Consider the following 286,142-nt stretch of genomic DNA (forward strand, 5'->3'; position numbering starts at 1 on the left):
GGGATGGACTAGGTTCATATCACTTTTCCTGGGCAGCTCTTCAGCCCCAAGGGGCTGCAAATACTCAGGGAAAGGGGTGACTTAACTCTACTTGCCAGAAACTTCTGAGCCCAGACAAGAAGCTGCTTTGCTGCACAATACTCCAATTCTCTGCCTACTCTGACACTCCCCCCCCACACTCCATCCCAAGCTCTTGGCAGTCACTCCTGGGATCTGGTCCAGGCCTGGAGTCAGAGAACCAGGCCACTCCCCGGGGGAGGTCACAGAGCCGGAACCTGAGGCATGTGTCTGTGCCCCTCATCTCTCGTCCTTCCCGGAGAGTTCCCCCTCAAGGGCAGGCAGGGAGGCCTGGGATTAAGCCACCACCTCCCACGGAGACTATGAGCCCAGACTTTCCTTGCACGTAAAGTGATCAGCATGAACATGCTCAGGAAACAAGGAGCCTTGACCCTATCCACGCAGGGGTATTTTAGAAAACCAAAGGCAGCGTGAGCCACCCTGGGAGGACTGGAAGCAGACACTCAGGGTCCCCAGACTTCAGGGAGAGCCCTGGAGAGACCCTTCGTTCTACACAGACCACCCATTTCAGGCCTGGCGCCAGAGAGAACTAACTTCCAGTCTCTCCCACACAGAGCCAAAGGCAAGAGGCCGGAGAAGGGGGACAAGGGCAGCGCTCAAGGTATTCCTTGCTGGAATCCTCCTTCCAGCTTCCAGCCAGGCCAGCTCCTCCCCTGACTTACCTGTGATGGGAGCCAACAAAGGCCTTTTGGCTTAAGCTGTTGGTTCTAATAGTTTACCTTTTTTTTTTTTTTTTTTTAAGTTAGCTCAACACCCAACCTAGGGCTCAAACTCAGGACCCCAAGAGTCTCAGGCTCTACCCACTGAGCCAGCCAGGTGCCCCTTCCCTAAGCTGTTTTGGCAGGCGTTCCTGTCACTGGACTTAAAGGAGTCTTGGTCTGACTCTATAGGGAGTGGAGGCAGAAGGGGGAAGGAGAGAGCTGGCAGTGACCGGGGAAGCTGCCACCGAGGCCAGCCGGGCTCTGGGCAGGGACAGTTCCAGGCTTGGCCAGGAGGGGGACCGGGGGTGGCGTTGGGAGGGTGGCCGGGGCTGCTGATGGGGGGAAGGGAGCGATGCCCCAGCGGCGTGATTTCTGGGAACATCTGCGCTCTCTGACCGCCGGTGCACTGGCACAGCCAGAGTCCGAGTTCCTGGAAGTGACCGCCCAAGGTGGGGCGGCGGGGCGGGGCCGCCCGGAGCCTGGCAGCTTTCCGGTCTGGGTGGGTTGGCTGCTCCCTCACCGCTGTGCCCAGCTGAGCTCCGGCTGACGCCATCCTTCCCTGAGCCAGGCGGAGGGGAGGTGTTGCGCGCTCTTCCCACCCCCTGCGCTCCCCGCTGGCACCCTCGGGGGGCCGGGGGGAGGGGGGATGCTCTCTTTCCACGAAATCAAACAGCCCTTGGGAGACCAAAATCCAGTCCTTCCACCTCTGCATGGACTCTGAGTTAGGAAGTCAGATGGATCTGAATCCCCCACACATCATGAGATTTGGACAGTGAGCAAAACCCAGCTTTCCTAGAAGGACTTAGTGTGTGTGTGTGTGTGTGTCTAGGCAGCATCTTGCAGCAGTCCCTCTTCTGATTTGTGCCTGGCATTTCAGTGTGTTTATCTTCCGACCTGCCGATTACAGCCAGGCCCTGTGCTTGCTCAGATAAAAGCTCTTGCTCTGAACTTCCCGGTAGAAGCTTCGAGGTCAGCTCAGTGCAGCTGGCCGCCAACTTTGTCTGAGTGGGTCCCAGCCTTAATGGCTGCACCCTCGCGTCCAACCCATTTTTGGCCGGGTTTTCACACTATTCTTTGTGTGTGGTCTCGGCTCTGCCCCTCAGTAGAAACAGTGACCAGGTGGTTGCCTGCCACAGCTGCAAGGATGACTTCATTTGAGAGCTGTGTCACTTTTGGATCAGCTTCCCCAGGCCAGGGCAACAAAAGCAAAAATAAACAGGCGGGACTACTTCAAACTAAAAAGCTTCTGCACCGCAAAGGAAACCATTAACAAAACAAAAAGGGCATCGGAATGGGAGAAGATACTTACAAACTTGACAAGGTGGGGATATTCAAAAAATATAAAGAACTCTTGCAACTCAATAATAATAAGGCTAACAACCCTATTTAAAAATGGGCAAATGGGGTGCCTGGGTGGCTCAGTGGGTTAAAGCCTCTGCCTTTGGCTCAGGTCATGATCTCAGGGTCTTGGGCAGGGAGCCTGCTTCCCTTTCTCTCTCTCTGCCTGCCTCTCTGCCTGCTTGTGATCTCTGTCTGTCAAATAAATAAATAAAAATCTTTAAAATTAAAAAAAAGGACAGAGGGGTGCAGGGGTGGCTTAGTTGATTAGGTATCCAACTCTTGATTTTGGCTCAGGTCATGATCTCAAGGTGTAAGATCCAGCCTGCATTGGGATATGCATGGGGAGGGGGGTAGGTGGGGGGGATGGGCCAAACAGGTGAAGGGTATTAAGAAGTACAAACTTCCGGTTACAAAATAAGTAAGAGGGATGTCATGTACAGCATAGAGAATAGTCAGTACTATTGTAGTTAACTTTGGGGTGCCTGCCTGGCTCAGTCAGTAAAGCATGCAACCCTTGATCTCATGAGTTTGAGCCCCACGTTGGGTGTAGAGATTACTTAAAAAATTAAAAAATATATATTGTAGTAATTTTGTATGAGGACAGATGGTAACTAGACCTGTTGTGGTGAGCATTTTCTAATGTTTAAAAATATCGAATCACTATCCTGTATGTCGATTATAAATCAATAAAAAATTAAAATGTTTAAAATGGAAAAAAAAAAACCCACTATAAAGCATGCCACAGAGATGCATGGTACTCTAGGTACCCACGCCCAAGGTACTCAAAGGCTGAGGCCCATAGAGGGCTGTCGACTGCCTAAGATTCAGATTTGTGACTTCAATGCAGAACTCAGCCCGTCCCTTTTATTTCCAGGGAAAGCCTGGGTAGATCCCCGGAAGTATTGTGCATAGTCCAAATATTGAATTGGGATTGAGTTTTGCCCAGCAGCAAGATTCTGAAAATCCTAGAATCTGAGTGATGGGTTTACAGGGATTTATTAAATGAGTTACTTTTTCAAATGTTTGAAAATTTCATACTTAAACATTTTAGAAAGTCATTTGGGTCCATTAGCCCTTTGGGAAAACTAGAGTTGTCATGCAAAAACCAATGGCGTGCTTTGGTCAGCCCAAGAACTGGGAGGGCGAGGCAGTTGGTTCAGTGAACTGCTGGGAGCTTAGGGGTGTACAAAGCACAGCCCAGATGAAGCTTCAGACGGAAGCAGTTTGCCTTGGTGACAAAAATATTCTTTATACCTGTACCAGGACATACCAAATAGGTTAAATATACTGAGTTTGATTTAGAGATTTTTTTCCAGTTTAATGCTTGTATCACCCACATGTTCAAGGACTTGGAGGAATTCTTAAACTATAACTAAAAGATAGTTTATTTTCTAACTTTATCAAGTTATAGCTACTTGTTCCAATATCATCCACAATCACAAAGGTGTTACAAGTCTGAAGCCAACCTAGGTCTTTGACAACTTGAGGTACTGGTAAGAAGTTACCTCTGGGTTTATTATGAGAAAAATTAACGTAACATTTTTAATTAATAATAAACCCTGTTGTTGAAGCCACTTTTAGTTGGTATGACATACATAGAAATTATGTCTGCAATAGGATTCTTTGGGTTGCAAGTGGCAGAAACCCGACTTGAATCAATTAAAAAAAAAAAAGATGGTTAATTAGAGGGATGATGGGGAGGGGGGTGTGGCTTACACAGAGGACAAAGCAGAGGCAGGAATGAGAGCACCCTCATGGAACTCAGAGCCTGGGTGCTCGGATTTGAAGCCCCCAACTTTGCTTTCTTTGCATCTCTGTGGGTGACAGCTTTATTTTCTCAGGCGTTTTTATGTGATAAAGGACATGATTACAAAGCTGCCCTAGATTTATTTTCAATACATATCCCAAAGACAGGATTTCTCTTCCTGATAAATACAGCTTTTCTTTAAAGATAATCTCAAGTCCCAGAAGAGAAAAGGCAGGGCTAGGAGGCAGGGAGATGGTGGCCACAGAATATCATAGGGCTTCTTCAAAGTAAAGCTCACCTACTTTCTCGTGCCCTCTTCCCTGACCCTGGCCTTGGTCACCTTTTGGAAGTATCAAGTGGAAACAGAGACTCCCATTACAGAGCCTCGGTGCCTGGAAGGAAGGTATTGCCCCTAGCTAGCTCCCCCATCTCCAGCTGAGCTGGGGACTGGCTCTTTCAGTGCTGTTTAATTTGAGCTCTAAAGCACCATGTACAAGGAGAGGAAGGATCTGTGCTCCTGTATTATTTGAAAACCAAAACTTCACGTGTGGGGAAAAAATAAGTTTCTCTAAAATTCCAGTAAACTGCTGCAGTAGGGTGTAAGTGTGAAGCTTTTAGGCAGATTCTGGGCTACATTTTTGGTTCTAAGGTCGCTCTTGTAAAGTGGGAATAACAACGCCTAGGTTATTTTCCCACGATCACCACCTTGTACTGCGATCTCTCGCCGCTTGTTCTCCCTGGGATAGAACGAGCTCCTTGAGGTTAGGTGTTGAGCTCCGTCGGCTCATCCCCAGAGCAGGGCATAATGTCTGTGGGATGAACGAATGCGGAAGTCGTGGAGAGGAAGACCGGAAAGCCTCCCCGCAGGAGGTGACCCGCAGAACCCACCGAACAGCAACACCCGCTTCATTTCTGTCGCCGGGAATCCTCACAGCCCAGGCTCCGAAAGGGTCCGCCTTTCCTCCCAGGATGCTCCGCGCCGGCGCGTCCCATGATTGGCTGCGTCTCCCCCAGGTGATGCTGGGCTGGCGGCGGCGGTTGCCGGGGCGACAGCTGGAGAAGTGGCGGTCGAGAGGATTGGTGGAGGGTTCCCGCGGCGGTGCAGCAGGTAAGCGTGTCCCCCGACGCGGTCCGGCTGCCCCGGCACCCGCAGTCCCCGCGCGGAAGGAGCTGTAGTGGGCCCCGAGGGCCGAGGATCTGCGAGGCGCTCGCCCCGGAGGAGAGCCAGCTTGGCAGCCGCTGCCGAACGCCCCCACTTCTGGTCAGCCGCCCTGGGCGCTTACTCTGCCGTGGGCCGGAGTCGGCCTCCTGGACAAACCGAAGACAGGCCCAGCTGCTTCCCGCAAGTAGTCCCTGATCTGTGCCTCAGTGGGCCACACTTGGAGGGGGCGCAAGCCGTCCCGCTGGGTAATGACGGCGTGAGCGGGTAGCCTGGGGCTTTTAGATGGAGCCCCTCCATTATCTGCATCAGCTAACCTCCTCCCCAGACTTCATCCGATCCAAGCAGAACTAGGATGCTAGCCATTTGTCTTGCAGACAAATCCCATAGCCTTCCCGTTACTCAGCCAGCTTGTAGGTCCGAAAGCCCTTTATACAGAAAATAAGAAGCTGCCACACTGCAACCCCCAGGAGGGGCTGAAGAAGTTTTCTCTATTTTTTGCATAAAGTAGAGCAGTGCTTCTCAAACTTGAGTGTGTGTAAAAGTCATGCAGAGAGCTTGTTTAAAGCAGTCGCTGGACATCGTGCCTGCTATGGTGTTCAGGAAGATCAGGGTGGTTCTAGGAATTTCATTTGCACAGGCACCCCGGCTGATTCTGATTGAGGTGGTCCTAGCATTTGGCATAATGCTATGTAGTGATTAGGCTCGGTCTGGATTTAAATTTTGACCTTCGTCACTCACTGCCTGGATTTTGGGGAGCATCTCAGGCTTCTGGAGCCTCAGTTGCCTCATCTGTAAAAGAATTTAAGTCACATTCATCTCTCAGGTGTATTGTGAAGACTAAATGTGAAGCATTTTGCACGCTGCCTGGCATACAATAAATTCTTAATAAATGAACTTTTATGGTATAAATGTTTAGAGAAAATTCTAATTTCTGAGAATGTCAGAGTAATAGACTGCCCAACAGTGGCTCACATTCACTGAGAGACCATCACAGTAGACTCTTATTCAAATGATGGTCTTGGGCGCCTGGGTGACTCGGTGGGTTAAGTCTCTGCCTTTGGCTCGGGTTATGATCTCGGGGTCCTGGGATCGAGTCCCGTGTCTGGCTCTCTGCTCAGCGGGGAGCCTGCTTCCCCCTCTCTCTCTGCCTGCCTCTCTGCCTACTTGTGATCTCTGCCTGTCAAATAAATAAATAAAATCTTTAAAAAAAAGGTCTTAAAAAAAAATGACAGCCTTGAAGAACTTCTCTGAGGAAGTGATGTTTATTAAGCACAGGGGTTAGCCAGGTGAAGAAAAGGAGGAAAATGTTGCAAGCAGAGAGAAGGGTATGTGCAAAGGCTCTGAAGTAGGAAGGAGCTGGAGTTCTCAAAAACAACAAAGTTTTCTTGTTATAGGGCCTTCAAAAAAATCCTGTTCTCTTTGCTTGGACTTCATTTATTTGTAAATATCTTGGGTGTCCACCAGGCTCTGTTAGGTTCTGGAGGGATCAAATTAATTAATTGATTTTATTTATTTGAGAGAGAGAGAGTGCATGGGTGGTAGATGGGGGGGCTTGGGGAGGAGCAGAGGGAGAGGGAGAGACAGATTCTTAAGCAGGTTCCACACCCAGTGTGGAGCCCGGCACAGGTCTCTATTTTATGACCCTGAGATCATAACCGGAGCCAAAATCAAGCATTGGATGCTTAACCAGCTGAGCCACTCAGGTGCCCCTGGAGGGATAACTCCACCTCACTGCCTTCGTAAACAGGGTAATAAGTGTAGCAGTAGAAGTAAAGGTAGAGTTCAGAGGTACCTCAGAGGAGAGAGAATGCCTTGATGGAGAAGAAAGGGGAGGGGGTCATAGGAGACCTCCTGAAGGAGGTCAGTTCCACGTTCAGTTAGCACAACGAGTCAAGTTTGTGGTGGGGCGAGAACATCAAACAGAAGGTTTGGGGTTGTGAAAGAGCATGTGGTACTGGTACTGGGGAATGCCTGGGATTTACCACTGATGGGCCTGATGTGGGGAAGGGGGATAAGGGGAAGGAGTGGTGCATCCAGAGAAGGGCTGCAGAGATGCTTGTCCCTAACAGGAGGTGGTCTTTCTCCTCCTCATGAGTCCGGCATGTCTGCAGGTGCCAGGAAGGGTAGGCGTCCTGTCCTCCCCGCTACTTCCAGACCACTGCCTCCCTGCTTCAGAACCCCCAGCTCCTTTGATGTGCACATCCGGGCCTTTACCCCTCACTGCCCTTCTTTGAGGCCATCACCTAGGGGGGCACAGATGTAACCCCGGGAAGGCTATAGCGCCCGGCTCCCTGTCTACCCCTCTGCTTCCTCTACTGGAGATTTCACCCTCCTGGCTACTCACTCCAGTTTCTTCATTTTTAGGTGTGTCTTTTGTCCATTCTCTTTATCCACCACTCCCATGGTCATGAACGTTTTATACTGCATCACTTCCAAAGTCAAGCACCTGTTCTGCTCTGATCACACTTTTTATCTTTCAAGCTCCCGGGAATGTACCTCCGAAGTGGATCTTAGGCGCCATGCTGCCTTCAGCACATGTTGGACCCTGTTGCTCATTCACTGCCCTCCCACCCCCTCTGCACCCCCTTCCTCCAGCCCTATTGCTCCATCACTATTACACTTGTTTTCTCTTTTCCCTCTCTTCTGGAAAAACTTCACCTGGGCTAATCTAACTCCAACAGCTGGGGCTGGAGAAACTGCAGAATTGTGCAGACTGGTTCCATTTTGGATTCGAGTCCATATTGTCTTAAGCAGACTCTCAATATTGGAAATCGTGCCACGGGTCAGTAGTCAGCTTGGTTCCCGCCTGCTCTTCTCTTCTAGCTATCAACATGCCTCTTACTGCCAGCTGATGACCTTGTTTCTTGTTTTACTCATTGCTGAATCTGTCTATTTTTTTGGTCAGTACCCATCTCCTCTGCCCTCCCTCCATGTCAGGGGATGGACTGTCCTCGCCCTGTCTAGGGCCCAGCCCTCCAGTGGGATACTGGGTGTGGCAGGAACCTTGTTTCCTTAACCCTCTCTCTCTTCTACCTCAATTTGTCCTTCTCTAACTAGGTTCTTCCCACCAACCTACAGACCTGCTGTTTATAATGTCTTCCTCCTTAAACCTCCCATACTTTCTAGCCACCACAGGTTCTCTCCTCTCCATTTTGTTACAGATCTCCCTGTCCCTCCTTTGTTACTTCTCTTCCTCTCTTTAACACTTTCCAGTCAGGTGCCCCTCGTCACTGCTCTTGTCTATGTCACTGTCAAACTCCATGTTGCCAAATCCAGGGCTCAAGTCTTCTGCCCCTTGTTACTTGACCATGTGTAGTTGCAGTTGATGTGGGCTTCCAGGTGCCGCAGTCTCCTGCTTGTGTCCCACTGACAAGTCCCTGCTCTTGCTTTGTCTCTTGCTGGATGCTTGTCCTCTCCCTGAGCCCTTGGTCCCCGAGTGCTCCAGGGTTCAGGTATAGGCCTGAGCTCTGTTCTGTTAGGCCTTCTTCTTAGGAGTCCTCTCTGTTTAGGATCCTGGTCTTCTGAAATGCCATCTTTATGCTGACAATTCCCAAATGCTTACCACCAGCTCCCGCCTTTCCTTTTTTTGTTCTTAATTTAAATTCATTTAATTAACATATAATGTATTATTAGTTCCAGAGGTAGAGTTCATCAGTCTTGTATAATACCCAGTGTTCATTACATCACATACCTTCCTTAGTGTCTGTCACCCAGTTACCTCCCCCACCACTGCCTTCCTCCCCTCTAGCAACCCTCAGTTTGTTTCCTAAGATTAGAAGTCTCTTATGGTTTGTCTCCTACTCTGGTATCGTCTTATCTTGTTTTATTTTTCCCTCCCTTCCCCTATGCCACTTTGTTTTGTTTCTTAAATTCCACATATGAGTAAGGTCATATGAAAATTTCTTTATCTGATTGACTTATTTCGCTTAGCCTAATACCCTCTAGTTCCAGCCATGTCATTGGAAATGGCAAGATTTCATTTTTGATGGCTGCATAATATTCCATTTTGTATATATATCACACCTTCTTTATCCATTCATCTGTTGATGGACATCTGGGCTCTTTCCATAGTTTGGCTATTGTGGACATTGCTGCTATAAACATTCGGGTGCACATGCCCCTTCGGATCACTACATTTGTATCTTTAGGGTAAATACCCAGTAGTGCGATTGCTGGGTCATAGGGTAGCTCTATTTTCAACCTTTTGAGGAACCTCCATACTGTTTTCCAGAGTGGCTGCACCAGCTTGCATTCCTACTAACAGTGTAGGAGGGTGCCCCTTTTTCCACATCCTCGTTGACACCTATCGTTTACTGACTTGTTAATTTTAGCCATCTGTCCGGTGTGAGGTGGTATCTCATTGCAGTTTTCATTTGGATTTCCCTGATGCCGAGTGGTGTTGAGCATTTTTTCATTTGTCTGTTGGCCATTTGGATGTCTTTGGAGAAATGTCTGTTCATGTCTTCTGCCTATTTGTTCACTGGATTATTCATTCTTTGAGTGTTGAGTTTGATAAGTTCTTTACAGATTTTGGATACTAGCTCTTTATCTGATAAGATATTTGCAAATATCTTCTCCCATTCTGTCAGTTGTCTTTTGGTTTTGTTAACTGTTTCCTTTGCCGTGCAAAAGCTTTTGATCTTGATAAAATCCCAATAGTTCATTTTTGCCCTTGCTTCCCTTGCCTTTGGAGATGTGTCTAGACAGGGGCTGCTGCAGCTGAGGTTGAAGAGGTTGCTGCCTGTGTTCTCCTCAAGGATTTTGATGGATTCCTGTCTCACATTTAGGTCTTTCATCCATTTTGAGTCTTTTGTGTGTGTGTATGGTGTAAGGAAATGGTCCAGTTTCATTCCTCTGCATGTTGCTGTCCAATTTTCCCAACACCGTTTGTTGAAGAGGCTGTCTTTTTTTCCATTGGATATTCTTTCCTGCTTTGTCAAAGATTAGATGACCATAGAGTTGAGGGTCCATTTCTGGACTCTATTCTGTTCCATTTATGTGTATGTCTGTTTTTGTGTCAGTACCATACTGTCTTGATTACAGCTTTGTAATAGAGCTTGAAGTTTGGGAATTATGATGCCACCAGCTTTGGTTTTCTTTTTCAACATTAGCAAATAAAATTCTTAATGGGGAAAAACTCGGAGCTTTTCCCCTAAGGTCAGGAACATGGCAAGGATGTCCACTATCACCACTGTTCAATGTAGTACTAGAAGTCCTAGCCTCAGCAGTCAGACAACAAAAAGAAATTAAAGGCATCCAAATCGGCAGAGAAGAAGTCAAACTCTCACTCTTTGCAGATGACGTGATACTCTATGTGGAAAACCCAAAAGGCTCCTCTCCAAAATTACTAGAACTCATACAGGAACTCATCAGAGTGGCAGGATATAAAATCAATGCACAGAAATCAGTTGCATTTCTATACACTAACACTGAGACCGAAGAAAGAGAAATTACAGAATCGATCCCATTTAAAATTACATCAAAAACCCTAAGATATGTAGGAATAAACCCAACCAAAGAGACAAAGGATCTGTACTTGGAAAACTATAGAACACTCATGAAAGAAATTGAGGAAGAAATGGAAAAACGTTCATGAATTGGAAGAACAAATATTGTTAAAATGTCTGTGCTACGCAGAGAAATCTATACATTCAATGCAATCCCCACCAGAATACCATCAACTTTTTTTTCACGGAGCTGGAACAAATAATCCTCAGATTTTTTTTTTTTAAGATTTTATTTATTTATTTGACAGATAGAGATCACAAGTAGGCAGAGAGGCAGGCAGAGAGAGAGAGAGGAGGAAGCGGGCTCCCTGCAGAGCAGAGAGCCCGATGTGGGGCTCGATCCCAGGACACTGGGATCATGACCTGAGCCGAAGGCAGAGGCTTTAACCCACTGAGCCACCCAGGTGCCCCTATCCTTAGATTTGTATGGGAACCAGAAAAGACCCTGAATAGCCAAAGGAATGTTGAAAAAGAAAATCACTTTTTCCTTTACTCTGAACTCACACGTACCAACCTTCTCAGCACCCCTCTCGGGTGCTTTGTGGGCCTGTGACACTTATGGCTGGCGCGGCACTCAAGCTGGCCTCTCAGACACCACACCCCCCACCCCCAGTTTCCCCCACCTCAGCAAATGGCATCTGCTTAGGCCCCAGCATCGCCCTTGACTTTTTCCCCTCACATCAGCAGGTCTTGCCTTTAACATGTGGAAGCCGAGCCCTTCCCTAGGATCCTTTTGCTCATCCAGACTTTCCTAGTCACCAGCTTGGGCTTTGCCATGGTGTCCTTACCGCTCTGTCCCCTCAGACTCTCTCCTATAGAGCAGACCCCGCTGTTAGGAACTGTCACTAGAGTGGTGGCAGTCCCCTGTCGGTCCCCTCTCTGGGCTTCCTGGTACACGCAAGCTGCTCGTTTACGCAAGGCCTATTGGACCTGGCCCGGCACCTTAAGGCCTCCTGGGTCTGCTTTGCTCCTCTCATCTCACCCCCGGGACATCAGCACTCCGCAGCCCCTACCCTCACAAGTCCCTGTCCCCCAGATCTGAAGTGATCTCCCTGTCCCTCCCTGTCCCCCCTCTCATCTCTGCCCACATGTTTCCAGGGAGGCCTTCTCTGCCCCCACTATTTAAAATAGCCCCATATGCCTCTTCTTCAAGCCCTATCCCCTTCCTTGCTTGATTTTCTCCATACCTGAAATTACTTCCATTCATTTTTGAGCAACTGCAGCACGCCAGGCACTGGCCTAGGCACTGGGGACGCCAGGGGGAACAGGTGCTCTCCTGAATCCACAGTGAGCGGTACTTAGATGTAGGGACATGCAAGTCAGGTAGTGGTTAGTGCTGTTGAGAAAATAAAACAGGACGAAAGACTAAGCAGTGATGGGGCTGACCCTGTACAAAGGGTAGCCGGGGCAAGTCTTTCTGAAGGGGTGACATTTAAGCGACTGAAAGAGACAGGGATGTCAGAGGGTATCTGCACTAAGTGCAAAGTCCTCAAGAGAGGGCAGGCATGTGATGTGGGTGTCTGGTGGGGGTGGCCGCTCAGTGGCCATCACGGCTCAAGTTAGCAGAACGAAGGAGAGTGTGTGGGAGGCCGTGTTGTGTAGCCTTTGAGAGTTGGGCCTAAGTAGTGTAGCCTTCCTCTGGAGGGTGCTGGAACCACGGGAGGGTCGTGAGCAGGAAGGCAAAGATCACTTGTTAGTAGGATAGAAATGGAAGTGGAGAGAGAGAGCGAATGGGAGATTGTGTCACTGTACCTCGGGGGAGATGAAGCCACAAGATGGTGGTGAGACCAAGAAGACAGTGAAGAGAGGGAAATGACTACATTTAATCTTCCTGACTTGTGTTCAAATAACTGAAATCAAATGCACCGGAATGGGCAGATCAGAATGTAATGGTACAGAATCATGTGTTCCTAGAACTAGAAGACGTCAATTCTCCACTTTCTTTTATAGAGAAAAGAGGCCCTGAACGTCAGTGATTTGCCCTGGATCAGGTGCCTGCGAATAGCACAGTTAGGATTAGTGCCCAGGCTTTGTCATTCCTCTGGGGTTATGGACAGCCAATCTGGCTTAAGAGCCTGGGAGTGGGGCACAGGGAGTGGCTTCTTTGGGCACACCTGGGGAACAGAAAAAGTAGAAAATACTTTTTAAAAAGGTTTGCAATATTTTATTTAAATGTTTGGAAGTGTACATAGATATTGTGCATTCCTAAATGTAATGAAAAACCTGACCATGGGGCGCCTGGGTGGCTCAGTCTTAAGCTTCTGACTCTTGATTTCAGCTCAGGTCATGATCTCAGGGTCATGAGATCAAGCCGCGTGTTGGGCTCCATGCTGGGCTCTATGCTGGACATGATTAAGATTCTCTCCTTCTCCCTCTGTGCACCCCGCACCACCCTCCCCCCACCACACTGCTTGCTCTCTCTCTAAAGTAAACAAAACAAAAACTGACCTAATACATTCCCTGGTGCATGAGCTTGTGTTAACACTTGCGTAAATGCACACCACTTCCACCTCCATTACTCCCTGTAAGGCTAAATGATTATGATCGTCAGGAAACACTAAAAATTTCTTGCAAGGGGCGCCTGGGTGGCTCAGTGGGTTAAAGCCTCTGCCTTCGGCTCAGGTCATGATCCCAGAGTCCTGGGATTGAGCCCTACATCTGGCTCTCTGCTCAGCAGGGAGCCTGCTTCCCCCTCTCTCTCTGCCTGCCTCTCTGCCTACTTGTGATCTCTCCCTCTCAAATAAATAAATAAAATCTTTAAAAAAAAATTTCTTGCAAATAGTATCCCATATCTTTGTGTGAATGATTACTACTTTTTATTTGGAGGCGGAGTGAGGATTGGTGTGTTCATTTATATCAGATTAATATTAATGCATATCCTTCTTTAAAGTAAATGAATGAACCCTATCAAATTCTGTTTTGTTCTAAAATGTACTTTGTGGACTTGACTGTTTTAATTACACATACCACATTATGGCACATTAGAAAGCCAAACAAGAAGATTAATCTTCCCCAGTCTCTTTAGCAATCCTCGATGCTCATTTACACCACCTTCTAGCCCGTGTTCGTATTCATTTTAGTAGTTGTCGTAGAAGAAAGAATTACTTTAAACGTGAGCCTCCATATTTTTGTATGATAAATAACCAAAAATTGGGGGCCTAAAACGACACAGAAGTCCAAAATAGGTCTCACTAAGCTAAAATCAACGTGTTCCCAGGGCTTGTTCATTGCTGAAGGCTCCAAAGGAGAATCTGTACCTTGCCTTTGTGAACATCTAGAGGCTGCCTGCACTCGTTCTTTGGCTTGGGGCCCTTCCTCCACCTTCAGGGCCAGCGAAGCATCACTCTGACATTGACCCTCTTGCCTCCTTGTAAGGATCCCTGTGATTACACTGGGCCCACCAGATAATCATATATATTCTCCTTATTTTAAGGTCAGCTGATTAGCAGCCTTAATTCCATGTGCAACTTTAATTCCCTCTTACCATGCAACCTAGAATATTCCCAGGTTCTGGGGATTTGGATGGGAGCCTTATTCTGCCCACCACAGCTACCTTGTTATCATTTCACAGATGGCTGAAATGAAAGCATTTATCTTCTGTTTTTGTCTTGTAGAGACTTTTGCTGTGTGAAATAACAGTAACCGTTCACTATGGGAGATGTTCTGGCTCATGAATCAGAATTACTTGGACTTGTGAAAGAGGTATGTTTTACAACACATGGGTCTCAGAAAGAGATCTTGTATTTTACAATGCAGCAAATTTTATAGTGTCTTATAATGCATCCTTACGTTAGAGTTACCTGTTTTCTATTATATGATTTTTTGTTTTCATAACTAAATTGAAATCCTAAAGCCACTTGAAAAAAATTTCTTTAAAGAAAATTATAATAGGGACACAAGGGTGGCTCAGTCACTTAAGTGTCTGCCTTCGGCTCGGACCATGATCCCAGGGTCCTGGGATCAAGTCCCACATCGGGCTTCTTGCTCAGTTCTTGCTTCTCCCTCTGTCTCCTGTTCCCTCTTTTTATGCTCTCTCTGACAAATAAATAAAATCTTTAAAAAAAAAATTATAATAACATATGCTCACAGTAAAGAATCAAACAAAGTGGAAGTATGAAAAGTTCATCTCCCTGTTCCACTCCTGCAGGAACCACTATTAATGGGTTAGCCTAGTTTTCCAGACTTTTTTTCTGTGACTATTCAAAATATATTTGCATGTCTGTAGTTTGTTTTGCAAAGTGGAACGATGGCATACACATTGTTCTAAAGCTTGGCTTCTCTCCCTTGACAGTAATATGGCATGAATATCTTCCTGTGAGCTGCCTCATACTTCTTAGGCTGTAGACTATTTCACTGAGTGTTTCTATCTACTTAACTTGTTGTTAATGGACATTTAGGTTTCTTACACTGAAAGCTTTTGAAGGACAGGACCCACACCCTAGGCTTTTTTATATTCTCTGCTGCTTTTAGCATGGGGCAAGCACGTAGTTGGTGCTCAAGAAACCATGGCTACTGTTTAAGTCTGTGATTAAACCGTTCATCAGGCACTGTGAGCCACGGCCTGGGAGCTAGTCATCTGCCCTGGAAATGCAGCTTTGGAATTCGTTGGTGCGATCTTGAATGCGTTCTTAAAGCTGGCCCAGCAAAGGGTTGTGGACAGGGCCTGGGGAAAAAGCCCGCCCACAGGAGATGGAAACTAAAAGACGGGACTGCCACAGACTGAGAAGGAGGGGAGAACAGCAGTAGAGTACATGGTAGGGAAAGCCAAGAGAGGGGTGTCTGGGAGGGATGGGCAGCAGGAGCACTGTGCTCAAGGATCACTGATGACGTTGTCCATCTTTTAATGGCTTGTCTTCTGTTCCTAAGGAAGGACAGCCATTCTTCCCAGTGCCAGTTCCAGGTGGCAAATTCCCAGAGACCTACCAGACCCAAAGCCGTCAGGCCCTCCAAGGATCACTTCTGCCTTTTTCGACATGCTGCACACATCATTTTGCTTCTATTAACAATGATCACAAATCATGAAGTTCACATTTTCTTTCTGAAAGCAAATTTATTTTCTGTAAATAAGCATTTTCTATGATACTGTCTTTCTAGGCTCTGGAGGTGTGTGTCAAGTAAGTAAATTCTAAGCTGGATCCTGAATTCTCCCAACGATGACAGTTTGTTAACCCCATTATACATAGGTGACAACTTTGAGCTGGTATAGTTACATCAAAGACAGTTGCTTTGTTGATGTTAAAATAGAGAAATAAATATACATCTATGTTCTTTTTTATAGTATTTAGATTTTGCCGAATTTGAGGACACCTTGAAAACGTTTTCAAAAGAATGCAAAATGAAAGGAAAGCCATTATCTCAAACAGCAAGTGTCTCTTTAAGGGACTCCAAATCACTGATCATCCAGGTAATATTTTGCTTTCTTTTTGGTGTGGGGGGGATATCTGTCAATAATCAAGATGCTCTCAAATTGTAAAAAATGCTGTTATTAAGAGAATATTGGAATTGTTTCTGGAAACCTGGTCAGAATGGCTTTTATTTTATTAATTAATTAATTGATATTTTAAAGTAAACTCTGTGCCCACCATAGGGCTAGAACTCACAACTCTGAGATTAAGAGTCACATGCTCCAGTGACTGAGCCAGCCAAGGGCCCCCAGGCACCCCACAGTGACCTGTAGATGCTCAGGTGTTTTTGCATGAATTAGAAATATCTTTTTTTTCTTTTTTTTAGTTAATGTATAATGTATTATTTGTTTCAGGGGTACAGGTCTGTGAATCTTCAGTCTTATACCATTCACAGCGCTCACCATAATACATATCCTCCCCAGTGTCCATCACCCAGCCACCCCATCCCTCCTACCCCCATCCACTCCAGCAACCCTCACTTTGTTTCTTGAGATTAAGAGTCTCTTATGGTTCATCTCCTTCCCTGATCCCTTTTTCCCTCCCTTCCCCCAATAACCCCCCACCCTACCTCTCAAATTCCTCATATCAGAGAGATCATATGATAATTGTTTTTCTCTGACTGACTTATTCCGCATAGCTGAATACCCTCTAGTTCCATTCACATCATTGCAAATGGCAAGATTTTGGGGTTTTTTTGATGGCTGCATAGTATTCCATTGTATAAACATACCACATCTTCTTTATCCATTCATCTGTTGATGGACATCTAGTCTCTTTCCATAGTTTGGCTATTGTGGACATTGCTGCTATAAACATTGGGGTGCACGTCCCCCTTCAGGTCAGTACATTTGTATCTTTAGGGTAAATACCCAGTAGTGAGATTGCTGGGTCATAGGGTAGCTCTATTTTCAAACTTTTGAGGAACCTCCATACTGTTTTGCAGAGTGGCTGCACCAGCTTGCATTCCCACCAACAGGGTAGGAGGGTTCCCCTTTCTCCTCATCCTTGCTGACACCTTTCGTTTCCTCACTGGTTAATTTTAGAAAATCTGACTGGTGTGAGGTGGTATCTCAGTGTGGTTTTGATTTGTATTTCCTTGATGCCAAGTGATGTTGAGCACTTTTTCATATGTCTGTTGGCCATTTGGATGTCTTCTTTGGAGAAATGTCTGTTCATGTTTTTATTTACTTTAAAAAGAGGGAGCGCATGCAAGTAAGGGGAGGGGCAGAGGGAGAGGAAGAGGGAGAGAAGCAGACTCCCCAATGACCACAGAGCCTGCCATTACGGGGCACTGTCTCATGACCCTGAGACCATGACCTGAGCCAAAATCCAGAGTCAGTGCACAACTGACTGAGCTACCCAGGCACTCCAGTAATGTCATCTCCCTTCCCTAGGAAATGGGTTGTGATGTAATATCTTTCACATAAGTACATTTTTGTTTATTTTATTTATTTATTTAAGTTTTTAATTTAAATTCAATTTAGTTGACATACTGTATTATTAGGTATGGTTTAGTGATTCGTCAGTTGCATATAACACCCAGTGCTCATTCCAGCAGGTATCCTCTTTAGTGTACATTTCTTGGGAAGAGGAAAAAGAGGATACTGTGCAGTTGCTTAGGAACTGAAACAAACATGTTCCCCGTCCTGAGGAGTTTTAGGTTATGCATTTTAGGCACTGGGGACTCAATAAACCAAACCAAAGCTCACCCCCTCCAGGCGCTTGCATTCTAGTTCAGGGAGGCTGGATGGGACAGGGAGAAAAGTTTGTCCATGTTGTTGCATGTGACAGAATTTCCTTCTTTTTTAAAGCTGAAGGATATTCCATTATATGTCTACTACATTTTGTTTATCTGTTTGTCCATCAATGGACACTTGAGTTTTTCCCACCTCTTGGCTATTGTGAATATTGTGCTGCTGTGAACACAGGAGTGCAAATATCTCTGAGATGCTGCTTTCAGTTATTTTGGATCTATACCCAGAAGTGGATTACTGGATCATATGGTAGTTCTATTTTTAATTTTTTAGGAACCTTTATACTCTTTTTTATTGTTATTGCATTTTATATTCCCATCAACAGTGTGCAGGGGGGTTTAAGTTCTCCATAGCCTTGCCCACACTTGTTGATTTTGGTTTTGTTTTGACAGTAGTCATCCTAATGGATGTGAAAGGATATCTTGTGATTTGGGTTCACATTTCTCAGATGTATTCAGGTCCATTTTTTTTTCTTTAAAGATTTTATTTATTTATTTGACAGAGATCACAAGTAGACAGAAAGGCAGGCAGAGAGAGAGGAAGGGATGCAGGCTCCCTGCTGAGCAGAGAGCCTGATGCGGGGCTCGATCCCAGGATTCTGAGATCATGACCTGAGCTGAAGGCAGAGGCTTAACCCACTGAGCCACCCAGGTGCCCCAGTTCATTTTTTTCTGTAACTTGAAAGACCTCGAAACTTTCTGATTGCCACAAGCGTATTTTTTCGGCTCATCCAAAAAGTAGCTGTGCCCACTGTGATAGCAATTTCAAACAAAATACCTGGAACAGCATCTTAGCAAAATATCTTAAGTGTCAGTGGCACTCAACAAGTGTTGAGTCCCGAAGCTCACTTCTGTAAGAAGTGGGTCTATGTGTGTATGTTTGTGTTTATAAGTTATTGTGGATGGTGTATAATATTCTGAGCTTGGTGATTCTGGCTGGGATCTTGGTTTTATAGTAGAGAAGATCATTAATATTTGTGACTATACTGAGTTACAACACTGGATTGCTTTGTATGTTGGTATTAAATCCAGGGACTATTTCCAAGTGCAGGATATGAATCATAAGTTAGGGTGGATTTTAGATGTGATTATAACGATACAGGAAAGGCTTGTGGTCCCAGATCTACAAAGGAAGAATTTAGAACAAACTGTATGTGGCCCATTTGAACATGTGGACTTTGCCAAGCCACGTAAGAAAATACCTTGACCCAAAGCCTTAAAATACTCACAAGTCTGTATGCAACTCTTTCACACAAAGAGTTCTTGGTCACTAGCCCTCTCTTGGGAACACACCTCCCCTGGAGTGGCTTGCAGGGATGGCAGGGTTGGCTGAGAGCTCAGTAGCAGGGAGCCTGGAGTGGGGTCAGGCTCCAGCAGCACTGGCCCTTGGGAAGATCCCCTGCACCTTTGTACCAGTTCGTAATGGGCTTCCTCCCAGTTCTTGACTGTTTGTACTTTGGGCATCTCCCCTCCCGTGGTTGCTGACAGGCTGTCCTTCTCTGTTTCCAAGGCCAAGGAGCCAAGACCTTCCAGAGTAAGGTGATCGTCAGCTGTTCTTGACCACATAACATAGAGAACATTTCTGTGATAAGCACAGTAGAAGATTCTGTTTTTTAAAGATTTATTTATTTATTTATTTGAGAGAGAGTGCAGCTTGGGGTGCAGAGGGAGACACTCCAAGCAGACTCCACACTGAGTGTGGAGCCTGGTGTGGGGCTCATCTTAAGACTGTAAGATCACGACCCCAGCTGAAACCAAGAGTTGATTGCCACCCAGCTGGCAAGATCCTTTTTTATCTTTTTTTGAATTTTATTTATTTGAGAGGGAATGAGCAGGTGAGAGAGAGAGAGAGAGAGAGAGCACAAGCCAGGGGAGAGGCAGAAGGAGATGCAGACTCCCCACTGAGCCGGGAGTCTGATGCCAGGCTCAATCCCAGGACCCCAAGATCATGACGTGAACTGAAGGCAGACACTTAACCAACTGAGCCACCCAGAGGCCCCTCGAAGATTCTTTATTAATGAATGTCTTTAAGCATAACTGGACAGTGCAACACTGTGCAGTACATTCCCATTTTATAATATTAACAAGTTTATTTCTGAACAACCTAAAAAAAAGAGGAAAACCATAAAGCCATTTTTTAAAAGTATAAAAAAACATGGGGCGCCTGGGTGGCTCAGTGGGTTAAAGCCTCTGCCTTCGGCTCAGGTCTCGATCCCAGGGCCTGGGGATCAAGCCCCGCATCGGGCTCTCTGCTCAGCAGGGAGCCTGCTTCCCTTCCTCTCTCTCTCTGCCTGCTTGTGATCTCTGTCTGTCAAATAAATAAATAAAATCTTTAAAAAAAAAAGTATAAAAAACAATGATCAATTAACAGTGATGAATAATGGTGTTGGGTGGGGGGAACTGAAGGTTCTACAGAAAATCCAATCCAAGGAAAGCTTTTGCAAATGAGCACAAAATGTAGGTCTGAGTATCTTGGGCATTTGATATAGTAAGGAAAGCAATATGAATCACGTGGTTTGGGGAAGTTCTGTCCATTCTGCCTTATTCTTGAATCTGCAAAATTATGCAGCAGGTGTTTGCAGTGGGTCAGTCGTCATTCTTCTTGTGGGGCCAGTTGCATGATAATTGCCACCTCCTTTCCCCGGAATTCTCTATTTCAGCTTTTGCATGATAGGTTGGGAAACTGTCTGCCCTCCATGGTCAGACTCACACAGCCCTGAGGCTGGAAGGGCACCAGGCCTGTGATCCTTCCTCCACCTCCAGCCTGTTCGTCCCTGTTTCTGTAGTTGGTGGTCATAGAGTCACTCTGTGGTGCATTGGGATCTGTCGTCACTTCCCAAGTACCATCCTAATGGGATATGCGTTAGCAACATGGAGCAAATGGCAGCACCCCCCCCCCCGCCCCGCCCAGGCATGGGATTGACTGGGGCAGTATGTGGGAGGAGCCACTCCAGAACTCAGCTGGGCTGTCGGTAAGCTCCCATGTGCGGGTTGAATTCCGCTGAGGCCTGGCTGGGCTTTGGGTCTGGCCTGGTTTTTATCGATCACATGCTGTGGGTCAGCAAGTCCACGTGTATTTATGTGCCCGTGAGTTTTCTGGCCTCAAGTCCTGGGCCTGTGCCTGGCTCCTTCCACTTCAGAGAGTTAAATGTTTCATCTGTACCTTGTAAAGCCAAGACTTGATACTACAGCTAGGGTTGGTTTGTGCGAATCTCAGCCTAAGATGCTTGAAGCCTTCTAGCTCTCTCTTTTTCTGTCCCTTATCTCGGGGAGGAGACTGAGTTTTCATTACCCTAGAACCATGGAACATATGCGGCCTGTAGGGTATTAGGTAACTTGTGAGAATTTGGGGTATTGGAAGAATGGGCATCCCTTACGACTGAGGTTCAGTCTTATGTCTTCTCCAACAGAAGGACCTCGTTGCTGCATTTGACAGTGGAGACCAGAAGGTGTTCTTCGATTTGTGGGAGGAGCACGTTCCCAGTTCCATTCGAGATCATGACTCCCTTGCCCAGAAGTTGGAATTCTATCTTCACATCCATTTTGCCATCTATCTTCTGAAACACTCCGTAGGGAGACCTGTAGGTTCCCTTTGTGATTTGGTGGGTCTGAGTGGTATGTTCAAGGGGAATGTTAGCTGTTTGTTTTGTAAATGAGCATTAATTTAGTTTTGTGGCCATTTTCTCATATATTTCCAAGGAGTAGGTGTCCTGTGCCCTGTGCATGATTTTCTATCTCATTCCCAGCAGTTTATTTTGTAGTTTATACGGAGATTAAATAATTTCTGTACATGGTTTTCCTCAGTGTCTCAAATTTTTTGAAAACCCAGCAAAATAAAGTTTCCCTATTTGGCAACTTAACATAAATACACATATGTCTAAGAGGACACTTAATGAGATCACATATTAGAGTGTCTATCAGAAGAATTTAAGCTTAAGCCGTGGAAAGATGCCTGTTTGTGAAGGTCTGTCTAAGCAGTCAGTCCTTCTGCAGGAGTGCAGAGGGTTTGGCTGAGAGTGGCTGCCACTATGACCGTCAAGCCTCCCAGCATAAAGCAAGTGACAGAAAGGAGCAGTGCATGTTGACATTTGACCACATGCCTTTCTTTTTTTTTTTTTTTTTTTTAAGATTTTATTTATTTATTTGACAGACAGAGATCACAAGTAGGCAGAGAGGCAGGCAGAGGTGTTGGAGGGGAGCATGCTCCCTGCTGAGCAAAGAGGTGGGTGCAGGGCTCTATCCCAGGACCCTGAGATCATGAACTGAGCCAAAGGCAGAGGCTTAAACCCCTGAGCCACCCAGATATCCCAACCACATGCCTTTCTTTCGTGGCTTCTCCTTGCATTAGCTACCACCCCCAAGCCCCTGTGTTCACTTATTAAAATGTCAGGGGGGCCAGAGGAGGCGTCAGTAGCAGAGGGAACTGCTTTACAGTAAGTTGTGGTAACCATTCCTGTTCCTGAGGACAAGGCGCATGGGGGGTGACATTATGGGAGATTTTCACTTTCTTTATTTCTCTGCCTTTTTCTAACTTTTTACTTTTGACATAAGATTTAAAAAAACAAACAAACCATTAAACATCATATATTTTTTTAAGCCCGGTGGCCAGAAGAGGGCTTCCCGGTGTAGACGGAGTAAGATGTGTCGAGTAGAAGAATACACATCCACAGGGTGCACATAACTGGTGTGGCCAGGTGGTCAGGGAGGGAGAGTGCTCGATTCCAGGCTGAGTAGCTCAAGTCCTCCTACCTCACTGAGGCGCTGGAGGAAATCAAAGTTGTTTTGGATCACACCTGGAACCAGTGAAGCCCGCAAGAGCAGTCCGTAGTTCGCTTTGCAAAGGAAGGAGGAATGCCATGGAAGCATCTGTTTCAAAAAACCATAAAGGTCCACCTGTTCACCTGTAGACACCTCTCCTGAGGGAATCCTGGAGACACAGCCACATGTTTATGATCTGTGACAAGTGGAAACCGTGCCCATGTCTAATAATAGGGGAATTGGTTAAGTAAATTGTGATAGACCCATGAGATGATATGTTGTCCTGCTGGTAGAAATGACTGTTATGAAGAATTTTAAAGATCTGAGAACATGATAATTACAAAGTAAAAGGGCAGCAAGTGGAACTATATATCCAGTTCTCTGAGAGTCATGACAAAGTTTGGTCAAGGGGCACATTTGGGGTGGTGTTAGAATGACCAGAGACCGCGTGCTTGCTAGGCCGGATAGGGAGGAAGCCAGCGTCATGGCTGAAACTGGAGGAGCCACGGAGAGAGGTTGGGATGGATGGGGGGACTGGGCGTCCAGCATGAGACCCCAAGCGAGTGTCTTTCCTTCTTTGCAGGACAAAGAGGACCTGGATGAGAGGATTTCTTATTTCAAAACCTACCTGGAGACCAAAGGGGCAGCGTTGAGCCAGACCACGGAGTTCCTCCCATTCTATGCTCTGCCTTTTGTTCCCAACCCCATGGTACACCCCTCGTTTAAAGAGCTCTTCCAGGTGAGTGACCAACCTGATCCGGGGTGGCGTTGTGGTTTCATCTCGTCAGTATTCGTGGTTTCTGAATGATGCTGTAAAAAAACTGAAAATTCGCTTCTGTTTTCAGATAATTTTCTTGGGCGAACTTTTCTTGTGCCATAAAATGTGATTTTTTTTTTTGGTTGGATTAAGACTTGTTAACCCAGACTAACAGAACTATCTTTAAGTGTACTTCTTAAAGCATTCCTTGCATACTTTTTCAGTATTGAAAGGTAAGTTTTATTTAATCACAGTGCAAATTGGTGGCCTGAAAAGAACTAGGTTATTTTACGTAATTGCTGGCTATATATGTTTTAATTTGTATTAGGAGTCTCACTTACTTGGCACATGTCTGAGGACCTGGTTGTGTACTATTACTTCCTTCAGACTACTTGCCTAAGCTCTTTTCATTGTTTTATTTCAGCACAGTTGACATTTCAGCGTACTATTTATTATCAGTGTTTATCCACTATAGTAATTCTTATTGACTTAACAAAATTAACGTGTCCCCTGAGAGGCTTATGAGAATGTGGAGGACTGACGTGAAGGACTGATGCAGTTGCTTTTTCTAAAGCAAGATCTCACACTGTCTCCGAGCATCTCTCTGGAGAGTGCTCATGGGACACGGGACATGGATGAACCTCCTTTCTTTCCAGACCCGGCATATCTCCGTCTCCTGTTCTGTTATCCTTTAGTCAGACACCTGTCAGCTTTCCTGAAAAGTAACCCCGAAACTGAAGGCCAGCGAGCTAACTGACTTCATCAAAGCAGGGTTGGCTTAGAGTAGCCGATGTTGAAGTCTGTGCTTGGTTTTCTTTGTCCATTCGAATTTAGTTTTGCCCCTTTCCTCTCCGAGAAGGCTGAAAATATAGAGTGTTTAAGGAAGGGGGTAAAACTTGAAAAGAAATATTGGGCTTTCTAACCGTGAAGACTTCTGTTTATGAAGATGATGGCACAGCCACAGGGCTGGCCTGCAGAGTTCACCCTCATGGGGGGTTATTTTATCCCCTTTTTTTTCCTTTTGCTACTCTCTCCATACGTTCTTTCAGTAGCCATCATAGGTGCTTGAGTATGTAAACATAATAAAATCTAAAGCTCATATCTTCCTCCTCTTCCTGACCGTTACGAGGACCTTAGAATGCATTTGCCTCTTTCATCCCCTTCCCAGCTCACATGTTGTTATTGTCAAGTGTTAACACTCATACTTTAACCCCACACGCTACAGAATCTTACTACTTTATGCAATCTGAGTGTGTATGGATTTACCCTTCTATTTATCCATAGTTGTGCTTGCTGTTCCGTCTCACATTAAGGACCTTCTCATCTTCTCTGCCTTACGTACGTCCCTTTAGAGTCTCCTTTAGCTGGAGATCCTTCTTCCCGTTCTCGCTTGTCCGAAATGTCTCTGTTGCTTTCTCAGACAGGGTCCAGAATGGTAGGTTTACAGCTATTTTCTTTCTTTCTTTCTTCTTTAATTTTTTTAAAAAGATTTTATTTATTTGACAGAGAGATCACAAGCAGGCAGAGAGGCAGGCAGAGAGAGAGAGAGAGGGAAGCAGGCCCCCTGCTGAGCAGAGAGCCCGATGCGGGACTCAATCCCAGGACCCTGAAATCATGACTTGAGCCAAAGGCAGAGGCTTAACCCACTGAGCCACCCAGGCGCTCTTTCTTTCTGCTTTTAAAAGATTTATTTATTGATTTTGAGAGAGAGCTTGAGTGAGCATGCATGGGGTGGGGAGGGGCAGAGGGAAGAGGGAGAGGGAGAATCTCAAGCAAACTCCTTGCTGAGCTCAGAGCCCAGTGTGGGCTGGATCTCACAACCCTGAGATCATGACTTCAGCTGAAACCAAGAGTTGGACGCTCAACCCACTGAGCCACCCAGGCACCCCAGACAGCTATTTTCTTTTATGACGTCGAAGGTGATGTTATCACCTCGCTCCCATTGTTGCTGTTGGAGTTTGGCCATCAGTCTAATTGCTCTTCCCGTGTAGGTAATCTGTCTTGTTTCTCTGACCTTTGAGGTTGTGTAATTTTACTATGGCATGTCTAGGGGTAGATTTCTGTTTTCACTTGGGATTTGCTGAGCTTCCTGGATGTGATATTTTGTGTATTTCAACAGCTCTGGAAAATTCTGTTTCCTCTTCATATATTGCCTCTCCTCTTTATTATTATTATTTTTTAAAGATTTTATTTATTTATTTGTCATAGAGAGAGAAGCGAGAGCGAGCACAGGCAGACAGAGTGGCAGGCAGAGGCAAAGGGAGAAGCAGGCTCCCTGCCAAGCAAGGAGCCCGATGTGGAACTCGATCCTAGGACACTGGGATCATGACCTGAGCCAAAGGCAGCCGCTTAACCAACTGAGCCACCCAGGCGTCCCCCCTCTTTATTATTTTTATTGGATGTCTGATTAAATCTATATTTAATCTACATATCTGATTAAATCTGCATTAGACTTGCTTCTTCAGTCCCCCCCTTTTTTTTTTTCATTTAAAAAATTTGTGGTGAAATACACAAAAATAAAATTTACCATCTCAACCATTGTGAAGTACACAGGTTAGCAGAGTCAAGGATGTTCCCGGTGTTGTGTCCTCCATGTCTCTTAAAATCTTGTATTTTCCATCTTGCGAGCTCTGTTGGGGCTGTGTTCTGGGTGATTTATTCACACCTGTCTTCAGACAGTCTAATTTGTTCTTTAATCTCTTCTTTGAATTTGTAATTTCGGTTACTAACTTTTATTAATGGAAGTTTTTGTTTTTTAATTCAAGTTTATTGGGTCATTTTTTTTTTAAGATTTTATTTCTTTATTTGACAGAGGGAGAGATCACAAGTAGGCAGAGAGGCAGGCAGAGAGAGAGGGGAAGCAGACTCCCCCTTGAGCAGAGAGCCCAATGTGGGGCTCGATCCCAGGGCCCTGGGATCATGACCCGAGCCGAAGGCAGAGGCTTTAACCCACTGAGCCACCCAGGCGCCCCTGGGTCATTTTTTATAGTCTCTTATTCTTTGCTCATATTTTCAAGCCTTTCTTTTTATTTTTTTACCATATTATACATCAGCAGCCTTTGTCGATTTGTTCCTGCTGAGTTTAATATCAGCTGGTTCTCATGCACTGTGCCTTATGTCTCTTTTTGGGGAAAAAAAAAGTTATTTTGTGTTTTGACAATGCGTTTATTTTACTTGGGACTTGTGGGAATTTTTTGAGGCCTGAGTGGAGTTTGGTTCTTTCAGAGAAGATCTGCATTTACATCTCTCAGTCATCTAAGGCATTACCAACCCAGGATCATTTTAAATTGAATTTCTTTGCTCAAGGCTTTGGGAACCACATAGATAATTTCAGTTTAGGCTGCAATTTTGTGTGTGTGTGTGTGTGGTTATGAAGTTTCAAATGAGGTTTTTCCCCCCTTCTACCTAATGTCAAGTTCAAGACAGGTAGATTTCCTTGCTATAGTCTTCTAGGCAGTAAATTGGCTTGTCCTTGACTTTTTCCTGATGGTATAGACTTTTTCCTGATGATATAGAGAGTGAGTGCATGAAATGGGGGAGGGCAGAGGGAGAAGCAGACTCCCCGCTAAGCAGGGAGCGTGATATAAGACTTGATCCCAGGACTCTGGGATCATGACCTTAACCAAGGGCAGACACTTAACCAACTGAGCCACCCAGATGCCCTGGGATCCCAGTTTTATGTCAGGGTCTCCTATTAGGTTGCTTACTATGAGTGGATCCTAGTGTCTACTGTGTTCTGTACCATGACTGCTCTTAGAACTGAGGTGTAAGGTCTTCTAGACTCTGAGTTATCCTTAGAGTGAAAATTGTCATTTTTAGCCTCTGCTTTTCCTTTCTTGCCACTTGAGGATGGATTTTAAAATATGGTTAACTTATCCACCTTTTTAAATTGTTTTCATTGCTTTTTTAGGTTATCTTTTCTGCTGAGGTGTCAAGAAAGGAAATTCCTTTGTAGAGATTGAAATGAGCTCTTTTCAGCAAATTATTTGTCAGTGAGCATCTCCTTGAAGAGATATTTAGGTATTGATCACTTCCAGAAAAACTTTTGGGCACTTAGGTGCCAGGGACCAAGTCAAGCTTAATTAGCAAAATGGAAAGAAATGGAAGGAATTCTTGTGGGCTCTGCGAGGGAGAGAGAGGCAGTGGGTAGGCCAAGAGAGGCAAGCATGGAGCTCTCGCCTCCTTTCCACAAGAATACCCTGCTTTTATTTATTTCATATATTAGGGTTCTGGGCAAGATTTTGAATGATCAGAAGCATTTTGCTGTTGGAAAATAAGTCAGACAATCACTCATCTAGTGTAAAGTCTACATTCTACAAGTGGAAAGACTATGATGTGACGAGCAGGAGTGACTTAGTGCAGGCAATATGGAGAACCAGCCTAGTGCTTCCCCCGCCCCATGGGAGCTGGGCAGTCAGGTGCCTAGCAGACTTGGGAAATGTTCTTGTTCTCAAGGCTGAAAGCACAGAAGAATAAGAGCAGTCAAAAAAAAAAAAAAAAAAAGGATTCATTGCCCAGAGAGATATTATCCCAGTCTTTTCCTTGTCATTAGCAGAGCGTCATGAGGTAAACAGTTAAATTGAAAATATATGCTTGTTGGTTATACAACATAGTAATCAGCAGCAGAGCAATTTAACTGAAAGTCTGCATGTCCCAAATATTTTGTTTTGTTTGTTTTTTTAAGACATCTCCATTTCTGTTAGCCAACATAGTAGTCCTTCCCTGCAGTTCTCTTTTACATGGTTGAGTGCAGAAGCCTTGAGTGGTAGCGTGCTGTACTAGTCTCCCAGAGCTGCTGGAACCCAAGGTCACAGACCAGGTGCCTTAAACAACAGAATCTTACTGTCTCCCAGTTCATGAGGCCGGAGGTCTGAAATCAAGGTGTTGGCAGGGCCGTGCTCCCTGTGAAGCCTCTAGGGGAGGATCCTTCCTTGCCTCTCATGGCTTCAAATGTCCCTTGGCTTGTAGCAGCATAACTCCAGTCCCCTGTCTTTATGGGCCCACCTTCTCTCTGTGTCTGTGTCTCAATTTTCCTTCTCAGAAGGACACCAGTCTTGTTTCACTAAGGGCCCACCCTACTCCAGCATGACCTCATCTTAAGTAATTACATCCACAACAGCCCTGTTCCAATGACATCATGTTCAGAGGGGGCTAGGACTTCAGCATATCTTTTTAGGGGACACAATTCAACCCATAACACACACACTGTAACTAAAGCTATCATGCCACATCAGGGAATTACACAATCTTTTTAAAATATGAGAGTATTGGGGTGCCTGGGTGGCTCAGTGGGTTAAAGCCTCTGCCTTCGGCTCAGGTCATGATCCCAGGGTCCTGGGATTGAGCCCCACATCAGGCTGTCTGCTCAGGAGGGAGCCTGCTTCCCCCTCTATGGCCTGCCTCTCTGCCTACTTGTGGTCTCTGTCAAATAAATAAAATCTTAAAAAAAAAAAAAAAGAGAATATTTTTTCAAAAAGCCAGATGATGCCCTGGGTAGAACAGGTGGTGTGAGGGCATGGATAAGGGCACAGAGCTGGGGAGGGGAAGCGGGGAAGGACTGGGGTCTGGGGCAGGGGGCAGGGCCCAAGAGGTAAGTACCAAGGAATTTTTAGAGATCTTGCTTCTTTTTTGTGGAACTTCTTGGTTTGGGTGTAGATATTTTTATATAAAGACTGTAAGGAAAATTGTCCTGAGGAAGATAATTGCTTGTAACACTTTTTATTTTACTAGTTAAGTCATTATTTTTTCCTTCTCAATGAGCATTATTTGAGATAAGTAATTTATTATTAAAAGACAAATCAAAATGAAAGTATATCGTAAATCTTGACATGATGGGTTATTTGAGGCAGATAACAGCTTCTGTCTTTTTTTTTTTGTTCTTACCTAGATGAAGTTTATGGTGGGGCGTCTGGGTGGCTCATTCGTTAGGCATCTGCCTTCAGCTCAGGTCGTGATCCCAGAGTCCCGGGATGGAGTCCCACATTGGGCTCCCTGCTCAACGGGAAGCCTGCTTCTCCTCCCACTCCCCCTGCTTGTGTTCCCTCTCTTGCTGTCTCTCTCTATGTCCAATAAATAAAATCTTAAATAAAAAAGAAGAAGAAGAAATTGATGAGGTTTATGGAAATGAGTCTTTCTGTTTGGGAAACTCTCAGGAACTGAGTGATAACCGTGTGTGCCTGCCAGCACCGTGTGTGCTTCCACGATTCTGAATTCTGTTTGGCCTTCCACCTAATAAGCTTATTTGTCATGCTTGCGCTTAAATCACTTGAAATATTCAAATCACGTACAGGGCTCTTTTTTCCTTGTTTATGAAAGAACTCCGTTCTTTCCTCCTGCTGTGGGTATTTGAATCTTTTATAAATGAATTAGTCATATGTCCAAAGACCTAGTTTTCACAGCATCGCACCACCGGCAAGGCATCAAGCTTTTGATTTCAGTAACTGTTGGATGGGGTTATTTAAACCAAAGGCCACAATTTGCCAGTGCTCTTGGCACTTAATGATCTAGGGCTTTTATCATTTTTCTTTTTTTATTTCAGGATTCTTGGACTCCAGAATTAAAGTTGAAGTTGGAAAAGTTTCTGGCTTTAATTTTTAAGGCCAGTAACACACCGAAGCTTTTAACATTATATGTATCCTTTCGAAGCCCGATGGAGACCCCCTGTGGTGCGGGAGGGGCATGCTGGCTTAGGCACCACTGAGATGGAGATTTAACTGTTAGTGTTGGCTTTCATGTTTTCGAGGTGAATGAGGCACTCATGGGAGAGTGTGTCAAGGCCCATGAAGAGAATTCCAGGTAGAGGAAATAGCTCATGCAAAAGGACTGAGACAGTATATTTGGGAATTCAGTATTGCTGGACCTGAAGAATAGAAAATCAGAGACTAGGCAGGGCCCCGGGCACAAAGCTTTGTATGAGGTCTTGTAAGTCAAGAGAAGCCTTTGAAGCCTTTTAGTAGAAGAATATCATGCTCATATTTACATGTGAAAAAAAAATCACTCCTTTTTACTCCTGATTATAAAATTGATCATATTCCTCATAGAAAATTTAGAAAGCACAGAAATGCATTTGTATATGTACATACACCCAAAAATATGTAATGTTTACATAAACACAGATACCTGTACATGTGTGTGTTTTTAAATACTTTTATCAAATGAAGAGAACATTTCTCCATATCATTAAGTACTCTTCAAAAATAGCCTGTTTCCTCAAAAGTTGAAACAGAGTTACCATATGACCCAGCATTTCCTCTTGTAGCTTTATACCCAAGGGAACTGAAAACCTGTGTCCACATGACAGTGTGTACACGAATGTTCACAGCAGCATTATTCAAAAGAGCCAGAAAGCGAAAACAACCCAAATGTCTCTCAAGGGGTGAATCAATAGCTAAGATGCAGCATACCCGTATAATGGAATATCACTCAGATGTGTAAAGGAATGAAGTCCTGACAGACAGATGCTACAATGTGGATGAACTTTGAAAACATCGAGCTGAGGGAAGGAAGCCAGACATGAGAGACTGCATATTATATGATTCCGTGTGTATGAAAGGTCCAGAAGTGGCAAATCAGCAGAGACAGTAGATAGTGGTTGCCCAAGGCCAGGGAGGGTAGGGGAAATGGAGATGACTCCTAATGAGTACAGGGTTTTTTGGGGGGGATTGATAAGAATGTTCTAGAATTGATTGTAGTGATGGTTGCACAACTCTATGAATATACTGAAAACCAATGAAATACATACTTGAAATGAGTGAGTTATATGTGAATTATATCTGAGTAAAGCTGTTACTAAAAAAAATTAAGAAAACCCAAACCGAACAAGTTAAGTATTTTGCCTTCAGTCATGTGGCCCGATGTGTGGGAGCTGAGATTGAAACTCAGGCAGTCTGGCTCCAGAGTGTGATCTCAGCTACAGTGTTTTGCTGTTGTCATCCCGATCTCAGTTTTCGTAGGGTAGAGCTCTAAAATGGAAGTGACAGAGTTGAAGGGTGTAGGTTCAGTTTGCATTTTTAGTAGAATGCTTGGTAGCAGTGGGGACGGTCTTTGGAAGGGGGCAGGGAGGCTGCTTAGGGGGCTGTTGAAACAGCGCCAAGACTTGCACGCACATAGCAGGAATTGAGCTGGAGAGAAGGAGTCACTTGAGAGTGAGGCATCCAAGTCCTGAGAAGTCTGTAAGTGTCTCAGCTCCTTACAGCTACATTAGGAATCAGCCTTCACTGTCCTGAGAATTCTCCCTTAGACCTTTGTTAAGGCTCTTTCTCAGACTGGCCACACAGTGTGAGAGACCCTGAGGACTTTATCCTCAATGCCTGTTTTCCTCAACTTTTTTCTCATCCCAGAAGGAGAACGGACAAAGTAACAAAGGTAAATCATCTGGATTAACATTTTTTATTGTTTAATTTTTATTTTTTTAAAGATTTATTTATTTACTTATTTTGGGAGGGGGAGAGAGAGTGTGCACGCGCAAGCAAGCGAGCAGGGGGAAGGGGCAGAAGGAGGGGAAGAGAGAGCCCCAAGCAAATTCCAAGCTAAGCACAGAGCCCAATGTAGGGATCCATCTCATGACACAGATCACAACCTGGACTGAAACCAACAGTCAGTCGTTGACTAGACTGAGCCACCCAAGCACCCTTAGATTAACATTTTTAAAGAACAGGTTTGCCAACTCAAAAGTTTTGACTCACTTTTGAGTAGTGAGATAGGAACAGAGATGGAGAAAATGTGTGAACTTGGTGAACAAAGGCTTTAAAAGTCTAAATTATTTTTTAATTAATAAAAGTCTAAATATTTATGAAGTGCTTTGCAATCAAGTTTATCTGAGGTTCCTTGAGGCCCCCTCTGCAGGAGGGCTGGTGGATCAGGTAACCCAGATGCGGAAAGATGAAGGGAATCCAGGCCCTGCCCCAAGGGACAGAACTGCAGCAGCCCAGCCAGAAGATCCTGTGCAGCCGGGGGTGGGGGGCGGGAAGGAATCATTTTAGTTTCTTCACTCTTACCTCGAACTAGTGTGTGGGGTCTTACTTCCATAGCAATATGGAGCACCATCTTAGAAGCATTTCCATTTTTTACATTCAAAGTAGGAATTCCAACATTAAGTTTTTAGCATAAAATGATGGTTTTCCATTATGAGCTTTTTTTTTTTTTTTTAAAAAAAAAACACTAGAACTATTCATTTTTCAGTAAGGTGAGAAAAATGTTAGGTAATATGAAGTCAGTAGCCGGTCAGCCCTTGACACAAGGGTTTGTAAAACAACAACAACAACAATAAAACAAATAGTGACCACAATTGTGGCTCTTTGCCTGAGCTTTGGCTTTGATGCTACATTAGGAAACTGCTGAAATGTTGGAAAGGGTGCGTGAAGTGTTACACGCCTGTCTAAGTTCTGGTGTCAGTGCCCAGCAGGTGGAGTTTTACCACGTAAAATAGCACATTGGCCCTTTCCAAGGCAGGGTAATGTTAGAGGGGATTGCAAAACTTCCTGCCATTGTTTCTCCGTGGTTTTTTGTTTTTTGTTTTATTTTAGAGAGTTAAAGTTTTGTAAAAAAAAGGAAACATTGGTAAATTATTTAGCTCTTTGCTTTCCAGGGAGTTGACAGAGGAACGTTTTACATTTGACACACAAGGAGGGAGGCAGTAGCTTTAGATGCGGGAAGTCTGAATGCCTGTTTCTGCCTTGTGTGGCTGTGCGTGTCCCCAGCGGTTCTGCCACCCTCCTGCCCCCCGTAGCTCAGAGGGACAGGACCCACTGATCCTTCACAGGGGAGCATCGGTCTGTGCCTGAGCACGGAGGAGCTGGGCCACAGATGTGGCCTTGTGGGTCAACATGGAATGCTCCAGGGGTCAGCAGGCCTGTAGCCTTGGGGCTTGCTGAGGCTGCTCTGCCCCCAGGGTAGTTGTGCCCGAGGATGAGTCCCAGCAGATTTCCTCAGCTCCTCAGGCTTGCTCCCTGAAGGGTTAATACAGTTCCCAGGTCTTGACTGGCATGGGTCCCTTGCCAGTTTTCTCATATTAGGAACAGTGGGAATTTTTTTTTAAACAATTTATTTATCCATTTTTAGAGATGGAAAGAGAATGTGAGCGGGGATGGGGGCAGAGGGAGAGGGACTGAGGATTATGCCACCAGAATTTACCAAAGGTGTGAAACACATCATATACCCTTTCCTGTCCTCAGGCAGACCCTGTGCTAAGCATAGAGCCCAGTGCGGGGTTCAGTCCCAGGACCCCGAGGTCATGAACTGAGACAAAACCAAGAGTCATCACTTAGCCATCGGAGCCAGCCAGACGCCCCCAGAGCAGTGGGAATTCATACACTGCACTGGGCCTTTGGGTCCTGCCCCGTAACTCCCAGAAATGCGCCTTCGCCCCACTGTTTCTGTTTCTGTTGTAAGCTAGTGCACCGCCTCAGGCTTCGTGGCTTTAAAACAACAATGTCTATTTATATCGTCATCATCATCTTGTGTGGCGTGTGAGTCTCGTGCTCAGGCACTTCTCCCTCCATGTCTCGTGGATGCAGACGGAGCCTGGTGGAGCCATCTTCAAGACTTCCTTACCCACTAGCGCAAGTCTGAGGCCCTTGTCTGGAATCTGAGTGGCCTGGGCTTCCTCATGGCATGGTGACCAAGCTCCAAGGGCGAATGTCCCCAGACGGAGCCAGTGGAAGCCGTGTCACCTTTTCTAAACCAGCCTTTCAAGGAACTCAGTGTCATGTGTGCTGTATTCTCCTCATTAGAAGCAATTCCCGGGGCGCCTGAGTGGCTCAGTGGGTTAAAGCCTCTGCCTTTGGCTCAGGTCATGATCCCAGGGTTCTGGGATCGAGCCCCGCATCAGGCTCTCTGCTCAGCAGGGAGCCTGCTTCTTCCTCTCTCTCTTCCTGCCTCTCTGCCTACTTGTGATCTTTGTCTGTCAAATAAATAAAATAAAATATTAAAAAAAAAAAAAAAAGAAGCAATTCCCAAGGCCAGCCTGCATTCAGGGGAAGGAGAATGGCCTTCCGCCTCTGGACAGAAAGGAGTGTCAAAGACGTGGCAGTTATTTGAAAACCACTACCCCACCTGCGTCCTTTGAGTTTCAGAAAATCGCCTTAGTTCTTGATTGAATCTGTTTGGTCCATGTTCAGATTCTGTCTTGGAGCTCCTAGGTGCTGGTGGAGGGAAAGATGGTGGAAAGCCTCCCAACTCCTGAGCCTCAGCCAGCCCTTGTCACCCCAGCATACCCTGCGGTTTCGGAGGCTAGCCAAATAGGAACCACTGAGAAGTGGCCCAATTTCACAGATAAAATAAATCTGCGAGGGGACGAGCCTGTGTTTTTCTATAGATCTTTCCTTTGGATTTCAGCAAGGAGACCAGGGTGTTTGAGCCTTCTTTTGGTTTGATTTTTATTGAGTTTGCTGAGGAAGCCAAGCAGAATGTGTGTGGAATTGAGACTGGCAGGCACAGCCTGCGTCTGTGGCTGAATGAGCCCCGCAATGCAGTGTTGCCATGGAGACCAAAGGTTACCCCCCTTGGGCATTGATGCTAGGGGCTCGAGGTTGGCCGGTGTCTGCACTTTGTGGTTGGCCAGTGTCTGCACTTTGTCCCCTCCACCAACACTTATGGCTGCAGTGGTCACAAAGCCCAGACATGCCACCAGTTTAATTTAATTGTGGACTTAGGTGTTGTTTTTACATTGAATGGTTGGGCAAGTCATTATTCTGTGTATCTTGATAGGAAGGGTTCATGGACAAGCTGATTTCCATAAGTGTTGAAGGAGGCTAGAAAAGTGCTTGGAGTGGAAAATTCTCTCAAAAGGAATTACATTTTAAAATGGAGTTTAGAAGAAAAATTCAGGTTGGAAATACAGCATATTGTGTTATTTTACCTGGTCATCTAAAAAAGGTAGAGAAATATTATCTTTTAGCATTTTTGCCATTAATTGATTTGATCCCTTCAGAAAATCATCAGCTGACCATTTTTCTAGAGTGTAGAGCCCTAAATGGTGTTTTTAAAATGATGACTTATATTCATGGTTATACATCATAACTTTCTTAATCCAGCACTTACGGATTAGCAGAATAGCAAAGAGCTGATTTATATCTGAATACAAGGAAGAGAGTATATTGTATTGTAAAGTTAGAGTGATTGATTATAGATTTTTAGATATTGGAAAAAGAGTTCCATATTTTAAAATGTATCATTTTGTCTTGAGCAACAAAGGGATCTCTAAAATTAAATCTCATCTACTCTTTAAAAAAATAAAAAAAGCAATGTACTTAAAATGGAAATGTTAAGAGAAAGCTTGAGGCTTGGCTGCAGGGGAGATCTCCATCACTTCTGTTACTGTTTTAGTGCATGCTGGAATGATCCAGAACCTTTCTGTGACCTTAACCCACATTCTTTTAGTTGTATATATGCATCTCATTGTTTAAAACTTGAGATGTAGTTCTTTGGATTTTGGTACAAATTATGTCAGTTTTGAAATATGACGAGTCCCAGTAAATGTCGCTGGCATGACTAAGACAGTTTCATTAATATAACACGGAATTTGTAATGACTCCTCTCCACTAAAACTTGGGCTCTTGCGTGGCAAGGGATCTTGGCTCAGATGTCCTTGTCTCATAAAATTTTTGAAAAGGAAAAAAGAGTCAAAGTTCTTTTTAATGCTCAGAAATAAAGTTGAGATCTTAGAGCTGTGACCCCAGTAGCTTCCACTAACAGTCAGGTCCTGTTTGCAGGCAGCTAAGGTGTCTGCATGGTCAGCAGGCTCTTCTGCTGACCGGTGTATTTGAACTGGTCACAACTATTTCAGCCCAGCTGCCCACTTCTCTCCTTCCTATGGCTGCTGGCAGTTAGGTCTCTCTACCCTCGGATGTACCATACTTTGGAATTGTCCACTTCTGGGATCCCAAGGCAGAAGTGCCACAGTAGTCCCTTACATTTAGCTAATGGCACAGTGAGTTTTTGAGTTTCCAAGTTTCCAAGCAGGGGTGTTCCTTTCTGCAGTCTCCTTTCAAGAGGACAACTTTGGTGACAATATAAAATTTATCATCAATATAAAAATTGATGATTTGTGAGGTCATTTGTCCCAGTTAATGGGTTTTGGTACTTCATTCATCATCTGCCACTTGGTACACATTGAGAAAGTTCGCATGGATGCTCTCTAATTGTCATTACTAATAGAATTATGAACCAACCTGTAGAATTTTCATCGTCAGAAGTTCTAGTTTATGTAATCGAGAATTTTGTACATTTAAAAATCCTTAAAAATATTTAGCATAGGCAGATGATAGTGACTCCTTCTCTCTAATAATATTTAAGTAAAAACTCGATAAATGATTTCCAGAGATGTTCTCCAAAGATTGAATACCTGATGTAAATTCATGCTGAAAGAGTTTTCAAAGTTATCTTCAATACAGAGATTTGAAGGATGCTAAACAATAATAATAATATTAGTTCATTACTATGTGATATTTTGGGTTGGTTTTTTTTTTTTTAAGATTTTATTTGACAGAGATTACAAGTAGGCAGAGAGGCAGTCAGAGAGAGGAGGAAGCAGGCTCCCTGCCGAGCAGAGAGCCCGATGTGGGGCTCGATCCCAGAACCCTGGGATCATGACCTGAGCCGAAGGCAGAGTCTTTAACCCACTGAGCCACCCAGGCACCCCATATTTTGGGTTTTAATAGTTAAGATACTTTACTTCTACACATAATCATGAAATAAAGTGTTTGAAATATAGTTTGTGCATGATCTTCATGGCTGTTTAGAACAGTAAGAGGAATAGATGAGTTAGGATGGCCATTCTCAAACGTGTGGTTTGTGTCTGAGCCACATGGGGACTTGTTGACACTGTCGTTTCTCAGCTCCCAGCCCACACCCAAGAAATCAGAATCTCTGGAAGTGAGGCTTGATCATCTTTATTTTTGGATGATTCTGACATATTTCAAACATTGTGTCCTGCTGTTTTCCAGTGTAACTTCTGGTTTTTTCAAGTTCTCTTCTTGCATAGAAATACATTTAGAAGATCTTGGGCCCTTCGCATAGAGGAAATAATAGTAATTGCTACCACTTATTGACTACCTTCCATGGGTTATTGGTGAACTAGGCACTTAGATGTATCTATCCATTTAATCCTCCCAATGATTTGGTTTTGTATGTGTGCTTTTTTTTTTATTTTATTTATTTATTTGACAGAGAGAAATCACAAGTAGGCAGAGAGAGAGAGGGAAGCAGGCTCCCTGCCGAGCAGAGAGCCCGATGTGGGGCTCGATCCCAGGACCCTGAGATCATGACCTGAGCCGAAGGCAGCGGCTTAACCCACTGAGCCACCCAGGTGCCCCTGTATGTGTGCTTTTTAAAAAATTGAATACATTGTTTCTTAAATTAATACAGTGTTGTATTAGTTTCAGGTGTACAATACTCGGTGTTCACCTGGATAGGTGTTGTCCCCATCTGTCACCGTACAGTGTTATTACAGTATTATTGACTGTATTCCCCGTGCTGTACAATCCCACAATAACTCTTTAAGGTCATTACCATCATCACCATTTCTTAGGTTAAGACATGAGAATCAGGGGTGCCTGGGCGGCTGGGTTGGTTAAGTGTCCGACTCTTGATTTCGGCTCAGGTGATGGTCTCAGGGTTGTGAGATTGAGCCCCTTGTTGGGCATGGAGCCCGCTTAGGATTCTCTCGCTCCCTCTGCCCCGCTTCCCCCTTGCATGTGCACATGTGTGTGTATCCTTTCTCTGTCTCTCAAAAAAAAAAAAAAAAAATAGAAGGGCACCTGGGCAGTTCAGTTGGTTAAATGTCTGCCTTCAGTTCAGGTCATGATCCCAGTGTCTTGGGATCGAGCCCCGCATAGGGCTCCCAGCTCAGCTTGAGCCTGCTTCTCCCTCTCCCTCTGCTTGCTGCTCTGCCTACTTGTGCTATCTATCAAATAAATAAATAAAATCTTTAAAAAAAAAAAAAAAAGAAAGGAATGAGTATCACAGAAGTTAAGTGTCTTGCCCAAGGTATCCAGCAAGAAAGTGGTAGAGAAGGGGCTTGAGCCCAGGCCTTTATGATTTTAAAATCTCTTTCTGTATGGATGAAATGTGTTCTAAAACAATGACTTTTAAGTATTACATGGTCCCTGGATTGGGACAAGAGGGAGTTAAACTTGGGTCTGGGGGCAGCGTCATTTCCTTCGATGCAAACTTAGCTTTCTGGGACAGAGGGAAGTAAGAGAGGGCAAAGGAGTGTTGACACCGATGAAGATTTGCTGTTCCAGCTGTGTCCTGGTGGTATGGCCATCAAGTGCTGCCCCTGCTGGGGAGTCCAAGAAGAGAGCCCTAGCACCTTCCAAATCTGCCTGTTCTAAGGCCCAGTGGGGCGGTTTGTGCTCTATCAAGCTGGCAGAGTGAGCACCTAGAACCTTACCTAATTCTGGATTCTCACTTTCTCAGCATTAGTCAAGTAGCCTAACCTTTATTTAAAATGAAGAACTGTCCTGCAGATACTTACTCTCCCCCAGACAACCTCACTGGGCAAAATGGGGAAAAGACGCAGGTCTGGTTCATCCAGTTTGTGAGCTGATTATAGAAAGAAACACTGAGTTTGTTTCTTTGTTCATAGAACAACTAAAAGAAATTGCATGGAGCTCAGTCAAGGAAATAGATTGTGAGGAAAACCAGTGATGGGTCAGTTGAACTACCAGAGATAAGAAATTGAAAATCAGTGGTTACAGAGCACTTGGTAATTAAACACGTGGAGAAATAGCAGCAAAGCGTTAACCACGAATAATGTCAAGTTCATTGTGATAACAAAATACTCTGAAAGTAGACACGATACTCCCTTGAGAAGAATATGACTATTTTGTATTTTTGTGGGGGTTTTGTACTGTTGTTTTGTTTGAATATATATTGTCTTCCTAGATGTGTCCCAGCAGCTCTACCAGCAGCTGGTAGAAGCTGAACGGAGGTCCATGACTTACCTGAAGCGGTACAATAAGATCCAGGCGGACTACCACAATCTCATCGGGGTCACAGCAGAGCTGGTGGATTCTCTGGAGGCCACAGTCAGTGGCAAGATGGTAAGAAAGATCCCCAGTTGCTCGTGTGTCTGTTAGGAGCTAAAGAAGTGCTAAGAGCATGGACTCCGTTGATAATGGGATTCCCGGCCACTCCTGGCCAATGACACCTGACCCTTTTGCCTCACAAAGCCAAGTGCAGAAAGGAGACCACACCGACATCCCACACCAGTTATTGTGCTGCTCGCAGTATTTTATCCATTTTTCCTGACACGCTCTCAACCACATCATTATTCCTCTGCCTTATTCTTTACGTTAACAAAGCATAAATTGTCTGGCAACAGAAAAAAATAATACGGAGTGGTATAAAAATGGGAGAAATACGCTACTGGTATAGAGGAAATTTACAGATTTTCACATACTGATTTGATATCCAGCTATCCTTCTGAACTCTTTTAATCTGAGACATTCTTTTGATTGATTCTCCTGTATTCTAGGTTGGCAGTCATATCATCTTCAAATAATGATATTTTTGTTTTATTTCCTTATTTATAATGACTTTTCCTTTTTCTTAGCCTACTGGCTAAGACTGTGCAACATTGTGGAATAATGTGGTCCTGGGCCTCCTTGTCTTATTCCTGACTTTAATGGGAATGATTTTAGTGTTTCCCTTACTAAAAAATTAGAAAGTATAGTAAAATTTCTTTGTGGAAATACACATTTTCTTTAAAAATGGAATAATTGTAAGTTCACATGCAATTTTAAGAAATAACCAAAGAGAGTCTTGGCACAGCTGCTCAGTGTCCCCCAGTAGTGACATTTTGCATAACTGTCGTCCAGTAGTGCAACCAGAACGCTGACATTGATCCAGTTCTGTTGATCTTATTCTGATTTTCCCAGTTTGGTACTCATGTGCATGTATTAAGTTGTGTATAATTTTGTCACAAATGTAAGGTTGTGCATTAAAATTATTTTTAGTGGGGTGCCTGGCTGGCCCAGTTGATAGAGCATGTGACTCTTGATCTTGTCATGAGTTTGAGCCCCATGTTTGGCATAGAGATTACTTAAAAAAAAAATTTTTTTTAGTGACTTCAAAATATGATTATGAAATAATATGTATTATAGAAAATTTTAGAAATAGAGAACTTTGTAAAAATGAAACTTGAATTACATGTAATTGTGTCACTTAGTAATAACACTTAACATTCCGTATTTTTTTTCAGTGCTTGGATACGTGTATTTTACAGAAATGGACCCTAGTTCACCCAAAGTTTTCTAATCTTTTTTCCTTACTGCTGAATCGTGCATTCTTTTTTTTTTTTAAGATTTTATTTATTTACTTGACAGAGAGAGAGAGATCACAAGTAGGCAGAGAGGTAGGCAGAGAGAGAGGAGGAAGCAGGCTCCCCGCTGAGCAGAGAGCCCGATGTGGGGCTCGATCCCAGGACCCTGAGATCATGACCTGGGCCAAAGGCAGAGTCTTAACTCACTGAGCCACCCAGGCGCCCCTGAATCGTGCATTCTTTTTTTTTTTTTTTAAGATTTTATTTATTTATTTGACAGACAAGTAGGCAGAGAGGCAGATAGAGACAGAGAGAGAAGGAAGCAGGCTCCCCGCTGAGCAGAGAGCCCGATGCGGGGCTCGATCCCAGGACCCTGAGATCATGACCTGAGCCGAAGGCAGAGGCTTTAACCCAGTGAGCCACCCAGGCGCCCAATCGTGCATTCTTGACGTCATTATTCTACAAGTCTCACCATTAGTGGCTTCAATCCCATTGTTCGGCAGCGTCATACTTCCCTTAGTGTCTGTTCCCTGCGTTTGGACATCTAAGTCATTTCCAGCTTTTCACTGTCATAAAGTACAAATGTAATGGGAGGAGATGAGCCTCTGTTACATTTTTAATTTTAAAATTTTATTTATTTTTTTAAAGTTTTATTTATGTAAGTAATCTCTACACCCAACTTGGGGCTCAAGCCCACAGCCCCGAGATCAGGAGTCACACACCCCACCAACTGAACCAGCCTGGTGCCCCTGTTTCATTTGTTGTTTTTTTAAAATTTTGTTTCTTCTATTCATTTTTTAAAAGTTGGTTTTCTAGGTTGAAGTCTATACTCAGGTCCGGTAGGAAGGTTCTGCTCATCTGAGTCCCCTGGCAGTGCTTATCTTTATACCCCTGCCAGTCCTGGCTATTGGCATTAACATCTGTATTTGTTTGCAGATTTGATCGATGAGAAATAGTATGTCAGGATTTAAATATACATTATATTCTTTACACATGACTTTGAACATTTTTTATATGCTTCTTTCATTCATTGAACACAGATTTGTTGCATGTTTACTGCGCACCAGGCCTTCCCTGTTCTAGGTATGTGGGCTCTATTGGGCAGCAACACAAAGATCCTTGACCTCGGGGAGCATACATTCCAGTAGGGGCGAGAGCTGATGAACATTACACATAAATAAACAAATAATAAATGATGTCGTGAGTTAGAACTTGACAGTGGCCGTGGGGAATTAGAACTTGACAGTGGCCATGGGGAAGAAAAGGACCTGGGTGAAGGGGATCAGAGTTGGTGGGCATGTGTGTATATGTGGGCAGGGGGCAATTTTAAATAGGCAGTCAGGGTGAGCGTGATTTGAGCTTCACTGGAAGAGGCGAGGGAATTAGGTATGCTGTCCTCTGGGATGCCCCCCAGAATTCTAGGCCAAAGGAAGAGGATGCAAAGGACCCAAAGTGGAAGTGTGCCTATCCTGTCTGAGGAGCCCAGTGAGGGAGGAGGAGAGGCACAAGCAGGTTGGAGGTTCCAGGGCAGGAGTAAGGATGGGGCCTTTCCTTTCCTGGGGAGCAGAACAGTGGGGCGGTGTGGTCTGGCATGCTGTGGTCTGGCATGCTGTGGAAGGATCCCCTCTCGTTGCTCTAGAACGCTCTTTGGAAGGTTAGTGGAACTAGAGGGACCAGCAGGAGGCTCTTGCAGTCACCAGGGCAGACCTGGTGGTGGAGGAGGTAGTAGGCAGAGCCGGAGAGGTGCCCCGCTGGGTGTGTGAGGACAAAGAACCAGCAGCATCTCATGCTGGCTTAGACCTGGACAGAGGTTGGGGGAGGGGCATGGATGACTCCAGGTTTTTGGCCTCGGCTGTGGGAGGACAGCGACAGCACCACCAGCTGAGAGGTAGGCCTTGGGTGGAACAAGTTTTAGGGGAAAGCAAGATACAGCTTTGGACATCACTGTTAAGACACAGGCCATTCAGAATTCATCTTTTGTAAATATTTTCCATAGTTTGTTTTTTGGTTTTTAAAGTAGTGTTTCTTAGTTTCGTAAAATTTACATGTTTATATAGTCAAATCAGTTTATCAAGTTTTCTCTTCGTTCACTCTGCCTTTTCAAAGTGCTTTGAAGCTTTGAAGTGAAAAGAAGATTTTTCCCACTTAAGGGAGCCAAAATAAATGTTCACCTTAATTTTTTTCTAATGGTCGTTTTATTTGGTTTTGATTGTTTTAATTTTACCTTTAAATCTTTAATCCATGTGGAATTTATTTTAATAGATGATATAAGGAAGAAATGTACCCCCCCCCACCAAAAACCATTTGAGTCAGACTGTTGACTTCTGTCTTAATTTACTAATTTGAATGGCTACCTTTATCATGTAGTGGGATTTTAATTTTTTTCCATTGATCTGACTCCTAAGCTAATAAAGCTTTTTTTTTTTTTTTTTTTTTTTTTTTTACTGTAGTAGCTTTTCAGTATGTTTCGGTATCCTGGACTGAAAGCCTCTTTGCTCCCGTGAAAACTTAGCTCACACGGCCTGGTGTGGCTGGAACAGTGGCCACATGCTGACAGGGGAGGCAGGAAAGATGGATTGGCAAATTGGGGACACCGAGAGACCAGCAGGCTTAGGAATTTTTGCTATTTCTGTTGTTAGCGACGAGCTTTTGAAATATATACCTTAAAAATTGGACTTTTCAAATTAATTAGCTTTTTTCTAGTTTTAAAAATAGCATGTGTTGCCTTTTCTTTAAAACAGAAAAGTATCAGAAAGAAACCAAACATGGCTTCTGTAACCTCTGGTAACAAACCTGGGCACACGGTTAGAAGATATACACAGAAATACATAAAAAGAAAAGCATATGCCTTCCTCTGCCTCCTCTGCCTTCTCTCCTGTTAAACAACAGTCACCAGAAGAGCCAGAGTTGACGTGGCCTTGGGCGTGACATGCTGCCCAGGGACAGGTGCGTGAGCTCTGACTGCCACCTCACAGGGAAAGAGGGGACAAGCCGGTAGGACCAGGGACTAGACTCTTAACTGGCTTATTTTTAATATAAAAAAATACACGTTTGTGGTAACAGATTGGAACACGTCTGAGTAGGCTGTATTAAAGAGCAACCCCCACCCCCCGACATACACAGTTTCTTAGTGTCCTTTCTATGTTGGTATTTAAGATGATATTTTCTTGTGTATTTTTTCCAAACATTTCTATGCATGCATGTGTGTGTGCTTGCGGCCTACATACGCTTGGGATCATGTGACCCATTATTCTTCTGAAACTTGCTGCTTTACTTTCAGTGTATCTTAGAGATCTTTCCACATGACCACATTACCCTCATTCTTTTCTGGGCTTGTACATTATGCCATTGTAAGGGTGAACCGTAACTCGTTGATCTCTGATGGTAAGCATGTAGAGTTTTTTGTTTACTAGAACAAAAAAATGTGGCAGTGAACATTCTTGTATGTACTGTATACCTTGGAAAACAGGTAAGGTAAGATCCTAAGAGTGGCATTGTTAGGTTAAAGGTTATGGGCATTAACATTTTGGTAGATGTTGCCAAATGAGTTCTCCTGAGATTCCTCCTGTGATGTCTCCCTAACCCTCCCGGGAGTTTATCCGTATCAGGGTATTTATTTGTCCACACACTTGCCAACACTAGACCCTATTATACTTTGATTATACTTTGAACTCATTCCCGGTTTGGTAAGTAGAACTTGGTGTTCTGAATGCTTCAATTTAGATTTCTGTAATTATGTATGAGGCTGAATATACATTTTCGTGTTTGTTGGCCATTTATACATTGCTTTTCAGTCTATGGATTTGCATCCTTTCCTCATTCCCCTGTTTTAAGCAAGAAAGTGACACAATTGAATTTTCTTGCTAAAGAAATGGTTCTGGTAGCAGTTTCAGAAGTTAAAGGAGGAAACAGTTTCAGGATTAAGGGGTTGATGCAAAGTCTCAGAAGCCACAGAAAACTTTAAAAGACTAGAACTGAAAAGTGTCCAGTGATTTTGACATTTAGAAGGTCAGTGGTGGTGGCCTTTGCCGTGTGAGCTTCCGTGGAGTGATGCAGCTGGAAGCCTCCTTGTGGTGTGTTGGGAGGTCCAGGGAGGGGGAGACAGCAAATGAGGGCTGTTCCCTCGAGGACCTCGGCTGTGAAGGAAGAATACTGAGCCAGTGGTCAGTAGGTGAAGACCTAGTTTAGAGGAAGGGGAAGGTGCTTTTTAAATATGAACTGTATTTGGATGTGTTTTTAGTTTATAGACAATGAAGAGGTATAAAAGGAAAGGTTAAAAACAGGAGGAGAAAGAAGCGTTTACATTTTGATACTATTGAAATTCAGAGGAAATGGATGCAGGATAAGGTGCAAGTGCGGGCCTGAGACGGAACGCTTCTTTGAGTTGCTTCATAAGGAGCTGAGTGTCAAGCAGTGAGCACAGACATCTCCCATGGACACACCGAGACTTTCATGTGTCTGAAGCAGACCAGAAGTTTCTAGTGGGTCAGTGGAGTCCTCCAAGGAGAGAAGAGGGCACAGCTCTTTCTGACTCATGAATCAGTTGTTTGGTTCTTGCATGGGGACAAGCGAGTGAAGGTGCAGAGAGGGGCTTGTGACATAACCATGTGGGAGTTCGCCACAGGGAATCATGAGCCCGGGGAAAGGGAGCTTCCCCTCCAGCAATCAGGCATGGAAAAAGGGCTGGAAGGGTACAAAATGGTTACCTCCAGGGATTGGCATATGGGGAAGGATGGAACTGGGGAGAGGTTGGGGCACTTGCACAATTTAAATGTGCATTTTTTTTTATAAAAAGAAAAGATACGAAATGAAAAGAAAAAATTCAGATTACCACCTGAGATGCGGTATGCCAGTCCTGAATTACAGTAGCTAGCCAGAGGGCGGGAGAGGTGCTAAAGGGAGGCTGGAATCAAGTGCAGTGACAGGGACAGCACTGCACCTTACGCTGGCTGGCACTGGATCAACAAATGTCTCCATCATTCATTCGTCAAGCACGTCCTGGACGACCTGGCCTGCGTCAGGTGTATGCGGGATCTCATTACCGCTGTCACCGTGACCAACAGAGCAGACCTTGTTCATCTCACTTGACAGGTTAGAAGGCAAGGGGCAGAGTTGTGGGTTTGCTCGAGTCCAGCACTGGAGCCCAGATTTTCAGATGTCACGCCCACCGTCCTTTCTAGCACACGGTCACCCGATTGACTTTATTGCTTGAATCCACACACACACAGAAATGGCTTAAAATCAGTTTCTTTCACATGCCCATGAGAGTACATCTCATGCACTTAAAGAATTTAGAATATGACAGTCCACGATCACAGCAGCAGGGTGTTAGTGGTTTTTTCTGTCAGGCCCAGTGCTCTAGCTCCCAGAGCTCCTGTGTTCAAGCAGAATTCCATCCGCACACCTTGCAGAAAGACCGGTGAGAGCTTTGCTCATCACCGGGGCCCGTGACGTCCTTGGGGGTGCTTTGGGCCTCTCACCAGCCACCCTCATGTCCTCTCTGCAGATCACCCCAGAGTACCTGCAGAGCGTGTGTGTCCGCCTCTTCAGTGACCAGATGCGACAGAGCCTGGCCCACAGCATGGACTTCACAAGGCCTGGGACGGTGAGGCTTGGGGCCCTGCGGCTCCCCCCCCCCCCAAATTTAAACATAGCCTAACTGGAAAAGTGAAAGAACAATGGCAAATTACATTCAGGAGTCTGCGTTTCAGCTGGCCTTGGAGGTCTAGAAGGTTCCCGAAGGAAAGAAAGCTGTTTTTGCAGAGTGAGCAGCTGGTAGCTGGCTTCCAGGGGGTGATGGGAAAGAGGCACAGTCTGCTCTTCCCATTGGGGCTATTCCGTGCCCAGGCCTGGTAACAATTAGCAAATCAATAGGAAAGGAAGGAAACTTCATTCTCTTTTTGAAGCCCTACAAAGACAGGTGCTCTCTTTTTTTCTTTTCTTAACTTTTTACTTGGAATAATTGCTGACTTACAAAGAAGTTGCAAAAATAGCACAAGGGATACTTGTATACCCATTACCCAGATTCAGCAACTGTTGACATTTTACCCATTTGTTTACTTTGCACACACATGCGTGCACATGCACACACACACACACAGTCTGTTTTCTGAGCCATTTGAGAATAACTCACATATATTATGGCATTTTGCTGCAGTGTAGAGTTCCTTTCTTAATAGGAGTGCCCTCTTATCTAGCCTTACAGTGATCACTTGAGTAAATTTAATGTCTTTATGATATTCTTATCTAATTTGGGCATTTTCCAATTTGTCTTGAGCCATGTTCTTCATAGTTGGTCCCTCATTGAAGAAATAGAGCATTTCTCTTTTTTGTGTTTCATATTTCCTCGTGATTAGATTCAGGGTTTGCATCCCAGGGTGAAATATTACTTAGGGGATATTGCGTCCTTCTTAGGGTAGCTCACCCAGAGGCTTGTGGTGTTGAGTTGGGGTTCTTAACTTGGGGAGCAAGGACACCTGTGTGTCCTGCAGATGTTTCCAAAGCCCTTGAACCCATGTCCCTGGAGCTCACCCCTACCTGCTGCCTGGGCCACCTGCTAAATAGTGGAGCCAGGTGTATTCAGTTCAGAAGGAAATACCGGGGGGTCCTGAGGCACCCCCCTGGGTCAGAGCCACGGCTTTTAATTAACGGGAAGGGTTTGCACATTAATATTAGGGTCTTTATAAACAGTGGCCTTTTTTAGTATTAAGAAAAAATGTATATCCTACCTCATTCTCAAGTAGGTTTAAAGCAACTTACTATGAGAAAACACAAATATGAAAAATAGAAGATGGAGGGAACGAAATTGTGGTTAGAACTCACAGAAGCAGGGCACCTGGGTGGCTCAGTGGGTTAAGCCTCTGCCTTCGGCTCAGGTCATGATCCCAGGATCCTGGGATCAAGCCCCACATCGGGCTCTCTGCTCAGCAGGGAGCCTGCTTCCCCCTCTCTCTCTGCCTGCCTCTCTGCCTACTTGTGATCTCCGCCTGTCAAATAAATAAATAAAATCTTTAAAAAAAAACAAAAACAGAAACAAAGTAGAGTGGTGATTGCGTAGGGCTGGGAAGTAGGGGAAGTGGCAGATGTTAGTCAAAGGATGTAACTTCTAGTTAAAAGATGAGTTAGTCCTGGGACTTTATAGCGTTATGGCTAATGTTAACAATATTATATACTTGAAGTTTACTAAGAGAGTAGATCTTAAATGTCCTCACCGCCCCACAAAGTAATCAAGGTGATGGGCATGTTAACTAACCTGATCACAGTGATCATTTCACAATACGTCCATGTATCAGTGTGGCACTTTGGACACCTTAAATTTATACAGTGTCCTCTGTCAACTATGTCTCAGTAATGCTGGGGGCAAAAGAAATTGTGGTTAAAAGAAAATGAGCGTAGGACAGTGCAAGTAAGCCCTGGCCAGGGCGTGTCAGAGCTGCTGGATGCAGGCAGAGGCAGGCCTTGCCCGGCTCTGAGCTGCTTCGCAGTCCGTACCTCTTGGGCCTGGGAGTAGGTGTGACTAACTCCCAAGGGAAGAGAGACGGTTGCCTAAAGTTTATTATCTGCGTTTTACTGCATCTGAAACAACATATGTGCTACACACACAACATGGGAAGCACGGCAGTGAGCTGAATGACTCCGAACCCGCCACACATTCACCCGACAGACCATTCCCAGGCCGTGGACACCCTCTCTGGGCCCTTGAGACTGCCAGTTTCTTTTGTGATCTTGACAGAAAGGACACAGTAATGTGGGGGAGAGCAGATGTCCCTGACCCCATCACTTGGCTGCTCCCAGGAGCACTGTAGAGCCGTGGGTGGTGGTGGCTGCGCCACAGGGGGGCACCTGAATAGCTTAGTCAGTTAAACGGCTGCCTTCAACTCAGGTTGTGATCTCAGGGTCCTAGGATCGAGCCCCACATTGGGCTTCCTGCTCAGCAAGGAATCTGCTTCTCCCTCTCCCTCTACTGCTTTCCCTGCTTGTGCTTTCTCTCTCTGTCAAATAAATAAAATCTTTAAAACAAAACAAAACAAAACAGAAGCTGCATGGTCTGTGCTTTAGGATATGGCCGCAACGGTTTTAGCATGCAGAAATCTTAGGGAATCAGCCACTTTTAAATGTCAGGAAAGCACACAGAGACATCCAAGTTTCGGAAAAGTAACTTCCTTGTGGACCTTCCAGGATAAGGGGGTTCAGGCCACATCCCCGAGGACTGGCTGAGTTGACCCTCTGTATACACTGTACATTTAGCTCTAAGTCAGTTAAGGAGAATTTTTACCAAAAATGATGGCTTTCTAGCAGTAATTGACATAGCAGGATCTGTCTATTAGGACTATTCCTTTCCTCCCTCCCTTACACTTATTTATTAGTTCAGCAAATACTTAAGTGTTTTTCAGGTCTGTGCTATAAAATCCCACCCTATCTTGCATATACAAGCATCCTTATATTTTCACTTTCTTTTGGCAGAGTGATGCTCCCAGCTTATTTAAAATGGATATCATGTGAATAAGAAGCAGTTTAAAAGGGAGGGGAGCACAACATATCTGGTATTTTACCCCATTAGACATGAATGTTTTTTGTCAAGAGATGAGTGCTATCATTCTTCCTGTTACAGTGGTATTAAGGTACAGATTCTAGGCCTTCAAAGCCAGAGGAGAGAGGATGAGCTCTGTTGATCTTAGTTCCTAACCATTTTCTTTCTCCTGAGTCACTAAGGAACAGGCAATAAAATCTGCAAACAATCTTTTATTAGTCCCATAGATTTCTCTCTGAGATGATAAAAAGTGGATATGAGTCATTGTAAAAGAACATCCTTGTGAAAGTATAATATGTGTATGATATTGGATTTATAATATGTGAAGAGGAAATTAGAGTGCAGTTTAGATAGGAAGTCTGGCGGTTGAACAGTAGGATTGAGGATTTGGGAGAGGAGGGCTGCTTTCTTATTTGCCAAGGGTTTAAGTCCAATGCTAGGTCCAAACACAATGCCATCAGTTTCAAGATAAAGAGATGGGCACGGCCCAGCATGCCCTTTAGTGTGGTCCTGCATCAGCTCCCCTCTGTGCTGTTGACCTTGAGTGTTCCAATTCATTGTACCCTATAAAGGGCCCATCAGAACACTGCTGGTATCCATAAAGTTAGTATGTTTGATACTGGTTTTTTTAAACTGGCTGTTTTTGGCCTTCTGCGACCTCACTCACAGTTGAAAGTTCAGAAGGACTCAGTAAATAACACCCTTCTAACCCCTGAGTTCTGAACCATTTGGAAAATAAGACAAACGAATAAAGGAGAAAGGAGCTGACAATATTGTCAACTCTGATCTGTCAACTCTGATGAAGCTTATATTGGAGAATGTGGATTTTCTTTATAGACAGGTGGGTTTCCTACATTTAAATCCTGGCATTCAAGAGATGCCCCCCCCCCGCCCCACCCCAGTCACGGCCAGCTCTGGCCAAGCCCCTCCCCTCCCCCAGCACTGCTGGTAGCAAGGGCCCAAGGGCTCTAGGACTGACTCCTGCCCCCAGGAGCACTCATCTTCTCCCACCAGGGAAGCAGGGAGCAGGCCGATGTGTGCCCGGTTCTTTCCCAAACCCAAAAAGCCTGGAGCAGCGGGGAGTATGCTGGCCCAGGGCCCTGCGGAGGAGATCCCACGAGCGGGGCCTAGTCCACGTTCAGATGACTGTGTCCAGATCTCCACGCACGTGAGTGGGGCGGGTAGTCAAATTCCAGTGTTCGAAGAAGGACCAATAATGACAGGATTGATTGTTTGAAAAGAGAACTCTCTCAGGTGGCCCCTTCCAGTTAGACTGCCTGTCGCCACCGTCACCCCCTGGTTTGTCATCCTGCATTCCTTACCAGCTCAGCCTCCAGACCACGGGTTAGTATCTCCTGGGAGACAAGAGAAATCTGAGTTTATCTTTTCAGCAATCTGATCATTGTTAAGAAGGGAAGCTTCTCCCTCATGGCACAAAAGGTAGGGATTTTTTGTTTTCTAGGATTGTACAAGTAATACACAAATGTGCTCACTGGAAAATATGTAACAATTTAATAGTAAAGTGAACACAAATGCCATCTTTCCATCACACTAACCCCATCTCCTCTCCCGCCACCAGCGTCCCTGGTGACTGTTTCATACTCATCCTTCCAGACTTTAAAATTTATATAGAATCAAGGTTTTTATTATACACATCACTCTGCAACTATCTCTCTGAACTTAGTACATTTTAAAGAGTTTTTTATGTACTTCTGGATTTATTAATATTTTCCTTATCTTTTAGAGTTTTAATTTAAGAGCAGTATGGTTCCTTTAACCATTCCTCTAGCAAACCTTTAGGTGGCTTTTCAGTTTTTTGCTGTATCTGATAATGATGCAGCACTCATCTTCAATGCTGCAGATAGCACGGGAAAGACCATGGTTTGTCTCTCTTCTTAGCCCTTGGTTTGGGCAAACACAAATGCAGAGACACTCCAGGGAAGGAGTGTCTGATGGAGGAGAGTGACCATCTTTACTTGCCCTAGGATGGACAGAAGTGGGGAGGGAGAGGGCTGACCATGGTACAGAGTCCAGTGCTGACTCCAAAGGTGGAAATGCAAGCATAGCTCCATGGGTGAATCCCAAGTCCCACCTCGTGATACCTGCGGGTTTTGGGGTTGGTTCATTGGCTGGAGAAGTTTCCATTTAAATACATCCTTACTTGGGAAAATGGCCCATTCGGGAATTAACTCTTTTTCAGCAACTCCCAGGTAGATCCCACTGGGAATATAAGTTAAAATACTGCCAGGTGTGATTGCATTATATATACTCAAGGCTCACGACCTGCAAATCTTAGAGAGCATTTACTTTAAATCCAACTGTCCTTCTTAGCAATAAAAACCTGCAGGGGCCTGGGGCTGGGGCTGGTGGCAGTGGTGGGGACCCTTTCTCGGGGTGGCCTTGTGCAATTGCTCAGGAGACACTGCTTGGCACTATTCTGCCAAGGAGGACTCTTCCTAAAGCTTGCTATAGTGTGGACGGCGGCTCTGGCTTGAAGTTCAACTCCTTCTGACCTTATGTTGTCTGTTGCGTTGCTGTCTTAAGTCTTGGTGAGATGCCTGCTCCTTGTCTGCCTCGCCACTGTGTCTGAAGGCAGTTTTCCCAGGTCTCGTATCCTTGTCCTGAGGAGGAGTTGCACACCTAGCCCGCCTCCCCCTGCTGCGCCTCCTACCCAGTGCCCGTCACGTTCTTGACCTCACCCTGGTGATGTAAGGATTGGCCACCTTTGATCTCAGCCAGTTGGTGGGACCATGATTGGCAGAGAATAACTGAACCACTAACTCAGATTTCTCCTCTGACTTCCAGGCCTTCTCCCTGTGAATGTCTGATCGGCATATCATTTCTGCATCCAAAAACGGGCTCATCTTTTCCTCCAAACAGGTGTTCTCCCCTCTTGCACTTCCTGTCTTGGGAAACAATGCTCCAGAGAACACCTGCGAATCATCCAAGACTCTTCCCTCTTTGGGGCCCTATGTTCAGGCCGTCCTAGGGATCTGGGGGCCTTCTTCCCTCCTGACCCATGTCTTTGTTGCTTTGTGTTTTATTGAGGCTCTTCCTCTTTCTGTCCTGGCTAAAGCAACATTTCCTAACCGATCTCTGTCTTAAAGCTCTTACCTGTCTGATTACTCATGCCCACGGGAGCAGGGATGACCTTTCCGGTTGTGTCTTATTTATTCATGCTCTCAAGTTTCGGGAGGGATGTCAGTCCGTTCAGGCATCAGTCAGGTTACTGTCTTGCTTAATACCTGTCTTTGCTCTAGGTCTGAAGTGCTCAGTGGGGAGTCCACAGCCTTCTGTGATCTAATGCCCATCCCCACACTCAGCGATGGTCACAGAAAGTAGAAGAGGCCTCAGTACCCCGGCCACAAGCACTTCCCAAAGTAGGCTCGTTGCTGCTACCTTTCCTTGGCCGAGGCTCTCAGATGCCTGCAGGCTACAGGGCAGAGGCAGGGCCCAGCGTGGGGCCCTCGGGGACCTGGTAAGCCAGAGAGACGCCTGCCTGGGAAGCGCTTCTGGGAACTCGGCACTCGGGCACTACACTGACTCAGCCTCATTTCCAAATGCCATGGGAGCAGTGTCCCATTTCAGCCCTTCCCCGCCCCCCACATGTACCCCTGCCATCCATGTCTTGCAAGCAACCCTCTGTGTTGCAGAGCTGGCGGTAGCAACATCCCTTCGCTGTGTGTGGGGCTGCGTTTCCGGTCCCCGACTTTTGTGGTCTCTTCTGCCCTGTGGCCAAGGCATGTTTCCTCCCACTGTGGCTATTTAACCTCTTCTAGGTCATCTCTGTCCTGGAGCTCGCTCGCCAGTGGGCCTGCCTTCCCTGTTCCCCTGCTCTCCTACACAGCACAGGCAGCCACAGTGGTCTAGCTTACTTCCTGAGGCCAGGGAGGAGGCTGGTGACAGGTGGGCCTGGGCTTAGGCTTCAGTCCCCAGACAGTGCCTGCCAGAGCCTCGGGGCTCAGGTGCTGCTGCTGGCGTCAAGCCACGGCTCCTTCTCTCTGACCCTCCGGGGCTGCCCACACCTGCGACTGTTCTGTGCAGCCCATGCCTACAGACCCTGATCCTGGCGGGTTCTCCCGTCCCCAGAGCCAGCTGCTGTCGTATGAAGTAGGGGACGTGGCATGCTCCAAGATGCACAACAGTCAGTGGCATGCTGAAGTTTCTTCCGGAGATCCCTCCCCACCCCCGTACATGTGCAGACGCTCTGACCAAGGGACAGCAAGGGACTCTGACTCATGGTACACCTGAGACCAAGCTCTGCAAACACTTTCTGACATCAGAGAGCATGGGCAGAGCCCCTCAGCTCGCTGTCGGCCTGCTCCTGTGCCGCCACCCATCCTTGTCCCCCCACAACGACCGCTGGCTTCTGGGAGCAGTGATGGCTGAGGGCCAGGCTCAGTCCCTGGCCTGCAGGGCCCTGGTACCCCTGGTACACTGCTGGTACTGTTATTGCCACCATTTGCTGACGCGGCAGAGAGTTCTCTGACCACTGATTCTCCCTACTGGCCTGTAAGCTCTCTGAGAAGGGGGCTTTGCTCTGGTCACTCTGGTACCACCGTGCCCTGCAGAGACCTGGCAGATGGGAGGCAATCAGGAAATACAGGCTGAAGGGAGAAGCACATGCCTCTCTCTCAGGAAGATCGTGCCGGCCCATTCCTCCCACAGCTCAGCTCTGGGGTTTTGTTTTGTTTTGTTTCGTTTTGTTTTGTTATTTTACTTGACTGGATAATAAAAGCTCAGTAGTGTCTAACATACTGCTTCTTCTCATGAAAGTGTTAGTTGTTAGTGCTTTTCAATTAATTTCTTCACAGAACAAATAGAATGACAATGAGTTTAGCAAAACAGAGGTAGTGTTTTAAAAGAACGGGCCACCTGGCGGGCTCAGTTGGTGGAGTGTGGGACTTTTGGTCTCAGGTTAGAAGTTTGAGCCCCATGTTGTGTATGGAGATTACTTAAACATAAAATCTTTTAGGGGCGCATGGGTGGCTCAGTCAGTTGAGCATCTGACTCTTGATTTTGGCTCAGGTGATGGTCTCAGGGTCATGGGATCGAGCCCCTCATGGGGCTCTGCTCTAGGCATGGAGCTTAAGATTCTCTCTCTCTCCCTCTGCCCCCCCTCCAATGCTCTCTCACACACACACATGCACTCTTTATAAAATAAATAAATCTTCATTTTAAAGATTTTATTTGAGAGAGAGCACACAAGAGCACAAGCAGGGGGAGCAACAGAGTGAGAGGGAGAAGCAGGCTCCTCACTGAGCAAGGAGCCCGATGTGGGACTTGATCCCAGGACCCTGGGATCATGACCTGAGCTAAAGGCAGATGCTTAACCGACTGAGCCACCCAGATGCCCCCTAAACAAATCTTTTTTAATTTTTATTTTATTTTATTTATTTTTTTAAGATTTTATTTCTTTATTTGGCAGAGAGAGAAATCACAAGTAGAGAGGCAGGCAGGGAAAGAGGGAGAAGCAAAGTAGGCACCCCACTAGGCAGAGAGCCCGATGCGGGGCTCGATCCCAGGACCCTGAGATCATGACCTGAGCTGAAGGCAGAGGCTTAACCCACTGAGCCACCCAGGTGCCCCCAAATCTTTTTTTAAAAAGATATACTATTAAAAAAATAAATAAGCTCTTTTATAAATAAATAAATGATAGGAAACATTTTCTTAAGTATGTGATATATTTTATTTGTGGATATATGAACTAGCCAATAACACTAATTTAGAAATATATATTTTTAAAGATTTTATTTATTTATTTGACGGAGAGAGCGAGCGCAAGCAGGGGGAGGGGCAGGCAGAGGCAGAGGGAGAAGAAGGCTCCCCACTGAGCAGGCAGCCTGATGCGGGACTCAATCCCAGGACCCTGGGATCATGACCTGAACCAAAGGCAGACCCTTAACCAACTGAGGCACCCAGGTACCCCTAAGAGTGTTTTTTATTTTGTCTTTATATTTGGCTAATATTTTAATATGCCTCTGCCCTTATTTGACTCATTTATCTTATTATCTTGGCTTCTTGGTCTTCTGAATGTGTTAGATGAGTAATTTAGGTGTAGTTCAAATTTATTTTCTCAACTCCTTGCTATTTAAGTCAATAATAGGAACAGGCATTTCCTTTAATTAAAAAAAAAAAAAATCAAGGGCTGGGGGAACCTGGGTGGCTCAATCATTAAACCTCTGCCTTTAGCTCAGGTCATTATCCCAGGGTCCTGGGATCAAGCCCGCATCGGGCTCCCTGCTCAGCAAGAAGCCTGCTTCTCCCTCTCCCACTCCCCCTGCTTGTGTTCCCTCTCTTGCTATCTCTCTCTCTCTCTCTGTCAAATAAATAAATAAAATCTTTTCTAAAAAAGTCAAAGATTAAAAAATATAAAACATACTTGGTTATGAGCCATTTAAAAGTGAGATTTGCTGTCTCCAAAGTGGGAATCTGTGTGGCCTGTAAATACTGTAGACAGAAGCAGTAGGGAATGGAGTCATCACCTCAGGCCAGTTTGTTAAATCGGTCAAGGATTCTGGAGGGCCCATCTTGGGAAGTCAGTCTTCATTCATTCATTCAACAAATGTTGATCATGTGCCTCTGTATGCCTGGCACTGTACCAGGTGCTAGGTACATATATAGAGAGTAATGTGTCTCTACTCATTATGGAAATCAGTGTCTGCTAAAGGAGAAAGCAGAGAAATCATTGAAAATAATCACGGTTCAATGCGGTAAGCGTGGGTAATGACCATTCCAGAGCTGTGATAACACAGAGTGGACAGAGACCCACTACCCCCACTTTTGGAAGGGCTCCACAGAGACCCAAGATCTCTTCTCTTCTCTTTTCCTCACTTTTTTTCCCTGGAATTCCTTAGAACCTATCCCAAACATTCTGTCACTTTACCTGTAAATCATTCAATGTATTTATCTAACAGATAAGGCCTTTACAAAACTAAAAGCAAACACAACTGCAATGCCAAATACAGTTAGCACTGTATTCCTCAGTATCATACTGCCCTGTGCAGTCCCTATTTAGATTTCCCTTATTGTCTTAAAACATCTTTTTTTTTTTTAAGATTTTATTTATTTATTTGACAGAGAGAGAGATCACAAGTAGGCAGAGAGGCAGGCAGAGAGAGGGGGAAGCAGGCTCCCCACCGAGCAGAGAGCCCAATGCGGGGCTTGATCCCAGGACCCTGAGACCGTGACCTGAGCTGAAGGCAGAGGCTTTAATCCACTGAGTTCCCAGGCACCCCTCAAAACATCTTTTATAGCTGGCTGGAGTTGGTCCAACCAAGCACCACACACAGCATTTGTTTTTTGTTTCTCGAGTCTGTTTTAGTACATGTTTAATACGGCATTGTTTGTAGTGGCAAAAAACAAAACAATAAGTCAGACACTGAATATCCATAAAGTGGGCAGTGGATTGGCCTATAAATAGGGTTAAAACGGAGTAGGGAGGGAGCGGGGATTTTTCTGTAAACACCTCTATAGGGTTTGACTTGGTACAAAGTGTATGTTATTGTTATACTCAAAGAGAAAATCTTAATAAAGAAAAAAGTCAGCATAATAAGGTGATCTCCGTTGCTTTTGTTTTCTGTGACATCTGACCAGGCAGCTTTAAGTGCCTCTGGGAGTTTGGCTGGGGAGGACCCACTTGTTATTTTATGGAGCATTCCTTGGAGCAGAGTAACAACAAACCAAGGGTGGTGGGCGTCTTGGGAACTACTTGAATAGTGTGTTGCTTAACTTCAGTTTGGGCTAATTTTTATCTTATTTATTTCTATTTTTATTTGTATTTTATATTGTATATTTAAAATTTTCTTTATTTGTTTTAGAGAGAGAGTGCGCTATCGAGTGTGTGTGTGTGAGCATGGGGGGCGGGGGGGTGGAACGGGGGGGAGGGACAAGCAGACTCCACGCAGAGCCTGATGCAGAGCTCATCTCATGACCCAGAGATCATGACCTGAGCTGAAATCAGGAGTCGGATGCTTAGCCAACTGAGCCATGCAGGCACGCCTGTTTGGACTAATTTTTAAATCATATATGATTATGATAGGAGAATCCCGATGGATCAAAACCTTTGCAAATCTGTTGATTTTGTGCAAGTACAGTGATTTAGGATTAATGCATTGCTCTCACTGTTTAACACTGTCTCTCTTCTTCTGTTTCCGCCCCCCATCCTCAGGCTTCAACCATGTTGAGAGCCTCCTTGGCACCTGGGTAAGTAATTGCTTTTAGGAGTTGTTAGGATGGATCACAGCTCTAGGTAAAACTAGAATTCAAAGTAACTTTCATGGACATTCATCTTAAGAGTCTAGCCTAGAGGAGTGCCTTTGATTAGCTAGAGCTCCATGTGGATATAAAGGAAATACCAGTAATTATAAATAATACTGTTAAACTTAAAGTACCTCCTAGTATTAATTCTCTTTATTTTGGAGAGCTTGCATCAAATGGGAAAAAATTGTTCAATTGTTCCTATGATATTCTGTAGAGATTAATCTTCTTTTGTAGGGCAGTCATCAGAGGGCTGCAATGTCTAAATTTTATGTTCTCTGCTGACTCACTTGTGACCAGGGCCACAGGATAGCTTTGTGGATGCCTGAGCATTGCTATCCATATCGATCAGGTTGTCACCCGTGTGGGTGTCTGGCGTTCAGGAATTTCATCCAGCGTGTATGTTGCAGTAACAAGGAAGTTGAGAACCTTTGACAGAGGCTTAAGGACTAGGATGGGTTCTGGTGACCCTCTGAGCACCGCCCCCACCTTGTTGGGGGTTTCAGAGGATGCTGTCAGATCACTCGGACCCCTGAGAGAGATACAGCTTGCCTCCTCTCTCAGGCCTGCGTGAGTCTGACACTGACCCTGCACTCTGTTCTCTGCAGACGGCAGCGGCTCTATAATGTAGTGCTGATGAGACAGACAGCCGTGGTTAAAATCCCACCTCTGCCGCTGGCTCTGTGACCTTGGACCTCTTCTGTAACTTCTCTGTGTCTCAGTTTCTTTACTTGAGAAGAGACAATAATAATAACTTTTTCATAGGATTATTGTGAGGATAAAAATGAGTTCCTGTGTATAAAGCACTTAGTATAATGCTGGGACTTAATAAACTCTCCGATTTGCTAATGTTGTCCCCTGGGGTGTAAGAGACAAGGTCACCTGCAGAGAGTAAAGGGGGTGGTTGGTGGAGGGGCTAAGGAGGGCAAAGGAGAAGGTATGCCACAGTCTTCTTGGATGGCAGGAGAGTGGCTAGACCACAGAAATGTGGGGCGGTTGAGCAGCTTAGTTGGCGATATATTTAGTGGCCAGTATCACCATTATGGACAAGTAACAATAGCCCGCATTTGACAACGTCTCTTCCCTCCAGAAAAAGCGCCCAGCTATAGAACAATTTTGGACTTGGCTTTACACGTGGAACTTTTTGTCTAGAAGAAGACCTTGTTTAAATTTTAAATTTAAAAAATCTTTTTTTCATGTTGAAATAATTTCAGAGCTACAAATACTGTACAGATAATTCCCTTGTGCCCTTCGTCCAGATTTCCCATGTTGATATTTTGTGTGAGCTCAGTACAGTTGTCAGAGTCAGAGCATTAATGCTGATGCCGCATCATCTCATCTGCAGGCCTTCCTCACATGTTAGCAGCTGTTCCATTCTGCCTTGTCCGGTCCAGCGTTCAGTCCAGGATCACATGTGGACATGGTTGTCATGTCTGTTTCCTTTCATTTGAAGTCATTCTTCTATCCTGTTCATGGCCTTGACACTTTCGAAGAATACTGACCAGTTATTTGTAATGGGGATTTCTAAAGTATCTGTGTTCATTTTTAAACACAGCCGTATTGGCCTCAGGAAAATAGGTGCCAGAATGATCAGTGTGCACGTGTGCAGGGCTCCGCTGTGTGACGTGCAGACTAGAACCTCCTCCCAGGAGTGTTCGCCGAGATCTCATTTGTTTCCCTCTTCTCTGGCCTTTTTCTCCGGGGCCCTGTGAGAGGATCGCATTTTGTCTTTTAAAAACTAACATTAAGAAAACTAGCATGTCATTTTTTTTTATAATGCAATACATCCTCATTACAGAAAAGTTGAATGCTACAGGCACATATGAAGTAAATTTACAGTACCCTAAATGCTGCGCCCCCCAGGGTCTTACCTCCTTTCCACCTTCCACCCACCTTTATCTCTGTTCCACCCTTTAAAACTAGTGAAGGAGACCAAGAGGTGCAGACTTCCACTTAGAAGTTTGCCTCCTGGGAGGCAGTGGACTGCGTGAGAACTGTAGTCAGTAATACTGTGTTGCAAATTTAAAAGTTGCTGAGAAAGTAAATCTCAAAAATTCTCATCCCAAGAAAGGAAACGTGGGAACTTTGTGTGGTGACAGAGGGTAAAGAGACTCACTGTGGTGACCACTTAACCATCTGTACACAGATGGCGAATCGTGATGCCGGACACCCGCAGCTAACATCATGTAGCTCAGTTACGGGTCAATGGGAAGCAGAAGAACCCCTCATCTTTTTTTTTTTTTTTTTTGAAGATTTTATTTTTTAAGTAATCTCTACCCCCAACGTGAGGGTCAGACTCACAACCCCAAGACCAAGAGTTGCACACTCTACCGACTGAGCCAGCCAGGCGCCCCAAGAAGCCTTTGTGTGTCTCTTTTCACCCAAGACCTCATGAGCCCGCATTTAGTATTGTGCCCAGAGTACTGATCTTAATATTCTCTGCACAGTGTCAGGAAGACCATACTGTTGTTTTACTTTTGTTTTTGACTTGTTTTATGCTGAAATGATTATAATAGAGTCACAGGAAGTTGACCCCCCAGGCCCCCCAACTCCATGGTGACATCTTCTGTGCCAAGTACAACATCAAAGGCAGGACGTTAACATGGGTACAGTGCTGTTAGCCAGATTGCAGGCCTCGCTCCCTTGCACTGGTTCTCCCGTGCGCTCCAGCCCCCACTGTGGAGCAAAACAAACTGAAGACACTGGGGAGACCTGCCTTCCCCTGAGGGCTCCACTTGGGTCCTCTTGAGGAGGGTTTGCAAACGGCCCTACTTGCTCCTCTCTCCCAGATAAGAACCCATGCTATTTCTGACATGTCCTTTACCTCCTTGGGGTTGACTGTGCTCCCACTCTTCACAGTTGTTTCCTCACCCTGGTCTGTCCTTTGCGTACCCCCAGTTCAGTGCCTCGGGCCTGAGCGGGCAGCAGCTTCAGGATTTCAGGGAGCACTCTCACGGGTGCTGCTGTTGGTCTCCGGCTTTGCTCCAGATGCTAAATAGGCCTGGAGCGGTGCCGCAAGGTCTGGTGCCTTCAAGGTGATTCCATCCCTGTCGGACCGAGCCCTGGCCTTGTGTGAGCACAGCAGTTTCTAAACCTGGCCAGGCAGGGACTCCTTGTGTGGGGAAAGACATGCAACAAAGCCCCAGTACCTCCACGGGAAAGGCAGAGCAGAGCTCGATGACACGGGGTGGGGGCGGGGGGCTGCGGTCCTGGACTTCATTCTAGAAGTGGAGAAGACAGCCAGGCCACCGCTGGTGTCTGGAGACTCAAGAAGTCTAATGAATGTGCCCTTTGCCCTTTTTTCTCTCTTTGAACTTGTGTGGCTGAGTAGGAAACTGAAGGATGTCCCGTTACTGCCCTCCTTGGATTATGAGAAACTGAAGAAGGATTTGATTTTGGGGAGTGACCGCTTGAAAGCCTTTCTGTTGCAGGCTCTTCGCTGGGTACGTACCTTTCCCTGGAAGTTAAGATATGGTCTTCTTGGCTGGCTACCTTGCTTGTATCTTGAACCCCATCTACTACAAATCCTTCCTCGTGCTGCCTGCTGACACCAAGAGCTAAAGGTAAAAACAGCTTCTGAAGACAGCCTTGGCCTCTTGGTAAAAACCTGGGTATGGACCTCACAGTTGCCTTTGCCTTCCCTCACTTGTTTGCCATGTGCCATTTCAAGCCTGCCCCCATCACCCGTTGTAAGCCACCCTCCCAGCCAGCGGGGTCGGCGCAGGAGTGCCCAGAGGCACTCTCTTATGACAGCTTCGCAAAGACTTCTGCATTCGGGTGCTATGTGGAGCCACTCGAGCAGACAGTGGGGGTGGACCCTGATGAACCACTCTTAAGAGATGTCAAGCCTTGTCTGATAGTTGCTTTTCCTCCCACTCTTGAGGGTAAGCCAGTGGTTCTCAAGGTTTTTAGTCTCAGACCTATTGACACTCTTGGAAATTACCGAGGACCCTAAAGGCTTTAGTTTATGTGAATTCTATCTACCACTATTTATAGTATTAGAAATTAAAAACCAAGAACCTTTCTAAATATTAATTCATTTAAGATGAACAATTATGAACCCAGAATATAACATAAATAATGTATTTTTTTAAAGATTTTATTATTTTATTTGACAGAGAGAGCAAGAGAGGGAACACAAGTAGGGGGAGCAGCAGGGGGAGAGGGAGAAGCAGGCTTCCCGACAAACAGGGAGCTGATGGGGGGCTCGATCCTATAACCCTGGGATCATGACCCGAGCCGGAGGCAGACACCTAACAGACTGAGCCACCCAGGTGCCCCAATAATGTATTTTTTATACATAAAAAATAACTCTTTTCCAAACCAAAAAAAAAAAAAAAAAAATCAGGAAAGTGGCATTGTTATACATTTTGGCAAATTTCTTTACTGTCTGGCCTGATGGAAGGACAGCTGGATTCTCACATCTGCCTCCCCAAGTGAGTCATCACAGTGTCATACTTCATATAGCCTCTGAGAGATGGACCATGACAAAGATAAAACGGGGGCTCCTGGCTGAATCAGTCCGTAGAGCGGGCGACTCTTGATCTCAGGTTTGTGAGTTTGAGCCCCACACCAGGTGTAAAGATTACTTTAAAAAAATAAAATTTTTAGGGGTGCCCAGGTGGCTCAGTCAGTTAAGCATCTGCCTTCAGCTTAGGTCATTATCCCAGGGTCCTGGGATCGAGTCCCACCTCAGGCTCCCTGCTCAGCAGGGGGTCTGTTTCTCCCTCTCCCTCTGCCCCTCCACCTGCTTGTGCACCTTCTCTTTCTCTCTCTCAAATAAATAAAATCTTAAAAAGAAATGAAAATCTTAAAAAAGAGAGATCATACCTTAGTATTATTATGAAAATAATCATGATCTTGTAGACTCCTTGGAAGGTCTTTGGAGACCCCCTAGGATTCCCCAAAGTACCCTTGAGAACTGCATGTCTAGGCCAACACTGGTTGGCCCTTTAACTGAATAATCCATTTTAACTTGGGCTGTAATAGTGTCAGGCCCCTTCATGGCTCCCTGAATTTCAGGGTATTGGCATCAAAGTGGCTTTGAGTAATTTCCCCATCTCTGTAGACAAAGGTCTCCTCACTTGCACTTCAGAAGATTGGTCATGCTTCCTGGAACATGATCTCAGGGAGCACTCTTGAGAATGCATCCAGGATCAGCAGACGGAGTGCTGTGACCAATGGGTAATGTCTGCCTCAGTTGACAAGCGCGGGTGCCCACCGTGAGGAGTCGCAGGGGCCATTGCCTCTGCCCGCTCAAGTTAGCAGACTCATTCTCTGGCTCCTAGTTTGTCCACCCAGCAGCTCCTCCTCTCAGTCCGTGCTACCGAGCCTCTTAGGGAGGCAGGCTATTCCTTTGCCGAATGAATGACATTGTCACAGATTAACCAGGAAGAATAAACAAGTGTCTTAAGATCTTGTCTGTGTCACCCTCCAGCTTGTCACCCCTCCACCCCATTCCAGCACCCTGGCCCTGGCTTCAGGGAACTTGGTATAAAGGCAGCAGCCCCCACCTGTGACACTCTTGGCACACCCTCTTTTAAGTGCCCTCTTCCCTCAGGGCCTTCCTGTTTGGCCACAGTGGATCCAGTCTGCCAGTGACACCCGCCTCTGGAGGCCTCCGCCTGTCAGTTCTGGCGGGGGGGGTCTCCTGCTCTTGTCTTCTCACCGTGTGGCTCTTTACACGTCTGGCTCCTCCTTGGCCAGGGGCAGGGCCCACGGTCTCAGGGGTCTCCAGTGGGATTTTCCTGGGAAAGCAAGGTCATCTCACTTTATATGTGACTTTCCCATATAATTCATACCTGTACACACTCATATGTACACGCACACACACATTTCACACACTCTCCATACAACATTTTTTTCTAACCCTATGGACAATGAGTTTATCCTTAACACAACACAAGAAACTTATGACTTTCAAAACCTACAGAATTCTACCCACTTACCCCTTATACACACACACACACACACACTCACACATACACACTCTCACACCCAAACACACACAGTATTGCTGCATCAGTCCCTATAGTATAAAGTCTAACTTGTTAGTGATGCATTGGCTCCAAGCCCTCCTCAGCCTGCCCTGTGCCTAGCCCCCAGTGGGCTCCCCCAACATACCCCCTGCATTTTCACGCCTCCTCAATCAGTACCCCACTTCCTCCCCTGCCCTCCCCCCACTACCCACCATACTCATTCCCCCGTGCTGGCTGATAGTTTGCTTGTCCTTCAGAGAGCAATTCTAGAGCCCCTTCTAGTGAGGAAAACTCTCTAGGTGTTGATGGGCTCTCCCTTATCTGTACATGTACTGTCTGGGCATTTTTTTTTTAAGATTTTATTTATTTACTTGACAGACAGAGATCACAAGTAGGCAGAGAGGCAGGCAGAGGGAAGGAGAGGCAGGCTCCCTGCTGAGCAGAGAGCCTGATGTGGGGCTTGATCACAGGATCCTGGGATCATGACCCAAGCCAAAGGCAGAGGCTTTAATCCACTGAGCCACCCAGGCACCCCCCTCTGGGCATTTTATCATTTCCCTTCTCTCGCACATCACCCATTAGGAAATATAACATCATAACTCCCTGTTAGTTGAATGGCTGCCTGGGTAGCTACTCGCCCCCCGCACCCCCACCCAGGTATTATTTGCTTTGGTTAAATGTAGTTACTACTACTGCCATTTAAAAGATTCCTACTCTATGAATATATTTCTTCATATTAAAACTTGGGTCTCTCACTTTTCTTTTTCTTAATTCTAGCGCTTGACCACATCCCATCCTGGAGAGCAGAGGGAGACTGTTCTGGAAGCTTACATTGGCAACGACCTCCTGGATTGTCACAGCCACAGCCAGGTCTGTGAGAGATGGGCCAGAGCCCAGCCAGGGCCTTCATTTTGAGGGGATGATCTTAGCAGTAGGGGGAGGCTTTACTTTATATGGTATTTTCAGCCTAGTGACTATATGTCAGCCTTCTGCTAGCTGGTGAGGTCTGCTACTCACCTAAGACATTGGCCTGCTTTTCACTTCTAAGAGAGTCCTAAACAGATTAGAACTGCTTGATTCAACTCTGGAGCTCTTTCCTGTCCTTCTTCCTTTTCCCCAAATTCCAACTCTTCCCTCACTCCACTGCTTAACCATGAGTCCTGAAAGCTCAGCGTGACTTACACTGGACAAGGCAAGCAAGCCGATTCTATTGTTCTTCACCTGGGCCTCACCTAAAATATGTTAACACTATATTTGTATATAGCTTTGGACCAGATAGGTCTGATGATGCAGTGGAAAAAGTGTGGGATTCGGAGTGAGGTTAACTGGTTTCAAACCTCTGCCCTATGGCCCATGAGCCAGACAACCTTGAGTAAGTTACTGGGTCTCAGAGCACGTCCCACCTTGGAGAAGGAGCCATCACCTGCCTCATGAGGTTGTGGGGTTGACTGTGTTTGGTCACCCGTGGGATGTCCTTAACCCAGTGCCCAGCACAGAGTAGCCAGTATGTGGTGGTTTCCCTCCCCACTATTCACCCCCTTACCTGTTACCAACTCCAGGCTTCGCTGGACAGAGGCAGAGTGAGATCTAGAACATGACATATATAAGACACTGCATTTCATTATCTCCATCAGTGTTATCCAGAATGATTTAAATACTTCACCTCCCTATTTTGGCTTCATAGGGTGTGCACTGGGTGGAAGAGCAGCACACCTTAGGGTCACCAATGAAGCACCCCCCACAGACGCTAAGCACACGTTAGGCTCCCCTGTGTATGGGCAGTAGCATTCGAGAATTCTGAGTTGCTAGTTTATTCTCCGAATGTAGTCTTGTTGCTCCTGTGCGAGTTAAGTTTGAAAAGTAGTCTCTCAAATTTTTGATTTATTTCCTTTTACTTTTATTTCTGCTTATTTTTGATGGCATCTGAAACCAACTTATCAGGCATGAAGCAGCTGAAAAATAGATTGTCTGTGATTTTACAACCTCAAATTCAAAGAGTAGATTCAATATCGAACCTTTCTAAAACTGTCTTATTTCATTGAATCTGAGATGCATTTTCCCCCCATTTTAGGATTCTGGGAAATGAAAGCATATCTAGTAGTCAATGGCCTGTGACAGTTTAATAGGCTTCTTGCCTTTCTTGTTGTATATATAAAAAGCAACGTGTTCTCTAATGAAAGATGTCTTAGGTTTTGTGATTTTTGTCACAATCCTCTGATCTCTATAGCCATCGAAGACATGTCATTTTTCCCCCTAGTCATTATTTTTAATTGCCATGGTTTATTTTAAGCAGGGAATGAGCTGGAGCTATCGTAAGATGTCAGAGAATCTACAGAGCAGGAAAACTCGAGCATAGTGGGTGCCGTGTCACCTTGACACTGGAGAGATTGGTCCTTTCAGCCAGGACATTGGACCGGTTGTTTAGTGAGTTCTAGCTGAGCCATTCTTGGAGTTTAGCATGTGGTCTTATCACCTGGGAAGCTCATTAAAACACAAATTCCTGGGCCCCTGCGGTTTCCGCTTAGTAAGTCTAGGATGGGGGTGAGAGTTTGCATTCCCAACAAATTTTCAGGAGATACCGCGGCTGCTGGGCCAGGATCACACTTTCAAGAATCATTGTTCTTTCTTGTTCTGTCAGTTGGGGGAGCGTATCCTATAGTTAATAGCTTTTGGAGATAGGGTGCGTAAGCAGTAGATTCTTTGAGATGATATATGTTGGAAAATGTCTTTATTCTCTGTACGGAACTCTAGGTTGTAAATAATTTTCCTTCATTATTTGGAAGATCTTACTCCATTGTCCTTTATGTTCCAATGTTGCTGTTGAGAAGTCCAAGCTAGTCTAATTTCTGATACTTTGTATGTGGCCAGGTTTTTCCTCCCTAGCAGCCTATGGAGTCTTTTTTCTTTCTCTCTTTCTTTTTTTTTTTTTACATTAAAAATTTTTTTATTATGTTCAGTTAGGCACCGTATAATACATCATTAGTTTTTGGTGTAGTGTTCAGTGATTCATTAGTTGTGTATAACACCCAGTGCTCATCACAACACGTGTCCTCCTTACATCACCCTGTTACCCCATGCCCCCATGCCCCTTCCCCTAGAAACCCTCAGTTTGTTTCCCGGGATCCATGGTCTCTCATGGTTTGTCTCCCTCTGTGATTTCTCCCCCTTCAGATTTCCCTCCCTTCCCCTGTGGTCTTCCATGCTATTCCATATGTTCCACATATGAGTGAAACCATATGATAATTGTCTCTCTCTGCTTGACTTACTTCACTCAGCATAATCCCCTCTAGTTCCATCCATGCCGGTGCAAATGGTGGGTATTCATCCTTTCTGATGGCTGAGTAATATTCCATCGTGTATATGGACCACATCTTCTTTATCCATTCCTCTGTTGAAGGGCATCTCAGCTCCTTCCACAGTCTGGCTCTTGTGGACATTGCTGCTATGAGCATTGGGGTGCATGTGCCCCTTCTTTTCACTACATCTGTATCTTTGGGGCAAAGACCTAGTAGTGCAGTTGCTGGGTCATAGGGTAGCTCTGTTTTTAACATCTTGAGGAGCCTCCATACTGTTTTTCAGAGTGGCTTAATCTTTTCTTTATCACCAGTGTTAATAAATATCCTGTTGATGTCTTTCCTAAGGTGTATTTTGGTTCATTGTTTTAAGTGTTTTGTGAGCCCTTTCATCTGACAAGTGCAGTCCTAGGAACTTTTCTTGATTTTATTTTCTTAATGATTTCTTCTCTGTTTTCTCTGTTCTCTCTCTGAATGTTGGACCTCTTGAACTGATTCTCTCTTTTCTCTCATATTTTCCATATTCTTGCTCTGCTTTCTAGGAGATCTCCTTACCTTTTTTTCCAACACTTCTGTCGAGTTTTTCACCCCCCTTTTTGTGGCAATCTTTTTTCATGGATACGGTATGCCTCTTGTGTCTCTGAGGCTACTGTGAGTAACACATTTTTGTGTATCTCTGGTTTTCTTCTCCCTACACAGTCCCATTTTCTTCAAGTTGCCCCCACCATTTGTTTTGACCCTATCTCCCATATTGGAAACTTGCCTTGGGTTTCTGGTAGATCTTGGTTTTCTCATAATGTTTTGAGTAAGGGGAATGAAAGCCAATTGGAAATTCTGAGGCTGAGGGCAGGGCTTGTGGACACAGAGCTCCACAAGGATGATCTAAGGGTCTCTCTAGTAGAAACCTCTGATTTTAGGATCTCTGGCTCTTTTCTCTTGGGCTGGTCATTTTCCTCCAAGAAGAGTCTTCTGATCTCCTACCTAGAGGGTGAGGATCTGGGTGCAACCTTCTGGGATCCAGGTAGAAGAAGATGGGGTGCTCTCTGTTTAGCATTCATTCTGCATTTAGACACTGTCTCTTCATCCCATTTGGGTGTAGAAGCCCTGCTCACCTGTGCCAGGTGTCCGCCTCTGCTACAGGACTTTTGTTCCCTTTAGCGCCCGTGGTTCTTGATCACACTTCGAAGAATGAAGAGGTAGACCAGATGAAGAGTGGTGGACAGCAAAACAAAGTTGATTGAGCAAGAGTATAAAGCTCCTGGAGAGTGAGGGGGGCCTAAAAGTGTTGCCTTTAAAGTTTCTAAGTTTAGGGGTTTTTATCAGCTTTTCTGAAAACTATCTTCAGCAGTCAGGGTGTGCTGAGTCATGCCAGTCTGTCTACCTGTTAGGTTAACGTGTCTGCTGATCGTCTTTTTTTCTGACATCTGGGGGCTTAGGTCTTAACTCCACCTTGCCCATGGTATTGACAAAGGCTTTGTGGTTAATTGTCTTATTTTAGGACATTCTGCAGAAGTCATTTCTGCAAAGGCTGCAGAAAAGAATGCAGATGTGATTCTGCCTTAGCTGCAAAACATGATGTCACTGCTGTTTGATCTTAGCTGTCCTGACTCCATATTTTCTTGTTGGGGACCCTGGCCCTGACTTCCTAACCTGTCCAGCTAACTCCTCATACCTCCAGAGACCTTTTGTGTTCCCTTTGCAAGGGAACGCCCCCGGATGGATGGTGGGGAGTCTGCAGGAGGACAGTGGTATAGGAGCAGCAAGAGTGGGATCCAGCTGCTGCTTTAACAGCTTTCATTCATTCTTCTTCATTTTTTTTTTTTCCTTTGGAGGGTTACGTGCTGTAAGTTGGGTAATTCCTCATTGCCTGTTGCTGCCTTCAAGACTTGGCATTCTTGGGTCTGCTACGTCTCTCACCACCTGGCCTTCCTGATTCCGAAACCATGTTGTTAACAGCTCTTGTGCTATCTCTCTGTCCTTCAGAATTTATATCTTTTTTTTTTTTTTAAATCCACACACTGTACTTCCACTGGAGTTTGAAGGGAGCAAAATTAGATCTGGGTATTGGATCTGTCACTAACCTGGAAAAACAGGAGTGGGAAGCATCGCAAACAGCATGGCCTCCCTTGCTCCAATCACGGGCAGAGCACCCTGTGTAATTCAGTCTCTCGGCTCAGAAGTCTGAATAACTTGTTTTTGTCAACCCTCATTAAAAAAATCCATTGGAAATTGAGATTTCCAGATGAAGTGTTGACTTTAGTCTGTTTATTTCACCTCTAATAAATCCACGCAGAGGCAGAGAACAGCAGACCCATAGAGGAGACGTGTATTTAGCTCTGTTTTCTTTAACCTCATCCTTGCCCTCTCTGGATGGTTCTGCCCACAGAGGAGTGTGCTGCAGCTGCTGCACTCCAGGAGTGAGGTGGTGCGACAGTATATGGCCCGGCTCATCAATGCTTTTGCGTCCCTGGCAGAAGGTGAGTCAGCCAAGGTCCTATTTCAGTGCATTTTGTTCCTCTGGAAGTGGCCATTCTTCGAAACGTTTCTTAAAGGAGCTCTCGGTTTCCTCAGTAGGTTCCTGTTCAGTGCACTGAAGGGGCCTTGTGCAAATTGGTTATTGTTGTATGGCTTAGTTTATGTCAGAGTCAATTTTGATGGTCTTGGAGTTTATTTTATAAGGCTTCTGGTTTTATTTTACAAGCTTTCTGGTTTTGTAGCGGTACCTTTTAGATTGTTTTCAAGTATATAACAGGTAATGCATTTTCTGTAATTTTCCGCTGAAGGCAAAACAAGGTTAGTTAATTAATCAAAACTGATCCCAATAAGCACTACATCTTTTCCTTCAAGAGGCTGCAGCCTCTTGGGGTGCCTGGCTAGCTCAGTCGGTGGAGCGTATGACTCTTGATCTCGGGTTTGTGGGTTCAAGTCCCACATTGGGTGTAGAGATTACTTAAAAATAAAATCGTAAAAACAAACAAACTGGATGACCTCTTAAACCACCAGGATTTGAAAATTCCAAAGATAATACAATGATTTTACAAAATATTATTATCTTCCATAAGTTCTACTTTGTTTCAGCTTCTTAAATGTGAATAAGGGGAGTTCTCAAATTATGACTATATGATGCTCCAAAAGTTGGTTCACTCACTCATTTGCTTGTTCTTCCAACCATTTAGCAGACCTTTATTATGAACAAGGGTACATGCACTAACATTATCTGTGTCAAGACACAAGTCCACAGGGGGCTAATGATAACTCAAAGCTTATTATAGGGTCCCATGTATGGTTCCCAACTCCTTCTCCAGGCATAGGTACATCTAGAAGGAGGCAGGAGTGTGCCCAGAAAGCATTACTGTTTGGCTGCCTCTATTATAAAGACTAAGGAGCCCATAACATATAGATTTCTCACCTTCTTTCTCCCTGTAGATCTGGCAGTGCTCCCCACAAAAACATAGTGATGAATTATGTTTAAAGATTATTTATTGGGGCGCCTGGGTGGCTCAGTGGGTTAAGCCGCTGCCTTCGGCTCAGGTCTTGATCTCAGGGTCCTGGGATCGAGCCCCACATGGGGCTCTCTGCTCAGCAGGGTGCCTGCTTCCCTTCCTCTCTCTCTCTGCCTGCCTCTCTGCCTACTTGTGATCTCTGTCTGTCAAATAAATAAATAAAATCTTTAAAAAAAAAGATTATTTATTTAATAATAAATTATTTATTATAATAAATATAGAGATATAATAATTGGGGGTGGGGAGAGAGAAGCAGATGCTCCAGTGAGCACGGAGCCCGACACAGGGCTCGATATCACAACTCTGAGATCACAGCCTGAGCTGAAATCAAGAGTTGGAGGCTTAACCAACTGAGCCACCGAGGTGCCCCATGATGAATTATGTTTCGATTATAAGAAGAGTGGTTTTCTCTTCATTAGATAGTTGGTTGGATAAAACCAACTTTGCAGAAGAAATAGGTTTTAAGTTTTTTTTTAGAACCTAAAATTACCCAAACTCTACATGCATTACATGCAAAGTATTCAGAGAGAATGGTTTTGTGGCATGAACTTAACACAAGATAAATTCTCTCACCCGTGCATCTCTGGTTATATTGTTAGGTCGCCTCTACCTGGCCCAGAACACAAAGGTGCTGCGGATGCTGGAGGAAAGGTTGAAGGAGGAGGATGAGGACATCGTCACCCGCGAGAACGTTCTCGGGGCCTTGCAGAAGTTCAGCCTCAGGTGCTGACCATGCAGTGGGTCACGGCGGTCCCTGTGAAAGTACATAGGGCTCATGTGAGCCACTGTTTAGCCCCAGTGGCAGCCCAAGAGGCAAATGATATTTTCCAAATGATATTTTCAGTTAACATTTAGGAGACGGTAGGTTACTTTCCAAGATGGAGCTAGAAAGCTTATCTCAAATTCCCAAAACCATCCTGCTCAAGCTGCTGCGGAGGGGGAAGTGCTATCACGCTGTCCTCGTGCGTGGTAGTTGGTACTGGCAGGGGCTGGATCGTGTTTCAGGCCACGCACACGGGGTAGAGATATGCGCATGCGCAGAACCTGACAGTGCTAAACCGCATGTCGCTCACAGCGCGTTGCGGGAGGTGCACGTACAGGAGCAGTGACGTCGATGCACTGGGTCATTTTTGGGAGGTAGGCCGGGAGCCTCCCGCTTCCTTGTGCTAATGTCCCAGCAGCCGACCTTGCAGTCTCCATCTGGACCCTGTCATGACTTGCATCCTCTATCCATCTCGAGCGTTTTTTTATTTCATGAACAGCTTTACTGAAGTGAACCCTCATAGCACAAAATTCACCTCTTTTAAATGTACCGTTGGGTGATTTTTAGTATATTTACAGAGTTGCCCGACCATCACCACAAGCTGATTTTAGAACATTTGCATCACCAAAGAAACCTCATGCCCATTTCCAGCCCTCGTCCCCTCCCCCCAGCCCCAGGTAACCACTGATTTGCTTTTTGTAGTGTTACCGGTAATGGGCATTTTTAGGTAAATGGACTCATATAATGTGTGTTCCGTTGTGACTGGATTCTTTCACTCAGCATGATGTCCTTGAGGTCTGTCTGTGTGGTAGCCTATGTCAGTACTTTATTCCTTTGTGAATAAAGACACATAAAGACACAAAATTCCTTTGTGAAGAACACACCGTTACACGGAGAGACCACATTTGGTTTATCTGTTCATCAGCTGCTGGACAGCTGGATTGGGTCTACTCTGGCTATCATGCATAATCGTGTTCCAAACATTTGCCTACAAGTCTTTGTGTGGACACATCCTTTCCTTTCCCCTGAGTCAGTCAGTGCCTAGGAGTGGAGTTGCTGAGTTGTATGGAATTCTTCCAGCATGTGGCTTCCCTCAGGAATACCTCACTTTCTCTTTGTCTTAGTAAGAATTCTAGTACCTTGAGTTCTCAGCTTTTTTCTGACAGTCCTCTTCTGGACATACTTTCTTCCTGTCAGATGTGGTTGACATGTGATTGACTCTCGCTAGTAACCTAAAGCCTGCAAAGTGACTTATTCTAAGTGTGCACATTTAGTGAGAGAAAGCAGTAGGTATTCAGTTCCTACTACTTGTCAGGTCCCTGGTGATGAAAAGTGCTTGTTCAAACTATGTGTGAATTGAAAGGAACTGTAGTAAACTCCAGAGTTCTTATTTCTTTAGACCATATGAGCACTTGGTTTTTGTTTGTTTTTAAAGATAATTTAGCTTGATGTTGAGCGTGACTTGGAAATTTTTTTTGAAATTTAGTAACTATAGTAACAGATAAGATATAATACTTCCTCCTGGTAATATAGATATTTATTGCCAGTTTTTTCTTGTGCTTCAAACAGTAATAAGCTATTCTGTTCTAGAAATATGCTTAATGTTTTTGCGATGCTCTAAGGTCTGTACAATGAATGTAGGAAGTATTTAGGATTGCCGAGAGAGTGTAGCCTTCCTTGTATTCCAACAAATTTCACTCATGAGGTGAGTGTGATGTTTAAGAATAGCACAAAGGGCAGCCTGGCTGGCTTGGTGTGGTAGGGCATGGGAACTCCTGATCTCAGGCTGTGAGTTATATGGTCCCACATTGGATGTGGAGATTACTTAAAAAAATAAAATCTTAGGGGCACCTGGGTGGCTCAGTCATTAAGCATCTGCCTTCAGCTCAGGTCTTGATCCCAGGATCAAGCCCCACATCGGGCTCCCTGCTCTGCAGGAGGCTTGCTTCTCCCTCTCCCACTCCCTCTGCTTGTGTTTCCTTTCTCACTGTGTGTCTCTCTGTCAAATAAATAAATAAAAATCTGAAAAAAAAAAAAAAAAGAATTCATGTTAAAAAAATAAGTAAAATGGGGTGCCTGGGTAGCCCAGTGGGTTAAAGCCTCTGCCTTCGGCTCGGGTCATGATCTCAGGGTCCTGGGATCGAGCCCCACATTGGGCTCTCTGCTCAGCGGGGAGCCTGCTTTCCCCTCTCTCTCTGCCTGCCTTTCTGCCTACTTGTGATCTCTCTCTCTCTCTGTCAAATAAATAAATAAAATCTTTAAAAAAACAAAACAAAACAAAAGAACACCATGGAGGAACCTCCACCGAACATCTTCTAATGAACAGGTTATGGTAAAACTCCCACCCAGGACAGTATCTGTGCTATACTTTTGGGTTTGTTTGTTTGTTTTTTTTTTTAAGATTTTATTTATTTATTTATTTTAAGATTTTATTTATTTTTATATAATTTTTTTCAAGATTTAAAATCTTAAAATAAATAAGGCGCCCCAATCTCATCAGTTCTTAAGGCTGGCAGGAAGACATTCCTCAAACACATTTGGATGAGATGTTAGATTTCATATGGACTTTGGGAGGAAAATAATTCTGTATAAATTGTTTTGCCCATGTCCTTAAACTACCCTTACTTTACAAAGACCTGAATCAAGATGGGATTGAGCTGATTTTGGCTTTTCTGTGTTTTTACACAGCTCAAAGTGCCAAGCAGGACTAGAGTTTACTAAAAATCTGTTTGTCAATGAACTTTTTCTATGACTGTCTCCTGGGTAAAGTGGACCAAAAGCTATCAGTAAATATTTACTAAATATTTGAAATACTACTCTGCTAATTTTAAATATTGAAAAAGAAATTTTCAGAGTAGAAGAGCTCCTGACTACCTCGCTGCTCTCTAAATCCTTAGGAACATCTGCAGAAGGTAAAGAATTTGTTGTTTCAGTTGTGTGGGTCTAACAACAAAATATTCTTTAGAGTCGGTATCTTCCGCACAGTTTGTCTTGTCTCTTTTTTTCCCTTAAGATATATTTATTTATGGGTGGGGGAGGAGGAGAGGGAGAGAGAATCTCAAGCAGACACCCCGCTGAGCACACAGCCTGGCCGGGGTTCAATCTGAGGACCCTGAGACCATGACCTGAGCCGAAACCCAGAGTCGGACGCTCAGCGGACTGAGCCCCCCGCCCCCCAGCACCCCATCAGTTTGTCTTTTCCAACCGGCGTACACATCACCATGTGCTCTTACAGGGAAAGCTGCTTGCCGGCTTTAGCTGACCTGTAGGCTTTTACATCCTAGGCGCCCACTGCAGACAGCTATGATTCGAGACGGCCTCATCTTCTGGCTGATTGATATTCTGAAGGACCCTGATTGCCTGTCGGACTACACACTGGAGTACTCGGTGGCCTTGCTCATGAACCTCTGCCTCAGGAGTGCAGGTCTCACAAACCCCCTGTCCCCGGGTCCTCTGGCTTTGGTGTGGGGGAGGGGAGGAGAGGGCAGAGAGCCTGCCCCTCGAACCTGGAAGACCACCCAGCCTGATGCGGTGTGTCTTCAGTCTCCCTCACAGAAAACTAAAACAGAAGTAGAGCGTAAAACATTTCCAACTAGTTATACAGCTGTTGAATCCCTGAAGCCAGATACCATTCTGGCCTTGGAAAAGAACATTTTCTGTGTATGCAGTGCCTGGATGAAGAGGAAATTAAATTAGTTTACATTTTTCATCTTCATTGCCTTATTCAAAGGTAGGAAGTTAAGGATATGATCCATTGTATCCAAGGACAGAGAAATATGTTTCCAAGATTCTACAGGGCTAAGCTGGTGGCAGAGCTAGGATGTCAGCCTGTGCTCCCCTGCTCCTCACCACAGCCAGCTCTCCCACTTCACTCCCCCGTGCGCATCTAGTCATTTGCTCAATAAAGGGAGTGATCGCAGCTTTTCTAGAGGTTCTGTGCCGTGTACATGATTGGTTACCTGGGATGGAAGAAGCTTCTTTAAAAGAGGTGCCAAGTCCAGACTGTGGCTCGCCTTGATCTGGGCAGCCCCAGTTTGGGCAGAAGAAACTTATGTGGTTAAATAGCTCAGGGGTATTTGTGAGAAGCTTCTTTGCCTTTGGCTGCTTTGTAATCCGAACCATTCATGTGTTGTTGACCGAGTAAATGTGATTTCAACCTTCTCTTAGAAAACAGCATATGTAAGTATCTTAGCATTGAAACATTTACCAGGTTCTAACCAGCTTTTCTTAGTATCATCAATTTGTGATTTATTTGCAGTGGTTGTTATGACGTTTGAATTGGCTAGAATACCTGTGTGGTGTTTGCGATGGTGGTCTGTGCACCTGGGTGGCAGGGCACTGCTCTGTGATAGCCCAGGCTTCCACTGACCATCCTGAATAGCTCTGGGCTCTCGGAGGCACCACTGACTGAGCCCTGTGAATGCATGGCCTACACTGAGTTCCTTCCTTCCCTGAGGAGTCCCAGGAGAAAGAAACGGGGGCTCACATTGGCCAAATGACTCAGCCGGGGTCACACAGTTCATAAGCAGAGGAGCCAAGGTTTGAATTCAAGTCTGCCTGACCTGAAACTGTGCTTCCGCATTTAGACGTGTCACATTTTGTTTCATTGTTTCTTCTAAAGGGAAGAACATGTGTGCCAAGGTGGCGGGCCTGGTGCTGAAAGTTCTCTCGGATCTGCTTGGCCATGAGAACCATGAGGTACTGGGCAAGCGCTGCCAGCCCCGGGCTTGGGGGAGGCTGGCCCTGCTAGTCAGTGCACCCCCTCCTCCAGATTCTGGAACTGGGAAGCCGGAGGTTGATCCCTGACCCCCATTTCCTATTGCCCTGCTGTCACTGGTCTATGCCAGCTCCCTCCCAGGCCTTATTCTCCTCCTTGTCACCTACCCTGCTTCATTCTTCCCCCACGTCGACACTCCCTGCAGTGGCGCGTGGCCTGCAAATTTAGTTACTGTTGTGTGTTGCATGTGTCATTGTGTCAATAGTATTGCGCTCTAGATCTCATTCTTTTCTTACCTTTTCACTGTGTTTTTAGAAATTTCCTGTGTTGCCTTGTATACATCTCATTCCTTAATCTTGCCGCTGCAGAAACAGCCCCTGTTCACGGCCCTCCCCTCAAGTCCCCCAGGCTTGTCCAGCTGCCTCCCGCCCTCAGCCGCCATAGCGGTCCTTAGTGACATCACCGTGCTGGCCCCCCAAGGGCCCCTGGGGTGCAGACATGTGCGTCACCGCTGGCTTGCCCCGAGTGTCAGTGTCGGGTTGGGGGTCCCGCCACTCTGTCCCGCACAATGACTGTACCGGCTTCTGCTCTCCCCCATGTCCTCTCCAGCATGGTGGGATTTTCTGTTGTCTAGCCTGTGGGCCACAAGCCCTTTTAAAATAAAGTAGAGGTCTTGATAAACTAATTAACAGAAACTTCGAAATGGTGTGAGTATGCTCTCACCGGCTCTCTCCAGATGCCTGTGCAGATACCGTGGCATCACTTTGCACGTGAAGCCAAAGCCTCAACAGAAGCCTGACCTCTTTAGCCAGATCAGGTGCAACGGTGTCTTAGCGGGACAGGACTGAGGGCCGCTGGGTCAGAACGAGGCACTTAGCTGCAGACAGCTCCCGTTCTGTTCGTCTCTCTCATATCTTCCATCCCCCAGGCCCACCAGCTCAGTGACCTGGGTGGCTTCAGCAAGTGAAGGGTTGGTGGTTGTTATGGTGTGTGCCATGCTTTTTATATTTTTTAAATCAAGAACTCTTAACTACTTCTAGACTCTGTTTCCCATTTTATTCAACTAAAGCAATTGGAGCCTATACATAGGAAATATATTCAGTCTCTAATAGTAATGTTGGTTTTAAGTGTTGGAACCAGTATGTTACCTCTGAGGACAGAATAGACTGGAGGATTTAAATCTTGTCGTAATTGTTACAAATATATCTGCTTTGAGGATGAGCTAGAAAATCTACCTGTATACATGTTAGAGCCTAGAAAGGTGTTTGCTTCACAAATAAATGCTACATACATGCGTCCTGTGTGAGAGAGTCATGATCATGAAAGACAAAAGCCAAGAGCCATAAAGAAAAAGATGCACATATTTGACTCAGTGAACATTAAATTTTTTTTATATGGAAAAAGAGGCCATAGTAAGAGTCAATGGACAAGTGATATAGCCTGAGGAAATATTTGCACATAGGATAAAAGTTTAATATCCATTATATATGAAGAGCTCCTATAAATTGATAAGTAAAAGACATAAGGATAGAGTACACACATGGGCTGTTCACAGAACAGTAAATCTTGATGACCTATAGACAAAGGCAAGATGTTTAGTTTTGCTAATAGTCAGGAAAATAAAAGTAAGAACAACCATAAGATGCCTTTTTTCTCTTTACCCATTAGATTGGCAAAAATTAAGGGATAACAAAGTCCAGTGCTGGAAAAGAATGGTGGGAATGGGCCCTCCTCCATTAATGTGGAGAGTGTCACACAAAATCTACTCAAAGGGGAGCTCTCATTTATCCAGCACCTGCCATGTTCTGTGTCCTGTACGGCTTGATGTTGGGGTTACCTATGTGAGGAAAACATGGGGAGACATAAGTATAAATGCAAACATAGACTGAATCCAGTATGACAGCGGAGGGATATACAGGAGGCAGAGCAGGGTGTATGGTGTGGTGGAGAGCCCTGTAAGTAGGGTGAGATCAGTCTGTACAGTGTAAACCTTATGGTGGCAGGAAGGGAAGGGCAGGGGGACATGATATTGAGGCCAGACCTTGAAGGGGCCCGTGTGCTATACTAAGAAGTTAGGACTTACCAGGTAGGCTCTAGGGAAGGTTTCTGAGGTGTAGGAAGAGGGATGATTTGGCCCATGTTGTAGAATTTTGGCAATGATATGATTGTTGGACTACAGTGTGAACATCAAAGAGAGAAGCCCTTTTGGAGATTCAGTGTCACCTAGGTCACGGATGATGTCTGAGCAAGGGCAGTGGCACTGTGTGTGGGAAAGAAGGGTTCCTATCAGAGGCAGCTTGGAGACTGAACCCTGGAAAGCAAAGGCGAGAGCAATCGATAATGACTCCAGCAGTGGTAGAAGCCTGAGTGATCAGCATGATGTTAGTTAAGTGGTGAAATAACAAGAGTGAGCTTTGAGAGCCAGTAATGAACTTGACTTTGAACTCTTAGTTGTAGCTGTCACTGGGACATGCAGATGGAGATACCGGTCATTTGGAAACATGCATCCTGGAGCTCAGGAAGATAGGAAGGCTCACTCTCCTCATTAGCCAGATGATTCTTGAGTGGGGTGTTTGATCACGGAGTTGTACAGAATTTGAGAACTTGCAAATGACTGTTTTTTCTCCCCTTAAAGATACAGCCGTATGTGAACGGAGCTCTGTACAGCATACTTTCTATTCCATCCATTCGTGAGGAAGCAAGAGCAATGGTAAGAATAAGGGCTTGAGCAGTTTGTAAGCTTCAGTGAGTGGCGCAGTTCGGAAGCTGTTAGAACAGGGAGCTCCTAGACCTGGCTCCGGGCCGCTTGGGCTGCGTGGCTCGCACAGCTTTGTGAACTCCCCAAAACTGTACGCCAGATACACATTTGCAGTTTCCTAGGGGAGAGAATCTGTAGCTTTTTTCAAATTCTTAAAGGATCCCTAACTCCTAAATTGTAAGAACTCCAGTGTTAGATGGGCACCTGGGTGGCTCAGTCAGTTAAGCGTCTGCCTTCTGCTCAGGTCATGATCCCAGAGTCTCAGGATTGAGCCCTATATCAGGTTCTCCACTCCTCTGACTCTCCCTCTTCTCATGCTCTCTCTCACTCTCTCTCAAATTTAAAAAAAGAAAAAAGAACTGCAGTGTTCGGGGGCGCTGGGATGGTTCAGTGGGTCGAGTGTCTGACTTTTTGATCAGCTCAGGTCATGATCTCGCTCGTGAGTCCACGTAGGGCTCCCTGCACTGGGTGTGGAGCTTGAGTAAGAGTCTGTCTCTCCCTCTGCCCCTGCCCTTGCTCTTGCTCGTTCGCTCACTCTCTCTCTCTCTGGCAACAACAACAAAAAAACTACAGTGTTAAAAAGTTCCCAACAGACTTATTTTGGAAAGTTACAGACATTTTTAATGGTTCATTTTAATTTGGGGCTTTGGGAAAGCCTATGGATTTTATAGTAGGAGAAGCCTAGCAGGAAAACAGTGAAATGGAGTAAATCCCCACTGAAATGCATCCCCAGGGTTCCTGGAGGGCCTGGGGCAGCAGTGAGAACCAGTGCTGGCCAGACACTTAACCTTAGGCGCTCTGACAGCTGCTGAAGGGGACAGAAACCCTACTAAAGATGATAGAACATCTACTTTGGTTGGCAAATAGTGAATTCAGTGTTTAATGTGTTTACATTAGTGTTTATATTGGAAGCATAAAACAAGCTTCAGGCAGTGAGCATCTTTGGTGATGACAAGTGTTTCTAGATCTAATCAGCAAAAGCACTGTTTTGTCCTTTTCCGGGTAATGTGAAACCAGGTTAACAGGTTAAATGCTGTGCTGAAGAGATTAAATGTATTTCCACAATCAAAACACAGGCCAAATTCAGTTGGAGACCAATGAAACATGTTCCTCCCCTTGATTTCGCTTACTCAGAAGAATTGCTAAATCTCCTAATTAGTCATCTAAAATCACATCTGCAGTTATGCCAGAGAGAAAAACTTAAATAAGAACAATTCTGTGTGGTCACAGTAAACAATGGAACTTCATTGCCTATTGCTTTAAAAAAAATAAAATAAAATCTGCTATCTCAATACAGAACGGGGAAAATAAACTTAAGTAAGTTCTGCATTGTGGTCATTCCAGTGACAGGAATTGTCAACCAAGTCAGAAACAAGGAAGAAGACATGTAGGCTGAAGAAAAAGAAGGAACAGAGGTGATATGGATCAAGCAGCACGAAAGGCAGCATGGAGGAAGGACATCTGGGGCGAGAGGCGGAGAAGGCAGGAAGGAACGGCAGTAAACAGACAGGGACCACGTGGGGAGGAGAGACTCAGGGTTGTAGGATGCGAGAGTGTGACCCTTAGAGATCATCCAGACCACAGAGAAAAAATGTGAAGGAAAGGGACAGTGCCTCAGAGACCTGGGAGACGATACCCAGAGGTCTCACACTTACGTAACTGGAGTCCCAGGAGAGGAGACAAGAGGAGAATATGACGTTATTAAGAACTCTGTTTTTGCAACTGTGTAAAACATTTGTGTGCTGGTGGAAAGTGACCAAGAATACCTAAAAATTATATCAGTACCAAATGCTATTATGGTGGTCTCAAAATAATACCCCCCAAAGTGGAGAAAACGGTAAATGGGTGCACTGAGCCCCATTTGAACTTGAAGAGACTGCCAAGATCTGGGGTGGGAGAGCAGTTTAGATCAGTAGGGCTGCCCTTGTGCCTATCCCAGAGCCTCTTGTATCCAGGGCTGGAGCAGTTGTCGGCCATGAAGCTCTTCTGTGGGGTTTAGACCCCAGCCAAACATTCTGCCCTAGGCTGGAGCAGACTGCTGCCCTCTTGGCACCCTCTTCCTCAATCCAAGGTCTATCCAGAGTTGTTCATCCCTTCCAGACCACTCCTTTGGGTCTCCTTTGTGCGCTTACCTATCTCTGCCCACCAGTTCAGTGTTACTTTCTCAAAGATGATGCTGTCCTAAGCCTCTCCCTCTTTGTCACCTGCAACCTTGTTTATTCCCTTGGCTTCAGCTACTGGATCTCTCTTCTGAGCCACAAAACCCTTCCAAACACAGCAAGCACAATCTTAACCATTTATTGAGCATCTATTGTATGCCAGCCGCTGGACTAGAGGCTGTTTTTTTAGGTATAACTCATGAACAGTGAAATGCATAGGCCTTCCATACGGAGGTCAGTGCGTTAGACAAACATACACCTGTATCACTGATGCCCAATTTACATTCTTTTTTTTTTAAAGATTTTATTTATTTATTTGACAGAGAGAGACCACAAATAGGCAGAGAGGCAGGCAGAGAGAGAGGGAGAAGCAGGCTCCCCTCCGAGCAGAAAGCCTGATGTGGAGCTCGATCCCAGGACCCTGAGATCATGACCTCAGCTGAAGGCAGAGGCTTAACCCACTGAGCCACCCAGGAACCCCTACATTCTTTATCTTTTAAAAATGTCACATTAACTAGAGTTGCCATCCTTATTTTATAGTTGAGAACTATAGTTGAGGACTGAGCAGAACTAAGCAATTTGACCAAGATCACACAGTTAGTTCATGAGGGAGCTCGGATACCTTCTATCTTAACCTTAACCTTCTAGAAGGTAATGCTCTGCTCTAGACAATGGGAATTCTCCAGGTTCAAAACTGCACTTGGCCCTTCTTTGATTCAGTTAGAGCTATTGATTCCAAACAGGCCTACACTAAAGGAGGGAAATAGTGGCTCATCACCAAGAAGTGCAGGCATCAGCTTCAGGCAGAGCTTGATCAGAGTTCACGTGTTAGTAGACCCGTTTCTCTCTGCTTCCTGTGTTTTGGGGTCATTATGAGATACACGTTCCCCTTGTAGTGGCAAGAAGCCACACCAGCTCCAGCCACAAAACCTCCTTCACATCCCTCGAGGAAAGAAGAAGGAGGGGGGCCAAACATCTGTGCTTGAGTCAGTGACTTACCTCTACACTTCTGTGCAATTCTCTTAGTCAACATTGAAAATTCTGACTTAAGCATTTTATAATAAATAATGTACATTATGGTGACTTTGTAATTAGTTTGATAGAAAAAAGAACGATAGCTGTTTAAAAAGATTCTGCTTATTCATCTACTTCTCTACATATAGTTTTACTCTTGATTTTGTCCCTAAAATCCAGAAGGAAGAGTATAAAGAAATCACAAGAAAGGAACCACCTCCCAAAACAACATAGTGCCCAAACTGAAGGGAATACTTACTTACACAGTAAAATTTTACAGGTTGTTTTTTTTTTCCACTTATTATCAGAGTGTAGTTGACATATAGTGTAATATTTGTTTCAGGTTTACAATATAGTAACTCAGCAAGTCTATATGTTACCCAGTGCTCATCAAGATAAGTACAGCCACCATCTGTCACCATACAACGTCATTATAGCATTATTGACTATATTGTACTTTTTTTTTTTTCCTAATCTTCATGACTATTTCCTTATTCTCTAACTGGAAGTCCATACCTCTTAATCCCCTTCACCTATTTCACCCTTCCCTCTACCCACCTCCTCCTGACAACCCTCAATTCTCTGCACAATAGGCTTTTCTGTTGGCCGAATATTTTATAATTAGGTTGGATAGTCAACCAAGAGGAAAATAATTCCACTGTGAATTGTAAAAAGAACAAAAAGAGTGTTAATACTGAACAGAGGAATTTTTATTGTGTCTATTCCAACCCCTCCCCCAAATAAAGATTTTTGGTTTGGTTTGGTTTGGTTTGGTTTTGATTAGGTGAAACTCTTCCATTGAAAACTATTTTCACCCATTAAAAAAAAAAATAACCCTGAAATATTAACTCTTACTCTCTCCAATGCCCATAGGGAATGGAGGACATCCTTCGCTGCTTCATCAAGGAAGGCAATGCTGAAATGGTGCGCCAGATCGAATTCATCATCAAGCAGCTTAATTCAGGTCTGTTCAATACAAGAATCTGTGATTTATCTTTCGCAACTTTCACATGGGCTAAAAAGTTGCATGGGCTTTCTTAGAAGGCTTGTGTCCTAGAATTCATTCCTGAAGCTTTAAGGGAGCCGGGGAGACCCAAGCGAACCCACCAACGAAAGTTTGACCAGATAGTCAAGGCCAGTCTGTCCCAAGACCAGCGATCTCTCATCACACTTCAGGCTTATAGGCAACAGAAAGAATTCAAAAGCAATCACAAACACCCTGCTCTAACCTTATGTTCTCTTTATGTGCACATCCGCCTTTATTCTTCCCCCATCTTATAAGGCTTCCCTGGGGTCCCAGTGTCCGATAAGGAAAACAAACGTCAGTCTCCCTAGCTCTGCTGCAGAAAAGGTCATTCTCCCGCATGCATTCATTCTTTGAAGAAAAATGTATATTGCCTACTGGCTCCATGTGAGGATATGATCCTCTTTCTCTCTGGCTTCCTCCAATGCCATGACAAACTACATCCCATAGTAAGTAGGAAAGGAAGGTGCAGGAAGGCTTGGATGGGACCAGGATGGAGGGGAAGCTCTTTCTGGGGACCCCTGACACCTAGCCTGACAGGAAGAGGACCTTAGAGGCTCCCAATCAACAGGAAGCAGCTGGGAGAGCAGCCAGTGAGGTGTGAAACCTTGGCTCCCTTCAGGCTAGGGCCCGTCTCCATTTGAACATCCTCTCCCGTGGCTCTTACAGAGCAAATGTGATTCATCCCAAATTCAGGTGGGCAAGGAATAGAACTTTATTTTCTGCAACAGAAAATAAAGTTGTGTTTTTTTTTTAAATTTTATTTATTTGCAAGAGAGAGAGCATGCTTGCACGAGTGGAGGGAGGGGCAGAAGGAGTGGGAGAGAGAGAATCCTCCAGCAGACTCACTGCTGAGCGCCAAGCCTGGCACAGGGCTTGATCCCAGGACCTGAGATGATGACCTGAGGTGAAGTCAAGAGTCAGATGCTTAACTTAACCGTCTGAGCCACCCAGGCGCCCCTGCAGCAGCTTCATTTCTGACTTCGAGCCCCAGTTCTGCCGGGCAGGCATATTTACAAAATAACACTAAAGAAAACCTGAACCTCAGTCGGGGCTGAGCTTGCTCCCTAACAACCTTTGGGTAGGCAACAGTTTGGAAAGCGGGGTAAGGCAGGGAACATTGGTCCCTTTCTGCTCTGTGCTCATTAGCAATGCTGAGACCGCTGTCCCAGGCCAGGGTTCCTCTGTGGCCTCAGGGTCCCATCTGGGCTGCAAATCTTCTTCAGGGCTGACTCTGTGTTTCAGTATGTCAAGACACAGCCACCTCCATTTCTTTGTCAGTGTTCCCTCCTTCCTGGCAGCCCAGACACAGGGGAGGTCCCCCTTGCTCTCTGGCCAAAACCGTCTCTTTCTCTTACATAAATCCAGCCCTTGAGCCAGCATGCTGACGAATGTGAAGAGGGAGGGTCAGTTGGCACTTCCACGAGAGCTGTGCTTTGCCAAGAAGTTACCACGGGGAGAGCTCAAGCTTTATAGACTTGGGTGTCCAGGAAAGGCCTGAGATACACCTGCTCTCTCAGTAGGTTCCAGTTTAAATAAAGAGTGTCAAAAGTACTTCTCTTTTGATCTCAAGCACTTGAGTTATTCTGTATTCATGGGACAGTGGCCAGTCCCCAAAGACAATTACCTAGGGAGTCTGCTACTTTGAAACGAAATTAGGAAGTCACTGAACATGCGGATGGAGGAGCAGACACGCACTCACATACCTTGGGCTATGTGTCATGAGCAGGGAGCCAGACTGGACGAATGTGCTAGCATGGTGAGGAAAGCCGGAGAGGGCCGGGCTGGAGTTCCCACCTAGTCCAGGCTTTACCCTCAAGTGGACAGCAACAGGAAAGTATGAATTAACAGCATACTCGTTTAAGATATGTGAAATAGCATTGCCACAATCTTTATTTTTTGACTCTCTTAGCTTAGTATCCTCTTAAAACATGTAACTGGGTTTTCAGACATTCAAGCCCATCTCAGTTCTCTAGCACTATTGTCTTACAAAGTTTTAAGGTTTCCAAATACAAAACTTTTAGTATATTGTAGGAACCTCACCCCACAGGTGGGGAAGGACTGCTCTGGGGAAGCTTACGGGAAAGCTGACCTGACAGGAAGAGATGACCGCCAGCAGTGACAGCAGGGAGGTTTGTCCCGAATACCAGCCCTCCACGAGGGGGTCTGGCAGGGACAAGCCAGTCATTGAGGAGAGGACAGGGGCCAGGGCAGAGTCAGCTTCACCAACCGGGCCACCCCGTGAGGAGACTAGCAGCTCCCCCACCACACCCCTTCATTCCTGGAGTGGGGGCGGCTGGGTTGTGCCGGAGCCCGGCAAGCAGTGCGGGAGGTGAGCAATGCGAGAGACTGGGCTGGTGCCCCCGTTGTGCCCGAGAGAAGAGCTGAGGTTTATAAGGTTCTTCAGTTCTCGGGACTGGATTGTTCTGGGAAGATGTTGCCCCACAGCCAATGGGCTCAGGGGAGCGGGTGTGGCCATACCAGCCTGTGGCCTCACAAAATGTTTGCAGATTCTCTTTAAAAATGTGGGAGAGGGGGCGCCTGGGTGGCTCAGTGGGTTAAAGCCTCTGCCTTCTGCTCAGGTCATGATCCCAGGGTCCTAGAATCAAGCTCCGCATCAGGCTCTCTGCTCAGTGGGGAGCCTGCCTCCTCCTCTCTCTCTGCCTGCCTCTCTGCCTGCTTGTGATCTCTGTCTGTCAAATAAATAAATAAAAATCTTAAAAAAAAAAAGTGTGGGGGAGGGCATTTCTGTATTTGCAAAGGTTTGTAACTGATGAATAAGCCACAAGCCCATTTTGAAAGGCATTTGCCTGATAGGTGTTGACCACAGCGGGGCAGAGTCATGCTCCTTGCAGGGCAGGAAAGGAAGTTAGTGACCCAGCATTGGCTCTGTTGCAGGAGGACATGACTCCCCCATCTGCGAAGGGCTTTCCTTGACCATGGTGGGCCCGTGATGGGCAGGGAGGTGTGCGGGCCTCTCTGAGGTAGGAACAGGAGCCTGCATGCTGCCGTCCTTGGTCCAGCCATATCAGTGGAGCCCTTCCCTTCAGAATGAGGGTCATGTCGAGGCCGATAGAGTGTTACATATTCCCTCCTGTGAAATGGTTTGGGGGTGCAGCCTGGGTGAATCTGCCACCTTCGTAGTATACTGAGCGACGTCTTCAAGAATCGCCTTTACCTCCTCTTTCCTCCAACTTCCTATTTGACTTCCCAGCCTCTTCTCTCAGCCTTTCGTTACTTTCACATCATCTATTCAGTAAGTGAGTGATCATAAGGGAGATCCGGAGATCCATAAGGAATAAAGGAAGGAGTAAGCCCAGTGCTTTGTTCCCCAAGGACTCAAAATTCCCAGACAATCCATAGGCCGTTCATACATTAGGAAACACTGATCACCCCAAAGTGGCAAGCACTATCAGAGTATCTGCCACAGTACCATCTGGTACTTCCATCTACCACAGTACTGTGCTGTCTAGTACTATCTACCATAGTACTATCTAGTACTACCATCTACCACAATACTGTCTACTATTACTGTCTACCACAGTGCTGTCTAATACTGCTGTCTACCACAGTGCTTTTAGTACTATCTACCACAGTATTGTCTGCTACTACTGTCTACCACAGTACTGTCTAGTACCATCTACTCTAGTACCATCTAGTACTACTATCTATTATAGTGCTGTCTGGTAACACTATCTACCACAGTGCCATCTAGTACTGCTGTCTACCACAGTGCTGTCTAGTACTATCTACTGTAGTACCATCTAGTCCTATAGTCTACCATAGTACTAATACTACTGTTGACCACAGTACTGTCTACTACGCTGTCTACCACAGTGCTGTCTAGTACTATCTACCACAGTACCATCTAGTACTTCTGTCTACCACAGTGCCATCTAGTACTGCCGTCTACCACAGTGCTGTCTAGTACTATCTACTATAGTACCGTCTAGTACTACCGTCTACCATAGTACTGTCTGCTACTACTATCTATCACAGTGCTGTCTAGTACTATCTACCACAGTACACTCTAGTACTACCGTCTACCACAGTACTGTCTGCTACTACTGTCTACCACAGTGCTGTCTAGTAGTACTATCTACAGTACTGTCTAGTACTACACTAGTACAGTGCTATCTAGAGAAAATGCTGAGTGTGTTCAGCAGAGAGAGAGAAGTGACTGCTCATTGAGGGATCAGGGAAGTCTTCGTGGAAGAGAAGGTAACCAAATGTCTATGTAATACCCGCTGTGTATGTGGCCTTGGGCCAGGTGGTATAGTCCCTGGGCCAGGTGGTGTGTAGTTATAAAATTCCCCCACCCACCCTGGGAAGTAGATGGCCTGATACCTATTTCACTGATGAAGAAACAGAGGCTTATTCTTTCTCTGATTCCAGTGTGCTGTTATCCCCTTTATAAACTCTTCTACAGCCTATAGTGAATCATGGGAGCCTTCAAGAACCCTGCCTGCCATGGTTACTCTCCCAGCCTCGGTGGACAAATCATGGATTTAGAAATAGACTCAAGTCGAATCCCAACTCTGTCACTTGTGGAAATGTGACCATAAACAAATCCCTATCCCCTCTATGCCTGTCTATGCTGTGTGCTATAGAATGGGGATTAGAGTCAACAAAATCTTTGTAAGGAGTAAATAAACAACACAAGGGACAGTATCCAGCATGGTGCCTAGCAGTACTCATGACTTTCTTCTAAATTCTTCTCGAATTTGGATGCTAGCTTTTAACCTTTCTCATGCCACTGCCCATGCGTACTGGTACAAAGGGGGAGAGAGATTTAAGTTGCCTGGGATGATCTGAGTCTGTGGCTGTATGGGCACCAGGAACCTGCCCGATTGTTCTGGTACCTCCTCATTCTCATCTCTGCAGCAGCTGGAGGGTTCTCTTGGCCAAGGCTCCCTGCTGTGTTCGCAGTTATTCATACGTTTATTTTTTCTTTATTTAGAAGAGCTACTGGATGGTGTTCTTGAGTCTGACGATGATGAAGATGAAGATGATGAAGTAAGTAGGAGGCTCTTGACACCACATAAAAAACTTGGCCCAAACTACTGAGTCTCTTCCCTTGCCTTGAAGAGTTAGTCCAGAAAGGGAGATTTCAATCCCTGCTGCCTCATTTCTCGCAGTTCTGTGGGTTGGCTAGAGCTCGGCTGGGTGGGTGTCTGCTGGTCTAACATAGGATGTCCTGGGGCTGCTTTCTTGTGTCCAAGTTGGCCTCGCGTCCTCCGTGGCCCTCTCATCACTCAGCGGTCTCACCCACACTTCCTTCCCAGTTGGTGGCAAAGCTTCTGATCCTCTCCAGGCTCAGCGGCATCAGAGCATCACTCCTGCCAGGTCCCGCTCAGGGCACATCCCTGGGGGATGGCAGTTAGACCCCACCAAGGCAAGGATTCGAGGTGGGAGCGCTCACAGGTGGCTGCCCCTTGGGTGGGCTCGCTGCAGCCAGCACACAGATGCCGTGCTCCACAGCACTCGGGTGTCACAGGAAGTTCAAAGACAACAGTTCTTCAGCGTGAATCTTGTGCCTTGAAGGGGCGTGAGCCTCCGCTGATCTTCCCGGTGGTTGGGAGTGCTGGGTGCAGAGGCTTACTGTGAGAACCTCTAGGGTCAAAAGCTTGGTTCACTGGATTCCTTTAATTGCATTGTTTTCGTATGGGTTTCCACAACTGTGACAAATCTGCTTGCCTGGTGTTTTAAAGCGCAAAGCTTCAGAACCAACGTGGGCGAGTCTCGTGAAGTAGTATAGAGAATGGAGACTCCTGCACTATAGATGGGTTTCCCAGCTGACAAGCTTTTTCCTTATTTTTCCTTCAGACCTTGAAAAAACATGCACATGACCCTCTCCAGTTCTCTGTAGGAATGATTGACTTGTAGTCCTTCAATTAGTCCTGAAGTGAACGTGGAGGCTAGGTTTCTCCTCGGAGCTGTGGTCTCTCGGTCCCAAAGGTGTACAAAAGCCAGACTTTGTCCATCGGTGGCACCAGCTGGGGAAGAGAGTTCAGTTAGGAGCCCTCCACCAAAGTGGACAGCCGCCCGGAGGTCTGCCAGGGACAGTCCCTCACACAGGCAGCTTCCTGCCTGCCACTTTCTTCCTGACCTATAGGTGGCAGCAGCTGGTGCTCATGCTCAGTCCGCCTTTGTCTGGCAAGTGCAGCTCTGGACCTTGACAGGGGGCTCCAGGCCAGCACCTTCTCTGGACCCCTTTTCCACCCCTTACTTTGGGAAGGGAGGCCCAGAGAGGAGAGGGGACCCGCCTCAGGTCACACAAAGTCGTTGGCAGTAAAACCTGGTTTAGGACGGGGATTGGTAGGCTTTTTCTGTAAAGAGAAAAGTAGTAAATACTTTAGGCTTTGTAGGCTGCGGGGGTCTCTGTTCCAACCACTCAGCTCTGCAGTTGTAACACAGAGTAGCCATCAGCAATACACAAATGGACGAGTGCGGCTGTGTTCCCAGAAAATTTTATTTATGGACACTAAAATTTGAATTCCAGTTGATTCTTAAGCTTCACTAAACATTTGTTTTCAAATGTTTAAAGACATAAAAATTACTCTCAGTTTGCTGGCCGTTCAAAAGCAGGCATTAAGGAGGGCACATGATCTAATGAGCACTGGGAGTCATGCAACTGATGAATCAGTCACTGACCTCTATTCTGAAACTAATACTACACTGTATGTTAATTAAGAATTAAAATAAAATAAAATTAGAAAAAAACCCCAAAGCATCTTGGCCTGTGGGCCATTGTTTGCCAGCTGCCAGAGGGAGCCCAGCTCCCCGACTCAGTCTTCCTAGGGCTGTGATAAGACTCCTGGTTTGTGTCTGGCCCTTCAGTACTGTTTTAAATTATATTTTGAGTTACTGTCTTAATTATCTAATTCCAGTGAGTTTTTGTCATTATGTCCAAAAGTTCCTCTCAAGATCTACTTTCCCTCCTCTTGTGTTACCTTGTGTGGGGTTTTGTGTTTGCTTTGGATTTTTTGTTTTGTCTTGTTGCTGTTGACCCCTTTGTATTGAGAAAAAAAATTCATTTGATTCAACTATTCTGTTAATGATGGGAATTCAACTTTGGGAAATATCCCTATGGAAACAATTATAGTCTACTAAAAATGAAGGAATATAGAGCTCTTTTATTTATTTTAATATTTTATTTTTACGTAATCTCTACACCCAGCGTGGGACTCGAACTCAAAACACTGAGATCAAGAGTTGCATGTTCCACTATGTCCGCCAAGTGCTCCTATAGAGATCTTTTAATTGTCCGGACTTTTGGCTATCCTGGGCAGACTTTTATTTTAAGAGGCTAGTGTTTGAAAGTATTTGTTGTGATAACTAGAATTTTCAGACGATTATAGGAGGAATGTAGTCAGGAGATTGTAAGGAAAGGATCCAGCATTTGGGGCAGAACCTGACGCTTTGTGCTGAACTCTGGTCCACAGGTGCTGGACTTTGCCTCCCCCGTGACCCTGACCCTGACGGCCCCACTGCAGAGCATTAGCAAGGGCACCTGGGGAAAGCCTAGCTGTCTGTGTTTCACCAGCCTTCACCAAGGGTCGGTGTGACTTTTTAAATTGGAAAGAGAAAGGAAAGTGAAAGATGCCCAGACTTAGACTAAAGGAAACTTCCAGAGCTCATTGGAGCAAGTTGCACTGTCGCCGAAGCGTGGCCGCCACCTCCCAAACAAAATTATTTTCAAAGCCTCTGATCATATGTCATTTTTCTTAGCCATGTAAAATATTTTTTAATTTAATATTTAAACCCAAAACACAGATAAAGAGCCAGTGTTTTCAGGGAGCTGCTCAATGCTTCTCAAAATAAAATATCTCTACTGGGGTGTGGCCAGAAGCCACATAGAGTTATGCTCATTTTGCCTTCTGTTGAGCTAACATTTGTGACTTGTGAATTGTGACTGTGGCCCTGGGTCCTGCCCCCCTAGAAACTCAAGAGAACCCCCACATGCAAAATCCAATTTTTCTCTTTTATTTCTAAAAATATAATGACTTGACCTGATGTGCTGACGCTTAGTGATGTCTGCTCTACATACATTTATATGCCAAAATAAAAAAGTGTAGAGTTAGAAACGTTTTTCCAACTTCAAGACTGTCTAGGGTATAATGTCACATAGGAAAAGGAAATCGCAAAGTGATGTGAGCACTATAATTCAGTTTCAGAAAAAAGACCCATAAATACACACCCTGATGAATGATGTGTGTGCCTCTATATACGCGTAGCAGAAGGGCATGGAAAGTTACGAGCCCTCTTTGTTGACCCTGGCAACTACCTGGGGGGGTAGGTAGGAGGAGGAAATGGGGGCGGGGGTGGCGGCGAGGCCTGGGTCAGCCAGGGAGAGCTGCCTGTGAAGTGAGAAGTGAGAGGCTGCATTTAGTGGGCAGAGGGTGGGTGCTGAGCCCTTCTGAAGACCGATGGGGCAAAAGCCTAACAGAGTAGTTGGGGAGCAGGTGGGAAGTGGGAGAAGGGAGCTGGTGAGTACGTGCAGCTCTTCCTACAAATCCAGTTGTAAGCAAGACAGAGAGTAGGGTAGCGGCTAAGCAGGGCAGTTTTGTTCTGCTCTCTTCTAATCTGGGAGAGACCCAAGCAGGCTGAAATGCTGCTGAGAAGGATCCAGCTGAGAGGGAGAGAGAGGCAGGAGGACAGATAAAGGGTGGCATCAGAAGGACAGGGGTTTTCATTATTTTCACAATTGCTTCTTATGCTCTCATGGCCCACAAGCCCCCAGACCCATTTAAACCTCCAGAGAAACAAAACCATCCTTAGATAAGCTTGGACGATACAGACAGAAGAATAGGCAGGTGACCATGACAGTGTAAGGGTTTGAAGACATCTCACCATTAGACAATAATACAATTTATTTTTGTATTAAGTGTATGTCATGTGTTCCCCAAGAGCTGCCAGTAAATCACAAGGCTCAGAAACTGTTTTTCTACCACAAATGGCTCGTTTCCTTATGACAGTTTAGGGTGAGGTGTCCAGCTCATAAGTGGAAAAGAAAGGCTTTCCTGTGCTGTTTGAGAAGACGGATTTTAAGACAAATATTCTCCCCTCTTAACAAAACAGGTGTAAGTGCCAGGTGAGATCAGCCACCTGGTAAAGAGAGATTTACTCGCTGGTTGCCACGTAAGTGACAATCAAATACTCAGCAATTTCCTTCTCTGGAGATTTCTCAAACATAACAGTCATTCGTTTATTTAGTCAAACAATATTTGAGCGCTTTGAAATAACATTATTCTAGGAAGTAATGGGGAGGGGATACAAAAGAAATCTAAAAGAATATAGGTGGCTTATAATACCTCCAAGAGTTTAAAATTTGGTTAAGCGAGACCATCGCCGGTGCGGTATGCATGCTCACAACAAGCCTGCGAGAGCTACTCTTCCTGGTCCCATTTCACAGATGGGGAAACAGAGAAAATCCATTAGCAAGGGCACCCCGGGGTTCGCACTGCTAATAAGTAAGCAACAGAGCTTGGAGTCAAACCCAGCTGGGCTGACTCACCAGTCCACGCCATTAACCACTGCCTGATTTTGTCTCTCATGAGACAGATGTAAACACGGAGAAACAGTTAACAAATGATAGAAAACAAGTATATGATTATCAGTTTCCGGATGTGATAGAAACGGGAAGTACGTACAAATTCCGAGTACTGCGAGAGTCCTAGAACATGACTGTCTCAACAGGCCTTCCCAAGCCTAGGATGAAAGGGGAGAGGACTAGATGGATGAAGAGGAAGGTGCAGTCAGGAAAGCAGGAGAGGTGTCTTCCGGGGAAGAGAGCATCAGCTTACCCTTTGCTGCTCCCATAGCCCACGTGAGTGTGTGTATGTGCTTTCTTATTTTCCTTGTAAGATACGTACACACATAGGGATGCCTGGGTGGCTCAGTTGGTTAAGCATCTGCTTTCGGCTCAGGTCATGACTTCAAGGTCCTGGGATCGAGCCCTGCGTCGGGCTTCTTGCTCAGAGAGGAGTCTGCTCCCCCTGCTTGTGCTTTCTCTCTGTCAAATAAATAAGTAAAATCTTTTTTAAAAATACATATACACAGTATACATATAGGTATACATGTCCATGTACGTTTTCATCAATACTGGTTTTACAAAATGAGATAGCATAGATACAGATGCAAACACACACATACACAGTGTTGCCTTTTTTTCCTGTTAATATTTTCTGGAAATCCCTCTCCCAGTCATCCAGCAGAACAAACTGATTCTTTTAAATGCCATACATAGATGTACAGTTTTCCAGACTTTTGCTTTGTCAGACAATCCTGTGTCAATATCTTTGTAAAGATACAAAGATGTGTCTTTCTACTTAAGTGCTTATGTACCCGGTGCTTTTATTTACATGGGCTTTTGTTGCTGGGTTGCAGTGTATGTGTGTCTTTAATTGTAATAGATTTTTCCAGATTGTTCTTCAAAAAGGCTGTAACAGTTCAGATTTCAATAAGAATGGGGGAGGAGACTTTTCCCTTCATCTCCAACCAGTAGTGAGTGAAATCACTCTATTTTTGCTATTCTCTCAGTGAAAAAGTGCTGTCTTGTTATCTTAATTTGCATCTCCACTGCATAGTATGAGTGTCTTTTATGTTCATTTTATTGGGTATTTGGATTGGCCATGCTGTAATTTCCTATTCATGGCCTTTTCCCATTTTTAAAATTGGGTTTGTCTTTCCATGTCACTTTCTGTGACTTCCCTGTTCACTACAGGTACTGGTCCTTTTTCACCTTCATTGCCCAAAACTGGAAGATGCATCTTTTATTCATTGCCATATTTTTATATCTTTTGCTAAAACTCGTTTAAATTTTTAAAAAGCTAAATAAACTGACTTTTCTTTTACAGCTTCTGGGTCTCTGTCCTGATTAAGGTTTCCTTGAACCTTAAATGTTATGTGTCGTCCCCTAGATTTTCTCCTAAGACTTTATTTTTTCATTTAAATTTTAATTGTTAAATATGTATTTTTTATTTTGGTTTGGTTTTTTAAAAGATGTTATTTAGAGAGAGAGAGAGAATGAGAGCGCGCCGGAGCGGAGGGAGGGGCAGAGGAAGAGGGAGAGGGAAAAGGAATCTCCAACAGACTCCCCACTGAACAGGGAGTGGGACAATGCAGAGCCCAGTCCCACCATCCTGAGATCATGCATGACCTGAGGCAAATTCAAGGGTCAGACGCTTAACCATCCAAGCCACCCAGGTGCCCTGGCTGTTTCTTAAGTAAACTAAGTATATCTCCAATATGGAATTCAAACTCGTAAAACACTGAGATCAAGAGTCTCGTGCTCCTCTGACTGAGCCAGCTAGCCACCCCAATTTTTAAATATTTTATACATAGAAAAATGTATATAATATTTATGTGAGGCTTGAAGTAACTTCTGAAATTTTAGGTTTCAGAACATTTTTACACAGTTAAAAATTACTGAAGGGGCACCTCAATAGCACAAGCAAGGGGAGTGGCAGGCAGAGGGAGAAGGTGAAGCAGGGTCCCTGCTGAGTAAGAAGCCCAATGTGGGACTTGATCCCAGGACCCTGGGATCCCGACCTGAGCCGAAGGCAGCCTTTAACTGACTGAGCCACCCGGGAGCCCCAGATATTTTTATAAAAAATATTATTTTCCCAGGGCACCTGAGTGGCTCAGTGGGTTCAAGCCTCTGCCTTCGGCCTGGGTCATGGTCTCAGGGTCCTGGGATCGAGCCCCATGTCGGGCTCTCTGCTCAGCAGGGAACCTGCTTACTCCTCTCTCTCTGCCTGCCTCTCTGCCTACTTGTCAAATAAATAAATAAAATCTTTAAAAAAATATTACTTTCCCAAAAAAATGTATTAAGAAGAGTGTAGCATTGTATTTTATTTTTGCAAATCTCTTTAATGTCTGGATTAGAAAAATAGTTGGATTCTCAAATCCTCTTCCGGATTCCGTCTGTTGAATATGTTGTAGTTGAAAGGGATAGAGTATTTTTAGTAGCCTTTATGCATAGACATTTTTTTCTTTGATACTACTTCAAAATTGGACAGGTGATAGTTTGTTAAAGGTTAGTTGCAACATAGAGTCAAACACCAATACCAACAAATCTTTTTTATTTTGTTAAAATCTGTTAGTCTCTTTTGCATTTTGTTAATCTTATTTTCTGATTATTCATTGCTAGTGTATAGAAATACAATTGATTTTTATCTGTGACCTAAAACCTTACTGAACTCTTTTATTAGCTCCAAGAAGCTTTGTTTCGTGATGGGTTCCTTAGGATTTTCTGCACACAATACCATGTCATCTGTGAATACAGATGATTTTACTTCTTCCTTTCCAATCTAGATGTCTTTTATATTCTTTTCTTGCCTAATTGCCCAGGCTACAACTTCTAGTACAGTGTTGAATACAAGTGGTTAGAGGGAACACCTTTGTCATTTTCCTGATCTTAGGGGGAAAGATTTCTGTCTTCTACTGTCCAGTGGGATGTTAGTTGTGGATTCCTCACAGAGGCTCATTCTCAGGCTGAGACACTGCCCTTCTTTTCAGAGTTTGTCAAGTGTTAGGTTTTGCCAAATGCTTTTTCCACATTAAGATGATCGTGTGAAGTTTTTTTTTTTCTTTCATTCTGTTAACACAGTGAATGACATTGATTGTTTTCATATTTTAAACCACTTGAGTTCTGAGAAAAATCCTGCTTTATCTTGATTGATAATCCATCCTTTTTATATGTTGCTGGACTTGGTTTGCTAGTATTTTGTTGAGGATTTTTGTATGTATATTCGTAATAAATATTGGGCTACAGTTTGACTTCTCTCATGATGTCTTTAGTTTTTAATATTCACTTGAAACATAGATGACATACAATATCATACTTGTTTAAGGTATACAACATAGTGATCAACAATTATATACACCTCTTGCTCTAGTTTTATATCAGGATAATACTGGCCTCATAATGTGAGTTGGAACATGTTCCTTCTATTTTGGGGAAGAGTTTGTGAAGGGCTGGTATTAATTCTTCTTTAAACAAACGTTAGTTTTCACCAGTGCAGCCTTCTGGACCTGGGTTTTTCTTTGTGGGAAGTTTTTTTTTTTTATTACTGATTTGATCTCTTCACTTGTTACAGGTCTGTCTATCCAGATTTGTTTTTACTTCTTCTTGAATCACTTTCTATAATTTGTGTCTTTCTAGGAATTTGTTCACTCTGTCCAAGACATCTGATTTGTTGATTTGTGTACAGCTGTTCATAGTATCGCCTTCTGAACATTTATCTTTCTGTAAGGTCAGAAATGTCCCACCTTTCATTCCTGATTTTAGTAATTTGAGTCTTCTCTCTTTTTCTTGGTCAGCACTGTGGACTGAATGGCGTCCTCTCATATTCTCGTACGGAAGCCCTGGCCCCCACTGTGGCTGTATTTGGAGACAGGGTCTCTAAGGAAGTAATTCGGGTTTAAGGAAGTCATAGCTGATCAGATAGGATTAGTTCCCTTATGGCAAGAGGCACTATAGAACACTTTCACCACCGTGTGAGGACACAGGGAAGGTGGCTCTGTGCAAGTCAGGAAGAAAGCTCTGCTCTCACCAGGACGCAGAACAGCCCACACTCTGATCTTGAACTTCCCAGGCTCCAGAACTGTGAGAAATACACTGCCATTGGTTAAGCCATTCAGTCTGTGGTATTTTGTTATGGCAGCCCCAGCTAAGACTGTCAGTCTAGCTAAAGGTTTGTCGATTTTGTTGGTCTTTCTAAGAACTTTCTAAGAACTTTTCATTTTGTTGATTTTCTCTGTTGTTTTTCTGTTCTCTGTTGTACTTATCTCTGCCCTAATCTTTATTATTTCCTTCCTTCTGTTTTTCTTTTTCTGGTTCCTTAAGGTATAAGGTTAGGTTATAGACTTGAAAGCCTTTTTTTTCCTAATGTAGACATTAAATACATACGTTAAATATATACCGCCCTAGCAGGGAGGATGTGATGGGTTTGCACCATTGGTGGGAATGCACACCAATGCAGTAAGGAGGGTCTTCAGAAAGTTAAAACTAGAACTACCGTAGGATCCAATAATTGCAGTTCTGGGTATTTACCCAAAGACACAAAAACACTAGTTTGAAGGGATACATGCACCCCTATGTTTACTGCAGCATTATTTACAACAGCCAAGGTACGGAAGCAGCCCACATGTCCGTCGATTGATGAATGGATACAGAAGATGTCGTGTGTATATACATATAGGTGTATATACACACACATATAATGAAATATTATTCAGCCGTATAAAAGAATGAAGTCTTGCCATTTACAAAGACATAGGTGGAGATAGAGAGTATTATGCTAAGTGAAAGAAGTCAGTCAAAGAAAGACAAATACCTTCTGATTTCACCCATATGTGGAATTTAAGAAACAAAACAAATGAGCAAAGAGGAAAAAAGAGAGAGAGGCAAACCAAGAAACAGACTCTTAACTAGAGAGAACAAACTGATGGTTACCAGAAGGGAGGGGGAAAGCAGGGATGGGGAAAAGAGGTAATGGGGATTAAGGAACACGCTTGTTGTGATGAGCACCGGGTTATATATGGAATATTTCAGTCACTATATTGTACACCTGAAACTAAAGTTACACCATATGTTAACTAACTGGAATTTAAAGAAAACAGAAAAAGAGAGAGAGAGAATGACACCTGACAGGTGCATGCCCAGCTTACCTAACATGGAATGTGTGTCACCAGTGCTATAAATCTCCACCAGTGCTATAAATTTCCCTCTGAGTACTGATTTTGCTGCATCTCCTAGGTTTTGGAAAGTTGTGTTTTCATTTTCATTTATCTCAAAATATTTTCTACTTTTCCTTGTGATTTCTTCTTTGGCCCATTGGCTATTTATGAGTGTGTTCTCAACAAGCCCTTGAGGACAAGGCTATTGAGAACTGAACAAGATCTCAGATCAAATAAAGACAAGCCCGGTGAGAGGGGTTCCCAGGGGCTTACCAGATAGGTTAAATAATGACAGTTCTCTTGGAATGGGGCTTCTGGGGAACTCAAAGCCCATCTGCTCCCTCCAGGAACTGCTTGGCTGCTGCTTTTCACTTTGATTGCAAGACTAGTGGTTTTCAAGGAGCTGGAGAGAGAGAGGAATAGGGAAGTTTAAATGCCACAGCATTTGCTGTTTGTCCTGACAATTAGTTTTTTTTTTTTTTTTCTTGAAGAAGCACCCCTCAAATTGTCACAGACCATTGGTTAATTTCCAGAATTCTGAAAAATTTGATTTGGACAATCTTCGCCAAGGTTTTCCTCACTTTTGTAATGGAATGGATTTTCAAAAGTTCTCACTTCACAATTCCTGCTGACATCCTGTTTGATACTTTAAATAGCTCTTTTACCCAGGCATGATTTTGTATTTTCATACATTGATCATTTGAGAAATAAAGGTTTTTCGGTTTTGCATTCCTTCCAAATGTTGCTATATTTCATTATAAGCCATCTAAGTATTTCATTAGTTAATATTGCCACTGATCTCATTAGAAAAGTGTTTAGTTATTGAAAAGCTATTAAACTCACAGTGGCAGGGACAACTTTTTTTTTCATTTTGTTTTCTCTTGAGAGTTCAAATTTTATTATTGGTAATAGATACTATCAGTTGTTTTCCTTAAAGTGACAAGCTCATCTCATTCAGTTTTGAAAAAAATGTCTGCTAAACACCCAAGTCTGAAAACCCATAGTTTGTCTATCATTCTCTCAAGTAAAAATACTGTTCCTTGAAAAAATTGCCTAGTTAGGCTTGTAACTCAGATAATCTTAAAAATCTTTTTCAAGATAACCATCATGTACATCCCATTTTGTTACAGAGATGTTAGAAAGAGACAAGAGTTGAGATTTAATCAAATTCCTGCTGCTTCATCAAGGGCTTTTTTTTTTTTTTTTTTTTTTTCTGACAGAGCACATGCATGTATGAGCTGGGAGGCGGGGCAGAGGGAGAGAGAGAGAATCCTAAGCAGGCTCCACGCTCAGCACGGATCCCAATTTGGGGCTTGATCCCACAACCCTGAGATCATGGCCTAAGCCAGCATCAAGTGTCGGACCCTCAACCTGCCTGAGCCAGGCAGCCCTCATCAAAGACATTCTTAAATGAAACTCTATCTAACATCTTTCTGTCATTGATCTGTCTACCATTTTTCTGTCTCTCCATCCATCTATCCATCTATCTACCTATAGTCGCAGCGGAGAAGAAAGTGACTGCTTCTCGGGTTTGGTAGCACTGCCTGATTGACACCCAGGCCCCAGTGGTTTTACCCTCTGTTGTGTCTGTACCATCAGTGTAAATGTCAGCACAGTTGTTCCAGGATAAACCACAAAAGTCAATACCTTAAATATTTTATCTAGCAACTCCTGTTGCTTGTTGCCAAGCAACAACAGCAACAAAACTTTATGCAAACAATCTTTGATGACTAGTTGCTATTGATACTGGATAAAGACAAACCAAATAGCAAGTCCAGGCATACTTCTGCGGATGAGATATTTAACTCAGCATTCAGGTTTGCGCTTAATCTGTGCTCCAACAAGCTACTGTTTCATTGCAAAGTAGCATGTTGTAATTTCTTTTGTTAACCTTCCTTTCAGCAGGCATTCAGCAGTGTAAGCTCTATGAGGCTATTGTGTATGTTTCTTCAACCAAGACAATAATTACCTGTCAGGATTCTTCAGTGGCTCTGTTTTTATTAATAATTCGGGTGGGGGGATAATTTTAGATTGGCAGAAAAAAATACAGAGTTCCCATATACTCATCACACAGCTTCAGTGGCTTTTTAATTTCTAGTTTGAAAGAAAGTTAAAACAAGTTTTTAGTTTTTGACTTTTAAAGAATTTATCGCATCTATGTTTATATTTTTCAGATCCTGCTTCTTTCAACTCACAATGATTGTTCTCAAAATTATACCTCAGCTTAATTGGCATCATAATGTTATCCACAAAGATTTTATTCCATAAGACACAATAAGGCAACTTGTTGACATCTATAAAACTGAGGAACGATAGCTTCCGTGTAATTCCATTTATTTGCTCAGCTTCTTTGGAAAACATCCCTTCCTTCCATGAGTTAGAAAACTTCCTGTTAAGTCAGCTTTGTTTTTCTCAGCATCTTTTCATATAAATGATACAGCTTTGGGTTGAGAAAGGGGGTCCTCCGATCTACCTTTTTAAGCCAATGATCTATCCTTACAAATACAAGAAAAAATACCATAAACAATGTTCTCTTTTATTTTAGGATAAATGATTCTTAAATTTTAAAAATAACAGAGTTTTTTTTGTTTTTAAATATTTCATTTATTTGAAAGACAGGGAGAGTGAATGCATGTGTGCACACAAGTGGGAGCAAGGGGGAGGAGCAGAGGAAGAGGAAGAAGCAGACTTCCCGCTGATCAGGGGGCCCAGTGTGGGCCTCAGTCCCAAGACCCTGGGATCGTGACCTGAGCCAAAGGCAGACTCTCAACTGACTGAGCCACCCAGTTGCCCCTAAAATAACAGTTTTAGAGAAAACCTTAAAAATTAAAAAAGTTCCTGAAAAAAATATAAAAATAATATTCCAAAATAAAACAATAAGTATACTCATAGTCTATTTCCACAGAGGAACAAGGAAAGATTTGATTTGAAAATAATAATATATTGAGAATAATATATTGAGTGATAATGAAGTTATATCAGTTATAGTAGATGTAACCAAGATAGCTAGTAAAAGCACAAGAACAGAAGACACTTATTTATATCCTAAACCTTAGAAGTTGCTAGAAAATATAATACTCAAACATACATTGTATTAGTTATCAGAGTGATGATACATATCATGTAGCCTCTAGAAAACTTCACCGTATCATAAGAGAATGAGAGTAAAAAAGGCAAGTATTATTGCTGTTGAAATAATTATATATTATTTTTATATTTTATAAATTATAGTGTATAAGTATATTGTAGTTGTGAACATGACTTAGACTTCATACACTCTCTGAGGTCTTAAGGCCTCCAAAATTTCCCCAGACCACACTCTGAGAACCACTGGTTTACAGTTTTGTACAATCTTTATGAGTTTAAGTATTATAGTTTATTCTTGACTTTATAAAATGGATACAAGGGTTTTTCATATCTGGCTAAGGACTGGAATTCATTTTGTTTTGTTTTACTCTGTCTTATCAATTCTTCTTTCCCCACGCATTCCTTATGGCCCAGTGACACATGCACCCTCTTTCCTAAGGAAATGAAGCTGGTCAGGTGCAGGAAGGAGATGGCTAGTCGGCGGGTCTGTGGTTGACCTCCCAACCCAGGTGGCTGCAGTCAACTCAGACCCAGTGGCCATCTCATGTTGTTGACTGTGACACAGGAGGGCTAACTAGACTTTTTCTTTTTTCAAAATCATATTTCCTACAACATTAATGCAAAAAACTGGGTCTTATTCCTTTAAAATAAAAATTCATATAATTTTCAACATAGAACTCAATATAACACTCTTTTTAGATGCATTTTACCAAATCAAGGCCCTGGGTAGAAACATTAATATCCAAAGAAAGGTGGCAGGCAGTAGAACAGATTCAGTAGCTTTTATAACATCCGTGTATGTTATGATCACTGAGGAATAATTAAATTCAAATCACTTTTCACAGTTTCTGGAATATTCTAAGCCCTTGGTGAATGTTAGCTTTCATTATTATTGGCATGATGATTATGGTCATCGTTATTCATATCTCCTCCAGCATCAGCTCCAGGCCCACCAGGCCTGGCTGTGGAGAACCACATATAATGTTTCTGCACCCAGTGTCCCATCTCTGGCCCTCGTGGCTGTGTGGATGCCATAGAGAAGCCCTAGATAAGGATATAGCCTCAGGTGTTTTAAAATATAGTGTATTAATAGAAAATTTAACATTCAGTAAGGCTAACAGATCAGAAGACAGGTGTCTTTGAAAAGATAGCTTGTAATGTCCACAATAGCTAAACTATGGAAAGAGCCCAGATGCCCATCGACAGCTGAATGCATAAAGAAGGTGTGATTGATATATATATATATATATATATATATATATATATATATATATATAACTCAGCCATTCAAAAAAATGAAATCTTGCTATTTGCAATGATGTGGTTGGAACTAGGGGGTATTATGCTTAGCGAAATAAGTCAGAGAAAGACAGTTATCATATGATCTCACTCGTGTGGAATTTACAATACAAAACAGAGGAGCATAGGGGAAGGGAGGGAAAAATAAAACAAGAGGAAATCAGAGGGGGAGACAAACCAAAGAGACCCTTAATCATAGGAAACAAACTGAGGGTTGCTGGAGGGAAGGGGTGTGAGGGATGGGGTAACTGGGTGATGGACATTAAGGAGGACATGTGATGTAGTGAGCACTGGGTGTTATATAAGACTGATGAATACTAACTCTACCTCTGAAACTAATAGTACACTATATGTTACTTAATTGAATCTAAATTTAAAGAAAAAGATAGCTTGTTACTCATAGTTCCCAAGAGTCAAGGGCAGCTACATCCTGGGGGACTACACAGGGAGCACCAGGGTCAGTCGGAAGGCAGAGGGAGGGAAGGGAAGTGGGGCCCAGAGCATTTACTGTGGTTTCTGCAGTAGGTAAGCAGGTTTAGGATCCCCCAGTTTGAATAGTTCCCCTGGGCTCTACAGCCTAGGAGCTGTCCCTAGTTGTCTGGCACCTGGGCCTGGGGTGATGGGGGCAGGTGGGTAATAGTCCTGAGTGTGAGAGCCCGAGGCAAGAGGTGGTTGGAGCATGGGCTATGGATTGGCTGGCTTGCCTTTGAAAGGTGTGCTTGCAAGCGAGTTGTTCACGGTCTGTAGGAATTGGCTAGGCCTGGGAGAGGCAGTCCTTTGAGGGCCAGCAAGGCCCCAGATGTCAGAGCATCAGAGAGAAAAAACAGGAGATGTAGTTAATGCACAAGGCTTCCACAGTCTGGGCCTGCTGAACTTCTAGTCCCCTCTCCCTCTTCTCCCTGAAATGGACTCTCCAAGCACGGAGGAGCTCTGGGGACATTACATGGTCTCAAACCTCCCCACCCCCCAATTTCCCACTTCCAGCACCCCCGCCATTGCAGCCACTCGGGGTTCCAGGCCTGGGACAGTTACCACATCTGATTATATGATTCACCCTGATCCCCTTGTTATTCACCCTAACTGATAAAGGCTAGAGTCTTCAGAAAAGAACTTTTATTTAAAAACCAGAAGAAGAAACTTAGCAAATAAGAGAGGTATCAGTTAGGGTCCAGAGCTCCACTACAGAGTGGTGGGCATCAGGCGGAGGAGTGGTGTGAGCCCTGAGCCCAGGCCTCACCCGGCCCAGGATGGTTCACTTTGGCCTTGGCACGGGCTGTGCAAAGCAGGAGAGCGGCACACAGCAGCCGGGCTGCGGGAAATGGAGAACCACTGAATTGTCCCAGGCCGGGGAAGGGTGCGAACAGTGCTGTGCCCAAGAAGATTCATCTGGCCTTGGTGTTCAGGGGAACTACAGATCCAGAAGGCTCAAAATTACTCAGCAGACAGTATCTTCTGAGGGGTTATCATGTGCCAGCGGGGACCAAGAGCTTTACAAGCTTTTTTCCATTTATTCATCATACCTCTGCCATCAGGAGGGTTCTGTTATCAGCCCTATGTGTACTGGATGAGAAAACCTAAGCTTAGAGAGGCCCAGGAACTTGCTCGAGGTTACAGGCATAGTCGCTGGTCGAGCTGAGGCTTGAACCCAAACTGGTGGGACAGCCAGGGCCCTGACCCCCTTTCTGCTGTGCGCTTCAGTGGGGACGGGCCAGTGGCGGGGAGGTGCTCTGCGGGCAGCTCCTGTGGGCTCCTGTGGGCTCCTGTGTCCACCTGAGTGTGCCCTACCTCAGTGTGTCACAAGGAGCTGAAGGCTGGGGTAACCTGTGGAGGATGGTGATGCCTTTAGCAGAATTGGGGCACACAGGCTTAGGGGGGCATATCCTGTGCAGGGTGAAACTTGGTTTCAAATGGAGCAGTACGTACCACGATCTAGCTACAACAGAAAGTGATGGGGCCTAGAACTAGTCCATTTCTACACAGGTGTCCCTCAGGTGGCATTGCGTTCCACAGACAAAGGCACACTATCGAGTGCCTGGGCCATGACCTCCTTTCTCTTCTGTCACCTTCCCGTACAACCTGCGAGATGGCGGACCCACCAGAAGCTGCACCCTTCCAGAGAGCCTCAAGCAAGCTGCTCTCCATGAACCACCTCTGCTGGGTCGCCCACAGTGGTCAGCTTGCTGGGCCTGGTGCAGATGTGCTTTCTATTCCCCGTTACCTAATTAGCAGAGAAGTGTGTCTGTCTATGTGGGTATTGCTGGCAGAGCCTTTCCTTTATTGAACCAAGTCAAGAAAGAAACCAGTGTTTCCCCATGAAGGCTTTTGCTTTTTTCTGGTTCTAAATTCATTCATTTCTCTAACACGGCTCCTGTGCGCTCAGACCTTGGCTGGGATGAACCACCCAACAGGCTGACTCATGGCTCCTGCCCTCATTTCCACTCTGGTTTCTATGGAAATAGACATCAGAAGGCCCAAAACAAGGTGAGGGCTTGGAGACATCTCATGATTCTGGGGCTTTCACAAACCCTATTTGTCCAACATCTGTTGCCATGGAAACGGATGCAGAGAGGGTCAGCCAGGGCTCTACCACAGACTTTTTTTCTCTCTTATCTAACTTTTTTTTACAAATAATGAAACAGTGCATGGCTTTTTGCTATTATCACAGAATTTTGGAATAATAGTATGTTACCTATAATGAGACATGTAGATTTTGAATCTTGACCTATTGAATAAATCCTTATGCTAAATACGCTCCTCATTATTTCATTGTATAATTTTTATTCAATAAATAAACTTGCTTTACTTACCCCATGAAATCACTATCACTCAGCATTCAAGAAACACTTAGCGTGTTGGGTCTGGGAGTGTGACCGGAAGACAAAATAGTGCCTGACCTCACATGACTTCCAGCTTCACAGTTCAAGGCCTCTGTGCTCCAGGTAGTAACTGAGGCCCGCACCTGCATTCCTGGGCTTGGTTGCAAGGGCTCAGGGTTGGTTTGGCTCCAGGTAAGCCAGATTCTGTCTAAATTCTCTGTGTACATATGTTCTATAAAATATTGAATACGGCTGCTATGTAAAACATAGAAATAGAGGCAATCTTCTGCGCACCACGTTCAATTGTGTAGAATGACAAGAGTACGGAACCAACAGTAAGCAGTTGCTGGGCCTGGTGTATTAACGATCTGCTGCTGAGAGCAGTCGAATGGCTGTCAGTCAAATCTTTAAAGGGAAAAGCCAAGCAAACTCACCTGAAATAGAAAAAAAACAGAAGCAAAGTGAAAGTCATCGTTGCTCTGTGGGAGCCACACTACAGAGAATTATTTACACAATTCATTTAGTGACCAACTGTATGCTGCTGGGATTTTTTTTTTAAAGATTTTGTTTTTTAAGTAATCTCTGCACCAATCAACTCACAACCCTGAGATCAAGAGTCGCCCGCTCCACTGACTGAGCTAGCCAGGCACCCCTGTGTGCTACTTTTTGATATTTATTTTGATATTATCTTTCATGATTAATTCACCTTTTTTTCCTAATTCATCTTTTGTCCTTGCTGTTTATTCGCACTGCCTTTTATTCTCCAGTAATGACCTTACAAGTGCCACCAAGGCAGGGACAGTGTCAGCCTGGCTCAGGGCACCCCCACCACCTAGCATGATCCGTGGCACATGCAGGTGGCGGGACAGGGACCCACTGAGGGAGTAAGTGCTCACAGCGGACAGTTGTGCAAGTGCTCACAGTCTCCCTGCAGAGAATCTTCTAGAGGAATGTAATCAGGCAGAGGCCCCTGCTCCGGGCCCCAGAGAATTTTCACAAAGTGCACATGCCTGTTTGAACCCGCCAGCTCGTTAGAACCCCCTTCTCAGCTCCTTAGAACCCCCATTCCAGCTGGCCCGCTCAGCTTCCGGCTCTGTTGTTGAAATATATCTAAATGGAATTATCCAGTATGACATCCTCTGAGTCTGGCTCATTTGCTCAATGTACATTTGGGGGCTCAGTGGGTAGGCTTTGCTAACTGATACAAGGCATCCCAAACCTTAGTGACCTAAAAAAGCCACAGTCATGATCCCGTGTTGGCTAGCCAGATGCTAAGCTGGTTTCACCCGGCCTCACTCCCAAGGCTGTGTCTGGCTGGAGGTCAGCTGGGCACAAGGGCCAGGGTGGTTTCACGGTCTGGCAGTTGGTGCTGGCAGAAGAGCCTGTCCTCCTCCTCCCCCGTGTGGCCACCCCTCCGGTGAGCTCCCTGGGCCTCTTCACAGCAAGGTGTCACCGAACTCCCAGAGGCTGATGGCAGACGCCGCCAGGCCTCATGAGGCCTTGGAACCATTGGGCCTCACTTCTGCCACAGCCTACAGGTCAGAGTCCCGGCCAGCCGCACCTAAAGGGGTTAGGGATGCGTGTTCCACCCCCGTGGGGGAGGGTTTGCAGAGCACCCTGCAAACTGGAGTGCTTGCTGGAGTGGAGAGTTGCTGTGTTGGAACAATCCACCCCAGTGAGATTCATCTCCCAACAAACCATTTTAAGATAGCCTTTGTGCACTAAAACAAAATAACCTTTTGTGGTTTCACAAGACAGACAAACAGAAGGCAATAACCAAGAAGTTCTTTCCAAGTGAAGTCAAGAGTTTTTAGCAGTCTATATGGACATTTTATTACCATTTAAACCTTACCCACATGGGAATATCCAGCCATGACCGTCTGAATCTCATACTTTTCCACTTTTCCTGGGGTTCACATTCAGTTGTAATTTCAGAAACTTCATTTTTTTCTAATAATCAGAGAGCAGGGGCGTAAGGTGTGGATGAGTATCTGTGTGTAGCCTGAGCTGAGTGCCTGGCCCACACCGTCTGTGGTCAGTGAGCGTAATTCTTCTGTTTTCTCTTGTGTGGTCCAAGTTGATCAAGCTTTGAGAACTTCCCAGAAGCAGTCTTGGCAGGAATTCATCTATTTAACAAATGTTTGTCGAGCACCTACTATATGTCTGGACCTATTCTGCGTCCTGATTTTTCTGTCCATTTCTCCTACCAGTTATGAAACCAGAAATATAGAAGTCTCTGATTATAATTGTGGATTTACCTGTTTTTCCTTTCAATTCTATCAGTTTTGGGTCATCTAATTTAGAGTTCTCTTGTTTTAAGCCTCTATATTTGTAACTATTAGGTCGTCCCATAGCGTTGACCCCTTTGTTATGAAATGACCCCTTTGTCTTAGTGTTCCTACACTGTCTGTCTGATATTAATATAGCCAGTTCCCTTATATGCACTGTTTACCTGGTATATTGCTTTTTCCAATCTTCTACCTGCAACCTATTTGTGTCTTTAAATTTAAAGTGTTTTTTGGGGGTGCCTGGGTGGCTCAGTCATTAAGCATCTGCCTTCGGCTCAGGTCATGATCCCAGGGTGATAGGATCAAGTCCCACATCGGGCTCCTTGCTCAGAGGGAAGCCTGTCTCTCCTTTTTCCTCTGCCTGCTGCTCCTCCTGCTTGTGCTCGCTCTCTCTGGAAAATAAATAAATTAAGTCTTAAAAAAAAATTGAATTGCTTTCTCATAAGTCACGGAGATAAAAGTACAGCATAGGGAACATAGTCAATAATGCTATAATGTAGTTATCATGGTGAGTACTTTATAATGTGTATAATTATTGAATCACTGTGTTGCATACCTGAAACTAATTTGATATTTTATGTGAACTGTACTTCAATTTAAAAACATTTATTTAGGGGCACGTGGCTGGCTCAGTCAGTGGAGCATGTGGCTCTTAATCTCGAGGCCAAGAGTTCAAGCCCCACATTAGGTATAAGAGATTACTTAAATAAACTTTAAAATTTTTTCTTACTAATAAAGTGCTTCTCTGAGACAGGAGATTGATTCTGCTTTTTCATCCAGTCTGACAATCTCGGCTTCTGACTAGATTGTTTCTTTAATGCTAAACAGTTTTATTGAGGTATAATTTACATAACATAAAATTCATCTTTTCTAAGTGTACAACTCGATGATTTTTAATACATTTACAGGGTTGTACTACTAGTCCCACAATTCAGCCATAGAACATTTCCATCATCCCCAAAGGTGGAATTTTTATCTACCTGTCCCCTCCCCACAAGCAATTAATCAGTCTGCTTTCTATCTGTATAGATTTGCCTTTTTTGGACCTTTCTTTTCTTCCCTCCTTGCTTCCCTTCCCTTTCCCTTTCCTTTACCTTTCCATCCATCCCTCCCCTCCTTTCTTCCTTTTCTTTTCTTTTTTTCTTTCTCTTTCTTTCTTTTCTTTTTTCTTTCTTTTTCTTTGTTTGTTCCTTCCTTCCTTTCTTTCTCTCTCTCTTTCTTTTCCTTCCTTCCTTCTTTTTTCTTCTATTTCTTTCTTTCTTTTCCTTCCTTCCTTTCTTTCTTTTCCTCCCTCCCTCCCTTCCTTCCTTCCTCCTTCCCTTCCCTTTCCTTTCTCTTTCCCTGCCTTTCTCTCTCTCTTTCTCCTTTCTTTTCCTTTCTTTCCTTTTCCTTCCTTCCTTCCCTCCTTCTTTCCTTCTTTTCTTTCTCTCTCTTTCTTTTCCTTCCTTCCTTTTTTCCTTCTTTCTTTTTTTCCTTCTCCTCTTTCTTTCTTTCTCTTTCTTTCAGAGCAAAAGGAGAGGAGAATGAATCTCAAGGAGGCTCACACCCAGCACAGAGCCAAGGCTCAATCTCACAACCCTGAGACCATGATGTGAGCCTAAATCAAGAGTTAGACACTAAACCAACTGAGCCATCTGGGCACCCCTGGACATTTCTAATAGTATGCAGTCTTTTGCACCTGGTAGCTTTCATTTAGTATGTTTTTGAGGTTTAGTCCTATTATAGAATGCAGCAGTAGTTCATTCCTTTCTGTGGGTAACTAGTATTGCGCTGCACAGATATACCCTTTGCATTGATCTGTTAGCTGGTTGATAGACATTTGCATTGTTTCCACTTTTTTCGCCATTATAAAAGTGCTGTGAACATTTGTGTACAAGTCCTTATGTAGTCTTATGTTTTCACTTCTCTTGGGTAGTTACTCAAGGGTGGAATTCCTGGGTCATTTGACATATTTATGTTTACCTGTTGATGGAATGGAACAGACTGTTCTTCCAAAATGGCCACGCCCATTGTTACAGTCCCACCCATTTCTCCACATCCTCCCCAATGTTTGTTGTTGTCTGTTGTTTTAGATATAGCCATGCTAGTGGGCACGAACTGCTATGACAATGTGTTTTTAATGTGTATTTTCCTAATAAGTAATGGCATTGAGCATCTTTTCATGTCCTTGCCCGCTGTATTAGTCTGCGAGGGCTGCCGTAACAGAGCACCACAAACTAGTACCTTCAAACAGCAGAAGTGTCTTGTCCCACAGTTCTGGAGACTAGGAGTCCAAAGTTAGGGTGCCAGCAGGGCTGTGCTCCCTCAGGGCTCTTGGGGAGAATCTGTTCAGGCCTTTCTCTTAGTTCCTCATGTGGCCAGAAGTCCTGGGCAGTCCTTGGCTTATAACTGCGTGCCACCAGTCTCCACCTCCCTTGTTCTGTGGCACGCACACACCTCCCTGTCTCCACGTCGTCGTCTTAAAAGGACACCGGCCGTATTGGATTCGGGGCCCATCCTACTCCAGTGTGACCTCATCTTCACTAATGACATCCACAACCACCCTATTTCAAGTTAGGGTCGCCCCCTGAGTGTGTTGAGAAGCTGGAACTGGTATGTTGAATGAAGAATATACAGACTATGGTCCGCTGAATGAGGGGACACAAGCCACACATAGGCAGCTCCCTCAGCATCCGAGCTCCCACTTCGGAGAGGTGAAACCCATGGGGTTGTTTTGAATGAAGACACTGTTTTAATACACTCACACACACACTCCAGGGAAGTAGAGTCACCAGATTTATTGCTTAAAAATTCCAGAAACTGGGGAGCCGGGGGGCAGGCTTGGGTTGGACAGTGAGGCAATTCTCTATCCCAGGTCACTAGAGGGCAGGGGATAGAGAGCAGGTTTATAAGCACCTGTTACTTGTAAGGTGCTTGGGGCAGAGGTCACTAACTTTTCTCCGACTTAATTCTAAGTGGTTATTTTAAAAGATGCCTAGGAAAAGCAAAGCAGGAATTTATCACAGGAATCTTAAACTTGAGTCCTTATCTAAATGTCCAGACTCTGGGTATGAGTAGGGTTGTTATATTATAAGATACATAGGCTGCAACTCGGAAAATCAAACGTGGTTCTCATGACACTGAGGTGTTGGGGGTTAGGACTGCCACATATCTTTTGGGGATACACAGTTCATCCCATGACACTAACCATTCTTAGGGAATCTGCGGTAAGATATCGATTCAAATATTTTGCCCATTTTTAAAACTGGGTTGTCTTCTTATTGAGTTGTGAGAATTCTTCATATATTCTGGATACAAGTCCTTTTTCTGATACGTGATTTGCAAGTATGTTCTCCCAGTGTGTGGCTTGTCTTTTCATTTTATTTTATTGTTTCTTTTAATTCCGGTATTGTTAACATACAGTGTCATATTAGTTTCAGGTGTCCTGTCTTTCTCTTTTCTTAATGACATCTTTTGAAGCACAACAGTTTTTATCTTAATAAAGTCAAATTTACCTTTTTTTTTTTTTTTTTTTTTATTGTTACATCTGAGGACTCTTGACCCCACCCAGAGTTTATCAGCTTCGGCATTGTTGACATTTTGGGAGAGCTAATGCTTCACTGTGGGGGCTGTCCTGTGTGTTATGGGGTGTATCACAGCACCCCTCACCTCTCCTCCTACCCCACTCCAGAGTAGGGATGACCAGAAATGTTTCCAGACATTGCTAAATGTCCCCTGGGAGGGGGCAGAATCACCCCCAGTTGAAAACCATTGGCATAAACCAACATTGCCAAGATTTTCTCCCGGGGTGCCCTCTAAGAGTTTTGAAACTTTAAGCTCTTACATTTACATCTAGGACCATTTTTAGTTCATTTTTATGTTTGGTGTGAGGTAAAGATCTAAATTTATCGTTTCTCATGTGACTCTCCAATTAGCCTCATACCATTTGTTGAAAAGATACGCTTTGACCTGTTGAACTACTTTGTCAAATTGTCCCTCCATAAAAAAAAATCAGTTGGCATAAACAGTAGCATTTATTTCTGGGCTCTCATTTCTTCTGTCCACTTGATGTCTGTCTGTCTTTGTCCTGACACCATATGGTTTTAGTTACTGTGGCTCTACAGTAGATTTTGAAATTTGACTCCTCCAGCTTTAGTCTTTTTCAGAATTTTAAAATTTGTTTAATAGTCATTTGCATTTAATGTAATCATGGATCTACTTGGGTTTAATTCTGCTGTTTGCTGTTTTCTGTGTATGTCCTCTTCTTATTCCTCTGTTCTCGCCTTCTTCACTTGGGTTGCCTTTGGTATTCAACGGGTATTTTTTTTTTAATTTTTTTTTTAAGATTTTATTTATTTATTTGACAGACAGAGATTACAAGTAGGCAGAGAAGCAGGCAGAGAGATAGGAGGAAGCAGGCTCCCTGCTGAGCAGAGCCCGATGCAGGGCTCTATCCCAGGACCCTGGGATCATGACCTGAGCCGAAGGCAGAGGCTTTAGCCCACTGAGCCACCCAGGCACCCCTCAACAGGTATTTTTTGGCATACCATTTTCATGACCCTTAGCCTTTTAGCTGTATTCGCCTTTTTCCTTTTAAGTTGGCTCTAGGGATTACTATATGCGTGTTTTACTTAACGCAATCTACTTCTGGTCAATACTGTCTGTTTCTGGTAAAATAGGAGAACTTTGCACCAGTATGGCTCCATTTCTGTTCCTCTTTTGTGCTCTGTTGCCATATATACTATGTCTATATTTACTATCAACCCAGTATTGTAACTCTTTGCTTTAAATAGTCACACATATTTTAAAGAAATTCGGGGAAAGAATCTATCTGTATCTCCACCCACATGTTTACCGTTTCCAGAGCTCTTCACTCCTTCCGGTGTGAAGTTACCATCTGACGTCAGTTCCCTTTCACCTACAGCTCTGCCTTTTTAGCATTTCTGGTAGTTCAAGTCTGTTAACAAATTCTTCAACCATTATTTATTTATTCACATATTCTTTCTCCCGCTTTCTCTCCTCTCCTCCAAGAAATCCAACTACACATATTTTGGAATTCTTGATATTATCTGACAGATCCCTGAAACTTTCTTCATTTTTCTTCAGAGTTTTTTTTTTTTTCTTTTTTTCTCTCTCTTCTTTGAACCAGCTGTTTCTGCTGCCCCATCTTACAGTTAAGTGACTCTAATGTCTGATGTGGAGCCCACCCACTGCATTTTTCATTTCTGTTATTACGTTTTTCAGTTCTGGAATTCCATTTGGTTCCTTTTTATAGTGTCCACTTGCCATTCAAGATATCCTGGGGTTTTTGAACTCATTTTTAGCATATTTGCCTTTAGTTCCTGAGCATGCTTTTCTTTAATTCTTTAAACATTTTTCTGATCGCTGCTTTGGAGTCTTAGTCTGTGGAGTCCAACACCCGAGCCTCCTCACAGTTCGCTCTGTTGACGGCTTTGTTTTTCCCGAGTACTGGCCAGGCTTTTCTCTTTCTTCACCGCGTCTAGTAATGCCTTTGGTTGAAAACTAGGCCTTGTAGATAGTATGTTGTGGTGACTCTGGTTTATGTTTTGTTCTCCTGGTGACTCTCCTTAAATGTTTGGTTCTCCTGAGTGGTGGTGTTTTGTCGGCTTTAGCAAACAGCTAAGAGGTCTGGTCTCTGACTGGGCAGTCTCGCTCCCCCATGCTACGCAGCCAATGGCAGCCCTGCTCACTGTTCCCCACCCTAGAGCCCCCCGTCTCCCAACTCCGTTGGCCAGTCAGTCAGCGATATGGGCAAAGATTATGTTTACATACCTCAAATCAGGAAGAATTTCCACCTACTGCCACTTGAACCGTGTGTAGCTTGAGGGATACATTTAAATGAGTATAAAATGTGCAAGTCCACCCCACCCCAAGCTTTTCATTTTCTCTGGGCCCCCTGGGGTTTTCTGCCTGTGTCTATGGTTTAGCAGTCAGTCAGGGATGCATGGAGGTTTTATTATCTCATTCTTTCTGTGGCTCTCTTGCTTCTGGCTGCTCTGCTTGCTACCAGGTCACCCCTTCAGCTGGTAAAGCTGTGGGTTTTCACTGCTCGAAATAGATGGGAACTCCCCCCGGGCAAGTGGACCATAAATTGACCATCCTTGCCCAGCTGCCAGAGTGCTTCCCCGACAAGCAAACTCTTCTCAAGTTGCTGACTGCCATCGGTCATTTTCCAGTGTTCTGAAATGATTGTTCTTAATAAGTGCGTCACATTTTGTACTCAATTTTGGTAGAGGGGAATTGCCTTAGTGACACATGTTCCTCTGACCAGACATCACCAGGCACTGTTCTAGGCCCTTGGGATAGAGCAGTAAGTAAAATAGATACTCTGTCAGGAGAAATCAGACGTTAAGAGAACAAGCAGCTGGAACTGTAATATGTCAGATGATAGTAAGTGCCTTGAAGAACACTTAAGTGGGAAGGGCACGAGGGGGCGAGCCCCATGACACTGGGGACAGCAGACATCCAGGCCCTGAGGTAGAAGCATATTCAGGTGTTCTAGGAACAAGGAGAAATGTGGAGGGGAGATGATAGGGACCAGAGAAGTTAGAAATGGTCAGATCACCTGGGGCCTTGAGAAGAACATGAGCTCTTATTCTAAGAGAGAAAGGAAGCTGTTAGGGATTTTGTGAGAAGTGACATCTTCACTCCTCTTGCCTTGAATGCAAGCGCTGCTTCCCAGTGAGATCTAGAACAGTCGAGTGAACTCAGTCAGTCACTGATGGGGCTTGACATTCCTGTACTTGAACTAAGCTCCGACACGCCGAGACCAGGCAGCCCTCGGACCTCATGAATTCTGGGCTGAGGAGGCATTGAGGCTTTAAAAAAATCAACCACCTTAGAACCAGGAACCCTTGTTGGGGTCCTGACTGTGCCACGGACAAGAGTCATTTTCTCCAACCAGGCCAGTTGCTAACTGCCCCTAGCGAGAGCAGTGCTCAAGCCAGTGTCTGACTCATGATACACATTCAGGATGTGCATCAAAGCCACACATGGACACTAGCAGACCGTGAGGCCAGCAAAATGCACACACACTCTTCAAACTGTTAAGCAATCTGAGATCCTTCCTTGCCGCTCATACTTTGTCATCATCTTCCAGAAACTGGAGCTCATCGTTCTGAAAGTCACTTTCATCTTCCCATTCATTTCCTTTTCTGCTGCACACCCACATTTGAGGCTCATCTCCGTGCCCTACCGATGGCCCAGGCCCTTCCCTTCCAGCCTTTCCAGCATGTGGCCACCAGACTGCCTTCCCACAGCAGGGCTTAGGGGCACGCAGAGACATGAGCTCTTCATTTCAAATTGGGGAACGTTTTAATCTTTCCAGAAAGTACAGAAAATAATATAACAGACAGCTGTGGCTCTGTCCCTTCAGCCTCCAGCCCTCCCTTCCTCCCTAGCATTAACCACTGTCCCAAAGCTGGTGTATAAAATTTCAGGGAAGATTCTATACTTTTATAATATTGTTATGTTTCCATAAAGCAAATACACTATTGTTTTAAAACTTTTAATTTTACTTAAATGGCATGGTGCTCCGTGAATCATTAACCAACTTGCTTTCTCCATTTCACATTATGTGTTAAGACCTGTACGTGCGGGGCGCCTGGGTGGCTCAGTGGGTTAAAGCCTCTGCTTTCGGCTCAGGTCATGATCCCAGGGTCCTGGGATCGAGCCCCGCATCGGGCTCTCTGCTCAGCGGGGAGCCTGCTTCCCTCTCTCTCTGCCTGCCTCTCTGCCTACTTGTGATCTCTGTCGTCAAATAAATAAAAAAAAAAAAAAGACCTGTACGTGCCACCTGAGCTCATCTGTTTGACTGCCGTACGGCCTGGATCTGTTCTCTCCTGAGGGATAGCAAGTCATCCCAGTGTTTTCCACGGTGCAGAGAGGAACTTCCTCACACACGTAAATGCTTCTCTTGAGTGCACACCTGCACCTGGGCTTGTTGCATTGCAGGTGTACGAGCTCCTGTCCTGCTGCTCTCCTGGATGGCTGAGCCTTTCCCTTTTAAAAAAACATTTCTGTGCCCCCCAGCACCTAGCAAAATTAAATGGCTAATGGTGGCACTCAAAGCCCCACTCAGACCCCAATCTACCTTTATCTCTTTTTTTAAGATTTTATTTATTTATCTATGAGAGAGACAGAGAAAGCGTGAGTGGGGGAAGGGGCGGAGGGAGAGAGAATCTGAAACGGACTCCGCGCTGAGCGCAGAGCCTGACCCTGGGCTTGATTTCATAATGGCCGGATGACGACCTAAACGGAAACCAAGGGTCAGACGCCTGTTTGACTGAGCCTCCCTACCTTTATCTTATCTTTCAGATGACTAGATTTATTTCTACATCTCTAAAAAGAAGGATAAATAATCATTACGGAACCACTGTGAGATTAAGGAGTTCATCTGTGGCACATAATGGGCACACACAAAAATTACAGTTTCCTTTTCTTCTTTTCTGTCCAGTTAGTATCCACTTGCTCCTCCTTCTGGATCTGCGCAGCATAAGTCTTATCGAGAAGAGCTAGAGCGGGCAGGGGCAGGGGGAGGCAGGGGCAGGAGCAACGTGGGGGCTCTCTTATCTCCGTAGGTGTCTCCTTAGCAGGTCAGTTTACTGTTGAGCTCACTGGGGTCTTGTGTCAGATTCTTGTCTCGTGTCATGTGTGCTGCCCATATCCTCATTTCCAAGTCCAAGGTGACAGGGAACAGGTGGGGCCAAGCACAGAAGCTCTCTGTACTCCCCCAGAGACTCTGAGAAATGACAGACCCTTTGCCGACTGTTGGACAGTGATTGGCTGAATCTAACTACCAAGAAAGTGGTTTGGGAATCAGACTGCCTGGGTTTGGGTCCTGCCTCCACACTTGCCGGCTGTGTGGGCTTTGGGCAAATGGGTTAACCTCTCCAGGCCTCAGTGTCCTCATCTAGAAAGTAGGAATATAAATACCCATTTCGTCAGGTGGTTGCCAGGATCGAATGACATAATCCCGGTAAAATGCTAGTGCAGATTCAATGCTTGTGAGCTGGTTTTAATGTCGTAATGCAGAGCCAGGCTAGATCAGAGCAATCCAGAATCTTCTAGAGTAGAAGTTCCTCCCATGTTGCCTGCCTGGAGCTGGAACTAGGGCCCTTGAGTGGGTGGCCAGGGTCGTGCTGGGGGTGGGGCATGTAGAAAGCAAGAGGAAGACAAGTTGGTCTCCCTCATTGGGTGAAGGAAGGGAAGGGGGCTGTTGGCCGTGCAGACTTTCAATAACAGCGGGCCCATGACAGTTTTCCTAGAAAACCGAATGAATTCAGTCAGATTCCTGCCTTCCATTCCCACCCCATCCTGCGGACTTGAGAAATAAAAGAGGCTTACTTTTCAGATCTCCTTCATCTAGACTCGGTGAGGTCTTTGAGGTTCATCTAGAAGTCCAGAACGTATATGGTTTATAGAATGAGAGTTTTCCCTCATGACGTTCTTGCTGGTGCGTAAAAAAATACCCTCATTATGTCAGGGGCATTCTCGGGTGGTGGTTTCTCGTTAGCTCGCCCTACCCCTGCTCACTCCTGTGTGAGGGGCACACCCAGGCTTGGTCCCGGGGTCCGGTGTTCCCCGTAGCCTCCATCTCCTGAGCACACTCACAGGACCTCTGTTTAGGAGGAACTACGGTTCAGGTTTACACGAGTCCTCTTGTCTGCATAAGACGTGGTCTCTGGACCCGGCTCTGCTGTTGGCTACTATCTTTGGCTTCTGGTCCCATGAAGCCTCCCAGGCTCTTCCAATGCTGCGTGTTCCGAATTGCAGTACGCTCGCTTTTGACAACCGTGCCACCTTCTCCATACATCTTCACTTAGACTTCAGAAAAAGTTTAAGCAAGCAGACTGAGCAGCTAAAGCAATGAATTACAAGCATCAGGGAAGGGGTGCCTGGGTAGCTCAGTCAGTTAAGCATCTGCCTTTGGCTTAGGTCATGCATGATTCCAGGGTCCTGGGACCAAACCCCGCATGGGGCTCCCTGCTCAGCCTGCTTCTCCCTCTCTGCTGCTTCCCCCGCCTGCTTGTGCTCACTCTCTCATGGTGTGTCAAATAAATAAAATCTTTAAAAAAAATAAAAATGAAAAGAATCAGGAAAGTAAAGGGTGTGGAGTTTTTGCTGGTTACTATCATGTGGTCAGTTTTGAACTGGGCTGGTGGTCAGAGCAGCTGTCTTATCCTGGGATGCCTTCTGTGAATGAGGAAGTTGCAGTCTAGAACAGCTTCTAGGCATCACCATGAGTCCTCCAGGGTCCAGGACCCGCCTGCCACTGTGCTCCCGGGCACAAGCTCAGAGCTGCGGACGTGAGAAGGATCCATGCCATGGGGAAATCTGTTGGTTATACTCCCTGCCCGCTCACCTCGGTCCACCCTTTCTCTCCCATGTGGAGTGTTTTTCCCTAATTTTTACAAAGAGTGATTGACAATTCAGTGTTCTGAGAAAGTGTCTCAAATTTAAACGGCTGCTAGAAGTCTTGTAATTGTTTCGAAGTGGAGAAAACACTCGATACTTTCACTTGTCGTATGTAAAACCACTTGAATACATTCTGCTCCTGGCGTTTTATCTGGAAGAATCTGAGTTTTCAAATGCATTTAGTGGTCAACCTTCGTTTCGTTTTCAGGCCAACTGCTTAGAATCTGGTTTGTCTGGAGTATTATGTATCTAAAGTCTCCGGTTAAGAATCTTGTCGTGTCATAAGATCACCAAGCTGCCGCAGGGAAGCTTCGTATTAGAACATCTAAATTCGTCTCAGCTCAAGTGCCTTTTTTACGAGGCATTCTTAATTTCTGGAAGTAATCACTTATCACCAACCTGTACCTTTAGTAATCTGATACACTCTGCTTGAGTACATAAAGACCAGTAATTTTAGTAAAATTCCTCCCAACAATGGTATTTAAAACCCACCCTTAGGAGGCATTTCTTCTTGAACCATTTCCTTATCCGTCACCTCCTTGCTTCACAGAGATTTCAAATTATGTTTCATTTGGAATTCATAAGCAGCTGGGGAAAGTTAAGGTGGCTGGTGCTATTTTCACACAGTACCTTCTGGTCCCAGGGGCCACCGCGCTCAGCCACTTGCCCTTGAGCGCGGCGAGGAAAATTCTTCCCCGCTAAACCAGGGGAGTCTGTTGGAAAGTAGTCGCCTCTTTCCCAGGTGGACGGCATAAACTCTGATTTTCAAGAAATGTCTCCTAGGTTCGTCCATTTCAGAAAGTTCTTCTACATCCTCAGTGGTTTTAATCCATTTGGCAGCAGCTATCAAAGCGGAGCGAGCGCCCCGCTATCAGCAAGCATCATTTCTGGTAGGCTCTCTGCTTACATTTCCCACCGCATCTAGTGCTTTCCTCTGCCTTCCCAATCCTCCCTCTGCACAGAGTTTCCCAAGTGCTGCTGGAAGCGGATTGAATAGTATTGAATTAAGCCCTTGCTTCTCTTTGTTACATTGCATTTTCCAACTCAACTCGTGCAGCTCATTTTACTTTTAGCTCTTTACATTTCAGAAGCCCTAACATGCCTCTGTTTCCTTTCCGCTGATACCAGTGTCTCTTAGGAAAACCAGGGCTGTGACTTGTCTAGGTCTAGGCAGTATATGGCTTTTCAAAATCAGAAAGCTTAAGCAATGTCCTCAGGCAGGAAGTCAGGATTGTCAAGGCGGCGGCAAGATGATCTCATCCGCTGGATGGAGAAACTGAGACACGCCGACAAGACCCCTGTCATTCCGAATGACACCCTCAGCACAAAACTTTCCTAACCAAGAACTGTTAATTGAATAATGATTTTCACATCCGTTTTCCTGCCTTCACGAGTTCTGCTCTAACGTCGTATTCCTGCAAGCACCGAGTATCGTCCATGTGCTGCCCATAAACAGCTGTGGCAAAGGAAGCCAATTCTCCAGGGGGTCAGCAGAGGGGCCATGGTGCCCTGGTGCTTTCTCTGGCCCCACATTCCCAGGAGCCCCTACGATTCGAGTTCCCTTTCACTAGCGGTTGTCTATATTAGAGACCAAATGCAGAAAACGTCCTGTGTTTTTGGACGTTAGGGAGGGCCTATCGGTTATCAACAAATTTAACTATCAAGTAGTTGTAATTAAAAAAGAAAGAAAGAGAAAAAAAGAAAGAAAGCTCTAACTTGTTTTAACTTAAAAAAAGAATATTGAATAAGTATTTCAGTGAATTTCTTCTAGTTTTGCAACAAGTTAATAAATCAGGCTTTAACTTGGGTGAGAAGTACTCGCTAGTGGGTGCATAGTGTCTTCCAGACGTGCTTGTTGTCCAGGGTAAGGAATGAACTCTGGCGGGAATTGGCTAAGGTGAGCCAGACCGATTATTTTTCCATTGAAATGGAATGTGGACATTTGTTTAGTTTTTTATGCTCCTGGCAGGGAAGTAATGTATCACCAGTGCCTCCGTGAAACTGGGATTCATATACCCATTTCCTGCCCGTGCCTCCAAGGCCTCGGTCCCTGGGAAGGGTTTGAAACACTACCCCTGCCACCCAGAACTCCCTGCCACTCACTCTGACCGCAGAGCCTGCCGCTTTTGTTCACAAAGGGCAGTCGTTTTCCTAAAATAATCCCATAATACACACACTATTTGATCACTGAGATGTCGGCATTTTAATAAACTAGATGCTAAGCCCACAGCCACACCATAGCTCGTACCTAGCTGTCCCGGGGCTGACCCCAGGCAGGGCCTCTCAGATAGCGTTACCGGGAAGGAGCCCCAAGTGAAATTTCAGGATGGCGGCTGCACGGGCCCTTGGCTGAGCTGCAGGCTCGGGGAAGTAGTGGGAGGAGAAGGCAGCAGCGGAGTCAGGATGGGGGGTTTGCGTGCCCATGAACCTGGTGTTCTAGCAGGACAAGAGCAGATTCTGTTTGGAATTCGACGGGATGGGAAGGAGAGGGATGAGACCAAGGGTTCCAGAATGCCGCTGCGGCCCTGCTCTTTGCTCTCTGCACTGTTGAGCTCCGTCTCAGCCCTGTGTGGGGGCCCTTGGGCCTCAGGAGACCCAGTCCGATCAGCTGCAGCCTCCTCAGACACAGTCTTCTCCACGGGTCCCAAGTGGCCGAGTCAGAAAGATCTGGGCAGAAAGGTGCTGCCCTCGGCTTTAAGTCTAGACTGCTGGCCTCCAGGCCGGCCTGTCACTGTGGACCGGTCACTTCTCTCAGGCTCGGCCTCCGGGTGAGACAGAATAGGTGGAGAAAAAGGAATCTCCACGGAGCCATTGGGAGGGCTAAGACGCAGAGAACCACAGAAATCAGTGTAAGGGGGGTTCCTCGGTGGGCCTGTGGTCAGAGCACCGTGTGCTGGTCTGGGGCCTGCCTCTCAGTCTCCTTTGGGGACCACCTAGAATAACCCAAACCCCCTTTTCTTGAGACAGCCCCTGCTGGGTGATACTGTGGCAGACAGCATTATCCATCTGTGTGCTAAAGAGAGCTTGGGGATACAACCTGTCCTCCTGCAACAGCCCTGCCCAGAGGCAGGCCTCACAGGAATGTGAGCCTTCAGATCCCTTGGAAACTGACTCGGGTAAATCAAATTCACAAACAACTGGGGCATCCAGAATGACGAGAAGTTTGAAAACAGGGACGGGGTACACGTGTTTGCAGAATAGAGCTTTCTCTTCCTGCTGGCAAGTTTAGAGGAGCCAAATTACAGGTTGTCGAGTGGGCAAGGAAATCAGGGGAAGGATTGGTTAGATGAGCTCAGGGACCCTTGGCACCAGGCCTGGGACACCCTTACACCCTGAGGGCGGGACCAGCACTTTACCCCTGCTTCCTCAGGGCCCCATCCTCCGTCTTTCTCACTTCCATAGCCAGCCAGCTCCCCTCATAGATACACCCTTTACCTAGTTAGTACCTACCAGGGGAAGGGCTGGACTGTTTTATACTGATCTTTATAATTTAACCTCAAAGGACAGCATCCTCTCTGAAGTGTGGCAGAAAGTGGGAAAGAGGACTGCAGGTCCCCCTGTCACCCTGTTCCATTCAGGGCTAACATCTTGCAAAGCCATAGTATAATATCACAGGCAGAACACGAACACTGAGACATTCAGGGTCCAGAGGATTTCCCTGACCACCAGGATCCCTTTTATGGCCCCATCCACTTCCCTCCCACCCCCATTTCCTCTGTAACCCCTGGCAACCACTAATCTGGTCTCCAGTTCCACAGTTCTGTCATTTCAAGAATGTTGCGTAAATGGAACCCTACAGGTTATAACCATGAGGAATGGCTTGTTTCCCACGACACAAGTCACCGGAGATGCCTCCAGGTTTGTGTGTGTGTGGAGCTCCTGGAATGGAGGTACCACGGTTCGTTTAATCTCTCGCTCCCTGTTTTGAGTCATTACAAGGAAAACCGCTGTCAACATTCACGTACAGATTTTTATATGACGATCAGTTTCCCTTTCTCTGGGCTAGATGCCCAGGAGTGTAACTGCTGGGTCGTAGGTAGGTGCAGGCTTAGCGTTTGAAGAAACTGCCAAACTGTTTTCCAGAGAGGCTGGACCAGTTTTGTGTGCCCACCGGTGACACAGCAGTGATCAGTTTCTCCTCATCCCCATCAGCGTTTCTTCTGTTAGCCTTTCTGACAGATGCGGGGTGATCTCGGTGTGGCTCGAATGTACATTCCCCGATGCCTGATGGTGTAGAACATCTGTACGTGCTTACTGGCCTCCCGTAGCTCCTCTTTAGTCCCTTCAGGTCTTTTGCCCATTTTCTAATTGGATTATTTGGACTTCTTAATGTTGGGTTTTAAGAACAGTTTTGTATGTCCTATATATTTAGATACTAGTCCTTTGTCAGAAATGTGGTTTCCAGATATTTTCTCCCAGTCTCTAGCTTTTTGTCCTCATCACAGGGTCTTTCAGCAGAAGATTTTAAAATTCCAGTAAAATCCAATTTATCTAATTTTTCCTTTTATGGATTGTGCTTTTGGTGTCAAGTAGAAGAACTCTTTGCTTCCCCATGGATCCTGAAGATTTTCTCCTATTTTTTCTAACAATTGGATACTATTACATGTAAGTCCATGATCCATTTTGAATTAGTTTTGAGATAAGCCAGGAAAATGAGATGGAGATCCATTTTTCCTTTCCTGTGCGCGTCCACTTGTTCTAGCGCCGTTTACCAAAAAGGAGCCCTTCCTTTATTAAATTGCTTTTGCACCTTTGTCAAAAATCAGTTGGACAGGGGCGCCTGGGTGGCTCAGTGGTTTAATAAGCCTCTGGCTTCCGCTCAGGTCATGATCTCAGGGTCCTGGGATCGAGCCCCGAGTCGGGCTCTCTGCTCAGCAGGGAGCCTGCTTCTCCCTCTCTCTCTGCCTGCCTCTCTGCCTACTTGCGATCTCTGCCTGTCAAATAAATAAATAAAATCTTTTTTTTTTTAAAAATCCGTTGGCTGTATTCGTGTATGCCTGTTTTGAGGTTCTCTATTCTGTTCTGTTGATCTGTATATCTGTTCCTCTGCCAACCCCACTTAGTCTTTAAACCTGTAGCTATATAGTGAGTTTTGAAATCTGGTATACTGATTCTTCCCACCTTACTCTTTTTCAAACTTTTCTTAGCTATTCTAGTCCCTTTGCCCTTTCCACATAAATATTAGGATAATCTTGTGTATATATATACAGAAAAATCTTGCTGGTGTTTTGATAGAAATTACATTAAATTCATATATCACTTAGAACAGAACTGATGTCTTAATTCTGTTGAGTCTTCCATTCATGAACAAGGTATGTCTTTTCATTTATTTAGATCTTTAGTTTCTTAATTCATTTGTGTTTTATAGTTCTCAGCATGCAAGTCCTATACACGTTTTGCCAGATGGGTGCCTAAGTATTTTTTTTTATTTTTATTTTTGTGAACAATTGTAAATGATGTATTTTCATTTCAGTGCCTTAAGTTCATCACTAGTACATAGAAATTGATTTTGTATATTTATCTTGTATCCTGTGACCTTGCTGAACTCACTTAGTTCTAGGATTTTTGAAGGGTTGGGATTCTTGGGATTTCTATATGATTTCTACATAGACAACCATGGCATCTGCAGATAGAGACAGTTCTGTTTCTTCCTCTCTGATCTGTATGCTTTTTATTCCCTTTTTTTCTTTTTCTTGCTTTATTGCTCCAGCTAGAACTTCTAGCATTATGTTGAAAAGAATGGTGAAAGCAGGAATCCTTGCCTTGTTCCCAGTCATAGAGGGGAAGCCTCCAGTCTTTCATCGTTAAGTGTTATATTATAGGCTCTTTATCAACTACCCCTCTGTTCCTATTTTTGTCATGAATGTTGCTGAACTTTTTATATAATCCATTTATATGTTCACCCACTTATATGATCCATTTATATGACCATGTGATTTTTCTTCTTCACAAACCTGTTAATCTTATGGATTACAATATTTAAATTTTAGATATTGAACTAAACTTGCATCAATGGAGCAAACCCCACTTGTTAATGGCATATAATTCATTTAACATATTGATCTGTTTCTCTATTCTGTTTGTTAAGGTTTTGTTAAAGACTTTTCCCCCTTTTCTTTTAACTTGATTATTAAGGATTTTTGCATCTTTATTCATGAAGGACATTTGTCTGTACTTTTCTTTTTATGGTACTGTCTTTGTCTGGTTTGGGTAACATAAAAGCTTTATAAAATGAATTAAGAAGTATTCCTTCCTATTTTGCTTTCTTGAAGACATACAGACTTGGTGTTACTTTTTTAAAAGCTCAATAGAAGTCTCAAAGGGACACTGTGGGCCTAGAGATTTCTTTTCAGGGAATTTTTAAATTATGAAGCAATTTCCTTCGTAGTCATACTTTTAAAATTACTTGAATAGTCCTATATCACAATTTCATAATGAGATGCTTGTGATAATTTGTGTGTTTTTTGGTTTTTTTTGTTTTTTTTTAAGATTTTATTTATTTATTTGACAGAGATCACAAGAAGGCAGAGAGGCAGGCAGAGAGGGGGTGGGTAAGCAGGCTTCCCTGCTGAGCAGAGAGCCTGATGGAGGGCTCGATCCCAGGACCCTGGGATCATGACCTGAGCCGAAGGCAGAGGCTTTAACACACTGAGCCACCCAGGCAACCTGATAATTTGTGTTTTTATCGAAGTTGTCAAACCTATGTGTGTGTAGTTATTCTTAATAATCCATTACTCTTTTGATATCTACAGGATCTGTAGTGATATCTTCTGTTTCATTCCTGACATTGGCAATTTGTATCTTCTACTTTTTTCTTTGTTGGTCTTGCTTGGGACTTGGCATTTTTATTAATCTTTTTCAAAGAATCAGCTTTTTTGTTTGACTGATTTTCTCTACGGTTTTTCTGCTTTTCTTTTCATTGATATCTGCTCTTCTCTTTATTGTTTCCTTCCTTTTGCTTGCTTTGAGCTTATTTTGTTCTTTTTCTATGTTCTGAAGACCTATTTTTTCATTTGTTTCAAGAATGTCTGTAATTGCTCACTGAAGCCCTTTTATGATGACTGCTTTAAAATCTGTGTCCGATAATTCTAGCAACTCTGTTATCTTGATCTTGGCATCTACTGATTGTCTCTTTCTGTTCAGTTTGAGAGCTCCCTGGTTCCTGGTATGATGAGTGATTTTTTTATTTAAACCCAGATATTTTGAGTATTTTAAGACTTTTGATCTAGAGGTGCCTGGGTGGCTCACTCGGTTAAGTGTCTACCTTCACCTCAGGTCATGATCTCAGGGACCTGAGATCCTGCTCCCTGCTTGGTCTCCCTGCTCCCTCTCTGCTTCTCCCTCTGCCTGCTGCTCCCCTTACTTGTACGCACACTCTCTCACTCTCTTTATCTCCAGATAAATAAAGTCTTTTTAAAAAGAAGAAGACTTTTGATCTAATTGAAAGCTTTTGTTTAAGCTGGCTGCTTCTGACACAGCTCTGGCAGGGGGAGCAGGGCCTCCTCATTACTGCCAGGTGTGAGAGAGGTCCAGGATTTCCACTCAGCCTCCGTTCACACACCTTGGTGGTGGGGGATGGGAGGAGACTCCTTGTTACCGCAGGGCAAGGATGGGAGTTCTGGACGCCTTCTAGGCCTCCTTAGTATCTCCCTAACCAGAACAGGTAGGAGCACCTCATTAGTATGGCCCACATTGCCACGCCTGACACCATAGGGACATGGTAGGCAGTGGTGAAGGCCTTGAATCTCCACCTAGCCTCCTCTGACCACACCAGAGCATGGAGAGGAGGACATCTTGTTACCACCTAGTGGAAGGCTAGGCTCTCCACGTGGTCTCCACTCTCACCTGGGGATGGGGGACCTCATTACTGCCCAGCAAGGATGAAAGTCCCCCTTCCTACTTGCTCTTCTCTCATATCACCCCAGCAGAGGTTGTGGGGGTGCCTGATGACAGCCTCGTGAGGGTAGAAGTCTGGGCTCCCTGAGGCCCCTGCTGGTATGGTCGGGTTGGTACCACGATATTTTCTTTGGAGTCAGATTATTTTCTAAAACTTCTGTCATGCTGGACTATCCTTTTCCTGGTCCTTTGGCTAGAGAGAGTAGGCTTTGGGCGGGCGGGGGTGGGGGGGATGTTTTTGTCTTCACCATTCACGTAGCCGTGTTGCTGGCTTCTTCGGCTGCTAGTGTGGAATCTACAAGGAACAAAGGAAGCCCAGGGAACTCCGCACCTTTCATCCGCTGAGTCTTCAGCCACCTAGCCAGTCTGCCTCCTTCTCACCTTCTATCAGGATCCCTTCTGTTTATTTGTATCCATAATGCCCAGTGTTTGGGTTGTGTTTAGAGGAAGGAATAGGGAGAAGTCTACCCATTCCATCTTCCCAAAAGCAAAACAGCTCTTCTCTTTTTGATGAATCTTTTTACTTATTGACCGTAAACTACTAGAGAAGAACTAGTTTTGAGTGTCCTGTAAGGCCTGTGCGTGTGAAGGTGCATAGTAGTTATTGGTAGGCTGACTTGGCTGTTCATATGGTACCTGGACCTCACAGAGGCAATTCTGAGAACTGTGACTAGGAGAGACTGCTGGGTGTCTTATGGAACCTTTCCACACCTGTGGTCATGGAAGTGCTCCCTAGGTGCCCAGCTTCCAAAAGAGGGGGACTGGCATTTTCCCTTCCGTCTTCACGGAGAGGTTACAAGCAAAGGACAGACTTCCCCCAAAGCCCTTGGAAATGCAAACCCATCAGTTGCCGGGGTTGGGCAAAGGCCTTCTCTTTCCATGGCGGGTGCCCATGAGGGGAGCCACCTCTCCGGGAATGCATGGCCAGGGGTCCAGTGCACTCACCCCATGTGTTCTTTGAAACAGGAGGACCATGACATTATGGAAGCTGATCTGGACAAAGACGAGCTGATCCAGCCACAGCTTGGAGAGCTGTCAGGCGAGAAGCTTCTGACCACGGAGTACTTGGGAGTAAGTACCAAGTGAGGGGACAAGGGAGAAGTGGAAAGGAAAGACGGGTCATTGATGCGTTGAGCCCTTGCAATGACACATAATGGTTTGGTTTGGTCTGTTATAATCCTGTGTTTATGGGAGGTTCTGTGTTGGCCAGTTTGCCTGCACCGTGGTCCTAGCTACCTGTCCCAGAGCTGTTGGGGAACAGAAAGAGATCAGAATAGAACTAGAGGGCACAGGCCAGGAGCCTTTCTAGCATCTGAAGTGTGCCCATCTTTAGTAGTAATCATCTGCCTGTCCAGCTTCTGAATTTTTATGTGCCTCATCTAGTAGAGGGGAAGAGTGCAACATTATTGGAAGTCGTCAGCACACACGTGAGGTTGCCCGACCAAGCGAAGGGTGAAGGGGGAGAGAGTGAGCGGTTGGGAATGGAGAGGAGGACCAGATGTCAGGAGGGGGAGCAAGAAGAGGGGCCTCTAAGAATGACAGAAGGTGAACGGTCAGAGAGGCTTGAAGAAAACCAGGAGATTGTAGTGCACTGGAAAACAGAAGGGAGGAGTGTTTCAGGATGGACTGAGTGGTCAGTCCGAGCATCCAGGAGGCCTGTGGGGTCACACATCCCAGATGGGGCTATGATCAGAGCTCTGAGAACTCCCCGCTGACTCATGCGCAGGCAGCTCTGAGAGCCACTGGTTACCACCCGATAGCTAAGCAGGGGAAGGGCATGAGTCAGGAGGGGGCTGCTGATAGCCCAGGAGAGGATGGCGTTGTGAGGGGCCCGCAGAGGTCTCATGAAACCGTGATCAGAAGGCATGCCTGTGATCAGGTGGAAAGTTGGAGTGTGAGGTTTCTGAAGGAAGTAGCAACTGCAAGGGATTGGGGCCAGTCAGGGCTGAAGCCCTGTGACGGACAGCAGAGGACACAGGAGCCAAGGCAATTGGCATTAAAAGGAGCTCCTGGAATATTGAAACTGGTGGTTGACTGGGTCTGTCACATGGACCCTGACATCTCCTCAAATTAGTCAGGTTATTGTTGGAGCCGAAGGCCGGGAGCCAGTCTGTCGACGATCGGCCAGCAAGTACAGTGACTGGCGAAGGGAAAGGATGTGGGTGCAGGTGGCCTGAGCTTTGTAGGAGTGACTGGAAGCAGAAAGTGCCTCCCCATCACCGCCTCCAGCCCCGACCTCCTCATCTCACCCTGGGCACTGGTCTCCCCGCTCACCTGCCCCGGTCTCCCTCACCTTTGGAGGAATTTCCAGGGACCTGGGCTGGAGTACATAATCTACTGGTAGAACTTGATGGTAGAGGACAGCCAGAGGCCCAGTTGGGGACCTTGTAGGCAAGGGTTTAAGATTTTATCCAGCATAAATAAATAAATAAATTAATTAATTTAAAAAAAAAAAAGATTTTATCCAGCATGAGCTGGGAGACTCCTGGAGCAGGGGAGTGACTCAGTTTGATTTGTTTTAATATATGACCTTCTGTTTTCACTCTAGCTACATCATAGAGAATGGACTATAGCGGGTAGGAGTGAAAGAACGGGAATGACCCAAGAAGGCTGGGCCGAGGGACACCTGGGTGGCTTAGTTAGTCCATTAAGTTTCTGCCTTCAGCTCAGGTCATGATCCCAGGGTTCTGGGATCAAGTCCCACATTGGGTTCCTTGCTCAGCGGGAAGCCTGCTTCTCCTTCTGCCTGCCACTCCCCTCTCTGACAAATAAATAAATTTTTTTTTAATTAAAAAAAAAAAAAAAGAAGGTGGCTGGGTTGAGGTGCCACCATTACCCGCCCCCTCCACCTTGCCTCTGGCCGTGGTCAAGTGCTTAGAATGTCTCCAGGATCGAAGGAGTCTAACGGACTGTGGAAGCTCTTGTTTACATTAGGTCAGGGAAGGTTAGAAGTGAGGCGGTCGGGTTCCATGCCGTTGATGGGAGTCCGAAGCCCTGACAAGGCTTTGTTTCCCTTTGGAAGAACACTGGTTTTGTCAGGAAAGGACTGGGCTCCATTTGATAGGATGTACATTTGTGAAAGGCAGACTCTCCTGCTTCATGGGCTGGAGATGAGGAGAACAGAGGAGGCGAGCTGTTAGTGGGGGAGCTTCTTCGGAAGAGGGGGAGCAACAGCCATGAGGCACACAGCCGTGCGCTCTGGGGACTCCATGACAAATGCTTCCTAGGGCGGCATAAACTGGATGGCTTAAAACACCAGACACGTATCCTCTCACAGCTCTGGGGGCCAGGAGTCCAGAACCAAGATGTCCCCACAGCCAGGCCCCCTGTGAAGGCCCTGGGGAAGAAGCACTCATGCTCCCCCAACTTCTTGGGGCTCCACAGGTCCCTTGGCTTGTGGCTGCATCCCTCCGGAGCTCTGCCTCCATGTCCGCAGGGCCTCCTCCCCTTCTCTCTTTCATCCCTTGAATGGACACCTGTCATTGGGTCTAGGATAATCTACGACGCTCTCTTCATCTCAGGATCCTTAATTACATCTGCAAAGACTGCAAAGAACGTCCTGTTCACGGGTTCTTGGGGTTAGAACACGGACATCTCTCTCGGGCCTCCCATCAACCCTCTGGAGCAGGTTACCAGAGGATCCCACGGTAGAAGCAGTTTTTTAAAGTTTCATTAGAAAACTATGTGGCACAGTCATCACTGAGGGGCTGTGTACACCCCAGTGTCGCCGTCTGCATCCGTTGGTCGTGCCCAGCCGCCCTCGGTCACCTGGCCCCGATGTGGAATGGACAGCCTGCCAGTCTCGGGGCGGGGGCCACCGACTTCAGCGACGGTTGTCCCTTGCTGCGCATGCGCTTCGGGCGGCCAGGGCTCTGAGTTCACATCATCATGTCACCTTGTGCCAGCCGGGGAACCTGCTTGAGACAGCAGACATCTCACTGGGGCCAAGTTCATGACTCCCGCCTCCTATTGGGATGCACCAGGTAGATGGTAGCTTTGTCGAGGTCACTTGAAAGATGCGGATTTTTTTAAAACATTGTATTAGACCATTAAAAAAGTTTTTATTGAATTCGTGGCATTTGCCTAACACAAAGCAGAATGCCAAAAAATGTAAGACCTAGCTGTCGCCTCCGAGTTTACAAAAGAACACACAGAACCAATGAAACCACGATGCTGGTGAGGGATGCAGATGACCCGAGGAGGGAGGCATGGTGAGTGGCTCGGCAGAGACCCCTGTGCAACAGAGCCAGCCCAGGGTTTTGCAAAGCCCCAGACCCTCTAGTGTGGCTCATAGCTAGAGCCTAGGATGCGCCCCAGACCTCTTTACAGTAATCCCAGGAATCTGTTCCTGTTCACACCAGTGATTTGGAAACTGGCTTGGGGGTGGAAAATGGTAGCAGTGAGCAGTGCAAGTCCCCTGCTGGGCATTCATAGCCACACCCTTCCCTGAGAGGCCACACCCACGCCACCCCACCACACCCCCCACCCCTTCCACGCCTGGGTCCTCATTGTCCCAAGTGTAAGTGTGGAGCTCCTGCGCATCACAGAGTCCTGGCCTTGAAAAATGCTGCAGGCCACAGAGCTCAGAAAGCCGGCAACAGGAGAACAGGTCCCTTTTCCTAAGCTTGCCCGAGATTGGCACTGGTCACATGAGATGTGTTGCTTACTCGTAATTCCGGGGAAAAGCAGCATGCCTTGTGTCTTCCTGAGGCCGTGACCGTCAGCAGGGCAAGACTGATGATTTGCCAACTTCTCCTTGCTTGGTTATTTCTAAATTTTTTTTGTATCACCCATACTGTGCTGAATAATCATTTAATTCTTCCTAAAAGGAATGCCCTGATTTAAATAGCTTTATCACCTTGGTTAAAGGGGCATAGATATTTATAATAGCATCTCAGTTTTTTGTTTTTATTTCAGAGTTTAAATTTACTGTTACCTTTAACAATAGTAACAAGCGTGTCTTAAGTTAGCAGAGCCCATGTCACAGGCCAAGCCCTGTGCTGACCACTTCACACATCTGACTCCCAGCAAACTACAGGGAAATTCTGTTTGTGTAGCATTTTCTAGACAGGATAGCTGAGGCTGAGGAAGGGTAAGGAACATTCTCAAGTGGATTTGAGCCTGCTTGCCCTTGCTCTTTCCCACTAAGCTGTGCCACGTTCTGGAAGAGCTGTCGATTTTCCAGTGAATTGCATGCTGTATTTGAAAACTGAGAGAAGTCCCACTGAGTGGTCTCTGTTGTAAGCATAAACTCAGTTTTGAGGGGAACACCGACTGTAAAAGCTAATTACTCGCTTTCCACACTTCCTTCCCCCTGTCAAATGAAGGCCCAAATTCGTGCAATTTTCTCTGGAGCCTTGTCTCCAGAGAATGTGTATATACACATACGCCTGGAAATCTGCAACTCACCCCCCTCCTGCCCCCAAGGGTCCTGAAGCCGGAGTCTGGGCCATGGAGACTTTGCCAGTGGGGCAGTGGGCACAGCTGGCCGGGTGCAAGGCTGGGCCCTTTGGGGGAAGCTGGGCTCTAGGTGCCATCATCCCACTGTCCTCAGGGAGCACGAGGTGCTGGCAGCAAAAACCACAATCAGAGAAAGAAGAGCCTCAGTTTGCAGTTGTTGCTTCTAGATCTCTTTCAAATGTGTCTCCACTTTGGAGCTTTTTCCAATCACTTTCCAATCCGTTCTTCCTGCTCTGCCTAATGGTTGAAGACTCAGTGCCCTCCACAGAGCCAGAGAGCCTTTGGAACTAAAAGTCCACATTTCTTGTGTGTGAAAACACAAAACACAACCGAATAAGCAGGGCGAAAAGATCCCCAACCCCCGAATATACTAAATGCGTTTCTTTTTCAGTTTATTTCTTATATATTTTTTTTACATTTATTTATTTATTTATTTTAGATTTTTTTTATTTATTTGAGAGTGAGAGAGAGAAAGAGCACAAGTAGGGGGAGTGGGAGAGGGAGAAGCAGGCCTCCTGCGGAGCAGGGAGCCCGTTGCAGGGTGTGATCCCCGGACCCCAGGACCGTGACCTGAGTTGAAGGCAGACACTTAACTGACAGAGCCACTCAGGTGCCCCTATTTGTTTATTTTTAATTAATGTCTACACCAAACATGGGGCTCAAGCTCAGAACCCTGAGATCAAGAGTTGTACACTCTACCTCCTGAGCTAGTTAGGCGCCCTATGTATTCTTCTTTCTCATTACAAAAGAAATGCTTATTACTCAAAGTCAGAAGTAAACAGCACAAACAATCGTAATAAGCACTGTTCCCTTCCATTTATCTCTGCGTTGTGTCTTTCCTTTATCAACTGCAAACAGCAGAGTCCTGCCTTATCAGTCCCACTGATGATACTGGGGGACATCAGACCCCAGGCTCTGTCCATGTCTTGCTACACCCTGCTGTCAGCATGAAGGGAAGACCCAGGTTTTGTGGGACCTCTGGTTTACAGGGCTTGGGAGGACTTCTTTTTTTTTTTTAAAGATTTTATTTATTCAAGAGCAAGAGAGAAAGAGAGCAAGAGAGAGCACAAGCAGTGGGGAGGGAAAGAAAGAGAGGGAGAAGCTCCCTACTGAGCAGGGAGACCAATCTGGGACTCAATCCCAGGACCCTGAGATCATGACCTGAGCTGAAGGCAGAGGCCTAACCTACTGAGCCATCCAGGAGCCCCAAGTACAGGAAGCCTTCTTTAAATAAAGGAATACAAAGCTAGCTATGAAAGTGAACATCTACTTTAGAATAAAAATGAGAAAATAAATCACAGTGAATTCAAATTTTAATAATCAACAGATACCACAAACAGAACAGTAGTATTTTTGTTAATTAGCTGCTTTGCACACCTCATAGGGGCTTTTTTTAAATTTTTGTTTTATGCCTTTGATTGCCTCTACATAGATGACCATGAGTTTGTAACGTATTCTACAGAGAGAAAAAGAAATTAGTCCTTCTTGTAATGTATTTGATCACATTTAATCAAATTTGATCAAGATTAGAAAATCTGGCCTCACATTTAGTTTTTGATAATGCTGTATACATTTTTAGGATTGTCGCTAAATTTGAGAACACCATCCTCAAGTTTCTTCCACAAATAAGCTGCAAGATTTGAAGCTATTTCTAGTTTTCTTGCATGCTCATTATTCATAAATGTTCTGACAACATAGGGAATTCCTAGAAGCTCTTCCTACCCCAAGACAGCTAGTGACCGTTTGGCTCTGCCCCAAAGTGAGTGGGAATCAGATGAATATATCCCAGAAAACCTGCATTAAATGTCACTTGGACTCAGCATATACTTACCTAAGTCCTAAATTCTAGCATCATGTCCCCAGCATGACGGGAAGTAGGACAAGGGAAGTCAGGGTAGGAAGAAACAGCAGAAGGGAAGTCAGAGGAGAAAAAAACAGTAGTCTTAAGTGCTTGCAATGAAAATATCCTACTTTTGCAAATGTTACAAAAACATGTGACCACACAAACACATTGCGAGGGCCCCTTCTGGGCCTTGAAGCTCCAGTTTCATGAGCTCCACAGCAGGCCTGCCTCTGCGCATCGCCCCTCATTCCCACGTGTTGCCTCTTGGTCATGAGGGGACCAATGCAGCCCCTGGCACAGACCCATGAGAAAGTCAGGAAGAGGGCCACAGCTACCTCCTCAAGAGTGCTTGTCCCCAAAGCTCCCGCTGGTGACTCCACTCCATTCTTACAGTCAGAACTGGGTCACAGGACCCCCAGCTGCAAGAGAGTCTGGGTAAGGGAGTATTTTTAAGTAGAAACATTTCTTTGCCAACAAAATCAGAGTACTGTTGGTCAAGAGAGACTGAATATCGGGTGGGCAGCAAACCGGGTCTGCTTCAGCTCCTGTATTATTCCTATGTGGGTGATGGATGGGTGGTTGGGTGGATGGATGGATGGACTGATAGATGATAGAATACCTATATTTTCTTATAAAAATTTATACTGTTTTATTAACATATCACAGTTTCCTTACGTGATTCACCAATCCTTGAAAACTAGTCAATGGGAAATAACATTTTTTTTTTCTAAATTGACATGTGTTGACCATCTTCTGCTACTGAATAAATTACATTCTGCTAAATCATCTGCTGCATTTTTTTAGTAGCAGAACAAAAGCCCCATCTGTCACACAGATGAAGGCTGAGTTCCTCAGGCTTCGGCCACCAGTAAGGTGGCCGCCAGGAACCCTTTCTCTCCTCACTCCTGATAGCCCGAGGCGTTTCTGCGGAACTCGGTAGAGTCACAGGTTGTTGGACGAGATAGCCTTTCAGATCTTTCCAGCCCAAAAAGGTGCTTTGAAACTGAGGGGCCGAGAGGGGCGTGAGACCTCGTGGGCTACATGGCTCACTCTGAGGGCACAACAAGTCATAAGATGAGCGGGAGGCAGGCCCGCGGGGGCGGCTGCTGTGGGACGCTGGGTGTGCCCGGCACAGTGCTGGGACCCTCACACTTACCCCTCTGCACCGAGGGTGTCTGGGTAACAGACCAGACATTCAGGCCCACAGGCCAGACTCGGTTTCTTCATCCTCTGGAGAGGCCAAATACCACCCACCTGAAGTTATTTCCTAGACCTCTAAGGATCTAAGAAGATGGGATGGCAGGGGCGCCTGGCTGTCTCTGTCATAGAGCACACGACTCTTGATCTTGGGGTGTGCGTTCAAGCCCCACATTAGTTGCAGAGATTACTTAAAATCTTTAAAAAAAAAAAAAAAAAGGGAAAGGGTATGGCTGACTGTGTTTTCCAAAGGCTGAAACACTCACATGTAAGTGTCCTCTAGGAAGGAGGTGGGAGGATGAGCTCAGGAGACGCGTGGGGTAGGGGACGAGGACGCTAGAAGGCATATGTTCCCCGTCTCCCCTTTTCCAGTATCTTAGGACCCACCTTCTGAGCTGTCTTTGGAAAGACTCGGGTGTTCTGTCTGTCATAATGGAGGGAGAAAGAGAAGCAGGGGTGTTCCTGGGGTGCGTTTGAGGATGGGATGAAAGGGGCCTGCTCACCTGATGAGCAGCACAGGCTGTAAATTTGAGCCTCGGTGCTGGACGGGGCAGCGTGACCAGAGGGGAGTGTAAGAGCAGCCAACAGTGTGGAGGATTTCAGTGAAAATAGCCTTCTGTGGCGGTTCACACAAGAGCTACAGAGAGAGGCGGAACTGCATTTTAGTTCCTCCTAGAAGGTTGGTCAAGTGCCATCTCCTCCTCCCCAGAGGCTGAAGGCCTCACACCTTCTCTGTCCTCCGGCCCTGCTCCCCTTCCCATGGCCTCCTCTCTGCCCCCTCCACCCACCCTCCCTAGCTGGCAGCCGTTCCCATAGCACGGGGAGGCCCCCTTTTTCTTTTCCCTACCTCACACACTAGATTAACCCAAATAAGCTCTCAGCAAAAATCAAGGAATCAAAGATGTAATTCCAATTAAAAAAAAAAAATTCTGGTTTGTTTTTGTTGTTGTATAAGCCAACTTTCTTATTTTTACTTTCAAGTAATTCTAGATTCACAGGAATTTGAAAAGATAATGTAAAGAGGTCCATAGCCCTTCCCTCAGTTTCTGTGGTGGCCCCGCTTTGCATGACTGAGCACCAGGTCACACGGGCGCCCCGTGCTGGGACCATCCAGACTCTGGTCCCATTTCCCCAGTCGTACAGTCATGTCTTCCGTAAACCATTTGTCTCAGTTGTGAACATAATCTAATCATATTACAGAACACTTGGAAAATAAAGGGGAGAAAAAAGTTCCTCCTGCTTCTGATATCCTGCCTCCCACTGTATGCATTTTAGTGTTCATTTCCTTCCGGTCTCATGTGTACTTTTAGCCTAATGGAAAGCATCATTTATATGCGGTATTATAACCTCTTATTAAATTTTTTAAAAAAACATTTTTTCATAACCTAGTCTTTAGCATTGTAAATGGCCACTTAATATTTCAAATGAATTTGCCATATTGCACTTATCTATTCCTCTCTTATCAGACACTTGATTATTCCAACTTTATAACAATTTTGTAATAAGCAACTTTGTTTATTTAACGTTTTCCATATTTGGGATTCTTTCACTAGGATTTAAACCCAAGGATGTGAACATTTTTGTGACCCTTCTGATGTAAAACACCAGATTACTTCCTACAGTAATTAGAAATGACCCAGCCTGCTGGGCCACTAACATTTCCGACTCCTGCCAGTCATGGGATCATTTCTTTAATGATCCTGTAATTGTTGAAAGATGATACCTTTTAGTTGTAGTTTCTTCTTTTTTTTTAAAGATTTTATTTATGTATTTGACACAGAGAGAGAGGGGGAAGAGCACACAGGCAGGGGGAGCAGCAGAGGGAGAGGGAGAAGCAGGCTCTCTGCATAGGAAGGAGCCCAATGTGGGGCTCGATCCTAGGACCCTGCAATCATGACCTGAGGCGAAGGCAGACGTTTAACAACTGAGCCACCCAGGTGCCCCGAAAGTTGTAGTTTCTAATTACTTGTGAAATTGATCGTTTTTTTCTTTTATTTATCAGTGATCTTTTCTATTGTGTAACTTAGCTATTTGAATTCTTTGCTCAATCGTCTACTGTTTTACTTTTTGATATGTAAGAGCTACTTATCTAATGACAATCTTAACCTTTCATCTGTTAAATATGTGCAAATATTTCTTCCCAGTTGGTTGTTTACCTGTTCATTTGGCTTATGTCTAATATATAAGTGGAAAATTTTTATGAAACCCAATCTGCCTTTTTTCCCTTCTCACTTTCAAAACTCAGTCTTCCCCGAGATGTGATTGTTACTGTATTCAAACTGTTTTCTTCTTCTCTTTTCCATGGCCTGTTTGCCTGTTGTTTCTTATTTTTTAATTTATACTACTAAGTGGCCTAATGCAAACCTAAAGGAATTTTCCCCCAATTTCTGCTTATTGGAATAATCCGTGTCATGATCCTTCCCCATTTATTTGCAAAGCCTCTTATTACTATAGATCAATGTATTACATGTAGGAACTTCTCCTTCAAGGTCAGCTCTCAAGTAGGTGGTATCTCCTCTTTCCTTCTGCCAGATTATGACAAACACGGGGAAGGCGAGGCGGAAGGGCCTGGTCTGTGTGCAGCAGAGTGCCGACGAGCCCCTGCGCCGGCCTGTCACCCCCGGCGGCCACAGGACCGGGTACCCAGCGTAAGTCCGGGCTAACAGAGGCGGGATTTCTTTTCTTAAGCTTTGTTTTAACTGCAGTGTAAGATGTATGTCTTGAAAAACTCAAAATAAAACGTTCACATTGGAAAGCATTTATCTCTTTATTGTTTATCACTTGGGGATTTTTGAGGGGAAAAACTTGTGTCCCTCACCCCTGGCTTGCTTCTTCCAAAAATGAAATGGTTGGATTTCAGGATCTCCAGGTACTTCCAGCCCTAGCCCAGAAGAAGCCAGGTGTCAGCCAATGTAATTCAAAGGAAAGGACCAGAAGGAGCAGCAGTGGATCCACCCAACAACCCCCGGGGTTGCTTTTGTTCTGCTGGGTTGGAGTGTCACAGATGAAGACACCAAATCCACTTATTTTTAGATAAACACACTTTTTAAAGCAAATCTATGCATGTTTAGTGGCCTAGCTTTCTTCATAGCCTTGCTCCTACCCCATTGATGTAACCAAAATTGTAGTGAGGTTACCCAGAACCTCAGATCAACCTGGGGACCTAGGGACCTAGGTCCCTGTAGGCTCTTAGGGAGCCCCAGACCAGGCAGTCCAGCTGTCCAGAGAGAATGGCAGAGAGAAAAGGGTACCTGCCGGGGGCTTATAGAGAGCAGGAGAAAAACCTACAGATGTGGCCATAGAATAGTTCAGATGAATAGGACATATTTTACAGAGTTATCCCCTATAGCCGGGCAGTTTGGTTGTTTCCATTTTTACTCTATAGTAATTTGTAAGGAACAGCCAGGTGCCTGGGATACAGCCCCAAACAGAGCCTGGAAAGGGCTGCCCTCACGGAGCTCCATGCACGGTTGCTGGGGAGGCCGAACCCCCCCCACCCAGAGATCCTGCCAAGGGCTGTTGCCCACGTGGGACTTGAACATGGCCCACACCATGGACCGGTGATCTGTTTGATTTGGTTTCCAAACTAGTCATCCCGTGCTTCACATTTCAAGGTTCTTATTTTAAATTGCTAATATGCATTTTTCTCTTAAACTTGCTATCAGTATGTTTTAACTTAGCTTCCAGCTTGTGAATATTTTGCCACCTCTGCGTCCTCTCAGTTTCCCTCTATGTGCATGATGTATAATTTACACACTTAAACTTTGTTTTGCTGAACCGTTTGAAAGAAGGTTGCAGACCTGCGGCACGTGTCCCCCAAGGGCCAGGACATCCTGTACTTAACGACAATATCACACCTAAGAGAATTAACATTCACGTAACTTTATATAGTATATCAGTATTCCCTAACTGTCCCCAAAATGTCCTTTATATCAGGTTTTGTGTTTGCTTGTTTGATTTGGAATATAGCCAAGTGTCAACTACTAGTAAATCTGGTTTATATCTTTTTAAATGGAAGTGGTAACAGGAGCTGATAAAATTCATCTTGCTTAACATGGAATAGAGGATGTCAAATAGTCATCTTTAAAAATTATTTCAAGATTATCTTTTAAAGCTCTTGAAACCCAGAGAGACAACCATGACATAAGGCTATTGCATTAGAAATAAGGATAAAGGGAATCTAATAAATATAAGATCTAACCAGTGGGTACCATCAATTCTGAGGTCAGGTGTTCTGCCTTGTGGAGAGGAAGAAGAAGACATCTTTCCATGCCTGGAAGTGGTCCCTGCAAGGACTGAGAGGACCTCATTTTCCTGGAACTGGACCTTCCCAATTGCCCATGGCCACTCCCTCCATTGGGCCAATTCTGCAAACATTTCTATCGCTTCTGTGTGCCAGATGGCGTGCTAATTGCTAGGGAAACTAGAATCAATGAGATGTGATTTCTGTCCCCAGAAGCACACAGAGCCAGCTTCCTCCTGGGGGAGAGCCATCATCAATGTCCTGTGGTCAGTGGATGGTAGCAGACTCTGGGTGCTCCCGGCACTCGGCAGAAAGTCAACTTTCAGGATCTTTAGTTGTAAAGATCCTATAAAAAGTGTCTGTGACTCCACACAGCCAGCCAGCTCTGATCATCTGGTGTTGCCAGGAGTGTTGACCGAGAATCTCAGGGATCTTGGAGACACTGACCATACACACAACACACATTCGAGGTACTGGTACTTCTGGAGTTAGTAATCCTACTTCTAGGATTTGATGCTGAGAAGCAATCAGAAATTCACAGATATATATACATGGGCATTTATTGCAGTGTTCATAAGAAATCTAAATGGGGGCACCTGGGTGGCTCAGTTGGCGAAGCATCCGGCCCTTGATTACAACTGAGGTCATGATCTCAGGGTCGTGAGATCGAGCCCCATGTTGGGCTCCACACTGCACGTGGAGCCTGCTTAAGATTCTCTCTCTCCCTCTCTCCCTCTGCCCCTCTCTAAAAAAATAAAGAAAACCTTACTTGCTTAAAAAAAAAGAATTAAATGCCCAAAGTAGGAGGCTGTTTACATAATTATATATTCATACAACACAGCATTGAAAATGACATTTTTGAAGAATGTTTAATACATGAGGAGAGCCTCACAATATATTACTAAGTGAAAAGGCAAATTTTTTTAAAAGATTTTATTTATTTATTTGACAGACAGAGATCACAAGTAGGCAGAGAGGCAGGCAGAGAGAGGGGGAAGCAGGCTTCCTGCTGAGCAGAGAGCCCGATGTGGGGCTCGATTCCAGGACCCTGAGATCATGACCCGAGCTGAAGGCAGAGGCTGTAACTCACTGAGCCACCCAGGCGCCCCTACTGCTTTTTTAACCAAGAAAAGAAAGATTGAGGAGCGCCTGGGTGGCTCAGCCATTAGGTGTCTGCCTTTGGCTCAGACCATTATCCCAGGATCCTGGGATCAAACCCCACATCTGGCCCTGCTCAGCAGGAAGCCTGCTTCTCCCTCTCCCACTCCCCCTGCTTGTGTTCCCTCTCTCGCTGTGTCTCTCTGTCAAATAAATAAATAAAACCTTAAAAAAAAAAAAAAGAAGATTGAAAATAAAAAGATGGTTACCCTGAACAGCTCAGGGCCCTCCCTCACCCCAGCATCCTATGTGCTCCCCCAACTCTCCCTCAGCCTATTTCCTCTACAAACCATACCCCCTCACCTCACCCCCTCTGTGGGTTCTGGATCCCTCCCCTCCGCCCACTGTCCAAACTTGGCGCCATCATTTAACACCTCATTTCCCCCACCTTCACCCTCCCCTCCTATTTTCCTTCCCCAGGCCTTCCTTCAGACAGGCTCCCAAGTCCCTGGCCCCCCTTGGCCAGGGCCTCTCTGCCTGCTTCCCTGCCCCCTCCCCTCCCTTCGTGGCCCACGCGGTCCAGCAGTGACCTCAAGTTCCTCCTGCCACATCTATCCATGACCTTGCAGCTTCCTTTTTTTTTCTAATTAAAATTCAATTAACCAACATCTAGAACATCATTTGTCTCAGCTGTAGAGTTCAGTAACTCATCAGCTGCAGTTTCCAACCCTAGAGGATGCTCAAATGCTCAGCGTCTCTCTCATGGTTGTCACTGCCAACCCAACTCCTGGTCACCCTCCTACCCCCACACCCTGCTGCCATGTAGGCCTGGCCCCAAACTCCCCCTCTGCCAACTAAAATGCCCCTTTTGTGGCCCCTACCCATCCCGCCTCTCCACGGGTTTCCTTGCACACTGCTGACACCCAGATTTCACTCCTTTCTAGACTTGCCCCAAGCCCGAGGGGTGTCCCCACAACACCCCAAGTCAGCGCTTCCTAGGGGAACACCACTGTCTTCTGAGCCCCCTGCTTCAGGGAATGGCATTAACACCCCCAAACACACGATTCAGAATCCCACCCCATGGCCTTCTCCCTCTGCTCTCCCTGCTCTGCCCTCCCCTCTGCCCTCCAGAGCCACGCCTTCCCCCACAATGGTGCCCCCTGCCACTCTCCGCTAGAATGAGGTTTCTAGCACATTACCATAGAATGGCATTTGGGTGACTCCTGTTTCCCTCAGGGATCAAATCTAACAAAACCCTGGAAGACAGTTGACCCTGTCAGTTGACCCCCCTCCCCCCCCCACCCAGCCCCCAACACCTGGGGCCTCAAAGCGTCCCAGGACACCCTTTCCCCTCTAGCCCACAGTTTTTGTGGTGCCTTAAATCTTTCTATAACAATGCAGCATTTTGTTTGTTTCCGCCTCTGTATCTGCCTCACTGATGTTACCTCTGTTCGAAAATTTTCCCTCCTTTGGCCCCTAGCTCAGAGTTCAGGACTGGCTGAAAGACACACACACACACACACACACACACACACAGAGCCTTTCCTGCCCTTTAGGGTGGCTTAGCGTCTGTTTGTCTTTGCCACTGGAACTGACATTCAAGAACAGCCATCTCCTAGGTCCCAACCCTGGGCAGAGCGCCACAGGCCCACCCCGCTGTGTCTCCCACCAAGCCCTCGCTGGGCGGGTGGCTGGTGTCTCCTTGTTGAAGAGAAGCGAGCTCTGGGCCCACCTGGAGAGCCTTGCTCAGGATCTGCTGTCGAGGCTGAACAAGGAGCTACTGTCCATCCCGCCACCTCCCGGCGGGCCCAGGCCCCGTGTCTCCGGCTCCAGGCCTAGGGGTCCGGCACAATGAGGCGTCCAGTCCGTGTCTGCTGCGTGAATGGGTCTCCACCGACCCGGGTGCTGGCAGGCTTTTGGGCACCATTCAGCAGGTGATGCGGAGAGAAGGCTCCCGAGCCTGGGCCTGCCTAACTCTTCCTGTCGTGGCTGACATGACATGTCATGTCTTTCCTGACTGCATTCATCCCTTCGCTCCTCTGCTTCATCCTCCGAGGAAAAACGAGAAGATTGGTGCCTTGAATTGTTTGGTTGAAATGTCATGTTCCCGTGTCCCCCAAATCCAGAAGATCTCATTCGTGTGTTATAATGACATGAAGCCATATATCCCTGTAAATGAATAGGAGCTAACAGGATACTTTCTAATTTCTGCCAATGCCCTCAAATATGTTTAATGTCTGCTAGGAATTTCAGGTACTTCTACTTCCTTGTGTCTGTTTGTGTTGCCGCTCAGTAGTCAGTATATACCTCCTGGCCATCTGTATTTATTGCTGTTTCTCATTTTTTTTCTCCAGACCGGAAGACTGTCCCATTTCTCCCCAGATGACCCAGCACTCCCGAAACGGCAGCCTCCCATCCCTGACCAGCGCCCACCGTCCTGTCTACAGCGGTGCTCAGACCGGTGCTTCCGAGTCTGGCATCTCTGCTTCGGGTAAGAAGCAGCACAGGGGCTGGGAGGCAGCTCGGGGGGCTGATGATGCCCAGAATTAGAATCAAAGGAAGCAGCAGCAGTTAGAGACCCAGAAAGGCCTCAGCCTTGCACCTGATCTCCCCCACTGCTCTGCATCACACGGGCCCACAGGCCCACAGGCCCACAACCACACAGCCACGCATGACCGCCGGCTTTTCCTCTAAACCCCCTTGTCTCAAAGCACCATGTGTGCTGCCCACGTCCACAGATGAGTCGGGCAAGATTTCTGCTCGCGGAAAGCTGCGTTCGATGTGCAATTTCAAAATAGTCATCTCAGAAAAACGGACATTCCTGACCGAGACTTTGGTGCATCCAGCTCGGATGCTGAGGCAGTCGGCCACCTGTTTAAGGGCTGGTCTGAGAGAGAAACACGCCAGGAGAAGCCAGGAGAAATGGCCGCAAGAGCCAAAACATTTTGAAACATCTCATTGAATTCCCCGGAGACTGATGGGGGATAAAAGGATTTTGTTAGATGCCAGAAAAAAAAATAGATATGCTTTGAATCAGAAACATACAAAGTATTTTTTTTTTTAATTCACAAGAGGAAATTAAAAGGATATGAGCAGGCCAGATAAGGCTAATCTCCATTGAAAGAGGAAAAACAACAGAGGAGCAGGTCAGATTCTGGGATGAGAAACATCGAACTTCTATAATCTGCTCACTGTCGGATTCCAGCGCTTCCAAGCCCGGTTCAAAGCAGAAGGCTGGTCACAGACCAGAGGATAGCCCAGTTGTTGAGTCTGGGGGACGGTCTCCTGGTTTGCACACTTTTAGAGGTTTCGCCAACTGGGCTCATGTGTTATTAGAGCTGTAAACATTAATATGCCTTCACTGAAAGGTGATTAAGTTCCACCATCTGTCCAGAAATTTCTGCTTCCAGGATGGAGGTTTTAGGTGGTCTAACCACCTTTGCCGATTTAACCAAATGCCATTGAGTTAAAAGGTGATTTCAAGCTCCAAAGACCTGGACTTCCCAAAATTTGCATTTAGGGTAATTTATTTATCAGGTACGTCCTTGCTTTACCAAAGCGACCACCAGGACGATCCTCCGTCTGACACCAATTCTCAGTATGGTCCTGTGTTTTGGAAGGATTTAGCATGGATTACCTATAGGAGGGAGGCATTTGAGGTGCCACAGATGGAGTAGCTGCGTGGCAACTGGTTTTCCTGGAAATGGTGATGTCATTGTGATTTTCAAAAATAATTCGTGGTAGCCCTGACAAAGTCAAGGCGCTGGCCAATCCTGGTTCCTCACGTAAAAACAGTGAGCAGCCTTGGTGATCAGCCAGTGCCTTTCCCTAGGGAGGTAGCAGCCCTCTACATGGGCCACCTGGAGGCAGGGCAGCCGCTTGGCCCAAGTCGCTGAACGATGAGACCATATTCCCTATGTCCCCTCCTCCTGCATGTTTCCTCTCTACTTAGGCCTGGCTGGGACGCCTTGACCGACTCTGTCCATCAACTCCCCACCACCCCCCACCTCAGTGGGCCCCAAACTAGCTGCCTTCAGTCCACCAGCCAGAAACCAGCCATATTAACCTCTCTCCCCAGCCCTGCCCCGCCTGCACTCTGACTCAGGACAGCACTCCCTCTCCTCCCTCTCCCTTACAATCATTCTACTAGAGAAGCCCACCCTCAGGGTTAGTGGCTCTCCCTCGGTCACTTAGGAAGCCTTTCGGGAGCATTTCTGGAACAGATTCTGTTCCTCCTCCTACCTTCTTTCAGGCTTGGCCAGCTATAGCCGCCCCAGAACCAATGTGTCCCTGGCCAGTGTTTACCCTCTGCTCCCAAGCCGGTCTTGTTGCTGGCATCCCTCCCTCTTCTGATCCAGCCTCTACATGAGGATGGAAAGCAAGTAGGCTTGGGCTTACGTGCTTAGAATGCTCATAACCAGGGTTGAGACTAGTTCTGAGGCTGCCTCTGGGCTCAGCAGATATAAGACGGCCTGAGAGGAAGAGGACAGTGGTGGGCCAGGTGGCCTAGTTGTCTTCTGTGATATGTCCCTCCCTGTCAAAAGCCTAGAGCTATGTGGCGCCTGGGTGGCTCAATTGGCTGGGCCATTGCCTTCAGCTCAGGTAATGATCCCAGAACTGTGGGATCAAGTCCCATGTCGGATTTCCCCTCCTCTGCAGGGAGCGTGCTTCTGCCTCTCCCTCTGCTTGTGTCTCTCTGTCAAATAAATAAATAAAATCTTCAAAAAAAAAAAAAAAAAAAGCCTAGAGCTGACTTCCTGTGGACCCTTCCAGTACATATGGTCCTGCTTCTCTGGCTTTTTTCCCACTTCTGTGCTCTCGCTCACCTGTCCCCCCATCCCAGTCTGGCCTCACCCAGCTGCTCCTCAGAGGCCCCTCACATATGACTTGAGACTGAGTCTGGCCTCCTGGCCTGAGCTCATCCTGGAAACTCCTGCCCCACCTCAGACCCAGTGAGAAGCTGCCACGGTGGCCTCCAGCCCGTTTGCTCTTGAAGCTCTTCACACCTCTGCGTTCAGTCAGTATGAAGGTGAAATCTCGTGATGAGGAAACTGTGGGGCCCCCCAACCGTTTGATCAGTTGACCATGGGGCCAGAAAGTACATTCGTTTTGGGGCACCTGGGTGGCTCAGTGGGTTAAAGCCTCTGCCTTCGGCTCAGGTCATGATCCCAGGGTCCTGGGATCGAGCCCCGCATCGGGCTCTCTGCTCAGCGGGGAGCCTGCTTCCTCCTCTCTCTCTGCCTGCCTCTCTGCCTACTTGTGATCTCTGTCAAATAAATAAATAAAATCTTAAAAAAAAAAAAAAAAAAAGAAAGTACATTCGTTTTAAGCAGAGGACTTTAGCCCCACAGAGCCAAAAGGAAATAGCTCCCAAAAGGAAAAAGCCAAGAATGTGCCTTCGAATTTTGTAAGACACTGGCCTCAAGAAAGTTAGTCTCATTCCCCCGTCAACCGGGGCTATCTTGGATATCAAAGTTGCATGCTTTGTCAGTGGCCTGGACTGAAAATGCCCAGCCCTGTCAGAAATGGACCCACAGGTGAGGAAACAGTACACTTCGTCCCAGGAAGCCTCCAGGACGTGCACACAGCTGCTGGGTCCCCCCAGTCCCCGGCTTCCAGTCGTGGGAGCTCTGAAGGCCGGCACTGTGACGTTCAGTGGAGAGAGAGGGAAGGGGCATAGGGGGTGACTACTCTTTGGAGACAGAACTGAAAAGATGTCAGAGGGTCTCAGGAGAGCTCAGCATAGCTCCTCCTCTCTCCTGCCAGGGGGCTTTCCCGCCCACCCCCTAACCTGGCCCTCTGCCCACACCCACCTGGGAAAGCTCCTGATCCTGGAGGACTGTCTGTCCCTAGGCTCCATTCCCTGGCTTGGGATTTTCTCTGTGTGTTGCCCAGCACACAACCATACACCTAAATGCTATCTCCTGGGCCTGATTAGAAGCCCATGGAGCAGAGAGCACAGAGAAGCAGGCCAGTGTCCACTGGACATCAGGTGAGAGAAGTCTCCATTTCCAGTTCCAGTCCCAGCTCGAGGAGGAGACCGTCCAGTATGGTTTGTAGATAACACCACCCATTGGGTTCCATCCCGGAAACAGATTTCCTATTCTAGTAAGACCTAGGAGTCCAAGCTGCAAAGAGGAAAGATTATATTTAAGATAAAGTAGAGGCCACGTTGCAAAGGAACCAGGGAGATTTTTAAATGAAAGAGCTAAAAGGAGCTTGGGTTAAGGAAGCAGCAAATCTGGACTTCGGTCACAGAATGGTTCTGGCATGGCATGGACCCCTTTGGTTGGAGAAAGAGAAGAGAAGTGCGGCCAGAGAGAAGGGGGTCATGGCATTTGAAATCCAGAAGAGGCTCTCGGGAGAGCTCCCTGACAGTGTCATCAGGGACTTCTCTGTTACTCTCCTGTGAAGGTCTACAGGATGACCCCATCCTTGGCCTTGAAGTCAGTATGACTCCTGCTGGGAATGAGGGCCATTCCTGCCCCTGTGGGTGGGCTGAAGGATTCAGGCCTGAAGAGGCTTGGGGCAGCTCAGGGGAAAAGAGCCCCACCCCTGGGATTGCTGAATTAGGCAGATAAAAATACAGGACACCCCAGGGGAACCAGGGTGACTCCATTGGTTAAGCATCTGACTCTGGATCTCAAACACAGGTGTTGATCTTGGAGTTGTGAGTCTGAGAGGCCAGGAGGTCCAGGAGAAGCAACAGGGCCAGAAGTCTTGGCTTTCTGGTGCTGGTGTGCTCCAGCCGGACCACTCATGCTGCACTGCCAGGTTGTAAGTCCACCAAGTGGCCCCCTGGAAAGTTCTCTGGCTGTGCAACAAGCAAGTCTTCATCCATAAGCTCCAGGGAGCTATCAGGGGCTAGCCTGAGCACGTGCTTTTCTTGGCTTTTTGGTCTAGCCCAGCAAGGAACATCCTCAAAGAGGTTCCAGAAGCAGAGTTGACTGACCTCTCTCTCCTCCCCAGCCTCCGCGGACATTAGGCCAGGAGAATGGTTGCCAGCAGGACCTCAGGGAGAGGTTCACCTGTCCTCCGCAGAAGTCCCCAGCCAGGCCCCAGGCCGTGGAGCAACCACCAGGTAAAGATGGGGGTTGTCCCAGGAGGGCTCTCTCTGGTCCAGCCTCTGACTTTGATCTCAAAGGAGTATTTCTCCGGGTCTGAAGCCCTGCAGCGGGGGGTGGGGGGATGAGGTCACCACACCTGTTAACCTCAGAGCCCAAGGGGAGGCACCTGCCCCCTGGGTATTACCAGTTTTCAGACCGGAAGGAGAAGAAACTCATAAACATGCCCGAGGGACTTGTTTTAAGAACTGCAGGCTGAACACACTCATGGGGACGAGTGATTTGGAGTGACCTGTGAGCAGTGTCTGATCCCAACTGTTTGTTTTCGGAGAAGGTGGGATGGAGGGGAAAGACGGTGAACAGTATTAGTGAAATGGTTTAGCTCCGATGTCACCCTCCTAAACGAGAAATTGGATCCCACACAGAAAAAAAGGTGTTTTCTCTTCCTCTGCACCAAATGAATGCAGCCTGGCCTCTAAGAGGTCACTTGGGGGTTCTTTAGGAGCTAGGAAGTCTGGGTCTCCTTTCGGATCTGAGGCAGACCGCTCAGGGAGAGGGGCCTAGCCGGGGTGTCAGACCCAAGCCCAGGGCTAGGCTCCCGGGCTGCCCCCCACCACTTCCTCCTGGCCACGCGGTGTCCTGCAGCCGGAGTCGTTCCAAGATGGCGAAGCCAACCTCCTGCACGAAAGCCCTGGACCCTAGCCGGGTTTCCCATGGTGACACGCTCAGAGTCCCTGAATTAGAGGGGTTTTGCCGTGGTGACCGGCCAGGCCTCCTGCGCCTCCGCCTTCCTATAGAACTGGGAAGTGTTGGCAGGAGTGTGTCTGCGGTGAGCAGGACCCTGGCCGCTGGGGTGATGGCTGACCTTGGCCCCACCCGGAGCGCTGTGGGGCAAAAGGACTGCCTCCCAGACCCCTAAGACCTGCAGCTCTTTTCCCCTCACGGTGTGCAGGGCCCAATAGAACCCGCCCACCGGGCCTCCCCTAACTCAGGCCTGGCCACCCTCCTTGCCGGCTCCACAGAGGGAGGCCACAGAAACAGCAGTTCCTGCTGAGTTTCGAGCCGCAGGAGCCCCTAGCTGCCAAGGCCGCCCCTGGACAGGCAGAAAGCCTAGCAGAGCCGGCTCCCACAGGGCAGCAAGTCCAAGAGGGGGCTGCGGCTGCTCCCCCTCTCCCAGCAGGCAGCACCCCCCGGCCTGCCTTTCCCATGTGGCTAGGCAGAGGCACTGCGTACCAAGGCAGTCAGAGCTCCCAGGGGGCAGCAGAGCTCTGTGGGGTGGAGCCAGAGGATGTTGGGACCTGGACTGGGGTGGGGGGTCCCCGACCAGCTGGGGACCCAGGGAGCCACCTCCCCCACCTGGCAGAATGGCTAAAGCTGTGCCCCGGGATCGGAAGTGCCCGAGGCCCACAGGCTGGCCCACAGGTCAGGGGTTCTGTGGCTCTTGGCACCCTCCTGAAGTTGGGGGCTCAAAAGGAGAGACCTTGGAGGGCTGGGCCAGAGCTGAGGTTGGGCCCCTGCCGCGCTTGCCCTCTGCGCCCGGGTCGGGACCCAGAAACAGTCCCCCGTCTCAGCTAGGCCACACCTGCCCTCCCACCATGAGCACCGGGTCTGTGGCCTTCCTGAAAGTCAGAATTCATTTCTGAGGCTTACTAGAGACTGTCCTCTCTACCCAGAGCAAGTGTTTTCAGAACAGGGGACCCCCAAAGGCTCTCCTGAGAAACATTCTCCCTGGTGACACCAAGTGGAGTGACCCAGTTTTTTTTTAAAGATTTTATTTATTTATTTGACAGACATCGCAAGTAGGCAGAGAGGCAGTCAGAGAGAGATGGGGGAAGCAGGCTCCCCGCTGAGCAGAGAGCCCGATGTGGGGCTCGATCCCAGGATCCTGAGATCATGACCTGAGCCTAAGGCAGAGGCTTAAACCACTGAGCCACCCAGGCGCCCCATGAATTCAACTCTTATTTTAAGTCTGGGAGGAGTGGGGGTGGGTTCTGTTTGAGGAAGAGGAGGATGGAAAGGGGGAGAAGTAAACAGCTGGTCCCCCACCTTGCTTCCCCTCTGGCTATGTGGCCACTGCCTGCCACACTCTCACCCCACCCCCAGCCTTCTCCTCCCTCCCCCGCTGCCCCAGGTTTCCGCTAAGCACCCCTTCCTCCCTCCTGACCCAAGTCCAGTCACACAACCCCATTCCCTCCCCAGTCCCTGAGTGTCTCCCACTGTCCTGAAAGACAAGGGCCATGGGGAGGGTGTCTGTCCCCTTGTCCCCACCTGGCACCGAGCAGGCTCTCAAAATCTCTGTTGGATGAATCAGGAGAAAGGGAAAGAGAATGGCCCTCTGCGTGGCTTGAGTGGGGGACGTTTGTCCCTCCGCTTTCCCCAGCTCCTCTCTCTCTGTCCTTAGAGTGAGGACAGCTCCCAGGAGACGCGCCAGTGGGGGGGTGCTGCTTGACTGCCCATTCCCCACGGAAGGCCCTGGAGCTGCAGGTGTGGGGAAATGGTAGGTTGAACGATACTCTCATCGTTTAACCCCAGAGAGGTGGTTTGAAGACAACCGAAGCTCTGGCTCCAGCTCCACTCCACTGGCTTCCAGCCCCTGGTCTTGCTGGGAAATTGCCTTCCTAAAAGGCGGAGGGTAAAAGCTTCAGGCCCTGTGAGCCCACTGCCTCCGTCCCCCTCCATACACCCAAGGGTTCCTGTTCCCACGTTCCCTGTCTGCTTCTCAGAGTCCTTACCATCGAGTAGCTCGGGAACCGTCGTGTTAAGCAGGGTCCTGCAGAGAGGAGCCCGCCCGACCGGCTGGCAGGCATTGGCCTGGCTGGTACCTCCCTCTGTCCCAGGAAGCCACGGGTAGCGGGTTCCCCGATCCAGGCCCCGGGCCCAGCTCAGAAACAGACAGGGTCAGAGTTCCTGTCGTGCCACTGACAGGAAATGACTCTTCGGCAAGTATTACGGCTTTTAGAACGTGAAGAAGAGAGATTTTACATACATCTAGGTATGCTTTATCCCCCCCGCATTTGTCCCCAGAGGGCATGTGGCAGCTGTGAGGACCCCTCCAGTACCTCCCACTAAAAGAAACTGGAAACTGAGAACAAGCAAGTCAGGGGAATGAAGACAGGAGCCCTGCATGTTCACGTGCACAAACACGTGCGCACGCTCGCACACACGTGAACTGTTTGCTGGTGTGTGTATTTGCCTTCGTCCGGTGTCACCCCACGCCTTGCTGCTTTCTGGGCTCTGGTGTAACATGGACGAAATCTCCATGGCTGTGACCAAGACCCCTTGGCGAGCCCCGATGAGCAGTCCTCTGAGGGGACCACAGAGCACACGCCATCTGTACCGTCCTGCAGACAATGGTCCCAGAGAGCTGAAGGGACACAGGGTCCTCTGCCCTGGGGAACGCTCAGTTGGGAGATGATGACTCAGCAGCATTCCAAACACAAGTACAGATTAAATATCTCCAGAAGCCTCTGATTGCTCTTCCCCTCCACACAATGCTCCCATTGATGAGCTGAGATCATCTCCGTGGGCCCCACCTCTCTAATAAATAATTCGTCTATCTTGCAGGCCACCTCCCAGTTTACCCATGCCGTGAAGTTTACCTACTATTCAGCACCATTATTCCCACCACAATTGACTTTCCCCCGTCACAGGTCATTGCCATCCTGAATCTCCTGTCCACATGCTTTTCCTGCCCTGCCCTAATCCGGCCTCATCTCCTCCTAAACCATCACCATTTCCTGGCTCTGGCTCCCTGCTGCTCAGACTGCTGAGCTCACCCTTTGAGGGGCCTGGGGGCCTGGAGGCCACACTGACCAGCGCCCCCACCCCACCTCCCACGGTCCTCACCCCTGCAGGAGTCAGGAGCAGTGACCAGCACCCTCAGTCAACAGCACCACCTGCTGCAGTAGCCTCCCACATGGTTTGGGCTCCACCAAGCCAAGGAGGGGCTCTTTGGTGCCCTCCAGCCCCCGAGAAGGAGCCAGAAGGAGCCCCTGTCTGAGGGTGCTCTTCTCCCCAGCAGCAAGGCTACCATGGCCAAACAAAGGTCATGCCCAGGGCCAAGAAGAGGCTGACTTTGAAGGTGTACTAGTCAGGGTTCTCCAGAGAAAGAGAACCAACAGGGAGGGGGTGGGCAGGAGGGGGTGGTTGTAAGGATTTGGCTCACATGATTGTAGACACTTGGCCAGTCCAAACTCTACAGGGTAGGCCTGCAAGCTAGAGACCCAGGGAAGAGTTGCAATTGGAGTCCAAAGGCAGTCTGCTGGCACCATTCCTTCCTACTCAGAGGAGATCGGTCTTTGACTCTTCGAGCCCTCAACTGATTAGATGAGACCCACCCACACTGCGGAGGACAATGTACTGTGCTCAAGATCCACCTATTTAAATGTTAATCTCATCCAAAAGACACCTGCACAGAAATATCCAGAATCACATTTGACCGAATATTTAGGCACCATGGCCCAGCAAAGTTGATTCATAAAATGAATGCACACGTAAGAGTTTTCATAACACATCGCCAAACCGCTCTCCCAAAGGACAGAGCCCTTTCCTGGTTGCCTGGGAGTCGGGAGATTATAGATTCCTAGCTCTGTGACACAGACCTTTTCTCCCTTCACTTCTTGCCCACTCACCTCAGCGTCCCCCATCCCCGCAAGCTGACCTTGCTGCCCTTTGGCTCTAAGGCCCGGTGCAGTGAAGCTGCCCAACCGTCCTGGGCCTTCCCAGCTAGCTCCTTCAAATCTGGCCTCCCTGTCCCATGACTCTGTGATGGGCATCGCTGGTGACCCAAGGCTACCACCCACAGCCAGGAATAGCTGCCAGTGCTCCCTGAGTAGTATGTACTAGTTTCTCATAGTGATTCCTTCTTAAAATGCAAGAGGGCTACGTTTTAACTGACTGAGCCCCCCAGGTGACCCCAATAAGGCTAATTTTAAAATGGTCAAGATGGTAACTTTTTTTCTCTTGGAATTACTTTTATTTTAAAATTTTTAAATTTAAATTCAATTAATTAACATACAGCATATTATTAATTTCAGAGGTAGAGTTCAGTGATTCATCAGTGGCATAGAACACCCAGTGCTCATTCCATCATGTGCCTTCCTTAATGTCCATCACCCAGTTATCCCACACTCCCACCCCTTCCCCTCCAGCAGCCCTGTTTGTTTCCTATGATTAAGAGTCTCTTATGGTTTGTGTCCCTCTCTGATTTCCTCTTATTTTACTTTCCCCCTCCCTCCCCCTATTTTGTTTCTTAAGGGCCATGTACGAGTAATAATCAACTGCTATAACAAAAATCAAAACATCAAAATTAGAATAGCAATATAGGGGAGAAAAGTCATTTGAACCACATAATATTAAAAGAAAACTACCTTGGAGCACCTGGCTGGCTCAGTCAGTAGAGCACATGACTCTTGATCCTGGGCTGGTAAGTTCAAGCCCCACGCTGGGCGTAGAGCTTACTTACTCTCATACATACATACGTACATTTTTTTAAATAAAGAAAAAATCATTTTAAACTTTAATAAAATGCTGTAGGGTTAAATCTCCCATATCATTTTTCTTTTCTTTTTTTTTAAGATTTTATTTATTTATTAGAGTGTGAAAGAGAGCACTAGCAGGGAGGCGAGTATCCTTTTCAATTTGGTATCAAAGATTTCTTGCCTAGGGCCGCCTGGGTGGCTCAGTTAAGTGGCTGACTCCAGATTTCGACTCAGGTCATGATCTCAGGGTCCTGGCATCAAGCCCCACATTGGGCTCCACGCTCAGCAGGGATCTGCTTCAGGATTCTCCCTCTCCCTCAGTTTCTGCCCCCACCCCTGGCCTGCTAGCTCACTCTCTCTAAAATAAATAAATCTTTCTTTTTAATTTTATTTATTCCTTGGAGAGAGAGAGACAGAGAAAGCATGAGTAGGTGGAGAGGCAGAGGGAGAAGCAGACTCCCCACTGAGCAGAAAGCCCAACTCAGGACTCAATCCTAGGACCCTGGGATCATGACCCAAGCTGAAGGCAGACACTTAACCAACCACCTGAGCCACTCAGGCACCCTTAAAATAAATAAATCTTTTTAAAAAAAATAAATAAATAAGAGTTGCCCAAGTGACTTAGCTCGGCAGACCCGAGCGTCTGCCCTCGGCTCGGGTCATGATCCCAGGGTCCTGGGATTGAGCCCCACATTGGGCTTCCTGGTCAGCGGGGAGCCTGCTTCTCCCTCTCTCTGCTGCTCCCCCTGCTTGTGTTCATTCTCTCTCTCTCTGTCAAATAAATAAAATATTTTTAAAATAAATAAATAATCAACTAATTTTTAAAAAAGGAGATTTCCTACTTAAAGTATGGGCACTTTTTATGCCACTTTTCTCCTAAATTTGAATTTGGAAATTTTTCAGATGTTTAAGTTTTATTTTTCTAATGATTAAAATATTCTCCCTGTAAAAAAAGAAGGGAGGGAGGAAAGGAGGGAAGGAAGGATGGAGGGAAGGGGCATATGGAAATATAGAATTGATTCAAATAAGAAATTCCAGTTTCAGGGCACCTGGGTGGCTCAGTGGGTTAAAGCCTCTGCCTTCAGCTCAGGTCATGATCCCAGGGTCCTGGGATGGAGCCCCACATCGGGCTCTCTGCTCAGCGGGGAGCCTACTTCCCCCTCTCTCTGCCTGCCTCTCTACCTACTTGTGATCTCTGTCAAATAAATAAATAAAATCTTAAAAAAGAAAGAAAGAAAGAAAGAAAGAAAGAAAGAAAGAAAGAAAGAAAGGAAGGAAGGAAGGAAGGAAGGAAGGAAGAGAAAGAAATAAATAAATTCCAGTTTCCTTCCAGGTCCCACTCCCCAGAGCCAAAACCCTCATTTAAGGGGCCCTCGATTGACCTCAGCACAGCCTCCCTTGCAGAATCATCACAGCTATTTGAGAGACAGGTGGGGAAACTGAGGCTCTCCAAAGGTCAGCATACTTGCCTACGTTCAGTCACCAGCTGGAGAGTCGCAGAGCAGGACTGAGGGTCTGGGCCCTCCCAGGGAGCACACCCCCTGCCCCCAACACCTGCCTCCACTTCCCACTCTGTGTGTGCACACACATGCACAGGCATGCTCCCCGCACTGTTCACCGAGGGGGGGCTGACTCACTTTCCTAGCTCAACAGCTGTGTGCTGCACACCAACTGTGTGAAGCCCACGGACTAAGGGACCCGCTTAGGGCAGGGGAGACGGACCTGCCATGGACAGAGCGCGTGCCCAGCTGCTAGCTGAGCCGATGTGTCCAGTGAATGTGTCCATTCACTGGGGATGGCAACCCTGGGTGACAGCCTGGGACTCTGATCTTTGGAGTTACAGTCAGGAAAATGGGCGTGTAGATAGCAGGGACCCCAGAAGTCGGGGTGGGAGCAAGGTGTAGACAGCTCCATGACAGCCAGACAGCAAAGGGCTGGGCAGGGGGGATCCCAAAGAGCCAGGCCCCCACTTCTAGGACTTCTTGTCTAACAGTGCCAAGCTGAGGGTGCCAGCTCCAAGACTAGCCCACCGCATCTCTAGGAGGCCACCCTTCGGGGCTGGCAGCCCGGTGGTATATGGAGATGCGCTGGCTAGGAGATCCCACTGGGCTCAGATCTTGGCCTCACAACCTGCGCATTATGCGTGTGGCCTTGGGAAAGTTCACAAACTTGGGGCCTCAGTTCCTCCATCTGAGAAATGGGGAAGTAATGCCTGCCCCCACCACCCACAGGAGTGTTTGGGGGCTAAATGTCACCCTCTTTGCGTGGCCTTCCCTGGCCACCACATCTAAAATTAGTTTTCTATTGCTGCTGTAACAGATGACCTCAAGCGTAGAAACCTGAACACACAAAGGTATGGCCTCACAGTCCTGTCGGTCAGAAGCCCCAGCTCTCATGGGGCTGGAATAGAAGTGTGCACAGGACACACAGCTTCCCGAGTTCCATGGGAAAATCTTTCTTCTGCCTTTTCCGGCTTCTGGAGGCCGCCTGCCTTCTTTGATTTCCGGCCCCTTCCACCGTCTTCAAAGCTGGGCAGGCTGGCATCTCTGTGCCCTTCTTCACAGTCATACTTCCTTCTCTCTCTTATTCTGCCTCCTCTCCCACTTTTTCTTTTTATGATTTTATTTGTCAAATAGAGAGAGGGAGAGAGAGCACAAGGAGAGGAAGCGGCAGGCAGAGGGGGAAGGGGCTCCCCACTGAGCAAGGAACCCGATGTGGGACTCGATCCCAGGACCGTGGGATCATGACCTGAGCCGAAGGCAGACGCTTTACCAACTGAGCCACCCGGGTGGCCTTCCCTCTCACACTTTTAAGGACCCTTCTGGTTTCCGTGGGCTCACCCTGATAGTCTAGAATAATCTCCCTGTGGCAAAGTCAGAAGATTTGCAACCTCTGTTCCACCGCAGTTACATTCTCCTTTGTCATACAAAGGGGTCAGTTACTCTGCCGGCCACACCTTCCCTGGCTATCCTACCTCACACTTCAAGAATCCCCCAGGCTCCCCGTCCCCCTTCTCGGCTTCATCTCCTCCTTAGCCTTTAATTCCTTTTTTTTTTTTTTTTTAATCTTCCTCCTCCTATAGAGTATGTGTTCCGTGGGGGCAGGGATGTATGCCGCCAGGTGCCCCGCCCTACCCCACCCCTACCCTGTGCCCAGGGCCGTGCCTGTCTGACCTCTTGGTCCTCAGACAGGGAGTCCCTTCCTTCCTCCTGCAACTTCCTTAAGTATGCAGTAGCCGTAACTGTAGACTGTGCATTTCCTTCCAGGGAATTTACATCAGCCTTCCCCTGTGAGCCCCGGACCCCCAGCACCCCGGCAATCCTGGACCTGAACCCACCCAAGGCCAAGGCATCCACTCTGGCCCCTCGGTTCTCTCCGTGCGGCCCCCAGCAGGCCAGCCGCCCTGGCTCCATGTTGTCCTCCACGAGAGGCCCGCAGAGTGAGTCAGACCAGAGGGCGGGGCGCTGTGTTTGTCTGGGCCCCACAGGCCAAAGGGAAAGCCAGGGTCCTCGCCAGTGTCTCCTCCTGCCCTAGAAACCAGCTCTCCACTCATCTTCCCATGTATGCCATTGCCATGGGCCTTGGGGTCTCTCACACAGCCCGGCAGACGGGGACCATCTGGGCAGTATTGCTCAGAGTAAAGACTCCCCCCACCTCTGTGGAACTCGTGTGGTTGCCTCTGGAACCTGGACCTGCCTTCCGGTGGGGGGCAGCCGACAGCTACTCAGGCAGCCTGGAAACCAAACCAGAGCAGGTGCCTTGGAGGCGGGCCACCCCAGTGACTGAGGGTAGGGGGGCCCTGGGGGCCTCCCTCCTGCCATTTTGGACACTGGAGAGACCACTTCCTCTCTCTATCCCCTCCTAGCCTGGGCCAGTTGGCTACCTCCTCCACTCCCCAGCTGAGCCTGGACCTTTCTAAAGAGTCTTAACTAAAAATAAGGGAGGGAGGCCTGGCTGGTGTAGTCAGAGGAGAATGCGACCCTTGATCTCAGGGTCATAGGTTCGAGCCCCAGGCTGGGTGTAGCGATTACTTAAAAATAAAATGTTAAAAATAAATAAAGAAATAAAAGAAATCAAAATAAAGGAAAACAAAAGTGAAAAAGAGGATGTCAAGCAACAGAAAATCTGTCACACTCAGGATATATGCATTTCTGCCACTGTACCGCCCCCCACTCTCCCTGCCCCATTCATTTCCTGCCGGAGCCCCGGGCATTCTGGTCAACCCTAGACCTGCTGGGCTAGCCATGTGGTTAATGGGCCGTGGCTGGAAAGCTGGCCCAGCCCTCCCTCTTCTCGGGTGCCTCTCTGGCGGTTAACACGGAGCTCAGCCCCCGCTACCCCCCCCCCCCACCCCCACCCCGGGTCCCCAGCAGCCGTGCAGCTTCTGCTGCTGCCTCACATGGGCCGAAGGAAGCACCCGCAGGTGCCGGGAGCGCGTGGCCGGAGAGAGGTGGCCGGGCCCAGCCCCGGCGGGCAGTAACGGCAGCAGCAACAGCCGGGACCCTGCAGGCTCCTGCGGGCTCCTGCGGGCTCCTCCGGGCCCTGCCCGTGCCTGATAGCTCAGCTAGCAGCAGACCCGTGTCCCATGGCCTCGACAAACAACAAAACCATTGCCCGCAAACTCAGCGAGTACCCCCAACCAAGCTGCCTGCTTCCTGGGAGGAAAGAGCTTGGCCACGTGAGGCGTGCCCGGGCCGCAGAGCCGGTGACCTGGGGGAAGGGAAGGTTCTCTGTATTCTGTCTGCACAGAGCCAGCTGAAAGAAGGGCCTATACGAGACAGAGGGGACTCTGTGCGGATGCTGCCTCCGTGCTGGCAGCTGGCGCTGGCTTTTCTTCTCCAGGGAGCCCATCTTACAGGAAGTGAGGACAGTTCCTTCCCCGGTGTCACCATCCCATTGCCTGAGAACCAGCCAGCTTCCCCCTCTGGCCCAGCGGGCAGCTGCAGGTGACAGATGTGGAGAGACGGTGGTCCACGAGCCCCCAGGTGGCTTCGGGAGCTGAGACGAGGCTGGCTGTCCCGGCAGTCCCCCCCACGGGCTCCTGTCGCTGCCCTTCTCAGGTTGTCCCCTCACACACAGAGGAACGTGGCTCGGTAGGCAGCATGAACCCCACCAGTGAGCTCTTCACCTCAGAGCCTCTGCAGAGGAGGGGGTGGGGCGCCTGAAAACCCAGCCAGGGAAGGCGGGGGCAGGACTCGGTCTCGTTGAAACCAGCACTCCTCCCTCCGGCCAGCTGGAAGAAAAACTGTGAGGACTTAGGACAAGCGTCACCCTTCCTCAAGCCATATTCCTGAGCACCAGATCTGGTGTTCTCGTCCTCTTTTGAAATCTGTAAGACTATGATCTAGTCCCAAATACAGCTTGGAAGCCACAGCCGCTCTCGATCTTCTGCACACGTGTTTTAAAGGCCTCCTAGGGCTGACCGTGTAACCCACCCTCCTCTTGTAAGATTGTAAACACAAGAAGTTCCAATGACGAAATGACTAGTCCCCGCTGGGGAGGATTGAGCTGGCCCCTTGCGGAGAGTGACGTCAGAGCCTGTGTCCTAGGACAGAGCCAGCAATGTCACCCAAGCAAGGAGCAGGATCTGACCTCTCCTGAAATAGGAGTATTGAAATAAAAGTATCAATATTTAGATGGTACTTGGGTGTGGTATGGGCTGTGTGTGTGTGTGTGTGTGTGTGAATAAAATTGGGTATTATCCCCCAGGCACTCGTCTGCCCTGACTATGCCCTTAGTGAAGACATCTTTGTGGTCCAACAGGACAAAAATAGAAGATAAGCATTGCATTTAACAGTGGCCTCCTCACTCCTCAAAAAAGCCAGCAGAGGGGGTAAACCGAAGAACATTAGAGCAGGCAAGTGGCTGGGTCACCCCCAAGACATCTCTAAACCCATCAGAGGCTAGGACCCTGGGTTAATCTTGTGAGCTCTCAGCAGTAGCACCAAGGGGGCGCGTGAGAACTCTGTGGTTCTGAGACTGGCCCGGAGGCCACATCCAGATTCTCTAGAAATGTCTGAGCCCCTCTGTGTTCCTGGGAAAGAAAGCTGTGGAGAGCAAGACCCTACCTTCTTCTTGGGAATGTCCACCTCCAGGCTCTCTCCACCTCCTGACTTGGAGATACTAAGAGAAAACGTCAAGGTTTATCACCAGTACCTGTGGACAAGGTCACACAGGGAAAGCAGAGACTGGGTCCCTGAGATGGGGTCACTCCGTGGTGAGACTTTAAAGAGTGGCTGCAGATGAACAGCAGGGGAACGTGATGGAAAAATCTCTCCTGGTCTCCTCAGTAAATCCACTCCCTTTCAGATTCCTCACATGCCGCTGACTGGCACGGCATTTCCCGTCTCCAGAAATCCAGAGGGACTAGAAGAGTAATGGGTTCCCCTCGTCTCCATGGTATCAAGGCAACTGCTGTTTCTCCCCCAGACCTACAGATGGGCTAAAAACCTGATTTGTAAACGTCTGGCCACTTCGGGAAAAGAAAAAAAGTCTTTTAGAGATTTGGGAAGTAGCCAGCTCTGTGTCACTGAAATCACCAGGTACAGCCCGAGTGGTTCTCCGGGCTAAGTAAATACCGCCCCGTCTCCACACCACACCCTGGGAGACTCCTCTCGCCGGCACACACGTCCACATCCCCAGGCTGATGGCCAGCAAGAACCTTGGTAAAACACCAGCAGTTTCTTCATAAATATCCCGGCTGTCTGCTGGCCTCGCTGAGTTGGCTGGGGTCACACATGAACATGACCTGCAGGAGAGAATCAAGGACATGAGTAAACCCAGATGGTTTCAAAGGTCATCTGGACATCTGGTCATACAGCCGGCTGCTAGAATTTGCCCATGAAACCCACCCAGGGAGCCACGGTGGAGAGCCTGTGGAAATTTTGAGAATGGTGGGCCCTCGGGAAGATCCCTTCTTCCCCCAGAAGCTGACCGCAGCTCTCCAGGTTCCTGGCCCCCTAATCTCTCCTGAGAAGAACTCGATCTAATTTTGCTTCCTTCACAGCAAGGTGTCAATGCCTGACAACAGCTTAAATTATGACCCTTGGTGGGAATATAATAGACATGTGGAGGTTTGAGATCCAGTCAGATTGCAGAGGTCAGTCACTCAGCAAGTTGGGAAGGATTTAGCCCAAATCAAAAGAAGTAAACCAGAAACAAAGGCACAGATAGGATTCATGCATAAATTCCACGACAAACTTTTTTAATTAAAACAAGAGCTGACCCTGTGCTTATAGGATCTTACCCTGCTTGCCAAATCCTAATCCTGGCCCCAATTCCAATAAAACTTTTTTTTACAGAAATGGGCAGCCAGTTCATGAGCCATAGTTCACCGAATTGATTTCTCTAATATTGCGTTAAAATATGTCTTGTCTTGATTCCTAAGTTTTGGGATACTGCCTTTCATTTTGTGTGCAAGGTGAATGCCTCACTTGCCTTACCCGCATCCTGGTCCAAGATCTAGGGGGTCCTCCTGGGCCCCTCGCAGTGTGCCAATGACCCAGCCTCACGGCCAGATGGCTGGCCTGCCTGCCCGCTGCCCGCCATCTTCATCTGTCCAGATACCGTTTGTGGTGCATTGGGCTGAGGAGTGGTTCGCTTTGCTTTGCACATAACAAACTACATCCAAAACACGCAGTTTAAAACAACTTATTAGCTTTATGGTTATGTGGCTCTGCTATGGGGCTGGGCTCCAGTGGGCACTTCTGTTGGGTTTGGCTGGACCCAGATGTGTGTCTCTGCTCAGAGGGCCATCGAGGGCCTCGCTCGTCTGACAGCTGGCTGATGGCTGGGTTCTGAGTTGTCCTCCTCGAGGCCTCTCATCCCGCAGCAGCCAGCTGGCCTGGGCGCCTTCCCCGGTGGCCTCAGGACTCCGGCTGCAGGGAGAGAGACATGAAGCCCCAGGGCTGCTCAGGGTTTCTACCTGCATCGTGTTTACTCTTCTCCCGTTGGCCAAAGCCAGTCACACAACCGAGGCCAACAGTCCGTGCAGCGAGATGAGACTACGGGGGCACCGAGCGAACCCAGGGCCCGACCCAGACAACGCACAACGTCAAAGCATTCAGAACTTATCTCGCTGCTCAGAACCAAGCCTTTCAGGGTGGTTTTCCGCCCCCATGGTGTGACATTTTGATTCAGTTCAGCAAACAGCCTCTGGGACCACTCTGTGCTGGGACACGGAGTGTTGCGATTTTGTGGAAATCCCGTTTGCTCGGTGGGGCTTCCACCAGCAGGAGCAAGTGAAGTGGGGGTGGCTGTCTCTCACAGGTCCTTTCGCCTCGACAGCCCCCCAGGGGAGTGATCACGGCAGGGTGCAGGCGGAGTGGGAGCCGCAGCACGATAGGGCTGGCAGGGGGAGTGTTTCTAGGGTTCCTGGGTTAAGGCCAGGCTGGTCAATCCAAACCAGAAAGAGCAGGTGGTAGGGGAGAGGGGGAGGGCTTGATAAGCTCTGCAGGGGTCTTATCTAAGGGGCATACCAGCCGAGGAGCTGAGAGGCAGGAGATGCCAGGGCCTTGGGGAATCATATCTTATAAGCTTCTGCCTCGGTGGACTTCCTGGAGGAGGTGGTAGTGCTGAGAGAAAGTCAGGCCTCCAGAAGCCTACACCGAGTGCCCTGTTGAAGAAGGTGGAGGAAATGGGAGTGTGCATGGGGTCACAGAGGAGGGCACTAGGGAAGTGAGAAAGTGAGGGCAGAACGAGGGGTGAGAGAAAAAATAGGGGCTCGTGCAGGAGACCTTCTCCTGGGAGGGGGACAGGCGACATGCACTCTGGAGGGGGCAGAACAAGGCATAGGGGTGGTCACCACTGTCTGAGCTGGGGGGCATAGAGGAGAGCCTGACTGCTGAGGCGACTTCCAGAGAGCTGTAGGGCCAGGGGTCAGCCCAGCCCCAAGAGAGGCTGTGAAGGCAGCAGGGGCTATGGGAGGAGGGTGTCCTGCAGAGGGAAGGCGGGGCAAGGCAACAGCATGAGCTCTCAGAAGGGAGACCAGAGCGAAGACCACGGGGCAGTGACCTTGAAGGGTGCTGAGGAGCAGGGCTTCCACCAGGCCCTCCTCTGGATCCTGGGCCGGAGGCCATGGTGTCCCCAAGCCACCTTGTACTCACTCGTAAGAGCTGATCGCTAAATTTTCGTGAGTTCTGTGAGCGGCCATTAAACATAACCATCAACGAAACTGAAATTATAGAAACTTACAATTAAATTCTATTTTAAAAAGGTAATAAATACTCAAAACTCATCCCTTCCGAATTATTGTCTATGTCCCGGGGGTTATTCACATCTGTCGTATCTGTAAGGAGGAGATAGGATATAATCAAGGCTACCGTGCGTCTCTTCCCAACTCTGTCTTTGGGGACATCATGTTGATAGCTCAGAATTGGCCATGCTGGGCATACGTACACCCCAAAAACTGGGAAACACTACCCCCCAGGGTTCCCCCCACCAGAGAGCTGGTTGTTACATTGGCCAGCACACCAGTGACAGGAGTGTGCGGAGACATGCAGCCCAAGAGAGAATGCTGGCTGGACCAGAGATGGCACAGGGAGTCAGAAGCAACAGGGTAGTGTGTGCCCCCAAAGTGGCAGCTGTTCTAGAAGCTTCCGTCCACACCTGCTGCCCCATGGCCCTGGATCCCGGTGTTGGCCCAGAGTGCGAGCATCACTTCCCTTGCAGGCCCTCACCCCACCGGAAGCAGCTCAGAGCCTTTGCCCCTGGAGCAGGTGACCAGTGAGGATGGTGTCTGGGTACCCAGGGTGTGCCTTGGATCTTGCCACTTGGTGTCCTGCTGCCACTCATGCCTCCACTCCCTGTGCTGCCTGGAAATGCACTGGCTCCACCTGCTTAAGGACACGGTGCTGCTCTGCCTGCCTGTCCCCAGGGGGTGAGAGCTCACTGGAGAGACGGCCAGGCTGCTGGGACTTTGTGTTCTGCTCAGGGCAGGGCACCAACAGGGCAGAGCAGAGATAAGGGGGTGCCCTCTTCACACTAGCAGGTGACTGAGCAGTGCCACCATCAGCCTTGAACTCCAGCAGCAGCATCTTCTAGGGAAAAGCTAGGCAGAGGGCCCCAGGGTCTTAATAGGTCTGGAAGTGCAAGGCCTTGGGTTTACTGGGGACATTGGGCTTAAGGGCAGAAGGCCGGGCAGAGACCCTGGATACAGCGCCTGCAGGAAGAGTGGGGGCAGAAGTGGCAGGGGTGTGAGGTGAGCAACCCTGGCCCTGGTCAGATTCAGGGGCTCCCCTGGGGAACAACATGATCTTAGAGGTTACAGAGCCTCAGAGGAGCTCCAGGGCCCTGAGGCTTGAGGACCCAGTAATGGTCTGGCACAGGGAGCCCAGCTGGAGCCGGCATTGGGAGTCTCCTGGTGGGTCACTTCGGGGGAAGACGATTTCTGTGCCCAGAGCATCACCAACAGCATGCCAGATGGCCCAGGGCAGAGGGACCAGAGGCTAGGGGAGTCCCAGAGTACCAACAACAGGTTCAAGATACAGTGGGGAGCAAACTCGGGACAGAGAATCTGTGGCCAGAGCCCTCCTTCTGCTGAAGGCGTGGAGTGGCCAGCAAGGGGGAAAACACAAAAAGCAGGCAAAAGAGGAGACAATTTCTGAGCTCTGGTGGGACACCCCCCACAAGGGAACACATGGAAATAGGGAAGCTGGGACCTGGCTATCACTGGCCTGTCCTAGAACCCCAAGGAGACCAACTCCCCCATCACAGCAAAGGAGGCCAAGCCAGGCTGGGCCTCTCTGAGCAGAACCCTGATGACAGGCTGTGGCCAGCGTCTCGCCATGGGGTGCAAACAGGAACTTGGGTCCACTCCCCACACCTGCCTTGCCAGGTCGCCAGGGGCTTGCAGGGCGGGAGGTACCCTTGAGCCTCCAGGCTGAGCTGGGAGCCCCTTCCTTTCTCCCTGGGGCTGCTGGAATGCGCCTGCCTGTGGCCCCGTCCCCTTCTGCGGAGGAGGGGGGGAAAAGGCGCCCCCCAGGAAGAGGCAGCAGGGCTCTGGCTGGCCTGGGTGGGACCCCTGGTGGCAGTTATCTCCAACCCATGCCTGGACCTTTTCTGCTTATCTGGGCTAATAAGTCCCTCCCCACTCCTTTTTTTTTTTTTTTTTTCCTTCTAATGATTCTTGAAGTTGGATGTCCCTAGTCGCCCAAACACCTGCAAATGAAGCCATGGCTGGCGCTCCCAGGTTGGGTTGGGTGTCTGCCTTCCAAAGGCACCTTCCATCAGAGCCCAGGTGTGACTCCTGTGTGTGGAGCAGGCACCCCCACACCCCCCCCAACACATACACACGTGCTGCTTATCCCAGCCAGTAGGAAGTATGTCAGCGCCAGCGACTCTGTCTTCCCTCCATCCTGGGGAAACCCCCGTGTGGCTGGGTCCCTTCTGATGCTTTAGCAACAAACCCTTGTCTCACCAAGTTCCAGACCATTTCATCCTTCACGCTTGTGAGAACAACTTTCCACCTTCATTGTTACCGCAAAATGGTCTGTGGCACATGTAAATCTAAGACTGAGAAGGGACAAGGGAGGGGACCTGGGGACCAGGTGGCCGGGGAATCCGCAATGGCCACAAAGGCCGGACAGACGGTGACGCCGCAGAGCCACACTGGTGATCAGATCAGCCCTGGGCTGTGCTGGGGGACTAGACTCACCCCGCAGCCTCTGTCATGAGGGGTGGGGTCTCCTGAGGATTTTGAGGTCACCACGAGACAGGAGCAGCTGCAGGCCAAAGAAACTGGACCAAAAAGTTCACGATTATAGTTAACAGTTAAATACAACTTCTCAGAAACTGTCTGGCCCAGGCATGAAATATATCACCATCTTCTTCCTACACAGTCAGGTGCGTAATTAAAAAAAAAAAACAAAAAAACAAAAAAAAAAAAAACATTTACTGCCAGAACTCGAGGCTCCGTGACTGCTAAGGGAGGTACTGAAATCTGCCCCACCTGGAATGGCTCTGGCTTCTCCCCTCTGTGCCCCAGAGCAGGTGCCCCAGCCCCCTGCCCTCACTCAAGCCCCAGTTGGTGGGCCACTGCAGCCTCAAACCCAGGACCGGGTTTTCTGTTCTTTGTTGGTTCTTTAACACCTATAACCAGTGACCCCCGACACACACCTGAAGGGACCATCTCATGTTAAGGAAAGATTCTGGGTCCCAGTCTCCAGAATCATTGGTGCTCTGGCTCTGCCCTTTCTTGCTCCTGCCCTTCATTCCATCCACTACCTGACCTGCTTCCTTCCAGCCCCCCGCCTCTCACCTACCCAGGGCTCCACTCCAGTCTCCAATCGAAAGTTCTAGAAGGGAGGGCTCCAGGGACTCCACCCATAGACAAGAGGGTCTAAGTAGAGAGGAGGGGAGGCCTCCTAGCCTGCTCTCCTCCTTCTTTCTGGGTGCTTCTGGCTCCATTAAGTCTTGGAAGAGAGACGTCCCCCCATGTCTAAGGACCGCCTCAGACGGAGACCAAACTGGGTTTTAGAACTATAGTCCATGATCGGGCAAAAGCGCAGTAGGCCACAAATCCAGAGAGAAGCTCCCAAAGGAAAAATGATCCCATTGGGGTATCCTTTCCCCGTGTTGGTGGGAAGAGCAGGAGAACGTAGGAGAATGGAGATGTGGCCTCCCTTGGCCCTGAAACTCCTCTGGAAGTGGACTGGCTTAGCCTCCACAGGGAGCCAGGGCTGTTGATGGATGTCTGCCGCTGAAAGCTTCCTTGGTCAGGCAGGTTGAGGTGTGCGGATGTCCCCTTCCCAAGCAGGCTTACCTCGGAGGGGGCGGGGCAGTCAGCACCACACTCCTGCTTTGCCTGGTCCACAGAGACCGCCCCTACGGCCTCACCCCTTACAAAACTCGAAGCTCGCACCCAAAGACAGCCAGGAGGCCCCCTAGGCGGGCAGTGGCCCACAGCCCGGACACCTTTCCGGTGCACGGCACCCCTGGGTCTGCACCCAGCTCTCTTGGAGTGTTGGAGTGGGTCCCAGCTCCCCAGGGTCCATCTCGCTCCCTCTTCCCTCACTGCCTGTCACCGGGTGCCTTTGAACTCTGTGTACATCTCACCTCTCCGCCCCCTGACACCATCTTATCAGTTCCTTATCCTCAGCCGAGGAAGGGTTTCCCACAAGGAGCAGAGCAGCTTGAGGTCTCCAGTGGGGCAGGTGCACAGCCCCTGAAACGTGGGTCCCCCTTTGCATTACCACTTTCTGGGCAGAGTCCCCGTTTCTGAGACCCTGCCCTGTGGGGGGTGAGGGAAGCAAGACCAGCAGCCAGGCCGTGGTGTGCAGTTGGATGTGAGTACGGAGCCAACCCCTGGCTGAGATCAGGGAGGCCCATGCCTTCAAGGAAGGAAGGTGCTGCAGGCTCCTGGGGAGGGGTTGGCCCCCAGGAGACACATGGCCAAGTTCCTCCAGCTCCTGCCTCCATCTCCCTGGTGGCCCTTCCCTGCCCAGAACTCTGCCTGCCCTTCCCCACCCCCATCCCCTTTCCTCCTGGGACCTCTGCTGGGACATTAACTCACAGGAGGATTTTCCTGTCCCTCTCTGTCCTTCCTTCCCAAGATCCTTCAGCGTCCCCGTCACAGCAAAGCCACACTGTGGGGTCCTCACCTGTGAGCTGCCAGAGAGTAGGGAGGGCGGGGCTGCTCCCGACAGTGTCCTTTCTGGCCAGTTAGGGAGGGTGGGCTGGGTACCAGAGCTACAGGGCTCAATTCCAGCCTCCGTCCTGAGCGCCCCACACTCTACAGCGACTCCCGGCCGTGGCCGCTGCTGGGAGCCCACTGCCTTCCCCTGAGACCACAGCTTCCCTCGAGGACCCTGTGCATAGCTGATCCCTTGTTCCCTTTAACAGCTTTACGGAGGTATCACTCCAGGCACTGGTAGAGTGTGTGACATTTTTTTTAAAGATTTTATTTATTTATTTGACAGAGAGAGAGAGAGAGAAAGAGATATCACAAGTAGGCAGAGAGGCAGGCAGAGAGGAGGAAGCAGGCTTCCCGCTGAGCAGGGAGCCCGATGCGGGGCTCGATCCCAAGACCCTGAGATCATGACCCGAGCCAAAAGGCAGAGGCTTAAGCTACTGAGCCACCCAGGTGTCCCATGACTCTTGATCTCAGGGTCATGCGTACAAGGCCCAGGTTGGGAAAGGAGACTAGTTAAAAAAATAAATACACAGGGGTGCCTGGGTGGCTCAGTGGGTTAAAGCCTCTGCCTTCAGCTCAGGTCATGATCCCAGGGTCCTGGGATCGAGCCCCGCATCGGGCTCTCTGCTCAGCAGGGAGCCTGCTTCATCCTCTCTCTCTCTCTCTCTGCCTGCCTCTCTGCCTACTTGTGATCTCTGTCTGTCAAATAAATAAATAAAATCTTAAATAAATAAATAAATAAATACACAGCAGCTTTCCTGTGGTATCACGAAAGGGTACAAGGTGATAAACTTTGGTAGATGGGAGCACCCATGAAACCATCACCACAAGCAATGGAGTGAACAACCCATCACCCCCAATAATCTCTGTGGCCTCTTTTTTTTTTTTTTTAAGATTTTATTTATTTGAGGTAGTGTGCAAGTGAGCACAGGCAAGGGGAGAGGGAGAAGCAGACTCCCCACTGAGCAGGGAGCCCAGGAGCCTGGGATCGTGACCTGGGCTTAAGGTAGACGCTTAACCAACTGAGCCACACAGGTACCCTTTCCGTGGCCTCTCCTATAATCTCCCCCTTCCACCTCTCCCCCATCATTAGGCAACTTACTTTTCTGTCGTTATAGATCTGTTCGCATTTTCTAGAATTTTATGTATATAATGAAATCTCACAGTATTGGTTTCTTCTTTTTTTCCAAGCTTCTTAGTTTGAGATCATGCTTAGTTTCGAGCATGCTTAGTTTGAGATTATCCCCCTGCGGCATCTATCACTAACTTTGCCCTTCTTATTCTTGAGTATGACTGCATTGTCTAGGCCATCACGGGTATATTTATCTCCTACAAATAAAGCTGTTGTGAGCATTCATGTCTACATCCTCATATGGACACATCTCTCTTTGGGAAATACTTAGGAGTGGAATGGCTGGGTCAGGGGTAGGTATATATTTAACTTATTGAGAAACTGTCCAACTGAGGGAACCTGGCGGGGGGCTCAGTCGGTTAAGCATCCAACACCTGATCTCAGCTCAGGTCATGATCTCAGGGTCCTGGGATCGAACCCCATGTCGGGCTCTCTGCTCAGCGGGCCTGCCTCCCCCTCTCTCTCTGCCTGCCTCTCTGCCTACTTGTGATCTCTCTCTCTGCCAAATAAATAAATAAAATCTTTTTTTTTAAAAAAAGCTTTAAAAAAAAAAGAAATGAAGAAAAGAAAATGTCCAACTGTTGTCCAAAGTGGATGCCCCCATGTCCACTCCCACCACCAATGTTGGAGAGTTTCAGGTGCTCCATATCCTCAACACTTGAGAAGGCCAGTCTTGTAATTCAGACATTCTGTTAGACGTGTCTCTCCGTGATCTCCGTTCACAACTCCCAGCGACGGTGGTGAACATCTTTCATGTGATCACTTGCCATCTGTAGACCTCCCCTGGTGAGAAATCCATTCTAATCTTTTGCTCATTTTTTTTTTATTTTGTGTTCTTTGTTTCCTAATTATCACATTTGAGAGTTCTTTCTGTGCTCGACATGCAAGTTCTTTATCAGAAACCTGCTTTGCAAAGAGTTTCTCCTAGTTCATGTTCATTCTTTTCCAAATGTCTTTCAAAGAGTGGAAGTTAAGTTTGTTGAAGTCCAACTTATCAAATTTTTCCTCTTATGGATCCTGCTTTTGGTCTTGCAGCTAAGAAATGTTCATTCCCATCCCAGGGCCTGGCAGTCAGCCTGTATGCCCTCGTTGCTCAATCAGTGCTTGTGAAAAGCAGAGCCAGGGAGGGGGAGGACAGCAGGCTGAAGAGCTTTGGCCCCAGAAGTAGATTCTGGAAAACATGGCTTCAGGAAGCTGCGAAGGATCCACTGGGAATAACAACCAAAACATGCTGGTGGTACCTTGAGATTTTCTAGAAGGAACCAAGGGGGACCAGGTTTGAAGCTACAGTTGGGCACCTGGAACAGGGAAGTGGGCAACTTGGGGACTCAGATGTCACTATCTCCGGCCATTCAGTGAAAACTGGCATTTCCCCCTTTCCTCTCTTTTCTCCCCCAGCTTTATCGAAGTATAATTGATGATGTAAAATTGTAAAATATTTAAAGCATACATCACTGGGGCACCTAGGTGGCTCCAGCGGTTAAGGGTCCAAATCTTGGTTACAGTTCAGGTCATGATTTCAGGGTCAGGAGATCGAGTCCCACATTGGGCTCCGCGCTGAACCAAGAGCCTGCTTAAGATTCTTTCTCTCCCTCTGCTCCTCTCTCCCCACCCAGCTCGCAAGCTCTTTCTCTCTCTCTGTAAATAAAAAATAGGGGTACGTGGAGGGCTCAGTCAGTGAAGAGTCTACTTTCACCTCAGGTCATGATCCACGGTTCCTGGGATCGAGCCTGTTTCTCCTTCTCTCTCTGCCGGAAGCTCCTCCTGCTTGTGTTCTCTCTCTCTCTCTTTCTCAAATAAATAAATAAATAAATATAATCTTTTTAATAAATAAATAAATGAAATTAAGTGTATATCATGATGATTTCATATCGGTAGACCTCGGGAAGGGCTTACCCCCATCTAGTGAATTAACAATATTCATCAGCTCATGTATTTATCTTTTTTTGGTGAGAACGTTTATATTCTACTGTCTTAGCACATGTCAGTTACACAATATAGTGTTATCCACTATCATCACCACATAACACATTAGATCTTCAGACCTTATTCATCTGACAGCTGGAAGTTTGTACACCTTTACCAACCTCTGCCTGTTGCCTCCACTCCCCAGGCCCTGGCAACCACTTTTCTATCTGTTTCTGAGGGGGGTTTTTGTTTGTTTTGTTTTTTTTAAGAATCCACATATTGGACGCCGGGGTGGCTCAGTCGTTAAGTATCTGCCTTCAGCTCAGGTCATGGTCCCAGGGTCCTGGGGTTGAGCCCCTCATCAGGCTCCCTGCTCTGAGAGAATCCTGCTTCTCCCTCTCCCACTGCTTGCATTCCTTTTCTCGCTGTGTCTCTATCAAATAAATAAATCTTAAAAAAAAAAAAAAAAAGAATCCACATAGTAAGCGATACCATGCAGTATTTGTCTTTCTCTGCCTGGCTTATTCACTTAGTGTAAAGCCCTCAAAGTCCACCATGTTGTCCCAAATGGCAGGATGTCCTTTCTCATGGCTGAATAATATTCCAGTTGTAGACCTACACAACTTCTCCCTTACCCACTTATCCGTTAATGGACACGTAAGTTGTTTCCATGTCTTGGCTACTGTGAACACTGCTATAATGAACGTGGGCCTGTATCTATCTCTGTGATATCCTGTTTTCATTTCCTTTGAATACATAGCCAGAGGTGGAATTACTGAGTCAAACAGTAGTTCCATGTTTTATTTTTTTTAAACCTCCATATTGTTTTCCTTTTCTTTCTTCCTTCCTTCCTTTTTATTTTTTTTAAAGATTTTATTTATTTATTTATTTGACTGAGAGAGACACAGCAAAGAGAGGGAACACAAGCAGGGGGAGTGGGAGAAGGAGAAGCAGACTTCCCGCCGAGCAGAGAGTCCAACATGGGGTTCGATCCCAAGACCTTCGGATCATGACCTGAGCTGAAGGCAGATCTTAATAATAACTGAGTCATCCAGGCGCCCCTCTTTTTAATTTTTTAAAAAGATTTTACTTATCCATTTGAGAGAGAGAGCACACAAGTAGGGGAGAGGGGCAGGCTCCCCACTGAGCAGGGATCCAGACATGGAGCTCAAACCGAAAACCCTGGGGTCATGACCAGAATCAAAAGCAGATGCCTAACCAACTGTGCCACCCAGGTACCCCCACTTTTTTAAGGTAATCTCTGTGCCCTTCATCAGGCTCAAACTCACAATCCCAAGATCAAAAGTCACGTGCTCCACCTACTGAGCCAGACTGGTCCCCCACAGTATTTTCACAGCAGCTAAGCCAATTTCCATTCCCACCCAACTGCACGAGGGTTCCCTTCTCTCCAAATCCTCACCAGTCCTTGTTATCTCTTGTCTTTCGATGATAGCCATTCTAACAGGTAGGAGGTGATAATTCATTATGGTTTGATTTTCCCTTCCCTGATGATTAGTGAGGTAGACCCCACTGGGGAAATATCTATTCAGTTCCTTTGCCCATTTTAGCCAGATTTTTTTGCTATTGAGTTGTAGGAGTTCTTTATATATTTTGGATATTAACCTCTTACCAGATACAGAATTTGCCAGTTTTTTCTCCTATTCCACAGGTTGCCTTTTCAGTGTTGGTTGCTTCTTTTGCTGAGCAGAAGCTTTCTGGTGTGATGGAGTCCAGCTTTGTTTAATTTTCTTTTGTTGCCTTTCCTTTGGTGTTAAGTCCAAAAAAATCCAAAAAATTGTCAAGACTAATGTTGAGAAAATTACCCCCTATATTTTCTTCTAGAGGCTTTATGGTTTCAGGTTGTAATTCATTCAAGTCTTTAATCCATTTTGAGTTGACTTCCGGTACAATGTAAGATGAGCGTCCAGTTTCATTCCCTTGCATGAGAACATTCGGTTTCCCCAACACTGTTTATTGAAGAGATTATCCTTTCCCCATTGTATAGTCTTGGCTCTTTTATTGTAAATTAATTGACCATACACACGTGGGTTTATTTCTGGGCTCTCTATTCTGCTCCATTGAGCTACATGTCTGTTTTTATGCCAATACCATATTCTTTTGATTCCTATCACTTTGTAACATAGTTTGAAATCGGGAGGGGTGATGCCTCCAGCTCTGTTCTTCTTTCTCAGGATTGCTTTGGCATCTTAGGGTCTTTTATAGTTCCATACAAATTTTGGTGTTGCTTTTCCTATTTCTATGAAAAATGCCATTGGGATTTTGATAGTAGAGACCTTGGTCAGGGGTGGGGGGAAGCCAGTTAAGAACTCTTTCTTTGTCAGCTATAGTCTGGTGGGTCTCTGGGATACAAGCCCTGTACGTTTTCGGAGCTTGGTGTTTTGGGGACCCACCCTTCAGGTGGAAGTCTCAACGGTTAGGTGCTAGATGTTAGTTCAAACCACGTGGCTCCTCAGGGAGAAGCTGGAGTTGTAAGTTCCTTCTCAATTGTCACTGTGCCGGAGGTCAGGTATATAATAATGAGAGGGTGTCTCAGACCTTCCTGCTTTTTCAGCGTAGATATTTTGTTGTTCCCCTAATGTGTGCTTACTGCTCAGCTTGTCTCAGAACTTCCTTCAGAGGGAATGCTCATGTGTAGCTGGAGAGTCAGTGTGTCCATGGGAGGGGGCGAGTTCAGGAGTCTCCTAGGTCGCCATCTTGGACCAGAACAGACCCCTACGTCTTTTGACCTGCCAGCCTTTACAAGCTTTGACCAAGCCACATAGAAAGTTTTCAGATAACTCACTCCTCCCTGGCTTCTACGCACCGGCTTCCTCCCCATTGACCTCAGCCAGGCTGTGGGGAAGGACGGCATCCGACTTGGCAAGGAAGGGACAAAGCCAGCCCCTACAGACTGTGAGGTCCCAGAGGGCCTGTCCCTCCCACACTCTGCTGTCCTCAAGCCTGTGGTGGCAGCTGTCTCAAGTCTAAGGGGCCCTGTCTCCTACCTGACTGGGATGACAGCCGTGGCATTCATTAGGAGCCCTTGGTTGGGCGTGACAAAAAACACCAATAAAAAATTATTGGCACCTGTAACCCAATCAGGGGAGGCAGTGTCTGTCACACTAGGTCTTGTGGCCTGTATTATCTTCCTAATATTGCTACAAGAAAATGACCACAAACTCCATGGCTCGAAACAGTGCAGATTTATCCTCTCATGCTCTAGAGATTGGAAGCCTGGGTTGGCTCAGCTAGTTCCTCTACTCAGGATCTTACAAGGTCAAAAGCAAGGTGATGGCCATCTGGGCTCTTATTGGGAGGCTCTGGGGAAAATCTGCTTCTGAGCTCATTCAGCCTTGGGGCAGAATACAGGTCCTTGTGTCTGTGGGACTGACGTCCTCGTATCCTTGCTGGCTGTCAGCTGGGGGCTTCGGCTGGGGGCCGCCCTTGGTCCCTGGAGACCCCACTCTGGTCTCTGGGCTGCAAGGGGCTCCCTAGATTTCAGAGCCAGTACAGGCATATGCCAAATCTTGCTCAGGCCCAGAAGCTCCCCGACTTTGCCTTCTGCTGCCTGTCTTCTGCTTTTAGCCAGAGAAGGTTCTCTACTTCCAAGGGCCCTTGTGATTAGATTGGGCCCATCTGGTAACAGACTAATCACCCTGTTTCAAGGTCTGTAAACTTACATCTGCATCCTTCTTGCCTATCATTACCCACCAGAGTCACAGGTTCTGGGGATTAGGGCGTGTGTATCTTTGAGGGAGGGGCTCTATTTCGCTGACAAGCAGGCCTCTAGAACCACGGTTCTGGCCCCATTAGACTCTGTTTCTGTTTTGCTCCGTGGGTGGTTTGTCCTCTCCTGCTGATGAGTGAAGGGGACATGGGGTGCACGTGACACATTGCCCATAATGTCGAGTCGCACCCTCAAAGTCCCCACAGTCAGAGGGGAGGTGGCCCTCTCCTCATTCCACTGCGAAACTCCTGAAGGGAGAGTCCTCATTGGCCCAGTGCAGGTCGTAGGCCCATCCCCGGGACTGAGCCCACCCTTGGGGCAAGAAGAGGCTTCAGGGACAGTGACTGGCCCAGCCTGGTTGCGAGCTCACCCCAAAACTAAACGGGGACGTCTGTCTCCAAAAGAAGGGAAGAGTGCTGGGCATAAAACCCAGAACCGCTTTTGTGCCCATCATCACGTGCGGCAGACTCGAGGAACCCTTCAGGTTGCCTGCCTCGGCCACCATGAGGTCGTCCCATGCCGTCCCATGAGGTACACTCAGTTCCAACCCTCTTCCCCCAAGACTGCGGTCCGACTCCACTGCTCACCAGCAGGCTGAGCTTTCTCTGCGCCTCAGCTGTTCCCTCGGTAAAATGGGAATGAGAACAGTCTGTGCCTAGAGTGTTTGGCACAGGAGAAGGGGCAGCCAGGAGGAGGTGTGAGGAGGCCTGTGACCAGAAGCCGAGCGTCGCAGGCCCCTCTGGCTCTCCTGCCCCAGTGGTAGGGACACCAGGCCCTCCGGCTTCCCAGCAGACGCAGGCAGGCGCGGGGCTGCCCAGAATGCACCTGGCCAGGCTCCGGGCCGTGAAAAGGCAGCCATTCAAGGCTGGCTTGGACAGGAGCCGGGTGACGAGAGACAGGGAGCCCTGTGCTCCAGAGAGGAAGGAGGTCTCTGCGTGGCCTCCCCATGGGGCCGTGCTGCCAGGCTGGGAGGGCAGGCCGGCTCTGGGGAAGGGGAGGTGCCGGGGAGGGAAGACTAAGCTAGTGTTTGAGGCTGAGGGGCTGAAAGGAGGCAGTGTGTGCCCAAGCAGACCGCCTGGCGGGTGGGGATGTGAGTCACTGGTGGCCGGGGGGGGGGAGGGGCCGCCCAGCTGCCCAGGACAAGGGGGCACGACGCCCACCTGTGTGTGAATGCATGTCAGTGTGCATTCCAACGTGTGTGCTGGGGGCGGGGCTGGGGCTTTGCACGACTGTCTGGGATGCCCCCGCCTCACTGGGAGAGGCACACCCAATCATCCTCCGAATATGACCGAGGCAAGACGGCGGCCCTGCCAGGGTCTCCTCCAGGTGGCCAATGCGAGCGATTCTTTCCCCGGGCTATTCAACCGATAGGCGTCAGTGCCTCCCCTCCCCGCCCCTGTGCTGCCAGGGAAACAGGGCTGTCTCCTGCTCTTCATCGTGTCCAGTTTGGTGGGACAGATGGAGGAAGGACAGACAGATGTGATGCCAGCCAAGAGAGGGGAAATTTGAGCTGGGTTTTGAAAGATGAACAGGAATTCACTCGGTTCAGAAGGGGTGATGCATTTCAGCGGAAGGCTGGGATCTCAGTAAATGGGAGAAGGCCAGGATGGCCGGAATAGGGGTTGGGGGTAGATGTGGGTGGTATCAAGGGCCTGTGGGCAGTGCCCAGAGGCTCCTGGAGGTAGGGATGGGCACAGACTTGAGGACCCTGGGGCTGATCAAAAGAGGCCATTTGTGGATACCCTGGGACCTGCCTGGTCCCGAGCCTGTTCCCAGGGGCCCGTCAGGTAGGGTTTTGCTGGTAGCAGACAAGGTGGTCAGGGAAGGCCCCTCCTGCCTGGGGAAAACCTTGGGCCTGTGCGCATATATGGGTGAAGGTATGTGTCTTTCTAGGTATGTCTCTCTGTGTGCTGAGTATCTATGTATGTGTGACCGCGGGTATGTCTAAGGGCGTGTGTGTGCATGTGTGTGTGTGTGCGTGTGCTTGCACATCTCTAGAAATGTGAATCTCTGTGGGAGGGTGTCTATATTTCTGGGTGTACGTGCATCTCGTGTGTGTATAAATATGAGTGTGATGTGTGCATGTCCCTGAATTCACATGCTTCTGAGGGAATGTGTCTGTGTGTAAGAGTGTCGTGTGTGTGTGTGTGTGTGTGTGTGTGTGTGTGTTCCTGGGTGCATGTGTATGTGCCTGGGTCTGTGTCATCCATATGCCTGGGTTGCTCTGCTATGAGTGTGCATTTGTCTGTGTCTGTGAGAGAAAGTGTGTGTTTCTCTGTGTGTGTGTCTCTCACACCCTTCTGATGGGAGCCTGGGTGCGGCACAACTGGCCTGGTGAGAGCGTCTGCCCGTCCTGCCTAGCCTCCCCTCTCCTACTTCTCCCAAGACTGCCCAGATTCTTGTTCCTGGGCCTTACTGAACTCTGGCTCCTCTTTCCAGCTGCCCAGCTCTACCTTCACCCAACCGGATCCCACACCCCCAAGGCTGTGGGTGGCCTTGGCTGCCCCCGCACCAGCCAGCAGAGGCCCAAGCAAAGGAAAAGGGCCAGAGAGTGGTCAGCTCTCCACTGGCCAACCTGGGGGGCTCCTCCCATCCAGGAGAGAAGATGCGTCAGGAAAACACGGGGAATATTTCCCACACAGCCACCCACCCCTTTCTTCTTCCTTCTGGGGCTCTTGGTCTTAGGGCTTTGTTTTGGAGGGCAATTTGAAGGACCAGTGGGATTTGGCATGAGTGAGGGGACTGGCCCAGCGTCCCTTTCCCTGCTTTCTTGATCACAGCAGCAGCCTTTGCGGGATCAGCCCCCTCCAGGGAGTTTCTGTGGGACTGCTAGTCTCAGGGCCCTGCCCTAACCAGCACAGGGAACACCCAGGCCTAGCCAGTCATCATACCCAGGCCCCCAGACATGAGCACCAGCCCAAGTCTGGCCATGTGACTGAGGCAAGACCAATGAGAGTCCTTTCTCTGGGAATTGAGAAGTTCGGAGGAAAAAATCTCTTTCCTCTGGGACCCTCAAGATGGAGTGATAGATGCCCGAGGCCATCGGCACACCTGCTCTTCTCCTCCTTCTCATGGACAGAGCCTCTGGCTGTAGAAGAGCCAATAGACAGGTGGACTATCCAGGGGCATGGGTTGTGGAGAGAGAACGAGAGAGAGCAAGAGACAAGGGTTTCCTGTCACAGGACCAAATACATTTCTTTTGCTTGAGCTGCTGTGAGTCGGGCTTCTGTCACTCACACCCGGTAGAGCCCTAGATAATCCTTGCATCAGGATTGACAGGCACCTGCACTTGGGTGCATAGGATCCCCTTGCCTGAGCTAAACACTCCTCACTGTCTCTCCCCCAGAGGCTGTGCCACTCTTTCCTTCTCTTGCCAAGCTCACAAGACCACCCCTGCTTCCTCAGCTGCCAACTGCTTGACTGGGAAAGTGAATTTGTCACCTCTCCCCCACTCTGTCCCCACTTTCCTCCATAGCTGCCTCCCCATCCTGTCCCTCCTCTGCCCCTTGCCCGCTGCTGACCAAAAGAGCTGGGATGGGAGGGCTCAGCGCCAGCAGATCCCAGACCTTCCTCCATCTTCCCACCTCTCTGCTAGCTTCCTCTTGGTCTCTTTCCTTCTTCTTGGTGCTGTGTCCTCCTGACTGGGCGGTTCTTCCCCGGGTGCCCTGCAGGGGGGTCATTCTCTGCAGGGGAGGTGGGGGGCCTCCCTGACCCAGAGGTCAGAGTAGATAGCCGGCCTCCCCCTACAGCTCCTCACCAGATGGCCGGTTACAATGAAATCAGTGCTACCCCACTTAAAGCATCAGTTCTGAGACGCACGAAACAGATTTCCCACCAGAGTCCCACTCTCTATCCTGTGCGGGAAAGCTTCTCTCTGGGTGGATTCGAGGCCGTGATGGACAAAGATGAGGCAACCGTCCAGTCAGGTCATTGTGTGGTGCATCCAGGACCAATGAGAGAAAGTTCCGAACCCAAGGTACTGCTCTGTTGGGTTCCTGGACTTGTTCAGGGAGAGGGGGCTGTGCAGTCTTTCTTGCCAAGCACACATCTTCAGGGACACTCTTTTCCCTAAAGAGGGACTTCTGACACTCCCCTGCCAATGAATAGGCCCTCTTCGAGTGTAGATGGACATGCAGTGAAGCCCCAGCCATGGCAGCCCAAGTCTTGTAACTGCCCTGAAGTGCAGGCGTCTCCTCAGGGTCTTTAAATACCAAACTGAGTTCTGTCCCACGCTCACCAACATGGTGGGGCTGCTCTGACATGACTACAGCCAACAGCAAATCTGTACCCCTCGGCCACCACCTGGCTCACACCCGGCATCCCAGTGCTCTGGGCCCCAGTCAGCCCCACTCTGGCCAGTCAAAGGCTGACCCGGGGCAACCTCTGGCCTTCTAGATGTCTCCCCACAGCCACCACTTCCCTGTGAAAGCCCACACTGTGTTAGGGTCAAAGCAGCAGGATCTGGATTCCAACCCATTCTCAGGGGTAGTGGGGCAGCTATAAGAGAAAATGGGGAGAGGGATGGAGAGAGGGACAGGGGACATGAACAAGGGAGCAGGGACAGAAACGGGGAGAGAAGGTGCCCAGGAGGTGTGGGGAAGATGGTGACACTGGGGGACGGGGAGCTTCTAGGCAGAAGGAGAGCTTCCTCTCCCAGGGCAGCCCATCAGCCTGAGAGGAAGAGGGGATAACCAGTGCCAGGGACCTCTAAGCCACCAGGGCTTGCGACGCCAGCGGCCTACCCAGCTACACTTCCTGTTCCTCCGCCCTCCCTCCAGGCTCCAGACCCTCCTCTCCCCACTCCCAACCCACCCCCCACCTCCCCCACCACCTGGGATGCGAGGGCCCGCCCTTATGGGCAGGGACGGATTCCAGCCCCACCACCCCTGTCCTCAGGGGCCTTGCTCAACCACTCCAGTTGGGGCTGGAGATAATAATGAGCAGGAATCCGCTGGGCTCTGCCTGCAGGCGGGATAGGTGGCAGGAGCCAGACCTAGCGCTCCTGATAGGACAGGGCCCAGCCGAGCACCCTGGAGGGGAACCTGTCAGAGTGACAGTGATAGCCGCCCAGGGTCCCTCCTGGCCACCGCATGCCCCACCCCCAAGCCACAGTCAGGGACCGAGTACTTAATTTTCATCCATTTGCCCAGGCCCAGATCAAATGAGCCCATGAAGATAACCAGCTCCTCTCAGGGGACCCTATTCCCCCAGTAAACACTCAGCTGGCTGTTAGTGGCTTCCCCCTTTTACCTTCTTGTCCTGGTGGGTTCTGGGGCCCCTGGCCTGGGCCAAATGTTGACAATCATAACATCAACAGCAGCCCACCTGTCCTAACGCCACCATGTAGGAGAAACTAATCTACGCACTTTGCGTGTGTCATCCCATGTCACCCTGTAGTGGCAGGAAACTGAGGTCTCGAGGGGATAAGCCACCTGACCCTACTGACAGCCCGGAAATGCAGAGCCCTGACCCAACCCCCAGGCCCCTAGAGGCTCCAGTCTGGACTCCAAACCCCTTCCTGGGGCAGCGGTGTCTGCCCCTCCCTGGCACCTGAGAAAACCCCAAAGCTTCCAGGTCAGGGGTCAGTGCTGAGGTCCCTTGAGATGTCCCCAGCCAAGCAGCCCTGTCCCTCTCTCCAGGCCACGCTTGCAGGGTGAAGGGGGAGAACCCAGAAACCTGGGCAGTGGATTGGAGCAGGGGCAGGCAGCCAAGCCAAGGGGGGCTTTTGTCTACTGGTCAGATCTTCCTCCAGCCCTGGTACTTGAAAAGGGCCATTAGAAAGCACTGGCCCCAGGGTTCTTCTCTGGAATTTTACAGGGAAGAACTTTCACTTTCCCTGAGCAGAGCTTACAACATCCCAGCAAATTCTTAGTGCATCTTGGGTTTTTCCTCCCCTTCCAAGGGGCCCCTGAGCCTTAAAGAAAGAGTTGAGGAGGGGCGCCTGGGTGGCTCAGTGGGTTTAAGCCTCTGCCTTCGGCTCAGGTCATGATCCGAGGGTCCTGGGATTGAGCCCCACATCCGGCTCTCTGCTCAGCAAGAAGCCTGCTTCCCCCTCTCCCTCTGCCTGCCTCTCTGCCTACTTGTGATCTCTGTCTGTCAAACAAATAAATAAAATCTTTAAAATAAAAAGAAAAAGAGTTGAGGAAGCTCCTCGCCTCAGGCTCAGAGTCCAGGAGCCCAGCTCAGTAGGAGAAGCTTCATTAGGCTTCTACCACTGACCTCTACATTCAGGGACCTACTGACCTCCCGAGGCATCCCTCAACAGGAAAATACCTCCCTGTCACTGCTGTCCTCCGAGGGCTCAGGGCCTGCCTCTGGATCCAGGCAGGCCTCCTGGCTTTGTTTACTATGATACCTGGCCCACAGGGCTTTCCCACTCTGGGCACCTCTATTTCCTCCTCTGTAAGGTAAGAATAATAAATGTATGTGCCTCTAGGATTAAGTGATTCGTGATTGAGCCTAGAATCGGGCTTTGCATATTGTAACTCTTTGATGAATGTTAGCTTTTATTTCTTGGACTGTGAAATGCTTCCATTTCAATTCTCTGGGCATTTTTGAGGTCCTCCTATCAGCTCAGTGATGGGACCTGGACCTGGAACAAAACTACAACAGACACATGGACAACTAGCCAGATCAGTGGAGGTTTTTACCAGTTAGAGGATTCTGGAAGTCACCTGGATAGAAACACCTATCACCCCAGACCCTGCTGGACCAAGGTTGGCCATCTGTGTTGTACATCTGCTTGAGCCCACTCCCCAGGAAGGGCTGGGTCCTGCACACATGTAAGCAGATTAATAAAGGCTGGGGACAAAAAGGGTTTGAGTGAAATATTTGCTGATGGTTGAAAAGAGAGGAGGTCGCAGCCAGGCAAGCCAGCCTTCCAATAGTAGTGAGGAGGGCCTCGGGCTGGCTTCCAGAGAAGGCTTCCAGAGCTGTGGCCCTTGACACCGGCAGCCCAGCCTACTGGGGGCCTCTTCCCCCAGAGACATTGCTGCCCCCAGTCCCTCTTCCCTCTAGACCAGCCCTAGGTAGCTGGCCCGAGGTCCCCAACAGCTGGATGCAGGGAGGTCTGCCTGGGAAGGGGGGAAAAGGAAGAAGGCAGAGGAAAGCAGAAGGGGAAAAGCAAGCCCTGTCCTGCTCTGCCTCCCCAACTTCCGAAGAAAAGTCCCGAATGGGACCAGAGGGAGATGGTGGGGACCTGGAGGCCCCTGGAAGGTGGGCGGTGAGTGGTCTCCCGGCTCACAGGCGTCCAGAGGGACGGACGACCACAGGGAAGCTCCGCGGAGCAAACCCAGTAGTCGGGGACGGAAGGGACACTCGCGGGCTCCGAAGTTTCGACTGGGCCACGCCGGGTCGGGCCTCGGGGTCCACCTCCGCGAAATGGGTCACTGGCCACAGAGGGGAGGGCAGGCGGTGCGGCAGAGGGGTGAGAGGGCGGGAGCGCCGAAGGGGTTAACGCACCTGGGCCGCCGCGGCCCCTCCCGGCCCCTCCTCCAGCCGCCGGGAAGAGGAAAGTCGCGGCGGGGGCGCGGCTCGGCCTTCGCTCCCGCCCGCCTCGTCCCGGTCCCCGCCCGCCGTCCCCGAGCCGCGGCACCCAGAGCTGCGACCCGCGCGCCCCGCTCCGCCGCCGCCCCGGCCCGGGCCGCCATGTCTCTGTGGTGAGTGGGGTCTCGGCCGGGCCGTCGGGCGGGGGGCCAGGGCGGGGGGCGCGGGGACACCCGGCTCCCTCCCCCCGAGGTCGGGGGCACTCACCGGCGCAGGGGGCACCGGGCCGCTGCCGGGGACCGGAGGATGATGCCGCGCTCGGTGCTCCGGAACTGGCCTCAGTTTCCCGGGACTGACGGGCTCGGCGGCGGCGGTCGGGATGCCCAGCGGGGAGAGGCGCCCGAACCAGCAGGACGGGGCTGGGTGGGGATCCCGCGGGGCCCGTGCGCGCTGCCCTCGCCGGCGGCCCTTCGGCTCCCCCGGGCCCGGGCCCCTCGGCACCCGGATCCCACGCGGGACTCCGAGCTTTGGGGACCCAAGGGCTCTCCGGGAAGCTGGGTCCCGTCCCCCATTCCGAGGACCTCCTGCGTCTTGGGCGACCCCGGTCCTCTACCACACCCCCGAGGGGCTCTCCTTTCTCCAGGGGAGCTAGAGCCTCCGGTCCCCCACCTCTCCCCCTCTCCCTTTCTCCTTCCTCCGCTGCGGGACTTTTGTCCTACAAATGGAGTGGGGCGGTGCATCTCCGCTGCATCCCCCTCCCCTGGGGTGACCCCCCTCAACTTCCTCCAGTCTGGACCTCCCTAACTGGGGGGAAGGGGTGATTCGCTCAAACCCCCAGGAGACCCTGACCCCGGAATATTCTACTCCCCTTTGGGAGGGTTGAGTTTCCGTTTCCAAACCCCCCCCCCCCCACTCCAGCACCTGGGATGACCCAGTCTTCCCCCAACCGCATACACCAGGAATCCCTGGGACCCCATGGGAAAATGTCACTCCAGGGGACTCCACGTTCACCTGCCCTGGGTGGCTGCACCTTCAACCAGCCAGTCCTGAGGGCCACCCCAGGCTTCTCCAGAGTCCCTGTGACGTACTTTGGAGTCTTTCTTCTGTTAGACCCGGCCCTGCAGCTCCCCCCTGGGGGTCGGCGCTGTCTCCTTGGCCTGGTCCCATGAGGCCACACTTCTAGCCTGCCTCTTCCACAATAGCCCCCAGCCCTTGTGTCTCAGCAAGAGAGACCGGGGCTGAAGGCCTGGCCACCTCCAGAGTGTGAGCTGAGGACAGAGAATCCTCGAGAGCCCCCCCTCCCCGCTGCCTCTGCCCTGGGTCTGCCAGCACCTCCTGCAAAAGGCTTTAATTTCTTCTTCTGAAATAGGTGTGGTAGGGAGTATCTGGGCAAGGAGGGTCCCTGAAAAATAAAATCCGAATGTGTCCCCTTTCCATGTAGAGCTGGGGGAACTTCTCTCTCCAAGCGGGATGTTAAGACAGTGGGGCCCGGTGTCGGTCGTGCCAGGAGCCGCCTGCCCCCTTCTCGGGCCTCCATCAGCCATGTGGGCAGTACTGCATTGGGTTGGACGGATGGGATGGAAGGAGAAGGGACAGGCTTCTTCGGGTCCCACGTTAAAGGCTGTCCCCAGTGTCCCCCCAGGTTATTGAGCTCTGCGGCTGTAGAGCAAGTCCTGTGTCTGCCCCTCCCAATGTTTCCCCTAGCCCAAGTTTCACCCCAAAGCTTCACCCCAGTGGTTCACCAGGTTTGGACAGGGAAATGAAAGCAAACAGGGTGGCTTGCTGGGGTTGGGGGAAAAGCAGAAATCTCCACCAGAGGTCGTCCTCAGAGACTCACAGCATTCCCCGGACTACACACCCACTGGGAGTGGGACTCCTGAGATAGTGCTCTCACTCCTTGTTATCCTCATTGAGGGGGAAAAAGAAATCACGGTTTGGAGACTGTAAGGGGGACCCACTCAGAGTCATTTCGCTTGTACGTGGGTCCCTGGGTCCTGGCAAGGAGGCAGGGCAGGGAGGGAGAGGAAGCAGGCCTCTCCTCTAACCACTGGGGGCTCACATGACTTGAGTCTGTGCCCCCCCCTGCAGTTCCCAACAAGTCACAGGGTACTCATCCTTTCCTCTCTCCTCCATGCCACTGTCTATCCCCACCCCTCTGTCCCCTCCCCCCCCCCACCCTGCCCCCAGGAAGAAAACAGTCTACAAGAGCGTGTGCCTGTCCCTGGCCCTGCTTGTGGCCGTAACAGTATTCCAGCGCAGTCTAACCCCCCACCAGTTTCTGCAAGAGCCCCCACCGCCCACCCGGGAGCCACAGAAGGCCCAGAACCCCAGTGGACACCTGGTGAACCCCAACAGCTTCTGGAAGAACCCCAAGGATGTGGCTGCACCCACGCCCATGGCCCCGCGAGGGCCCCAGACTTGGGACGTCAGCACCACTAACTGCTCAGCCAACATCAACCTGACCCACCAGCCCTGGTTCCAGGGCCTGGAGCCCCATTTCCGGCAGTTTCTGACCTACCGGCACTGCCGCTACTTCCCCATGCTGCTGAACCACCCGGAGAAGTGCCATGGCACTGTCTACCTGCTGGTGGTGGTCAAGTCCGTCATCACGCAGCACGACCGCCGTGAGGCCATCCGCCAGACCTGGGGCCTGGAGCAGGAGCTGGGGAGCCGCGGCGCTGTGCGCACCCTCTTCCTGCTGGGCACGGCCTCCAAGCAAGAGGAGCGAGCCCACTACCAGCAGCTGCTGGCCTACGAAGACCGGCTGTATGGCGACATCCTGCAGTGGGACTTCCTGGACAGCTTCTTCAACCTGACCCTCAAGGAGATCCACTTCCTCAAGTGGTTTGACATCTACTGCCCCCATGTCCAGTTCATCTTCAAGGGCGACGACGACGTCTTTGTCAACCCCACCAACCTGCTGGAGTTTCTGGCCGACCGGCAGCCGCAAGAGGACCTGTTCGTGGGTGATGTCCTGCAGCACGCCCGGCCCATCCGCAAGAAAGACAACAAGTACTATATCCCGGGGGTCCTGTACAGCAAGCCCAGCTACCCGCCGTACGCGGGCGGGGGCGGCTTCCTCATGGCCGGCGGCCTGGCCCGGCGCCTGCACCGCGCCTGCGACACCCTGGAGCTGTATCCCATCGACGACGTCTTCCTAGGCATGTGTCTGGAGGTGCTGAGCGTGCAGCCCATGGCCCACGAGGGCTTCAAGACGTTCGGCATCTCCCGGAACCGCAACAGCCGCATGAACAAGGAGCCCTGCTTCTTCCGCTCCATGCTGGTGGTGCACAAGCTGCTGCCCGCCGAGCTGCTGGCCATGTGGGGGCTGGTGCACGGCAACCTCACCTGCGCCCGCAAGCTGCAGGTGCTCTGACAGCGGCCGACCCCCGGAGGGGCGGGGCCACGCATTCTTGAGCGCCCCCCGGTGGCCTGGGGCTGGAGCTGCAATGTCCGGGGCAGAGATTGTGGTTCCCTGCCACCCCACCCCCGCAGGGAGGTGGGGTGGGGGGGCGTGGGACTTTGCGGGCCGCTGGGCGTGATGGGGCGTGGTGAGCCAGAAGGGGCCCTCATTGCGTGGACCTTACCCAGAAAGTGGTCCTTCCCCGCCTGCGGAAGGTCATCTTGGGAGCAAGGCCGGTGGCCTCTGGTAGTCCTCCTAACCTGGGTTCTCTGCTGGGCTCCCCGTGACCTGGGGGGAGGCTCTGGAGACCTCTGAAGGAACCCCGTGCTCAGGTACCCGGGTTAGGCCTGGCCCTGGATGGGACAGGGGTGGCCCTCTCTTCTTCACAGAGAAGATTCTCCACCTCCCGTGAAATGCCTCAGTCTCCCCCACGGGCCCAGGCAGCCCTTTCAGGAGAAGCTCAACCCTGTGCAGGCTCACAGGCCCCTCCGCGGCCCCCCCCTGCAGCCCATGCCCCTGGGCCTCCAGGAGATGGAAGCTCACAAGGCCTTCAGCAACAACTCCCCCCCCCCCCCCCCCCCCCCACCACCACAAGACCTGCCTGGAGTTGCTGCTTGTCTCTGCTCACAGGAGGGTTTGTTCCCGGCTGTGTCCTGTGATGCTCCATCCACCCCATCTGGAAGCGCAGCTGGCCGCCCTGACTACCTCAGCAATGCTCCGAACCTCCGGATGGCCTGCAGCGCCCCTTCCCCAACCCAGGGCCAGAGAGCAGTGCTCCAGCCCCTGCAGTCCTGGTGCTGCCCAGCCCTCCGAGGGACGGGTGCAGTGCCCCCGAGGCCTGGCTCCCCACCCGGAAACCAGCCGGTTTGGCCCTGGAGATGGACATTCCTCTATTACTGTGAAGTCTTATTTATGAAGAATTTGGAGGGAGAGAGTGCCAGGCCTCGGGAGATGGTGGTGTTCCTCCTCTCCCTTCCTCATTCCAGCAAGATACCACCTCCGCAGCCACTCACCCCCCACCCAGGGCACCCCCACGCCTGTTCCAGTCCCCTTCCGGAACCCTGCCCTCCCTGCCTGCCTACTTCTCCAGGGCCTGAGCAGACCAACATGGGCCCCCCATAAAGGGATGGAGTGAACCCTCAGGCGTCCTTGGGCATGGGCGCAAAAGGACGCCCCCTCACATCAGTGGGGAGGCACCGAGGAAGAGATTGAGGGATCGACTCTACTTTCTCAATAAAAGGGGGCTGGTTTTTTCCTGGTGTGCGACTTTCTGTCACCATCTCCATCAGAGAGAGTCTAGGGCCGGGGTTACCAGAGATTTCTGAAGACACAGCTTGTTCCTTGCTTTTGGCCGATGGGTGCACAAGGACGCCTTGAAGGGCTTTAGAGGGATGTGGGTGCCAAGATTAAAGCGGACGCCACAGGGGCCAGAGTCTGGAGAGCTGCCCCCCAGAGGAGGCGGTGTGGGGGAGAAACAGGTTAGCTAACGGTGCATTCCCAGGGAGCCTGATGTTACAGTGGGTGGGGGTGGGTTCCCTGATGTCCCTTCAGTCAACCTGGAAGCGTTCACAAGCTTGACAAGAAGCACCGAAACAGCAGCTCAGTGGGGTCCAGGGCTGGGAGTCGAAGGGGACTGCCATGTCTGGGGAGCCTTGGCCTAAGTTGCTCACTTCTAGTGTGGGGAGAACATCTATCCCAGAAGAGTCACTGGGGCCAAAGTGAGCAAGCCAGCAGCTCTCCGCCTGTGCCCAGCTCGAGGCATCACGGAGTAGGGCAGATGCCCCCAGATGTCTACACTGGGTCTCTCCTTCAGGGAAGTGAAAGGAAGGGCTGGGTCCTCATATAACCTCAGAGGGCAGAAGGGGGCCTGAGACTAAATGGCAGGGGGTCCAGGGTCAGTGCTGGGTTCAGCTGTGCCCTGAGGGATGAACGGGGAGGCAGAAGGGAGGACTTGTCATACAAAGGCTGGAGGAGGCAGGTGCAAAGCTGAATCGGAAAAGAGCTCCTCCCCAGGGGTGGGGGGTCGTGGGAGGGTGTTTGGGCCCCGGTGTGAGAAGGGACAGGAGCCCATGAGGGAGGCAGGGCCTGTGAGGCCTTCTGGTTTTCCGGAAGGTGTTCAGACTTGATCCTCAGAGAGCAACGGGGCAAGGAGCAGGGGCCCTGGGTGTGCACCCCCTTCCTCGGGGCTCACTGGGCCCCGTGAACTAGGAGCTCTCAGCAGAGAGACTGCACATTCCCAGCGTGGAAACTGCCTCAGCCTCAGCATCAGGCCCCATGGGCAGCCTTGCTCCGAGTCCATTTCAGATCTCAGGACCCAGGCCTGGGCTGACAGAGCTGGCAGAGGGGTGGGGTGCTGGCATTAGCTCCCCAGAAGGAAGGGAGGAAGGTCAGGGAGCCCACCAAAGGGGACCCGTGTAACTGGCACCCCCAGCACAGGGTGGAGAGCAGGCTTCAGCCCTGGGCCTGACACCTCACCTCCATCTTAAAGGAGGAGTAGCACTCCCGTGGTAGACGGGGAAGGACGGCCCCCAGGCCAGGAACGTGTGCAACAGCCCAGAAGTGAGTGAGAACACAGCCATCAGGAGACGTGCCTGCTGCCTGGTGTGGACAGTGTAGAGATGGGAGGGCCAGGGATGGGGTTGTCCCGGTAAAAAGGCTCGGCTGGCTAAAGCTTAGGATGCCTTCTGCAGGCCCTGAGGACTCATCCCAGCTTCCAGAGCCAGAAACAAACAAGATCAGATGGGAACCCTAGAAACATGCCCTTGACCCCAGACCCCCTTGTGGGGCATGGGGAGGCAGCCAGTCCCAGGCCCCAGGGGGCTTCACAAAAGAAGGGGCTAGTGACTGGGAAAATTGCGGAGACCCTTTCACCCAGCTGGCCCTCGTTTCCTCCATCTGCCTGGGAGGCTGGCTCCAAGGAGGGTGCCCTTGGCCTTTCTAAGGGCTGCTGCTGATCATTTTGGGAAACAGAAACAAAGGCCTTTCGGGTCTTACAATCTTGTTTCCCAGTAACAATGATAGCAACGGCCATTTTATGGAACTTACTCAATTTGCCTGGCATTTCACATGTGGCACGGGCATGACCTTCACTGAGGGTACAAACACAGATATATTTTAATGTTTCTCATTGAGTGTTGGAGTCCGAGTCCCTCCTGTACCCCTGTTGGCAGAAAATTGAAGTAGAATATGACACTCCAAGGGGCACCTGGATGGCTCAGTGGGTTAAAGCCTCTGCCATCGGCTCAGGTCATGATCTCAGGGTCCTGGGATTGAGCCCCACATCGGGCTCTCTGCTCAGCGGGGAGCCTGCTTCCTCCTCTCTCTCTGCCTACTTGTGATCTCTGTCTGTCAAATAAATAAATAAATAATCTTAAAAGGAAAAAAAAGAAGACTATGATACTCCAAAATATGTTTCTTTGGCATGAGAATTATCTTGAGCTGGTTATTTTTAAGAAATAGCAGACGCAGGAGAAGCTCTGAAAACTGAGTTAGATGTGACCATTTTTTAAAAAAAGATTTTATTTATTTATTTAACAGAGATCACAATTGGGCAGAGAGGCAGGCAGAGAGAGAGTGGGAAACGGGCTCCCTACTGAGCAGAGAGCTAGATGCACGGGACTCAATCCCAGACCCTGAGATCATGACCTGAGCCGAAAGCAGAGGCTTAACCCACTGAGCCACCCAGGTGCCCCTAGATATGACCCTTTTGTAAGGGACATTGAAACTTGTAAAAGAAATCTCCATTTGGGTCTCCCTCTCTATGCGGGGAAGAGGAGGATGGGGAAGCATCAATGCAGAAGGCAGGGTCTGAAATCCCATAAGTGACTACCCCCCCCAACACACGTATACACACACACACACACACACACTCTCTCTCTCTCTCTCTCTCTCTCTCGCTCGCTCACTCTCTCTCCACCCCAACATCCACCCATCAATGGTGGCTTCCTCCATTTTACAGAGTTTGAATCTTTTCCTGGGTATCACCCATGCATACAGGAGATGTACATGTCGCTAAGCGTCTGTCTTTTAGTCCAGGGAGGTCTCAGAAAAAATATTTTTTCTGCCTCTTGGAGCCCACTCACTACCAAACTGTACTGAACTTCAAGGGCTTCCAAAGTGCCAAGGCCCCATGTCCAGCAATTCAGGAAAGCCTGGGATCGGCCCTCTTCAGCTGTTGCCTGTCCGTCCACACGGTGGCGCTGTGGAACGTGGGCCGGCGCAGTTCCGCGCGTTCTTAGAGGCTGCTTTTCAGGCACAAGCTGTAGAGGGGCCCACAATTCACACACAAAGAGGTACTTCTCTTAACCATGACATTAAATTTTAGTCCATCCCCAGCCTGATCCTGGGGAGCAGGCTGACAGGGAGAAGGGTCTCAAAGGCCCTGGGCTTCAAATAGAAGCCACCAGCTTCGTCCCCACTCTCGTATTCGTCCCCACTTTGTCCCCAGCCACCAGCTCTGCTTTCCAAAGGGATGTGCCGAGTGGTAGCCATGGGTGCCACAGAAGACCACTCAAAGAACCCTAGCCTAAACAAAGAAAGCTGGTGTCCAGGTGACTTACTCTGTCCAGTCAGGCTGAGAAGCAGCGGGGAGGGAAGCTTCTGGAACCCCCTTATATGCCACAGTCAAGTGAAGAAACAGAGGCTCCCAGAAGAAGGATCCCACAGCTACGCTCTGACAGGGCAGGACTTGAACTTAAGTCTGTGCTCCTTAACCCGTCAACCTACAGTCTCCCAAGAGCTGCAAGTTTTCCTTTTTCCCTCAGTAGTAACTTCGGGTGTATTTGTGGATTTTTGCCCCCAAACCCAAAGAGTAGAAACATGTTACATCCAGTGACTGATTGGAAATCTAATATTTTGATGTTTGGGGGAGCCCAGCAGTATTAGCACTGTAAAGAAAAAAAAAAATTTTTTTTCCCAGATAGTTACTTAAAATATTACAAAGAAAAACTTGTTTCAAAAATACACTAAGCTTTAAAGCACAACCCCCAAGCTGTCTGCTCCTAGCCCAGTTCATTCTCCGTGAGCTATTTTACACCTTTTCTAAATTGCAGGTTCTAGTGGCTAGGGAAACAGGTGGCCCCAGGAGCTGCCAGTGACTTCTCTCCCCCCTGTGGAAAAACCAGTTTTGCCTCCGCTTGGAATTCAATTCCTTCACTCCATATAAATTTGTGCTTTTTAACGTCTCCTGTGAACCTGCTGTTGCATCTGCTTGCCCTCAGGTGAATAAAATACATTTTACCTCAAGGTCATTTTTATATCTGTACAAATTACAACATTTAAATCTTTAAGATTCTTTTAACAATTGTTTTTATATCAAAACGAACACAGACATATAATGGGGTGGAATGCCATTTTTGCATGTATTTCTACGACAAAATTCACCTCCTGGGACCAATTTTACACCTTGCAGGCGAGGCCACGCACGGAGCTCAGTCCGACAGGACGCAAGCCCCACACCTCGACTCAAGTCCCTGAGGAAAAGCTCCCCACGGAGCTTTGAAAAATGCCCTCGTCCAGGCCCACACCCAGGCTGGTTACGTGCGACCCTCCGGAGGGGGCGCGAGTCCAAGTATTTTAAACAGCGTCCCCCGCTGCTCGGGCGAGCGGCCCAGCGGGAAAACCCGCGGCCTGGGCGGGGATTTACTGACCCTGTAGGGCAGCAGGGGACCTATCAGTAATCTCCTCGGGCTTTATTTTAATCCGAATCTAGCAGGAATGCCCGGAATTCTTGCCCCCGCCCCTAGGCTGGGCAGCTGCCCCCCGAGGGCTTGTAATCGCGGTTCCGGAAGGAGGTGCTGGAGGGCGCGGCGTCCGAGGGCGGTCAGCCTGATCGGTGCCCTAGAGGCCATCCCTGAACAGCCCCAGGCTTTAGTGGTGACAGTCGCAATTTGCCGTCGGGGCGGGGCGGGGCAGTGGCGGGGGTGGGATGCGGGGCGGAAGGTGGTGAGTGGTGGTAGAATTCGCCGAATCCGGGGGGGTCTGGCGCGGCGCACCTGCGGACCCGCAGCTCGGCAGCGGTGGAGGACGAGGTGGGGGCGGCGCCCTTCCCTCTCGGAGCCTGATCCGGGCAGGGCCCCGCAGGGACCGAGAGCGCGGGGCGGGGCCGGAGGGCCGGAGGGAGTCCTCGGATCCCCGGCTGTCCCGAGAGAGGGCGGGGAGCGCCCTCTACTGACCACGTAGGAGAGCGTGACGATAGGAGAGGAGGGAGGATTGGAGCTGGTTTTGTGGAAATCTATAATTTGCCTTACTGGGACCCCAAATCCCCACCAAACTGTTTAACAGGAATTGTTTGCTGGTAGTGGAATTCCCTGGGGTTTGTTCTTTTCTTTTGGCGTATCTGTATAAGGCTTTTTTTTTTTTTAACTTCAAGATTTATTTATTCTAGAGAGAAAGAGCGCGAGCACGGGAGCAGGGCTAGGGGCAGAGGGGGAGGGAGACAAGGCGACTCCCCTCTGAGCGGAAATCCAGAATCAAACTTAACCCAGGCGCCCCTGTACAAGGCTCTCTACCATGAGCATGTCTCACCGAGCTGAGAGGCCACAGTTGAGGAGGCAGAAGTGTGCCAACATCCGGACAGACGTGGTGGCTTCGAGGTCCTCTGGGCCACCTTAGGGAGGCTCTTTCAGGGGAAGGGGGACTTACTCTTGCTTTAGCCACCGAGGAGATGAGTGCAGCCCCTCCACGGAAATCGCTGGCCTCCCCACCCTCCCGGGCCTTCTGAGGTCTGAACGAAGGTCTTGGATAATCAGGGCAGAGTTTGCTGTCCTTGTCATTGTTTAGCGTCTGAGCCCTTTCAGACAGGATGCAGTACTCCAATTTTTATATTAAAGCTAACACTGGGTATAACCAGCGTTGGTCAGGGTATGTTTGGTTGCAAGTGACATAAAATTCAGCTCAAATCAAACACCATGGGCCTCCTGTGGCAGGCTTCGTCTGATCTGGCTGCTCAGCCGCGAGAGACAAGGGTAGTGGCCCCTGGCTGAAGCAGGGCCACCCTAGGTGATCCCAAGAGATCTGCACTCAAGCCACTGGGCGGCCAAAGCTCAGCACTGCTGCCCCAAAAAGCCAGGCCCGTGGTCTGGGAAGACGGAGGCAGGTCGCCAAACAGCCGACCATCCACGACAGCCACCTGTAGCTAACTAAAACCAGCTCCAGGTGAAAGGCAGGACTCCCATCAGCCCCTCTCACCTAGACCTGATCTAACGTTTCTTGCTGGATTTGTTCTTTGTAATTTAAAGCTGTGCTGTTTGGCACTTGAAAAATAGAAGTTTCTCGTAAAATGTATCTTGTATCACGAAGAGCCATTATGCAGGACAGTATGCCTATCTCTCTCTCTCTCTCTCTCTCTCTCTCACACACACACACACACACACACACACACGCACACGCGCGCGCGCATACCCTGCCCCCCCCCCAAGGACATCCCACCTGCTCCCCAGGAACCTGTGCCTGTGATGAGACATCGCCCCTATAATTCTGTTGCACCTTATGGCCCAGTGGACCTTAAGACTGGGTGATTACCCAGGTGAGCCTAATCTAATCCCATAGCCCTTCAAAGCAGGGAGCTTTCCCTGGCCAGGGGCAGAAGGAGAAGTCAGAGTGACTGAAAGCTGGCAGAGGATTCCAGATGCCATTGCAGACTTAAAGATGGAAGGGCTAAATGACCAAGAATGGGGGCAGCTTCCAGAAGCTGAGAGCAGCCCCTGGTGGCGAGCCAGCAAGGAAATAGGGACTTTGGTCCAACAACTGCAAGGAGCTGAATTCTGCCAGTAACAGAAATAAGCTTGGGGCGGGAGCCCGAGTTTCAGATGAGAACGCAACGAGCCAACACCTTGACTGCGGCACGAGCAGAGGACCTGGACATCCTGCACCGGTCCAGCTGTTGTCCAAAACACAAAAGTAGTGAGAGTCTGTCACATACTAAATAGTGTGATTTTTTTAAAAGTGTGATTAAATACACGGCCCAGAATAAAGTAAACGGACAAAAATTAAAGATACCAAAGATGCCACACTTTCATGAATAAGATTGAATCAAAGATCCGTACAGAACTCTGTACCACGCACAGCCTTTACCTTCCTTCTGCACATGAAACTTTCACCACGTATGTGTATTAAGAGGAAAGAAAACACATAACAAAGAAATAATAATAATCATAAAAGAAAGAGGGGCGGCTCAGTGGGTTGAAGCCTCTGCCTTCGGCTCGGGTCATGATCTCAGGGTCCTGGGATCAAGCCCCGTATCGGGCTTTCTGCTCAGCGGGGAGCCTGCTTCCCACGCTCTCTCTCTGCCTGCCTTTCTGCCTACTTGTGATCTCTGTCAAGTAAATAAATAAAATATTTTTAAAAAATAATAAAGAAAACACCAAATTTTCTCCAAAGCAGAAATTCGACAGACCAAACGCTAGGTCCGTGATACAATAAACCAGAAAATACCCTCAAAAAGTAAAGCAAACAACAAGAATATTGACAAGAAGAGATGGACAGGGGGAGAAGAAGAACAATGACAACAATCCTAGCCTCTTTCTTAAGTAACTGTCAAGTCAAAAAGAAAATAGAAGGGCACCTGGGTGGCTCAGTCGGTTAAGTGTCTGCCTTCGGCTTAGGTCATGATCTCCAGGTCCTGAATTGAGTCCCACTTTGGGCTCCCTGTTCAGCAGGAAGTCTGCTTCTGTCTGTCTGTCTCTCTCTCTCTGTCCCTCTGCCTCTCCCCACTGCTCGTTCTCTCTCTCAAATAAATAAATAAAATCTTAAAAAAAGAGAAAATAGAAACTATAATGGCCAATTGTTTTGAATTAGGAATACCATATCATTATGGGATAATACCAACTTATCTCACTATGATTTCAAAGGTGTTAAGTGTCAGGACTTGGTCCAAAAGCAGTGACTGTTGAATACTGTAAAATTAAACAACTTTAGATGCATTCATTTTTGTAAGAAAAAAATAATATAAATAACTGATCTAACATTTCAACTCAAAATTTCAGGGAGAGAACTGTAAAACAGACTCAAGCAAAGCCAGAAGAAGGAAATCATAGAGGCATCATAAAAATGAATGTTAAATTTGGTGAATGTGAAAGCAGTAAAATTGATAAAGAAATCCAAAAGTAGATTTTTTTTAAAGATTTATTTATTTATTTATTAAAGATTTTATTTATTTATTTGACAGACAGAGATCACAAGTAGGCAGAGAGGGGTGGGGAAGCAGGCTCCCTCCTGAGCAGAGAACCTGACGCTAGATCCCAGGACTCTGGGATCAAGACCAGAGCCTAAGGCAGATGCTTAATGACTGAGCCACCCAGGTGCCCCAAAGGTAGATTCTTTTTTTTTTTTTAAGATTTTATTTATTTATTTGACAGAGATCACAAGTAGGCAGAGAAGCAGGCAGAGAGAGAGAAAGAGGAGGAAGCAGGCTCTCCGCCGAGCAGAGAGCCCAATGCGGGGCTCGATCCCAGGACCCTGAGATCATGACCTGAGCTGAAGGCAGAGGCTTTAACCCACTGAGCCATCTAGGCACCCCCCAAAGGTAGATTCTTAAACAAAAAAAAGAAAGCACTAGATCTATGCCAAACTTAATAAAAGGTGAGAAAATTCAAATATAATTAACAAGTTGAGGTAGTTAATGCAGATTATAATGTAAAATTAGAAGAATTACAATTCCCATAGGAATATGTGAATAGATTTTTAAATCTTGTTGAAAACTATGGTTCAAAGTAATAAAACAAACAGATTCAAAAAACCAAAAATCTTTATGTTCCCACAAGGGAGGAAGAACTTGAAAGGATCATCAAAGAATCAACTTCCCGGAGTCTCTGGGATCCTTTGGGCAGTAAGCTCTTTCAGACTCCAAAGAAACAAGTCGCTCCAGCCTATGTAAGCCATGGCAAAGGACAAACTCCCCAACTCCTTGTATGAAGTTAGTATAAGCTGGTTGCCACACCCAGCAGAAAGGGCATGGCTGCCTGGCCTGGGACTCCTGCAGGCTGCGCACGGTCAGAAGCCCCGTCCATGGGGTGCCTGGGTGGCTCGGTTGTTGGGCGTCTGCCTTTGGCTCAGGTCATGATCCCGGGGTCCTGGGATTGAGCCTCGCATCACGCTCCCTGCTTGGCAGGGAGCCTGTTTCACCCTCTCCCAATCCCCCTGCTTGTATGCCCTCTCTTGCTGTCTCTCTCTTTGTCAAATAAATAAATAAAATCTTAAAAAAACAACAACAAAAAAAAACCCCGTCCTGCTCCTGAACTTGAACTACCAGGTACTTGCTTTCCCATTTGTCCCTAAATCCTCTTGATCAATAGTCCTCCTTATCCAGGGAAGACCCAGCCTTCACTTTATCTCTGGGGCCCCCAAGGGGCTGGTGTTCTGGACCATTCTCACCAAAGCTGGATTTTCTTGCTGTCTTCCTCGAGACTCTTATTGACTTGAACACAACTAACCTATGCACCCTCCTCCCTGTGCCCACAGTGCCACAGAGTGCCTCTGACTCTACAGCAACTCCTGGGCATTGCTGACAGGCTATGGACCAGAAGGCTCCCTTGGGGACCTTCTGCAAGCTAGGGTTGCCGCTGTTGGGTCTCTGCTAGAGAGAGTGGACTAGGCAGCGTCCATCCTTCCCCTTATGGAGATTGTCACCGCTCCCCTACACACACACACACACACACACACACACACACCTCAGTCCACCCTGCAGCTTTCACACCAGCACCTCTCTATCTGCACCTAACTGAGACACATCTCCCCTTCTCATATCCTATTCTCTTACCAGGGGAGTGGGTCTCACAGTAAGATTTCTCAAGTCCCTGGAAGAATATGGTTCTTTCAGTTTTGCCCCAAAGACTTCCCCTAGTCCGTCTGCAGTCACTGGTAAGTGGTAGGAACCCAACTGCAAACTAGGTCAAGAAAAAAAGAACTTTTCCTGGATGTAGCAGATCTCTAGAGCTTCAGGCATGGCTGGGTCCAGGTGCTTAAATGATTGTTGGATTTTTTTTTCACCTATTAGCTTTTCTTTTTCTTTTTTTTTTTTAAGATTTATTTATGTATTTGACAGACAGAGATCCCAAGTAGGCAGAGAGGCAGGCAAAGAGAGAGGAGGAAGCAGGCTCCCCGCTGAGCAGAGAGCCCGATATGGGGCTGGATCCCAGGACCCTGAGGTCATGACCTGAGCTGAAGGCAGAGGCTTTAACCCACTGAGCCACCCAGGTGCCCCCCTGTTAGCTTTTCTTTTCTCTAAGTCGATTTGATTCTCTAGCAGGCAACTTCAGACTTAGGTGGTCTTTCTAGATCATACTCCCAAAAGTAAAAAAAAAAAAAAGTAAACAGAAAGTTAGGTATCCCCAGAAGAAGAAAGCTTTCATGACACAAGAGAAGTCATTTTAGACCCCCAGCTATTTCCCGTAATTTATGCCCTTCTCACCCAAACCCCCTTCTTGCAGAACTTCCTAGGAGGTGTCCGAATTGCAAGAAAGGCAAAAAACAAAAAAAAAACAAAAACAAAAAAAGCAAAACCTCAGTAGTTAAGGATTTAAAAGGAATGCAAAAACTAACATTCTCTACCAGGCCAGGAAATAGCGTTATCATACCAGAGACAATCAGTGGTAAAACTCCCATTACTGTTTCAGAGGTAAGCAAGGCCCTGCATCCCTTACCCAAGATAAGGACCCCAAGACTCTGTCCAGTTTATTCCAGCTCTCCGCTCTTGGAGCTTGCCCATAGCCCCTTCTCCTTGTCCAACTGTTACCTCTGCCCAAAGAAGAGGTAAAATCTCCACCCAAGAAGGCTCACAAAGTCATTAACATAACATCCTACGTGTATGCACGCTTCCTTAAGACGCATGCGCGACCTTGTGCCGGCCTCCACCCACGATGACAAAGCTCCCCTTTCTAAACGTTCGTCCTCCGCCCCTGCTCAAGGAGTCACGGCTTGGGAAGCTATTCCCCCTCCTCATTTCCTTATTTGCGGCAAATAGTTGTTCCTTTCTGTGTGACAGCTCCTTATAGTGTAGCCCACCGGTACTTCCCCAGGAGCCAAAATACATTAGTTTAGTTACAAAATGAGTATCTTTGTGATATTTCTGGCAAAAACTCAAGGAGAGATCCTCATGAGACTGGCATGTGTCATAAGCCTAAGCCAGAAGCAATGTTTATGGTGAAGAGAATGCAGTCCACTAAGCAGAACATCACTGATGGCTGGGGGAAAGGCAGAGGTAGGTGAGCAGGGAGCCCTCCCTGGGACTGGATCCCAGGACTCTGGGATCGCAGCCTGAGTCAAAAGCAGATGCTTAACCGACTGAGTCACCCAGGTGCCCCAGCACCACTAGATATGTTTTAATTGGAAAATCAAGGGAGAGAATCAAGCATGTGTTCTGTCTCTGTGGTAGGAACTGTACCTCAGGATAACCAGAGAGTCTGGGAGAAAAAGTTCCTTCTAGACTTCCAGCTAGTAAATAAGGAATAAATAGTAGAATTAGAATATCATGATTTTGTGAGTCATGAAAAAATGGATCTAATATGATCATCAGCGGCTGTCTAAACTAAGGAAACACCGATGGGGTCGCCTACAATGGCTAGACCAGGCAGGCTAGCAACAGCTGACTCTACTGATGGATCTTGATATCCTAAGAGAGACAACCAGGTGGGGTGTCTCTGCGTGTGATGCGGTAGGGAGTGTCCATCCAAATGCTGCTCAGGTTTGCTTTGACCTTAGGACTGCAGCAGGCATTCCCCCAGCCGCTGAAGTGCAGTCTGGTCTGCGGCTGACACCTGGATCCCTTCCTGCAGATGTCCGTGGGTTGTACTCCTGCCATGAGACAGGACAATGAGAGGGTACAAAAGCCCCGCCCATCGCCTCCCTCCGGAGCACTCTGGGGGTTGTCCCAGCTCAAGAGCTCCCATGGGCGCTCAGACCTCTGTCCTAGCTGCATCCCTGCCCAGCTGCTCCTCTGTCACCTCCTGCGTCCCCCACTCCCATAGAGGCTCTGAGCCTGAGACCCCCGCCCAGTAAACCTCCTCCAGCAAAGTCTCCCTCTCAGAGTCTGGGTTCCGGCAACCTGTCCTTGAACACTGCCTACACTTGCCCCCAAACTTGAACCTCAGTCTGATCTATTCTCTAGAAATAGGAGAGGCAGAGGGACATGGTAAACACACCATAGGGCTGTTATTGGCAAAACCAAGAAGATGTTCATTCTGCAGGGCAAATTACTTGATGTCTTCAGTGAACAAACAGCAAGAAAAATGCAAAGAGGGAAGGAAAATTCACAGATTGAAAGAGACTCCAGAGCCATGTGTGGCTCCTTTGAATGTAGATTTGATAAGCCAAGTGAAAAAAAAAAACCAAAAACAAAATTAAGGAAATCTGAACACTGAATGTTTGATGATATCCAGGGATTAATATTCAATTTCTACCATGTGATAAAAGCATTACTTCTTTTTTTTAAAGAATCATTAACTTTCAAAGATACAAATTGAAATATCTCAGACAAATCAATATAATGTTGGAAATATATGGGTAAAATATTGAGGAAATTTGGAATATGGATGAAATAATATAATATTGGGAATATGTTTCATAATTTTCCAGGAGTTGGGAGAAGGAAGAAGGACAAATGAAACGAAGGTGGACAAAGCTGGGAGATGTGGGTTAGAAAGATGATTATTCTGGTCTTTCTACTTTAATATATGCTTGACAATGTCCCTAATAACAGATTTTTTCTTTTTTTACATTTTTTTTAAGATTTTATTTATTTATTTGACAGAGAGAGAGAGATCACAAGTAGGCAGAGAGAGAGGAGGAAGCAGGCTCCCTGCTGAGCAGAGAGCCTGATGTGGGGCTCGATCCCGGGACTCTGAGATCATGACTTATGTCAAAGGCAGAGGCTTAACCCACTGAGCTGCCCAGGTGCCCTATAACGGATTTTTTAAAAACATCAATTTCAGGGACACCTGAGTGGCTCAGTCAGTTAACCGTTTGCCTTCACCTCACGTCATGATCCCAAGATCCTGGGATGGAGCCCTTCATTGGTCTCCCTGCTCAGCGGGGAGCCTGCTTCTTCCTCTCCCTCTGCTTGCCACTGCCCCTCTTGTGCTCTCTCTCGCTCTCTTTCCCTCTCCCTGAAAATAAATAAAAATCTAGGGAAAAAACCACATTGATTTCAACTTAAAAGCTGCATCCTGTGTAATGGTAAAACACTAGGGTGCTTCTCATCATGATCAAGGGCAAAACACACGTGCACACCCACAATCATGACCTAACTAGGGCTGGAAGCTCACGAAGCAAAAAGACACGAAACAGTAAAACAGCCACGAGAAATATGACTAGTGAAAAGGAAGTTATATGATTTGAGGATGATACAGTTGGCTACTCCAAAAAATCCAAACCAAGTGCAATATTTCAAATTTGTGACAGTGGAGCAGAGAGGCTTGAATGTAAGATCAGCACTCATAGGAAGAATAGACATGTTTGCTTATATGTTAATAACAATCGATTAGATTATATAATGGTGGGAAAGACCCTATGAAAATAACCAGAAAAAAATATTAGGAGTAAAAAAAAATGTTAACTAACTAGAGTTTAATTTTTTTTCAAAGATTTATATATTTAGGGGTACCTGGGTGGCTCAGTCGTTAAGCATCTGCCTTCGGCTCAGGTCGTGATCCCAGGGTGCTGGGTTAGGGCCCCGTGTCAGGCTGCCTACTTGGCAGGAAGCCTGCTTCTCCCTCTCCCACTCCCCCTTCTTGTGTTCTCTCTCTCACTGTGTCTCTCTCTGCCAAATAAATAAATAAAATCTTTTTAAAAAATTTATATATGTATTTGAGAGAGAGAGTGTGGGGGAGAGGGAGAGGGAGAGAATCTTCAGCAGACTCCCTGCTGAGCATCAAGCCTGATGCAGGGCTCGATCTCACAACCCGAATTCATGACTGGAGCCAAAGCCAAGTCAGACACTCAACCGACTGAGCCACCCAGGTGCCCCTAAGTAACTAGAATTTAAATAAAAATTTGGGGCAAAAAAAGGAGTAAAAAACAAAAAAATTATTAGGAGTAGCCTTAACAATAAATGCAAGAAATGCGTGAAGAAATGTAAATGTTTTTCTTAGTGGCGTGAAACACGTGTTCCAGGGTGGAGAACAGAGTATTGTAACCATGTCTATCTCTCCAAAGTAATGTTCAGGTTTTAATACAATACTTTTTTTTTTTTTAAGATTTTATGTTGAAGTAATCTCCACACCCAGTGTGGGACCTGAGTCCACTCCCCCAAGAGTCACACACTTCCCCAACTGGGCCACCTAGGCCCCCCCTTAATATAATTCCCACCAAGATATGGGGGTCTTTTACCTCATTATTGAAGCATATTGACATGTGATAAATTTCATGTATTGAAAGTGTATAATGTACTAGCTGTGACATACAGACTCATGTCAAACCATGATAACAATCAAGACAGTGGACTTATCCATCACTCGTACCCCCATCGAATCTCTCCCTTCTTCCTTCTCTGCCTCTCTCTCCCCATTCCCTGCTCTTCAGGCAACCACTAATCTGCTTCCTATCATCAACAGCTCCTTTTTAGTCTCCCCCCACCCTGAAATAAGCTCTACACTGAACGTGGGGCTTGAACTCACAAACTGGGTATCAAGGGTCACATGACCTATCCACTTAGCTGGCCAGGCACATACAGTAGCTCCTTTTCATTTTCTATTCATTGAATAGATATACTAAATTTTAGCAAGTAGCTGAATTTGCAAACATGAAATCCAAGAATAATGACAATCGCTGTATCTATACTGAGATCTATTGTAAAGAACTGACTTTCTTCATTGGGGTGGGTGGAAACAGTAGGGAAAGAGTGGATGCCATTCTCTTGTCAAGTGGTGTGATATGTTCTAGAAGAGATGATGTTTCTTTTAACATTGGAAGCAGGTCGTTGAGGAAACAGCAGACTTGCATGCTGGGGGAAACCACAGACACCTCTCAAGGGAGTTGCTTGGGGTCCCTATGGGTGTGCTGATGCTTTCTTACTTTGCAAGTCGCCCATGCAGACTACAAAGGCTGTCGACAGTTCTGAAAATCGTAGAAAGGGCTTTTGCCAAATACATTTTGCCTGGAAAGAAATGCTTCATTCTCTGCCCAGATGGACCTGGGCAGAGAAGTGACAAAGAAAACTCTCCATTGTCATTGTCATTCGATGCCTTTTACACAGACAGGCACAGATGATAAAGACGTTCCCCACATCTCTGCAAGATGTTCTATCAACATTCATAAAAGTCATCAATTTTATCAGAAGCAGGTCTCGCAATCACTGCATTTGTAAAAGTTTACCAGGAAATGGGAAAGCCGTATATGAAAGGTTTAGACATCTCACTGGCTTCCAAAGGACAAGTCCTCAAGCATTTGTTCAAAGTCACCATGGAAGTCTTACTCTTTCTGAATGAGAAAGCAACCCCACTTCTGGAAATCTTTTGAAGGAAAAGATTTTATCCTTGGGTTGTCTTACTTGGCAGTTATTTTTAGCCATATGAGGGAGATGTCTTCCTATCCAATGCCCCAAAATGAACATTTGTGATGTTCCTAGAAAACTTACAAGTTTTCTTGGTTGAGCTGCCCAGTACAGAAGAAGAAAACAGAGCCAGCAATAACCCTGCAAATGCTCAAAAGCTGGGGAAGAGTTTTACCAGGACAGAATATAGACACAAATGCTCTACCAATTTCCTTGCAGAGAGCCATTTGCCAACTCTCAGAAATACTTCATAACTCTTTCCATAGTCTTTAAGGTTCAATCGAAATCGAGCCATAAAGCCGTAATTCTTTCCTCTCTGAGATAATGTGTTTATGAGTTGTGACCCAGCTAAGGATGAACTCACTGTTCTTAGGACAAAAATACTTTTTATAAGTAGAATTTAACAAAAGGAGCCTTGAAGAATTCTAGTATTCTTCGAGAAAACCATGTCTCCATCTAGCAAAGCAAGCCCTGGTTGCTTAGATAAATATCTATGCAAATCAAGATTTTCAGGACTTACACCAGAAAAAAGAAAGCTAGTACAAACATTTCCATACAATTTTTTTTTGAGATTTTATTTATTTATTTGACAGAGAGAGAACACAAGTAGGCAGAGAGGCAGGCAGAGAGAGAGGTGGAAGCAGGCTCCCTGCTGAGCAGAGAGCCTGATGCGGGGCTTGATCCCAGGACCCTGGGATCATGACCTGAGCCAAAGGCAGAGGTTTTAACCTACTGAGCCACCCAGGTGCCCCTTTCCATACAATTTTCTTGTGTGTGTGGACCTATTATGTTTTAATTTCTCCTGAGTAGATACTTGGGTGTGGAATTGGAGTCACAGGGCAGGTATATGTTTGACTTTACAGTACTATAAACTGTTGGTATAGCAGGATGTTGAACTTTAGAACAAACAGCCACTTTCCAAAATGGATGTACCATTTTATAGTCCACCGGCAGTAAATGAGAGGTCTAGCTCTCTAGCCTTGACAACACTTGCAACTGTCAGCCATTTTAATTTTAGCCATGCTGGTGGGTATACAGTGGTATCTGCTTGTGGTCTTGATTTGTATTTCTCTGATGACTAAGTACATTGAGCACTTTTTAAAAAAATATTTTATTTATTTATCTGAAAGAGAGATCACAAGTAGACAGGCAGAGAGAGAGGGGGGAAGCAGGCCCCCCACTGAGCAGAAAGCCCAATGCGGGGTTGGATCCCAGGACCCTGACTGAGATCATGACCTGAGCTGAAGGCAGAGGCTTAATCCACTGAGCCACCCAGGCACCCTGACTTTGAGCATTTTTTCACATGCTTTTCTTCCAAATCCAGATGTCTTCTTTTATAAAGTGTCTGTTTAAGACTAGTCCTTTCATTGGGTTGTCTTTTTCTTATGGATTTGATATCTTTTATATTTTATGGGTGCAAAACCTTTATCAGAAATACATTGGTGATTATTTTCTCCCAACTTGTGGCTTGTTTTTTCATTTTTTTAAAGGTATCTTCTGATGAGCAGACATTTAATTTTGATGAAGTCCAATTTAGCATTTTTTTCCCATTTATAGTTAATGCCTTTGGTATCCTAAGAAATCTTTCCCTACCCTCAAATCATAAAGATAGTCTTCTTTGTTTTCTTCTAGAAGCTTTATAGTTTTACATTTTGTATTTAGCTCTGTGATCCATCTTCAATCAATTTTTGTGAAGTAAATTTTGTGAAGTAAATTTTGTGAAGTAAAAGTTGAGGTTCTTTTTTTTTTAAGATTTTACTTATTTATTTGACAGAGATAAAGACAGTGAGAGAGGGAACACAAGTAGGGGAAATTCGAGAGGGAGAAGCAGGCTTCCAGGAGAGCAGGGAGCCCAACGTGGGGCTCAATCCCAGAACCCCAGGATCATGACCTGAGCTGAAGGCAGATGCTTAACAAATGAGCCACCCAGGCATCCCTCATTTTTTTTTTTTTTTTTCAAGAGAAAGAGAGAGAGTGTGTGCTTGAGGGGAAAGGCAGGGGTAGAGGGAGAAAGAGAGACTCTGCAGGAGGCTCCATGCTCAGCTCAGAGTCCTCCAAGTGGCTGGATCTCATGAGATCATGACCTGAGCTGAAACCAAGAGTCCATCACTTCTCTTCACCAACTGAGCCACCCAGGTGCCCTAAGGTTCATTTAAAATATGAATACCTAGTTTTCTAAATACTATTTCTTGGGGCGCCTGGATAGCTCAGTCATTAAGCCTCTGCCTTCCTCTCAGGTCATTTTCCCAGTGCCCTGGGATTGAGCCCGAGTTGGGCTCCCTGCTCAGCAGGAAGCCTGCCTCTCCCCCTCCCACTCCCCCTGTTTGTGTTCCCTCTCTGGCTGTTGCTCTGTCAAATAAATGAATAAAATCTTTAAAAATAAATAAAAAATAAACATGATTTGTTGAGAAGATTGTCCTTTCCCCATAGAATGCCTAAGTACCATTATAAAACAACTAACTGTGTCTATGAGGAATTACTACTGGAATGCTTCCTCTGTTTCATTGATCCCATATTTATCTTTACAAGAGCCCACAGCCTTGATTACTCTTATAATCAATCTTGAAATCATTTAGTGTAAGTTCCCCAGTTTTGTTTCTTTACTTTTCGAGATTGTTTCGGCTAGTCTACTCCTTTGCATTTCCATAGAACTTTTTAAATCACCTTGTCAATTTCTACTAAAAAGTTTGCTGAGATTATGATGATTGGGTTGAGTCTATAAATTTGGAGAAGACAACATCTTGACAGTATTGCGTCTTCTCACCCACAAACTGGTTTATCTCTCCAGTTTAGTTATTTCATTTCTACTCATAGTGTCTTCCTCATCTTTTGCTGAATTTATTTTGGCGGTGAGGAAGAGGGGAGAGAGGAAGCTCCGGAGGGAGGGAGGTCGTTGGGGACAGAGAGGGAGGGAGCCGTGAGTAGTGACCGCTAGGGCGGCGCCTGAGAGTGGGGCTGCACGGAGATGGGCCAGTGAGCCAGGTTGACGCCTTTCTGTATGTCCTCTTCCCCTCCTGGATCCCCAACCCCGAGCGGCACCTCGGCTCTGGCAGCCTGGTTTTTTGTTTTGGTTTGGTTTTTTAGATTATTTATTTTTTTGACAGAGATCACAAGTAGGCAGAGAGACAGGCAGAGAGAGGAGGAAGCAGGCTCCCCGCTGAGCAGGGAGCCTGATGCGGGGCTCGATTCCAGGACCCTGAGATCATGACCTGAGCTGAAGGCAGAGACTTAACCCACTGAGCCACCGAGGCCCCTCTGTTGCCCTGTTTTTTGAGGCCTCTTTTCACTCTTTTACACCAGGAAAGGGTCTCAACTATCTTGGGAGGAAAAAACCTTGAGCCCAACACATTGGGGAAAAAAAGCTCTACTCCTTTCTGTTCCAAATTCATTTTCATCCTTTCCTGTCTCAATAAAAACTTATGGAATGAACACCACCATTGTGCGGGGGAGGGACAAAACAAAACCACCTTCCCCTCCCTGAGTTCGCCAGAAGCTGAAGGGTGCTAGGCCCCTGTGTAGCAGTGCAGAGAATTCTAGTGTTTTCCCTCCTATCTCTGTATATGGGCTGAGAAATTACACTGTCTCCATGTGAATATGGACAGGTGATATTTACTAACATGTATCTATCCACTTTCTCCTGTTTAAAAAAAATTGTTTAACTTTAAAGAGATGGGGCTATGAAAGGTCAGCTAAGGGTGGGTTTGAGATGGTTCGATGAGTTAAGCAGGCATTTTGACATTTGACTTCTCCTTTGGCCTGTTTAATTGTAATGTTTAATGGATGTCTTTGCAGTCTAAAATGATGGTTTAATTTTAATTTTAATTTTTAAAATATTTTTATTTTTAAATATTTTTATATATTTATATAAATTATGTAATATAATTATGTTATATACTATATAAATTATATAAATAATTTTAAATATTTTTATTTTATTACTAATTTACTTATTTGACAGAAAGAGACATAGCGAGAGAGGGAACAGAAGCAGGGGGAGTGGGAGAGGGAGAAACAGGCTTCCCACTGAGCAGGGAGCCTGATACATGGCTCCATCCCAGACCCTGAGATCATGACCTGAGATGTAGGCAGATGCTTAACGACTGAGCCACGCAGGTGCCCCGAGCATGATCAGTTTTAAAAGTTAAAATTGTATGAGTGTCTCAGGGTGCCTGGGTGGTTTCGTCAGTTAAATATCCAACTCTTCTTGATCTCAGCTCAGGTCTTGATCTCAGGATTGTGAGTTCAAGCCCTGCTTTGGGCTCCACACTGGGCATGGAGTCTACATAAAAAAAAAAAAAGTACAAATGTCTTTGTTACAATAAAAGAAAATGTGTCTGTATACACACACAAAATTTATTTCTAAGTATTTTTTCTTAATGCAGTTATGCTAATTTAAAATCTTTATTTTCCAATTGCTTGCTGCTTTGTATATAAGTAGATCTGATTTTTCTTTTTTTTTTTTTTAAGATTTTATTTATTTATTTGACAGAGAGAGACCACAAGTAGGCAGAGAGGCAGGCAGAGAGGGCGGGGGAAGCAGGCTCCCTGCTGAGCAGAGAGCCCTATGTGGGGTTCAATCCCAGGACCCTGAGATCATGACCTGAGCCGAAAGCAGAGGCTTAACCCACTGAGCCACCCAGGCGACCCAAATAGAACTGATTTTTATACCAATCTTATATCCTTGTAACCTTTATAATTCTGCTTATTAGCTCTAGTAGTTATTTTGGTAGATTCCTTAGGATTTTGCTACATAGACAAATCATATCATATGTGAATCAAGAGTTTTAACTCTTCCTTCCCCAACTTTATGCTTTTTAATTTCTTTCCCTTGGGTTATTGCACTGGACTTCCAATATGGTGTTAAGGAGAAATAGTGAGAGCAGACATCCTTGTCGTGTTCCTTGTCTTAGGGGGAAAACGTTCAACATTTCACTATGAAGTATGATGCTAGCTGTGGGGTTTTCATAGGTGTTCTTCATCAGTTTAAGTTTCTTGAGTTCTGTTTATTATGAATATTGATTGTTGAATGTTGACAGATGCTTTTTCTATTTTTATTCAGACATTCGTATTTTCTCCTTTATTCTATAATGTGAATTACACCAATTTTCAAATATTAAGCAAATTTGAATTGCAGATACACCCCACTTAGTCATGACATATTATCATTTTTATATATTGACAGATTTAGCTTGCTAATATTTTAAAAGAATTTTTGTTTATGTTAATGAGGGACATTAGCCTTTTTTTCCTTGTAATTTCCTTGTCATATTTTGGTATCCATGCTCATAAAACAGACTGGGAAGTATTCCCTCCTCCATTTTCTGAAATAGTTTGTGTAAGATTGGTGTTATTTCTTCCTTAAACACTTGATAGAACTGGCTTATAAAGCTGTCTGAGCCCAGAGTTTTCTTTGTGGGAATGTCTTAAATGATAAGTTCAATGTCTTTTTTTTTTTTTTTTTTAAGATTTTGTTTATTTACTTGACAGAGACCACAAGTAGGCAGAGAGGCAGGCAGAGAGAGAGGAGGAAGCAGGCTCCCTGCTGAGCAGAGAGCCCAATGCAGGGCTCGATCTCAGGACACTGAGATCATGACCTGAGCTGAAGGCAGATGCTTAACCCACTGAGCCACCCAGGTGCCCCTGTCCAACATCTTTAAAAGTTGATTTATATTTTGTACAGAGTTTATAGTTGTTATCAACAGGAAGGTCAGTCTGTTGTAAGCCACTCCGTCATTACCAGAACCAAACTCCCTAACTGTATTTTTTTTTTTTAAGATTTTATTTATTTGACAGAGAGACAGCAAGAGAGGGAACACAAGCAGGGGGAGTGGGAGAGGGAGAAGCAGACTCCCCCTCACCGAGCAGGGAGCCTAACACGGGGCTTGATCCCAGGACCCTGGGATCATAAAACAAGCCAAAGGCAGCAGCTTAACAGACCAAGCCACCCAGGCACCCCACTTAACTGTATTTCAAATGCAAAGAGATTTTATCTAATGCATTAGTGAATACACATAAAATTCTATCACAAAAGTTGTGCTTAAAAAATTTTAATGGGGGCGCCTGGGTGGCTCAGTGGGTTAAAGCCTCTGCCTTCAGCTCAGGTCATGATCCCAGAGTCCTGAGATCAAGCCCCGAATCAATCGGGCTCTCTGCTCAGCAGGGAGTCTGCTTCCCTCTCTTTCTGCCTGCCTCTCGGCCTACTTGTGATCTCTCTCTCAAATAAAATCTTTAAAAAAAATAAAAATTTTAATGATTTTACCTCAATATAATTGGTTTCCCTTGTAATCCTTATTTTTTTTCAAGATTTTTTTAAGTAATCTTTATACCCCACATGGGGTTCAAACTCACAACCCTGAGATTGAGAGTCACATGCTCCTTACTGAGCCAGTCTGGCACCCCTGTACTCTTCTCTTTTGAATAAATAATCTTGAGATTATTCTGAGAGGTTCAAAGGCTTTACCATAAACCCCATACACAAATGTGAAGAACTTTAAAAATACGTTAAGAACAGGAACATCTGGCCTCGGTTATCTCCCACTATCACAGCTTTCCCTGCAGCTGGGGGAAGGAGTTTCTCCAGGCTTCCTTCGTTCATCACTGAGTACCTACTGCATGTCAGGCACCGTCCTAGGCCCATGAGACAGAACAATGAACAAAACCAAGTCCCTCTACTCAGAGCTTGGCAGGGACTTATGTATTCTTTTCATGTTTCCATGTGGAGGGACTGGTAATAGAGGAACTCTCCCGGACTTTGCCCTCAGTGGCTGAGTTACCTGACCTGAGGGGGACAGCAAATGTCGCACAGCTATTAATTGCAGTCTGTTGAAAGGATCTAATCCCAGGACTCTTTTTCTTTCCCTCTCCACCTCAGCCCGGTATCACACAGCCTCCACACTACTGTGTCTGCCCATTTTCTGAGGGTGGAGAAGGGACTTTCAGGATGGAAGGAGCGATCATCTATCAGAGGCTGCAGGTAAGCAGGTGGACAGAATCCACAACGCTGGGAAAAAGGAGTGGGAGGCAGGAGTATGGTCCTTCTCAAAGTTTGGCAATGAAAGGAAGTGGGAATAACTGGGTGGGGAGGTCAGGGGACAATCTTTTTAAATTTATTTGGCAGGGAGAGAGAGCGCGCGTGCACATGCACAAGCAGGGGGAGTGGTAGACAGAGGGATAAGAAGCAGGCTTCCTCCTGAGCAGAGCCCAACATGGGACTCCATCCAGGACTCTGAAAGCAGACACTTAACTGACTGAACCACCCAGGTGCCCCAGGGGCCAATTTTTTTTTTTTTTTAAATGAGAAGTTTTGGGACATTTTTAGACTGAGGGGAGACAGAGACTGAGATATAAGAGATCATTAGGGGCACTGGGGTGGCCCAGTTGTTAAGCATCTGCCTTCTGCTTAGTCATGACCCAGGGGTTCTGGGATTGAGTTCCACATTGGGGATAGCCTGTTTCTCTCTCCCTCTGCCTGCCACTCCCCCTGCTTGTGCTGCCAAATAAATGAATAATAATCTTTACAGCAAACAAACAAAACCAAAGGAGATCATTAAGTGAACCAAACACAGAAAATGTGGTAACGCTGAGAAAGGGCACAAGACGAGGGTTCAATAAAATGGAGTTGTCTGTTGATTCTATAGCATCTCTCAAGTGTGCTAAGTGAACCCCTCACAGATTCCCAGGCCCCAGCAGTTAACTGGAGAGTAAGTTTGAAGTCAAAAACACATTGGCCTGAAACGAAGCCTCAGGGTTCCACATCCTTGTGGATGTGCTGCCACCTGCTGGAAGAATGACAAAAGCAGCGACAACCATTTGCTAAAGGGAACATGCTTTTCTAAAATGGCTGCAGAATCTTCCCCCAACCCACCAAATCCAAAATCAGTCGTCAGGGAGGCTTAGGATTAAAACATTTATTTGAAGGATTCCAGTCCCTGTATAGAAAGCTGAAGGTTCCTCTTTGGCCGGCCCTTCATGGCTACCAGCAACCCTTCAAGCTCCCTTCCATTCCACCCAAGTCAGACCATCTCTGGAACTACCAGCAGTAACAGGGCTGGACTGTCACCCTTCCTTAATGGTGATGAACCAAGTAGCAGAAAGTGAGAACGAACCTTAATTTTCTGCCCACAGCAGGTTTATAGAGGGGCTGAGGTAAATGCCTGGTACACCCCAGGCACAGTGTCAGGAACACTTTTTTTTAAGATTTTATCCATTTGACAGATCACAAGCAGGCAGAGCAGCGGGCAGAGAGGAGAAAGCAGGCTCCCCGCTGAGCAGGGAACTGGACATGGGGCTTGATCCCAGGACCACGAGACCATGACCCGAGCTGAAGGCAGAGGCTTCACCCACTGAGCCACCCAGGTGCCCCAGAACATTCACTCTTTTATTAAAAGTATATTGGGACGCCTGGTGGCTCAGTCGTCAGCATCTGCCTTTGGCTCAGGTCATGATTCCAAAGTCCTGGGATTGAGCCCCGCATTGGTCTCCCTGCTTGGCGGGAAGCCTGCTTCTCCCTCTCCCACTCTCACTGCTTGTGTTCCGTCCCTCGCTGTCAAACAAATAACATCTAAAAATAAAATTTAAAAAGTATACATAGGTGGTTCAGTTGGTTAAGCATCTTACTTCAGCTCAGGTCATATCTTGGGCCCTGGAATCAAACCCCAGGACTGGCTCTCTGCTCATCGGGAAGTGGGCTTCTTCCTCTCTCTCCATACACTCTCTCAAATTAAGAAATATACGTATAAGAGCAACTCTTAACAGTGGGATTAAGTTTCCCTTCCCTCCAGCAAGGAAGGGACAAAACCCCCACCCGACACCTGGGCTGTCAAATCCTATTTCACAGCATTTGGAGTTCCTGGGCATGGGCTGTGCTGGGCCTGCGCCAACAGCAACCCCAATTCATGCTCCTAATGGCCAAATACCGTTTTCAGGTTTACTTAAACCTGCAGACCTACATGAGAGTAGACAACCAGGATAAGCACCTCCATAAGAAAACGCTGTAGGGCCATGAAAACCCTAGACATCCTTTGCTGGGTCTCAAGAGAGCCTAACACCAGCCTCATGGGCCTTCCTGCAAGTCCAGTGCTGAGGCACTCACCGGCAATGGATACAAATTTTGAATGCCACCCATCTTTGCGGTAGTTTAAGAGCTAACAGACTTAAACCCATGTGCTCCAACTCAAACTTTTGATTCTAGAGTAACAGAATGCCAACGTTGTTTTAGGTTTGACTGGTCAGAGAACATGCCCCTGCTGGGTGGTTTTCTTCACAGCAGCACCAAACTGCCACTGGCAAGCTCACCCTCCAAGGAGGCCATCTGTCCTCTCCACCCACAGTACACGCAACAGGACTGGTTCAGGTCACAGATGATATGCGAACCTTAGGTCTCCTCACCCCAAAATGCAACTCAAACAGGACAAAACTGAACTGTCCATTGATTTCCTTTAGGCTGCCCTCTAAGCCTAAAAAATTCCCGTGTTTGTGTATATATATATAAAATTTTTAAAAAATGTTTAAACAATGAAATACTATGCAGCCATCAAAAGAAATGGAATCTTGCCATTTGCAACAACGTGGATGCAACTAGAGGGTATTATGCTGAGTGAAATAAATCAGAGAATGACAATTATCACCATCTCCCTGATGAGAAGAATTTGAGAGGCAGGGTTGGGGGGGGGGTAGGGAAGAAAAAGTGAAACAAAATGGGATCAGAAGGGAGACAAACCATGAAACTCTTAAGCTCACAAAACAAACTCAGGGTTGCTAGGGGGAGGGTGTATGGAGAGGGTGGCTGGGTTATGGACATTGGGGAGAGTATGTGATCGATCGTTGAGTGCTGTGAAATGTGTAAGCCTGATGATCTAGACCTGTATCCCTGGGGTAAATGATACATTATAGGTTAATTAAAATAATTTTAAAAAGATTTGTTTTTAAGTAATTTCTATACCTAATGTGGGGCTCAAACTCACAACCCTAAAACTAAGAGCTGAATGCTCCACTAGCCAGGTGCCCCTTCTACATGTTGACTAGTCTGATCGAAACAGGTGGTTAGAGCCCATGTGGTGTTTGGATTTGGATGGCTAGGTTAAAGGATTTCTACTCTGTAGCATCTGGGGCATTGTTTAAGTAATCCTGTTAATCCCTTGGCACAAACCTTTCATATGTCCCTTAACTTTTATTAGAGATAGAAGGGACAAAGAGTACTTAAATTAGGGACTACCGAACATAGGCTAATACCAAAGCCCTTTCTCATCCGTTTAACCTGAGGTTGTTGGAGGACTTAGAAAAAATACAAGGTCCACCCACTGGATTGGTAGTTTCCTCTCCAGGCTCACTCACAGTCCCAAAGCCCCCACGGTCCAGTCATCTGGCACAAATTCTACTGAGTCACTGCCAATTCCAGAATCCACGCTCTCCACCGCATGCCTCAGGAGAGGTCTGACCAATGTGCTCCTGGCCCCTCTCCAGAACTTCTTCAGGATACCTGATATTCTCAGACCTCCTACAAGCAGGATAAGGCACAGCAGAATTCCAACAAGCCTTTCATTTCACCTTACCAGCCATTTCACCAAAACTTGTAGCCAGGATACTTGAAACCAATTTATCAAGCACTTCCAGGAGGGGTGGCGGGGTGGACCTGGAGTGGCCGAGCTGGCTTTGCCATGCTCCACCTTCACTACAGTCCAGGAGAAACACTCTAGGAAGTACAAGTCTGGCACCAGAGTTTAGGACTTTTAATTTGTCCCAAAGTTGCTGAAGCAAAAACCATGATAAAACATTCTGCTTTCCTTTACACCCCCCAACGCAAAAAAACAAAACAAAACTATTTGTAGGAAAAAAATGGTTTTGTACATGGGAAGAAACAATATAAATTCAAAACTTACAGATAAGGATTAGCTCTATCACTCATCTCTTTAAAAAGTTTATATGAATATCCAGTCAAAACCAACAGGGTATCTCCCTTGAAATGTTATCTATACGAATTTCCAAGTAGACCACAGGACTGTACTGTCTTGGAATGTCCTCAGAAGGCTCTGTCATTGATCAGGTAACAGAGTAAAAACCCCAGAGTCCTTTTCTTTCAAACAGAAGAGGGAAAAACAGAGGGATAGAAGAAACTATTCAAACTTCGTCTTCTTTCCTTGTGGCTTGTGGTCTCCCCCTCCTCCTCTGCCTCCTCGGAAGCCTCCTCGCCCTACAGCAAGGCAAGACATCATTAAAGAGTTAAGTGCAAAGCTGCCAGGAAGCCTCCCCTCCCCAGAGTGACCAGTGAGAACCTGGAGATTGAGACAATGGACCCTGGGCTCTGGGCACATTCTTTAGTGCATGTGCCACTGTGCCCAGTACATACAAAACGAAGCCCCCCAGCCTCCTTACCTCCAAAGCCTCCCCGGCCTCTGCCACCAAATCCACCTCGGCCTCCTCTGCCACCACCTCGGCCTCCAAAGCCACCTCGGCCTCCACCGCGGCCTCCAAAGCCACCTTCACCCTTAGGCTTGGCCCAGTCCAAAGTAACTTTGTTTCCATCAATTTCACCATCTTCCATGGCCTCCTTGGCAGCTTTGGCATCTTCCTCACTGTTGAAGTCTACAAAACCAAACCTAAAAGGCCAAATGAAATTGCCCACTATAGAAGACATACTGAACAAGTGCCCAGATTAACCCCACATGCTGCACACCGATCCCATAGGAAACAGATGTGATCAACGGAGAAAGACCCCAGTAATAGGAGAAACCCAGAAGGTTGAAACTGGTTTTGCTGTTTGAACCTCAGAAATGTCTCACAAAACAGCAAAATATACCTCTGAGGAGACAGAAGGTAAAATAATGCTAACTGTGAATTGTCTCTTCTTCTCGTGCGAATCCATAAACTGCCACCAATTGACAGAAAGGAGCTCAATGAGAAGATCTGCCAGATGGGAGGTCTCCACTTAGCAAACGCTGAACATTCCCCGCTCAGCTTACCCTTTGGAGGACCCAGTCTCCCGGTCAGTGACTATCCTTGCCCGAACAGAGCCATCAAACGACTCCTTTAATGTTTCTTCTGTGGTATCCTCAGACAGACCCTTGACAAACAAAGTTTTGGACGGCTCTACGGAAGAAAAATTGTACATTTTACCTAAAGCCACAATTCACAATAACCAGATGCTGGCTTTCAATATGTCCAGTAAGAGACTACTGGCCAAGAATGCTCATCTCAGCAGATGCAAGCCCTTCACTTAAAGGCTATTTGGAAAAAAAAAGCAGGTAAAAGCAACTTAGTAAACTCGTGAATTAAAACAAAAGACATACATCAAGCACCATCTTAAACTTACACTGATTACCAGAACAGCTGAGATCCTGTCTCAGATCCTTTATGGAAAGCAGAAGCAATGCAAACCAGACAGAGAGCTCCCTAAGCAGGAAGCTTTTTACAATGATCACACAGGGCAGTAACCAGGGGCAGATGTGCTGCTTGGAGAAGACAGCTGGATCAGAACTTGACTATCTAGAGGAATTTTCTTGAGATTTCATCAATTATTTTCTCAGATAATCAGTCATCATATCCAGTATCCTTCACTCAGCAACAAGAGATAAACAAAAATGTTCATCTCTAAATTGGACCCAAAAAAACCCCCCAGAAAACAAAACACCCCAATACAGCAACACACCAAGGAGTGCTGACCCACAACACCATACCCTATTAAATATAACTCACGGCTTCTGGCATTGGGTGATCCTCTGGGTCCTTGCAACTCCAGTCTGATTGCTCTGCCCTCAATTTCCCTTTTATTACAGGAATTTAAAGCTTCTTTAGCATCTTCAAATGAGGCAAATTCTATAAATGCATACCTGAGGACAAACAAACAATACTTAGAGCAAGTCACCAAGCACATAGCTCCTATGCTGTCATCTACCACCACCAAGCCTTTTACCTTAAGGAGATACTTAAATGATGGTCTTTATACAAATTTGCGGGGCTAAGACGATTCAGCTTCCAGTAATATCCAGGAAAAACAATAATTTTACCCCCCTTTTTAGAGCTATGCAAGACATTCTTAGAACACATTAATGGGTAACCTAAAAATACTAGTTATTTTACCCTTTAGATTTGCCATTTTGGTTCTGGGGCACTTTAATAAAAGTTGCCTTCTCAAATACTTCCTGAAGGGTTTCTTCTGTTGCACTGTAAGAAAGGTTGCTTAAAACCAGTGTTTTTGATTCACCTACAAAACAAAACAAAACAAAACCAACAACAAATGAAGACTCTGAAGCAATGGTCACCAAGTTCAGTCACAGCTACAATACCTTCCTCAAGAACTTCCACACCTAGGAAGAGTTAGCATACCAACGGCAACACAGGTAGACTTCCACCTATTACTCAGACTGAGCACTAGTCATGCACTGTTTCAGTCCTGTTACCTAGAGACATAAAAGCTACTTGTCTACATCTTCCTAGATTCTAATTTATCAATGCACACTAAGCTAAAGTAAAAAGCATACACACGAAGGAAGCTAATCTATATTCTAATGCAAAATGACTTCGTACAACTTTCACTCAAGACACTGAGTTATTACAAATAGAGGCATAACTTGTTTGGTTTTTCTACATCTGATTTATTAGTTAACTTAAAGTACAAAGATTTCAACCCATCAATCCCAGAATCCTATAAATTCTTACCACTCCAAGTGCTATTCTTTCCACCTCTATAGTCTTGACTTTGACCCTTCTCTCCAGTGTAGTACAGGGAAATAGACCGCCCATCTATCTCTGTTCCCTGCTTTTCTTCCAAGGTTTTTTCTGCATCAGCTTCTGTCTTAAATTCAATGTAAGCAATCCTGTAACAATGGGGAGGATATCACAAAGAACTCGTTTTTAAAAACTGTATATATTTTTTTAAAGACTTTATTTATTTGACAGAGACAGCGAGCGTGCAAATACAAGCAGAGGGAGTGAGAGAGGAGAAGCAGGCTTCCCAATACAGGGCTCGATCCCAGGACCTTAGGACCACCACCCAAGCTGATAGCAGACACCCAATGACTGAGCCACCCAGGTGTCCCTTTTTTTTTAAAGGTTTTATTTATTTGGCAGAGAGAGACACAGCGAGAGAGTGAACACAAGCGGGTGGTGTGGGGTGGTGGCGGGAGAGGGAGAAGCAGGCTTCCTGTGTAGCAGGACTCGATCCCAGGACCCTCAGATCATGACCTGAGCCGAAGGCAGACGCTTAACGACTGAGCTACCCAGGCGCCCCTAAAAACCATATTCTTTTAACACAAATGTTTTAATCTCAGCAACAGAACCTTGTTTCAAATGAGTACAATTAAAGCATTCTTTCAAACTGAAATGTTCTCGTTTTCTGCCATGTTCTACTTTTCAATGAAAACTTTCCTCCCATACTACAAAAGGCTGCCAAGTATACCCAGAAAATTTATTCACTGTAACCCCACCTCACTGTGTAACTACTATTACTTATAAAACTAAGCACACTGCACAGTACTTTATACATGAGCTCGCCTTTTAAAATCACGGTACGGGTTAAGTATATTATCTCCACTGTACAGATAGGAAACAGAGGCACCGATTAAAGGTTAATTTGCCAAAAATCACACACCTCAGTAAGTGAGGTCAAAATTACGAAACCAGGAAAATCCAATTATTTTAATAAAACTCAACATTCCACAGACACAAAACACTCAACATTCCAGACACAAAACATACCCTTTGCTCTTTCCATCCTTGCTGACTAATCTGATCTCCACAGCATCTTCAAATACTTCTTTTAATTCATCCTGAGTAACTTTGTAAGGCAGATTTTTAGCCAGAAGTGTTCTCGCATCTCGATCTAGATAAAAAAGACAAAACTGGAAACATATGGCCTCAAAGACATTCCCTTAACCCACAAATATCAGCTAATGGAAAAGTTCTGTTCAACACGTAACCTGAGGTACAGCACACAGGCACTCTGCCGGTACGGAGATGCAGCAGTGGCAAAAACGAAATGCTGTTGTAATTCAAGCGAACCATACACGGAATACTTAGAACACAGTTTAAACTAAAACAGGTGCTCAGTATTTTTTGAATTAAAAAATTATGAACATTTTAAAACAAGACAAGTGAACAGAGAAAAGGTAAAGGATACAGAAAGAGTAATTGGGAGACATAATCTAGTTCCAGTGAGGAAAAGAACCGTCTATATTAACCAATTCTTTTTTTATCGACGTCTATGCTTGCTTACCTGAGATTTGAGAATTTGTATCACCAGCAAGCAGTGGATGTTAACTCTTGAACTCACTGAGTCCTCACATTATAAGGAAACCAAGGGAAGAAAGCTGAACTACTTAGTTGAACTACTTAGTCTGGCCACTTTACCTCCCGACCAGATACATACCCATTAAAAAGTTAGGAGAGAGCACTATCACGATGACCTGAAGCCTTACATACCTTTCTTACTGTCTTTTCCCTTTGGTTTTTCTAGTTTAATTTCATTGCCAAAGACTTTCAAACCAGTGAGCTCCAAAGCTTTTTCCAGGTCTTCAGCAGATTCAAAATCCACATAGCCAAACTTCCTTTAAGGCGGTAAGATGAAATAAGTATGAGTGGGGGAAAACCCCATTAAAAAACACGAACTACAGAACACATACTGGAGAGCAAGAACACTAATTTGAGGCGACAAACAAACAAGTAAAAAAGCACCTACAGTGCAAGTGTAAATATAGGGAAGGGATGTGAGTTCATCTTTGACATCACAGTAACCATACTGCTCATAACAACTGATATTAACGGTCAAAGAACCGGTTTTAAGCACTAAGAAAAGCCTATCTAAAAGCAGTAACAATTATAGCTCTTCAAATCCACTACCCATTTTTTTTCTTTTTTAAAGATTTGACAGAAAGCAAGCACACATGCACAAGCATGGGGTAAAGAGTCAGAGGAAGCAGCTGACTCTCCACTGAGCAGGGAGCCCAATTCGGGACTGGATCCCAGGACCCTGGGATCATGACCGAAGGCAGACCCTTAACTGACTAAGCCACTCAGGTGCCCCAACTCCAGTATTTTTAGATTATTCTGGAAACATAAGCATCAACTTATTCAGAATTTAGTGCATTACAAAATTTAAAGGAGATTTTGAAAACTTCGATTTGGGATTTTGTATTTTGATAATCTAGTAACTTAATTCATTAGTGTCTAATATTTAAAAGATTTACATACCCTGAAGCCATGTGTGAGTTGAACTCCCTCATACTCACCTAGACACACCAATTCTGACATCCACAACAGCAAGATCATTTTTAGCAAAAAGGTCACTGATGCCTGTTTTTAATTCAGGAGCAGATTTGCTGAAGTTCAGGTTTCCAACAAAAAGATTGAATGATGTAGTTGGTTCTGTAGCTTCTACTTTCAGCTTCTTGGCTTCAGGAGCTGCTTTCTGTTTGGCCATTTCCTTCTTTCGTTTTCCAGGTGCTTCTTTAACAGGCTCTGGACAAGATTTCAAACAATCTGGTTACCAGTCAGTAGCCACACATAATGAAGTGCCTCCCTTTTTTTGGATAAAATAACCTCTGTGCCCAACGTGTGGCTCCAACTCATGACTCCACGGTCAAGAGCTGCAAGTTCTACCAACTGAGCCAGCCAGATGCCCCTGAAGTTGTCTCCTTCAAATAATTTTAGGGTATACTTCAGAATCTAACTTTAATACCTTCCTCTTCTTCCTCCTCCTCCTCCTCCTCTTCCTCCTCCTCCTCATCCTCATCTTCCTCATCCTCCTCCTCATCATCTTCGTCGTCATCATCATCCTCTTCATCTTCATCCTCAGCTGTGCTCTTGGCCTTCACAGGAACAGCTTTTGCAGGGGCTTTCTTCCCTTTGGCTGGTGTAGTCTCCATAGCTTCTTCTTCAGAGTCTGAAAGTGATGCAACTTAAGTCAAAAACTCAAGAGAATTCTACCAAAACATTGTAAGTTCTAAGAAAATCTAAAGGAGGGGCGCCTCGGTGGTTCAGTGGGTTTTATCTCTGCCTTCAGCCCAGGTCATGATCTCAAGGGTCCTGGGATCAAGCCCCACATCGGGCTCTCTGCTCAGCGGGGAGCCTGCTTCCCCTTCTCTGCCTTCTGCTCTGCCTACTTGTGATCTCTCTCCCTCTGTCCAATAAATAAAATCTTAAAAAAAAAAAAAAAAAGAAAATCTAAAGGAAATGTACTTCTAGTAATACCACTGTGCTTAACAATTATGGAAGGAAATTAACAGATTGGTTGGAAGCAAAATCTGCCATTATAAAAAATACTCACAAAATGTGCCATTTTAAGCATTTTCTCAGGGGCAGGCAATCATTTTGGGTAACTTAAGTCTAGTGTACCACAAACACCCCAGAAACCCCTGGAATGGCTTTCATCTAACTCCAGCTTGTCATAGAATACAAAGCATTACTGCCAAAACCTCACCCCAATCTATTTTACAAAAGTAGCCCAGAAACTAATGAAAGAACTCCTTACCATCTTCATCCTCATCTTCATCATCCTCCTCATCGTCTTCATCTTCTTCCTCCTCATCATCATCCTCATCATCGGAGGCAGGGGCAGCAGCAGCTGCTTTCATCACCGCTGGCTCAAATTCATCCTCATCTTCATCCTCATCCTCATCTTCCTCGTCCTCCTCTTCACTGTCATCATCTTCTTCCTCATCACTGTCTTCCTTCTTAGCATTCTTACCGTTCTTTGCTCCCTTGGCTGGAGTGGCTGCTCCTTTCTTACCAGGGGTTGCTACCAATGCCTTGCCTGGTGTGGTTCCCTTCTTGCCAGGTGTTGCTACTGCTTTGGCAGGTGTAACGGTCTTTTTGGCTGGTGTAGCCGCTGCCTTTTTGCCAGGGGTAACAACTGCTTTCTTGGCTGGTGTGGCAACTGTGACTTTTTTGGTTGGGGAAACCATCACCTTCTTTGCTGGAGTGGTGGTAGCCTTCTTGCCTTTTTTCTGAGGAATGATAACCTGAAGAATAAATAAAACCAAACATAAGGCTGCTTCCAAACCCAGAAAGACGGCCTTTGTTTCATGAATGAACTTCTGGAACTGGTTCTGGCTCCACACCACATATATTGGATGTATGTTAGCATGTTAAACTACAGGACCATGACATGGGTCTTCCCTTGTGCCTGAAATCACAGCCTTCATCTTCAAGTGAAATACTCAACCATAAGGAACGCCTCTTAACAGTTAAAATAGCTCATACATCATAACCCCATCTTTAAGGCAGCACAGCCTAACATGGACCTGACAACAGACTGCTTGCATCCCACCTGCCACTGTATGACAGCCTTAGGCAAGGCTTTTCATTTTAAGCCTTAACTTTTTTCCTCCTCTGTAAAGGGTAACAGCACCAACCTCACATACTGTTAGAAATTATGAGTTGAGAGATGTAATTTAAAGTCTTCCAAATAAAAAGCTCTACTTGTTAAGTGCTACTAAATCATTTAGAGGTCCTACCGTGGGCAGTGGTATGAAGTTCACTGGAGGCTCACTCTTAAAACCAGAAAATAAGTATCAAATATACTGGACAGTTAGCCCTTACAAAACTAATACAAAGAGTGAGCACCTTAAGCTTAATAAAAATCATTTATCTACATCTAATTGTACTACACCTAAGTTATACTTTTTGCTCACTGCCAGTTTTACTGGGTAATGTATTATCAGTAAAACCTTGATTAAACTCTACACAAGAAATCGGAGCACAAATATACTAGTTAGTTGTCTTCACAGCTGAAAAAACAGTAGCCAGGAACGGTAACAGGTTAACACAGAGAGGTAGCAACCCTCAACCCACACCAAGAGGTACAGTAACCAGTTATCAATTCACAGACAATGGAATAGAAACTAAATCCCACTCGGAGGCTGGGAAAATAATTACAACAACTCTTATTATTATTATTCTGGTAAAGCTAACCTCAAACCTGAATACAAGGCACAGCAATGCCACTCACTTAACAGTTAACAGTCCAGGCTCTTTACTCATCTAGTATGTTAGGTCAACAGAGTCAAACTAAATGTCACAACTTGACACAACATTAACACCAAGTCCTCCACAGTGCTCATGAAAAGGAGACTCCCAATCTTTTCTCTCAAATTCAAATACTTACCTCTATTAACAGGTCAATGAAGAGCTTGGGAAACAATCATCTCAGCAGGCCGTGGATGAATGAATGTAATCTTATTTTTGTCACAATTTTCAGACATCCAATACGCCCTGTTTTAACTCTCCATTTCATAGTGGAACACAAATCTGCATTAAGTCGCATATAATTACCTCTTCTCCACTGCTTTCATCATCTTCATCTTCTGACATTTCCTCATCTTCACTGTCTTCTTCTACCTCTTTTGGGGGAGGAGCCATTTTCTTGGGGTCACTTTGATTTTTACCAGCCTAAAAGAGACATTTAGCACATTACAGGTACATCTCAGATCATTCATATTTTTGCCATCGTTCTGCAGAGGGAAAAGCAGTCACCTCCCTTTCTTAAAACCCTGTTTCTTCCACTGCCAGATATAAAAATTAACACAAAAACCCATTACTGAGGTCAATGTTAAAACAGAAACTGTCAACCCCAACCCCATTATTCCTGTCAGGTTTTACAAAAACCCAAGGATGAAAAAGCAGCTACAACGAATTATGTCCCCTCTCCTTCTGCCTTCGTTAAGCACATCCGTTTTTAAAACTATACTTGCAAAATCGACCATGACCTCACGCATGAATCTAATGGACTACTACTGGCCAATTTTAACGGCCAACAATCCATAGCCCTTCACGGGGGGGGGGGGGGGGGGAGGGAGGCTACACCTGAAAAAAAGCCTCTGGTGAATTCTGGCACCAGGTCCCAGACTATCGCCTGAACCCAAATTCGGGGGAGGATCTTTTAGATAACTTTAAAAAAAAAAAAAAAAAAAATCAGACCTCAACCTTACTACCTTCGGTCCTCCCCTCAAGTTCTTCCCCATGGTTAACCCCGCCCCTTCCAGGCCCGGCGGAGCCACGTGGGGATAGCCCGCAGGTCACCATGTGCGCGCTGCACCGCACAGAAAGCACGAGGAAGAGCCTCCTTCTGCAGCCCACCTCGTGTCGGCTCGACTGGCCGGGGCCGACATCCCGTGGGCCCCCGAGCCTCCATCTAAAGCAATCCCACCGCTTCCCACCTCACCGCCAGGTCCCCTCCGCAGACGCCGGGGAACACGCGGCGCGGCCCACGTGGCGGGCCGCGCACTGGGGCACGTGCGTCAGGAGGCGGGGCCCCGCTTGGGCCCTTCGCCGGAGTTCGGCATCATCCCTCCATCCAGGGGCCCAGCGCCCCCTCCCCACTCAGTCTCGAAGTCTTTCCGCGCCGCAGCAACCACCCGCGGAACCTGCCGAAGCGCTTCACCTCGCCACCGAATAACCAAAAGCCGCGAGACCTCCCCACTAATCGCGCGAGATTTCCCGCAGCATGGCGCCCTCGAACGCGCCCGGGACGGCGCGCAGGCCCTCCTCCTCGCGGCGTCGCGCGCGCGCTCCTCAGAAAGCAGGCCTCGACGTCCATGCTTGCGCAAGCCGTCTTCTTACCTTTGCGAGCTTCACCATGATGGCGGCTTATGCCGGCAGAGTGTGTGGCGGGCGAGTGGCGCAGAGGAGCCTAGAGGAACCCAAGAGACGTCGATGGCGGCCGCTGGTACAGAAGATCCCGGAGCACGTACGCTTGGCTGCTAGCTAGAGCTCGAGACTGAGGCGAAAGACTGAGCCTGCCCAGTAATCGCCTCTGGAAAGGCGACGACGGCGCCCTCGTGACTCCGTCTCGGCCAATCAGAGGCTGCGTCCATCCCCTGGACCAATCGGAAGCCTCTACCCTAGAACGGCGCGGGGCGGGACGCAGGCGGGAGAGGGCGGGCCGAGGCGGGCAGGGGAGTGGGGAGGGGATTCGGCGGCGGCGCCCTGGGGGCGGGACTCGCTTTGTGCAAGGCCGGCGCCGATTGGGTAGTGGGCGCGCGGTTCCTACAGTGCCCCTCCGCGGCCTGCTCTCCCGGCGTCTGTGCGGTGGGATGGAAGATTTTAGCGCCGCTTGTTCCTGAGCCCCGGGCGGCTGGCTAGGGGTGGTTTCGGGTTCCCGAATGCGTCGAGGTCCTGTTGACTGAGGAGGCCTTGGAGATGCTGCGCGGCTCCGGCCCGCTCTCCACAGTGAGCCGTCCGGCGGCCGTGGAGAGAGCCGTTCGTCCCCCGTTTCCCCGCTGATGAGACCGAGACCTCCGGAAACTCGGGACCGCAAAGGTTCACAGAGCCCTCGTCGGAGGCCCACGTCAGCCCCGCCCGCCAACGAACCAGGGACCAGAAATTCCCCGTCTGCAGGTGGCTCTCTCCCGGGCCACGTGTCCGAAGCTGCCTCCGGAGAGCCGCAGATGTCTGAGCTGGTGCACAAATAGCCTATTTAATGTCAAGTAACCTCACGCACTAGGTATTTCTCCCAATGAGGAGCCGGCCCAGAGAGAGAACTTTCTGGTGATCGCTAGGTGTCATAACTGGGGTGGAGAGAGGAACCTGACCAAACACAGAGCCAACCCTTTGACCACTCACAAGTTCCCTTTTTGTTATTTGAAACTAAAGCACACATTAAAATGTGACTGAATTCAGTATCACCAAATGGTGATAGGAGGACCGATAGGAATCAGTCAAAAGAACCAAAGGAAAAGTTCCCTCAATGCGGAGGCACAGAGGGTTCTTTGCGTTGTGCTTCTGCCGATTACTTAGATGGATCACTGTGGGCAAACTTCCCTCGTGCCAAATTTTAACTCAGAGCACTTCCTGTAGTATAGAGACTGCCTAGGACATATCCTGGGCATCCGGTACCTAAAATGTTTCTACAAAACCATGCCTGATACCTTCGGCTATGACAGTATTTCCATAATTGAACTGCTGTTCAGAATCACCTCTGGAGATTCTAATTAAAGAGGTTTGGGCTAGGGACCAGGATTTTGTATTTTAACAAGGGCCCATGGGGATTCTTTTGAGCAATCAAGTTATTTTGCAATTCTTAACTAGCATACTCCTGGGACTTGAGTGTGTAGGAAATCCACAGCTACTCATGGAGGTTCTGATCAGGGAGGAGGCTGGGGCCAGTACTGGGGTCAGCACCCTGCTTTCTGAGGTGGAGATTCCCAGAGGAAGTTAATTTTCTGAACTCTGAGATGGGGACCAGGAGACACTTCTTGGGTTATGGGGGACAGAAAGAACGGCATGGGCCAAGGCATGGTGGAATAAGACCCTGGTGGCTTTTTTTTTTTGTTTCTGTTTTGTTTTTAAAGATTTTACTTATTTGACAGAGGGAGAGAGAACATGGGGTGGGGGGCAAGGAGAGAGGGAGAAGCAGGCTCCCTGCTAAGTAGGGAACCCAATGAGCAACTTGATCCCAGGACCCCTGGATCATGACCTGAGCAGAAAGCAGATGCTATTGAGCCACCCCCGGCACCCGAAGACTGGTATTTTCAAGCAGTTTGGCTCAGAGTAAGATTAGGGCACTCATAGGAAGAGGCTGGAGAGAGAAGCAGTAAGGCATGATTGAGTGAAAATATTCTGGAAACATTGACATGGCTGGCTCCTTGTTCAGATCTGTTTATATCACCTCCTAAGAGGTTTTCCCTGATCCTCTAATGAAAAGTGTCACCCAGGGACTCCCTATCTCATCACCCTAACAGTCATCTGCAGGTACATATTACTGCCTGGCATGTTTCTTGACTGTTTATTGTTTGTTTGCTCCCTCCGCAGAAGGGAGAACATGAGAACATAGGTTTTGTTCTCTGCTATATTCCTGGCACCTAAAGCATTGGCAGACACAAGTAGAGGTGAAAATTACTTATTGAATGAATGAATGAATGAAAATGGTTTAGGTAAAAGAAGTAGTTGGGAGATCCAGTATTGTTTAATGTTCAAGTCCCTTGCTTTGGAGTCAGTCTGGGATAGAAAAGTAGTAATGCTTAACATTTATATAATGCTTTACTATGTTCTAAGCAGTATTCTAGTTTCTTTACATATTGATTCATTTACAAGAAGGTTACCTCTGTTTTATAGAACTAGGGCACAGAGAGGTAATTCAACTTGTCCAGGGTCACACAGCTTATAAGTAGAGGAGCTAGGACCCTACTCTGTCATTCCAGGTTCTTCATCTATAAAATGGGGATCATAATAGTACCAACCTCTTGGGTCGTTATGGTATTAAGTAAGATGCTGCATGTATTTTTTGAGGGCACATAATAGGCCCTAAGCCCTGAATTAATTTTTTTTGAAGATTTATTTATTGGGGCACCTGGGTGGCTCAGTCGGTTAAGTGTCTGCCTTTGGCTCAGGTCATGATCTCAGGGTCCCTGTTCAGCTCAGTGGGGAGCCAGACTCTCCCTCTACCCCCACCCCTCCCACCCCCGGCTCATGCTATCTCACTCTATCTCTTTCTCTGTCTCTCAAATAAATAAATAACATCTTTTTTTTTTTTTTTAAAGATTTTATTTATTTATTTGTCAGAGACAGAGGGAGAGAGGGCGAGCGAGCACAGGCAGACAGAGAGGCAGGCAGAGGCAGAGGGAGAAGCAGGCTCCCTGCCGAGCAAGGAGCCCGATGTGGGACTCGATCCCAGGATGCCGGGATCATGACCAGAGCCGAAGGCAGCCGCTCAACCAACTGAGCCACCCAGGCGTCCCACATCTTTTAAAAATTAAAAAATACTTATTTTTTAGAGTACACACGAAAATGGGGGGAGGGGTGGAGGGAGAGAGAGAATCTCGAGGAGACTCCCCACTGAGTGGGAAGCCCAATGTGGGGCTCAATCCCATGACCCTGAGATTATGACCTGAGCCGAAATCAAGAGTCGGACACTCAACTGACTGAGCCACCCAGGTCTCCCAGCCCTCAATTAATTTTTAGCCATTGTTACTATTGACAGACTTGGTGACTTGGATAAAGAGGGAGAAAGGATAATTTACTTCCATTATCTGCTGAGTGTGTATGTAAGTGGAGTGACGCTAGGAGGGATGCAGGTCTTGGGAGGCGCTAATGAGTTTGTGTTGGACACGCTGAGTGCATGAGAGATACCCGTTGCTTCGGGCAATTGGTCCTGCAGAGATGGTCACACAGCCACAGGCTGTATGTGGACGGCCCAGAACAGCCAGAGTGAGGAGAGGAAGCAGCCCAGGCCTGGTGGGAGACACCTAGAAATTGAAGAAGGTTCAGAGGCAAAAGCAGAGCCAGGGAGGGGAGTTTAATTTTTTATTTATTTTTTTTAAGATTTTATTTATTTATTTGAGAGACAGAGCACAAGCGAGGGGTAGGAGCAGAGGGAAAGGGATAAGCAGACTCCCTGCTAAGGCAGGGCTCCATCCCAGGACCCTGAGATCATAACCTGAGTCAAAGTCAAACAATTAACTGACTGAGCCACCCAGGTGCCCCAGAGAGGGTAGTTTCAGAAGCCAAGAAAAGAGAGGGTTTCAAGAAAAAGGGAAGAAAGAACAGTGTTCACTGCCATAAGAAGGCCAAATGAGGTGAGGTCCCAGAGGGTCTTCTAGATTTGGTACTGAGAAATAAGGGAGATGCTGTCAAGGCTTGTTTTCTTGTGCTGGGGTAGAAGTCACTCTGACCATGGATGGAGAGCAGCGGTGCTAAGTACAGGGTCCCCTTGGAGAAAGCGCCCTTGGGAGAGGGAATGTTCCCTCTACTGATGCTGTCCAAGGAGGAAGATGAACTTTGGGTTAGCCTGTGGAGAAGGAGCCAGTAAAGGGAGAGTTGGAAGGTCAGAAAGAAAACAAGAGGACAGATTAAGTGAGGAAGGATTCTTTTATAAAGGTCCAGACCAATTTGAGACTAAAGGTAAGAGTACCTGTGTAGTTCCCACTAAGTCTATCCCAGAATGTGGGCTGGGGGGTGGCAGTAGCAAGGCTGACCTGTCAGTCTGGCACAGTAAGTGTCTCCCAAGTGCCCAGACAGTGCCTGGTGCATGAAAGGTGCTTAATAAACATCCACTTGTTGCACAGAGTGTGGACGTCAGAATCATAGTAGCTCCCGTCTGTTGGGAGAATGGGAGGTTGTCTTCCGAAGGAAAGGGACAGAGTAGGATGGGAGTTTAATGAGCACAGACTGGTAAGGGAAAAGGAGGGGACACTCTTAAATGCCCAAGGATTGAATTTAAAGGCATGCAAAGATTGGGGTGCCTGGCTGGCTCAGTTGGTGGAGCATGAAACTCTTGATCTCAGGGTTGTGAGTTTGAGTCCCATGTTAGGTTTAGAGATTGCTTTAAAAAAAAAAAATCTTAAAAAAAAAAAAAAGGTATCCAAGAGAATGCAAATTGTTGTGGCAGCTATGGAAAATGATATACAGATTTCTCAAGAAATTAAAAAATAGGGGCACCTGTGTGGTTCAGTGGGTTGAAGCCTCTGCCTTCGGCTAAGGTCATGGTCCCAGGGTCCGGGCTCTCTGCTCAGCGGGGAGCCTGCTTCCTCCTCTCTTTCTCTGCCTGCCTCTCCACCTACTTGTGATCTCTCTCTCTGTGTCAAATAAATAAATAAAATCTTTAAAAATAAGAAATTAAAAAATAGAGCTACCATAGGATCCAGCAATCCACTTCTGGGTATATTTCCAGGAAATAAAAACTGGATCTTAAAAAGATAATCTGCACCCCCATGTTCATTGAAGCATTATTCACCATAGCCAAGATACGGAAACAACCTAACTGTCCAGCCATGGATGAATGGATAAAGAAGATGTGATACACATACACACACACACACACAACTGGAATATTATTCAGCCAAAAGAAAGAAAGCCATCCTGTCATTTGGGATGACATGGATGGACCCAGAGGTTATTATGCAAAGTGAAATAAACAAGACAAAAACAAATACTGCATGTTGTTCCTTATATGTGGAATTCAAAGAAAAGAAAAAAAAATCTTTAACTCCTAGGGGTGCCTGGGTGGCTCAGTCGTTAAGCATCTGCCTTTGGCTCAGGTCATGATCCCAGGGTCCTGGAATTGAGTCCCGCATTGGGCTCCTTGCTCAGTGGGGAGCCTGCTTCTCTCACTGCCTCTGCCTGCCACTTGCACTGCCTGCTTGTGCTCTCTCTCTGACAAATAAATAAATAAATAAAATCTTAAAAAAAAAAATACCATATTGTAGAATTGAAATTTGCTAAGAGTAGAACTTCAGCATTCTCACCAAAACAGAAGAGATAAGTGTCTGAGGTGATGGATGTGTCAATTAACTAACCGGGGGGAACCCTTCAGTGTCTACGTGTATAAAATCACCATGACACATCCACTTTAAATATCTGACAATTTTAAATGCCAATTATACCTCAGAGTTGAAATTTAAAAGACAAATGCAGAGCATCTAAAAATAAATAAAAGGTAAGTAAAATGCCAGATGAAATAAATTGCTTGTAGCCAAAACAGGGAAGAGCAGACGATGCCTTTGAACAAGATGACGTCCTTCAGGGTGGACCTCCCTTGCAAGGTCCAAATGCACTAGACCTTGGAGGAGGGGAAACTAGTGTGAATTTGCCCTAGCATCTAATGGGGGGGGAATGGGAGGTTCTATCTCTCCACTCAGTGCCCTTCTGCTTCTGTGTTTCTCATCTATGAAACGAAGGCAGGACTTATTTTTCCCTTTGCCAAGGATATGGCTGAGTATTAGGAGTAAAGCCAAGATGGCTCAGATCCACAATCTCAGGGGTTCTAAACCAGAGATTCTAGAAAGGAAACCGTAGGTGGCCTACCCAAATGCCCAGAAACTTAAGTAAGCCTCCCTCCAGTGTGGTTCTTTTGCCACCAGGATTCCAGTGCTCTCCTCTATCCCTGTACAGGGATGACCACAACCGCAGAGTCTGTAACTAGGACCACGGGGTCTACACAGAGTAGAGTGGCAGAAGCATAGGAATTTTGTTTCCAGATCCTTTTTTTAAAATTTTCTAAAAATGACTTATTTGTTGTATTGCAAAGCACACACAAGTTATAAAGTACAAACAGTTCAAAAACAGACACAGTCAATGGTCTCCTCCCTCCCTGTCCCCTGGCCACCGTGTTCCAGGACAGTGCCAGCAGCAGTCTCTCTCGTATACTTCCAGATTCAGGCACCACGTTTGCAAATAGACATGTGCATATTTATTATATTGAACACAAATGCTATTTACATACTGTATACTCATAGGAATATGTCCTTCTTTTTTTTCAACTAGATTTATCTCGGAACTCCACATCAACGCATGCAAAGCTGCCTCGTCCTTTGTAATAGTTACAGAGCGTTGCTCATGTGGAAGGATCCTTTATTTGACTATTTGTCCTTACTTCTGGGCATTGGGGTTTGTTTGCTATGTGTTGCTTCTCCAAACTGCCAGAGTCAATAAACTTTTTACACACTTTATTTTGCACATATCTAATTATACCTGTAGAATACTTAAATGGAGAACAGTGGTGTCAAAGGGTATGGTCTTTCACATCTCCATCAATGCTCTCCCAAGTGTGGCCTTTGGTTGGGGTTTCCGGTGGCAGCTCCAGCCAAGGGCGATCCCCCCTGCCTTGGGTGCTGGTGCTCTCTGCTGCCCTCAGAGCTCCAGGCTGAGGCTGCAATGTACATCTCCGCAGAGGAGGAGTGGTGGGGGAGGTGTGTGAGGTCACCACATCCGCTGGGGTATCGCTCTCATTTTTTCCCTGGAATTTTCATACTGGGAGTCTGACCAGCCTCTGACCCCAGCCCATGGCCTCCATCTGGTCTTGTAGAGCCACTGGCCACCTCTTCTCCCCGCTGCCAACCCTGTTGTCACCCCCCACTACGGACTGCATCTTTCTGCACTGAGGGGCCCACTCTGGGCCCCCTAGGGCACCTCTGCACCCTTGAGACCCAGCCAGCCTCAGTGGGCCTCACACAAGCATGGTCCCACAGCCCACTGGAGGAAGTCTATGCATCTTCAGACTCCAGTTCCCAGATCCAGACTTCCAGGAACCAATGCCTCAGTAAGGCTCCAACCAGCAAAGAAAAATCGCCTCAGGTATCTAAAACAGAGGGAGTTTGAAGCAAGGAGTTGGTTGACAGAATTGCCCAGAATTGCTGGGAAGCCAAGTGGGGCATAAGGCACAGGCAGAAAGATGCCTCCACCCTCAGAATGTGGTCCCATAGAAGGCTGGTCCACTGAAAGGCCACGGTGGAAGGACTGGGGGCTGCTTCTGGGGCAGCTACCTAAAGCAGAAGGTCGGAGCTCTGGGCAGGGGGAGGGGTAGGAAGGATGGGAGGCAGCCATGGGCACCCCACTGGCCTTGAGAGGAATTCACAGCCTCAATTCCAGGGCGCCCAGCTTGCCTGAGCCCAGAGGCCTTGGGTGTCTGCCTTTGTCCTCTCTCACAGCCCAGAGCCAGCCCTCAGCTCCCCACCGCACCAGTGGCCAGACCTGTCCCCCAGGAGAGAAATCCTGAATGACAACCATCCTTCTCCCAGCAGGGGCCCAGAAAGTCTTCCCTGAGCTCCCAGGGAAGGATGGCTCTCACTCCCACCTCCCCAGCACCTAACCAGCCTCTTCTCTCCAGGGGCTCCTCCCTTTCCCCTCCTTTCCCTCTGGACTGTTACCCTACCCTCTACTTCACAGAGGAAAACAGACCTCCCCAGGGCACTCTTCCAGCCTGATTTACACCTAGCCAAGTCCCTAGCTCCCCTTCAAGGATCCAGGGAAGCTGGAATCATTTCTAAAACCACACCCTTTCTCCTGAGCCCTCCCCTCCACTCCTGGGGGCCCACCACAGTGCTCTCCCTCAGCCACCCCTACCATTTCAACACCTCCTCTCTTCTATCACCCTTCACAGGAGCAAGCTTCTGGAATCCTTGAGAGAAGTTGCACCAGTCACTCTCAGACCCTACAGAGGTGTCCAGACCCTCGCTCTGGGGGACCCCACACACCCCCTTGGTTGTTAGCCCAAAGGGCACTTCAGATCTTATCTTTCTGGACCTCTCTGTGGCTTCTTTCTCTTGACCATATCTTCTCCTCTGCCTCCTTCCTCCTCTTCTTCATCCTCTCCTGGGATCACCTCCGCGTCCCCATGGCCTCAGCTCCCTTCTGTGGGTAGCCCCGCCTCTTGCACAACTCCGTCATCATGGTTCCACCCCCCAGTGGACAACGGCCATCTGATGGTGCCCAAACCAGGATCTCTCCAGGAGCAAATTCCTCCTGGGCTCCAGACTCCTTAACCATTTGGCCTGCCAGTCATCACGCTTTGGTGTCCTATAAATCTCCAAATGTAGAGTGCCACACACAGAAGTCAGTTTTCCCTACATGCTGAACTGCAGTCTTTCATAGCTCAGACAAGGGGACACAGCCAGCAGCCCCTGCCCTCACCCCCCTCCCGACCTTCCCGGCCAAGAGGCAGACATATGGTCGACCAGACCCTCTCCCTCATCTCCAGCAGCTGATGCCGCCAAGGCCTGGCCTTCAGGGGTCTTTGGAATCAGTCCGCATGCTTCCCACAGCTTCTCTTTCTTCAAGCCCCATCGCTTCCTCCCTGACACCAGTCATGCCCCATATCTTGATCTATCTGTACAGTAGCCACCTCGCTTTTTTAATCAACAGATACAAATACATTCTTCTAATTAAAAGATTCCAATGACTTCTCATAGGCAGCAGGATAAAATCCAGTGCCTTAGCCCACCACTGAAAACATGGGATCGGTAATACTGATATTACTTTTGCCTCAGGCTCCACTATGGCTGGTACGGCACTGTTACTGATCCCATCTTTATTTAAAATGAGGTATTTTGGGGGTGTCTGAGTGGCTCAGTAGGTTAAGTGTCCAACTCTTGGTCTCAGCTCAGATCTTGATATCAGGGTGGTGAGTTCAAGTCTCAAGTTGGGCCCCAGGCTGGGCGTGGAGCTTACTTAAAAATAAAACTTTTTAAAATAAAAATAAATTGATATTTCATTCACATATTTTCTTTAAAAAAAAAAAGTGCTGGTGAGGACATGGAGAAATAGGCACCCTTGTACACTATTGGTGGAAATGTAAAATGGTGCAGCTGCTATGGAAAACAGTGTGATGATTCCTGAAAAAATTAAAATAGAGGGGTGCCTGGGTGGCTCAGTCGGTTAAGCGTCTGCCTTCAGCTCAGGTCAGGATTCCAGAGTCCTGGGATCGAGCCCCGCATCGGGCTCCCTGCTTGGTGGAGAACCTGCTTCTCCCTCTCCCTCTGCCTGCCACTCCCCTGCTTGTGCGCTCTCTCTCTCTCTTTTTCTCTCCCCATCAAATAAATAAAATGTTTTTAAAAAATTAAAATAGAATAACCATATGATCCAGCAATACCACTTCTGGGTATATATCCAAAAGAATTGAAACAGGGTGTCAAAGACATTTGCACACTCTTGTTCAATAACCATGTCTGGCTATCATTCACAAGAGCCAAAAGGTCCCAAATGTCCATGAACAAGTGAATGGATGGGGCACTTGGGTGGCTTAGTCGGTTAAGTGTCTGACTGCTTAAGTGTCTCATTCCAGCTCAGGTCATAATCTCAGGGTCATGGGATCATGCCCCAAGTCAGGAGTCCCCACTCAGTGGAGAGTTTGTTTCTGCCCCTCCTCCTGCTCATGCTCTCTCTATCTCAAATAAATGTTTAAAAAATGTTTCAAGTGAATGGATAAACAAAATGTGGTACACACACACACACACACACACACACATATATACACATACATATATATAGTTGAATATTATTGAGGCTCTAAAAAAGAAAGGAAATTCTAACCCATGCTACAACGTGATGAGTGTTGGAGACATTATGTTAAATGAAATAGGAGAGTCAGAAAAAGATAAATACTGTATGTTTTCACTTACATGAGTTATCAAGTAAACTCATAGAATCAGAAAATAGCATGGCCATTGCCAAAAGCTGGGAGGTGGGGGGAATGAAGAGTTATTGTTTGAGATGCACACGGGGCGCCTGGGTAGCTCAGTCTTCAAACATCTGCCTTCAGCTCAGGTCACAATCTCAGAGTCCTGGGATTGAGCCCCACATCGGCTCCATGGGGAGCCTGCTTCTCCCTCTCCCACTCCCCCTGCTTGTGTTCCCTCTCTTGCTCTCTCTCTATCTGTCAAATAGATAAATAAAATCTTTTTTTTTTAAAGACTTACTCAATCAGAGAAAGACAATTATCATATGATCTCCCTGATTTGAGGAAGTTGAGAGGCAACATGGGAGGTTTGGGGGGGTAGGAAAAGAATAAATGAAACAAGATGGGATCAGGAGGGAGACAAACCATAAGAGACTCTTAATCTCACAAAACAAACTGAGGGTTGCTGGGAGGAGGGGGGGTAGGGAGAGGGAGGTGGGGTTATGGACATTGGGGAAGGTATGTGTTATGGTGAGTGCTGTGAAGTGTGTAAACCTGGCAATTCACAGACTTGTACCCCTGGGGCTAATAATATATTTTATGTTAATGAAAAAATAAAAATTTTTAAAAAATAAAATAAAAAAAGACTTACTGTTTGATAAGTATAGAATTTCAGTTTGGCAAGATGCAAAACTTCCAGAGCTTGGTTGTACAACAAGTCAATATACTTAACACTACTGAACCGTACACTTAATGTTTAAAATGGTAAATTCTATTTCATGTTTATTTTACCACAATTTTTAAAAAGATAATTTAATTTTTTATTATTTGTTGAAGATTTTACTTATTTATTTGAGACAGAGAAAGAGTGAGAAAGAGCATGAGAGGGGAGAGGGTCAGAGGGAGAAGCAGGCTCCCCGATGAGCCAGGCGCCTGATGCAGGATTTGATTCCAGGACCCTGGGTCATGACCTGAGCTGAAGGCAGTCGATTAACCAACTGAGCCACCCAGGTGCCTTAAAAAGATAATTTGATTTTTTAAATAAGAAACCAAAAAATATAAAAAGGATAGATGGTAAAATATGTCTCTTACACTCCCATTTCTCAAATTTCCTGGTTCCTATTCCTCTATCCTGCACAGGTAACTACTTAAGCCATCTAGAAAATCTCTACCACTAACATCACACTCAATGGTGAAAGACTGAAAGCTTTTTCCGCTTCTTAAGAGAAACAAGACAAGGATGTCTACTCTCACCACTTCTATCAACATGGTATTGGAGTTTCGATCCAAGGTAATAGGGGTGAGAAAAGCATCTGATTTGAAAAGGAAGAAGTAAAACTACCTCTACTTGCAGATGATATTATGTGATATATAGAAAATCCAACAGGATTCCCCGCAAAACTGTTAGAGCTAACGAAAACTTCAGCAAGATTATAAGATGTAAGTGCGCAAAAATCCATTTTATTTCTGTAAAATAGCAACGAACAATCAGAAGTGGAATTACAGTGGCACTTGGGTGGCTCAGTGGGTTAAAGCCTCTGCCTTCAGCTCAGGTCATGATCCCAGAGTCCTGGGATCGAGCCCCACGTTGGGCTCTCTGCTCACCGGGGAGCCTGCTTCTTCCCCTCTCTCTCTCTGCCTGCCTCTCTGCCTACTTGTGATCTTTGTCAAATAAATAAATAAAATCTTAAAAAAAAAAGAAACCCTGTGTTTATTGATTAGAAGACTCAGTTTTATTAAGATGGCAATACTTCCCAAACTGATATACAGATTCAATGTAATCCCTACCAAAATGCCAGCTATTAAAAAAAAGTTCCAGCTATTTTTGCAGAAATTGACAAGCGGATCCCCAAATTCATGTGAACATTCAAGACCCAGAATAAGCCCCAAAAGTCTGGGAAAAGAACAAAGTTGGAGGACACACTTTCTTACCACAAAACTTACCCCCAAAGCTGTGATAATCAAGACTGTGTGGTGCTGGCATCAAGATAGACACATAGATCAATGGAACAGATTGGCAACTCCCGAAATAAACCCATGCATTTATGGTCAATCGTTCTTGACAAAGGTGCCAAGACAACTCGGTGGGGAAACAAAAGGCGGAGGGACAACGGGACATCCAAGGGCAAAAGAGTGAGACTGGATCCTGCTTCACACCGTTTATAAAAATGGATCAAAGAGCTAAAACTATCAAACTCTTAGAAGAAAGCACAGACATAAGTCTTTCTGATCTTAGAGGAGGCAATGATTTCCTAGATATAACACCAAAGGTATAAGCAACAAAAAAAGAAATAGATACACTGGGCTTCAGCAAAATTTAAAAAAGAGAATCTCGGGGCGCCTGGCTGGCTCAGTCCAAGGAGCATGCGATTCTTGATCCCAGGATCATGAGTTCGAGCCTCACATTGGGTGTAGAGATTACTTAAAAAAATAAAAAGGTATTTATCTATGACACAACATAGATGAACTTTGAAAACGTGATGTTGAGTGAAAGAAGCCAGATGCAAAATACCACATATTTTATGATGCCATTTATATGAAATATCCAAAAATCAGCATATCTTTTTTTAAAGATTTATCTACCTATTTTTAGAGAGAGAGAGTGAAAGCATGTACGAGCTGGAGGAGAAATAAAGGGGGAGGGAGAGAGACAATCGTAAGCAGACTTCCCACTAAGCAGGGAGCCCAGCACAAGTCTAGATCCCGTGACCCCAAGATCATGACCTGAGCCAAAACCAAGAGTTGGACACTCAACCAACTGAGGCACCCAGGTTACCTATCAAATCTTTTTTTTAAAAACCTGTATTTATTGAAGTAATCTCTATACCCAACATGGGGTTCAAACTCACAACACCCAGGTCAAGAGGTACATGATCTCCCAACTGAGTCAGCCAGGTACCCCCAAAATCAATAAAGACAAAAAGGAGATTAGTGGTTTCTAGGGACTAGGAGAAGGGGGAAAGGGGGAGTGACTATTAATGGGAATGAGATCTCTTTATGAGGTCATGAAAACATTCTACAAGTAGATAGTTGTGATGTGAATACACACACAGACACACACACACACAAAAAACCAAAAACAAACAGACAGCAAACTATATGCTTTAAAAGGGTGAATATTATGGTATATGAATTATATCACAGTAAAAAAAAATTCCACATAAAAACACATTAAATTTTGGGGCACATGGGTGGATCCTTTGGTTGAGTGATTGCCTTTGGCTCAGGTCATGATCCTGGAATCCCAGGATGAGTCCTGCATTGGGCTTCCTGCTCAGCAGGGGGTCTGCTTCTCTGACCCTCCGTGCTCTCAAGCTTTCTCTCTCAAATAAATAAATAAAATCTTAAAAAAAAAAATAGGGGCGCCTGGGTGGCTCAGTGGGTTAAAGCCTCTGCTTTCGGCTCAGGTCATGATCCCAGGGTCATGGGATCGAGTCCCGCATCGGGCTCTCTGCTCAGCGGGGAGCCTGCTTCCTCCTCTCTCTCTGCCTGCTTCTCTGCCTACTTGTGATCTCTGTCTGTCAAATAAATAAATAAAATCTTTAAAAAAAAAATACATGAACCTTCAAGGAGAACTACAGCTCTCACTGGACCAGGACTGTATTGTTTGCCAACCGACATTGGGAGCTAAACCAGAAGGGAGCTTGGCAAACGTGGAAGTCCTGTTGACTCCCTTCACAATATATCTAGAATCCTAACCCTCCTCACCACGTTGACACTCCCGTGACAGTAAAATCTACTCTCAGCCCCCCAACTCTGCTCTCCAGCCCCACTGGCTTTCTGTGAAATCTCCAGACTCACCTAGACACACTCTTGTTTCCTGGTTCAGGTCTGGTTCCTCTTTGTCTGGGGACATGAGAGTGAGCCTTTGATTCATGTTGCCTTTGCTGAGATCACCAGCATCTCCAGAGCTCCCACGGGGTGCTGGGCCTAGCTTGGTGCCTGGCAGAGCGGGAGCTCAACAAATGTTTCTGGAATGATTTAGAGTTAGGAAGAGCCTCTTTGAGGAGATGTCATCTAGACTGAGACCTTAAGGGCTTGTGGGATCTATCAGCTAGGTGGGTGAGGAGAGAGTGCCCTGGACGGGACAATAGCATGAACAAAGTCCCTGGAGAGAGAGGGCTGGTGCCGTGCTGAGGACTCAAGGGAGACTGAGGGGCTTGAAGACTCCTGATCAAGAGGAGAGGAAGAGAACCTACAGGAGATGGGGCTGGAGAGGCAGATAGGGATTAGACAACTTTCATTGCAAGCAGCTGCTCAAAATTGTTTAAATATCCAAGGGATTCATTGGCTCGCAGCACAATAAAGTCCTGGGTACCCCGACTCTCAGTACTTCAGGACTGGCTTGATCCAGCAGCTCAGAAATGGCATCCTGTATCTGCTTTTTTGTCTTTCTTTTCCTATCAGCTTTCCATGTCAGCTTTCATCATGGTGGTACCTTTAATCATGGTGGCAAAATGTCTTTTGTAGCAGTCAAGCAATGAACCTCGTGTCTATACACGCTAGGGTCCAGAAGGCACTAGAAAACATTTTTTCCAGCAGCCTTAGACAAAAAAAGTCATCTCCACCAGCCTGGGATTGGAGGCCCACCCTGTGGCCCTGTAATGGGACGATACCAATCTGTGTGCGCCTGGGCCACCTGGGCCCAGGTGGGTAAGCACTTGGGCCAGTGGGTACCCTCAAAAGTGATCAGGGGACTAAGACAACAGAGAAGGGTCATGGAAGACAACCACAGTAGCCGAAAACTCAAATTCTTACTTTCATTTACTAATTGATGAGAGGTATCATCTCTACTCTGTGGGATTTTAAAGAACTGAGGCTTAAATTTAACAGTTAAATGCTACCATCATCACTTGGGTGCTGTGGCTAGTGTGACCTTGGGCAGAATGCTCACTAGGGATGTTTTCTCTTCAGTGAAAGGAAGGGCTAGGTCACCTGGTCACCAGAGCCGCTGTTGCCACCCTCCAAAGTCCAGCTCTGCGAAGGGAGGTGCAGTGGCATGATATGGCCAGAAGGTGGAAGCACGAAGACACATCCTGCTTCTGGTCAAGCCGTGAGGCTGTTCTTGGTATACCGAGACAGAGGCTGGTTTCTCCAGCACATCCTATAGCTGCCGTGCTTTCTTGGGAACCCCGACTTTCAGGTGGCAGCAGGGCCAGCTCCATGGGTGTGTGACTCATACTTTGAAGGGCACTGGGATTGGTTCCATGCTCTGCTGTTGCTGTCTTGAAATCCTTAACAACTGTGGAATGGGAGCCCTGCGTTTTCATTTTGCACTTGGCCCCAAAATTGTCGTGCTGTTGGCAGAACTCATACTGCCTCGGGGATCACCATCACTGCTATTTCTCAGAAGTGTGCTGGGCCCTCCCCTTTGCTGGGCCTTTCCTTGCCTTCTTGGGGCTCCTGATCGTGCTTGTCTGCAGCCACTCACCGTCTACTGGGAAGCCTAAAAAGGACGAGAACCCTAAGGACAAGGATGGGGACCCTCCAGGGGGAGATGGGAACCCTACATGGGGAAAAAAATAAATCTCTCTGGTGAGGTCATCCATGGCCTCCTGGTTGTTACAGCTGCTAGAAACCTTCTGGGTCTTATCTTACTTGACCCTTTGGAATCTCACTCTATTCCACAGTCTCAGGACTAACCTCATTCTCCCCTGGGTCCCTCCTCACTGCTTCACAGCCATCAGTGTCCCCTGGGCTGCTTTCCATTTTTTTCAAAAAGTCACCTACGGAGATGTAATTTACATATAGTAAAACTCAACCTTTTGGGGAGTACAATTCAACGAGCTTTAGTAAACACATACAGTCACGGTATGTCTAGACAGAAAAATGTCTGCCCCCCAAAGTTTCCCTCATGCCCTTTTATAGTCCATCTCCCCTCACTCCCAGCCCCCACAACCCCTGCTCCGCTCTGTCTCTATGATTTTGCCTTTCCAGAAGGTCACAGAAATGGAACCATACAGCAGGTAGGCTTTGGGGTCTGGCTTCTTTCATTTACCATCAGGCCACTCCCACTACTGAATCTTATTTTTTGGTGTTCCAGGCACAGCCATGGCTGAAAACACCACTCTCTGCTGAGGACACCCACCGCTGACCACTGAGGCCCCTCGGGATCCCTCAAACCAGCTCCTCTGCCCTCATTCTCCCCACTGGTCACCAAGCTAGAAGTCTGGGAGGCATGCGTGACTTTGTCTGGAGTCCCTCCATATCCAGAGGTCACCCCCCTCCGTCCCCTCTAGTATGGCCTCCTTTCAGGCCCTGTCCACCCACACCCCAGCAGGAGTCCCTCGGGCTGTTCTCCCTGTCTTCTCGCCCTGGCCCTGCCCCAGTCCAGTCTGCCAGTATGGACCCCCCAATACTGCAAGCACCTGGGGGGGCAGTCAGCCAAACTTGCTTCTGCCTGTCTCTCTAGCCTCCCCTCCCTCTGCCTCCCCTCCTCAGAGCCTTGCACTTCCCCCAAACAGTGATGCTCTTTCCCCTGTGCCAGAGGCAAAACTATTCAACAACTTCACAAACTGACAGTGAACTTGATGAAATGACACTGTGGGTGGGTAAGCGGCACCACAGTATAATAGCGCAAAATGTCCACTGGTGACTTCCGAGAAACTGCTAAGTGTAAAAGGGATCTGTAATAGGCTCCCTCTCATGTAAAGAAGGGGAGCCAGAAAATACATGGCGTGCAAAAAGAAAAACAGTAGAGCTAAAGCAGACACTGAGACTGTTACACGGCAGACGACAGGAGTATGAAGACGAGAGAACGGGAGGCCTGGGGAGGCCTTCTCTGGACACAGCTGTATGGTTCTGACTTTTAAGATCATGACTACATCTCATCCTTCTGAACACATTTTTTTTTTTAATCCACAAGGAACTGGGGAAGAGGGGAGTGGAGATGACCTGAGGAGGAATATAATAGGAACAAACAACCCTAAGTAGACTATAAGTGAATGATAGCCCCAAAGACAGGGGGAGAAGTCACCCAAGAAACTTTAGAAAAGAGTTTGTTGACCATACGCTCTAAGACTAAAGGTGAAAAACTGTACAATATTGTACTCTAAGTAGTAGGTTTATTTTTCAGAGAAGTGTGTGTTAGAAATTTAAAAAATATTGGGGGCACCTGGCTGGCTCAGGAGGGAGGGCACGGAACTCTTCATCCTAGGGTTATAAGTTCAAGCCCCATGTTGGGTATACAGATTACTTAAAAATAAAATGTTCTGGAGCACCTGGGTGGCTCAGTGGTTGGGCGTCTGCTTTGGGCTCAGGTCATGGCCCCCGGGTCCTGGGATCAAGTCCCTGCATCAGGCTCCTTACTCAGTAGGGAGCCTGCTTCTCCCTCTGCTGTTCCCCTTGCTTGTGCTCTATCTCTCTCTGTCAAATACATAAATAAAATCTTTTTTTAAAAGTTTTCAAAAAATAAAATCTTCTGGGGGCACCTGGGTAGCTCAGTCGGTTAAGCATCTGACTCTTTCTTTAGATATTACTTATTTATTTGACAGAGAGAGAGATCACAAGTAGGCAGGCTGAGAGACGGGGGTGAAGCAGTCTCCCCGCCGAGCAGAGAGCCCCATGTGGGGCTCAATCCCAGGACTTTGAGATCATGACCTGGTGGAATAGAGAGACCCAACCTACTGAGCCATTCAGGTGCCCCCACCCCCTTTTTTTAACCGTCTGACTCTTGATCTTGATTTTGGCTCAGGTCATGATCTCAGGGCCCTGGGATTGAGCCCCGTCAGGCTCTGCACTCTGTACTCTGCTTTTCCCTCTCTGTCTCTGCTCCTCCCTGCGCTTTCTTGCACTCACATACAGTCTCTCTCTCCCTCTAATAGATCAATAAAATCTTTTAAAAATAAAATCTTTAAAAAAATAAATTCAGAAAATATGTGTATTCCATCATTTTTTTTTAATATTTTATTTATTCATTTGAGAGAGACACCGTGAGAGAGAGCATGAGCGAGGAGAAGGTCAGAGAGAGAAGCAGACTCCCCGTGGAGCTGGGAGCCCGATGTGGGACTCGATCCCGGGACTCCAGGGTCATGACCTGAGCCGAAGGCAGTCGTCCAACCAACTGAGCCACCCAGGCGTCCCTGTGTATTCCATCATTAAAGAGATAAGTAAATATACTGTGATGAAAGCCAGATTTCTCACTATCAGAAAAACCAGTTATAAATACAGAGTGGGGTCAGCTAGAATAAACACTGTGGGTTGGACTGGAAGGAGAGGGGCATCATTGTGAACCTACTGTTTTCAAAATACAGATAGATGTGTCCAAATAGCTTTTGGTAGGTACCCATGTGTACATGCATCTATTTCCTGACTGTCCACTGAGAGGGTCTGAAAGGCCTAATGCCCAATACCAGGGCCTCCTCACCCAGCCCCCAAGTCTTGGTGTCTCCTGCCTTTCTGCAGTGAGAGGCACCAAGGCTTCTTGGGGAATAGCCATATCCTCAGGGCTCCAGCAAGGAAGTTATAAGATGAGGCTCCCACATTTTGTGGTGCTAGAAGGTAAGGAAGGGTTTGAATCCTAACAGGGACATGTGGACCCATGTCAATGGGCACAGAAGGCAAGTTGAATAGGCTTCCATGCCAAATCCGGGACAATCTGACAGACAAAATAAATAACGGTCATAATGGATTATAAACCATAGAAAGAGAAACTACAGAATAAAACGGGAATCTGTGAGTCCACACAGATAGAAATGCTTGAATGAATGAAGAAAAAAAAAATAAATGAGGGTGAAGAGAAAAGTCTTCCCCACAGAATTCCAACCAATCAAGGTAGAATGAGGAAAACTGAAAACTGCCATTTGGCAGACACCCCAGTAATCATTGTTTCCGGCAAGAATCAGCAATAGATGCTAAAATTACTAGGGGAAAGTAGGATAAGGAACATGATATTTAGAGAGTGTCTTGGTATCTCTCCACGAGAGAACTTATAAACAAGTAATATTACAATGAAAGAACCTGACCAAAACCATCTTAAGCAAATGATCCAAGTTACATCCCCAGGAATGGGACAAATGGCCATCACATGCCTCCTGATATGATACACCTGGAAGGATACAACATTTTGGGGTCAGGATATCATGTAAGTGGAAACAAAAGAGGAGAGAGAAAGGTTGACTGGGGAGGTGGTCCTTCTAAGGTGAGTCAGGAGATGCTTCTCTGAGGAGGCAACACTGACCTGGCTGGTCAGAAGACTTGGAGAGGAATATTCCAGAAACAGCTCTGTCTAAGGACTCAAGGCACAGAAAGAAGGCAAGTATCGGGCAAAGTGGGTAAGAGATCAGGGAGACTGGTGACCTCCTATTACATATGGTTTTGTAATCCCATGGTAGGTGAGGAGTTTGGTGGGGTTTTTTTTCCTTTTTTTTTTTTTTTTTTTATAACTGGGTAAACTACACATAACAACATTGACCACCTTAATTATTTCTTTCTTTCTTTTTTTTTTAAAGATTTTTTATTTATTTATTTGACAGAGAGATCACAAGCAGGCAGAGAGGCAGGCAGAGAGAGAGGAGGAAGCAGGCTCCCTGCTGAGCAGAGAGCCCGATGCGGGGCTCGATCCCAGGACTCTGAGATCATGACCTGAGCCGAAGGCAGCGGCTTAACCCACTGAGCCACCCACGCGTCCCCACCTTAATTATTTCTTAAGTGTGTAATTCAATGGTATGAAATATATTCATCATGGTGGGCAACTACTACCACCAATGATCTCCAGAACCCTTTTCATCTTGTAAAGCTAAAATTCTATACCCATTAAACATGAAGTTCACAGGGGTGCCTGGGTAGCTCAGTGGGTTAAGCCTCTGCCTCTGGCTCAGGTCATGATCCCAGGGTGTTGGGATAGAGCCCCACATCCGGCTCTCTGCTCAGCGGGAGCCTGCTTCCCCTTCTCTCCCTGCCTGCCTCTCTGCCTACTTGTGATCTCTGTCTGTCAAATAAATAAATAAAATCTTAAAAACAACAACAACAACAACAACAACCATGAAGTTCACATTCCCCCTCCCACAGATCCGGCGACCAACATTCTACTTTCTGTTTCTGGGATTCTGACTATGCTAAGTATCTCATATAAGTGGAAACATCCTGTATGTTTGTTTTGTGCCTGGCTTATTTCAACCAGGATAATGTTCTCAAGGTTCATGCATGTTTTAACATGTGTCAGAATTGTCTTCTTTCTTAAGGCTGAATCATATTCTGTCATATGTTTATATCACATGTAGCTTAACCATTCATCCGCGGGGAGATCCCTGGGTTATGTCCATGCTTTAGCTATTGTGAACAAGAGTGATAGTGGCCACCTACTGAACATGAGGTGGTTGGTATCTCATTTGCATATCCCTATTGATCAGTGATGCTGAGCATCTTTTCATGTGTGTATTGGCCATTTGTATGTCTTCGGAGAAATGCCGATTCAAGTCCTTTGCCCATTTTTAAATTGGGGTTTTTGTTGTTGTTGAGTTAGAGGAGTTGGGGTTTTATTATAAATGATGAAGGGAAGTAGCAGAGAATGTTAAGCAGGGGAGTAACGGGACCTAATTTGAGCTTTTAGTTTTGCCCTATTTTTTGGTCACTCTATTGGGTGGAGAATGCTTTGAAGGCAGAGAGTCGTAGATGGAGACACTAGAAGCAGGGTGACCATTTTGGGGTTTTTGTAGAAGTTCAAGCAAGAGGTGATGATGGCCCCAGTTAGAGGAGTGTTCACTACAAATGGGATTGTAGAGTAGTGGGAAGATTTGAAACCTTAGTTAAGTAGTATAATCAACAAGATTTTTCAACTAAATAGAAAAGGGAAATGAGTAAGAAGAAGGAGTCCAAGATGACCATCAGGGTTCTGCTTGAGCCGGAACTGGGTGGACAATTCTATCACTCACTAAAATAAAGAAAACCAGGGGTGAATTGATTTAGGAGTTGGGGAGAGAAATGATGAATTCAATCAACACCATACATTGAGAAAGGCCTATGGGACATCCCAGTGGAGAGGTCTAGCAGCTTCCAGGTTGGCATTTAGAAGGAAGAGCCAGGGCACCTGGGTGGCTCAGTTGGTTGAGCAGGTGATTCTTGCTTTCAGCTCAGGTCATGATCTTGGGGTTGTGAGATGGAGCCCCGTGTCAGGTTCTGCACTCAGCATGGAGTCTGCTTGAGATTCTCTCTCATCCCTCTGCCCCTCCTGCCTGCTCATATTCTATCTCTCTCTCTCAAATAAATAAACTTAAAAAAAAAAAAAAAAAAAGAAGCGGGTGCCTGAGTGGCTCAGTGGGCTAAAGCCTCTGCCTTTGGCTCCGGTCATGATCCCAGGGTCCTGGGATCAAGCCCCACATCCGACTCTCTGCTCAGAGGGGAGCCTGCTTCCCCCTCTCTCTCTGCCTGCCTCTCTGCCTACTTGTGATCTCTCTCTCTGTCAAATAAATAAAATCTTTCTAAATAAATAAATAACAAAAGAAATTTAAAAAATAAAAAGAAGAAGGAGGAGGAAGTGCAGGGCTGGAGATTCCATGATGGAAGACTTGCACATAATTAAGCCATGGGACTAGATGTTCCCAAGGTGGGTTTCTAGGGTCTGGGGACTTCCTGAAAGTGTAATAAAAACACAGGTGTAGGTACACATGTGTGTACCTTGGTACACATGTGTCAACCCTTGGAAAAGGGTTGGTATATTTTAGCTGCTGCTTTAAGAGAGCCCTGACTGATCTTCCCTGTCCCCTTCCACTCAAAAAGATTAAAAATCACTGGTAAGCAGTAGGGAGAAAAAGTCATTGGAGGAAAATCAACATTTAAGGGACAGAGGAAGGAGAGGGCCTGAGAAGAAGAATTCAGAGAGGAAGGAGAAAATAGGAATGAGATTTCAAGGGGAGGGAAGGGGGGAGCAGTGGCATCAAATGCTGCAAAGATTAAGGTCAGATCTAAAAAGTGGTGTTTCTTCACACTCATTAATAGTCTTAGAACCTCTGTCCAAAAAGGCTGTCCTGAGTGTCATCAATGCACTCTTCCTCTCCTTCCCTGGACAGCAGGGTTTTTCTCTGGCCTTGTCAGAACCTGGAAGAACAGAAAAGAGATCCCACACCTGGACATCAAGCCTATGGCTTATACGATGCCAAGAGAACTCACGCTGGTGGGCAAAGGCCCATCAGTACACACCTGATGCAATCAAATAAACTCACCTTGAGCTTGGAAGACAGACAGGTATTTAGGATTTCCCTGGTTTTGTTTTTAAGATTTTATTTTTTTATTTTTAAGTAATCTCTATACCCAATGTGGGGCTCAAACTTACAACCCCGAGATGAAGAGTTTCTTGCTCGACTTGACAGTGCCAGCCAGGCACCCCAGGATTTCACTGTTAAGTGGGGGAGGAGGAGAGGAGGGCAGCAGATTACAAAATGATTCAGACTTAATGCATTTGACCATATAAAATAATTCATAAGAAATTGAAAGAAACAAATATACCTAAATATTTATAGGGGTAACCTCTGGTTGTTGAGATTATAGATTTTCCTATTTCCGTATAGTTTCCAAATGTGCTACAATAAGTATATATCACTTTTATAACTGGACTCATTTTTTGAGCTACAGTTTCTGTGACAGTGAGAGTCATGTCCCAGTTTCACAGTGGAAAAACACCTTTCGGATCATGGAGCTCTTTAAGACTCTGATGGTAGCTATGGGCCTCCTTCTGCATCCCCTCAGGGTGACCCATCCCCACCTACAGGAGGCAGAATGGCTTTGGGGCCAGCCACACTTGTCCTAATGCTGACCACCAATGTGGAAATTTCAAAATGTGTAAATCCAAAACGGAAACACCAAAAAAGAAGCCCAGGGGTGAGCACTGGCTATGTTGACCCCATGCTGTCTGGGGTGGGGGGGGGTTATCCTGTCCTGAGTCCTAAGATCAGAGTGACAGGTCTGTCATCCTTGGGGACAGAGCTGTGAGAGGCATCTCAACATCCCATCCATCCAGCTGCCTCTCTGATTTACATCCCTGGCTCCTGAATGCTTTTAGGAAAGGTGTGGCTGCTTTTAGGGCAGAGGTTTATCTACTTGAAAGACTCTAAGGGCTAGAAAGACCAAGTGTAGGAAAAAGAAACTGCCAAGGTATTATCAAACTTTATTTCGTATTTGACAAATACAAACACAGGATCCCAGGGGCACCTGAGTGGCTCATTTTGTTAAGCCACTGCCTTCAGCTCAGGTCATGATCCCGGAGTCCCAGATCAGGTCCCACATCCGGCTCCCAGCTCTGTGGGAAGTCTACTTCTCCCTCTGACCTTCCCCCTCTCATGCTCTCACTCTCTCTCTCTCAAATAAAATCTTTAAAAACAAACAAAGAAACAGGATCCCAGAGATTGTACCTTAAATTTGACGCTGAACAAATATAATTTGGAAGTAGAAATAATATTTAAAGTTTCCTAATTTTTTTGTCCTTAGATTTGAAATCTGACACCTGATAGTCCCTTCTTAAGCCCCAAGGTGTCAAGCAAGGACAGGCTGGGAATCTTGCACGGTGATGTGTAGTAGGGAATTCACCTCCGAGTCCTTTAACCAGGAGCAATATTTAGTTTTATGCTGTTTCATGACAGAAAAGAGCTGCTCACAAACATAGGTACTTCTGAACATGGACAGAATCTTTGCTTAGTGGTTTTTATATTTAAGTAACCGTTCCCGAGATACTTGTAGAATTCTGGGATCCCAACACCATCGTATGTTGTCCTCAGTCATGTGTTGCCTTATAATTCAAGAATTTCCATTGGGGGCGCCTGGGTGGCTCAGTAGTTAAGTGTCTGCCTTCGGCCTGGGTCATGATCTCTGGGTCCTGAGATCTAGCCCCGAATCAAGCTCCACATCAAGCCCCGCCTCGGGCTCCCTGCGGGGAGCCTGCTTCTCCCTCTCCGACTCCCCCTGCTTATGTTTCCTCTCTCACTGTATCTCTCTGTGTCAAAAAATTAATTAAATCTTAAAAAAAAAAAAAGAACTTCCATTTGCAGCTCTTCTTTCATGTTATTAACGTTGATCGAGAAAGGTGAGCTGTACGACGTCAGTTGGTTTTCGTAAAGTTTGAAATCAGAGAACCATTCCTGGAATCCAGTCTCAACTCCCTAATTTGGGAAATACAGTTCAGGCCATCTCTTTCATTTTCAGAAACTAATTTCAGTGTAGGGAAGTGGGCCAGCTTCTTCCTTGCCAAATGAGCTTCCCAAAGACACAGTCTCATCAGGAAGGAGCGAACTGAATCGTACATCTGTGTAACTACTTGTGAGCGCCTTTGCAGGAAATCTCCAACATGTTTAAGTAAGTCATAATGTCAACCAAAAAGACTAAGTCTTTGACCCAATCTTTGCTGGTGAGCTGAGGAACCGAGTCTCCAGAAGACATGAAAAAATCAATTTCTTCCAACAGTTCAAAAAACCACCTGAGCACCACACCATGACTCAGCCACTTATGTCCCATGGAGAACGACAGGCTTCCATACTGTGCATCTAAGTCATTGAACAAAGTGCTGAACTTTCCGTGGTCTGAGCCATGGGAACGTATCTAGGTTATGGTGTGAACCACTATGTCCACGACATGATCCATTTTTAACTTTTTAGCACAAAGCGACTGCTGGAGAATGAGGCCATGCATGGACTTCAGTTCTGTGTCTTTGCAAACCCTGGACACTTTAGCTTTAAGTTTCGTAACAAGTTGCTCAACACCAACCAGTGCCAAATTGCCATCTGTGCTAATGCTTACTAACTGTGACCAGGCTACATTAAATTTTTTAAGACTTTCCTCAATATAGACAAGTCAGTCATTTCCTGACATGGTCCCTGTCATGGGAACCACGTCCAAAAGTTCTTCCATCCCGTCAAAAGCGTCATCAACAGCACAAATAGATATAGCCAACTGGGGGGGCATTATCTCCATTGACCCTTTCATGAGCCTGTCAACATGCTGCTTAACAGTATTACCACTTAGTCTTAGACTAGCAAATGTTTTTCTCTGTTCCGCTGCACTCAACAGACATTCCTTTATAAACTTACCATCTGGGTGGCTCAGTGGGTTAAGCCTCTGACTTTGACTCAGGTCATGATCTCAGGGTCCTGGGATCGAGCCCTGCATCAGGCTCTCTGCTCAGCAGGGAGCCTACTTCCCACCACCCCCGCTGCTAACTTGTGATCTCTGTCAAATAAATTAAAAAAAAAATCTTAAAAAAAAAAAAAAAAACAACTTAGACCATCTGTAAAAGGTTTCGATGCCCAGGCAATTTTCTTACTTAACACATAACTGCATTTCCTAGCGGGGGCATTTATTTTATTAACTCTCAAAAGTAAGTCGTGTTGAAATTTCAGTCTCTTTTTCAGTTCGTTTAAGTTTTTTATCACGCATCTTTTTTTTTAAAGATTTTATTTATTTTTTTGACAGAGATCACAAGTAGGCAGAGAGGCAGGCAGAGAGAGGAGGAAGCAGGCTCCCCGCTGAGCAGAGAGCCTGATGCAGGCCTTGATCCCAGGACCCTGTGATCCCAGGACCCTGGGATCATGACCTAAGCCGAAGGCAGAGGCTTTAACCCACTGAGCCACCCAGGCACCCCTATCACACATCTTTTGAGTATATCTATCATGGTTCCTACTGTGGATTGTTTCATAATGGCGTCTGAGGTTCAATTCCATCAACACAGGCACATTTTGCATATTAAACACGTAAGAACATTCTTAACCTCCACAAAGAAATAAGCTTGTTCCTTTTTTCTTTAAACACGTGGCTTTCTTGGTCTAGCTTTTGTTTTCCCACTTTTGGAACACACAAACACATAAGAAATATTAAAATGTCACCTTTACAGATAGAAAAGTACTACTTTGCAAGAGAAACGTAGAGACTCTATTTTTGCAAAGTGGAAGTGTACAGCTTACTCCTTCGAAGTAGGGGAGAACTGAGTAAATTGTGGGGGCTTGGGGACTGTAGGGCATGACTAAGAAGAAATCTCTGATTGTCCTTGTGCAGGTGACTGCAGACACGCAGGAATGCAGCCCCAGGCCATCAATTTTGAGGCCCCAGCAAAAGAAGCTGGAAATCCAGAATTCTACCTGAAAGTCCTTGATTCTTAAAAATATTAGTAATAGATTGGGTTTTTTTCCTGTAAATACCAGATAAGCTACAACGTCTACCCATCAGATTAGGCAGACAAGGGATACTACCAATGTGAAATTTCACGACACATAATAAATTAAATTTTTTTTCCTGAAAATATTATATATACCACATCTAGCCATCAAATTAGGCAGCTTAGGGACACTGGTTTGGGATCTCTGGCTTAAAGCAGACAAAAACTCTACTTGAAGAGAATTAAATCTCGAATTCTGAAACCACAGGTTTAAGAACCTGTCCAAACAGAATCATAGAGGGTACCCAAGAAGGGGAGCTAAGCTGATGGACCTCAAAGTGCCATGTTTTTGCAGATTTTGTGGTTACAGTTAACTAGGACACTACTCATTTGCTTGATAGGAGGATGACTTACACATTTTTGATACAGGGAGATATTGTATGGAAGTGTCCCTCTCCCCCTATAAGCCCCTCTCTGGGGGACCCTGCTGACAACCCTGGCAAGCCTCAGTCTACAGCATGTTAACATCCCTTACTTCTCTATGTGCTGTGCGTCTCCCCCCTCCCTTCTTGGCCTTGGCTTTTCTCTCCAGCGTGACCGAGAACTATGGCAAGCCCACTGACCTCTGCTCCTTGTTTCTAGTCCAAGGCTCTTTCTGCATCAGCCTGTGACTTGAAATCAACATATGCAATCCTGCAATTGTGGAGATGGTGTGGGGGAGAGAAGAACGAAGAGTCAACATTTAGTCCTTTAATCTTCTGAATTAGTGACACACATGCAGGATTCAAACTGCAAAAGGGAGAAAATACAGTAAAGTGTGCCTTCTGCCCAATTTCTATCCTTACAGGCAACACGCCATACATATAAATGTATACACATACACACTCTACCTTTCAAAGCTTGCCTGAGATGTAATTTACATATCATAAAATGCATCTAGTTAACGTGTACAGTAAGGGACGCCTGGCTGGCTCAGTCGGTGGAGCATGTAACTCTTGATCTCGGGGTTGCAAATTCAAGTCCCACACTGGGTGTAGCGATTACTTAAAACTGAAATCTTTAAACAAAATAGAAACAAAGTATATAATGATTTCTAGTATGTTTACAGAATTCTATAATCATCACCACAATCTAATTTTAGAATATTTTTGTCCTCTCCCAAAGTATCCATCAGCAGTCTCTCCTCATTCCCTCCAACTCATTCCCATGGCCTGGCCCAACTACCATGCTACTTGCCCATTCTGGACATTTTGGATAAATGGGATCACATGAATATGCAATCTTTTATGCCTGCCTTCTTTCACTTGGCCTGATGTTTTCCAGACTCATCCAAGATGTAGCATGTGTCAGTCCATCATTCCTTTTTATGGCAGGATAATGTCACCTTGTGTGGAAATGACACATTTTATTTACCCATCCATCAGCTGGTGGACATTTGGAGTTGTTTCCACTTTTCAGCTATTACGAATGAAGGTGATCTGAACATGTGTAGAAGCGAGTGGCTATAGGTTTTCATTATGTTCACACCAAGTAGTAGAATTGCCACACCATATGGCGACTCTCTGTTTAACATTTTGAGAAACTGCCGAACCGTTTTCCCCAGCAACTGAACTATTTTGTTTTACATTCCCACTGGCAACGAATGTGGGTTCCAATGTCCCCTTCACCTTGTCAACACATGCTATTGTCTGCCTCTCTCATCATCAGCCACTCTGATGGGTGGGAAGTGGGAATCACATCATGGTTTTGACTTGCATTTCCTTACCAACTCCTGGAGCATCTTTTCATGTTCTTCCTGGCCATTCATATACTTTGTTTGGAGCAATGCCCATTCAAGCTTTTTGCCCATTTTTCAATTGGGTAGTCTTATGACTGAGCTGTGAGAGTTCTTCACATATTCCGAATCCAAGGCTCTCATCGGATACACAATTTGCCCTATCTTTTTCCCAGTCTGCAGAGTTGTTTTGATTTTTGTGTAGTGTCCTTTGAAGTACACATGTTTTTAATTTTGATAAAGCCCAACTTGTCAATCTTTTATTGCCTGCATGATACCCTAACCTAAGATCACAAGGATTTACTCCTGTGTTTTCACCATAGTTTTGTTTCAGCTCTTACATTGAGGTCTTTGATCTATTTTGAGTTCATTTTTGTGTAGGTTTGTCCTCCGTTATGTTTTTACATAAAAAAGAGAATATCATATACACACTGTTCTATATTTTGCCTTTATATTGGAGTTTATTTCCCATCAGCACACAAAGTGATGTCTCACTTCTTTTTACAACTGCATGGTATAATGTCTTTTGGACCTACCAGAAAATTTTAGCCAGTTTTCTATTTATAGATATTCAGGCTAATTCTAATTTTGCATCAGCCAACTCTGTAATATATTATGTCACACTTGTCTATCTGTGGGATAAATTCTTAGGATTCGAACTGCCCCATAAAATGGTACAAGCAACACAACTGATAGATACTAACTCATATCCACAGAGACTTCAGCAATTTCCCTTCCACCAACAATGTCCAAGCATGCCAGTTTCTTCGATACTGTGGAATAACTGTTTGATTGTTAGTATCTAATAGGAAAATGTTACATCTAAATAAATTAATTAAAATTGCATTTTAATTTATAATTCTTTTAGTATGAGTGAGGATAAGTATCTTAAGTTCAAAAGAAAATTCCTTTTCTGTGACCTACCTGTTTATAATTTGCCACTATTTTTCCTGGGTTGTTGTTTCTTTTCTCTTCTTTTCTTTTCTTTTCTTTTCTTTTCTTAAGCAGTTAAGGAGAATGTAATGAAATTCTGTTATGTCTGAATCCAGTAGAGATATATTCTTTTTCAGTATAGGTACAAAACACACTTTTACTCGTCCCATCCTTGCTCACCAATCTGACTTGAAAGGCATCCTTAAACACTTCTTTTAACTCATGTTGAGTGACTTTGTCAGGCAGGTTCTTGAAAAGTGTTTTGACATTCTGATCTACATAACACAAAAGAGTATTTTTAGTCCAAGTTCAGATCTAAAGAAGTATCTAAAGTTCTCTAAAGGAGAAAAAATACTTCTCCAGGAATTGAAGGTGTCAAAAGCAATACATATTCGTTCATTTAACAAATCTTTCAACATATATCTGGGCGAGGGCCCGTGCTACATGCTCTACGAAAATACAGACTTGGCCTCAACTGTCAGGAAAGTGGTCTTGCTGGGGAGAAAGGCTATTAAGCAAATAGTCATACAATTACAAACTCTGGTGAGTGCCAAGAAGGAAAAGTAAAAAGGGAAAGGAGAACATCCAGTAAAGACTTAAGCTAGGGGCACCTGGCTGGCTCAGATAGATGAACATGAGACTCTTGATCTCCGGGTAATGAGTTTGAGCCCCATGGTGGGTGGAGAGATTACTTAAAATAAATAAATAAAGTTAAAAAAAAGAAGAGGGGCACCTGGGTGGCTCAGTCAATTAAGCATCCAACTCTTTTTATTTCAGCTCAGGTCCTGATCTCAAGAGTTGTGGGACTGAGCCCCATGTTGGGCTCCATGCTCAGCGTGGAACCTGTTTAAAGATTCTTTCTCTCCTTCTCCCTCTGCCCCTCCACGCTCATACACACTCTCTCTCTCTCTCAAAAAAAAAAAAAAAAAAGTTCCCCCAAGCACCCTTCCCCCACCCCAAAATGACTTAACCTAGTCTGGAAGTAAGGGAAAATTTTTCTGATCCTGAGGAAGTGACCCTTAAACTGAGATTCTATGGATGGGCTGCAGGTAGCCAGGGAATGAGTCCTGGAGACAAAGAACATTATGACAGGGGAGGTGAGCCATGCAGCTCGAGCACAGAGGGCGAGAGTAATGTACGCAAAGTTTGCGCTATGCAAGGAAGTGACCCAATCAATGGTAACAGACTACTTGCACAGAGTAAGAATCCGAGACTCATTCCTGACCCAAAGTTGGCTAGATATACAGGTATCTATCAACAAATTAACTTGTTTGCATACCTTTCTTACATCCTTTCTTTTCGGTTTTCTCAATTTAATTTCATACCCAAGGACGTTTGTCTCACTAAGTCTCAAGGCTCTTCCCTGGTCATCAGCAAATTTAAAATTCACAAACCCGAACTTCCTACAGAGATGTAAAAGAAAAGGAAAAAAAAACTCCTAGGTAAGATCAAAAAGCACATGACTTCGGGTTGGCTAGTCTTACTAGATGTGAAAGTGGAAATCAACAGTGAGTCATTCACAATTTAAAACCAAGGCTCCAGCAACTAGCAACACAAATGCCATAAAGTAACCAGAGAGGAGGCGTGGTTCTCACTCCTGAGCAAGTCTGAGAAGGGCTATAGAGTGCTTCTATAATGACATGGGTAGAATTCAGGCCTGCTGTTACGTAGCCGCAATCCACTTGATGGTCCCTCACAACAATCCACTTGACGGTCCCCCACAAGAAAGAATTATTTGGTGTCAATAGCACCAAAATCGAGAAACCCTGTTCTAGAGCAAGGACTAAGAGTGAGTGCTAATTCACCTACTGAAATCCTTATCATTTTTCTGTTCAGCAACTGACTGAACTTAACTAAAAGCTATAGAAAATGAAGCTTGAAATTATAAGGTTTGGAATTTTTGTTTAAAGAAAGAGCCATCTGCATGTATGAATTGGAACAAAAATACCACTCCTAATGAAGAATGTGTTAGCAAGGGGCGCCTGGGTGGCTTAGTGGGTTAGGTTAAAGCCTCTGCCTTCGGCTTAGGTCATGGTCCCAGAGTCCTGGGATCGAACCCTGCATCAGGCTCTCTGCTCAGCAGGGAGCCTGCTTCTCCCCCCGCCGTCCCCCCCCCCCCCCCTCTCTTCCCCCCCCTCTGCCCACCCTGTGACCCTCTTTTGTCAAATAAAAAAAAAAAATCTTAAAAAAAAAAAAAAGAATGTGTTAGCAAACTATTGCTGTTACGTAGCCGCAATCCACTTGATGGTCCCCCACAACAATTAGAAGACTTTATTAGGAGCTATTAGGAGAAGACTTTTTAATGCAAATGGAAATCCTATTTACTGAAATTGCAACAATATTATAAAATACAGTTAACACAAAAGTAACACAACTGACAAAAGCTGTGGCAGAGGCTCTGAGCCCAAAGTGCTGGGCTCAAATCCTAGCTCTGCCATTTTCTAACTGTGTGATATCGGGCACATCACTTAACTTCTCTGTGCCTAAATATTCTCCTTCATGAAATGGGGATAATGTCAATAATTACCACTGAGGGCTGTCTTAAAAGATTCCATGAATTCATCTAAATAAGGAACAAAGAACAATGCCCGGTACAATGAGTGCTCAATGAATGTTTACTATTATTATTATCTTTTTGTTTTTACCAAGACGGTCTGAGTACTATAAAATATGCTCACACCCAGGAAATACTCTTCTGATACAAAAGAAGTGAGAAAGAGAAAATGCAACTGGGCAAAAAAGAAGAAGTGATACAGGACCTATATTTGCCACCAGCAGCCATATAAGAAGGTAAAATTTTTAAAAAGAAAGAAGAAAAAAGAACTCAAACAGTTCAGAAACAATGTCACTAAAAGAAAATTCCACTGAAATTCTGGCATTGTGTAATGCCAAACTGCAGTAAAAAATCTCCTTGTTTTCCACTTGGGCTTTTACTATGTCCCAAATATTGTACCTACACAATGCCTGAGCCCACGAGGTTACCACCATGCTGTACAGTCAGCAAGTACACGATTCGGTCATGCACTTGGGCCAGCATCTACGCTGAGCTCTCGGAGACGAGTTTCTCAGCGTGTAGTAAGAGAGCTCCCAGAACCACCTGGCAAGCTTTCCTAAAGAAACAGGAAAAGAAAAAGAAAAAAAAATCCTAGACTACACTTAGAGCTATCAAATCCTTTAGAGGGAAGGAACTAGGTTTCTAGAAGTTTCCAAACTACTGGCCTAGGAAAATATACCAAGTCAACTACTGTCTGGGTGGTTCCACATGCCACTAAGAGTGCCAACTCTTTGTTTTGTTTTTCGGTTTGTTTGCTTTTGTTTTTGTTTTAAGATTTTATTTTTAAGTAATCTCTACACCTACCGTGGGGGTTGAAATCACAACCCTGAGATCAAGAGTCATGTGCTCCACCAACTGGCCAGCCAGGCACCCCTAGAGTGCCAACTCTTCACATACAAATAAACACAAAGTGAACAGCCCCCCACAACAGGCACCTGGAACATACAGAGGAGGAGTGAGAGCCAAGCCTCAAAGATTGGGCCTCATGCTTCCTAATTGCACCATCAATTCCAACCCACAACTACTGATAACTGGGTATGGTACTATAAAACTAAAGATAAAAATGTTAGGGGCGCCTGGGTGGCACAGTCAGTTAAGCACCTGACTCTTGGTTTTGACTGAGGTCATGATCTCAGGACCATGAGGTCAAACCCCGAGTTGGGCTCTAAACCCAGCATGGAATCTGTTTGAGTTTTTCTCTCTCCGTCTGCCCCTCCCCCCACACTCACGTGCAAGCACATGCACTCTCTCTCTCAAATAAATCAACCTTTTTTTTTAAAGATTAAAATTTTAGCAAAGCATTGAATGATTTCTCACCATACACAAAAGGACAAAATTAAGAACTATGGGTAATACATAAAACAAACGTCTTCACCTTGCCAGTGTTAACTAGGAACAATGTCACAACAGAGGGAAGGCATTACTGGTGTTATGAGCTGAACTATATTCCACTAAAATCCGTATGTCAAAGTCTTAATCCACAGTATCTAAGAATGTTACTGTACTTGGGAGACAGGCTTTTAAAGAAGTAATTAAGTTAAAATGGGATCAATAGAGTAGGCCCTAATCTGGAGCACCTGGGTGGCTCAGTGGGTTAAGCATCTGCCTTCAGCTCAGGTCATCACCTCAGGGTCCTGGGATCAAGCCCCATATCAGGCTCTCTGCTAGGTGGGGAGCCTGCTTCCCCCGCTCTCTGCCTGCCTCTCTGCCTACTTGTGATCTCTCTCTGTCAAGTAAATAAAATCTTAAAAAAAAAAAAAAAAGAGTAGCATGCTTTTCCAACTGAGCCAGCCAGGCATCCAAAGAGATAAGGGTTTTAACGAAATAATTTCAATGAGCCAACTTTGGGGTCTGAATAACCTAAAAGTTCATCTGACTGTGAGCATACTTCTATATGCTACACTGATCAGAGAAAACCGTTATAGGAATCACACTTTAGGGATGCCTGGGTGGCTCAGTCCATTAAGCATCTGCCTTTGGCTCAGGTCATGATCTCAGGGTCCTGGGATCAAGTCCTGCTTTGGACTTCTTGGTCAGCAAGGAACCTGCTTCTTCCTCTAGCTGCAGCTCCCCCTGCTTGTGCTCTCTCTGACAAATAAATAAATAAAATCTTTTAAAAAAAAATCAATCAATCACACTTTTAAAGGGAATGACCAAGGGTGACCACTGTGAACAGCCCAGAACCACATCACATGCATATCAGCGTAGGGAGGATATAACGTGACCACTCCTGTTTTCTTCAGGAATAAGAGTCTGTGTTCCAAAGCAAAAGTTGCATTCACCAAGAATTTTCTGGCTTATCGCTACATAAGCTAATGCAGTGTATAGTAAACATCACAAAACAATAGATGTTCTCTTAACTGTGTCTAACTAAGTCTACTTAACCAAATCATACGAACCTAGATCTATGGCTAGATTAAATGACAGTCTCCATTCCAAACAGGACTTACTAACTTGAGGTCCACGAAATACCAAGCAGGTGTGGCTAGCAGGCTCCTCTATGGTACTCACAGAACACCTGGTCATGTCTGTTGTCGTAGGCTAAAGTACATCCTCAATAAGCATCAATTGTGTTTGTTCCAAACCCATATTAGACTGTCATAGTTGCAGTTTCGATTACATAATAAAATCATATGAACCAATGAGATCAATGCAAAAAGTAAGTTACTGAATCTCTGAAGACAACATTGAATGCTTCAGACCTATTTGATGAAACTTAAGGGGCCCCTGGGTGGCTCAGTGTGTTATGCCTCCGCCTTCAGCTCAGGTCATGGTCTCAGGGTCCTGGGATCAAGCCCCGCATCCTCCTCTCTGCTCAGCGGGGAGCCTGCTTCCCTCTCTCTGCCTGCCTCTCTGCCTGCTTGTGATTTCTTTCTGTCAAATAAATAAAAATCTTAAAACACACACACACACACACTGTAGTCAAATTAGGTGTGGGTGAGCAACCATAAAAGGATGGAAAAAAATGGTAAAAATGTAGGAGTATTGAAATTGCTTTACTAGCAGTTTTTAAGGTTTTGCTTTGCTTTAAAGAAACAAAACTTTGGGGTGCCTGTCTGGCTCAGGTGGAAAAGAATACAACTATTGATCTCGGGGTTGTGAGTTAAGCCCCACGTTGGATGCAGAGACAACCTAAATAAAAACTTAAAAAGAAAAAAAGAACCAAACTTCAATTTACAGAAGCTGCACTTACGGGAGTACTTTGTACTGGGAGACAAACTATTCCAACACTGAATCCAAAGTCAAAAACAAGGCCTTAGTCCCACATCAAAATATTCATAAGTGAATACACATTTAACATTTTTTTTCCTTAGGATTTTTATTTATTTGACAGCAAGAGAGAGCAAAGCAGTCCTCCAACTCGGCACTCCATCCCAGGACCCCGGTATCACGCCCTGAGCTGAAGGCAGACGCTTAACCAACTGAGCTACCCAAGCACCCCCACATTTGACATGTTTTACATTAAAATTAAAAGGTATGTACGGATAATTTACTTTTGATTGATTAAAACAACTACTAGCCTGAATAGGGTTGAATAAAGTTTCTATTATACAAGTGGCTGCCTGTCTTTCAAAATAAGTTGCTTGGGGGTGGTGGCGGGGGTGTGTGTGCGGAGGGTACAAAAAAAATGAATCAGGAAAGGGTAGGGGCTTTGGATTCAGCAAAACCCTGTATAATCCTGTTGGGGTCCGTTATCAAAGGAACGAGGCTGAGGCAAAGTGAAAGTTATGCAAAGCCTTATTCTATGCCAAGCATTAGAAGTCAGACTGACCGGCCAGGGCCACCTCCGAAGAGAGCGACCCCCTCCCGATCTCACAGGCTGGTTTTATAGGGCATAACTGTAGACCCAAGGTACGTGACTTCTATTGTTAAGGCGTTTATTCCCGGAATCGATACCCGGAACCATACCAGGAACTACAGGGGCATTTATTCCCGGAATGAAGCCCGTGGATGTAAACAACAATATGGCTACCTAGGCAATATGGAGTTGCTCTGGCTAAGCAGGCCCTAATAGTTAAACAGGTTTTACCATTAAATTGGCCCTAACAATCCCTTCTCTGTCACCTATTACCATGGGCTGTGTACCCACTCATCCACCTCAATTCTTTTAGGAGTCAACTTAAACCTATCCATATTCAATACTCACACAGAGGCTCCCAACCAGAAACAGAGAACATAGTAGGGACCTAAATATTTATCCAAAAAATAAATCTGGGAACACAGATGTTTGGCAGGCACACAAACTAATGGAATTTAATGAAGCAGTTTTAAGAATCAAGAGATTTTCTATCAAACCCGTGCTTCTGGGCAACCAATATCACTTTTCAAACACAAAATACTTCTGCATTCCCCCAAAACAAACCTCACTTCTCACAATGTACTCTTCTTTTCAGTTGACACTGGTATTTAATTTGCCACCATTCCATTCGGAATTTTTGCATCTCTGTTCATGGGAGTGGTCTGCAATTTTTTTCCCCCTAAAAATGACTGGGTCAGAATTTGGTATTGAGTCTAGTTAGGGTGGACTTGTGAAAGTAAGTCAGAAAGTGTTCACAATACCACTTTTCAGATTAAACAAGGCAGTTCAACTGTTCTTTGTTGTTGTTTTTTTTATATATATTTTATTCATTTGACAGACATAGATCACAAGTAGGCAGAGAGGCAAGCAGAGCGAGAGGAGGAAGCAGGCTCCCTGCGGAGCAGAGAGACCGATATGGGGCTCGATCCCAGGGCCCTGGGACCATGACCTGAGCTGAAGGCAGAGGCCTAACCCACTGAGCCATCCAGGCGCCCCCAGTTCAACTGTTTTACTCTGGATTTTGGTTGTTGACATTAGTAAGTCATTCTGCTCCGCACTGTATATACACAATTACCTCATCGCTACAGTCACAGTCCTCTTACAGGGTCTCATCTTCCCCACCTTTATCTACTTCGGAAAAAAACTCATTTTCTGGGGCACCTGGGTGGCAAGGAGCCTGCTTCCCCCTGGAGCCGGCTTCCCCCTCTCTCTCTGCCTGCCTTTCTGCCTACTTGTGATCTCTGTCTGTCAAATAAATAAATAAAATATGTTTTTAAAAAAAGAGACTCATTTTCTTCAGTTCACCTGGACCTTTTCCCTGCTTAAAGTGAACACCACATTGGGGTCATCACAGGGCCTTCAACATTCCACGCTATGCGTATTTTTCCTCTAGTATCTGGAATAAGTTTCTATTTGTCATAAACATGGCAAACCTCACCCTAAAGTTACTTTCATTTGGGATCTTTTACTCACACTAGTGAATATCAAAATGCATACAAAAAGATTATTTTTGGCATCTATTTGTAGGTCAGATGCCCCATACCTTGCCTTTTGCCACGGTCTAGAAATCCTCCAGGTATTAGGCAAGCTTCCAAGACTTCCTCCCTTTCCCTCTCATTCTGTTCCCTTCAACACGCGTTTTCAAATAATTTCGAGATTTTTAAAAAATTGATTCCACTACCAGCAGCTCAAAGGGAAAGCACACAGATCCAAAATAAAACCCCCTTACGGGTAAAAGATCACTACCTACAATTCAAGTGTCTTTACCTTTCCAGACTGAGAACTCGGGGTTAAGTGGAGCGGCGCCTATTTCTGAGCCATCCAAATACACTGCCCAAATAAGGAGTCTCACACCAGAACCTAGAACCGCCACTTCTCAAAGTAACCGGTTAGCACAGCCTCGTCCCGCCTGGAGAGAGGACCGCGGGTGTACGGCCCCGCCCACCCAGAGCCACCGCACTCTGCCAGTGCTGCCCGCAGCAGCCCGCAGGCGCCAAGGTGTCTGCAGCGCCCGCCCAAACGCTGCTGGCGATTGAGGCCCGTTGGACACACACACTCCGGAAGGAGCCGGAGCCTTCGTGACTCACTTCGACCAATCAGAGCCGGAAACGCCTCTGGGCCAATCCCGAGCTTCAAACCCAAGGAGGGAACGGACAAGCGCGAGCTTGGGGGCGGGGCCTCGAGGCTGGGCCGCCAGTGCTACGCCTGTGCACAGGGCGGACGTTTTAGTCGACTTGTCTCGTTTCTCGCGCCGCGTACGGAGTTTGGCCCGGGTTGGCAGGCGGGTTGGTGCAGCTCTCTTCCATAACTTCGGGAACTTGTCGGGCGGCCACTTGTGTCGGCATACCTTTGTTGGTGGGCCCGGAGAAAGTGAATAACAGTCATAAAAGCAGCCATTCATCGCGGGCTCGTGAGCGAGGCTAGATAGGTTCCCGGCATTCGCGTCGGTGAGCGCGGTTGGGCTGCCACCCGCTCAGTGGGGCGGGTGGGATTCCTCTCATTTTCAGCCGCGAGGGAGGCACGGGCCTTCTAACGCGGGTCAGAGCAGAGACCAGGACCCGGCAGTAGGGCTTAGGGGGTCGGGCTGCTGACCGTGGGCACCGCGCCCTCGCCGCCCGCCCGCGTCTGCCGCTGTCGCGCAAGCAGTGACAGCGGGGATGGTGCTAGCCAGAGTCGTTAGCACCTGTGTTGTCTCAGGCATTGTTGCTTTCCACACATTTTATGCACGTCTCTAAACTTGTCTTAGATGTTTTAATGATTTCGTTTTCCATGTAAGGAAATTGAGGCTCACAGAGAGGGAACCTCACAGCTATTGACCAACATCCTCAATTACTAAATAATATTTCTTTGAGCTAAAACCATCATTAATGTGCTCTTTCAATCACCGTTAGTACCGGTAAGCCCGGTAGCAGGATCGAAATACTAGGAATTATCCCTATACTGGGATTGTATGGGCGCCTTGGGATATGTGTGTATGTTGGGAGTTGGGAGGGCTGGTCCTAGCTTCAGAAAGTCCTAAACTGGAAGGAAGGATAACAAGAAAAACAATTTGCCTACATATTTCAGATTTGGTACCTCACTAAGGACTTACCGAAGTAAACCCAATCAATGACAACTCAAAAGACAGCAGAAGCCCATTTCACTTATGCATAAAGATGCAAGGTTCGGGCGCCTGGGTGGCTCAGTGGGTTAAAGCCTCTGCCTTCCGCCCAGGTCGTGATCCCAGGGTCGTGGAATCGAGCCCCACATCGGGCTCTCTGCTCAGCGGGGAGCCTGCTTCCCTTCCTCTCTCTCTGCCTGCCTCTCTGCCTACTTGTGATCTCTGTCTGTCAAATAATAAATTAAAAAAAAAAGATGCAAGGTTCAAATAAAATATTAGCAGTTTGAGCAAATTGAATCAAGCAGTGTAGTTTAAAAAAAAATATTGACAGTAGGTTTTAACTCTGGAGTGCAAGGATGTTTTAAGGTAAAGAAATGGGTCAAACTAACAGAGTGAAGGAAGAAAAACTATGTCATTTGAAATAAAGTCTTATCTGTAAAAATGAAACATTTGATTACAAATTATGAAGCATTCTTATTAAAATCAGTAATAAGAAGGGTGCCTGGCTGGCTCAGTCTCTAAAGCATGAGGCTCTTAGTCTCTGGGTAGTGAATTCCAGCCCCACCTGCTAGAGTTTACTTAAAATTTAAAAAATAATAATTGTTTTTTAATCAGTAATAAGAGCTTGGGATTTGAATGTCATTCCTAAGGAACAAAGAGCAAAATCTGTAAATGAAATTAAGACTTATTTGACATTACAATTTAAAATTTCTGGATGCAAGAGTGTCTGCAAACAAATTTAAAATATAAGGAATAGGGGCAGCTGGGTGGCTCAGTGTGTTAAAGCCTCTGCCTCCAGCTCAGGTCATGATCCCAGGGTGTTGGGATAGAGCCCCACATCCGGCTCTCTGCTCAGCGGGGAGCCTGCTTCCCTTCCTCTCTCTCTGCCTGCCTCTCTGCCTACTTGTGATCTCTGTCTGTCAAGTAAATAAATAAAATCTTTAAAAAAATTAAAATATAAGGAATAAATTGGAAAGAAATATTTGTAACATACATAACAAAAGCTTAGTGTCAGAATATGAAATAACTATAAATCAGTAGAAGACAAAAAATGGGCAAAGAATATGAAAAGCAATTTTCCAGACAAATTTAAGTAGCACATAAAGGTCTGAAAAATGCTCAACTATACAACTATCAGGGAAATACAATTTAAAATGATAAGATACTGGGGCACCTGGGTGGCTCAGTTGGTTAAGCATCTGACTCGATTTCCGCTCAAGTCATGATCTCAGAATTTTAAGATGGAACCCTAGTGGGGCCCCAAACTGGGTGGGGAGTCTGCTTGAGATTCTCTTTCCCTCCTCCTCTGACCCTTCCCCATCCTGTATACTCTCTCTCAAATGATCTTTGTAAAAATATAAATAAAATAATATACTATTTGTATCCATCAGATTAACAGAAATTAAAACATCAAACAAGTATTTGGGGATTGTGGGAAACTTGTAAATTGCTACTGTAGGGAAGGATTTTTTTTTTTTATATACCCCCCTAAGTTCTGGGCTAGGGGCCCTGTAACAAAAGAAATTAACAAGAGAAAAGCGTATGAATTTATCATATGTTTTATGTAACACAGGAAACTTCAAAAGGAAATCACCTGAAGAAGCAGGTAAGTCTGAGTGTTTTAGGCTGTTTGATCAAGAGTAGAGACTTATGGAACATGGGATGGGACAAAGGAATATGAGCTCAGTGCAGTAAACTGGAGGAAACAGCAAGGCCTGTTGGTTCAGAATCCTCCCTGTGTCTTGGAGAAAATGGTGCTCCTTTCCTCTGGGTATAGGGAGGGCACCTCTCACGTGGGAGCCTATGACTCACCTCAGGGAAGGTCAGAGTCCTTTCTGCACCTGCTTTGTGTCAAATTCCTTTCGTTGAAAATATTCAGTACGCCAAGGTGCCATATTTGGGGGTAGTTTGTCTTCAACCCTCTTATTACAAACACCCGGAGAGAAATTTCCAGTCAAGGTAAAAATTCTCATTCCTTACATTTAGGAATTCCACTTACAGGAAGCTAGTCTAGAGAAGCAGTCACACTCATAGACAAATATGTGAATCTTTATTGCAAACTTTAAAAGAATTTTTTATGGACACTTCCAAACATATACTAAGTAGACTAAAAAATAAATCTACTTTACCCATCACCCAGCTTGAAAACATCATTATAAATTTTTTAAGATTTTATTTATTTGGAGCACCTGGGTGGCTCAGTGGGTTAAAGCCTCTGCCTTCAACTCAGTTCACGATTCCAGGGTCCTGGGATGGAGCACCATCAAGCCCCGCATCAGGCTCTCTGCTCAGCGGGGAGCCTGCTTCCTCCTCTCTCTGCCTGCCTCTCTGCCTACTTGTGATCTCCATCTGTCAAATAAATAAAATCTTTAAAAAAAATTTTTTTTAAGATTTATTTGACAGAGGGCGCCTGGGTGGCTCAGTGGGTTAAGCCGCTGCCTTCGGCTCAGGTCATGATCTCAGAGTCCTGGGATCGAGCCCCGCATCAGGCTCTCTGCTCAGCAGGGAGCCTGCTTCCTCCTCTCTCTCTCTGCCTGCTTCTCTGCCTGCTTGTGATCTCTCTGTCAAATAAATAAATAAAATCTTTAAAAAAAAAAAAAAAGATTTATTTGACAGAGATCACAAGTAGGCAGCGGGGTTGTGGGGGTGGGGGGAGAAGCAGGCTCACTGCTGAGCAGACAGCCCAATGCGGGGCTCGATCCCAGGACCTGAGATCATGACTTGAGCCAAAGGCAGAGGCTTTAACCCAGAGCCACCCAGGCACCCCAATATTTGTTTTTTAAAACTCAATATTTTTTAAAGATTTTATTTATTATTTGAGAGAGAGATTGAGAGAACGAATGGAAGGAGGGGCAGAGGGAGAAGCAGACTCCCTGTGGAGCAGAGAGCCTGATGTGGGGCTTGATCCCAGGACTGCAGGATCATGACCTAAGCCAAGGGCAGATGCTTAACCTATTGACCCACTCAGGCACTCAAAACTTCAGTATTTTTGCCAATTTATTTCAAACTATTCCTTGCCTCACTTTACTCCTCCTCTCCCTTTTTTTTCTTGAGTATTTTAATGTGAATCCTAGGCATCCTATCATTCCACCTATAGATACTTTATTATGTATGGTAAAGTGTTATTGGCCTGATGCCATCTAATAGCTAGTCTGTGTTCAATTTCCTGTCTCAAAAATGTCTTTTTACCTTAGGTTTGCTTGAACTAGAATTCAGAAATTTCAAAAAAAAAATTCAAAAATTTCCACATATTACATTTGGTTAATATGTCTTAAATCATTTAAAATCTATAATAGAGAACCTCAGGGTGCCTGGCTGGCTCAATCAGAAGAACAGGCAACTCTTGATCTTAGGGTCATGAGTTCAAGCCCCACATTGGGTGTAGAGATTATAAATAAACTTAAAAATATATATGATAGGGGGCACCTGTGTGGTTCAGACAGTTAAGTGTCCAACTCTTGATTTAGGCTCAGGTCATGATCTCAGGGTCATGAGGTTGAGTCCTGCATTGAGCTCCATGTCCAGCCCCATGGCTGGCTCTGCACTCAGCAGGGAGTCTGCTTCTCTCCCTCTCCTCCTCTTCCTCCTCTCTGTCTCTCTCTAATAAATAAAATCTTTAAATATATATATGATAGAGAACCTCTTTTATTAAAGCTTTTATTTAAATTCACTTAATTAATATACAATGTATTATTAGCTTCAAGGTAGAGTTCAGAGATTCATCAGTTGCATAGAACACCCAGTGCTCATTACATCACATGTCCTCCTTAATGCCCATCACTCAGTTACCCCATCCCACCACCCACCTCCCCTCCAGTAACCCTCAGCTTGTTTCCTATAGTTAAGAGTCTCTACGGTTTGTCTCCCTCTCTGATTTTGCCTTATTTTTCCCTCCCTTCCCATCTGATCCTCTGTTTTGTTTCTTAAATTTCACATATTAGTGAAATCATATGATATTTGTCTTTCTCTGACTGACTTATTTCAGTTGGCATAATGCCCTCTAGTTCTATCCACATTGTTGCAAATGGGAAGATTTTATTTTTTTAAGAGTTTATTTATTTATTAGAGAGAAAGAGAAAGAGCACAAGTAGGGGGAGCAGCAGGCAGAGGGAGAGGGAGAGGCAGGCTCCCCACTGAGCAGGAAGCCTGATGCAGAACTCGATCCCAGGACCCTGGAATCATGACCTGAGCCAAAGGCAGCTGCCCAACTGACTGAGCCGCCACCCAGGCACCCCAAGATGTCACTTTTTGATGGCTGAGTAATATTGCACTGTGTATATATACCACATCTTCTTTATCCATTTATCTGTTGATGAACATCTGGGCTCTTTCCATAGTTTGGCTATTGTGGACATTGTTGTTATAAACACTGGCGTGCAGGTGCCCCTTCAGATCATTGTGTTTGTATCCTTTGGGTAAATACCTAGTAGTGCGATTGCTGGGTCGTAGGGTAGCTCTATTTTCAATTTTTTAAGGAACTGCCATACTGTTTTCCAGAGGGTCTGCACCAGCTTGCATTCCCACCAACAGTGTAGGAGGGTTCCCCTTTCTCTGCATCCTCATCAACACCTGTCATTTCCTGACTGAATTTTAGCCACTTTGACTGGTGTGAGGGGGTATCTCAGTGTGGTTTTAATTTGTATTTCTCTGATGGCAAGTTATGTGCAACACTTTTTCATGTGTCTGATGGCCATTTGGATGTCTTCTTTGGAAAAATGTCTGTTCATGTCTTCTGCCCATTCCTTGACTGGACTATTTGTTTTTTGGGTGTTGGATTCAGTAAGTCCTTTCTAGATTTTGGATACTAGTCGTTTATCTGATAAGACATTTGCAAATATCTTCTCCCATTCTGTCAGTTGTCTTTTGATTTGTCAACTGTTTCCTTCTCTGTGCAGAAGTTTTTTATCTTGATGATGTCCTGATAGTTCATTTTTGCTTTTGTTTCTCTTGTCTTTGGAGACGTGTCTAGGGAGCAGTTGCTGCAACCGAGGTGGAAGTAGAGAACCTCTTTTAAATGCTATTTATTGAAGAAACCAAGTCATTTGTCCTGTAGAATTTGTCCTTATTCTGGACTTGGCTGACCCCTTCAAGGTATCTTGAACATATGCGTCCATCCTCGGTGTTCTTGTAAACTGGTAGTTAGATCTGGAGCCTTCATTAGATTAAGGCTCCGGGGTTTTTGCCCGAAGACTTCGTGGTTGGTGGCATGTAGTTCTTTTGCCTCCCTGTAGAGGCCATTTACCGTCTTGTTGTCCTGCTTCAGTGATGTTAAAAACCAATCAGACAGTTTGGGTGTTTTCAGCTTCATCATCCATTATAACCATTGATTTTCTACCTGATGGTTCTAGGCAGTTTGTTTTGTAAAGCAAATGATTGAAAACATCCATTATTCATTATGGGGGCAGGGGATACGGGTGGGGAAATGATAGGAATCAAACTGCCAAAATCTTAACAGTGGTTAATTTCAGTGCTAGAAATAGAAATATTATTTGGGGGCCACCTGGCTGTCTCAGTCAGAAGAGCATGCAACTCTTGATCTCAGGATTGTGAGTTCGAGGGTGTAGAGATTACTTAAATTAATTTTTTTTAAGTATTACTTTCACTTTTGTACTTTTTTTTTTTTCCCCTAAAATAGAAACAAAAGAAGTCCTGCCTATGCATGGCTAACAAAGGTAAACCAGACAGGAAAGAAGATGGACAAGAAAATTTCAAATCCAAATTCCAGGAAGGGCAGCCAGGGAAGTACAGAGAATACCAGCTATGAATGCAGAAGCTTTGCTTTGTTTTTGCCTGTCCAATATCTGTTCCTCCTCCCGACAGTCTTTATTCCCTTTAGGGTCTCCTCCCTCCTCTCCTGGATTCTGTTTTGGTGACTTGCCCTCCCTTCACCTACCCCTGGCCGAACTTCAGAGGCCAGCCAGACCCCGTCTCCCAGGACTTTGAGTCTTACAGCAACACTTACTCCCAGACGCCTTTCCTTCACTGGGACAGGTCCCCCTCTTCTGTGCTCCCAGGGTCCCAGCTGTCAGAGTACTTTCATGCCAGTGTGTTTGTATGTCCCTGTCCCATCTCTGGACGATGCCTGGCACACGGTGCTCTGTAGAGGTTAGCTGAATGAATGGTGCCCACATGGCTTTAATGCCAATGAAGGTACTTGAATATTAGATAAAAAGATCCCAGCGACTCTTGCAAATGTTCCAGAGAATGTGGTAGAAGCTTCCAGAACTTCCAGTCTTGCCCCAGCCTATGGTCGCTTCTCCGGAGCCAGGGTACTCTTACGCAGTCAGGTACAGCCTTCCATGAGTCCCTCACCTGGGGCTTGGGCCCCTGTTCCTAACCAGCCCCCCTGTTGTCCTTCCCTGCCCTGTGCAGAACCTTGAAAGCAGGTTCGGGTACCACGTTTCAAGAGGCCACACACAGGGACAATTACCTTAGAGAGTAACTACGTTCCTCACACCAAACTGTGTAGATTTAGGAACCTGGACACTATTTTGGAAGGATGCTGTTGTCGGTATGGGCCTGGGAGTTTTATCTGGGTACAGGCAGGTGGCACAATCTCTGTTTAGAAATGTCAATACCTTTCGGTCCTGTCTGGCTTTGGCCCAAGTCCATTCTGACTTTTAAGGGTAATGAGGGCTGAGCCCAGATTCAAACCTGGGCAGCAAACCTGGGCAGCAAGACTCCAGAGTCCTTGCTCACCCCTTCTGTAGCCTATGGCTTTGCCAGAGAAGCACACTCAAGGTCCCTTCATGTGCTGACGAGGGACTGTTAGAAACATGTAAATATCATCAAATTCCTTAAATCTATCCTCATCTTCCTTGTCTTAAAAAAAATAAAGATAGGGGTGCCTGGCTGGCTCAGTCAGTTGAGCGTCTGATTCTTGATTTCAGCTCAGGGCATGATATCGGGGTGATGAGACCGAGCCCCATGTCAGGCTCATGCTCAGTGGGGAGTCTGCTTGTCTCTCTTTCTCTGCTCCTCCCCCCGCTTGTGCTCTCTCTCTCCTGTGTGTGCACTCTCTAAAATAAATAAATAAAATCTTTTTTTTTTTTTAAGATTTTATTTATTTGACAGAGAGAGAGAGATCACAAGTAGGCAGAGAGGCAGGCGGAGGGTGGGGGTGGGAAGCAAGCTCCCTGCTGAGCAGAGAGCCCGATGTGGGGCTCGATTCTGGGACCGTGAGAGCATGACCTGAGCCAAAGGCAGAGGCTTCAACCCACTGAGCCACCCAGGCGCCCCACTAAATAAAATCTTAAAAAAAAAAACCCACAAAAGGTTGTTTTAAAAACAGCAAGATAGGGGCGCCTGGGTGGCTCAGTAGGTTAAGCCTCTGCCTTTGGCTTGGGTCGTGATCTCAAGGTCCTAGGATCGAGCCCCGCATTGTCGCATTGTCGGGCTCTCTGCTCAGCAGGGAGTCTGCTTCCCCCTCCCTCTCTGCCTGCCTCTGTGCCTACTTGTGATCTCTGTCAAAATCAATGAATTAATTATTTTTTTTAAAAAAACAGCGAGATAGAATAACAATGATCATGAAGTACTACAGACTGTTGTTGGGGTTTTAACAAATCAATGATAATTGATAATCGTGATAATCAATGATAATCAGCTCATCTTAGAAATAACAATAACCACTAGTAGAACAAACAGAATGCACAGTCTTCAAACCAGGGAACAGATGAATCTGTTGAGGTTCTTGGTTGCGAACAACAGCAAACGACTCTGACCAACTCAAGCAGAAAAGGAATTTATTGAAAAGCTCTCCGGAGCTCAGAACATCAACAGAAAGGCCTGAAAACCGGGCAGAGAAAATGGGCAGAAACTGAGGGAGACTGGGTGGCAGGAGGCCCAGGGACAGCCCTGACGGGACAGTGCCATTAGCACTGTGGTCCTGGGCACATCTGTCCCCATCGTCATGGGTCTCAGTATTACTCACTCCGGATGAGGAGTCCCATATTGGATCACTCAGCTGCCTGAGTGCAAGTCGTGGGCCACAGGTGACGTCAGCGGTGGAGAGTGTCTGGACGGCTTTCAGCTTCTGCAGTGGGAGCCTGGGTCTAGTCTCCAGCGAGAGTCACACACTGAGGGATTCCTGCCCCTCACACACAAACACAACGGGAATGGAGTGCAAATGTCTGGGGACCCCCAGAAGGCAACTCCTCTCTAGGAAGAAAACCTGGGGCAAAAAACTTGTTGGATCCATTAGAAGGCACATGGGGAAGGGAGGGAGACTCTAAGAAATATACAAAATGAGGCAGGCCCCCAGACGTCAGGACTGGTTTAGAAATACCAGCTGATGACCTCAGAGTAGATGTGAAGTGCTGTGTGTGTATGTTTTCTGAGCAGACACTTAGCAGAAGGAAGGATGGACAGATGCAGCTGTTTGTTGAGACTAATCTTGGGACTCTGAATTCCCAAAGAAACCTTTTTTTTTTTTTTTTCTTTTTCCTGAGAAGAATGATTCCAGTATTGTCACCCTGGCCCTCAGAGATACTCGCCGAGAAGGTGGTGTGTGATGGACCGTGGGACGGACGGAGGACCCATCAGAAAGGAGGCGACAATAGACAGGGAGACAGCAGACCTGACGAGAACGAGGAAGGCTGGTTGAGAGTAAAGGATAAATCTGTCATAGGGGCCACAGAGCAGGAAGGAGGCAGTCATGGTCAAGAGTTCACACTTCCAGAAATGGAAAAGCTCCTGGAGGTCCTGGGAGTGAGGATGTAACCTCAGCGCCCAGAGGGCGGCTGAAGGAGAGGCCTCAGGAGCTGCAGGAAAGATCAAGGGCAGAAGCCAGGGCAGCAGTGGGACACCCATGTGGGATATCCAATGCCACCCAGGAGAATGGCAAGAGCAGAACAGACAGGAAGTAGAGAGAGCCCCAGCTCTTAAACCCGGGAAGGAGAGAGATGTGGGTGACCGCAGCCAAGAGAGGAAATGACTCGAGCCCCGGATGCACCAAGTGCTTAGGAAGGGAGGGGGACTCCGGGCCTGGGAGCAACACTGGGCGCTCAGGGACATGCTGCAGGGGACTGTGCTTCCAGGAGTCAGCGGGCTGACCTTTCCACCTCCATCTCTTTTTCCCCAGGGCTGAGGCCAGAGCTGCTGCTTCCATCTTCCACGGTAACGGGTGACCTGTGACAAAAGGGACCTATCCGCTGACATGCTGGGGAGACACTTGAGAGATGGGCGTCCGTGTACACTAAAGGGAGCCATGCCTTCTAACAGCTCACGTCCCCTCTTCCCCGGTCAGCCCAGTGCCCCTTGGCACGTAGCAGGCCCCTCAAGGGCCCCTCAGGCCCATGAGTCATCTCTTTATTTATTTATTTGACAGAGATCACAAGTAGGCAGAGAGGCAGGCAGAGAGAGGAGGAAGCAGGCTCCCCGCTGAGCAGAGAGCCCAATGCATGGCTCTATCCCAGGACCCTGGGATCATGACCTAAGGCGAAGGCAGAGGCTTTAACCCACTGAGCCACCGGTGCCCCCCATGAGTCATCTCTGACAGAGAGGCCCCCCGGGAGCCCACAATTAGTCTCTGCGGACAACCGCAAGCTCCAGCTGGAGTCGGGGGTCTGGCCGCTCCCCCTTTGCCACCCCAGGGCTCCGGGAGCTCACTTCGGAGGCCACTTGCTGCTCTGTTCCTTTTCACATGTCCCCATCCATCTTCCATACAGTGGCTATTGCGGGAGAAGGAAGCTATCTCTGGGTGATTTTCAACTTTTTTCTTTTCCTCCAGACTTAATCCTTTCTTTTAAAAAGTTACAGTAAAATCCACATAACATAAAACTTGCTATTGTAACCACTGAAGTGTCCCGTTCAGCATCAAGGGTCCAGTTCAGTGGAAGTGCATTCACACTGCTGGGCAGCCAACCTCCAGAAATTTTTTCATCTTGCCAAACAAACTCTGTACCCATTAAACAACTCCCCATCTCCCCCTCCCACCAGCCCCCAGCAAGGGTGGTTTTTAATTATTTCAAATTGTTTTCATTTTTGCTTACTGGTACTTCCCAAGTTTTCTACAAAGAGAATTTGGTATTTTTATAATTGAATTTCATAACTCCAGAACTCAGTCCACCACCCTGGGCAATGCCACCACTTCACAGGCAGGGGGGTCCCGGGCCTGAGCTAGGGAGCGTCTGTCTGCGGGGGGAACCAGGACAACTGACCTACAGTGCGAGCCTCCTTCACCCAGGGGGTCCTGAGTGAGCATTGTGTCAGCCCCCAAGCCTTTGGGATGGGGCTTCATTTCAGGAGGCGACCTACCCGTCCCTGTCTCTCTTCTCACCTCACCCGGTCACTCCTTGCCCTTGGTGGGCCCATGTCTCTTGCCTCTGGAATCCTCTGGTCTGTCAGGCCCAGGGTTCTGCTCACCTCAGACCCCCAAACCAGCTTACGTGGAGGCAAGGACAGAGGCGGGGGGCAGGGGGCAGGCACTGGCCCACAGTCCATGAGAAGCCAAGAATAGGCCCGGAATGGCTCTCAGGGCAGGTGACTCGGGGGGTTGGAGGGGACAGAGAGGTCAGGGAGGGAGCAGGAGTTAGGGGGATGGTAGGATGGTGAGGAAGTCAATTGTAATTTCTGCCTTGTTGAGCTTAGGTTTTCTAGCAGCTTTGTTACAAGATGTGATTTATGCACACAGAAAACCACAGGTAAAGTGCAAAGTGGGACCCTCTCAAATGCCAGGGCCACTTTTATTTGGCAAACAAGGGACCAAGGCTGGGGAAGGTGATGCTACCTGGCAAGGTGTTAGCAGCAGGGCTGAGCTGGGAACGAGGTCCCCTGGATCCCTAGCACCCCTGGCGCCCAGCCACCCCTCCAGTTGGAGACCCAGAGCCGAATGAGTGGCAGAGGGGGACCACAGAGGGTCAGGGTGGCAGGGGTCCCGGGGACAGACCAAGAGCTAGACAGGGCCCGAACAGGGCAGAACCTGCAGAATCTCAACGAAAAATGGGAAGGAAAGTGGGGCCCCCTGAACACATTTCAGAAACCAGGGGTTGGGGTGGGTGAGACCCCAGATGGAGGCTTGCTCTGCCCGCCAACCAGCTGCCTTGTTTCTGTAGAGAACGATCTCACCTGTGGGCCAAGGGCTCTAAAAAGCACAGGGCAACCTTATTTCCTTTCCAAAAACTTGGGTGGGGGTAGGAGTCGCTGAGGGGCCAGTCCGAGGTTATCGGCTGAAGTAGGGACGGGATCCAGAGGGGGACAGGTCATGAAGACATCCCGGCAGAGGAGGGCAAGGGTGGCTCCCGAAACGGCGCGTGGCTCTCTGGCCTCTCTGGGTGAAGCTGCTCCCAGGCTCCACTCAGATGGGATCGGTCTCTTGCAGCCCCTAGAGGCCCCCATTCTCAGTCGGCAGCTGGGCCCTGCTGCCCGGGGAGCCCAGGTCATACAGGGTGCTGCCCATGGTCACCCTGCTGAGGCTGTAGGAGTTGTGGCGGGGTCTGTGGTAGCGGCACCGGGTCCCCAAGCACAGGGCTTCCTGGAAAGTCTCCCTGAAGCGGCTTGACATGATGTTGTAGAGCACGGGGTTAATGGCCGAGCTGAGGTAGAAGAAGACTCCGGAGATAACATGCACATACTGGAAGGCCAGGTGCAGACCCTCGGTCCACTGGGACACAAAGCTCCACATGAGGCGGTCAACGTGGAAAGGGGCCCAGCAGATCCCAAACACCATGACCAGCACAACTGTGGGGGCACAGAGGGAAGACTTGGGTGCCTGCCAGACTGCCTTCCCTGGGCTTCAGGGTAGTCTGCCCACTCTTACCGTGCCACCCATGCCCATGGTCCATCTGGAAGGTTCTGGAAGGTTGCCTGCCTTAGCCTCAGCACCCCTTCAGAGAGGCTGGTCCCACTACTGTCACTGCCTGGGCAGCGGGTATGTGCCTTACCCCCAGCCACAGTCAGACAGACCAGGTGAGGACGCCTGAGCCAAGATGGCCCCGTCTGGCTCTCCCATCACAGAATCTGCAACTAGATGGCTCTTAGCTAAGAGGTCACCCAGCTTCCCAGAGCTGTGGCGTCAACCAGCCATGCCCTTCCTTGGGTCTCTGTCGTTGGGCTTGTCTTGACTTTTGTCTCTTATTGCTTGTGTTTACTTCTCTGCCTGCCTGTCTTCCCCTGCAGTGCCTTCCCCACCACACCCCAGCACGGTTTTCCCTTATCACCCGCGATTTCCACCAGGATGTTGTTTACATCTCCAGCCCGTCACCTGGTGTATACTAGGCCCTCAGAAAGTGAAGCTGGGGGGCAGGAGGGAGGGAGGCAGGGACAGAAGAAAGCCAGAGCCCCAGGCCAGCAGCAAGCCCCAGGAAACACCCCAGCTTCCCAGGGTGAGAGCCATCCCAGCTGAGCAGACTTGGTCCCTGCAGAACAAAGGAGTAGGGGGAAGAGGAAGAGTGGGCAGGGGGCAGGTCGTCTGCAGTGCGGACTTCACAGGGCACAGCTGAGAGGCAGGCTTGGAACTCTGGGGTCAGGTCCCATTTTCAGAAGCTGCTCACGTGGCCTTGGGTTCTGGGACACTGTTCCTGGGGGACGAGAGAAGTGGGTCTCTCTCTGGGAATGGGACAGTCCCATTTAGCCGGCTATCATCCCATGGCTTTGACCAAGGTCTCCCTACCTCTGTCTTGTCCTGGCTCCCTCCATCTACCTGATTCAGGTCCCCTAGGGTGGGGGGCAGGATGGGGAGGAAATCAAGCACTGACTTAGTATCATTTTCTCTGGCTTCCCCAGGGGCCTTTGTTTTGGGAAAAGAGCCAGACCCAGACCACAGTAAGACCCAGAGCCTCAACCCACCTGGCCTACCCCAATCCAGACTTCTGCCCTGACTCTCCTGTGCTCTACACACTCACCCTCACAAACACACATCCTAATGAGTCTCTATGAGGCAGGGTCATTGCCATGGTCCTCCAGGAACCACAGATATAGCATGGGTGAAATGTATCATCTTGCCCCTCCAGCACCTTGCTCCCCTTCTTTTGGGAACTTTGTTCCCCTCAGACCCCAGCATGTGAGCCTGTGGGGTCTGCAAACCATAGCACCCTGCCACTTGTGCCTGGGGACCAGCTAGGACCTAAGCCCACCAATCAGAATCCTTCTTGGGGACTATTCAACAGCCACTAAGGGAAAAGGGTAGTTACTCAAGGAAGAGGAACTCTCTGTGCCCACAGCAGGGCCTCCCAGGCTGCTCTAGGGAAGGACAGAGCCAAGATACGTTTAGGAGCAAAGATGAGAGACCTGGCAGGGCCAGCTCCCACAAACGGCTCTGCCATCCTGGAATGCAGTCACGTGTCTCTGCCTGGTCCATGGCTGGGTTCCAGGAGTCCGTGCCAACTCATGGGTGTGCCACCTGTGCACCCGCATGGGCCTCCAAGCTGAGAAGGACCTTGGGCTTTGTTTAATGCTGCACTATTGCTGTCTGGGCAGTCCCAGCAATTTTTGAACGAGGGACCCCAAATGTGCCTTTTGCACTGGGCCCCACAAACCATGTGGTCATCCTGCCATTTATCTTTGCTATGAGTTTCTCACCGAGTAATTGCACACATGCATGCACACACACAGGACAGGGCGGGGGGCAGTGGCGGCAACCCCAAACCTCACACTCAGCCTCATCATAAACCCAGACGCTCAGCCCCGGGGTCCTGGAAGTTCTAGTTTCACACCCAGGGCCCGGCTCAGCCTCTCTTCCCAGCAGCAACACTTACACAGCATCTTGGTCACCTGTGTCCGGCCCCGATCCTGTGACCGCTGAAACATGCCACTGTCACTGGACCTGGCCCTGCCCCTGGCCTCCCGCCTAAGCAGCAGCAATCTCTCACGCCGCAGCTGGAGCCCGATGAGCAGGTAGAGCACGCTGATGGTGGCCATGGGCAGGCAGAAGAAGAGCAGGGTGGTGATCTGCACGACCAGGTTGTAGAGGGCCCGTGGGTGGACCAAGGTGCATGTGGCCGAGTGGGGCACCGTGCCCCGGCAGGGCAATTCCAGCTGCCGGATGCCATGCAGGCTGGTGTTAGGCAGAGAACAAAGCACAGCGAGGCCCCAGATAGCCCCAAGCACGCGGCGCACGTGGACCCGAGTCATCATGGACCTGGCCTGCAGCGGGTGCACCACGGCCACATAGCGCTCCACGCTCAGGGCCGTGACATTGAGCACGGAGGCCAGGCAGACCGTCTCGAAGAGCAGCGTGCGGAAGTAGCAGCCCCCAGTGCCCAGCAGGAAGGGGTAGTTGCACCACATCTCATAGAGCTCCAGGGGCAGGCCCACCAACAGCACCAGCAGGTCGGACACAGCCAGGCTGAAGAGGTAGTAGTTGGTGGGGGTACGCATGTTCTTGTGACGCAGGATGACTGTGCAGGTCAGCCCATTGCCCACGGCGCCCACCACGAAGATCAGCAGGTATGTGACACAGATGGGCACAAACAGCTCTGTCTGCTGGGGCCCCAGGTACTTGAGTCTCAGTTCCTCATCAGTGAGATTCAAGTCCTCCGGGTCAGGGAGCCTCGAGGCCCTACTGCCATTGCAGGGCACCAGGCTCCTTGCATCCCGTGGGGACATGTCTCCAGGGAGACTGGAGCAATTGAAGCAGAGAGGAGCCTGTGGAACAGAATGGAGAGACACCCAGAAAAGTCACTCGAAGATCGCTGGGAACTCATTAAACCCAAGGGGTGACACTAAGTGACACAGTGACACTAAGAGGAACATCATTACAGGTATTTTAGAGAAAGAAAAAAACTCTGTCATTCATTGCAAGGTGTATAACAATTTCAGAGATGTAAAAACACACATCTTGGGCACCTGGGTGGCTCAGTCGGTTGAGCGGCTGCCTTAGGCTCAGGTCATCATCCCAGGGTCCTGAAACTAAGCCCCACATCGGGTTCTCTGCTCAGCGGGGAGCCTGCTTCTCCCTCTCTCCCTCTGCCTGCTGCTCCCCCTCCTGTGCTCTCTCTCTCTGTGTCAAATAAATAAAAATCTTAAAAAAAAAAAAGTACATCTTAAAAATGATAAAAAGCAGGACTCAGGGGCACCTGGGTGGCTCAGTTGTTAAGTGGCTGCCTTCAGCTCAGGTCACAATCCCAGGGTCCTGGGATCAAGCCCCGCATCGGGCTCTCTGCTCACCGGGAAGCCTGCTTCTTCCTCTCCCACTCCCCCTGTTTTGGTTCTCTCCCTCTCTGTCTCTTTCTCTCTCTCTCAAAGAAAAAAAAACAAAATCTTAAAAAAAAAAAAAAAGCATAACTCAGTTATAAATGTCATAATCCACCAAAGTCTTTGAATAAAGGATGGGTCCTCTGGGGATTAAGCTTTGCAGCAGCAGTGTCCCCTTGGGTCTGTCCCCTTTCAAGCCCTGGACTTCGGGAAAGGGACTCGGTTTTTGACATCTGGAAAATGGGCACAACATGCAGTACCTGATCTTATCAGAACAGTTTTAAGAGGGCGCCTGGGTGGCTCAGTGGGTTAAGCCGCTGCCTTCGGCTCAGGTCATGATCTCAGGGTCCTGGGATCGAGTCCCGCATCGGGCTCTCTGCTCAGCAGGGAGCCTGCTTCCTCCTCTCTCTCTGCCTGCCTCTCTGCCTACTTGTGATCTCTCTCTGTCAAATAAATAAATAAAATCTTAAAAAAAAAAAAAAAAGAACGGTTTTAAGAACAAGGGATTCAAATCCAGCCTTCCTAATTTCCTAATTCTAGGCTGTGTGACCATCTATATGGGAACCTCTCTGTTTCCTTATTGCAAGGATCCAGGCAGTTTAATCTACAAAAAGTACTAATGTGGGGCCGGCCTGACACACAGAAGGCTTGGTTATCAGCCATCTTGCAGTGAGGATCGAGTCCACCATGGGGATCGAGCAAAGGGGTAAAAGGACTAAACACGAGAACACTAACCCAAAAGTTGGTCCTTGTTTCTGTTTCCTATCAGCTGCACTGTTAAAAGTTAAAATATTTGACAACTTTGGCTGCCAGTTCTGAGGTTCCCTCTCCTTTGTTTGGTCCCCATCTCTGCCAGTCCATGGGATATAGTGGTTAAGGACCCAGGCCATGGAACTAAACACACTGGCCTGGGGGTTCAAATGCCAACTCTGCTACACTCTAGCTGCGACGTTGCCTCCTGGTGCCTCAGTCTTCGCATCTGTAAATGGGGGTGTCCACAAAGCTTACCTCATAATTTCTGTGAAGATTAAATATGAAAACACATATAAAGTTCTCAGGGTGTACCTGGTACATTTCAGGTGTGGAATATCAATGCATAGTAACTTTATCCTTACTTCCCACATGGAAAGGGAAGAACAGTCCAAGGGAGGGGCACCTGGCAGGCTCAATCGGGTCAGCTTTTGATCTGGGGGTTGTGAGTTGGAGCCAGATGTTGGGTGTGGAGATTACTTAAAAATAAAACCTTAGGGGCGCCTGGGCCGCTCAGTCATTAATCTACCAACTCTTGATTTGGCCTTTGGTCATGATCTCAGGGTCTTGAGATCAAGCTCTGTGTCAGGCTCTGCGCTTAGCAGGGAATCTGTTCAGGATTCTCTCTCTCCCTCTGGTCCCCCTCCCTCCTCTCTCTATCTCTCAAATAAATAATTCTTTAAAAAATAAAATAAAATCTTAAAAAAAAAAAAAAAAGAACAGTCCACTGGAGATGGGGCAGGGACTGAAACACGACTTGGCTGGGCAGGTGGTTTGGTGGGACAGGCCAGGTGTTGGGGACTGTCCTCCTTAGCCCTTTTGCCAAGCCCACCTACACCACCACCCCTCCCCTCTGAGCAACCCCGGGCTTTCAGACTCCTTTCCTGGACCCACTTCCCCTCCCTTCAGCTCCATTACCTCTTCTCAGTAAGAGCTTGGTGCCCATGTACCTGTGCAGCCACCTTCCAACTTTCTTTCTAGGTCCTTTTCCCTCCCAGACCCCAAGAATTCTTTTTTTTTTTTTTTTTAAGATTTTATTTATTTATTTGGCAGACAGAGATCACAAGTAGGCAGAGAGGCAGGCAGAGAGAGAGGAGGAAGCAGGCTCCCTGCTGAGCAGAGAACCCGATGCGGGGCTCGATCCCAGGATCCTGGGATCACGACCCGAGCCAAAGGCAGCGGCCTCAACCCACTGAGCCACTCAAGCGCCCCGACCCCAAGAATTCTTAATCCTGGCTATCTTCCTCGTCACCAGAACCTCCACCCAGGAGTCTCTCCCAACCTCCTTGCCAGTCCCACACCCGATCCCCGCATTCTGGAATGGAGGGGTATTTTCACTCACCCAGGCGGTTCACCTGCCCCCCACCCCACCCCCCTCACGGCTGCCCGCCTGCACCGCTGGAGCCCGGCCACCAGGGTTTGAGAGGGAATCCCTGAGCCACAGCGAAGGGTCGCCGCCCCGGTGTCCGGGAAAAGATAAGAATAACCCGGAGGCTGTGAATCCCCCGCGAAGTGGGGCGCCTCGACGGAGCCCTCCGATCCCCATCGAGGGAGTGATCCCGGGGAGACCCTCTGCGTTCTTCCCAGGTCCGCGCCCAAGCCCTTCGGCCCGTCACGTGCCCCGTCCAGCCACCGCGATCGCGTTCCCCTACCATGCTGTCTGCGCCTGGTGACATCGAGGCGCAGGGCGGGTGGCCGAGACCGAGGAACAGAAGCGGCGCCAGGAGCCAGAAGACTGGCAGACAGACGGCAGCCGGCCCTCAACTAGCCCTCCCCGTCGCCCCGCCTGCCGGTGGCCCAGCTGTCCCGAAAGGGACCGCCACCAGGGGGCGGTGCTCTCCCTGCAGCGGCGGACCCGGACACCCTCATCTGGGGTCCCCACACCCCCCCCTAACGAGGGCGGTTGTTTCCAAGTGTTTAACGCGACACTCCCAGGAGCACCGTGACGGAGTCCCCACGGAGCCCTCACAACAACCCATTTACAAAAGAGAAAACGGAGTCTCAGAGAGGTGAATTGCAACTGGTCTGGGTCTCACACCCTGCCCCGCCCCCCACCCTCGTCTCCCTGCCCCGGGGCTCCAGCGTGCTGACTTATAGCCTAACTCCTTATTATGGTGTCTCTCCAGCCCCCCATCTCCTCCTGCCCCACATTTCAGACTTACCTCAAAGTTCCCTTGCCCCAAATGGTCCCATCCCCCTCCCTGGCTTCAAGTGGGGTCTCCTTTCCCTCCCCAGGCCCAAGTCCCAGGACATCACTGACCACTCCCTCTCCCTACAGCTATGGGGCAGGTCATCCTCCACTCCCAGGACTGCGGCAGAAGCTCCATTCTCCCTCCAGTCTGTCCTCTCACAGCCCAGTCTTCTTCCTGAACCCCAGGCAAGGTTCTTCCTTGGCTGGAAAACCTTCCCAGGGACTCCCCATTTCCTTCTGAAAAAGAACACACCAAAGTCTAGCCTGGTGTTGGACCTCCATGCCCCACTTGCTTTTGTGGCCCCCTCCACTATATTCCTCACCCCCAAATACCCTCTCTCTCGTCCATTCAAATGCTCCTCCAGCCCTCCCACCCCACCCACCACAGGGGTGGGGTGTAGGGAAGAGTCTGGTGGCATCCCAGCCTCCTCCTGCTCTCCTAAGCTGTACACAAGTAAACCCAAAAGGGGAGCCCTCCCCTGCTCTGCCTTCTCCTTCAACCAGCTCCTTAGTTGGAAGTTATGTTACCAGGAACTTTCTAGGGAGCCCAGACTTATGGATCTTAGAGGCCAAAATGCTGGCTCCTGGGCCTCTTCCCAGAGTCTGATTCATTTACTCTGGGCAAGGTCCAGCAACCCTCATTTTTGACACATAGGGAGGAAGCCCCAAGCCACAGAATCAGACTTGGAGATGCCCTGGGAGGGGTTAAATACAAAGTCCCAGGCCCTGGGAAGGCTGCTGGCCTGTAGTGGGAATGGGAAGAGAACAGCGCCTCCGTGCCTTGGTTCTCCTTCCCATAGCATGTGTGACCATCGGTGCTTTGAGACTTCAGTGCAAAGACTTAGCACCAGGCTGGCCTGCAACCAGCACTCAAAAAAATCTATGTGATGACCGCTGGAGGTGAGACTTTCTTCTCCCCAAATTTCTCCAGCCCCTACTCTCCATCCATGAGTCATGGTCTGGCCTTGGGGACTGGGAGTCATCCCCTCTCAGAGCCTCCGCCAGGCCTGCCTTCCCAGGAACTCCACATGTAAACACAGGCCCAGGCACAGAGGAAGGTTGCAGGCAGTGCGGGGAAGATGGTCCCAATGTCCTTGGGGAAAAGAATTCTGGGCTTTCCTTGAAATTTAACTACTCAACTCCAGATGAGTGACGCCACCCAGAACCTTCAAGGTCTGGGCTGCTCTCAGAGCATGTATCAGAGGCACAACGGGGCGGGTAAGCAGCATCGCTGGGAGACAGCCCACCATGCGGTCACAGGCAGCATTGAGCGTATGATGAGCATTGCTGACACCTGCCCCCAGCCCCGCATCACACTCACACATGCGCACTCACATGCACTGCTCCACACTCACTCTGAGCATCCTGAAACTCGGGGTGGACACCCCCGGAGGCGCTCAGAGCCCAGGAAGGAAAGGGGAAAGACCCATTCCTGCCTTCAAGAGGCAGAAAGGCTCCTGCCAATGAGGAATTCTGACAGCGGGCTGCCTTGTTCGCAGCATGAAGAGCAGTCAAAGACCATGGCAGGCTAAAGAAAAGGGTAGCCGCCCAAAAGGCGAGGCACAGTGACCATCATGGTTGTGGCCACCCCTGGCACTGTTCAGAGAGCCCTGGGTGCCCCAGCCTCAAGCCTGAGCTTAAGACTGCCATGCAGCGTGTCTCATCAGAACCTGAGGACATCGGCTACCGGCCCTGCTCTATCCTGAGGCAGCTTCCCCAGGGCCATGTTCCCCAGGGATATGTGCAGGGCTGAGGCCTGGAGTAAACGCATCCTAGGTTTTCTGGGTATCTACTGAGGTCTCCTGACCCTGGCTAGGGTGTTCAAGGCCCACCTCTGCACAACAGCAAATCTGCCAAGGGAGTGCCTCGGGGCCCAAGGAAGCCATTTGGGAGAGCTCTTGGGTCCCCGAGTCTGTGCAGGGCTAATAGGGCCTGAAGTATATGATTAGCCCCATGGCCCTTCCTCACCCTGCTGGCACCTGAGAGCCACAGAAGGGCAGCTGCCCCGAGCCAGGTCTTCACCAGCACCCCATGAATGGCTTCTGGAACATTCACTATTCACCAGAAGTTCCCATCCCCACCCCTCCCCTTGCTCTACTGCCTGCAGAGACCGGAAGAGGAGGATGAAGAGGAACCTGGGGACGCTGAAGCACTGGATGGGAGGGAGGGGCCACTCTATAGCCTGGGCAATGGAGATGGCCCGGGACCCACCAGTAATCAGGCTCTGCAACCATGGAGGGGTGGGTACAGCAAACCCCTGGAAGGAAGAAAGTTGCCACGCTTTCCTAGGAACTTCCCTAGGTCCGACACCTCTTGCCTGGCTCTGCTTGGCTGAACCCAGGCCAGGCCACAGCCAGGAGAGAGAAGAAAGGTCTGAGCCCCTTTGGAGTTTGGGTGGGGGAGTGTCCCCAGTGCAAGGACTGGAAGTGAACCCCACCCAGTAAACCATGCCGCTTGTGCGGCCATCCACGCTCCCCACGCCCCCAGGCCTGGGTCTGCTCACAGACACCAGAACACCCAGGGAGAGAGACGGCAAAGGAAGGGTGAGGCCTGGCTGAGAATCCTTGCTGGTACTGCCACAAGCTGGTTGTGTGACCTTGGACCTGTCACTTTGTACTCCAGACCCCAGGTTCCTGGTCTGTACAACAGTAAGGACAGCACCTGTCCCTCAGGGTGCTGTGAGGATTAAGTGAGGTAACATGGGTTAAATCATGTAGGCTTGACACACTGAAGAAATGGTAGCCATAACTATGCTCAGAATTCTCTGGAAGATACTAAAAAGCTGCCAGGAGTCTGGGCTGAGGTGGAAGTTGAAGAACAGAAGAGCTTGCTCCACAGGCCTTGGAAGGGCAGGGTCCCCCAGCAACCTGGGGCAGGAGAGCTACACCCCAGTGAGAAGAAAGAAAACGCAAACTTGTGGGGAGCCTGGCCACAGTACAGGAAACCCAGACCCTGTGGCCAGACCTTGGAGACCAGCGGCTGAAGAGACCTCCAGTGATCTTCACCTCTGCCCCTCCTGCCCACAGAGAGGGCCTCTTGGGGCTCATTGTCTGGCCCCGTGCTGTCTGAGACCCATGCAGCCTGGCTCTGAACAACCCAGTCTTTCGGGCCAGATCCAGGTGCAAAGTCAGCTCCCTCCTCCCCTAGCGGCTTGCTGGTGCCCCAGGCCCCAAACTCCCCCTGTAGCCAAAGGGAGGACAGGCTCAGGTCACACATTGAGAGGGCCGGAAAAGGCCTGGGCCTCTCTTATCCTGATCCTTCTTGCTGCCCCCGGGGCGGGGCGGGGCTGGATGTTACCAGTGATCCTGGGACCTATTCGTCCGCACAGACTTCCTGGTTAGCAAACCACATTCAGAGGCATCGTGGAAGATCTTTTTGGGATCTTCCCTTTTATGAATGCTCACAGTTAACTCAGAACCCAAGCCCCCATGCTCCTGCCAGTAACAGGTGTCAGAAAGCTTGGGGACACATCGGTCCGTGGTGCTTTGGCTGTGTCTACCTTAGTGTTTTTTGTTTTTCCTCCGAGTTTTTTTATATTAGCATAATCTGAGAGTCAGTTGTAGACAAAGTGCCCCTTTACCACGAAATGCTTCAGTTCGGGCTCAGTTTCAGCATTCCATGAATATGATTAATTTCACCTCGCCAGGGGCAGGGGTGTACCGAGGGCTGGGTGCAGAGGGAACAGCCAGCCCGGAAGGGGTAACATCCTCCCTTAGCATATCTGATAATAGAAAGCAGACAACGTTTAGTTGGTCTGATGACCGTTTTACATTTTTGTCAAGGTTATTGCCATTCCCAAGGCAGACTGCTCCCACTGCCGACAGATACAAAAGCAGCAAATATTCAAAGTCTAGTAAACAGAGGCTTGGGATTCCCAAGGAAATAACATCAAATTGGAGAAAATAAATGACAGAACCTGCAGGTAGTAGAAAAACGACATGGAATGAGTCTTTCTAAGGTTCTCACGAGGTGAGTGGAAAATGCTGTGCCTATCAACTGGCAACCGTTACCAACTGGGGAAAGGGGCAGAAGAGGGGGACGCTGAGAGCACGTGCTGGAGGGCTGGGCATCTGTGTGGGCGCAGCAGGCCCAAAGTCGAAAGAAGGCAGGAGTCTGTGTCCTTGAAGGCAGAGAGTCCAGAGATGCTGTTACCGTTGAAATTCTTGTTGCAAGCGACTATGGCTTCATGTGCCAGATAAGGATGTAGGTTTGCAAATATCAAAACTGACTGGCTAATTTAGGCAGAATTTCCAGAAGACTGTCAGATAGCTGGAGAACTGGGGAGGCTACTTGGCTGGACCCACCACCCCAGACATGCAGCCAAGAGGCCTGGCGGTGCATTCCTGCACCTGCTGAATGAGGGCCCCAGGCTGGGACCACATCCTCATTTCTCTAAAGCACTTTCCTGGACCCCCTGCCCTGGGTGAGGGAGACCCAGGAGGCCGGGAAGTTGGATCCCACCCTGGTGTCCTCCATGCTCCGGACAGGTGAACCTTCAGGCCTTCTGGAATGGAGAAAGGCAGATTCCCACTCCGCGGCTCATCGGTAGCCCCTGGCAGACAGCCCAAGCAGCCGGAACAAAGCACGTGTGTCCCTGTCACTCAGGGGTTCAAGGCCTCTTTGAATGCAACAGCACCAGAGAACAGGGCCAGCCTCTCACTTGAGAGCAGCGGGGCATGGCTTTGGGGTTTGGGGCGGGGGACCTGTCCCAACAAGCTCACCAGGTTCACAAAACCTTCTTTGAAAAAGGAAATCATGAATCTGCAGGAAAAACAGGAGATTCCAGATTTTAAAATCCGGAGACTGCTCTCACTGGTACTTGGGGGAACCATGTCCAGACACTGGAAGTTTATACCTTCCCCGATCTATTTGCACTCAAAAAACAGCAGACTCGGACCACCTGGGTGGCTCAGTGGGCTAAAGCCTCTGCCTTCAGGTCATGATCTCAGGGTCCTGGGATCGAGTCCCACAGTGGGCTCTCTGCTCAGTGGGGAGCCTGCTTCCTCCCACCCCTGCCTCTCTGCCTACTTGTGATCTCTGTGTCAAATAAATAAATAAAATCTTAAAAAAACAAAACAAAAAAACCCAGCGGACTTATAAACAGGCCTGTTCTCAGGTAGAAAATGTCAGTTACTCCAGCTAGCCGCCTCAAACGCCAGGTAGCAGCGAGTCCGAGATGTTAAGTGACTTGTCCAGGGTCACTCAGAGGTAATGAGGTCTGGGGCTGGAGTTTAAAACTAAGTTTGTCTGAATAAAACACGTCCACCTTTTACTCTACAGTTCTGACCCTAGGGGTCCCACATTTCCTAAGATAATCAAATTTCAAAAGCCCGCATGTGTATTTCCCCTTCCAAGACTGGATTTTTATGAACACGTCTCACCCCATTCTCCTTCTCAAGTCCATGTGGCCTTTCCTTCACTGGTTTATGAGTTTTCTCCAGGAACTGCCCTACCTAGCAGCTGTTCTGAATGGCCCTGAATTACTTCTGGGAGGCACCTTCCATGGGCAGGTCTGCTCCCTCCCCGCTCCCAGCCCTTGGGCAGCTACTGAGTGCCTTTTCCTGGAAGCAATGTGGGTTCCCAGTTGGCTCTGGAACTTTTGGGAAAAAAAACTCAAGAGCTTCCTACTTAGGGCTTGGTGGATTCCAAGGGGTCAGAATCTGTGGTTGCAGCTCTGAGGCTGTGAGTTTCCAAGGATGGAGTTTTATTATCTCTGTTCTTAAACTCTTAGAGTCTCTATGCCTCAGTTTCCTCATCTGCAAAATGGAGATCTAACCAATCTACTCACAAAGTCATGAGAGGATTAAATGAAATAAGGGACACAGAGTGCCCAGAAATCACTTCTCAGGCCCTTGATGACTATTTTTCAAATAAAAGAAAGTAAAGAGCATGTTTCAGAAGCTTGGTATGTTTTCTGAACAAAAATGAAACTTTTGGGGGTGCCTGGGTGGCTCAGTGGGTTAAAGTCTCTGCCTTTGGCTCAGGTCATGATCCCGGGGTCCTGGGATGGAACCCCACATCAGGCTCTCTGCTCAGCAGGGAGCCTGCCTCCCCCCGTCTCCCTGCCTGCCTCTCTGCCTACTTGTGATCTCTGTCTGTCAAATAAATAAAACTAGATATTTTTAAAAATAAATAAATAAAAATAAAATCTTTTTAAAAAATGAAACAAAAATATTTATTTATTTATTTGAGAGGAAGCGCACACACACAGGCATATAGGAGCAGAGGAGAGGCAGAGGGAGAGGGAGAAAGAGAATCTCAGACTCCCCATGGAGCAAGGAGCCCAATGCAGGGCTCGATCCCAATGACCCTGAAACCATGATCTGAGCCAAAACCAGGAGTCGGCTGCTCAAAAGACTGAGCCCCCCAAAATGAGCTGATTTGTGATATTTTTTCTTCCAAGGCAGCAAGAGACAGTAATATAGAGGTCTCTCTGTTCCCTGTGAGGAGGGGCATGAAGAGAGAAACTGAGGGCCAGAGGAGTCGGGGAAGGGAGACAGGCCCCATCCCGGTGTGGGTGAGGGGCCAGGCCTTGTCCTCAGTCAGGCGAGCCTCCTGCCTTCTGCCCCTCCTGTTCCCACGAAGTTCTCAAGTGTGTTTGTGTGGAGGCACTGTAAACAAAGACAGAATGAGCCTGCCGCTACAAGCAGACCTTTATTAGGACAGAACCAGTTCGGTTAGCCTGAGCCCCTGTCCCAAGAAAGGGACTCAGGAGGACCCCAGCCTCCACCTGGCTCCAGGCCGGCTCTTTCCCTGAGTGGAGGTCGCTCGGTGGTGCAGGAGGGCGGCCGCAGCAAGAGCGAGGAGCGGGCTGAGTGGCCAAACCCCCTCCCTCCTCTGCCCTCAGCTTGCTCATCAGCAGAATGGGGACACATACTGCCCCCGTGGAGCTGATGACAGGGGAACAGGCTGAGGTTATCCAGGGGCCACCTGTAGGCAGCCTGCGACCTACAGCCTGGGGAGCGGGCCAGGATTTGCAGGAGGGGAGGCTGTGTCTCTTCCTGCGTCTGATTCAGAAGTTAGGGGTGGTTGTCTCTGGTGGGTTAAGATTAGGGTGGGAGGCGGGGAGGCCATTCTTTTTATTTCCACTTTAAAATGTTTTTCAACAATCAACATTTGTTCCTCCTATTCTAATATATATGTAGTTGTTTTGTTTTGGTTTTCTTCCACATAAACGCAGCTCCTTGTTTTTTCCAGGCGTCTTGTCTCTGGCCAGGCCCTTTCTTCAGACCATCATTAGGATCAGGCCCAGTGTGGTGAGAGCTTCCTTCCAGGTAGGCTCGGGAAAACTTGGACACAGATGCGTTCACCGTTCCCTCCTGCCCATCACACCCCCCTGGGTACCTGTGGCCCGTTCATATCGCTGCCATTTTGTCACCCCACCTGTCCCACCCTCCATATCATGACCCCTCTGCCCAGCCAAGTGTGAGGAGCGAGGGGCCACACACATTCTGCCCTCCTCCTCACTCCTCACTGCCAGGCTTCAGCCCCGTGGTGCTCCCTCCCGGTGCTGGCGCAGGGGCCTGGGCCCAGCGTGGACACACTGGCCAGGCCCGATCCCACCCCCGACATGGTCCCCACGTGAAAGGAGGACTGCCCTCCCTGACGGTGTGGGTCTGCGGGCGCTTCCAGGCTTCAGTTCCCCCTGTAAAGCCCTGCTCCTGAATGACCTCAGATGACAGATGACAGCACAGCCCTGGCTGAGTCCCTTCTGCCCCACTGCCTGTTGGGGCTGCGACCATCATTTCTGTCATCCATCAAGCTGGGGTAACCATCCTTAGCCAGTTGCTGAGAGGATTAAATGAGATAATATGCATAGACTCCTGTGTTTATTTATTTATTTGAGAGAGAAAGAGAGAGAGAGAGCAGGAAGAGAGGGAGCAGAGGGAGAGGGACAACAGCCTCCATGCTGAGCATGGGGGACGCAGGCCTCAGTCCCAGGACCCCAAGATCACGACCTGAGCCAAAACCCATTGAGTTGGTTGCACAACCGACTGAGACACCCGGGTTCCCCCATGTGTGACATTTTTAATGACAAACCACATCCCAGAAAAATTTTGCAAGAATAATACAAAGAACTTTTTAGTCCTGAGCCATTTGCCAGTGGGCGGCTGACCTGAGGCTCAGGGTCCCCTGAACCCGTTCATGTGCATTTCCTGCACACGGAGACCTCTGTCTCCTCAGTCACCACAACACGGCCAGCCCCATTAGGAACGGGGGCATTAATGCCTGCTAATCCTCAGTTCAGAAAGGTTCTGCGACCTCCACTTGACTTTTATGATCTTGACTTTTCTTTTCTTTTTTTTTTTTAGGATTACAGGCCAATTATTTTGTAGGATTCTCTCAGTTAGGATTTACTAATGTTTCTTTTCTTTTTTTTTTTAAGATTTTATTTATTCATTTGAAAGAGAAAGAGCATGTTCTTGCAGGGGGAGGAGCAGAGGGGGAGCGGGGAGGGACAAACAGATTCCCTGCTGAGCGCAGAGCCCACCAGGGGCTCAGTCTCAGGACCCCAAGATCATGACCTGAGCCAAAAATTAAGAGTCAGATGCTTAACTGACTGTGCCACCCAGGTGCTCCTATCTAACGTTTCTTTCTGATAGATTCGGGTTACACATTTTTTGCAGGAATACCATAGAAAGGGCGATGTGTTCTATTCATTGTGTCCTTGGGGGCAGCACAATGTTTCCATTTGTCCCATTACTGAAGGTGGCAACTTTATTCTCTTGATGAAGGTGGTACTTGTCAGGTTCCTCCTCTGAAAAGTTATTATCTTTCCTCCATGCCCCAAATTTTTAATAAATAAATAAATAAAATCTTCAAAAATAAAATAAAATCTTTAAAGGAAAGAAAGAAATATGAAAAGAAGAAATACTGTGATAAAAATTCAATAGCTATTACAAATGAAGACAAGTGGGGGAAAGGAGGAGATAAACAAAAGGAACCAGAAAAGTCTGCGAACCTTACAACTGAAAATCCTCAGAAGAAAGAAAATCAGCAGTGGGAGCTTAAAAAAGAAGTACCAGCCCTAAAGAAACTGCGGAGTTCATGATCTCAGGGTGAGGGATGGAGGCTTGCATCGGGCTCCATGCTTGGCATGGAGTCTGCTTGAGATTCTCTGTCTCTCCCTCTCCTCTGCCCCTCTTCCCATTCATGCACGCGCTTGTGTACTCTCTCTCTTTCTCAAATAGATGAGTAAAATCTTTTTTTTTTTTTTTAAAGAGAGAGACACAGCGAGAGAGGGAACACAAGCAGGGGTAGTGGGAGAGGGAGAAGCAGGCTTCCCACCAAGCAGGGAGCCCGACACAGGGCTCCATCCCAGGACCCTGGGATCATGACCTGAGCCAGAGACAGACATTTAATGACTGAGCCACCCAGGCATCCCTAAAATCTTTTAGTAAATAAAAAATATAGCATTACCACATAATCCAGCAATTCCACTTTTAGATACATGCCCAAGATATAAAAATGTACGTCCATAGGAAAACTTGTACATGAATGTTTACAACAGCAATATTTATGACAGTCAAAAGGCAGAAACAACCTACATGTCCATCAATGGACAAATGGAAAAACAAAATGTGATATATTCATACAATGGAATATCATTTGGCCATAAAAGGGAATGAGGTCGATATACATGCTGTAGCTTGAAAGGGCTTCAGAAAGTGAAGGAAATCAGTCCAATACCCACATATTCTATGATTCCATTCATATGAAAGGTCCAGAATAGGCAAATCTATAGACAGAAAATAGGGGTTTTCCATATATACCATACACACACACATATCATTTTCTCTTATATATTTTTTTCTTTTTTAAAGTATTTTTTAATTTAAGTTCAACTTATTAACATATAATGTATTATTTGTTTTAGGGGTACAGGTCTCTGATTCATTTGTCTTATATAATA

At 47.1% G+C, this 286,142-nt stretch overlaps 4 protein-coding genes, 1 long non-coding RNA gene and 2 other non-coding genes across 8 annotated transcripts; 2 read left to right on the plus strand and 5 right to left on the minus strand.

The window, feature by feature from the left end:
• The first annotated feature begins 4,891 nt into the window (after positions 1-4,891).
• Positions 4,892-157,876, plus strand: ARMC9 (armadillo repeat containing 9). Its single transcript, XM_032857478.1, has 25 exons — positions 4,892-4,975; positions 14,151-14,238; positions 15,815-15,940; positions 21,105-21,275; positions 23,036-23,191; positions 29,748-29,840; positions 31,549-31,573; positions 39,095-39,252; positions 45,979-46,077; positions 57,173-57,207; positions 60,593-60,704; positions 64,017-64,109; positions 68,919-69,009; positions 70,635-70,758; positions 74,083-74,222; positions 75,420-75,496; positions 78,151-78,225; positions 82,320-82,410; positions 87,431-87,486; positions 125,924-126,028; positions 135,990-136,105; positions 141,153-141,289; positions 145,768-145,879; positions 154,609-154,781; positions 157,652-157,876. Exons 2-25 carry the CDS (start codon positions 14,188-14,190, stop codon positions 157,786-157,788), a joined length of 2,553 nt encoding a protein of 850 aa, XP_032713369.1. The 5' UTR covers positions 4,892-4,975; positions 14,151-14,187; the 3' UTR covers positions 157,789-157,876.
• Positions 157,877-179,302: 21,426 nt separating this feature from the next.
• Positions 179,303-182,704, plus strand: B3GNT7 (UDP-GlcNAc:betaGal beta-1,3-N-acetylglucosaminyltransferase 7). Its single transcript, XM_032857479.1, has 3 exons — positions 179,303-179,397; positions 181,412-182,601; positions 182,660-182,704. Exons 1-2 carry the CDS (start codon positions 179,387-179,389, stop codon positions 182,598-182,600), a joined length of 1,200 nt encoding a protein of 399 aa, XP_032713370.1. The 5' UTR covers positions 179,303-179,386; the 3' UTR covers position 182,601; positions 182,660-182,704.
• Positions 182,705-209,814: 27,110 nt separating this feature from the next.
• On the minus strand, positions 209,815-219,834 carry NCL (nucleolin). 2 transcript variants are annotated; one of them, XM_032857480.1, is made up of 13 exons: positions 219,661-219,834; positions 218,374-218,490; positions 216,572-217,061; positions 215,780-215,983; positions 215,331-215,559; positions 214,525-214,649; positions 213,802-213,925; positions 212,764-212,921; positions 212,185-212,308; positions 211,801-211,934; positions 211,068-211,194; positions 210,481-210,704; positions 209,815-210,298 (listed from the first exon to the last, which is right to left on the minus strand). In XM_032857480.1, the coding sequence occupies exons 1-13, from the start codon at positions 219,676-219,678 to the stop codon at positions 210,222-210,224; spliced, it is 2,151 nt and encodes a 716-aa protein (XP_032713371.1). In that variant the 5' UTR covers positions 219,679-219,834; the 3' UTR covers positions 209,815-210,221. The 2 variants fall into 2 exon arrangements, with proteins under 2 accessions (XP_032713371.1, XP_032713372.1); XM_032857481.1 differs by having other exon boundaries at positions 209,815-210,308; positions 210,480-210,704.
• Positions 210,877-211,011, minus strand: LOC116867998. The gene has a single exon (XR_004382720.1). It is a non-coding gene; the product is annotated as a small nucleolar RNA SNORA75 (small nucleolar RNA).
• On the minus strand, positions 211,571-211,651 carry LOC116868000. The gene has a single exon (XR_004382722.1). It is a non-coding gene; the product is annotated as a small nucleolar RNA SNORD20 (small nucleolar RNA).
• Positions 219,835-245,651: 25,817 nt separating the features above from the next.
• On the minus strand, positions 245,652-256,819 carry LOC116867750. Its single transcript, XR_004382658.1, has 5 exons — positions 256,603-256,819; positions 249,986-250,109; positions 248,887-248,981; positions 246,623-246,788; positions 245,652-245,688 (listed from the first exon to the last, which is right to left on the minus strand). It is a non-coding gene; the product is annotated as an uncharacterized LOC116867750 (long non-coding RNA).
• A 12,420-nt stretch (positions 256,820-269,239) lies between these two features.
• On the minus strand, positions 269,240-275,745 carry NMUR1 (neuromedin U receptor 1). The gene is made up of 3 exons (XM_032857483.1): positions 275,691-275,745; positions 271,851-272,739; positions 269,240-269,835 (listed from the first exon to the last, which is right to left on the minus strand). The coding sequence occupies exons 1-3, from the start codon at positions 275,712-275,714 to the stop codon at positions 269,480-269,482; spliced, it is 1,269 nt and encodes a 422-aa protein (XP_032713374.1). The 5' UTR covers positions 275,715-275,745; the 3' UTR covers positions 269,240-269,479.
• Positions 275,746-286,142: the final 10,397 nt, after the last annotated feature.

Source organism: Lontra canadensis, unplaced genomic scaffold (genome assembly GCF_010015895.1).
Source record: "Lontra canadensis isolate GAN:19392208 unplaced genomic scaffold, GSC_riverotter_1.0 scaffold13, whole genome shotgun sequence".
In the NCBI taxonomy this organism is placed as follows: domain Eukaryota; kingdom Metazoa; phylum Chordata; class Mammalia; order Carnivora; family Mustelidae; genus Lontra; species Lontra canadensis.

What these genes read in the sequence shown, in the direction of transcription:
- NMUR1 (XM_032857483.1), bottom strand. Translation starts at nt 275,714, where the DNA reads ATGTCACCAGGCGCAGACAGCATG. An exon ending in CACCAGGCGCAGACAGCATG is followed by an intron (nt 272,740 to 275,690) that starts GTAGGGGAACGC and finishes TCTGTTCCACAG; the next exon opens with GCTCCTCTCTGCTTCAATTG. An exon ending in ACAGGTGACCAAGATGCTGT is followed by an intron (nt 269,836 to 271,850) that starts GTAAGTGTTGCT and finishes GTGCCCCCACAG; the next exon opens with TTGTGCTGGTCATGGTGTTT.
- ARMC9 (XM_032857478.1), top strand. Translation starts at nt 14,188, where the DNA reads ATGGGAGATGTTCTGGCTCATGAATCAGAATTACTTGGACTTGTGAAA. An exon ending in CGTTTAAAGAGCTCTTCCAG is followed by an intron (nt 23,192 to 29,747) that starts GTGAGTGACCAA and finishes TTTTTATTTCAG; the next exon opens with GATTCTTGGACTCCAGAATT. An exon ending in TTGGCCATGAGAACCATGAG is followed by an intron (nt 75,497 to 78,150) that starts GTACTGGGCAAG and finishes CTCCCCTTAAAG; the next exon opens with ATACAGCCGTATGTGAACGG.
- NCL (XM_032857480.1), bottom strand. An exon ending in GTCAGAATTGGTGTGTCTAG is followed by an intron (nt 214,650 to 215,330) that starts GTGAGTATGAGG and finishes ACCGCCTTAAAG; the next exon opens with GAAGTTTGGCTATGTGGATT. An exon ending in GAGACTGGGTCCTCCAAAGG is followed by an intron (nt 210,705 to 211,067) that starts GTAAGCTGAGCG and finishes TTGGCCTTTTAG; the next exon opens with GTTTGGTTTTGTAGACTTCA.